This window comes from Micropterus salmoides, unplaced genomic scaffold (assembly GCF_014851395.1).
Source record: "Micropterus salmoides isolate LMB-PRFRI ecotype aquatic unplaced genomic scaffold, ASM1485139v1 Ms_hic_scaffold_8, whole genome shotgun sequence".
Lineage (NCBI taxonomy): Eukaryota > Metazoa > Chordata > Actinopteri > Centrarchiformes > Centrarchidae > Micropterus > Micropterus salmoides.
Window position 1 is genome coordinate 2,765,178 of NW_024044570.1, and position 264,908 is coordinate 3,030,085.

The 264,908-nt window shown below is 42.6% G+C and overlaps 6 protein-coding genes and 1 long non-coding RNA gene across 12 annotated transcripts; 5 read left to right on the plus strand and 2 right to left on the minus strand.

The window, feature by feature from the left end:
- Window positions 1-1,422: 1,422 nt before the first annotated feature.
- Window positions 1,423-37,547, plus strand: rpgrip1l (RPGRIP1 like). Its single transcript, XM_038706538.1, has 26 exons — window positions 1,423-1,507; window positions 2,541-2,636; window positions 3,021-3,165; window positions 4,078-4,391; window positions 6,078-6,177; window positions 8,676-8,819; window positions 10,254-10,359; window positions 10,864-11,010; window positions 12,291-12,364; window positions 13,254-13,393; window positions 13,477-13,583; window positions 15,131-15,181; window positions 16,404-16,583; window positions 16,841-16,958; window positions 20,350-20,802; window positions 22,118-22,260; window positions 23,082-23,418; window positions 24,934-25,181; window positions 25,935-26,024; window positions 26,892-26,948; window positions 27,348-27,483; window positions 28,668-28,765; window positions 33,797-33,983; window positions 34,753-34,837; window positions 35,441-35,577; window positions 36,520-37,547. The coding sequence occupies exons 2-26, from the start codon at window positions 2,549-2,551 to the stop codon at window positions 36,666-36,668; spliced, it is 3,834 nt and encodes a 1,277-aa protein (XP_038562466.1). The 5' UTR covers window positions 1,423-1,507; window positions 2,541-2,548; the 3' UTR covers window positions 36,669-37,547.
- A 9,180-nt stretch (window positions 37,548-46,727) lies between these two features.
- Window positions 46,728-78,782, plus strand: nox5 (NADPH oxidase, EF-hand calcium binding domain 5). The gene is made up of 16 exons (XM_038705091.1): window positions 46,728-46,847; window positions 47,316-47,466; window positions 49,569-49,779; window positions 52,140-52,377; window positions 53,974-54,127; window positions 55,908-56,080; window positions 61,302-61,484; window positions 64,335-64,467; window positions 65,934-66,076; window positions 66,152-66,352; window positions 66,436-66,480; window positions 68,973-69,097; window positions 70,289-70,373; window positions 71,494-71,593; window positions 71,673-71,839; window positions 78,374-78,782. Exons 1-16 carry the CDS (start codon window positions 46,728-46,730, stop codon window positions 78,503-78,505), a joined length of 2,361 nt encoding a protein of 786 aa, XP_038561019.1. The 3' UTR covers window positions 78,506-78,782.
- An 11,452-nt stretch (window positions 78,783-90,234) lies between these two features.
- Window positions 90,235-124,617, plus strand: ambra1b (autophagy/beclin-1 regulator 1b). 2 transcript variants are annotated; one of them, XM_038705192.1, is made up of 19 exons: window positions 90,235-90,540; window positions 93,201-93,406; window positions 96,778-96,836; window positions 97,509-97,692; window positions 98,274-98,446; window positions 100,122-100,188; window positions 100,264-101,768; window positions 102,105-102,191; window positions 104,954-105,139; window positions 108,028-108,108; window positions 109,225-109,325; window positions 109,508-109,618; window positions 110,623-110,811; window positions 111,041-111,195; window positions 113,444-113,583; window positions 117,118-117,222; window positions 118,155-118,342; window positions 118,457-118,582; window positions 119,911-124,617. In XM_038705192.1, exons 2-19 carry the CDS (start codon window positions 93,275-93,277, stop codon window positions 120,441-120,443), a joined length of 4,122 nt encoding a protein of 1,373 aa, XP_038561120.1. In that variant the 5' UTR covers window positions 90,235-90,540; window positions 93,201-93,274; the 3' UTR covers window positions 120,444-124,617. The 2 variants fall into 2 exon arrangements, with proteins under 2 accessions (XP_038561120.1, XP_038561121.1); XM_038705193.1 differs by lacking the exon at window positions 104,954-105,139.
- A 2,346-nt stretch (window positions 124,618-126,963) lies between these two features.
- chrm4b (cholinergic receptor, muscarinic 4b) lies at window positions 126,964-132,921 on the plus strand. Its single transcript, XM_038706027.1, has 3 exons — window positions 126,964-126,982; window positions 127,130-127,456; window positions 130,449-132,921. Exons 1-3 carry the CDS (start codon window positions 126,964-126,966, stop codon window positions 131,753-131,755), a joined length of 1,653 nt encoding a protein of 550 aa, XP_038561955.1. The 3' UTR covers window positions 131,756-132,921.
- A 526-nt stretch (window positions 132,922-133,447) lies between these two features.
- Window positions 133,448-146,626, minus strand: mdkb (midkine b). Of its 4 annotated transcripts, none has more exons than XM_038705195.1 (7): window positions 146,456-146,603; window positions 144,984-145,099; window positions 144,811-144,866; window positions 139,781-139,869; window positions 136,636-136,800; window positions 134,801-134,959; window positions 133,448-134,019 (listed from the first exon to the last, which is right to left on the minus strand). In XM_038705195.1, the coding sequence occupies exons 1-7, from the start codon at window positions 146,586-146,588 to the stop codon at window positions 134,000-134,002; spliced, it is 738 nt and encodes a 245-aa protein (XP_038561123.1). In that variant the 5' UTR covers window positions 146,589-146,603; the 3' UTR covers window positions 133,448-133,999. The 4 variants fall into 4 exon arrangements, with proteins under 4 accessions (XP_038561123.1, XP_038561122.1, XP_038561124.1 ...); XM_038705194.1 differs by having other exon boundaries at window positions 144,811-144,869; XM_038705196.1 differs by lacking the exon at window positions 144,984-145,099 and having other exon boundaries at window positions 144,811-144,869; window positions 146,456-146,626.
- A 5,156-nt stretch (window positions 146,627-151,782) lies between these two features.
- dgkzb (diacylglycerol kinase, zeta b) lies at window positions 151,783-231,169 on the minus strand. 2 transcript variants are annotated; one of them, XM_038705926.1, is made up of 33 exons: window positions 230,342-231,169; window positions 194,890-194,998; window positions 193,130-193,225; window positions 192,517-192,594; window positions 192,379-192,435; window positions 192,169-192,237; window positions 192,007-192,078; window positions 189,805-189,921; window positions 187,632-187,706; window positions 186,956-187,057; window positions 185,619-185,701; window positions 184,525-184,585; window positions 183,003-183,116; window positions 178,782-178,922; window positions 178,604-178,682; window positions 175,412-175,467; window positions 175,263-175,325; window positions 172,526-172,599; window positions 172,257-172,368; window positions 170,561-170,760; window positions 170,207-170,307; window positions 168,994-169,085; window positions 167,127-167,199; window positions 167,001-167,041; window positions 166,378-166,571; window positions 163,078-163,167; window positions 161,235-161,303; window positions 161,107-161,141; window positions 160,208-160,251; window positions 158,659-158,779; window positions 157,234-157,270; window positions 157,040-157,139; window positions 151,783-152,897 (listed from the first exon to the last, which is right to left on the minus strand). In XM_038705926.1, exons 1-33 carry the CDS (start codon window positions 230,536-230,538, stop codon window positions 152,781-152,783), a joined length of 3,069 nt encoding a protein of 1,022 aa, XP_038561854.1. In that variant the 5' UTR covers window positions 230,539-231,169; the 3' UTR covers window positions 151,783-152,780. The 2 variants fall into 2 exon arrangements, with proteins under 2 accessions (XP_038561854.1, XP_038561853.1); XM_038705925.1 differs by lacking the exon at window positions 230,342-231,169 and adding an exon at window positions 199,349-200,400.
- LOC119893638 lies at window positions 230,687-231,922 on the plus strand. Its single transcript, XR_005442826.1, has 2 exons — window positions 230,687-230,823; window positions 231,587-231,922. It is a non-coding gene; the product is annotated as an uncharacterized LOC119893638 (long non-coding RNA).
- The last annotated feature ends 32,986 nt before the right edge of the window (window positions 231,923-264,908 follow it).

The following is a 264,908-nucleotide window of genomic DNA, read 5'->3' on the forward strand; positions in this document are numbered from 1 at the left end:
AGACATCTGACAGCGTGCCTGTCAGATTCCCCAGGATGTATGTGTACCAGTGAGCCGTCGCACCGCCACGCTGCTCATAAATAGGCCTACATGCAAAGTCAGGGCAGACACAAGTCCTCAAATTGGCCCAAGTCCCTTCAGACAGGTTGTCCTGGGGGAAAGATGATGTAAAGCAGCTGAAATGGAGCTGATGGATGTACACAGGAGACGTATGAGGGAGAAACGTGATGGAAATTTACATGAAAATACAGGAACAAGTAAAAAAATAAAAAATAGAGGTTAGAGTCACACGTTCACTCACATCTAAAGCTTACGTTGTGTTTTCCAGTTACGTCTGAGTGTGATAAAGAATCTGTGGAGTGAAAGCAGGTGGCGGAGGGACATCGGGGCTCAGATTGGGGCTGTGAGGATACACTTAGCTCACGAGACGAGACGATGCACGAGAGCAAGACGAGAAGATATTTTAACTCCATTTTGAAGAAATATTCAGTGCTGAAATATATATGACATTTTGAGCCATAAACACTTAAATTCCTGCATTCTGGGGAACTTTTCTGCACCAATTTATGGTGGAAATGTTTTTAATTATATAAAGGGAAACAAAATTCAGCTGGCTGGTGACAATTCAAAATAAGAAAGTATAACTGAATATAATGCAGTAATCAGCAGGTGGTTTTTTAAGCTTAAGTTACTTTTTTTGGGATAATGCACAACCCCCGAGCAGGGACTTTTTGGGGGGTAAAATAAAACCCTTGAACTAAATATAGACCCTGGTCCCTTCGGTGGAAACGCATTGAGTTCCTCTAAAGGTTCCCAGTTCTGGGGTATAGTTCCTTTAGTGGAAACACAGCTTCTTCTATAGCCTATTTAAATTGCATTGTTTTCTTATTGTGCAAATAAACCTTTATGGAAGAGGATTCGGGCATATGTGAAAAAGTGAATTTGAGATCTGAGTTTAATCTCAGAATTCAGAAAAGTCTGAATTAAAAGTCTGAGTTCTGAGATAAAAGCCAGAATTCTAACTTTAATTTTACGTAAGAATTTTATTTGAGTTGTGAGTTTAAACTTCGTCTTTATTTCTCAGAATTCTGACTTTAAATTCAGAACTCAAATAATGTTTTCACGTGTGACCATAATCCTCTTTAGTAGTTAATTAATTTCTCGTTGCAAGCTATTTTCAGAGCGTTTTAGCAAATGATGCTTTCAGAAAATGATGGGAACATGTCCCCAGCGTCTCCGGTGTAAATTGCACCTATGAGTGAAAGCCAGTAGTTTCTGGAAAATGTAGTGTATAACATATGTGCATTTGACCATTACAGTTTAAAAATACATATTGAGCAAGTAAAAAGCACCAACAGTAGCAACGACCTTTAATTTCAGAGAAGACTTCATTTCCCAGAAATCTCCTCATATGCTGCACATGCGCAGTACCGTCATAACGACATGACGAACGGTTATGTTTTCACTAGCAACCGTCACTCTGGACTGAATAAAGTCGTTGTAAAAGGTAAGAAATGTGCAAAAAGTGAGCATGAAAATCGTGTAAACATGTTTTTGTTAATACAGACAGATACATGCGTCAATTCTGTTGAATATTATCATAGAAGAAACAGTTAGCCTTGTGTAGCTAGCTGAGCTAACGTTAGCTACAGTAAGTTAAACTCGAATGAATTGATTTGATTAAAAACAACGACAAACACAAAACCTCTCGAGTTTATTTTACCACACACACATTTCTAACCGTCGGGGATACGTTTACTTATGCTACGCCCAGATGTTTGAATTATTTTATTTATCTAAGATGATTTTTAAATCAGTGAAGAGGATGTGACGCCAAACTGCGTTTAAATTCTGGCAGCTTTCTAGTTAACTGGTAAAGACGATGTTAGTAAGTCCTTCAGACACCGGGCCCCAAACTGAAGAAGAACCGTAAAAAGCCTCTTTTCAGTTCGGCAAATATCCAACACAGCAAGCAGCACGCATTCCAGTGAAATTTCACATCTTTAGGAATATTTTAGATGGAGTATTAAATCTGACTGCGATGTTAGCGGAACGAATCTTTCGTAATAAATTTTTAGGTAATATTAAAATGAAAGGCTCTTGGTTTGTCATTTGTATGCCGAATCCATTAGAAGACGAAGCTGTCAGTTATAATCCTAAATGTTGTTCTGTCCTGTTTGTTTTTTTATTTCCACACAGACATTTGTGTAAATCTAACAGATTTTTGATGGAGTTTGGCATAACTTTTCTTCTCCATGCGTAACGTTTTGTATTAATTTAATTAGGGCTAGATACAGACCCAGTGTTTGGCATAAAGTGGCTGAAAAGGTGATGAGACAGTAGTAATACTAATGAAATCATAGAAAATACTGTAATATTCTACATGGGACCACTTTGCATAACGAGTTCTTTTTACTGTTTGCTGATAGTACATGTGTACTTTCCACCAGAGATAGTTTATAAATAATGTTATAATATAGTAGGTCTAGACCCAGTGTTTGGCTGATGGTGACGGTGAATATAAATGTTGAATGTTTCAGGTTGAAATATGTCCACTCTGCTTGATGAGACAGCAGCAGATGTGCCGGTCAGAGACCTCACAGTGACCCTGTCCCGGATTGCAGCCGGTCCACAAGGTCTGTCAGGCTGCGCGTCCTAACAGAAGATATAAACACAGTAACTACATGTGCTGTGTAGTTAAACTAATTGCTGAATTGTGCTGCAATGAAATAAATGACTTACATCTGATGTGACTGTAAGTCTCGTATGAAGACAAAGGGAGACAATATGAATGGAGTTTAGTTCAGCCTCAGGATAATCACATTGCACAAGCAACCTTATGAACTTTTACCCTGCTGCATTTGTGTGCTTTTTTAAGTGTATTCTGTTCAGTAGATCTTTCTCTTCTCTGTTACTTGTAGCTTCTGTGCACACGTGAATTTTGTGTTTTAATCTTAGAATTTCAGTTTGTTTACTTACAGCTTCGTGCTTGAAAATTATGTTTTATTTTATGGCGACAGATCCATCAGTCTTTCAAAATGCTCGGACGCGACAGGACATCTCGCGGGTGTCCAGGGAGGAGCTGGAGGACCGGTTCCTGCGCCTCCATGAGGAGACGCTGCACCTCAAAGGACACATTCACAAACAGGACGACAAGATCAAGAAGTGAGACGCACACACGCATGAGTTGCAACATCTTCATCTTCGTCATTTGAAATACTGTTAATGGGTTGAGACACATCTCTCAAGTGCTCGGAGCAAAATAAGACTTTCTTATGATTTGGTCAGTTTTCAAGATTTTCGACCTTTAAAAACATTTAGGATTTAAAAGATTATATTTAAGAAAAGTTGTATAAACAGCTTGTTTTGTTTGACCAACAGTCTGAAACCCAAAGATATCCAGTTTACAAAGATCTGACACATCGCATTTCAAACTTTTTGCTTTAAAAACAATTAATTAATCAATCATCCAAATGATGGTATATTTATTTCTAGTTTGAACTGCCTTTTTCCGCTTATAAGGTTACTCCAGAGATACATTTTTAAATTCTTTTATTTTAACAATATTTTTATTGAATTTTAAATATATGTCAGACATTCAAATATACAATGATATTAACAGTTAAACAATAAAATATTCGCTCTTGGTTTCACAGAAGAAACATGACATTTCTCATACTTTATATAATTACAAAGAAAAACAAAAACAACAGAAAAAGAACATAAAAGTCAATACAGAAAACTCCGCAGGTTCAAGATGACTTTGCTCCACAGAGATTTATTATTGCACTTCCATGAAGTTGGGGATTCACAAAAGACACACTTAAAAACACGATGGATCATTCGAGATCCAACTCCAAAAACACAGGATCCTACATCTCCCACATTGCAGCTTAATTAGATGGCTTCAAATTGGCCACAACTCCGCTTTGCAACACCGGCTGTCGTTAAAATCACTATGACAAACTTCTTCCAGAGCCTCCGGAGACGTTTTCACAGGCTGTGTAAAAACCTTCATCACGAGAAAACTGTTTTCTCATGACTTTTAATCCTCACCTGTCCGCCTCCACCCTTCAGGCTGGCCACAAAGCTGATGAGGCTGGTGAAGGACCGAGGTCGTATGGAGCAGCTGGCGGTGGGGGGAGGCCAGCCGGTCTCCAGGGTACGTGACGTGGAGATGGAAGAGATGATAGAGGAGCTCCATGAGAAAGTCCGGGGTCTGCAGGCCGAGAACGAGGGACTGAAACAGCGCCTCCTCGTGGCCAAGCAGCAGCTCATCAACTCTCAGAGCAGGAGGCCGACGCCGTACGGCCACGTCCAGTCACGGGTCAGCTCTGGCTTGAAGAAGCTGCGAGATGACGCGTCCTCTCCCTCCCAAACACGACCAAAAAGTTCGTCCCAGATATTCATATGTAAAGGTTTTAGATGATCACTGTAATGATGTACGTAGGTTTGTTCTTGCACACAAGTTCACCACAAAATGAAAAAGAATCTAATCACCATGTCGGCAGAACTCCCGACAGTCTGTCGCCCCTGTGACTCCATCACAGCCTCCGGCCAGGTCTTGGTTGAGAAGTCCAAGACAAAACACTGAGATGTATGAAAGGATGCTGCTTTCTATACACTTTTACCTCAGCATGTGTGTAGGAGAACTTGTAGAACAGATAACATGTTTATCAGAATAAATCTTATTATGTAAAACATGTTTTAAAATAAATTTAATCCAGTTTTAACAGACGGGTACATTGATCACACTGACATATTCGCTGAGGCAAAACCACCAGCCTAAGTCACGTGACATTAATTTCACTTTACTTAATCTTCATTAAATTCTCACCTTTGAGCAGCTGCCGTCATCGGGCCAACCGGGGGTCGCCAAAGTAAGAGCGGGCTGTGGCGTCCGGTTGATCCCTTCTTGCTTGCTGGGCACGATATGCACCAAAATTCTACTTTTACAAATTCACATGTTGTGATTGATGTGATGGTAATGAAGTAATCATGGAAATCTGTATCATTTTCGTTCTTTTCATGTTCAAATGACCCTTCGCTAAGCCACGTCCCGAATACACAGCTGGCCAATCACAGCGCAGTATAGGACTCGCCCTAACTGAGGTCTGACACTTTCATGGCTGCGCTCCATTGACTCGTCGTTTTCTAGCTTTTTTCAGCTGTATTTTTCCAAGATCTGGTCAAACGCTGTTCCTGCGGCATCTAGTAAAAGTTACAGTCGCTACCCAGAGAGGCTGAAAGGAAAAGGACGATTTATTCTCTTTCCAAAACCTAAAATAAATCCAAAAATGTTGTGGATTGTCATGATTGTTCCTAATGTAATGTTAGTTAGCTTCCTACTGAATGTAACGTAATAAAACCATACTGTTCTCCTTTTAAAGGCCGTAATAATGAAATAATGAGCTGATCCTTAATATCTTTTGTCTTTTGTCTCAGTCGTTGGGGGATGTACTGTGTGATCGGTAGGCTTTAGCTTCTATCTTTCATTTTTTTCATGTTTCAAGTCCGTCTGGCTCAGTCCGAGTCCGTCTGATCCAAAAAACAAGCTTGTTTTACTTACTTTTGATTTCATGCTCAAGGCAAAAACAGGAAATGGAAAAAAAAAAGGCCACAGACTGAAATAGATTTTGAAATTTAAAATGTGTCTGATTTGTGTAACTACTAAGAAACTCTCTTCTTTGTGTCTCTCACGTCCTCCTATTTGTCCCGAAAAAAATCAGACAAGAGTTTTTCTTAGTTATTGTCTAGTAAAATAAAATAGAATATCTTTATTATCTTTTCAACAGTACAACGAAATTAAGTGCACATAAGAAAACACGTAAGAAAACATAAAAACACAACAGACCTAGTCAGACATCCATAAAGCAATATTACACAGGCCCTTTAAAACATTAAATACCGATCTTTGTGAAACAGTCAGTGCGCTGTGGGTACACAGATTCATTTGCTGATTCGCTGATTGTTTTTCCTTCACCTCTTACCGAGCTACGTTACAGCTAATATCTCTCATGGATAGAACCACCACTGCAGTAATGTCTTGTGTGGACAAACTCTTTTGTCTCCTGCAGGTACCAGGAGTTTGGAGGGAGGTGGGAGACCCCCGACCGGCCTCTTACCTCGATTCGGACACAGCCTGCTGGAGGAGGCGAGAGCCGAGATCCGCAACCTGTGAGTGCTGCGCGTCATCGCCCGGCGTCCGTCCATCAGACACGACCAATAGAGAGCCAGCACTTTTAAATCAGCTGGTTTAAACATCACATGTAGTAATAATAATAATAATAATAACTCTATTTGTAGAGCACTTATCAAACAGAGTAAAAAATGCTTTCACAGCAGATAAAAACATTTAAAATCATAACGGTTAGAAAGTCAACAACAAAATAAGCCATAGCATGCATAAAATTAAAATGAAATTACAACAATAAGAGGGCTAGCCTATCAGATACCGACTCCGATTTCCTGATGTCGTCAGGCAGATAATTCCAGAGCCTTGGGGCCCTTAACCGCAAAGGCTCTATCTCCTCTAGACTCTGGACTCTGGACTCAGGGATCCTACCGGAGGCTCTCGGGCTGCGCACAGGATCTTAAGGGGTTAAAAGGTCATGGATATATTCTGGAGCCAGGCCATTAAGAGCTTTAAAAGTAATCAATAAGAGCTTATAATCAATCCTAAAACAGAGAGGGAGCCAAAAGAGATCTAAATCGGAGTGATGTGGTTGTACTTCCTAGTTTGGGTTAATAAACTAGCAGCTGAGTTTTTTTTATTTAGACATGTCTGTTGCAGTAGTCTAGGCGAGACGAAATATAAGCATGTATAACAGTTTCTGCATCTCTGGCATTTTAGATTTAAGGTTTTATTCTTGCGATATTTCTAAGGTGATCAAAGCCAAAATAGAAAACAAAATAGGTCCGAGGATTGATCCTTGGGGCGCACCGTAATAAACAGGAGAAAAGGTGGATTTAAAGTTATTGATAGACACACAGGACTTCCTGTTTGACAAATACGAGGCAAACCAGTACAATGCTGTGCCAGAGACGCCCACCCAGCGTCTCAGCCTATCTAACAAGATCTAACCTGAAGCAAGAGTTCTTCTCTCCTGCACGTTGTGTTTAGACATGACACAGATTAACCACGGTGGTGAATAACAGGGCTCCAGCTAACAATAACTTTCAGTGCTGATTAATCTGTCATTATTTTCTCGATGAATGGATTAGTTGCTTGGTCTATAAAATGGTGAACGATGTCGTGTTTCCCAAAGCCCGAGGCGACGTCCTAACAACCCAAAGAGATTCAGTTTACTGTCACAGAAACCAGAAAATATTCACATTGAAGAAGCTGGAATCAGAGAAATTAGTTTTTTCTTCATAAAAGGACTCAAACCGCCGAATCCATCATTAAAATAGTTGGCTATTATTTGATTAATTGCTGAAGCTCCACTGAATAATCAAGAAAACTCTTTGTAGTTTTGATCCATATTTTACCGCGATCACCAAAGTCTGTAACCTCTGACCCTGAGAGTTGTGCTTAAATCTGTCTCGTTTATATTCTCTGAAAGTCGGAGGATGTTTATCTCAAATTAAAGGGTCATTCTCCTGCAACTCTTTACAGACTTCTTTACTCCGGATCATTTATCAAAATAAAACACTGTTAGTTTCCGTAACAGTAGTGCAAGGGATTACAATTTGAACTTCAGCTATAGGGAATATGTCTGGTGATGGGCGGCAATGGAGCAGTGGATAAGACACATGCCTTTGGTGTGACAGACCCGGGTTTGAGACACTTAACCCCTCGTTGCTCCAGAGGCGTGCGACCTCTGACATGTATAGCGATTGTAAGTCACTTTGGATAAAAGCGTCAGCTAAATGAATAAATGTTAATGTTACCACGCGGACGCATCTGCATGCAGCCTTGTCAGTGTAGAACGATGCTAGTGCATTAATTAATAAAGGTTACATCTAAAACAACACGTTACGTATTAAAATAACATGGAAGTTAGATTAATGGAATTATACTTAACTTTTTTCTTTGTTTTGATGTCAGCATTATACACCATGCTCTCTAAATATCGAGATCACAGTAACATCTTGGGGGTCGGCTTGATCAGTTTGATCTCAGAGGACAGACCGAACGTGTTCGCTTGGTGCAGGAGAAGAGTTCCTACCTGGTAACTCCAGCGTTTAATTCACTTGTTGTGTGTTCTCAGCTGGCTCGCTAACGTTAGCCACCGACAGGCCAACAGAAGTGAATCAGCTGGTTTTGTTCAGTGGTGGCTGAAGTGTGAACCCCACAGCTTCACTGTGAGGACTTGTGGAGAGCTGCCGTGTGCAGTCACAGAGGCTAACTTTAACTTAGTTGACTGTAAATCCCTGCAAACTGCTTGTCAAACCTCTCGTTTCCTGTTTCTACACGGGTTAAATGCAGAATATGAAATGTGGGGGGGGGCCGTGAAGTTGTAAAGTAAACTCATTATTTTTTCTGCTGGTTAATTAGTAAAATATTATGTAATGCGTAATTAATTAACAGCTTTCAGGGAACGTGCCCGACTCTTTGCACTGTGTTTGTGTTCATGTGAAATGCCGTGTGACTGGAGACAGTTGTAAGTTTGCTGTATCTGTAGTAAGCTGAGATAACCGAAGCTAACCAGCGAGCTTTCTTTGTGCGCCAGAGAGAACGTGATCGAGCTCCAGCGGAGCCACATGGAGGAGATGGAGGGAGTCTCGGAGCAGCTGAGGGACGAACTGAGGAAGAAGGAGGCAGAATATCAGGAGAGGCTTCTGCAGGTCCGACAGCAACAGACCTCCAAACTGAGGTAAAAGGAGTGAAGTGACTCCATGCTGGAATATGCTCCACACACACTAATATTATATTTATATTAATGAAATGTCAGCGTTGTCAAATTCCTCAAAAGTTTGAACAGTTTAATAAAGCTGTTTGTAAAAACAATATTTACATGCATAAATGGCCCCAGATGTCATCTGTCAGTTGATCCCACAAAACAACATAATGTTTATTTATACAGCCCAATATCACAAATCACACATTTGCCTCAAGGGGCTTTACAGCCTGCTCAGCGTACGACCCCCTCTGTCCTCAGGCTCTCGATTCAGAAAACATAAAGCTCCCTAAAATAAATTATTCACTAACTATTTTGATACTCGTTACTCGTACATTGTCTTGTTCCAGCTTCTCAGATGATTTGCTGCTTTTATTTTGTTTGTTTGGACAAAACGAGCACTTTGAAGTAGGGTTGGGCCGATCGGCGATGTCATCGTTCGTTGGCCCAGCAAAATAAATCTCAAATTTTCACATAATAGAAGCTTGTGAAAGCAGATTTCAATGACCACGAACATTCTTATTGTTTTTAAGTATGCTTTGGACCTGCCTCTCCCCACACTCTGACACACACACCTACACCTCAGGTAAACACCCCGGCTGGCCCCGCCCTTCTCTCCCCCCGTCTGCTCCATTTTCTCAATCAGCAGCATGTTTTATAAAGTCGAAAATCAGTCGTGTCTTTTTTCCTTAGAAGGTCACAGACATGGAACGACTTAAAAACACAACACGGATGTGAACGCTGAATATACGCCTACATATATTTATTCACAGCTACATGTCAGTGTATGATACACACACACACACACACCAGGACTAGGGCTGGACGATACGGACAAAAATGTTCTCACGATAAAAAGTTTCATATCTTTCCATCAAAATCAAGAATCAAATTGTTATTTCTTTCAAGTTTTAAGGCTGATTTTTGCTCCTGAGTGAATGTTGAGGAAACCTGATGGTTAATTGTGGTTAAAACTTCTTTACGGTCAACACTTGAGGCCAAGCAGTGGATCACTTCACAAATCTGAGGTAGAACATTCAAAATAATTATGATAAAATCTTTGTCAGCAAATATGCACGAGGAAAATTAAGTAAAAGCTTTTTTCAACAACAAACAAAATAAATATCTTCATAGAGGAATTAAATCCTAATTCGTTTATGATTCAAGTGAATAAAATCAAACGTTTATTGAATATTTGTTATTGAAAAAAGTTATTGTTATTGTTTTATTGTCCAGCCCTAACGAGGACATGTTGTGTTCAGAGTTTCCTAATTAGCTTCAGCACTGCGTCCGTCTGTTGCTTCTCTCTGGGACAGTGAGTGGGACACGCTGTGGATCTGTGTGTTTGAGAACTGTGTAAACAAACACCTCATGGCCTCATGTGTTGTTGTTGTTGTTGTTGTCTCTCAGGTCACACGTCAACAACAACGTGACGATGATCAAGCTGCAGAAGCAGCTGGCCGACAGGTCCAACGGCGTCACAGAGCTGGAGGGACGATTTCTACAACTACAAGAGGTGAGGAGCTTCTATCGTCAACAAATCCCTTGAAAAGACTAAAACCAGCAACATGTCAGTGCGTCTCTCAGTCCTCTCTGACTTCCTGTCTGTGGCTGTCAGCCCATTGGTTCCTCCTGAAGACGTAAATCTTTAAACAGATGTACAGCTTCACCTTTAAAATTCTCAATCAATTATTGAAACAGCTGCTCGCTGCAGTTTCTGTCAGACAGACAGGAGGAAATAGTGCATCTGTTGGGGGATGAATCCACTTGTGGTGCTGTAGTGTTGTGCAGCAGGACGGTGTCTAAACTACAGTGTTCATGGTGATGAAGGAACATGAGGAAGAGGACACGTCAGGCTGTGAGACGTCCCAGGACTCGTTGGGAGACACGCTCACAGCTGGTTTGAGTCTGAGCATGAGATTTGAAGAAAGATAAAGAAAATATGTACTTTTACCAGACTCCTCCTTTAAAATATGTCATCCGGAAGGTTTTTTTCTGAATGTTAATTTGTGGATTTCAGAGTCAGAGGACGCTGAAGGTCAGTCTCGATGCAGCGATGACGAAAGTGGACGAGCTGTCCGGTCAGCTGAAAGACGAGAGGCTGAAGAGCCTGGACCTGGAGCAACGGCTGCAGAGTTCCACCATATCTAAGATCAGGGTGGAGCAGGTGACTGGCCCAAACATGGTTACTCACAAAAACCTGTTTGTTTGGAAGACGTCTCTCTGTTGCATCTTCATCCAGTTCAAAGCTGTAGGACAGTTAAGTGGTCTCTCATCTCGGTCAAGCCGTGGCTGAAAACTCACCTTTCCAGACTTCAGCTCAGAAGAATCAGAATGAGAAGGAGCTTTACTGCCAAGTAGTGTTTTACACATACGAGGAATTTGCTTTGGTGATAAGGTGCTACACGCAGACAAACATACGGCGGACATAGATAAATGTAGAAATATATAAATATGGAATAAACAATGCAAGTTATATAAGAATAATAAAAGAAGAGAGAAGAATATATACAACTATTTGCAGAGAACGAACAACGTTACAGATATTTACATGTGCATTATTCTGGGTTTCCTCGTCATAGAGCTGCAACAGTTAATTAATTGGTTAATCAATCAAACAAAATTTAATTGGCAACTTTTTGATAATTGATTAATCATTTCAACCATTTTTGCACTCACAGGGATGCTAAAGATTATCTGGTTCCAGCTTCTCAGGTAAAAAGCAGGATATGCTGCATTTTGTCGCTTCCGATTCTTCGTCTCGCTCTTGTTGTTCCTTCTCAGCTTGGATGCGCTTATTGACACTCGCTCTGGAGAAAAGAGTCCCAATGAATGAGATGTGTTTGAGATTTACAGATGGCGTCCTGATGCTGTGCGGCCAAATCTGGCCCCCTGAAGAAAGCTTACGTTTTCTCCCTTTCATAGCTTACTGACAGAAATGTTCTGAAAGCAGCAGGCCCGTGCTTATCATCATGTAGTGCAGCACAGAACGTAGTTTAACTCACTAACTGTTAGCAGCTCAGATCGTCCGCCCTCACACACAAAAACGTTTATAAATCACTTTGATTCCTAAGTAAGATAAATAAGCAGGCCCATCATGTCTGCAGCATTAACCTCGCTCTGCCAGCTGCTGCTGAAACGGTAATTTGTGCCCGTAATGATAATTGGCAGTAAAAATATACGGCTTAAAATACATCATGCATCACGAACTTAAATACAGAACATAACTTCATACATAAGCTCTTTGTCAGCTCATTAACTGATCACACTAACTGAATTTAAAATGTAAATTAAGCTTTTTATAGTCTCAGAAGTTTGTCTGAACCTGCTCACTGTCTGTCTTTACATTGATGGCCGACAGCGAGGTGTCAGTCCGCTGGATCGTACGGTCAGGCAGGACCTTGTGGTTGGAGAGGAACCACAGGACAGACTCTGTGTTTTCTCTAGTTGCAGGAGCAGATCAGTGAACTGGAGCAGGAGAGGGACCAGCTGAAGGAGAACAATGAGAAACTGGTCAACAGGTAAGCACTTCAGTTTCTTTCATGTTTACCTTTATTTAAGACTGATACACATGCGTATGATTGGCCTCCAGTCCACTTCCCACTAAGGCAAGTGTATTTGCACATTTTCACAACAAGGCAATTAAAGGTGCTTTACACAAAACATAAACGTATTGTTGGGGAATAAAAAAAAGTAATTGAAATACAATTTTTAAAAGAGAGAAATATAAAAACTGGATAAAACAGGACAGTAAAAGTTACAGTGCAGTGAAAGTTATCAATCTATAGCTTTTAATTTAATTAAAGGCAGACGTAAAAATAAAAGCCTTGATTTAAAAGAACTGACAGTTTCAGCAGACCTGCAGTTTTCTGGGAGTTTGTTCCTGATATACGGAGCATAAAAACTGAGCGCTGCTTCTCCAGGTTTAGTTTGGACTCTGGGGACAGAAAGCAGACCTGATCCCAGATCACCTGAGAGGTCTGGATGGCTTTTAGACCAAAAGTACCCGGGACTTTTAAGTCCCCAGATCTTTTTCCATGGAACTAAAAGGTTCCTTCTGCGACTTTTATAATATATAGATTAATTGTTCAGCCATCTTTCCCAATCATCAATTCATCAACTGAGCCATGGGGCAGTTTTCCTTTTTAAACCCCTGGTTATCATCTACATGTCAAAGTCCCACTGCGTCCAACACAAATACTCTGATCCAACCAATCACAAGGTGACCTCGACCTCAGGCTGCACCGCTCCCTAACATGTCAGACCATTTTCCAACAAGCACTTTATTTAAGAGGATTTCATTTGAACCCACAAAGCTTTTGTTTAGTAGCGCATGTTAGCATGCTGGATGGTGATCAGACCATCAAATGTTTTCGCTCTCCACGCTCTCATCTCGCCAAACGTTTCCAGCGCCTTCGACGTGTCTCGGGAACAGAAGTGGCAGATTCAGGAGCAGCAGCTGAAGTTACAGATCGCCCAGCTGGAGACGGCGCTGCAGGCCGACCTCGTCGACAAAAACGAAATCCTCGACAAAATCAAGGCTGAGCGAGGTACTTTTACTTCCTTCACTTGAATATTATAGCTGCGCTGCATGCTGCTCATCAAAGTGATTGTTGTTGTTTTTTTTTCTCAGATACAAGTGAGAAGCTGACGGAGGAAAATAAGAAACTTCATATCCAGTTTCTGGAACAGAAGCAGCAGCTGGAGGAGCTCCGTGACCGTCTGAAATTCTACAGCAGGGTGAGATTTTAAAGTGGTGGTGGAGTAAAACACACATGTCCCATGGTTGGAGACCCTCTATACCTCTGAGTTAACCTATTAGGTCACACCTGTCCTGGTTTTTCATGTTAGAGACCAACCCTGGTCAGAACAGAGGCAGCGGACTCAAAGAACGTGGACATATTTTACACAATGTTTAAATTTCATCAAACATCAAAAGCAGTAGTTTCACACTCTGCTAGCTGGAGCTACTGGGTGTGTTGGTGACTGTCTTATCTTTCAACTGCTTTTAATGGCAGTGTTTCTACAACAAAGAGACAATTCTGGTGAAAACTGATGCAGTGAAAGATTTATGTTCAATGTCAGGGGTTATTTAGGAGTCCTGCAGTGTGGGATTTGATTTATAGTTCAGTGTCAGACTTTACCTGTTGATATCACCGCGGGACATAGGTGTGTCCTGATGCATCGTGCTTTAACTTTTTACATGCTGTCATGTGCTTTGTGATACAGAGCGATGGTAGGAAAGTTGGCCTTGTTTCATCACCGAATAATAATAATAATAATAATGAATTAGATTTATATGGCGCTGCTCTCTTCTTACAGGAAGAATAATGAAAGTAATTGGTTAAAAGAGGAAATAAAGGGGAGACAGTGGAAGGAATTTATTAGTTCTTGAAAAGGTGGGGTTTTGAGGGCCTGTTTGAAAGATGGCGTGGAGTTAGCCTGTGGGATGCGGTGAGGGAGGGAGTTCCAGAGGGAGGGTGCTGCAAAGAAAAAGGCCCTGCCACCCCAAGTCTGGCGCTTTGTTGGTTGTTGGTTTTTAGTGTTGTTGCGTCCATGGACCTGAGCCAACGAGTGGAGGTGTGGCGGGGGAGGAGGTCAGAGAGGCAGGGAGAGGCCAGAGTGGTTAGGTGAGGGGGTTAGGGCCGAAGGATTTCAGATTTATTGCATTTGAATTTGAGGAAGTTCTGTTGCATTTAAGACTTTATGTCTGTGAGACAAGTGCTGAGGGTGGTGTGGGTGATGATTTTGGAAGAGATGAAAAGTAGAGTGTCATCGGCGTAGCAGTGGAAACGGAGGCCATGGCGGCGGAGGATCTATCCAAGTGGAAGGGTGCAGATGATGAAGAGGAGGGAACCAAGCACTGAGAGTATGACCATCTCACTCACATACGATTACACATAGGATCATGTCTTCGCTCTAAACAGTCTTCTCCACCAGAACCAGAAACTGAAGCTGACCAATCAAGAGTTCCTGGTGTCTGCATGTGGCGTCCATGTGGTCGCTACAGCGTTACATGTTTGAGAAGGAACAACTGTGGCTCAGCTGCAGAGCCCCTGATCACAGAAGTATTAATCCAGCTTCATGAGGTCCTCTCTGAGTTATGAGAGGGAACTGTGCATTGCTGTCAGCCAGTCTGTTGGGCGGCACCAAGTCAGACTTTTTTAAATTCTCCACATAAAGAAACAGCTGGCTTTCACAGCAGCTCGGGCCTCTCTGCAGAACGCATGTACAAACTCGTAGTTCTTCAGGGTCACTTCATCTGACTGATATTGTGTTCTTTAAAGGAGAGTGAGTACGACGTGGCCGAACTCACCGAGGCGCTGCTGCTCATTAAGGTAAGTAGGGAAATAAACCTTCCTTTTTTTTTTAGATTAAATGTTATTGATTTGTTTGTTAATAAACAACAAACCTATATATTTGTGATACGGATATATACAACTTATTAGGGCTGTGTGATTTATCAAATTTTATTTTCAGTGACGATTCTGGCTTCCAACAATTATGAATATAAGAGTTAATCTATCCATCCATCCATCCATCGTCAACCGCTTATCCTGCACACAGGAGGGCTGGAGCCAATCCCAGCTGACATTGGGCGAAAGGCGGGGTCCACCCTGAACAGGTCGCTAGTCCAACGAAGGGCGATATCTGGCATTTTAAGATAGTTGGCTTCAGCTGATACCTGCACTTTCTGTCCGATTAATCATCCTACAGGACAGCAGCTCTGATCTAAATATATATATATTTATACTGTAGAGGGTAATGCCGTTGTACCCCGCTCTCCTTTAAACACCAAAGTCGCTCTGAAATCTACAGCAGAACCCAAATTATGTTTCTGTTTCATTCATTAATAAAGCTTCATCTGAAATGACACCTTACTGGCGAGAGAACATGCAGATTAGACTGGATTATATGGGACTTTTCTTTGTTTTAAAATCAGCATTATACATCCTGCTCTCTAAATATCTGCATCAGCCACTAAAAATCCCGTATCGATCATCCACCAAAAACGATTATTGTGATACCGTTTGTTTCACAATGAGGCTCTGGTTTAGTCTTGTGTTATAAATCCAGCGCACCTTTTTCCTTTCCAGCCCAAACCCCCTCTCAGCCGCTGTGCCCAGTTACGTTCAGATGACGGAGTTATAACTTTCTCTTTCACTTCACACATTACATATTATTTATACTTATTTTTATTTTTGCAGTACTCATCGATGGTTTAAGTAAATGCATCTCCCGACAGAACACCAAGCCTGAATTTCAGCCTTATGTAACGTTACAAGTCAATTCAGGAGTTCTCATGCTAAGTCCTGTCATCCTCTCTAAGATGCTGTTTAAAGGTCAAAATGTTGGATCGATATTTCTTATTTTACATTTCAAAGGCTATTTGAGATTTTGGGGGTAATGCATGTATAAAGAAATGAAGCGTTTCATTTAAAGTTCACTAAATGCATGATATGAACGCAGTATTGACTAGCAGAGCTACAACTTACTTTTTTAATGTTTTATTTGTGTTTTCGTGATGGTTTTTTAAATTTTAAATGTCCCCACCCTTAGACGCGTAACTCCCAGAAGAGTGGAGATCTGGGCTTCCTGAAAGAGGTGGAGGAGGGAGCGAGCGGCAACACTGCGAGCACCGTCCGAGAGCTACGAGCCGCTCACGCTGAAACCATCCAGGAGCTGGAGAAGACCAGAAACCTCCTCAGCGTGGAGAGCAAGATCTGCAAAGACTACAAGGTGGAGGGGCTCACATGTAGACCAGCAAACTTTCTACCTTTCTTTTATTTATCCTTCATTATCTTTTCTTTTTGTGTCTGTGCGTATAGTCCAGACCTAAATGCTTGTTTCAGTGTCTTTCTACCTTCAGTCTGGTGAAAGAGAGTAAATCATGTGTGTGACTGAAGCCATTCATGAAATCTGATGCGGCAGAAAGTCTCCTTAGTGGCTGAAGTGTAAGTGCTTAGTGGGCTTTGTTCTGAATCTCTGGTAATGAGGCGGAGCTGGAGGCCGTGTTGAGGAAGATGGACGCCGACAGAGTCGAGTACGAGCAGAAGCTGGGACGACAGGCCCAACTGCTGGACACCAGGGCGGCGAAGATCAAGAAACTGGAAGGTATTTATTTATCCAGGCTTTAAACAAACCATCTGAGGACACCAAACAGTTGATCCACACCTGTGACGTAACTGTCAAGTGTTGGAAATGTGATTATTTATCTTTAGTCTTAGTAATCTAAAGAAATATTAGGTAAATCATCTTCGTCTCTGAGAGTCAGGTGTTCAGAATGTGAAGCTACAGCCAGCAGCTGGTTAGCTTAGCTTAGCATAAAGACTGGAAACTGGGGGAACAGCTAGCCTGGCTTTGTACACTGCAAATGCAACACAATCCACCTACCAGCTCCTCTAAAGCTCCCTGATAAAACAACTTATTTCCCAATCAATTGTTCCCAAACACCATCCAAACACAAATCAGGTGAACGAGTAACCACTCCCGTGATGATGATGTTCTCTCCCTTTACGTCTCTGACGGACGTCAAACTCTCCTGCTGAATCAAAACAACAGATGATCAACTGTGTCAGAAAATATCTGCTTCTTTGATTAAAAGTAAAAAGTCTGAGAAGCCTGTGGACATTAAAACGAAGGAGAGATGCCAACTACGACTCCCATGGTGCATTTCAGCAAAAACATCGAACCACACAGAGCTGGACTTCTGGTGTGTGCTTCACTGACCGCTGGTAAAAGATGAAGGCTGAAGAGGTGTCTTTGCTCGGTCACGTTGAGCAGCTTTGAGAGTGAACCACAACAGGAAAGCTGCAGCCGGACAGACAGAAACAATGAGCTGATATCACACTGTGTAAAAGAAGAGGACGTAGCCGCCTTGACGTCACCCGTTGGTTTGTGGACCGCCGTTTTGAAGCCTCAAGTTTGGCATTTTGGCCGTCGCCATCTTGGTCTTTTGCAACCAGGAACCAGACGTGACCACGTTTGGACGAGAGGGTGGAGCTAGCTACTTAGTTGGCAAGGTGCATCCGTTATTCACGTCAGGGGAGGAGCCAGGCATTGCAAACATTCGGGGCTTAGCCCAAAGCCAGGGGTGTCCAGGGGGCATGCACCCCCGGGGAGATTTGTTCCCCATTAAGCCGGCTAAATGCACTATTTTCATGCTGTTTGAGATGATAGACTGCCTAAAAATCTAAACCTTATCTGGGAAAATAATGCTCCTGTAGAGCTACAGTCTATTTTTTATTTGATTGTAGTTTAACTGTAGTTTACCGAAAACACAACAAATGTTGAGGATCACTCATTTTCACTCCTGGCTACTAAAGAGAGGCAAAACTTATCTGATGGTGCTATTTTTAGCTAACATAACCAAGGTACAGTAGGAATATAGTCTGACAGTTTCTGATCATCATTGGAGGTGGGAATCTCTTAAGCACCTCACAATCTGGGCTGTGATGCGATTTATAAAACGATTATCGATTCATCTTCATGCATCTTTTTTTCTATGTGATTTCTGGATAATTACTAAGCATTTCATTTACACGTTAAAATGCAAAACAAAACGTCTCCTCGTCAGCTTAAAAGGACTAGTTTGCATCCCTAATTTACTTTACGAATTTCAGCTCCTTCATGGTCACCGGCGTTGTTCTCTCACCCCTACTCCTCATAAACTTAAGATGCAAAGAATATTAAATGCTCTTATATTTACTTCTGGCATCTGTGCTCCCTTTACTCATCTTCCATTCACTCCTTTCTTCTAAACACATTTTCATCTCTTGTCCCTCTTCCATTTCACCTGCTTTCACATTTAATTTTTACTGGAGTCCCTGGATCACCATAATGCAGTTAATCCACCTGCTTTGTCCTTCCTCTTCCCTAGTGACTCATCTGTGTGACAAAATAGTCCCTCAAACAGTCAAATCAACCAACTCACAGGTTGGTGTTTTTCAATAGCAAGTAGTGATGACTGGATGAAGCATTATGAAGCTTTGGGGCTTTAAGCTAAGCAAACACCGTTGCATCTGGTGGCGTGTAAAACGTATAGCAACACCGTTAGACTGAGGCGGAAATGCCACCATAATCAGAAATACTGATCCCAGAGGGGAAATTCTGTGTCACAGTTGCACACATTGCACACATTGTATGAATAAAGATAGTGGTATATAACTTTAGTCTCATGTGTGCAATAAAGGTCAAAAAGGGTTGGGGTTAACCTGACGGTTGATATTTATGAGATTCAGACATGTGATGTGATTGGACAGTGATTTTCATTAAACTAGCCTATTATTAGTTTTGATTCTATGAGCCCTAATCATCAAGATTGAAATGGGAAAAAAAGGCTTGAAATGTTAATAAGATTGTATTATTGAATTAAATTATGAAAGAAAATGAACTTTTCCACGATATTAAGCTATTTTACAGCAGATGCACCTATAGGCTGCTTGTTATATTTGTCATCAGGAGGAAATGTCCTCATCTTTCTCTACTCTCATGTCTTTCTAATTTTTATCGCCATATTTCTCAATTATTCTCTCTTCTTATTCCACTAATGTGCTGAGATCAGCTGCAAAACGCCCTGAGATGATCATTTGGTGCAAGCTCAGACCCGATGTATTGAAACTGTGCGCTTCACAGGAGGGAAACGAACCTCGGAATCAGCCGAACGTCTCTAATTGCGAGACCTAATAACATCAAACTAGTCACTTAACTCAAGTGTTACAGCTGCAGACTCACAAACCTGACACTTGTTCGCGGTTCACTGTCTGACGCTGCTTCTCTCTGTGAACGGCCGGTGAGGTTTACCTCCATCCATCCATCCATCGTCAACCGCTTGTCCTGCGTACAGGGGTCGCGGGGGTCAGGTTTACCTCTCCGCATAAAAATGATCCCCTAAATGGGACCATAATTTACTAAATGAACATCATGCTGTGTTGAAGAAGACTTGAAACTAGTGACTGAGACCAGAAACTCATCAGGAAAGTGTTTACTGAGGGAATAAATCAGCTGACAAGTAGAAACATTTTCTCACAGACTTCTATACAATCACACTTCTTTCTGCAGCCGCTGGAGTCGCCCCCTGCTGGCTGCTGGAGAGGATGCAGGTTTAAGGTGCTTCAGCATCGGCTTCAGTCGTGAGAGCAGGAGGTTGCCGCTTCATTTCAAATTCAGTTCCGGCAGTGAATCAGCTGATGATGAAACCAGCGGCTCCTCAAACACACGCGTCTTTACTTTAGATAGACCTCATGACAGAGACAAAAGTTGAAGAACTGAAGAAGTCCTTTGGATGAGGGACGAAACGTCTTCCAGTATCTTCAACCAAGTCCAGTTGCCCTTGATTTTAACCTTCGTTGGCCAACTATGACCTGGATGACTGAGAATCTTCATAGAGATCTCATGACAGACATGTTTTTGATGCGTACCTGTGTAGTGAGAGGTGATCATCCTTGTTTGGTTTTGTGTCAGCTGTGATTATCTCTAACTCAGACTTTCTGTTTCTGCTCCTCAGCTCAGCTCAGAGACATCGCCTACGGCAACAAAACCTACGTCCTCAAACCAGACATCACAGACGAAGACGAGACAGATGAGTTGGATGAAACTCTTCAGCTGGAGCGAGGAGAGAACCTTCTTGAACTTCAGATAGTCGGCGCCACGCTCTCTCCGTCCGCCCTGGACGCTCTGGGCGACTCTGAACCCTCCACCTTCTGTACCTACTCCTTCTATTTCTTTGAGCTGCACTCCACTCCGGTGGTGACGGGCCAGAAACCAAAATATGGGTTCACATCTAAGTACGTGGTGAGCATGGACGACCGGTTCCTGGACTATCTCCGCAGGTGCTCTGTGACTGTGGAGCTGCATCAGGCCCTGGGTTTGGACTGGAGGACAGTGGCGACCGCGCAGCTTCGGCTGCAGCAGCTGCTCGAGCACGACGGAAGAGTTCATGGCAGCATGCCGCTGGTCGGTGAGCGAGATTAGATCGAACTAACAATCCCTGTTGGCAGGTAGCAGTAGAATCTGGCAAAGAAAAACAGACACAGAGCGAGCCGACCCGGTCAACACAGTGTTTTGTATCTGTCAAAGCCCCAGGCACGCTGTGAGAAGTAGAAAACACTCTTGTTGACCTTGAGAAAGGAACTTAACCCTCACTTGTTCCCTCCTGAAGTTTGCTTCCCTGTATACAGAAGATAGGATTTTTTTATTAAAGAGAACACTAGAAGAGACCTTTAAATCTGTGAGTGTGGTTAAAATATAAAAACAACTTTCTAGTTAAAAGGTAGTTTTAAAGTAGGGCTGGGCAACAAAACAATGGCGATAGTTGGCACAATATCATTTTCCTAAATAACAAATGTTCAATAAATGAACGAAACAGCACTTTATTTTTTTATTAAGATATTTATTTTGTTTAGAAAAAGAGACTGAAGAAAGATTTTATTTAATTTTACCCGTGCACATTTGTTAAAAACAGATTTTAGCAGAATAGTTCTGAATGTTCAGATTTGTGAAGCGATCCACTGTTTGGCATCAAGTGTTTGTTCTGACAAGCAAACTCTGTATCTACAGCCAACCGCCAATCACAGTATTGATCTTAATCAGTTTATCAAACAACCAGCGCAGGCCCCGCCCCCGTTAGCTGTCGACAACAACTTGGAAAAAGGTGAGGGACAGGAGGAAACCACGGCAGCAGTAGATCTGGTTGCAAAAGAAAAGCAACTTTTGTAAACTGCTCAGGCAGCCGGTGTTCAATCATTTGTTCAAAATATGTTTACTGCATTAAAGCTCAAGAAAGGACAGATAGCAAAAAGTCTTCAGACTAAAAATACATTTATCAGCTATTTTATTTTTATTTCACTACAAAATCACCCCAATAATTCTAGGATGCTTAATTCTTTTCAAACAGAGCAACTGAAGTCATCGTGTGAAAATTCCTGTATTTTTCAAATTGCAATATAAATCGGCCAATATCCTGCAGCCCTACTCGGGAGCAACAGTCAGCCTTTAAACCTGAACGAAATAATGAATTGACGTTTATTCTGATAATTATCGATATTGAATGATATGAAATTTAACATTTTTGGCCGTATCGCCCGGCGCTGTTTGAAAGGATGAATTTTAAGTTGTGTTTTAAAAGTTGTAAGAAAATTCTCAGATCTACATCGACGCTTCTCCAGAGTCTGGAATAGACTTTAGTCTAGCAGGTCATATATATATATGAGCGAGTGAGCAGAACGCGGACGTGCACTGACCTTTGCAGTTGAAAGCTGTTTGCTCTTTCTCAGGTACATCTGATTCAGCGTGGTCCTTTGGCTCCGTGGATTACTGGCTGAGGCTGAAGATCCCCGTGACAGAGACCCTCCGTCTGTATAAAGAGAAGGTGAAGGCCGTCAGCTACATCAACACCACACCGAGAGAAGACACACAGGTACGTTATGTTTTAGTAATTTAAAGGAAAACTTGGGTTTTATGTCTGTGGCTACAGCCATCGTTTCTATCAGATATAATAAAAATGTAGTTCGTACACAATAATATAATAAGAGAAGCTAAGATGTTTCTTTGTTGATCCCCCCATAGAGGAAATTGGCAATACAGTGCAAAGTAAAATAAGTGTATTAATTATAATCAGTGATTATCAGGATCAAATATATAAAATATATAAACATTATGTCCAATCAAAATAGCGTCTATTTGCGGAGGTGGGAGATGTTGGGTGCTGTAGCGTTGATGGCACAAATGAGCATCCTAAGCGCTTTTAATAACCCCAAAGCTGAAATCTCAGAAAGCGGCAACATCGCTAACCAAGGATGTGTCGGGAACGAACACGTGCAGCCAGTCAGTCAGCTTAGCTTCCACTGCATCAGGAGGTAAAACTGAAACTCCTCATTACACAGAAACACCGTGAGGAAGCACATTTGGCAGGGATGGATGTTTGGAACAGGCAGTTTCAGAAATGTTTTCTCTCCCAGATAACTTTGACTGAGCCCAGAGTTTGTTTACGACCTGTCTGATCTTAGCAATTTATTAATCCACCGTCAGAGCTACAAACATGAAACCCAGGTAGTTTTACTGTGATGGTCTCTTAACTCTTACCTAGAACAACCAGTGGTTGAAGTGGTACTCACCCGAATGCAGTACCGCCACTTCTAGATTTTACTCTTCGGCGTACTTCTCAGAAGCCGCCGGGACTCCTGCCGTCTCCACGTTTCTGCAGAGCGATGTAACCTCCAGATAAATCTTTCCTTTCAGCCGCAGCCACCCAGCGGCAGTCTGAACGAACTCTACGTCACCGTCCAACGCTGCCGAGACCTGCAGCCAGGAACCTCCCGGCTACCGAGCCCCTACGTGGTCTACAAAGTCTTTGACTTCCCCGACCACCCGACCGCCACCGTCCACGACTCCTGCGACCCCGACTTCGACGACCTCAAGTCCTACTCCGTCCTGATGGATGTAGATCTGGACCGGTACCTGAGGTCTGAGGTCCTTCGGTTCTACGTGTTCGACTACAAAGAGGAGCAGATGGACACGTACCTGGGGAAGGCCCGGGTACCTCTGCTGTCACTGGCCCAGGACAAGGGGATCACAGGTGAGGTGTTACTGTGCCAGGCCTCAGCGTCAGGGCTCCTGCTCCAGGGGCCGTGTCACAGCAAGTCCCTATCTTAAGTCTTAAGTTAAGACAGGAAGAGTCTTAAGATTTTACAGAAGCAAATCCTAACTAACTTTTAGGAACCTAACCTGTCTTATCTCAGGTTAGGAAATCCTAAATACTCAATCCAGCGAAAAATAAGTCCTCTGACAAATAATGCGAAGAGAAAGGCAGCTGTTGTGTCCAGAGCTGGTGGCTCCTCCTGTGCTCCCTCACTGACCCCGGCAGAAACCCGTACTCTGCTCGGGAAAGTTAATAATGGAGGTAAAATAACACTAATAATAACAAAAGCTGACGTCATCGTGTTTTTCATGTATCTCTTGTCTCCTCCTATCAGAGACTTGCGTCAGGATGCTTTTGTTCCATCATGTTACCTAACGAGACATTATCCAGCGTCACATCGCCTACAGCCTTCCTACTAACGAGGGTTTTGTCATCAAACACATCGGTAGATCAGTTAATAAGCTCCGCCTGTTGACATTTTAGTGATCCTGTAAAAGCGATTAAAGAGCAGCCACGTGGATTAAAGGAGTTAGCAAACTACCTGGTGGAAAAGTAAAAGTTAGCACAGCTCAACAGTTCTCCTGAAGTCAGGAGAGTTTATTTACATTTACATTTATTCATTTAGATTAATCAGCAGCTATTTGATAATGTGCTGCTTTTCTTGTTATAGTAAGTTAAATATGTTTGCTGGAGACAGCACGACATTTGAAGAAGTCATCTTGGAGTCTGAGATTGATCAGTTTTTTTGATGTCTTATGGACCAAACCTTGATGAGATTAACGGAGACAATAATTGGCAGATTAATGAACAAATAGTTACACTCGCTCTGCTCGCACCCAAGGCCACGTCCACTAACTTCATAAAGATCAGTACAGTACAAACAAGGCCATCGTGTCCAACATCTCCCTCTGTGTTTCTTAGCAAAATGCTAAAATGTCTGGCCGTTAATACGCCCACGTCTGTTTGTGTGAGACGGTGACGTTAATGCTGTGTTACACTGAGATGCTGACGAACTGTGATAAGACAAAACGTCTGCTGTGAAAGAAACGACAGATGTTCGAGCCACAGAAAGTCAAACCAAATCTTATTTCTGTCTCTGACTTTATATAGACGTGATGGATTGACCTAACTGCCGTAATTCACCTTCTCTGCTGTTCATAATAGTCGGGAATACATGACGAAAGAGCTGAATGTGGCTCCATTTCACTGGTTTTTAATGCTGCACTCACAAACTGAAGAATCTCTGGATCCGTCTTCTCATAACGAGGACAGAGACTCATCTCTGAGAATCTGACCCAGAGGTTAAGGACTTTCTCACTCATAAGAAAACTGAACTGAACTCTGCAGACTCATCGTCGGCTCGGTGTGAATATTTTATTATTGAGGCCCTGTCTAGTCTTTGTCTCCTCCTTCTTTCAGTGTTTTGTTCCATTTCTCTTGTTTGTCCTTCAGGTGCGTTTGAGCTGACCGATCCCTCTGGACTCCCCGCCGGCCATATTACAGTGGCGCTGCAGTGGACGTCCCCTTACCTCCCTCCACCAGGCTGCGTCATGTCTGCGGAGGAGCCAGAGTTCATCCCAACAGAGAAGTTAACGGCTGAGCCAAAGCAGGAACAGCACAGCGTGGAGGAAGAGGAGGAAGCCAAAGACCTTTTCCATCTCTCCTCCTCTCTGCCTGAGGTCGCAGCCGTCAGCTCTAAGGTCAGAATACCCACAGAGTTACGTCCGTGCAATTCCTTATTCAAAGTGCACAGTAGTGTTGTAGTCAAGACCGAGTTTATCGAGACCGAGACGAGACCGAGACTTTCAGGAAACGAGATCATAGGTACTTTTCACATTGATCTAAAAAATCCACATTCCCGTTAAAACACCCACATACAGACACCTAGAGCTGAAACCAACATCTTTATCCAGCACTCCTTTTCCAAGCTTAGCCAACCATCGTGGGGACAGTCGTTAACGGAGGTGGTGATGTCACGGTGGATAAGACACATGCCTGTGGTGTGAGAGACTCGGGTTCAATCCACCACTGTGTCCCTGGGCGAGACACTTAACCCCTCGTTGCTCCAGAGGCGTGTGACCTCTGACATGTATAGCAGCTGTAAGTCGCTTTGGATAAAAGCGTCGGCTAAATGAATGAATGTAACGGGAACAAAACATTTTTAATTAGGGTTATTGGTTGGATTTGAAGCAGTACGTTTTACATCCAATCAAAGTTTGGACGTTAACAAATAAATCAGACGATGCAAAAGCAATTTATTGATATTCCCAAAGTTATGGTCTTGAAATAAAATCCTCAGTGTCCGAGACAAGGCAGAGTACAAATGTGACTCGACCAAGACCATCAAAAAGTTACACTAATGCACAGTTTTAATATGTTGGCATCTGAAATTACCTGTAAAGGTGTATTCCTGCAAACTATATTCCTTAATCTGAATGTGTTCTCACCATCAGGCCCCGCTGCCAAAGCTCAGACAGAAGACAAAAGAGGGAATGATGGCCAAAAAGGTCACGTTTGTAGATCCCACAGCTGCGAATGACCAGGTGAGATTGTGGCTCATGCATGTCTTACTTTCTGTGTTTCTAAAAGAGCAGAACCAGACTGAAGGCCAGTTTATACTTCTGTGTCGAATCTACGCCGTAGCCTTCCCAAAAAAATGTAACTACACATCATGCCGACGCAGATCACAAGAACTGTGATTGGTTGGTTTGGTGGCGTCGCATTTCCTCCAAACCCACAGGAAGTGCTGAAATCAGTTTTACTAGCGTCCAAACAAGACATTTACCCGTTAACTTACATTGTGAAAGAAGCAGCGGTGAAAACAATCTTTTGAGCATCACAACCCACGCGCCTCGTTTAACTTTCAGAATTTGATCCATTCTGTCCAATAACATTCGGAAGATTTAGAAAGCCGCACGCTTATCGTTTTACCCCCATTCAAGTTAGCGGAGGGTTAACAGGAAGTTGGCCGGCTCAGTAGGGGGAAGTCATCACAGTGGAACACAGAAACCTCATCGCTAACTAGCATTTTGACAGTGTAACTGCAGAGCGACGCAGACACCAAGGCGGAAGTCTAAATGCTCACATATGAAGAATGAAGAGTCCCTCTCTAAACAGCTGGACTTCACCCCCTGCTGTGAGGAGAAACGACCACATTGCTACAAGCAGAACTGTGTATAAGTTTTGACAGCGTTACCAGATATTACTGCAGAATCCTCAAAAAGAATACAGACCTACATCCGGGAACACAAAATGACCACGTGCTGAAGGAAAACGGCGTGCGTGTTTTTATTCATTTTAAAGAACCTTCGTACAGAGGCTTTAACCTGAGACTGAGGAACCTGCAGTAGGTATGAGTGGAAATCATTTTCAACCAGAAAAATCGGTTTTAATGTTTTTGTTCTTGTCAGGTCGAGGACAAGACCTCTCCAGGTCCCAGAGAGACGGCGTCCTCACCTGTCGTACAGGTAAACTTACAGTCAAACCAGATATCTGTAACTGCAAATAAGATTCTTCACCTCACCTGTAAATAATAACATAAACAGCTTTCTGTGGACACTCTCTTTCAGGTGGGATTAGAGGATTGATAATGAAAGACGTGGAGCCATTTAAAATAAATGTGAATTAGAGAAATAAGAGTTTCGGCAGCGTGTTGATCAAATGTAGGCTGTAACTCTACATCAGGGGAAACTGCACAAAAGGAAACAAGACAGAAACCAGAAGCCCAGAATATTTTTTACTCATCAAATCCAAAGTCACTCAGCTGTCTGGCTGCACTGATTAAAGTCTGTGCCAAATAAACAGTTGTTTTTCTTTTAATCACAGCTGATCCATCAGTGATCACACTGAGTATTTTGTATTTGCAGGTTGCGTCAGAAGCGACTCCTCAGTGCGCCGCAGAGGAAGAGGAAGAAGAGTCTCACTTCTCTGAAGGACAGCTGCTGCCAACAAGCTCTCAGTCCTGCTCCGACGACTCTGAGATCTCTGAGGAAATCACAGAAGGTGAGGAAGTATTGATCGTGATCTGAACAAACGTGGGACTGTCCTGCGCTCAAATCCTTCTGGATGTGGGCTGTCAGCGTTGTTGGGTTAATACACGTTTCCTCCTGAGTGGGTGGTGATGGAGCAGTGGATAAGACACATGCCTTTGATGTGAGAAACCCGGGTTTAATTCCCCACTGTGACCCATTCACCATTGTGTTCCTGAGCAAGACGCTTAACCCTCGTTGCTCCAGAGGCGTGCGACCTCTGACATGTAGAGCAATTGTAAATCGCTTTGGAGAAAAGTGTCAGATAATGTAAATGAATGTTATGCTGTTGTTGTCTTCTGGGAGGCGCTACAGAGCCCCGAGAACACACAGTGCTTCTTTCCAAGAGCCGTCACTGAGTTGAACTATCTAAAACACCTTCCTTTCCTTCTACCACCCCCACTGCCATATGTGTGTCAGTTGTAGATCTCGTGCTGTATTTGATGCTTGAGATAAGGAAATTTGTTTTGGACTCCGTTCTGCAGCTTTACAAGAAAACACAAAATACAGACATAAAGCATCTCTCAGCACACATTCTCATGCTTTGTTGATGCTTGTATGTTAACATTACATGAGTAAATGTAATGAACTGGACCACCACCTGTTTATCAATCATAGAGGTCACACTTGAGACATTATGTGCAGTACGTCAGATATAAATATATATTGTATTACCATATTTATTTATTTATGTACATTTGTATGCAATTTTTTTACTTTAAAGAAAATAAAGGTTAGTAAACAAAAAGAAGAAGAGTGACTGAAATGTTTTTCAGCTGTTTGTTGGTCCTCTGGTTCACACTTGTTATATTTTGCTTCACACTGTGGACACAAAACAGTGTTTTTAACTCTCGCAGCCTGCCGGTGTTCTGAGCCCTGCGCCCTGTCTTTAAGGTGCTAATGTTTTATTTTGTGTTTGTTTGCTTTCTAACAATGCTTCCTGAGCAGAACAGACATTAATATTGAATTTGGCTGCCAATAATCTTTAGAGCGGGCTTCATAAATGTTAATGACAGCCCTCGGAGACACGGCCTACTCAACATGTCAACATTGTGATGCTGCAACTTTATATTTCCTTCTTAAAGAACACACCATTGTTTAACTCACTCCTGTTGTTGTTTTTTCCTCCCCTCCTGCTCGCCGTCCGGACCCGTGCAGATGTTGAGGAGGCTCCAGCGGCCAAAGAGGATCAGAGTGAATCGACTCAGTCCGACAGCGATGACTGCATTGTTCATGGACCGGCCACGGGGAGGAAGGTCAGTGAGTCCGTTTACCTTGCGCAGATCTGAGGGTATAGTCGCTGTGCAGGTAGTACACGGGGAAGACTGTTGCATCCTGGGAGCGCACAGCGGAGCTGATCTCCAGCTCTGGAAAACTCAGCTGCACTCGTGTTTTGATTGTGGAGAGATTTGTGAAGGTGTTTTGTTTTTGTTGTGGTTCAGTTCGATTTTATTCTGTGTATGTTGTTTCTGTCTGTTTGTTAACACGTCCAGCTGAAGCCCGGCGTTATACAGGAGACGGACAAACAAGCAATTATTTTCATTATTGATGAACCTGCCAATTATTATTAGAACGTTAGAAATAGATAAAAAATGTTTTATTTATCGGACCAAAAGTAAGTAATTTAAATTTAATTTACCACACTGGCAGGAAGCCGGCATGTTTTCACATTAGAGAAGCTTAAAGGAGAGCGTCTTTGTTTTAAAATTTAGATTAGTGAACTAATTGGAGATTTATTAAATGAATTCAGTGAGAAGACATAAGACGAGCATTTGTTTAAGAAGTGCCAACCATGACCACATTCATACTCTGGGGTGGTGCTGGGGTTATTATCTGTACAGTACATGTCCTTCGGTTTTATAGGGGGGGGCCGCCATTTACGTTTACATTTATTTAGAATCGTTCATGAGCGAGAGACCTGACTACCGGGCGACATGACCTCCAGGCTACAACGTGACGTAACAGACATTTTCATCATGTCATCGTGATAACTAGTAGGGGTGTGCATCAGACTCACTCAGTTAATATTTTCCACACGCTTTCACGCCACACACCAATTTCCTCACACAGTGAAAAACTAATAACTAAATCATCTCCGCCCAGCTGATGCGACACCAGCTTACGCCGGGACAGTAATCGAGCGAACCCACTCTCGCGCTTTGAGTCCTGACAGTTGTGACGACAAGGGGTAACGCAGCTGGTAGAGTTTTGAAATATAAACATTTAAAAGCTGAAGAGGAGCCTTGCTCTGTTCCGGACTGTGAGCTGCACTTTATCAGAGCCGCTGAAGTGAACGTTAGTGGTGAGATTTCTGACTGATCACAAGTGTTTCAGTTAGGTTCCAAACGGTCTAAAAGTGAAACTACCAGCGGAGCAATAACGTAATGCACAGCAGAGTCTAGGGTCGACTTTTAAAATATCATGAATTCTCATAAAATGATGCTGTCAGTCTTGTTCTATATGTTTCTGACGTTAGCAAGATTATAATTTTCTCTGGACGTGTCAGAGAACACAGAGATATGTGGGAGAGATTCTGAACGTGCAGAAATTTTGAACATAAGCAGAAAAGCGTCTGAAACACAGGAGCTATTAAAGTCCAGGAGTTTATTACTGAAGTAAAATTAATTCATTTATCATCGAGGTGAAAAGGAGCCACATTTAAAAAGGTTACTTCCCCAAACAGAGACACAAAGAGGAGGGAAGACTGAATCATGACTCAGCAGGGATGCTTTCTTAATTTCAATGATTCTATTATGCATACAAAAATAGTAATATGTAAAAATATATGATAAGTCAATATGGTGATTACATGGGATTATAGATAACAAAGATACAAGAAATGAAGGTGGAGTTGAGTTAATTAGTTAAGGAGAGATACTGTATATCCTCTTTGTCAGGATCTGGAAACCTGGTGATATCCCAGGAATCCCAGAGCTACTTGAATTGGTTTATTTTACAAGTATTTTACAATTAGCCTATTCCAAAACCTTATAGAGATGTAACTGACCAGGTTTGCCAAAGACATTTTCGCTCCGCCTTCAGGAATAATGTCTAAAGGGCGACTCCTTTTCCGTTCCCAACATAACCCCCACCAAACTAAAGCCACGCAAACCACATGGCCAACTGGTGACTGCTTCACTGCTGAAACCTACAGTCCCCTCCAAAAGTATTGGAACAGTGAGGCCACTTCCTTTGTTTTTGTTGTTCACTGAAGACATTTGGGTTTAAGATCAAAAGATGAGACAAGAGTTCAGAATTTCTAGATGTGTTAAACAACTCAAGACATACCTTTGTATTAGACCACAGCATTCGTAGGTGAGCAAAAGCAAAGGAACAAATCATCTTAAAGTAAATAACATTTAATATTTGGTGGCGTAACGCTTGCTTGCAATAACTGCCTCAAGCCTGCGACCCATCGACATCACCAAACTGTTGGTTGGTTGGCTCGTTGTCCTGCTGCATGATAAACTTCCTCCCCATTAGTTTCAGTGCATTTCTCTGTAAACACTTCTGACTTCATTCTGCTGCGACCATCATCAGTTCCATCATCAATAAATATTAATGAGCCTGTTCCAGAAGCAGCCATGCAGCCCAGGCCGTGACATCACCTCCACCGTGCTTCACAGATGAGCTCGTACGCTCTGGATCATCAGCAGTTCCTTTCTTTCTCCACACTTTGGCCTTTCCATCACTTTGCTACAGATTAATCTTGGTCTCATCCGTCCAGCAGATTGTGTTCCAGGACTTTTGCGGCTCATCTCTGTACCGCTTTGCAAATTTCACTCTGGCCTTGCGATTCTTGCTGCTGATGAGTGGTTTGCATCTTGTGGTGCGGCCTCTATATTTCTGCTCTCTGAGTCTTCTTCCAACAGTGGATTGTGATACCTTCACCCTGCACTGTGGAGGTCGTTGCTGATGTCACTTCCTGATGTTTTGGGGGTTTTCTTCACAGCTCTCACCATATTTCTGTCATCAACTACTGTAGATTTCCTTGGCCGACCTGTTGGACGTCTGTTGCTCAGTGCACCAGTAGTTTCTTTTTCAGGACGTTCCTAATTGTTGTGCTTGCTGTGCCCAATGTTTGTCCAATGGCTCTGGTCGATTTTCTCAGCTTGACGATGGCTTGCTTTTCTCCCACAGACAGCTCTCTGGTCTTCGTGTTGCTTTATCCTCTTTAACAGGAAATGCAGTCTTTATAGGTTTGAACCAAGGATGAAAACTTAGACTAGTCATGTAGAGCTATTAATGTTTGGACAATCAGCCTAAAAGGCAACCAGAAACATCAACAAATCAGTCAGTCACATGTTCCAATAGTTGTGCTCACTTGAAAAATGGGTGGGTTCAAATAAAGGGATGGTATGTAATACCAGGAAATGAGAGCTGAAATTCTGAACTCTTGTCTCATCTTTTGATCTGAAACCCAAATGTCTTCAGTGAACAACAAAAACAAAGGTAGTGGCCTTTCAGTTTTTCTCTGTGTCTATGTAAGATCATAAAAACGTTCCCTGCTTTCTTCTTCATGTAGCCTGTTTCTTGCCAAACAGGTGTACCTTAGATAGTATGCTTTTTGGCAGTAAACGTGTAGACAGCTGAAAGTCTTTCCACTGTATTTGTTTCCAGATGTCAAATGGTACTCTGCGACTTGATTTAATTTACTAGTCAAACAAGGTGTGCCCCAAGGCCCTGTGCTTGGACCCCTCCTTTTCACCATTACCATGCTTCCCTTGGCCAGATAATCCACTGCCACGGTCTCAGCTTCCACTGTTATGCTGATGACACACAACTGTATATCAGCACCAAACCATCCACTCCGCTTCCCCCTCTGTCACTTGTTAACTGTCTGAATGAAATAAAAACCTGGATGTCATCTCACCTACTCAAACTAAACAGCAGCAAAACGGAGGTAATGGTGGTGGCTCCCAAGCCGCTGCTCCTGAGGGTAGCTGATCTACTCCTCAAAGTGGATGGCTGCTCCATCTCCCCATCCCAAGAAGTCCGCAACCTTGGTGTCATTTTGGACTCCACCCTCTCATTCCAGTCACATGTCAAACTCATTACCAAATCTGCCTTCTACCACCTCAAAAACATCTCCAGACTTCGACCTTGACTCTCAGACTCACTCTTCCATGCCGTCATCACTTCCCGCTTGGACTACTGCAATGGTGTCCTGTACCAGCAAGGTCCTGGACAGGCTGCGATATGTCCAGAACTCAGCTGTGAGGCCTGCTCTCTGTCCCCCACACCAGACTCCGGACTTTTGGGGACAGAGCCTTCAGCATCGCAGCACCCACCCTCTGGAACTCATCCCCACAGAGCTGGACACTTTCAAAAACCTCCTATAAAACCCACCTCTTCACAAAGGCATTCAATCCGGAATGACTTTTTGTTGTTCTGTCTCTGTAATTATGTGTAAAGCACCCTTGGTTCCCGTGAAAGAGGCTATAAAAATATAAAGGATGATTATTTTATTGTTTATTGTTACTTTTACATAGGTTTCCTCCTCAATATTACATGAGAAACGTTGATCTACAGGAGAAACAGATCTGAAGGCAAGTCAGGTTTATTTGTATAGCACATTTCAACAACAAGATAATTCAAAGTGCTTTACATAAAAAAAAAAAGTAACAGGGAAATACAGAGTTAAAGAGAAAATAAAAATCACCCTTTTCCACCTCTTCTAGCTTCTGTAACAGGACCGTTAAAGTTACAGTGCAGTGTAAGTTATCAATCTAAAAGAAATGGAGAAATGAAATTGGAGCTAAAAACAGGGTAAAACAGTAAAACTCACAGTGAAGTGTACGATATTGATCTACAGCTTTAAATTTGATTTAATTAAAGGCAGAGGTAAAAAGTCTTCATTGTTGATTTATAAGAACTGACAGTTTTAGCAGGTTTCTGGGAAAAACTGACCTGCTCCCAGATGACCTGAGAGGTCCGGATGGTTCATAACGAAGCAGAAGATCAGAAATGTATTGTGGTCCTAAACCATTCAGTGCTTTATAAACCAACAGCAGGATTTCAAAACCAGTTCTCTGGCAGACAGGAAGTCAGTGTAAAGACTTCGTGAGGACTCGAGCAGCAGCGTTCTGAATCGGCTGCAGCTGTCTGATTTTATAGGGAGGCCTGTAAAGACACCGTTCCAGTAGTCGACTCAACAGAATGACTGAGGGCTGCTCTGCATTTTATTCAATGGTCATTCGAAGGTCACAGAAGTAGCTGAACAGCGGTTTCTCCACAGCATGGCGTGCTATAACTGAACTAACCCGTGTCCCTGTGCTGGTCCTCAGACCTCCGAGCGAGTGCGGGTGGAAATTCTGTCCCTGAGCTTGAGGCCGGAGTCTCGGGTGGCGAGGGACGGCAGCGTGGTGCGTCTGTTTGTGGAGTACTCCCTCCTGGATCTGCCCACGGAGGAAACCCCGCTGTCTCTACCCAAACCCCCCCGGGGCAAGAGCATCAACTTCAACTACAGCAAAGGTAAGGACCTGCACACGGCGAGGCTGTAAAGTTTTGTGAAAATCCCAACAATTTTGTTTTTTAAATCACACTGACAACCGGGGAACCTGAACTGGAGTTTCTGAGCTGTATCATTTGGAACAGGACAGATTTTTAATGCTGTTTTCTTTGGCTTTAATATCACGTAAGAAGAAAATGAACTGACTGTGTGGTTGAGAACGATCTCCATCCACAGCAGCGTTTTAGCTGCGTATCAGAATTGATCTCTGTCTGTATTGAAATGTCTGAAAAGGCACATCACGTGACCGTTCACGTACACTGAGCATGTGCGTGCCGGTGTAAACAGGAAGCCGGTGTCTATTCCGCAGCTGCTGAAGAAACTGAGAGGAACACGGGAGGACAAAGAGGCTGTGGCGGACATTAAAGACATGACAGAAAATAAGGGAAAGCTTTATAGGTGCGATTTATGTCCAAGCTGGCCTAACATGGCTCCAATCCCGGCTCTCTTTTCTCTCCTCTGGCTGGTCGGCTGCTCATGAATCCAAAAACCCCGTCTTCCTTTTCCAATGACTGTATTTCTGTCAGAGGAAACATGAGTTTCAGGAATAAAGCCGGAAACAACAGATGAAAAACAAAAAGCGTAGTGAAGCCAGACACCTGATCCTTACTGGGCTGCTGGCACACGTCTGAACACAAACAGTTTCATGGTGAAATATTTATTAACATTATGATCCTGAGAAGCAGAACTCGTTGTTTTCTGTGTTCTAAGTGTTTGTGGTTCTGCCCTCAGTCGTTCCCGTGGACGCAGAGAACAACGGCGCGAGGCGGCGGCTGCTGAGGGGAGTCCTGCAGGGCAGAAACCCCGACATGGAGAGGTGGGTGGAGAACACAGCGTTGTTGTTTTTCCTCGTGGAGACAGCCGGAGACAGACGTTGTGGTGGGATTCAGAGGTGATCTCAGAACCACAGCTGGAAATCACCTCTAATGAATTCTACCAGTTTGTAAATGTTTACTGAGCTGAGAAATTTTATTATATGTTGTTGTTGATGTTATTATATGAACTGTCACTATCTCGTCATGCAGTTTTATTTGGCTCTGAGATTTCTGCCTCCACGTGACACCTTAAACATAAATGCAATTTATATTTATTAAAAAAATATTACTTTTGAAAACTTCAGAGTAACTCAACATTTCTCAAGTCAAAATAAGTCTTCAAAGGGGGCATGCTAGCTCATCGCTAGTGCTCGCCTCCCAGCGTCCCGTGTACGAAAGACTAGGACCTTGCCGCAGCGACCCGGGTTCGAGTCCGACCCGCTGTCCTTTCCTGCAAGTTGTCTCCTCTCTCTCTCCCACATTTCCTGTCTCTGTTGAGCCGTCCTGTCATGAATAACGGCTGAAAAGGCCTAAAAAACTCATTAGTAAGTGATTATTGACAGTATTAATAAAGATTACTGATGATAAATGTGGTTGTTGGGCAGAATCCGGTTCACGGTGGTGAGCGAACCTCCGGAGGAAGAGGAGCAGGAGAGGGAGTGCGAGGACGTGGGAGTGGCCTACCTCAGGATCCCCGAAATCCTGGAGACGCAACAAGACCTGACCGAGACCAGCCTGAAGGGTCAGCGCGCGCACGCGCACACACACACACACACACACACACACACACACACACACACACACACACACACACACACACACACACACGTTTCTTCCCCTGTTTCCCCTATATGACTTGTCAATCATAGATAATCCCGCCCTGAAACATACTCTGCTTTGTGGTCTATTTTAAAATAAACGGGACCATAATTTACTAAATGAACATCACGCTGTGTTGAAGAAGACTTGAAACTAGCGACTGAGACCAGAAACTCATCAGGAAAGTGTTTCCTGAGGGAATAAATCAGCTGACAAGTAGAAACATTTTGCCGTTATTTCTAACGGAGCTGGAAGAGTCGCCCCCTGCTGGCCGTTTGATAGAATGCAGGTTTCAGGGACTTCCGCGTTCACCCCATTTAAAAGGCTGAGTCCTCGCCTCTCATCTCCCCTCCCTGTCCAATAAAATTATATTTAAAAACAACAACAATTATTTCGATATAATTTTCCTCAATATCAAAATAATAAATGTTTTAATAAATGTTAAATTTTATTTATTTTAATCAAGATAAAAACAAATCATTACTTTAATTTTTCTACTAAGATATTAATTTTGTTGAGGAAAAGCGACAGATTTTACTTGTGCATATTTGTTGAAATGATCTGCCTCAGATTTGTGAAGTGATCCACTGTTTGGCATCAAGAGTTTATTCTGACCCGATAGAAAATTTTAAAACCACATTAACTTTCAGTCAGGAGCAGAAATCAGCCTGAAACCTGAAAGAAATAATGATTTGACATTTATCCTGATAATTATAGATACCAAAAGATTTTATCAAGAGACCTATTTTCAGCCTTAGCCTGAACACTAACACCACGTCTTAACCCCTCGTGGGGTCAGATACTGAGGTCACGAGTCCGATATAAAAGCCTTAAACACACCCGGTGTCTGTGTGTGTGTCTACAGTGTTGGATGTGGAGGACAGCAGCGAGGTGGTCGGCAGTCTGACTGTGACTGTGGAGGGTCTGGAGGCTCTGCGGGCCATCATGGAGGACCAGGACCAGGACCAGGACCAGGAGCGAACCCCCGTCTCCTCTCTGCTTCAGTCAGCATGAGGCAGCGTCTCCGACAGGGCGGGACGACTCGCTGCTCAGAGAACGGGGTTTATGTTGAGGTGTTTGGTGGTTATCAAATATGCGGTCACTGAACAGCGGTTTCTCTGCTCAGGAAGAACAGATCGTGTTATTTTGCAGGTCAAAACAAATGTCGGTTAAACACCGAGCAAAGCTTGGTGGAAACGCGTCTCGTCTCTCTGTCCTCCACTTTAGTTTCTGACCATATATCTGCAGAACTTAAAGACATCTGACGGTGAACACTAAATATCAGCATGTTAGCATTCAGCTGAAAGCTCAGCTGTGTGGAAGTCGCCTCAAAGAGGATCTGTTTCACTTTGACATTCAGATTGAACCCAGTTTTCACCACATGCATGCTCAGGATGAGGCGGAGCTTCTGTCCCTGTCATGTCGGCAGATAAACAGGCAGCGCGTGGACGTCTCAATAACACCTGAAGATGAAGTGTAGCTGCCTGTTAGAGAGGACTGTACTGTACTACAGATCTTATTTAATGTTACCGTGTCCTCACATCTATTATGAAGTCAGCTGTTACAATGCCCTGTTTTTGAACGTGAAAATAATATTTGCCTTTTGTACTGTGTTGAAGCACTGCAGTTATTTAATGGACTTGGGGTTTTATTTTCGGCAGGAGGGATTTGTTAGTGAGTCTTCAGCTGCTGATGTTTCCTGCAGTTTCAGGTCTCTGGCAGGTCAGCAGCCGTTTGATTTAATTTTGGGTGTAAGAGAGTCTCAGCGCACCTGCAGAATAATTTTTGCAGTGTTGTCTATAGGAGGGAAAGAAGTCTCACAAGCGTGCCTTATATTTGAGATTTCCTGTATGATGTTTTGTATTGTGCTCTAATAAAGAGTGTTTTTCTGTATATGTGGGGGGGGGGCACCTTTTATTTAGCTTCATAAACAGGATGAAAGAAGAACCGAGTCTTGTGTTGGAACTGTGTTATTTATTAAAATGTGCTTCAGCTGAACGGACAGGTAGTCTGAACTGTGTGTCCAGAGCGTCTGGCAACGGACGACACACGTGTTTATAGGAACGTTAGGCTGCTGGACACCACGGGATGAGGAAACGTGAACAGGTTCAGGCGGTTCGATGTGTCTGAGCTTTAGATATCGGCACAATACAAGAACCTCATAGTCTGATATCTGGCTGTTAACAGGAACTTGTGGCTAGACACATCTGGCACCTGGACACCAACAGCTGCACCTCCAGCTGCCAGACAGACTCCTGAAGTTTGCAGATGACGCCGCCCTCATTGGGCTCATCTGCGGTGGGGATGAGTCTGCCTACAGTTGAGAGATCAACCATCTGGTGATCTGGTGAAGTCAGATCTACCTGGAGCTCTGAAGACAGTGGAGATGGTCAAGGCCACGCCCTTACCCCATCACACTTCCTCTTCCTGGGCGCCATCATCACCCAGGACCCCAAGTGGGACCTAAACATGAGCTTCTTCTTCTGCGCCGCCATCATTGAGTCCATCCTCCCCTCTCCCATCACCATCTGGTACGCAGGCTGCAGCGCATGAATCGCTCTGCAGTGATCGGCTGCGATCTACCATCTACCATCTTCTTTTCACTGATCGCGATGTAACGTTAGATATTTACTCTAAATAGTTACTTTGCTATAAATCCACAGTTCACCTGCGTGGCGTACGGGGCGAAGGAAGGGGGGGGGGGGGTTTCATGACAAAAAAAAAAATACATTTTAAAACATCCCCTCTCTGTTTTTTTACAAATCACGCCCTGTTACAGCCTCATGAACAGATAATATGGACTAAAGAGGATCCATATGAGGATTGTAAGTACAGTGAGAGGAGAGAGGTCACTATTAATAATAACGTTTTTAATTTAAAATTACATTTACAAAGGAAAGTTTTCAATTCAGGTTTTTATTTCATGAAAAATTCCACTACTACACCACCATTACATATTTCCTGTCGCGCATCCCCTGGAGGCAGCTCGCTCACCCCCAGGGGCGCACCACACTTGCTCGCTGGACTCGCTGGATTAGTCGATCAACAAAAGATTATCAGCAGATTTTTGTTTGCACTATTTTATTTAGTGAAGACTAATGATTATGAGAAGAAATGTTTAAATCAATGTTTATTTATTCTTATTATTTAAGTTTTTGTGTTTGTTTTTATTATTATTAGTGTGTCGTTTGTTTGCTTCTGGGCGGGGTTTTCTTTGTGATTATTTTGGTCAATTATTACAAAAAAGAGATACTTTTGGGGGGTTTTTTCAGTGATTTTACAAGCAAAAATGCAGAATAATCTAAAATAGCATAATAAAATGACGGTGAACAAAGTGAGGTCTTCAGCAGACCTTACCGTGGGCTTTGAGAACAGTTTTCTAAGGTTTATAAACTAAACGACTTCAATTAAAGGCAGAGTCTCGATTAGAAGCCTGGTCTGGTTGTTATAGAAGTTGTGTGGATGTATAAAACCTCTTCAAGAGGTGGGATTCTGCTTTTTGGCTTTTTCCCTCTCCTTTATTGAGTTATATACCTTTTAGTGCATGTAACAGGTTACATCAGGAGGAGGATAAATGATTCTGAGGTCATATTAACAGGGTTTTAGGGGGTGATGCCCAAAACATGCTGTGCCCTCACTGTAAAATCACTGTGGAGCATCAGAACCAACCAAAGTACTTTCTCCAGATCTAATGGTTGTAGTTCCTCCAGCAGGCTGATCTTTGGCTGTTGGCTGTTTGTTATCTGCTCGTGTTTTTCCAAGTCTCTGTTCAGAGTTATGATGTGAAATTACATATTTGTCATTGGAAAACGTAAAAGTTTCTTAGGGGAGGACCCCAAACCCTCCGACCACCCCGAGCAGCACCGAAACATTAATCTAAAGCTCACATTAAACTGGGAAAACACTGAAGTTTTAAGCTATTCTAATGTGCATCGCATGCTCATGGACTCAAGAGTAATGTTGCTGAGACATGTTGTGTTGGGGTTTTATATTCAGACAAAAATTTTGCTTCGCCTCCGCTGCTACAACTCAATCTTAGTTGGAAACACTGCTACGTCACAGTGGTACACACGTCATACCAAATGAAAGAATGAAGTCTGGGGCACATATTTTGTATTCATTACATCTTCATGTCTTATCTCATCACGGAGTTGTAGACTGTTGAAGAGAGAGCGTGCACTTTGACCCCATCGGCAGGTAAATTGTCACACTGGATTATCAAACAAGTGAAAAAGCCCAAAGTGAGTTCCCATCTCCCACAGAAAACTCTGAACTGAAAACAGCTCGTTTGTAGTCCAGCCGCTTCCCTTTCATCCCTGTGACGTCACAGGGATGAAAGCTAAACGCGCCTCATTTAACGCTCGCCAAGCGGCTCCTCAGAAACAGCGAGCTGCAGCACACAGCTCTCCTCTCCCTTCCAAACACTAGCTACCCTCCAGGCAGTCAGTGGACAGAAAGTTGTTCCTGTGATGTAGAGACAGAGCTCAGTTAAAACTTTATGGATACAGATTAATAACTCACCGCTCTGAAACTCTCGCTCCAGTCCGTGTTGTTGAGCCGGTCGGCAACACGGACGGCTGAACCCGAGCCGTTTACCGGCTTCTCGCCGACCCGCCCTACTCTGCTTCTGATTGGCTAGTAGTCCTTAACTAGGAACTGAGCATGTGCAACTCCCAACAAAGATCATTTAGAGACAAGATGTATCACTCCATAGCTAAAACGAAGGAGCTGCAGCAATGTGCAGTACGACAAAAATATAACCATGTAAACCTGTTCTGGTACAAACTCTAAATAAGATGAGGAACCTGAAATAATAACTATAATAACTATAATAGCAGAATACCACCTCTTTAAAGTCCACCGGGTCGCCTGCTTTGTCAGAATGAACATGCTGCACATCGTTATATCAGTTAGATTCTCCACAATTCAATCATTCAGTTTATTTTACAGAAACAATTCAGATTTACCGTTATGGAAAAGAAGAGAGAAGAAAAGACTATTTTTATATCAGTAAGTATATCAGTTTTATAGAACTACTGTACATTCTGTATATACTGTAAATCACTCCTTTGCACTACTGTTCACACTGTATTGTTATTCATACCATAGTTAGAAACTGTTCATAGCCTGTACTTACCTGTAGCAATAGACATTCATGTAGACATATATATATATAATCTTGCAGTTTGTATAATAATGTATCATATTTTATTTAATTACTGCTTAAACAGTAAATATTGCCAAAATATGGACATTTGCCTGATATATTTTAAAAATATTGTATGATAACTGTTTGTATTTTAGTTTATTTTCATCAAATTTACAGTTGAAGTTGCATTCTAGGTGTATGAGTTGTTTTTCCTGGAATAAGGTGCAGGTTTCCAACAGGTTAAGCACTTCTGGTTAGATGCTACCTGTATTTCGTTGCTTGTGCCTGGTGACATGCGCGATGACAATAAAGTTGAATCTAATGTAATCTAATACTCACACTGGTTGAAATAAATAGACAGGCCAAGTGGGTTCTGTGACTGAAGCAAATAAAAGCCTGGATATACTTTTGAATTTTACTGTAATCAAGAAAAAGAATCTGCAGATTAGTTGATAGTAAAACAATCTTTAGTGGTAGATTTTGTCTGTAGTCGTGTTTAGTTTTCCTGCCTCTGCACCCTCTTTATCTGCTGTGTTCATTATCCTCCTCCTGCTGTGTTGCTGAGTCCTCGTCCTGCAGCGTCCCCCGTCTGCCCACTGAGGAGGTTCAGCTCCATCCTGTCAGCTGCAGCTGACTCAGACCGGGACGTCTGCAGACCAGGAGGACGGGAAGAAGACTGAACACAGAGACATCACCCCGCCGAGGACGCAGCAGGTAAAACTCCCATCCTCTGCTTTTACTGTTATCAATTAATTGTTTAAACTGATGTTCCAGGTTCTCAAATGTGAGAATTAGCTGATTTTCTTTGTCTTTAACCCCAGAAAAGTGAATGTTTCTGGTTTTGGGGGCTGTTTGTTGAACCAAACAGGACATTTAGGATGTTATAACGGTCCTTCTTTACTGTTTGCTGATATTTTATAGACCAAATTAATCGAGAAAATAATCAGCAGATTAATCAGTAATGAAAACAGTTGTTGTTGCAGCCCTAATGCTGGGAGCTGTTACAGTCTGATCTTTATTTTGCCTTTAATTTTGTAGTAAATGTGGTTTATTTTACTTCACAACTGGGAAAAATGATTTGAAGCTTTACGTTTAGATCAACTCAGAAACTCTGACTCTTCATTCCTTAACTGGACCTTGAAATGTTGCTGAATGTGCTTTATTACCTGTACATTATTACTGCCACCACACTTCTGTCACATACTGTAGAATATTTCCTCACTCCTATTTAGATTTTATATTTTCTGGTCTTTATTTTCTACTTTCCAACATTTTTATTATTATTCCGATTTTCTTTAACGCCTTGTTCAGCAACAACGAGGGGATCAGTAAAGTATTTCTGATTCTGATTCAGAAAAACGTAGAAAAGGGGACGTTAAGAGCCGCAAATACAGAATTCTTAATATTTGTGGAATATGTTCTAACACTGAAAAAGGAGCTGTTGTGGACGTACGATCTGTGTGTTTCAGCTTTGTTGCTCCAGCTGATTTTCAGCCATGAGAAGAATATTCTTAGGGGTAACTCACACCCAGCCAATTAACGTTAGCTGCAAAGACAAACTGACGGACAGGCAGACACGCCAACACAGACATATGACTAAACTATACAATTATTTTCAGAATACAAGGGAACTTGACTGGCTGTCTTACAGTATGTGTTATGTTTGTCAGACTGACGCTGACCGTGCACCTGGAGGAGGTGGATATAGTCAGACGTCATCACCTCGTTTTAAAAACTTCCACAACTTTGAGCACAAAATTAAGTTATTCAGAAAAATATGAAATATCATAAAAATGTCAAAATACACTGGAGGGAGACTTTACGAGATGTAAGAGGTAAACGCAGGTGGAGTCAGCAGCTGACCTTCCAGATCTGCTTCTGATGAGCCAAGAGGGAAACCTGCAGGAAGCAGGGCGCTCAGGAAACCACGCTGTGCTCAGTCTTCATCAGTATCTGAAACTTCTTCATCACACCTGAACATGCGTGTTGTTGTTCCCTCTCTGTGGCTGACATCTCTATGGAAACATCCCTAAATGTCTCTGCAGTCCGTCAATAATCGTCTCTGTGGGGATCCAGCGGGACGTCCGCAGGACTTCAGCTGTTCATGAAGGTTGGCCTTTGGCGCTGAGCGGAGCCTCGTGGGTGAGAGAACGCGCTGAATAAGATGTTCCGGCCGCAGAGAGACAGACTGCAGACAAAGAGCGAAGCAAAAGAAAAGGACGATCACCTGCGAGGTTCCTCAGGGGTCTGTTCTCTGCTCACATGGATGTCGCTCCAGAAAGAGTTTTAGTTTATGGCGGGACGTTTTTACATTTAATCCTTAAAACTTTGCTATTTAAAAGCTGCTAGAACTTATTTATTAGTTACTAACTATTCCTGTTTTACCTCCTGTCCCCAGAACACACGTTAAGACAGGAGGTGAATTCTGTGTCTTGGATTCTGTGAAAACTTTTAGAAAACACCTAAAAACGCATCTTTTAAACCAAGCTTTTAATAAGGTTTTGTATTTTATCCTGTTGCGCACAGACACCCTTTTCCAGGAAAAATGCCTAAAATGACAAAACCAAAATGAATCCGTAGTAACTCCTCAACCATCAGGCCTAGATGCAAAATTCTGACCAGTTGGTGATTGTTCCCTCTGGCTGGATGAATTTTACACATGATCCATGCACTGCTGCCGCTGGGGGCTCTGGGGAAAAGAAGTCAGGTCGAAACCAAATTTGCTTTATTGGCATGAATGTTAAAAACGACAGTGTTGCCAAAGCTAAGGGGAATATACAAAATAAAATAATTGTATTTCAATATATTGGATATATAATAATATTATCTAATATTCTTATTTTCTCTACGTTTTATTTCATTACGGCTGTAATGATCCCGTTATCACAAGAAAACAACAGTCAACAGTAAATGGAGAAAAATAAAGATGTGAATCGATGGCCGCTTAGGGCTTCCGTATAAAACGGCGAAGATAAAAAAAAATTCGACCACAGTTGGGAGTTCAATCCCCACTGCAACGCATCCTCCAATGTGTCCCTGATACATCCCAAGACACTTAACCCTAGTTGCTCCAAGTCGTTTTGGATCAAAGCCTCAGCTAAATGAGTAAATGGAGTCTCTAGTTACTACTCGGACAAACTTCACCGATGCAAACTAGCTGTTAGATATTAATGAATATTAGTCTTCATCAAGAAGAGGAAAGAGATCTGTAGCCCAGCCTTCATGTCTGAGGCCCAAAATGGCGAGTGTTACTGGAAAAATTTGGTGAAAATGCAATGAATGGTTTGACAGTCCGTCGTCTCCTGGCGAACAGTAGCCTGTTGATGTTTGTGGAATAACTTGTGAGTTGTTCAGGACGTCAATGTTATGTTAATTAAATGCAATTAGTTAATCCCTCCATCCATTTTCTGCTGCAGTTCATATTTCATTAGCAATTATTGTTGTACGCTGCTGGAAGTACTGACAAAACATTCAACAGAAAGAAATAAAACATTTAACATCATCTTCAACAAGAGAATCTTAAAACCAAAATATAACATCAGTGCAAAATAAACCAAAAGGTAGAGACGTTGATAAAGTTTAACTCATGAGCTCTGAGCTTTACTCTCTAACCTCATTTCCAAAGGACAACAGATGATATTATAATGATGTTCAACATCTGTTCAGTTTTAATATCTACCAACACGTTCTCACTCCCAACTCGTCACTTATGGCTGTTGGTCCAGACCCCATGTCGTTTTAACGCCCTGCTGGGTAATGATAAATAGGCAACATCCACTTACATTTTCAAAATAAAAGTACTTGTTAACATTGTGAAACGTCTGCACTTTCAAACGGCACACACTGCAATTTGGTTAAGTTTAGGGTGAAGAAAAGATCATGGTTTGGGTTAAAATTACTACATTAACGTACGTCAGTTAACTCACATAGGATAAGTTACTATAATTAAAACATTAAATCTTTTTGTTTCACATGGAAAACGAACGCCGGTCTCCTGGTTGAAAGTCCAGTTTCTGGCCCTCCGTCCACCCCAAACACCTCCTTACTCTGAATTTACTGTTAAATATCCTCTGAAGTGACCCTACAGGGTTTCCCCCACTGCGCTGAACTATGACGCTAAGGGGTTCACCAACTGACACAATGTAGTCTCGACAAAAACATTCCATATCATAACAACACTGAAGAAAAGACACTTTGCTCCAGTGTAAAGTAGTGAGCTTGTATAACAGTGTAAATTTACTGTCCCCTCAAAATAACACATCACACAGCCGTTAATGAAAATGCCCAAATTGGGTCCAATATAAACTTATTTGGTTGAGATGGTAAATGTAAATGCTCCGTATTTGTATAGCACCTTTCTAGTCTTTTCTACCACACGACATCTGCATTCACCATTCACACACAATCATTCACAAACAGAAACTTACAGACACACATTCCGCCAGGGGCAATTCGGCAATATGTTGCCCACTTCGACATGCAGCCTGGGGGAGCTGAGGGGTGATGGTTAAGGCAGCACTGGAAAATAATGGTGGCCCCACAAAATATTGGCACTTTGGGCCCAATTTGGACATTTTCACTTAGCGGTGTGCTCACTTTTGTTATTGTTATTTTGAGGGGACAGCAAATTTACACTGTTCTACAAGCTGTACACTCACTACTTTACATTGTAGTAAAGCGTCATTTCTTTAGATCAGATGTGAGGGGTGCACTCACTTTGTGAGCTACTGTATGTGACGACTTGACCAGTGAGAGCGGCTTGTTTCTACGCGTCTTTTTATGTTTCTTAATGCACAGTTGCCGAACTGCAGTTATTATATAAAAAAAATGTAGGTCAATTTCTTTTTTGAGCAGTCATCCTCAGTCTGTGATGACAGACTGGATCTAACTCAGGACGCCTCCGCCTGCTTCTTCTCCTGATTCCATCCAACACAACCTCTCTGTGGCGTCTGTGTGAGATTCACTGAACTTTGAAGGACTTTGTATGAATAAAACAAAAGCAGACAGAAGGTGGCAGTTAAATGTCATCATGTCTTTCATCTAGGTAGGACTTGTTTACAGTTTGCAATGTGTTTCGGTTTCACTACAAACTCACTTTTTTAACCTCTACAAAGCTAAACTATTAGTTGAATAATCAGTTATTCAATTGACACAAAATAAATCAACTATCTTGATAACTGATTCATCATTTTAGCCATTTTATCAAACAGAAAATGTTCTCTGATTTTAGTTTCTGCTTTTCTTTGTTTCTTTGGGTTTTGGGCTGATGGTCTGACAAAAACAAAATATTACTGTCTGGTTTTGATACGGGAAATTATAAATGTTGCATCGGTTTTCAATTCAGTTCTATCTTTATTGTCCCACCAGGGGAAATTTGATTTGCAATAGGGTTAAAAAACAGAAACACAAGCATGCATACATGAGACATGGACAAAAACAAGATCAGCCGTTACTGTGTACAACATCTAATTTGTTTGTCTTAAAGTACTGAATAGCCTCATCACTGTAGGATGCTTCTGAGCAGCAGCTCGAGCTCAGTGCCAATTTAGGACATTAATTGCTGTTGGTGCAAAGGATATATTATAATTGCTATCAGCATTTAAAATGCCCAAATTAAAACAAAGCAAACAGAAACAAAGTGAAATACATTGACATTGTGATATGTATTTCCTTTTTATGTAGACATTTACGTTGTCATACTTCAACACAAAACGTGTTAAAAGGACAATTATTGAACTCAGGACTGACCCCCGAGGAACTCCCCTTTCGCCGTCCCCCCTCATTCTGGGTTAGGGCCAATCTACCCTCAACATGTTCTTTATTTAAAGGCTCTGGGATGTGCTAATGGTGCTAATACATGAAAGAAGCAGTGTGAGATTTAGTCCCAGCACTGAGACGGTTGGCTTGTGTCCTCCAGCAGCAGCATGAGTCTGGACGAGGACGCCCGCTGGCTGGACTGGATGACCAGACAGTTTGAGAGCATCGCCGGAGACGACAAAGAGATCGACATCGATGAGTTTAAAGCGGCTCTCAAGGTCAAAGATGTGAGAAAGAAGTACTCATATTCTTTACTGAAGTAAAAGTACAAATACAACAGTGTGGAAATACTCAAATTGTTATTTATGGAGCCCCTGATGTCCCATGAGGTGATATTTTTACATGTGCAAACAAGATAAAACTAAAATATCACCTTTCGGGATTTCAGAGACTACAAGTAAAAGTCCTGCATTAAACACACCAAGTATTATCACCTCATGTACTTAAAGTATCAGCAAACAAAAGTTCAGCATTTTACTGTTGTAGCTGCTTCAGGTGGAACTAGTGTGACTTTAAACTACTTTATATACAGTTAAATTGCATTAAGTGCAGTAAAAAGGGCAGTATTTGCCTCTTAGATGTGGTGGAGTAGAAGCATAAAGTAGAATAAAATAGAAATACAGAAGAGTTGATGTTTGACAGGCTGAGCTTTGCTGTGATACCTGTCTGTGTTATCACGTGTTTGTTCTGTGCAGTCGTTCTTTGCCGAGCGCTTCTTCGCGCTGTTTGACTCGGACGGCAGCAGCTCCATCAGTCTGGACGAGCTGCTGAAAGCTCTGGACCTGCTGATCCACGGCAGCGAGACGGACAAGCTCAGGTTCCTCTTCCAGGTCTACGATGTGGACGGTCAGTGGTCCAGTTTAACAAACAAACACACACACATATAGACACACAGGAGTTTGAACTCAACGCCATCGTAACAACTATTAAATGATATAAAGCTATGGTTTATACAGATATAGACTTTATATAAGGCTGATGTGACTGCTGTTCAGACCATAGTCTGTAGAAAGAAGTGGGCGAAGCCTGCAGTTTGGCAGTTTGGCAGTTTGGCATTTTGGCCGTCGCCATCTTGTTTTTTTGGAACCAGACGTTCAGGCTGAAAATAACTTACAGAAAAATGACCTGCCGACTCCTGAAAGGTTTTTCAGCGGCGCTGGTTAAATGTACACAGAGCAGCGGATACGAGTCCTAAAGCCTCCCCTGCTTCCTGGTCTCTGTTCCTCTAAATGGGACCATAATTTACTAAATGAACATCATGCTGTGTTGAAGAAGACTTGAAACTAGCGACTGAGACCATAAACTCATCAGGAAAGTGTTTACTGAGGGAATAAATCAGCTGACAAGTAGAAACATTTTCTCAGAGACTTCTATACAATCACACTTCTTTCTGCAGCCGGTGGAGTCGCCCCCTGCTGGCTGCTGGAGAGAACGCAGGTTTAAGTTACTTCCGCGTTAGCTTCACTTTCAGACCCGGAGGTTTCTGCTTTGTTCAGACTTGGCGTCTGCAGGGTGAACTCAACCTTAACCCTTAACTCCAGGAAAGCCAAAAAAACAACTGTAGCAGTCGGGTTCAAACTTAGTGTCATGTTAACGTAAAAAAAAGTTTCCCGCGTGGAGCTTATCATCACTAAATTAAACCAGGTTGCCGCTCACTAATTGGTCTTAAGTAGAGAGTAGTTGTTACTAAATATTTACAAACTGTTGTTAGCTAACTGAACCAACTGACAAAGCTAACGTTAGCAAGCTAACTTTTGAGCTGTTTAGAGTAAAAGAGGTAATATGGAGCACGGGGCGCCGTCTCTGACCTGAAACTTAATAAATGCTGTTTTAATAAAGACGTCAGTCTGGATTTTAAATTACAATTAAAAAATTAAACATGCCTCAAATTACAAAACATTATGCTGATGACATTTGACTAAGTCAGTAAATAACCTCTGTTAGCTTAGCATAAACTGTTTGAACACTACTTACTCTAAAACAAAGCTTCCTCTGTGTGTGCAGATAGAAATAAAATAATTTTGAACCTCTGAAACTGTAATGTTTGCAAGCTATGCTAGCTTGTTATGCTACAGTGTCTGGGTTGTGGACAAAACAAGACAACACTGACCGACATTTTTCACATTTTTCTGGACCTAACTAATTAATCGAGAAAATAATCAACAGATGAATCGATAATGAAAATAATTGTTAGCTGCAGTTTTTCATCGTTTTTTTTCAACAGAAATATTTCAACCGTTTTGGGTTTCTTTTCAGAAACACATTAAGATAAACAAAGATTATCCCAAAACTTTGTTATGTGTAGTTATGAGGCCTCACCAAGATTACATGACCTAATGCAGTTTAAATATAAACTCTCTATATTGATAGTACTTTGAACAAAAGTACAGCTGGTTATGTCAGCTGATCGCTGCTGTCTGAAAGTTTTATTGAACTTCCAGACAGCCAAAAAGTCTATTTCCACTTCAGAGTTCAGTTCTATTCTGTTACTTGTTAGAGCTGCAACGATCAGTCGATTTATCAAGTAATTGCCAACTATTTTGATAATACTCTACTCTTTACGACCACTCAAAGCGCTTTTACACACAGATGAGCATAGATGAGGTTAAGCTGCTCACCAGAAGCAGAAATGAACTCATTCACACACAGTGTCTTGCCCAGGCAGACATGCAGAGCCGGGGATCGAACCACCGACCTTCTGAGAAGTGGGCGACCGCTCTATTTAAAGAAAAATCCAGCTTCTTAAATGTGAATATTTCCTGGTGTCTTTCCTCCTCTGTGACAGTGAACCGAATGTCTTTGTGGATAAAACAAGACATTTAAGGACGTCATCTTAATGAAAAGAATCTTTCGTTGCAGCCCTGTTGCTTGTTTTTCCTCCTCACGTTTGCAGAAAGTCATGTGACTTTGCTCTTTTAGTGTAACAGAAGGTGTTTTTTTGCCCGCAGGCAGCGGCTCCATCGATCCAGACGAGCTGCGAACGGTTCTGAAGTCGTGTTTGCGTGAGAGCGCCATCTCTCTGCCGGAGGAGAAGCTGGACGACCTGACGCTGGCGCTGTTCGAGTCGGCCGATAAAGACAGCAGCGGCGCCATCACCTTCGAGGAGCTCAAGGCCGAGCTGGAGAACTTCCCGGAGGTGATGGAGAACCTCACCATCAGGTCACACAACATTTACTGTCTGCATGCTGCTCCTGGTGTTTAATGTTCCTGTGATTCATCCCCACAACACACAGTTCACTGATTCTACTTTAACCAAACATGCTTATGTTAATAAACTTTACCAAGCGACAAAGTAAAAACGGTGGACAAACTATGATAAAAACAGTAAGAGAGTATAATAAGTAAAATAAAACAATATCAGATAATTAAAATGATCAATTGTCAATTCAGTAAGAGTTCAAAGGAGAAGAAGAAGATGTTTCGTAGATCCTCAGAGTGATTACTGAAGAGTTAGATTTGAGGATGGAACTTTAATAGAACCCCTTTTTAACACGTCTTTGCTGAACATATTTCTGAACGGGAGGAAAAAAGTAAGTTATGAGAGATAAATAATAGATCCCGATGGCTTTGTGTTAATATTTGTGTATTATTTTAATTCCTGCAAGGCTGGGTTTATTTTATTTCATTCCCATCGTTGGAGATCTGCTGGGACAGGCTGTTTCATGAGGTCAGTACCCTGCGCTGTTTGTTGATGATGACCGTGTCTGAATGATCCCAGGAAGTCTGGATCATATAAATGACCAGACAATAAAATCAAACTGTGGAGACGAACGCAGCAGCAGCAGCAGCAGCACAGGGACAAAAGTACTGGGACACATGCACATTGTTTTTATGAAATCCTGTTCTAAATTCATGGGCTTTAATATGGAGCTGCTCTCCCTTTGCAGCTGTAACAGCTTCCTCTCTTCTGGGACGGCTTTCTAGCAGATGTTGGAGTTTGTCTGTGGGAATTTTTCCCTGTTTATCCGGAAGAACATCTATGAGTTCAGACCCTGATGTTGAACGATATCCTGGCTCGCAGTCTCTGTTTTAGTTCATCCCAAAGGTGTTTATAGGGTTGAGGGGAGGGATCTGAGCAGGCCGCTCAAGTTCTTCCAAACCAAACATTGAAAAGCATTTTTTAATGGAGCTGCTTTGTGCACGGGAGTGCCGTCGTATTGGAACAGGAAAAGGACAAACACAAACTGTTTACTGTCTAAAACTGTCTGCTGTAACATTAAGGTTCCCCACACCGTGAAAAAACAGCCCCTCCTAAAGGTATTAAGACAGGGGTGTCCCAGTACTTTTGGCTACACAGTGTATTTATACCACACTATAAAATGCTCCTTTACAAGGATACGTTCTGCATTCAGAATCTGACCTAAGCAAAAGTACAGAAGTATTATCAACACAGTGTACTTAAACCATCAAAAGTAAAGGTGTCATTCTGTAGAATCATCTTCCTTCGTGTTATTAATTATTGGATCATTAATTACCTGCAGCTGTCAAATAAATGTAGTAAAAAAACTTTTTCCCTCTGAGATGTAGCAAAGTAGAAGTGTACTGTAGCATAACATGGGAATACTCAAGTAAAGTACTTAAGTACTTGAGCAAATGTACTTAGTTAGTTTCCACCACTGTAATAATTATAATTACAAAACAAGACAAAGGAAACGAGAGATTTCTGCTTGAAAAATGTCTAATAATCAGTCATCAAAATGTTAGACGGTTCTTTATTAAATTCAAGTGTATTTCTAGAGCACATTTAAAATCAACCCTAGTTGACAAAAGTGCTTTCCAGTTTCAGAATACACAACAAATATAACAACAGTCTAAAATGTCACTACTCAACTGTGTTTGAAGTCTGTCTGGCATTTCTTATTTCAACAGGTAAAGTGTTCCACAGGTTAGGAGCAGCCACTGAAAAGGCTCGGTCACCGTTAGTTTTTAACCTGGATCAGGGGACAACGAGGAGCATCTGATTAGATGAGCTCAGTGCTCTGACCGGAGTGCGGACGTGTAAAAGGTCTGATAAATAAGAAGGTGTCAACCCATTTAAAATTTTAAAGACGAGCAACAAAATCTTAAAATCTATCCTAAAGCGGACAGGAAGCCGGTGGAGCGAGGCTGGAACGGGGTCATGTGCTCACGCTCTGTAGTTCCAGTTAGAAGCGGAGCTGCTGCGTTCTGGACTGACTGTAACCGACGGAGAGACGACTGATCCACTCCAACATAGTCTAGTGGAGACCTTATAAAGTTATCAAACAAAAACTCCACTCGCTCTGTGGTTTCAGTTTCTGCAGTCTCAGGTCTTGTGTTTTATATCTCTGTGAGCTGAATCTCTTTGGAAAGACATGTGGAGACGTAACCCCCCGTACGGGTTTACTAACAGTGATTGATCATGAAAACGCTGGTCAGCTGCACCAAACACTGAAGGCCTGTAGAGAAGAGTATTTTAGGGTTAACATTAATTCCTCTGCTCTCTCTCTCCCTCTCTCTTGTTCTTCCTCTGCCTCTCTCGCCCCTCCTCTCCTCCTCAGTGCTGCTAACTGGTTGAAGCCTCCTGACGTGGAGCAGAAGAAGCGTCGCGCTCCACGTTACCTGACCCGGGTCTACTGGCACAACAACAGCCGGAAGCTGCTGTTCCTGTGCCTGTACGCCGGCCTCACCGTGCTGCTGTTCACCGAGGCCATGCTGCAGCACAGTTACGGCGGCGGCTGGTTCATGGTGGCCAAGGGCTGCGGACAGTGTCTCAACTTCAACTGCACCCTCGTCATGGTACGAGGAGGCGGCACAGGTGGTGCAGCTGGTGCCTGTTACACATGAAAACATCTGCACGTGATCGACAGAACAGTTTTATTTCAAGGAGGGCGCACAGAGGGAGCTCAGTCACACACGTCACAGAACAACAGCATAAAAGACACTATAAAAGCTATAAAATGAAGTACATCAGAATCAGAATCTTTAGCTTTATGGACACATACATACATTGCTCACGATGTGCTGACTTATACAATAATACAATAATAAATCAGACACAGGCTACAGTATAGAGAACACATATATACACGCTATAAACAATAGTTTATTGAGACAAAGGATGCAGAAGGAAATTATCATTATTATTGTTATCATTATGTACATGCATACATATCCGTAAGATTCACTGATCTGCAGTGTGTGTGCACTGGTTACAGTTCGGGATGAACTCGAGCTCTTTGCATCAGTAAAATCCAGTTGATTTATATATCATTAGTAGAGGCCCTGTGGCCTTTTATTATTTAAAAGTGTTTAAGTGTTTCCTCGCTCATGTATGTTGGCATTGAGGAAATCTTTAAAACTCTGTTTAAGGATCTTTTCTTCTTGAACCTGATATCACGTACCTTTGATATCTCGCAAGCGAAGTGTCTCTTCACACTAATCACTAATCTGAGCTCCTTTGTCGCCACCGCTTTTCAACACAAAGCGACGCCCTTGCATCCAGTGTTTGCCAACACTTTTCAAGAGAGACTGAAGACTCCACGCTCACAGTCTAGCTCGCCTAGCAAGGCTGGGGAGCAAAGTGCTGCAGCTTCCTGAAAGTCTTAAACTGTTGAATGTGTGAGGGCTTCTAAAAGTGTAACTGGAGAACAGGAAACACGTCCAGGCCCTGTTTTATTTTATCTTTTGTCAGGCTGGTTTTTTAGAGGTCTTAAAGAAGCTGCATAAATGAGATTCTTCATCAGTGGAAGTTTTTAAGTTAATGAATGATTTACTGTTTGCTTTAGAAGAGCCAAAGAAATTAAATTAAACTCTCTGTGCCATATTGAATTGCATAGCATCGGATGATTTTGCGTCGTCCAGTTGCGTCCTATCACATCATGGTGAATCAAATCGTGTCAAACCGCACTGCATCGTAACGAGTGAATCGTACCGTGCCGCAGATCACTTCAGATGTATCTGTAATGTGTTGTTGGCGTTGCATCGGCCTCCGGTGATGGAGATGCACAGCTTCAGTCTTTGTAACATCCGGCTCTGGAGCTGATGCACCAGGTGTGTTTGGATGGAACGTTTACAGCAAACCTCTGCTCCATGTCTTCATGTGTTGATGTTTTCACTCTCTTGATTGGATTATGGATTTTACTGCTTATTAAATGATGCAAAGAAACTCCCGCACTCTGTCTAATTTGCAAAAATAAGTTTCTAAGCTGTCAGCGTTGTCTAAGATTTTGCCTGATGAAGGTCTAGCACCGAAACGTTGCAGCGGATAAACTAATTTTTGCAAGTTAGACAGCGTGCAGGAGTTTCTACTTGTTTCCCTCCGAACCCCCTGTTATAGATGTGCGAGGTAATGTACTACTTTTAAATATAACTTGTGTGTCTGTGTGTGTGCAGGTGCTGATGCTGCGTCGCTGTTTAACCTGGCTGAGGGCGACCTGGGTGGTGAGGGTCTTACCTCTGGACCAGAACATCCTGCTGCATCAGATCGTGGGCTACGCCATCCTCTGCTTCACGCTGGTGCACACCGTCGCTCACGTCTTCAACTTTGGTACAAACTGAGTGTCAAATGTTTTCATGAAGGGAGGACATGAAGGTTATGAAGGTTTTCTGGTGAAACAAAAAGAATCTGACTCTTTAAACAAAGGTCTCTCTCTCTCTGTAGGGATCCTTTCCTCAAAGCTGTCAGACACATGTAATAACAATCTGAGCCTGTCAGCAGCAAAAACAATCACGTGGACGTACAAAATGTCAATTTGTCACATAGACACAAAAAATTTTGGAAGGTAAGATCCAGGGCGGGACAATAAAACACTAACAATAATTATCACGATATAATTTCTTTCAATAACAATATAACAATGTCCAATAAACGTTTGATTTTATTCACTTGAATCATTTATTTTTTTTAAGATGTTTATTTTGTTGAGGAAAAAGCTTTAACTTAATTTTCCTCCTGGATATTTGTTGACAAAGATTTTATCAGAATAGTTGAATGTTCTGCCTCAGATTTGTGAAGTGATCCACTGTTTGGCATCAAGTGTTCTGACCATAAACCACAAGTAACCATCAGGTTTCCTCAACTTCCTCTCAGGAGCAAAAATCTGCCTTTAAACTCGAAAGAAATAACAATTTGATACTTATCGTGATAATTAGGGATATCGAAAGATATAAAACTTTTTATCATGATAACATTTTTGGCTGCATCGTCCCGCCCTAATGCAGGTTGATAAATAATGACGTTACCCTTTAAATCATTAATTATGTGGACAGACTGCTGCGAAATCCCTGAAAGAATTACATTTTCAGAACTGTGTGTTTTTGATTCTGCAGAGCTGCAAGTTAAACTACATGGTGTTTTATTAGTACCTTTGATAAAGGACACTGTTTAATAATAATATTATTAGTATGGGAGCCACCCTGCCACTCACACTCACACATAAGGGCAATTTAAAGTCACCAGTTAACTTCAGTTCAATACAATATTATTTATTGGCACGAATGTTTAAGTGAACAATGTTGCCAAAGCTGAAAGTCACATATAAACATTACAATTAAACAAACAAATGTATCTTAAATTCAAATAATTTCTTGCTTCTTATTTTCCTGCCAAGGAACAATTGTTCAAATATCAAACAATAATCATAATATTAATTATAATATCACAGTAATTTGATGCAAATAACAACAATGACTTGTGACACTGATGCTTGGGAAATGGGTACCAATGATCTTCTGAGCAGTTTGAATCCCCCGCTGCAGAGCCGGTTCTGGGCCGTGCACATCGCATGTTAGTGATGTTTCCAGTCAGGATGCTTTCTACTGCTCCTCTGTAAAAGCTGCCAGGAACTTGGCGTGGGAATGTCAGGTTCTCTGTGATGCTGATTCCCAGGAAGCTGAAACTGTCTCCACCTCAGCTCCACTGATGTAGACCGGAGTGTGTGTCTTTATCTCAATCAATCAAACTCAAATCGAGTGTGAATATCCTTATTTTATTCTTTATTTTGATGCTGCTAAATTGTGATACGTGTTGGGATTATGTTTATTTCTCTAGTTTTTATTCAGTCAGACGGAACAGACAGAGTCGCAGGTGCAGCAGGTGCTTTTAGTGGAGGGGATGAAGAGAATAAACTAAAACAGTGTGACCAGGAAGAGGTCACATTTATTTATTTATGATGGATTTTTGTAAGAAAATGTAGTTTTTGATGACTGTGTGGTGGAAGGCTGAAAAGGACTTTGGTCCAAACGCACGAACCTGCAGACACAGGTGAGCAGCGAGTGTGTGGGGAAGCAGGTGTGACGTGTTGCCGCTGCGTCCGTGTGTGTTTCAGCGCAGCTGGCGGAGAGCGGCGAGTACCGGCTGTGGGAGTTCCTGCTGACCACGAGGCCCGGCATCGGCTGGGTGAAGGGGACGGCCTCGGTGACCGGAGTCGTGCTGCAGGCGCTGATCTGCCTCATGGTGCTCTGCTCCTGCACCTTCGTACGACGCAGCGGACACTTTGAGGTAAGACTCTGCAGGCTGATTCTGCCGCTTACTATTCAGATCCTTTACTTACTGCAAGTAAAAGTACTAATACCTCACTGTTTAAATACTCTGTTACAGGTAATAGTCCTGCATTAAAATGTAACTTAAGAGGAGAACAAAAATCAGGAAAATGTACTGAAAGTATTAAAAGTTAGAACAATGTACTATTACAGATTATATGTTATTATTATTATTATTCCTCATGTGTTCATGTAAAAGCAGGATTTCACTGCTGTAGTTGTTTTTTGGTATCAGACTGCAATTAATGATTATTTTCATTCTGGATTAATCTGCTGATTATTTTCTCCATTAATCTGAAAATAGAGAAAAATGCAGTCACAGTTACCCAGAGTCCAAAGTGACTCCTTCACAGTGTTTGTTCAAACCTCAAAATGATTAAAACACAATAAAATAATCAAAAGGAGAAGCAGCAAATCTTCACATTAAATGTCTTGACATGAAAAATGACTTCAATGATTATCAGAATAGTTGCCAATTAAATTTCTGTCAATCAACAAATATACTAGCTGTACTTATAAACGTTAAATATCTGATTCTATCTTTTCATGACAACGCTGAAGAAATTACCCTTTGCTCCAGTGTAAAGTAGTGAGCGTGCAGCTCGTATAACAGTGTAAAGTCGTGAGCGTGCAGCTCGTATAACAGTGTAAAGTAGTGAGCGTGCAGCTCGTATAACAGTGTAAAGTAGTGAGCGTGTAAAGTAGTGAGCGTGCAGCTTGTATAACAGTGTAAAGTGGTGAGCGTGCAGCTTGTATAACTGTGTAAAGTAGTGAGCGTACACCTTGTATAACAGTGTAAAGTAGTGAGCGTACAGCTTGTATAACAGCGTAAAGTAGTGAGCGTGCAGCTTGTATAACAGTGTAAAGTAGTGAGCGTGCAGCTCGTATAACAGTGTAAAGTAGTGAGCGTGCAGCTCGTATAACAGTGTAAAGTAGTGAGCGTGCAGCTCGTATAACAGTGTAAAGTAGCGAGCGTGCAGCTCGTATAACAGTGTAAAGTAGCGAGCGTACAGCTTGTATAACAGTGTAAAGTAGTGAGCGTGCAGCTTGTATAACAGCGTAAAGTGGTGAGCGTGCAGCTCGTATAACAGTGTAAAGTAGTGAACGTACAGCTTGTATAACAGTGTAAAGTAGTGAGCGTGCAGCTCGTATAACAGTGTAAAGTAGTGAACGTACAGCTTGTATAACAGTGTAAAGTAGTGAGCGTGCAGCTCGTATAACAGTGTAAAGTAGTGAGCGTGCAGCTCGTATAACAGTGTAAAGTAGTGAGCGTGCAGCTCGTATAACAGTGTAAAGTAGTGAGCGTACAGCTCGTATAACAGTGTAAAGTAGTGAGCGTACAGCTCGTATAACAGTGTAAAGTAGTGAGCGTGCAGCTCGTATAACAGTGTAAAGTAGTGAGCGTGCAGCTTGTATAACAGTGTAAAGTAGTGAGCGTACAGCTCGTATAACAGTGTAAAGTAGTGAGCGTGCAGCTCGTATAACAGTGTAAAGTAGTGAGCGTGCAGCTTGTATAACAGTGTAAAGTAGTGAGCGTGCAGCTTGTATAACAGTGTAAAGTAGTGAGCGTGCAGCTCGTATAACAGTGTAAAGTAGTGAGCGTGCAGCTTGTATAACAGTGTAAAGTAGTGAGCGTGCAGCTCGTATAACAGTGTAAAGTAGTGAGCGTGCAGCTCGTATAACAGTGTAAAGTAGTGAGCGTGCAGCTCGTATAACAGTGTAAAGTAGTGAGCGTGCAGCTTGTATAACAGTGTAAAGTAGTGAGCGTGCAGCTTGTATAACAGTGTAAAGTAGTGAACGTACAGCTTGTATAACAGTGTAAAGTAGTGAGCGTGCAGCTTGTATAACAGTGTAAAGTAGTGAGCGTGCTGCTGTCCCCTCAAAATAACACATCACACAGCTGTTAATATCTAAACCGCTGGCAACAACAGTGAAAATACCCAAATTGGGCACAATCAGCCATTTTCCCTCCCCGGTGTCATGTGATTCGTTAGTGTTACAAGGTCTCAGGTGTGAACAGGGAGCAGGTGTGTTAGATTAGGTGTTATCGCTCTCACACTGGTCACTGGAAGAGCAACATGGACAAGAACTCTGAGGATCTGATAAAAAGAAGGGTTGCTCTACATGAAGATGGCCGAGGCTCAGGCGTGCGGGCAGACATTTTGGATTAGGGGTGCTGCACAGCAGAAATGCGTGCAGGGCACGACTGTGACACACTTTCCTTCAGAACAGCGTGGTTACAAACATGTTCGGATGAGGTCGCCGAGGTCCAGACCTCCGTAACTATATGTATGTATAAAATGAAATAAGGTGAAGCATCAGACGCTGTGCGCATTTCCACAGCAGCATAACTTCATATTTAAGTCTCCCGACACACCGACAGGATCAGTCAGAAACTAACGTTAATTAATGTTCTGTGTTCTTCTCCGCGTCCAAAAGGTCTCGCACACAGTCCACGTTCATCCAGTGAAACTGTTTGGAGTACAGCAGCCGTCCTCCTGATCAGTCCTGAGCTCCATCACAGTTCAGTTTTGCTGCATACATGTCCCAGTAATGTTGCTGTGACATTACTGCGCCCATGGAAACGTTTAAAATGACAGCAGCCTCTCGAATCATGAAACCAAACTCTTAAAGCAAACACTCCTACATCAGCACAATAAAGAAATCACCTGAAAAGTTAAAAGGATCGGTAGAGGTGGGATAAAATAAAATAATTAAAATAATTAATTGGGCCGAGTGCGGGTACATGATTATTTGTCAAAAAACAAACTACCGCACACTGATCTGGCTTTACTACCTTTATTGTGAGCAAAGTGTTTCGCCCATTGCTTCTTCATGCTCACAGTAAAATACATAAACACTTACAGGTGTGCTAAGTAGACCCTGTGCAGGTCATGTGACCAGTACAATCCATTTCGCTCCTGCCTTCCCGCCCCCTGCCAAGGATAAAAGATTGCATAGACCCTGAAACTGAGCTGCAGCACGGTGGCCGAGACCATACAGGGGAGTTTAATTTATAACAAAACATCATATTTTATAAACTCTTGATGTGTTTTATGTGTAAAAATCTGTCAGATAAATGTAGTGAAAAGAACAAGATCTCCCTCTGAGGTGGAGCAGAAGGAGAAAGTGGCATGAAACACCTCTAATTTGTACTTCAGTGCAGTACTTGAGTCCACGTCTGCCTCTGACACAGTTAGTATAAATCCCTATCATATGCAGTCTGTAACTACAGTCCCCTCTTGGTGTCACTGTGCCTCACATTAACATCTTTAAACAGAATGTGTTTTCTTTTAAAACAGATCATTACATTCTTTCAGAATGTAGGTAAATATTCAGTCCTCACTGTTGAGCCTCTCTCTGCTGATAAAACATCACTTCCTCCACGTTCTCCCACTGTGACCTTGTTTTTACTGCCCGTCTGTTTCCAGTCCACCTGCAGTGTGTGCGGTGTTTGGCTCCCTCTTGTGGCTACGCTCAGTTACTGCAATAACGACAGAAATAAAACTTCAGCTCTTCTCAGTCAGTCTGTTATTATCTACACCCACTTAGATAAGGGGGGGGGGGGGGGGGGGGCGCGGCCCATGTTGCAGACACGTACACGGCAGCATGACATGGAAACGAAACATAAAGAGTAACTTAGAGATAAAGTCCAGGCATCATGAGAGAGACCAAACCAAACAAGGAAATCCACAAAAACAAAAGGAAGTAATGAGAAAGTCCAGAGGACAAGTAGAGACAGAGGACAGGTAGAGAGACTGAGAGGACAGGTAGAGACTGAGGACAAGTAGAGAGACTGAGGACAGGTAGAGACTGAGAGGACAGGTAGAGACTGAGGACAGGTAGAGACTGAGGACAGGTAGAAAGACTGAGAGGACAGGTAGAGACTGAGGACAAGTAGAGAGACTGAGGACAGGTAGAGACTGAGAGGACAGGTAGAGACTGAGGACAGGTAGAGACTGAGGAGAGGTAGAGACTGAGGACAGGTAGAGACTGAGGACAGGTAGAAAGACTGAGAGGACAGGTAGAGACTGAGGACAGGTAGAGACTGAGAGGACAGGTAGAGACTGAGGACAGGTAGAGAGACTGAGAGGACAGGTAGAGACTGAGGACAGGTAGAGACTGAGAGGACAGGTAGAGACTGAGGACAGGTAGAAAGACTGAGAGGACAGGTAGAGACTGAGGACAGGTAGAGAGACTGAGAGGACAGGTAGAGACTGAGGACAGGTAGAAAGACTGAGAGGACAGGTAGAGACTGAGGACAGGTAGAGAGACTGAGAGGACAGGTAGAGACTGAGGACAGGTAGAGAGACTGAGGACAGGTAGAGAGACTGAGAGGACAGGTAGAGACTGAGGACAGGTAGAGAGACTGAGAGGACAGGTAGAGACTGAGGACAGGTAGAGACAGAGGACAGGAATACCAAATCATTGTAGCAAAATTTGTCTCCTCATGCCACGAACTGAGGACAACCAGTGGAAACTCCGACTAGAAATTTTTTAAATTATTATTATTTTCATTGTTATTTTAGTAATTGTTGTTTTATTCATATTTCACATTTGATACTGATTTTTTTGTTTGTTTTTTGTCTGTTAACACACACCCATTTACTGTTTTATTTATTTTTATATTTAATATTTTGGTTTTATTTTTTAACACACACAAACACTTACTGTTTTATTTATTTATATTTTTAACATTTGTTTTTATTTATTTATTTATTTTTTACACACAGAAACACTTTTACTGTTTTAATTACTTTATTTTTAATATTTTGTTTTTTAAATTATTATTTTTTAACACACAGCAACACTTTTACTGTTTTATTTATTTTATTTAATGAATTGTATAAAATGAATTCTTCTTTTGTAAGTTATTAGTAGCTTTGTTAATATTGTTGTTTTACATTCATGCCGATAAAGCTAGATTGAATTGACACAGAGTCTAGCAGACGCACACAATGAGGTGATAAAACAATTAAGCAGAAGGTGACGGGGCCAAACGAGCAGGGAGGGAACCAACAGGTGAGACACAGAATCGAGACTAAACAGGAAGCAAGCTAGACACAAACATCAGACGCAGACGACTTTCAAAATAAAGTAACATCAACACCGCTGGTTTCATGTGACGACAGACCTGCGAACAGCCGGCTGTGTGACGCTGTGCACCGTCTGTCCTCCAGGTGTTCTACTGGTCTCACCTGTCCTACGTGTGGGTCTGGATTCTGCTGGTGATCCACTGTGCAAACTTCTGGAAGTGGTTTGTGGTTCCCGGTTTGGTCTTCGTGCTGGAGAAGATCGTAGGAATCGCAGTTTCTCGGATGGGAGGTCTTTACATCGTGGAGGTCAACCTGCTGCCGTCCAAGGTGCCCAACACAAACACAGACTGACGCCCGCGGGCGGTTTGTTACAGAGTTACAGACGACACGACGTCATTGGTCGGTCCATTTAGAGAGGTGAGCATCTCGTCAGTGATTGGTCCGAGGGAGATTTCCTCTTTGAGAAGTCATTTGGTCACAGAAGATGGACGGGTGGGGGTTTATTCACCCCTCTGATGTGCAGATGAGGTACTTTTATAATATAAATATAGTGAAACTTGTGTCATCCCCAAATTGCAGCTTCTGTCCTCAGAGAGGAGGGTTTTTGCAGACGTGCCAGTGTGAGACCTCAGAACAACTCAATTTTCATTCTGAACAAAGACTCTCGACCCGGCGTAAATCAAGGCAGCCAGCTGACGTCACAGCTGCCAGAATTAAATTAGAAATTATCTTGAAATCTATAAAACACTAAGAAACACATTAAAAATACTTCTTCTAAGTCTGCAGACAGATTTTGCAGCTCTTGTCGTGGCAAAAATTATAGACACACCTGTGACAGGTAACCTGCAAACAGGAAGTCTGTCCCTGAAACAGGGTTCTTGTGCGTCTTTCTGCGGGTTGCAGCTGAATCAGGATCTTGTTGGTTCGAGGACAGAAAACTTCAGAGGGACAAAAAGAGACTGATAATAATAATAATGCATAACATTTATATAACGCTTTATCATGAGTGCTTCAGAGTGAAGTGGACTCATCTCAACCGCCACCAAAGCTACACTTTTTATTTTATTTATTCTGAAAATGAGCAACAAATAAAATAATTATTATGTTTTTCAAATGCAGCCTTTAGAATACTTACATTTCCATCCATCCATCGCTTATCCTGCGTACAGGGGAATACTTAAATTTAGAATTTATTATTAGAGAAGTGATTATTTGTTATCCCTTAAGTTTGATGTGAAAACTGACTTATTTGATCTGACAGTCAGTTGTTGACTAAAGATATATGTTGATACAACTAGGCTGTACGTTATGCTACTGAATGATAACGCAAGTTGATGTTCTGGACCTTTTCTTCTCTAACTGGACCTCTTTGAATTTTAATTGGATACCCCTGTCCTAAAAACAAAGTTAGCAGCGCACATGTAGTTTAGCTGCTATCTCACTGACAGGAGAGACGCATCTTAATTCTAGTTTGCTCTAGCATAAGCATTTACACTAGGCTACTACTGAAAAAGCAGAGCAACAGCACAGGTGATTCTACAATCTCCATTATCAAAAATAAATAAAACAGATGTTTCTCCACAGCGGGAGGGACGTTTCAGGACAATGGACAGCGCACAACTGAAACAAATGAACTAAATACTAAATTGATGGTCTCATCACAACAATAGTGCACTTTGACAGTAGGCTACATAATACCAGTTAGATAAACACACTAACAACCGGCCTACATGAAACTTTAAATTGAACTCAGAGTTAGAAGAGCTGAAGACGCCGCTTGTGAGCTGACTGGAACTTCTTGAGAACGTTGAACTAGTCTGGCGTGAAGCGCTTCCGTGTTCTGAGAACACATTTTTGAGAGAGGAGAACAAAATTTTGCAGGTCGCGCCAAATACCAAGGCCAGTGAGTGGGCCTTAAGCGTTTTGTGATGTTTGGACAACGATGTTAGCCAGACTCGTTTATCGACGTGTGGATGTTGTAGAACTTACAGTCATTTGAGATTCAGAGTTGGGTTTATAGGCGAGGATGAAGCAGCTCGGGTTTGGAACCATTTTCTAATGTCCATTTTGGAGCGTTCTGAGCTGCCTGCTTTGTTTTGATGTGTGCACTCCAGCCAGGAATCTCCCGCTAACTCAAAGTTATTTCATGCACGTACTAACGTGAAAGTGCGCTGGGAGGGGGGAAGCAGGGGGTTTCCTCACAGAGCCACATTGTGAATTTTATGTTAGCTTTAATATGTTTTCAAATAATGTTTGTAAATGTATATTTTTATTGTTTCTCACTGAAATGTGAGTTAAATTAAACTTAGCCTATATCATTTTGTAAATTATTTCATATTTGTATTCTATACCGCGGACTCCGTCCCCATCACTGCACTGGGATCTCATTAGGTGCGTTTGACTTCATGTGGCGCTGCGCAGCGCTGACTTAACGTGATGCATGCTGGACTTAAAATAAGGCATGCTGATTGGAAATTGTGCACTGCAAAACGTCACTATGTCACATGACATTAAAACCTCTTAGGAGCAAGACGGTGATCTCAGCTCACAGTAAGCTGCTGCAGGTAGAATGTGTCCGACTTGACGGCGCCGTTTTTATATCCCGCCCCTGCAGTCACCTGCAGCTCATGTTAGACCATCAAGTTGGCGAAAGTTAGCCGCCGTCATCTCGAACGCAGCTATTATTAGGACCAGAGGGAAGACTGCCCCCTACTGGCCCACCAACACCTTCTCCAGCAGCAACTTAGTTTTCCCAGGAGGTCTCCCATCCAGGTACTGGCCAAGCGCAAACCTGCTTAGCTTCAGTCACTCAGCAGGCTGCTGGCATTGATCACACTGATTGATCTGCAGCCTTTAATTGTACAAACAGACCAACGTCGAGAAAACTTGGGCAAAGACATCTCGAGGTCACCTCGAAAAGATGGACAGCTGTCATTGGTTAATTTCAAATCTTTTGCATAATCGAACCAAGATTCAAGATCTAAAGGTGGGAGTTATGGGAAAGGCTCCAGATCAGTCAGTGAGCTCTCCAGTCCCCCCTTTTCTCCTAAGAAGGTGTTCACAGGTTCACAGCTGGATATTATCGTTCTGTCAGCGTGGAAAGCTTCAGGAACAGCATGATGTCTCCATGAAGGTCTGACACGTCTGCGTGGTGTGTTGCTGTGTTTTTCCGTGCAGGTGACCCACCTGGTGATCAAACGTCCTCAGTTCTTCCATTTCAAACCTGGAGATTACGTCTACATCAACATCCCCGTGATCGCCAAGTACGAGTGGCATCCGTTCACCATCAGCAGCGCTCCGGAGCAGTCAGGTACACCTCACCTTAAATCAGGCGCTGTGCCTCACTACCACTTTGATGTACTTGTACTTTACCTGAGTATTTCCACTGTCTGCTACCTTATACTTCTACTCTCAGAGGGAAATATTGTCCAATTTACTGCACTATCTTTATCTTTATCTTTTTATTAACCCAAATATAATATTTTAAATGATTATGTATTATTATAGATGAAGCTGATTAAAATGAGCTTCACCAGCTGCAGCATTAAAGTGATGAACACAAATAAATAGAATCCTATATATATATATATATATATATATATATATATATATATGCACTATATAAAAGACACATATGCTTTTTTCCTCACTGTCAGACATGAAATCAGACAATCCCTTTTCAAGGATATATTTAGACTTTAGATTTTTTTTTATTACCTTCATCAGAGTCAGACGTTTACATACATTTCATTAGTATTTGGTACCTTTGCCTTTAAACTGTATGACTTGGGTCAAACGTTTTGGATATCCTTCCACAAGCTTCTCACAATAGTTGGCAGGACTTTTGGCTCATTCCTCCTGAAAGAACTGGTGTAACTGAGCCAAGTTTGTAGCCGCCTTGCTGCCCATATTGAGATCAGGGCTTTGTGATGGCCACTCCAAGACACTGACTTTGTTATCCTTAATCCACTTTGTAACCACTTTGGCAGTCTGCTTCGGGTCATTGTCCAACTGTAAAAAGTTAATCTAATAAAAGCAGTTAACTCCGAGCTCCTCCCGCGGGTAAACAGCGTAGCTGTCAGAGCAGAATACAGACAGACTGCGGGGGTTTATTTGTCCGAAAGCTGCAGCGCTGCTCCCGCCTCTTTCTTCCTGTGATTTGGCAGCTCTCCGTCGGTGACGTCCGGAATTCGTCAAGCGAATTTCTTGCTCAAGCTTAAAGATTTGAACTCGAGCGAACCAGCGAATGTCGCAACAAACGCATCTTCCGCACCGCCCGAAGCGAATTCACAACTTTGCATTGACTTTGTGTGTAATCAAGCTGCCCGAAACGCTGGATTTGCTTTCAGTGTGAACACAGCTTTGCACCAGGTGTCTGACAACATGTTGCAGCAGGAATGGAAACGATGTAGAGAAGCTACTAGCAAGACTTTATTTCCACCTGGTATGACGGTCTAAGCCTGTCGGAGGCAACAAGAAGCTCTTTTTGGACTTTTGAGGGTCAAGACTTGGATTCAGGGTTCAGGTTAGAATCGGGTTACAGTTAGGTTAAATAAAGACTGTCTATATGTCTGTCAGCCTGTCGCTCTGTCAGTTTTAGCCTTTGCTTCTTCAGTTTGGTTAAGTTTACTGATGTAGTGAATGCTGGTCGGCAAAGCTCGGTTCTTGTTGCACGCCGTGAGGATCCTCAGCTGAGGCATTAATCTGAAGATAACATTGTGCTCAGCCGCCAGTAGCCCAGTTTCAAAGTTCACTGCTGTGACCTTTGACCTGCAGATGTTCTGTGGCTTCACATCCGCTCGATGGGTCAGTGGACCAACCGCCTGTACGAGTACTTCAGACAGGCAGAGAGCCCGGAGGTCAGTCCCAAGAGGTTGGCCACGAGCCTGAGGAACCGGAGACACCTGATGAAGACCCAGGTCCATCACACACCTTTCTGTCTCTGTCAGGTAATATTTCACGTCCCGTCTGTCTAACCTGTGATCTCCTTACAGGAGGAGTTGTTCAGCTCCACAAACAGTAGCGGAGGAGTAGCTTCTAATGAGGACGGCGCCATCGAGCTGATGATGTACCGTCAGAATGGCTCGCGGTCCGAAGAGGCCGCGGCCCCGAAGTCTGAATCTCAGGGGCCAGCCGAGCCTCTTCCAGACGAGCAGGGGCCGGCGGAGAGAGGAGAGGCTCCTCCGCTCAAAGAGGTCAACAAATGAGTCCTCAGTTTATTAACACACATCAGACCGACTTTCTCTGCCGTGAACCGGTTCTCCTTTCTGACCTGCAGGTTTCTGTCAAGTTCGGTGAGAATCACAGGTTCTGTAACATCAAGGTGAGCAAACAACGCGTTAGCTTAGCATCAGTGCATTTACAAAAACAATATTTCATTATGCTGGATGTTTAAAGCACATTTACTTATAATCAGGGTACCCGCGGACCTTAGAAGTATTAAAAAAGTCTTAAATTTCATTTACAAAGTATAAAATTTTTTCTTGTCCTTTCGTAGGATTTAATCAATCCCGTAACGTCATAGATGAATACTTTGTGTGTTTTATATTACATCACATTACCTTAATTTGTTTGTATTTTTGATTTCACCACTTAAGAGTTCTTAGTGCACAAATATTTGATTAATTTCATAGGTGTCATTTACACTGTGGATACTGGGGACATCACTTTTTTTAAAGAGGTAGTATTCTGCTTTTCTGCTTTTCTCCCCTCTCCGTTTATATCTTTTTTTGTGCATGTAACAGGTTTGCAAAGTGAAAAAGCCCAAAGGGAGTTCCCATCTCCCACAGAAAACTCTGCTCTGAACTGAAAACAGCTCGTTTGTAGTCCAGACTTTACTTCCCTTTCTTGTGATGTGACAAGTAAATACGTGTCATGACACTCGCCAAGCGGCTCCTCCGACACGCCCTCAGAAACAGCGAGCTGCAGCACACAGCTCTCCTCTCCCTTCCAAACACTAGCTACCCTCCAGGCAGTCAGTGGACAGAAAGTTGTTCCTGTGATGTAGAGACAGAGCTCAGTTAAAACTTTATGGATACAGATTAATAACTCACCGCTCTGAAACTCTCGCTCCAGTCCGTGTTGCCGAGCCGGTCGGCAACATGTACGGCTGAACCCGAGCTGTTTACCGGCTTCTCGCTGACCCGCCCTTCTCTGCTTCTGATTGGCTAGTAGTCCTTAACTAGAAACTGAGCATGTGCAGCTCCCAACAAAGATCATGTAGAGACAAGATGTATCACTCCATAGCTAAAACGAAGCCTTCAACACAGGCTGAAAAGAGGAGCTGCAGCAATGTGCAGTATGACAAACAATATAACCATGTAAACCTGCTCTGGTACAACCTCTAAATAAGATTATGAACCTGAAAATGAGCAGAATACCACCTCTTTAAAGCATTTGTTAAATATGTTCTGAAAATGGCTTGCAACAAGAAATGTTATAAAAACAAATGAAAATACTTTGAGAAAGGTTTATTTGCACAATAAGAAAACATGCAAGGCAATTTAAATATAGAAGAAACAAATGAGCATTGTCCAAAAAAAGTTTGATAAGCTAAAAAGACAAGCTGCTGAGTACTGCATTATATTCTTTAAATTGTCACCTGAATCACTTTATATAAATAAAGACAATTCTCCCATAAATTGGTGCAGAAATTTGTCTCCAGAATGCAGGAAATTAAGTGTTTAGCGCTCAAAACTTTCTAGGGGACCTCCAGACCCCCATTGTTATATTTTAGCGTTGAATATTTCATCAAATAGTGCTGAAATATCTTCTTGTTTTGTTCTCGTGAACCCAATATGTGTATCGTCACACCCCTAATCTGAACCGTTATGTCTCAACACAAAGTGACGTCCTTGATTCATTTTATCTTATCAAAGTATAAACACACCCCAATAATCTATAGTGTGTTAAATATTAATGTATTATAATAAAATATTTTATTAAATTCACGTAATTTTGTAAATAATTATCTAATATAATTCATACAGATTTTCCGTTATACAGCAGTGAAGTTAATGGTATTAAATTTCATCCTAGGTGGTATTAAAAAGGTTTTATAAAGTCTTAAAATTAACTTGACACTGTAAAGACCAAAAGACACTTCTTCTACAAATTAACATTTTAAAGATTATACAATATAAAACTCTCATAATGACTGTTAATAATGTAAATCTAAAACATGGGTTTTCTGTAATATTTTTATTGAATTTTGCAGTTGGGTCACATGTACGTCACCAAACCAGACATTTTCAGATCTAAAATGAACAATTTCACTGTAGGATCAACCGATGACCAGCTGCTCTGTCGGCCTTCATATTAACATATTATTATATAATATATAATATAGTCCAATGTGTTTACTGCAGAAATATGTTTCTTTTCCTTCCATGCTGCAGAATGCACTTTTCACGTATGTTTTCTTAACAAAACCTGGTTTGTAGACCAAAAAGAATCGTCGGGTGACAGAGTCGTTGTCAGCTCGTGTAGTGTGTGACCTCCTGGTTACGATCAGTCACGTAGTGCGAGCACCACAACAACAGCAGCACAGTGACCTGCAGACGCTGAGAGTCGTGTAGTCTGCACTAGGCACCAGAAACTTCCCACACTTTCTCAAATACTCCTGCCTTTCCTCTGGTTCTGTAATACAGTACCAGATGCCATCTCCTCCACCCATTCACAGACAAAGCTAACATCCTCCTGCAGGAGCACAAAGTCTTTGGATAAATACCATGTATACACACCTCTGCTTGGTGAGGTATCCTCCCTCTAGCGATGTCAACATGTTGTTTAATAGTATTCTGTGTTATGTGTCAGTGTTACGTAGACGGACCGTACGGGACACCTACGAGACAGATCTTTGCCTCTGAACATGCCGTCCTGATCGGGGCAGGGATCGGGATCACGCCGTTCGCCTCCATCCTGCAAAGCATCATGTACCGGTAAGATACCAGACATCTGTCCATTGTGCAGGGTCGGCAGGTCAAGCACCGCCGCCTACACCTCCCTTTCTCAAGAATCCTGGTTCATCGAGGGAAGTGGGCGGAACTACATCTCCCAGCATGCTTCAGATGAGTAGCTGGAAAGACCATCGCTGCGTCCGAAATGTCAAAAAAAATCTCATTTCCTTACCACCTTTCCTTGAACTCAATGGAAAACGTCATGAGGTCAAGGAAAGAAGTGAAGGAGAATCCGACTGCTCTTTTCTAGGTGACGTAATGACGCAATCCTGGATTTTACTGACGTGACCTGCCGTGATGAAACTACAATGTCCTGAAGATGGACTACAAAAAGCGCATCTCTGACTCTGCCCCCCGTGTTGCTTTAATGCAGGCCATCATAAGGTGGACAGCACGGTGAAATATATTACTTCATAACCAACATAGCAAAAAGGCCTGTAGGGCACCAGTCACCAAATAATGGACAGGGTTGTTACAGTGAGAATGCTCACACTCTCCCTCCTGCCAACATTCGTCAACATGAATCCCAATTATTGTTTGTAAACATTAAACACAGGGTTTCCCACAGAATGACAGCGAAACTGTGGCGAGAGAGAGAGGGAGAGAGAGCGAGAGGAGGTGCTGAGTGAATATATGCGCTGCGCCCAGCTCTGTGATCAAATACAATTTTACCCATAGCCCAGTAAAACAAACAAAAATCGATCGCTGACCGCAGCTTGATCATTGCCTTTATTAAGCCGAGTGTGTTGGCATCTGTGACTGAGGTAAAACGAATTAATGATATTGCTGAAGGCATTTTACAAGACTAGTAACACAGCTCGCACGCCACAGTCTCTCTTGAGTCCCGTGTTACATTCAGTAACAGTACCAGCTCGTTATTGGTCCATGCAAAATAGAATCTGGTTCTTCGTCTGCAGTACTTTATTCTTTCACCAAATCTTCTGTAACTACAGAACAAACCATCTGCTTCATGTTTACAACGGCATGCGCATGGCCAGTGTACCTGAACGGCCACTAGCTGTGCGTTTTAATTTTAAATTTAATGTAGCTAAAACGCTTCTGTGGACGGAGATCGTAGTCGTTTTAAAACTCAAACATTTTTAAACTGAAACGGAGTAGCGTGGATGGGGCCTGAGTGAAGTCCTGTAAGCTGATGTGGTTTGTTTCCTTCAGATACCGCATGAGGAAGCAGAACTGTCCCAACTGCAGCTACTCGTGGTGTGAGAACATCAAAGACAGCGACATGAAGTTACGCAAAGTAAGAAAACACCAGTTATCGGGGATGTGCAGTTACACACATGGAGCTTAATAAAATGTATTCGATGTGAACAGAAGTTAATCAGTTCCTTTAGGATTGCGTGATGTTGCGATAACACCTATTAACACAAATTCAACTCCCTGTGAATTCAGCATGACTTGCACCACAAATCTGACCTATCATGGCCATTTATTGAAAAATGTCTATAAAGGTTCTCAGTCATCCAGGTCATAGTTATCCAAGGGTGGTTAAAATCAGGGGCAACTTGGTTCATCTTACTAGAAGAAGTTTCATCCTTCATCCTAGAGACTTCTTCGGCTCTGACTGACTGGTAGGGAAACTCAGCTTTTCAGCCTCTGTGGGGTGAAGATGATCGATACCGCTGGTTCGTTATTGCTCCAGGCTGTCTGAAGGACCATCGTTGGCCAAGAGTGAACGATTGTTTAGTTTCCAGGGAAGTGATGAACCCAGCAGTTCATTAACATCTGAAGGGCAGAGGACTCTTATTTGAGGACCACCAGGTGCACATTTTAGAGAGGATGGATGGTTTGAAAGAGGTGTCAAGGAAGCATCTACACCAGGGCTGAGAAGCCGTCCCTGAACAGAGGAGGTTGTCTACGCCGCCACTTATCCCCCACTTACAATGCTGTCCTTTCATCACCTCTTGGCCTTAGGTGAAGATACCAACGATGGTCGTTCAGACTTGGCCTCGGGTGGTTCTAACGACTGTCGTAACAACAGCCAGGAGAACTAACGAACCAGCGGTACAGATGATCTTGACAACAACCCCACAGAGGTTAAATAGCTGAGTTTCCCTGTAGTAGGTTATTGACCATCGTCATCAACAATGACTTCATCAGCCAGGAGAGGGCACCACATTCACTCTTCACTTCACTCCCACCCCAAAAACCAAATACAACAGGTTAGGCCCGCCATGTCCCGGAGGGCGGTTGTCACTTATTTCCACAATTTCATTGTAAAAAAAAAGCGCAACTTTCATGGCATTTTTTTTTTAGCAAAGCTGCTGCAAACTCGGGTATTTTAGGCCGCCACAATCAAATACTTTGTACGTCTAAAAACTACTTGGAAATAAAGCCGTTTCTGATTTTGGACCCTGCAGGTCGACTTCATCTGGATCAACAGAGACCAGAAGTCATTCGAATGGTTTGTCAGCTTACTGACCAAACTGGAGATGGACCAGGCTGACGAAGAGCCAGAAGGTGGGACAGAGTGATGCGTGAAGGAAGCCATGTTAGACGGCTGATCAGGATAATAACAGCTCTGTCTGTCGCCTGTCAGGCCGCTTCCTGGAGATGCACATGTACATGACGTCAGCTCTCGGTAAGAACGACATGAAGGCCATCGGCCTGCAGATGGCGCTGGACCTTCTGGCCAAGAAGGAGAAGGTGGACTCCATCACTGGACTGAGGACCAGAACCCAACCTGGACGACCCGAGTGGGGGAAGGTGAGGACACACCGTCATGTGCTGTCGTTCACTTTACTCCCACAATAGGAGACTTCATGCAAATTTCTAATGTAATGATATATAATACATATACTCTATAAATCCATGTTCGTTCTTTCATTATTTCGTTTCAAAACCAAATCGGGAAAAAAAGAAAAGGACTTGTTTTTTTATTTTTTTCTGTTTTAAATCCAAAATGGAAAAACCAAAAACCAGACATCTGTTTTGTTTTTCTGTTTTAAACCCATGACGGAAACAAAGGAGCTGCATTTTGTTCTATCTTCTATCCCCGACTCGATGCATGATCAGGGCCTATCAGAGTTTGTAACGCACTTTAATTTTATATAAGGCTATTTCTTTTCAGGTCGCATCACATATCAACTGTGGGGAATATGATTGTAGAAGTGAGCACTGTATTACAGAAACTCGAACACTCAAAATTCTACGTCAGCATCAAGGAAGCATTTTGTTTTGGGCTGATCTGAAGCAGCTGGTTACCTGAGCGATCTAAGAAAATACCTGAATATGTTTATCATGGGTTTCTTTCTCGAGGCTCCGGCCAGGCTGCGACCTCCTCTCCCTCGCCCTGTACGCTCCAGCCCCCCGCTCTCCCTCCGTTAGCCCGACTATGGGTCGTGTTGCCAGGGGAACCGGCGCTCTGGACGCTCAGTGGTCGTTCCCTCTGGCTGGATGAAGTCTGAGCTCCTGATTTTACATAATCCATGTGTTCCTGCAGCTGGAGGCTCTCCGCAGCGCCGCAACTTTCTATATTCTTCCATCTCACAAAGAAAATAAAGGTCAGGTGAAAACAGTGCAGAGAAGCTGAACGGATATTACTCAACATTTTATTCTGTGTATGATTCATTAATATACAGCTCGCCGATTTACCTAATAACAGTTCGTGTTTGCTGTGTACCATTGGATGTACTGACAACTATCACTGAGTTAATTTGATACTGAAGAAATCTTAAAAACTGCAGGATCCTCAGGAAAGCGTCCTGTTCCAGCTGCTAGTGAGTTCCAAACTGAACATTTAGCCAGTATTATATACTGCAGCTGTAGGCTATTATAATGTCCTGATTTTCTAACTAAAAACCCGCTTATGTTGATGTTCAAGCTCGTCTTTATTACATTTAATCAGGCACCGCCATCGCCCAAAGTGGAACACACGAAGCTACACAAATCATCAAACAAAACAGATGTCTGTTTTTTGGTTTTCCGTTTTGGTTTTAAAACAGAAAAAACAACTTGGTTTTTTGAAACGAAATAATGAAAGAATGAACCATACACGGATTTGTATACTGTAGGGCTGTTCCTAACGATTAGTTTCATTATTGATGAATCTGTGTACTAGTTTTATTAATTGATTAACACTGTGACACATGTCAATCACTAAGTGACGTCTCTAAAGGTCTTGTTCCGTTCGCTGAGATATAAAACAGAGGATGTTGAGCATGTTTGCTCGATTAATGACCGAAACAATCTACAGATAATCAAACTATTGTTGTTGATCAATCCTCTATTGATTGACCAATGCATTCATTGACTGTGTTAAATGTAATTGAATTTGCATAATAGAGAGTATAAATATTTTATTCCTAACCACACACACACCAGACGGTTCCGTCCAGACGCAGGACCACACACTCTGCGTTTATACTAAACGCTTTCAGAGTGGCGGTTCCGGGGATTTGAGATCTCACAAAATCTCGCGTGTCCGAAGAAGGTTAAAGTCAAAGGAACACTAACGAACCAGCGGTATAGATAATCCTAGCTAAGAACTCCACAGAGGTTAAATAGCGGAGTTTCCCTACCAGTGAGTCGGAACTTAAGGAGTCTTGGATGAGAGACGAAACATCTTCTAGTATCTTCAACCAAGTGCAGTTGCCCTTGACTTTAACCTTCTGTGGATAACTGAGAACCTTCACACACATCTCGCGTGATCAAACGTGACTTCAGACAGAAACAAACATGGAGGTAGACTGTTGTCGTCAGCTGGTTGACCTCGTGTGCTGAGTTTTACACAGAAAAACAAAAGAGAATCAAACTGTGGTTGAACTCGAGCCTGAGAAGAGGGAATCAGTAGGTTTCTACATTTTATAGAGCAGATACACAACACGCTGGGGACACTTCCTGCTCAGCTCACTCTCATTGGTTGATACAAAAATATATACACTATGTGAAACTATATACAGTATGTGATAGCTAAATATCAGACATGCGCATAGACTGTATATAAAATGGACGTAGCGTCCGTGACGTCACCCGTTGGTTTCTGAAGAGCCATTTTGAAGCTCAAAATTGGCGGGTCACTCCCGGATAACCAAAAATGGGCCAAGAGGCGGGTCGTAGGTGGAGCTGAGGTGACGTGTTGCTGAAACCACTCACGCCTAGCTCGACGTGACCGAGTTAGCTCCCTCTAAGGAGCTGATGCTATATGCTACTCTGCAAAGGTAGCTTCTAAACCGCCGGTGCTGTACGGTGGAGGTTGGAACCTGTGGCCGTGTTACCAGTTTATGGTCGTTACCAGCTCACAGTCAAGGTAAGACACCGGAAAATATTAAAATAACACATATCTGTTGTTGACATTATACTTCACAAGGTTTTAAATGCTTTTTAATATATAAATGTGGTAACGTTATTTTTTAGTTACGTTATTATTTAACGTTAGATTTTGTTGAGACCAACGTTAACAGATAACTATGAATCAGTTATTAATTGCCTTAAGTTTACTTAACATTACAGCTCAAACGAACAATTTGAAGCAAATCGGTTAACCCTTTTACATACTGTTGGTTAGGAGCGGTTACGAGACGTCACCTCAGTATGTTACTTGTAAGAAATGTAATAAGCTAACGTTAGCGGTAGAGTCCTTAGTTACATGATGGAAGCTGTATAACTTGTAACTTGTAGCCATCGCTGTTATCACGTTAATTAATTCCCCATATTTTGAGTAACGTTGCTGCTGTCGGCAGGGCTGTGTGGGATTATTGTCTGGAATAGGACATTTGAGAGAGAAAGATACTTTTTATATTTGTAATAAGATTCTTGTTGAGGTTCTGATGCCTCCACATCTGCTACTGAAAGCTTAAACTTTGAGTCTGAAATAATGTTACTAGTCTTGGCTACTTAAAGGACAACACAAAAACATTTAAAGGCACCAGAACCAGACTGAGAGATTACAGGCTTCAGAAACCTTTGCAGGTGTTTTGAGTGAAGTAGCTGATTAGAGAGCTCTTCTCTAGTATACATTTCTGTATCATTTATAATACTGAAATGTCTTTATTCTAAAATTTTACTACATTTTAAGATAGTGGAGTTTTTATTTCCATGAGCTGTAAACCGTATTCATCAAGATGAAAGGAAAAAAAGTGTTTGAAAGACTCATCTGTATTTACTTTATATTTTTTATCACCTGAAGAATTTATTACACATTTTCCTCCCAGAGTCACACTGTGGATCACATGTCCCACCTGCTGCCAGAGAGCTGCAGAGACCTGGAGTCCTCATTGTGTTGATGGGGTGGACAGACGTGGAAAGGCGTTCTCTCCTTCTGTTTACTTTGACTTTTAAGTATTGTCCAATATTGTCTACACCCAGTACCCATATACTGTATAACAGAGCCTGAAGTTTCTGAAGAGTGCCTTGTTTGCTGCTCTGATATAAGTCTAGTTTAAACACAGCGTAATGTGGGAAACAAAGAATGATCTGCACAGAGTAATTTTAAATCCCACTAGCTGGTTTTTATTGTGACCTTGCAAACTCTGAGGTCTCAGAGCTGACCGAATGCACATGTAGTAAATAGGTGAGTCTATACTATGTAAACCACACAAGAGCTTCTCAGAGGTCGCAATAAATGACACCTCCTACAGGGCTTCAAAACTATTCAGTGTGCAGATAATTCTTTGTTTTTCCACAACAGAGTAACTTGATAGTCAATGTCACATTTGTCTCTTAAAGAAATGTCAAAATAAAACCGTATATAACATCAACCTTTCATTTTTTTACTTTCTACCAACATATGTAAAATGTTAGCCTATAAGTAACATCTTAATATTTTCATTTACAGCTGTTAACTATAATATATTGTTAAGTTTAGATCACACTATTTAAAATTAAAATATGAAACTGATGATGAATGAAGAATGATTTTATTATGTATAATTAGTCTGATACATTTTATAGCAAAGTATTCCTAAATGTTTATTCCTAATGAAAACTCTTGTCTTGCATTCATGAAAACATCAACATTAAAAGGTTACAAATGTAAAGGTAGTTTTGTATGACTTGAAATGTGTTGTAAGACAGATAGAATCTGTTGATAAGAACCCAGCACCATAATTTCACATCAGTAGTGTTTAGGTGTTGTGAATAAAAAGAAAAGCCTGCACAAAGCAGGAGTTGTAGAGCTGGAAGCTGGAGCTGTTCTCTCCTGAAGAGCTGGACACAGCAAATCACATCTGGAAGGTTCTGCAATCAGCTCCTCTGGCACCTGTAAAGACGACAATGGGTAGACAGTTGAGCAGCTTCTTCCAAAGAGCCATAAAGCTGCTGAACTCTGAGATCGCATCAGCATGATAACCTTTCTGGCATGTGACAGTAATTAGGGGTGGCAATGTGAAATACACCGTTTACTAATATGTGCAATATACAGTTTTCTGCTGGACACCTGTTGACTACTCAAGTCAGATCTTATTGAATGTTTATTATAAGGATCTTATTTTATATTTCTTCTTGTACTGTACTACTTTTTTGGTAAATTCTAACCCACCAAACAAACTCAGAGGCGGCTCTCACACAGCTACTTTCTCGCCTTAACTAAACCATCGCCCTAGTTACTGCCCAGCTACCTGTCTGCAGGCATAACGCGCATTATATTCTGACAAAAAGGTGGATGCAAATCTCTGCAGGTAGAACAACATCTGTTCCACCTCTTAAGCTCCTTATCAGAAACGTCGCTGATCAAACGCAGTTATCACCTCAGAGTGTTTGCTGAATGTCAGGGAATGCAACATCTACTAAGTGTAATAACTTACTGATGACTCTAAACTGCGTTTAATATGTACTTTGAATCAATCATCCCCACTGATGAACCCCACAAAGAATAGTGTTACGTTATTGTTTTTAAACAGTAACACTTGGAGGTGCACGGCTCTCCTCGGTGTGACAGTTTCAGGCAGAACTCCGCAGCCGCTCCCCTCTCGGCTCTCTGCCTTTAAACCTTTCTTGTCCATCGGGATCAGGTGCAACCACTTAAAATAGTATCTGAGTAGTATCTAACTGAACAGTGACTCCGTTACAGGATGTAGCTAAATCTCACATCGCCCGTTTATTTATTTTAAAGTTTTAATTCACCGTGAACATAACGTCAGCTAACTGAGAGCTGAGCCTTTACTTACAACTTCACACAGATGCCTTTTCTTCGAAGCATTATCACCCTAATGTCTAACACTAAGGTTAATCTAATACATTTTGGCTTCTCTCTTTGACTCCTTAAAAGCTGCGGTTAGAACACACTATCTCCCGTTAACTTTGCATCGTTAGCAGCTTGGGGCTGCTCGTATCTGGCTAATTAGCGTAACGAGCTAAGCTAACAAGCTATATGTAGACAGCTCAGTTCTCCTCTACTATGTGGTTGGCATTAGACAGCTTTAAACCTGTGTTGTCAAAGTCACATGACTACTTAAACCCCATATTTAAAAATGTATTGTTTATTTGCTAAGTGACGGAGAAACATTAATCAACATTCAATACAAATGTTTTGCCACAGGCTAAAACTAATACAATCTATATATACAATCAAACAATCTGTAGGCTATTGCTGTGTCCTCAGAAGCTGCAGTTTACTATCTTTAAATGTATCCACTATATATGAATATATGAATTTTCCAGGGGGCAGATCAGGGTCGGATCATCCCTCGCCGACACCGGATTACTTTCCTTGACAACCTCCGAATTTGCACAACATAAACCAACCAAACACAGTGTCACTCAAGGAGGTTTTGATTTTAATGAGGCATCAAAACGATCTTGGTAATTGCAGACTAGCTCAAGGAGTTTTACTGTAAACATCCCGCCATAAATCTCCTTTTATAAGTCTGCTGCTGACCTTCTGCATTTAATGGCGGTTGGCCAACCCAGTGCAGACATTCACCACCTGGGCTTGTGTCTGTAACAGTGGAGTCCTGCTGACCTGCCGGTCAGATCGATGTACTGTCCCAACGTTCATGTGCTGAATTGCATCTCGCGGACGCATAGCGTTAATTTCTGGAGATGTGCACAACCTACACTCCAAAGGATGGTTAACAGCAAGTACATCTGGGGCTTTAAACTTCAATTTTTAGGTCAGGCCTAATATTTCGTCTTTTCCTCATTTAATGTTGCTTCAAAGAGAGGGTTCACTTTCTGATCAATAGGACTGCTGTACAGCTGTGAAGCACACTGGTATTTATTCCACTAATGGTTGTTCAAAGTAAATGTAATTCTTGTTGTTGTTTGTTGCATTTCAAACATGTTGTTGTTGTTGTGCATCAGGTCTTTCAGAAAGTGTCTGAGGAGAAGAAAGGCAAAGTCCACGTGTTTTACTGCGGCGCTCCTGCGCTGGCCAAAGTCATCAAAGCTCAGTGCGAACACTTCGGCTTCAAATTCTACAAGGAAAACTTCTGAGGAGGTCACCTGCTGTTCAGCACACCTCCTGCTGTGTTTCTGCCTTTATACCATGTTGGTGTTTTTCCTTCATAACAGTCTGTTTCGTTTTTCTGCCTCGTTCCCTGGCTGTTTGTTGGACAGTAGAAGATTCCCCATCGTGGTAGCTGTTAAATCCTATATGCACCGGTTTAACTGCTGACACGTCATTTACATTATGTATCTGTAGATCCTGTGATGACTCATGTATGAATCAGGTGATACCTGTTTTCTTTCATTAAAGGATGATTCTCTCTGATCTCAGTTCTAACTTAACTTTCATTGAACCTCTCTCCTCCACATATACTTCGTAATTCCCTACATTTTAGGGATCCTAAGTCCCTCCCCTTCGTCTCCCGCCCCATGGGACCTTATTATGTACGGTAGTCAACGTCGAGAGACAACTAATGTTTAGATCCATTTTGAATTGTGTGAAACCGCTCAATTAACTATGTTACAACGTTAGCTTCAGTGACGTTGGTGTCAGTGATGTCAGTGACATTAGCTTCAGTAACGTTAGCTTCAGTGACGTTGGTGTCAGTGATGTCAGTGACATTAGCTTCAGTAACGTTAGCTTCAGTGATGTTAGCTTCAGTGATGTCAGTGACATTAGCTTCAGTAACTTTAGCTTCAGTGATGTCAGTGACATTAGCTTCAGTAACGTTAGCTTCAGTGATGTCAGTGACATTAGCTTCAGTAACGTTAGCTTCAGTGATGTTAGCTTCAGTAACATTAGCCTCAGTGACATTAGCTTCAGTGACATTAGTGCCAGTGATGTCAGTGACATTAGCTTCAGTAACGTTAGCTTCAGTGATGTCAGTGACATTAGCTTCAGCAACGTTAGCTTCAGTGACGTTAGTGTCAGTGACATTACCTTCAGCAACGTTAGCCTCAGTGACGTGTCAGTGACATTAGCTTCAGTAACGTTAGCTTCAGTGATGTCAGTGTCAGTGATGTTAGCTTCAGTAACATTAGCCTCAGTAACGTTAGCTTCAGTGATGTCAGTTTCAGTGTCAGTGATGTTAGCTTCAGTATCATTAGCCTCAGTGACGTTAGTTTCAGTGTCAGTGACATTAGCTTCAGTAACGTTAGCCTCAGTGATATCAGTGTCAGTGACATTACCTTCAGCAACGTTAGCCTCAGTGACGTTAGTGTCAGTGACATTACCTTCAGCAACGTTAGCCTCAGTGACGTTAGTGTCAGTGACATTAGCTTCAGTAACGTTAGCTTCAGTGATGTCAGTGTCAGTGAGTTTAGCTTCAGTAACATTAGCCTCAGTGACGTTAGTTTCAGTGTCAGTGACATTAGCTTCAGTAACGTTAGCTTCAGTGATGTCAGTGACATTACCTTCAGCAACGTTAGCCTCAGTGACGTTAGCGTCAGTGACATTAGCTTCAGTAACGTTAGCTTCAGTGATGTTAGCTTCAGTAACATTAGCTTCAGTAACGTTAGCTTCAGTGATGTCAGTGACATTAGCTTCAGTAACGTTAGCTTCAGTGATGTTAGCTTCAGTGATGTCAGTGACATTAGCTTCAGTAACGTTAGCTTCAGTGATGTCAGTGACATTAGCTTCAGTAACGTTAGCTTCAGTGATGTCAGTGACATTAGCTTCAGCAACGTTAGCTTCAGTGATGTTAGCTTCAGTAACATTAGCCTCAGTGACGTTAGTTTCAGTGTCAGTGACATTAGCTTCAGTAACATTAGCCTCAGTGACGTTAGTTTCAGTGTCAGTGACATTAGCTTCAGTAACGTTAGCTTCAGTGACATTAGTGCCAGTGATGTCAGTGACATTGGCTTCAGTAACGTTAGCTTCAGTGATGTCAGTGACATTAGCTTCAGCAGCGTTAGTGTCATTGACATTACCTTCAGCAACGTTAGCCTCAGTGACGTTAGTGTCAGTGACGTTAGTGTCAGTGAGTTTAGCTTCAGTAACATTAGCCTCAGTGACGTTAGTTTCAGTGTCAGTGACATTAGCTTCAGTAACATTAGCCTCAGTGACGTTAGTTTCAGTGTCAGTGACATTAGCTTCAGTAACGTTAGCCTCAGTGACGATAGCGTCAGTGACATTAGCTTCAGTAACGTTAGCTTCAGTGATGTTAGCTTCAGTAACGTTAGCTTCAGTGATGTCAGTGACATTAGCTTCAGTAACGTTAGCTTCAGTGATGTTAGCTTCAGTGATGTTAGCTTCAGTAACATTAGCCTCAGTGACATTAGCTTCAGTGACATTAGTGCCAGTGATGTCAGTGACATTAGCTTCAGTAACGTTAGCTTCAGTGATGTCAGTGACATTAGCTTCAGCAACGTTAGCTTCAGTGACGTTAGTGTCAGTGACATTACCTTCAGCAACGTTAGCCTCAGTGACGTGTCAGTGACATTAGCTTCAGTAACGTTAGCTTCAGTGATGTCAGTGTCAGTGATGTTAGCTTCAGTAACATTAGCCTCAGTAACGTTAGCTTCAGTGATGTCAGTTTCAGTGTCAGTGATGTTAGCTTCAGTATCATTAGCCTCAGTGACGTTAGTTTCAGTGTCAGTGACATTAGCTTCAGTAACGTTAGCCTCAGTGATATCAGTGTCAGTGACATTACCTTCAGCAACGTTAGCCTCAGTGACGTTAGTGTCAGTGACATTACCTTCAGCAACGTTAGCCTCAGTGACGTTAGTGTCAGTGACGTTAGTGTCAGTGAGTTTAGCTTCAGTAACATTAGCCTCAGTGACGTTAGTTTCAGTGTCAGTGACATTAGCTTCAGTAACATTAGCCTCAGTGACGTTAGTTTCAGTGTCAGTGACATTAGCTTCAGTAACGTTAGCCTCAGTGACGATAGCGTCAGTGACATTAGCTTCAGTAACGTTAGCTTCAGTGATGTTAGCTTCAGTAACGTTAGCTTCAGTGATGTCAGTGACATTAGCTTCAGTAACGTTAGCTTCAGTGACATTAGCTTCAGTGATGTTAGCTTCAGTAACATTAGCCTCAGTGACATTAGCTTCAGTGACATTAGTGCCAGTGATGTCAGTGACATTAGCTTCAGTAACGTTAGCTTCAGTGATGTCAGTGACATTAGCTTCAGCAACGTTAGCTTCAGTGACGTTAGTGTCAGTGACATTACCTTCAGCAACGTTAGCCTCAGTGACGTGTCAGTGACATTAGCTTCAGTAACGTTAGCTTCAGTGATGTCAGTGTCAGTGATGTTAGCTTCAGTAACATTAGCCTCAGTAACGTTAGCTTCAGTGATGTCAGTTTCAGTGTCAGTGATGTTAGCTTCAGTATCATTAGCCTCAGTGACGTTAGTTTCAGTGTCAGTGACATTAGCTTCAGTAACGTTAGCCTCAGTGATATCAGTGTCAGTGACATTACCTTCAGCAACGTTAGCCTCAGTGACGTTAGTGTCAGTGACATTACCTTCAGCAACGTTAGCCTCAGTGACGTTAGTGTCAGTGACATTACCTTCAGCAACGTTAGCCTCAGTGACGTTAGTGTCAGTGACATTAGCTTCAGTAACGTTAGCTTCAGTGATGTCAGTGTCAGTGAGTTTAGCTTCAGTAACATTAGCTTCCGTAACGTTAGCTTCAGTGATGTAAGTGACATTACCTTCAGCAACGTTAGCCTCAGTGACGTTAGCGTCAGTGACATTAGCTTCAGTAACGTTAGCTTCAGTGATGTTAGCTTCAGTAACATTAGCTTCAGTAACGTTAGCTTCAGTGATGTCAGTGACATTAGCTTCAGTAACGTTAGCTTCAGTGATGTCAGTGACATTAGCTTCAGTAACGTTAGCTTCAGTGATGTTAGCTTCAGTAACATTAGCTTCAGTAACGTTAGCTTCAGTGATGTCAGTGACATTAGCTTCAGTGATGTTAGCCTCAGTGATGTTAGCTTCAGTAACATTAGCTTCAGTAACGTTAGCTTCAGTGACATTAGTGCCAGTGATGTCAGTGACATTAGCTTCAGTAACGTTAGCTTCAGTGATGTTAGCTTCAGTAACATTAGCTTCAGTAACGTTAGCTTCAGTAACGTTAGCTTCAGTGACATTAGCTTCAGTAATGTTAGCTTCAGTGATGTCAGTGACATTAGCTTCAGCAACGTTAGCCTCAGTGATGTCAGTGACATTAGCTTCAGCAACGTTAGCCTCCGTGACGTTAGTGTCAGTGTCAGTGACATTAGCTTCAGTAATGTTAGCTTCAGTGATGTTAGTGTCAGTGATGTTAGCGTCAGTAACGTTAGCTTCAGTGATGTCAGTGACATTAGCTTCAGCAACATTAGCCTCCGTGACGTTAGTGTCAGTGATGTTAGTGTCAGTGATGTTAGTGTCAGTGACATTAGCTTCAGTAACGTTAGCTTCAGTGATGTCAGTGACATTAGCTTCAGCAACATTAGCTTCAGTGATGTCAGTGACATTAGCTTCAGCAACATTAGCTTCAGTGATGTCAGTGACATTAGCCTCAGTGACGTTAGTTTCAGTGTCAGTGACATTAGCTTCAGTAACGTTAGCTTCAGTGACATTAGTGCCAGTGATGTCAGTGACATTAGCTTCAGTAACGTTAGCTTCAGTGATGTCAGTGTCAGTAACATTAGCTTCAGCAACGTTAGCTTCAGTGACATTAGTGCCAGTGATGTCAGTGACATTAGCTTCAGTGATGTCAGTGACATTAGTGCCAGTGATGTCAGTGACATTAGCTTCAGCAACGTTAGCCTCAGTGACGTTAGCGTAGGTGACATTAGCTTCAGTAACGTTAGCTTCAGTGATGTCAGTTTCAGTGTCAGTGATGTTAGCTTCAGTATCATTAGCCTCAGTGACGTTAGTTTCAGTGTCAGTGACATTAGCTTCAGTAACGTTAGCCTCAGTGATGTCAGTGTCAGTGACATTACCTTCAGCAACGTTAGCCTCAGTGACGTTAGTGTCAGTGACATTACCTTCAGCAATGTTAGCCTCAGTGACGTTAGTGTCAGTGACGTTAGTGTCAGTGACATTAGCTTCAGTAACGTTAGCTTCAGTGATGTTAGCTTCAGTAACATTAGCCTCAGTGACGTTAGTTTCAGTGTCAGTGACATTAGCTTCAGTAACATTAGCCTCAGTGACGTTAGTTTCAGTGTCAGTGACATTAGCTTCAGTAACATTAGCCTCAGTGACGTTAGTTTCAGTGTCAGTGACATTAGCTTCAGTAACGTTAGCTTCAGTGACATTAGTGCCAGTGATGTCAGTGACATTAGCTTCAGTAACGTTAGCTTCAGTGATGTTAGCTTCAGTAACATTAGCTTCAGTAACGTTAGCTTCAGTAACGTTAGCTTCAGTGACATTAGCTTCAGTAATGTTAGCTTCAGTGATGTCAGTGACATTAGCTTCAGCAACGTTAGCCTCAGTGATGTCAGTGACATTAGCTTCAGCAACGTTAGCCTCCGTGACGTTAGTGTCAGTGTCAGTGACATTAGCTTCAGTAATATTAGCTTCAGTGATGTTAGTGTCAGTGATGTTAGCGTCAGTAACGTTAGCTTCAGTGATGTCAGTGACATTAGCTTCAGCAACATTAGCCTCCGTGACGTTAGTGTCAGTGATGTTAGTGTCAGTGATGTTAGTGTCAGTGACATTAGCTTCAGTAACGTTAGCTTCAGTGATGTCAGTGACATTAGCTTCAGCAACATTAGCTTCAGTGATGTCAGTGACATTAGCTTCAGCAACATTAGCTTCAGTGATGTCAGTGACATTAGCCTCAGTGACGTTAGTTTCAGTGTCAGTGACATTAGCTTCAGTAACGTTAGCTTCAGTGACATTAGTGCCAGTGATGTCAGTGACATTAGCTTCAGTAACGTTAGCTTCAGTGATGTCAGTGTCAGTAACATTAGCTTCAGCAACGTTAGCTTCAGTGACATTAGTGCCAGTGATGTCAGTGACATTAGCTTCAGTGATGTCAGTGACATTAGTGCCAGTGATGTCAGTGACATTAGCTTCAGCAACGTTAGCCTCAGTGACGTTAGCGTAGGTGACATTAGCTTCAGTAACGTTAGCTTCAGTGATGTCAGTTTCAGTGTCAGTGATGTTAGCTTCAGTATCATTAGCCTCAGTGACGTTAGTTTCAGTGTCAGTGACATTAGCTTCAGTAACGTTAGCCTCAGTGATGTCAGTGTCAGTGACATTACCTTCAGCAACGTTAGCCTCAGTGACGTTAGTGTCAGTGACATTACCTTCAGCAATGTTAGCCTCAGTGACGTTAGTGTCAGTGACGTTAGTGTCAGTGACATTAGCTTCAGTAACGTTAGCTTCAGTGATGTTAGCTTCAGTAACATTAGCCTCAGTGACGTTAGTTTCAGTGTCAGTGACATTAGCTTCAGTAACATTAGCCTCAGTGACGTTAGTTTCAGTGTCAGTGACATTAGCTTCAGTAACATTAGCCTCAGTGACGTTAGTTTCAGTGTCAGTGACATTAGCTTCAGTAACATTAGCCTCAGTGACGTTAGTTTCAGTGTCAGTGACATTAGCTTCAGTAACGTTAGCTTCAGTGACATTAGTGCCAGTGATGTCAGTGACATTAGCTTCAGTAACGTTAGCTTCAGTGATGTCAGTGACATTAGCTTCAGTAACGTTAGCTTCAGTGATGTTAGCTTCAGTAACATTAGCTTCAGTAACGTTAGCTTCAGTGATGTCAGTGACATTAGCTTCAGTGATGTCAGTGACATTAGCTTCAGTAACGTTAGCTTCAGTGATGTTAGCTTCAGTAACATTAGCTTCAGTAACGTTAGCTTCAGTGATGTCAGTGACATTAGCTTCAGTGATGTTAGCCTCAGTGATGTTAGCTTCAGTAACAATTTTTCAAAATAAAAACTCAGTTCAACTCCAAATAAAGCATTACAATAAACAAACTCCTCGTGCTTTTATTTTGCAGGTTTTATTTTCCACTAAAGAGGAAGTGATGATGTGAGTAACTGTAGCTGTCATGACTGAAATCTATTTCAGCAGCTATCAAAGCACCATAATCTGGCAGCGGGCCAGATATTATTGTTGGCGGGCAGTTTTGGCGAGGGTCCATAATCACAGAGAGAATGAACGTGTTTCTCTTGTCAGTGTTTGTCTAACCTTTATCTAATGTGTGGTTTATAAAGGACTGCGGTGCAGAAACAGTGACAGTGTTTCACATTGTCAGTGTTTGACATTTTCCATGTTGTCTGTCAGTGGCCAAGTCACATTAACATAAGGTTTTATTGAATAATTAAGTAAATATAATTTCTTAATAAATACACCTGAAGAAACCTCATTTCTTGACTGGCCACTCTCTGCTGTCTCAGAAGAGACACCTTTTGTGCTGTTGTCAGCCACCGTAGCTGTCCTGCGCTCTTTAAAAGGTTAGGGGGGCAGTGGTAGACTGGACAGATGGTTGCAATTCACAACCCTCACCACTAGATGCCACTAAATCTTACACACTAAACCTTTAAAATAGTGATCCAACTATTTTAAAACAAACAAATCCCTTAAACCTACATTCTCTCTAACGGCCAGCAGGGGGCGACACTTCTGTTTGCAAAAGAAGTCTGGTTCCATAAGACATAATGGATTTATTCCCTCAGTAAACAGTTTATGGTCTCAGTCGCTAGTTTCAAGTCTTCTTCAACAGAGTATGCTTCAGGGTGGGATTATCTATGATTGACAAGTCATTACCATGGCAACCTGTCAATCAGGCTAGAGTGACTCGCACCCTCGGCACTGTGTAAGTTTAACCAGCGACGTTGAAAAAACTTTTTAGGAGTCGGCTGTTCACTTTCTCTGGAGAGTACATTTAGTTTTAAGCCTGTTTGCTAGACAAACTTATCAGCCCTGTTAAAGAGACCGTTAACGTGAATTACATTTTCCTGATTCTCTTATTCACAGGAAGTCAGTGAAGTGATCTCAGAACTGGAGATCTCAGAACTTTAGGAGTCCTGGTTAAAACTCTAGCAGTTCTGATAAAGAAACAAAAGCATAAATGATCATCTCCGATTCAGCCTGTAGCACCAGTGGTCTTAGACTGGAAAAAATATTCCTCAGCTGGAGGAAGCAGTTTCTAACTAATTGTTTAGAGAGGTACTCCAAAGACGTCGCTCAATCAAAAACAAAATCTAAGGTCCTGAGGCTCGACTGGACAGACGAGCTTAAGGCACCAACATGCTGCTTCATCTGAAGGATGCTGCTTTCAGGGGTGATAATTAGTGTTTCTGTCTTATCTGTGTTCAACAGCAGGTAGTCGTCACTTAACCAACTGTCTGATGCTGCTCAAGCAGTTAAGCATACATCGATTTTCGATGTCTGATGTAGTATTTTGTCACCCTAAACATGTCACATACCTCCGTGAAGCTAGGAGGCTCAGCCAGAACCTCAAACCAACCATTTTTATCCACATCAAACACCAAGCATCTAAATGAACTTATATCACAACATAAATCACTCTGTGTGCGCTGTACATGCGCCTGTAAAGCACGGGAGTGCTTTCGCTCACAGGAATATTGATCAATATTCACTGTTTTTATCAATATTTCAGTGCTTTGGAAACTTTATGGTTTTTGGTTGCATGGACATAAATAGAGTTTTAAAGAAACTCCCAATAAAAGTTAACATTTAGACAGTAAATATGGCCAAAACATGGACATTCACCTGGTATATTTAAAATAAATTGTGTGATAACTGTTGTATTTTAGTTTATTTTCATCACATTTACAGTTACAGTTGTATTCCAGTTGTATTAGAAGATATTCAGTTGCATTATAATCTATTTGATGATGATTTATGGCATTAAAAATGTAGCTTTTTTACCAGAAGAGGATGAAAATATATGTATCTCCATTTAGTCTGTAAATGTAAAATAAATATGTTAATGTGTTTATATTCCTTTGCTTCTGACCTTTCAAAGGAGACCAGAATTATGCATCTAGGCCCAATGGTTGAGGAGATATTCCTGATTCATTTTGGGTTTGTTATTTTAGGTGTTTTTCCTGGAAAAAGGTGGAGGTTTCCAACAGAGTGATGGTCCGTGTGTAGAACCTGTTCTTGTGTGTAGTGCAGTACAAAGTACAGTAGTAACTTCTGAAATGTAGTTGAGTGGAAGTATAAGTCTCTCACTTCACGGTACTGGTGCTCAAATAACCATCTTCAGCTGAATGTGGCAAAAACAAAAGGACAGCACACCAACCGCACAGCCCGCAACTACACCCACACCCCCGCAGCATCAATAACCAAGGACTCACGCTGGACAGTAAACTGTCCCCCTTCTGCTGCTGAATAAAGAATACTCCAACATTCTCACTGTGCCCAATAGGAACATTTACATTTACTCGTTTGGCTTTTATCCAAACCAGCTTACATTTGAGGAACAACAGACAAGCATCAATACAGTAAGAGATCTACAAGAGACAGTAGATACTAGTAAGAAGAGCTGTTAGCGCCTCAATGGGGAAGAAGTAAGAGTTAATAAATAGTGCAATCAATACAAGAGAATTGAAAGGAGACAGAAGAAGAAGAGCACAGGAAGTACATGTTAGAGGTTAGAGGAAGTGTTCTCTGCAGAGATGAGTTGAAAACCAGATGCTGCCTCTCAACCATCTGTTGGGGTTTCACTGCACAAGCTGGAAGACCCGCCGGGAGGGCATCGCAGTAGTCGAGGCGAGAGATAACCACGGCCTGTAGAAGCTGGCTGGCCTGATTTTTTATGAACAACAAACTGACACGCAGTACAAACAAAGCCTCCAAAGTAATTGGGCTCTCCACCCCCAGACTCTCTGACCTCAACAGTAAAGCCATTTTACAAAAAGCTCACATACGACATCAGTGATCCTCTCAACCTGCAAATAGCACATTTGTTTCTTTCTTATTTACTTTCCATTGCATGTTTTGTTATTGTGTGAATAAACCTTTCTTTAAAGCATTTTCATTTGTTATTTAACATTTCTTGTTGCAAGCTGTTTTTGCAGAACATTTTTAACAAATTATGCTTTCAAAATTAGCCATTTCAAATAGTGGTGGGGCTGTTCCACAGCGTCCCCAGTGTAAACGACACCTATGAGGTTCGTATAATACTCTAAAGTAAAGTACCTTAATATTTTATGTGAATACAGAACCTGAGTAAATGTATGTTGTTACAGTGTGACTGTGCAGACAGCAGCACTGGTTAACAATTCAGTTTCACTTTAATTCAGCTTTATTGGCATGAATGTCAAACAACAATATTGCCAAAGCTTAAAAATATAATAAAAAGAACAATTGATTTCCTACAGTTCATTAAAAAGAAAATTGAACAAAAAATAAATAAATAAAATAAAAATATTTAAAATAAAGTAAATAAAACAGTAAAAGTGTGTGTTTGTGTGTTTTAAAAAATAATAAATAAAATAAATCAATTAACATAAAAATATTAAATATAAATATAGTCCGGTGGATATCGCTGTGGCCTCACAGGAAGAAGGTCTTTCTGTGTGGAGTCTACATGTTCTGCCCGTGTGAGTGTGAGTGGTTGTCGGTCTGTGTGGCCCTGCAATGGACTGGCGACCTGTCCAGGGTGTACCCCGCCTTTCACCCGATGGCAGCTGGGATTGGCTCCAGCCCCCCGCGACCCTGTACGCAGGATAGGCGGTTGACGATGAATGAATGGATATTAAAAATTAAAATAAATAAAACAGTAAAAGTGTGTGTTTGTGTGTGTGTGCCATAGCTCAATAGTATGTAGAAGTAACTTTATGTTTAGGATCAACAAAGAAGCAACTATATATTAATAAACAAAACAACTAAAAATTCAGTATCAAAGGGAAAAATGCGAAATATAAAAAACAAACTGACAAAAACCCCATGAAGTATTTTGGGTTCATGGGTTAAAACTCTTCTGAGCATTTCTACACACATAGTGTGTGTGTGTGTGTGTGTGTGTGTGTGTGTGTGTGTGCGCGTGCGTGTTTGTGTGTGTGTGAGGACGAACGTCTGTCAGCTTCACTGCAGGAAAACTGCAGAGCTCAGCAGGAAAGACGAACTGCGGTCTTCAGACCTCCGTGGGCAGCAAAACAAAGTATTTCACTTATAATGTTACAGACAAGTACTTCTACTAGAAAGTAGAATGGCAGCCAGAGCCTTTATCTATCAGGCTCCTCTCCTGTGGAGTAAATAGGGTTGCATGATGTTGACTAAATGTTATTTTACGATGTTGATCATGAATATTACAATATTAATAACTTGGTGGATATTTTTACTTAACATAGGTTTTATTTTCTATTTTTGCAACATTTGCTGATGAAGAATTTGACACAATAAAACACAAGTTTACATAATACTTCTAATACTAGACACTAACATGTTAATTTTCTTTTTTTAAATGTGTTAAAGTTCATTTTTATTTATTTGTTTGTTTTTAGCTTGTAATGACTGAATATTATTATCAGTGATTGTCCTGTAAATGGTTGGAATAGATTTGCTGGCTTCAGTCTTATTTCTTCAGTAAAATAAAAAATTGACCCTGAGAGAAAAAAAGCAACTATTTCCAGGATTTGTAGTTGATGTAAGAGTCGCCTCTTGCTACTAATTATGGGATTCCACGGTGGATTTAATTGATCTTCAAACACACTAAAACAATTATAGAAGTACTGAGAATACTTTTTAATTTGGTTGCTGGACTACACCATAAAAACATTTAATTTTAGTGAACGGAAAGTCGAGCTAAGGTGCGTTCGATTAGTTGTAATCGGTGCTCTGTTGATAAGCCTGTGTGTGGCTAACTAGCAGTTAGCTAGTTACGCAGTAGCAGTTTAGGCGTCGGGCAGCTAGTAAAACATTGGACCGATGCCTTGGAAAACATTTTGTCCTCACATCCCTCAGATAACATGAAAGTTGTCCACTGATTCCAGTTGACGCTGCGCATTAGAATAACCGTAAATCACATGTTAACGTTAGGCAGATTATTTTTATTTGCAGCGGCCACATTTTCCGTTTTTGGCCGAGCTAACTACCTAGCATAGCTAACTCCATATAGCCTGTTAGCAACGCCTATGATGGCACAGCCGGACAGCGACTCGATAAAGGAAGGTAGGCCGTACAGCTCGGTTTTATTGATTTTTTTCACCATCAGTATTGTTTAAATCATACGTCAATAATATATTTATGCCTGTAAATTCACCTCAATCTTATTAAAATCCCAAAATCCCTGGCGCTTTGTTTTCCAGATCGTTGGCTTGGTAACTATGTCCGGAATGAGCTAATTTAGCTCCTCGGTTAGCTGCCTCAGAACGGCTTTAAAAGGCTAGCTAACATCACATAAATTAAGATTTTAGGGGGTCGATAATGGTTTTCAAAACATCATCGTGTATCTGGGTTGGCACATTAGCCAGAGTATTAACTGCTCTGCTAAACAAAAGTAAGGTTACACATCTAGCTAGCAGGCTAACATATAAACTGCTGCCAGGAACAAATTGGCATCTGTTTGTTCGTCATATATTCAAAGCTAACTGTTTATTTTGGTGTGGCGTGCATCTAAACTGGCTTTATGTCTTATATTAATCACACTTTTAGACACCTATATCACGTTTGATAGTATTAAGCTGCCCACTGATGAGGTAAGGGTTAGAGAGAACTATTATTAGCATTGATGTTGCTATTGGAAGGGATCATTTAAACCTCCCTTTGTTTTATGTCAGATTATATGTTTGTGGTGGTTACTGTGGATAGTTCATCTTATTGCACCAATTTGGTTTTGCTGTCAGTATTCAGGAAACATGTATTATTTGGATGGAGGTTTTGGTTGTACTGCAGTTTTGCATTATATAGTGTGAATGAATAAAGGTGGTGTAAACATTTTAATTTAAGATGTGTGGAGAGCAAAAAAACTCTCTGGCTGTGATGTTGGTGTTTTAAGAGTATGGATTTTTTTCTTTAATAATCTAACGATTATATTCTGTCTTCAGTTTGCTTGTTTTGTTCAAACATCAGTCCAAGAACCTCAATCTCAAAAGAACGTGTTAAATAAAAAGCGATTTCCCTTCACTTTTGCCTTATCTGTCTGAATCGGAAGCTAACTTCAGCGTTGTCACAAAAGAGGCAGAAAAGCAGAATATTCTCACACCTAATGAGCTGGGACTGCAGAGTGTTTGTGGTATTTGTGCTGGAAAAATGCCTCATGATTAATTGATTATTGACTAATCATTTCAGTTAGAATTTTAAACATCTTTTTAGTTTTGGACTTTTGACCGGGGGGAAAAAAAATTCTGCTGTTTTTACAGCCCAAACAGTTATGATATTAATCAAACATATTGATCGATCATGGAAATGATGGTCAGTTGCAGCCGTACTTCTTGTGAAGGTGCTTGGGTTACTCTTTTCTTCTCCTTTTATTTTTCCCAGTGGAAACTAATTGAACTCTCTCTCTCGGCCTCGCTGTCCTCCACATTCATACTGATCCAAAAATTCCAAACATGCACAGTGGGAACCGAGCAGTGTGACCGCGAGCTCGGCTGAAGCAGGTGGGATCAGCGATTGAAGCTGTTGAGAGATTGTACCTCATTAGCTTGAGCTTGGCCTGGATTTTTTAACCAGCCTGGAGATCCAAACGTTAACAGTCCTGCTTCCATCAGACGTCACAGATGTGTTAAAATGAAATGACATGGCAACATGTGAAAGCTGCTTGTGGCGTGCTGCGTCCCAGAGCTGCTCTCTCTGGGTTCTGGGACGTCCGTGTGATCCCCTGAGCAACTTCACTGGAACTAAACTCAGGCCTACTACATTCATTTTAAATACTAACTACAGGCTGTAAGAACTGCCTCACGTTCATTTTAACTAGCTCACATTCCTGCAGCGTGTTTGCAGATGCTGATTATTTTACTTACTTACTAATTATTTTGATTAATCATGTGGTCCATACAAAAAAAAGCCTAAATTCCCCCTCAGACCCTCGTTTAGTTCAGCTCGAGCCAAGATGACTGGGTTATAACTGCTACAACCTGCTGGTCACCATTATTAGCTTAAGTCTGCTGCACTTTACACTGCGTGCCTAACGGACTTTTCCTCACAGCTTAACAAATCACATATTATACTTAGTTATATTATTTTTTTACTCGCTATATGTTTAAGTCACTGCATCTCCCGACTGCAACACACGGCTGAATTTCAGCGAAATGTAAAGTAACAAGTCGTGAGCTGTGAGCTCAGTACTTCACCTGCTGAGCTCAGTGTCCTATCAGCCCCCCCCCCCCCCCCCCGCCCGGTGCCATTAACTATGATCTAAACTTCAGTTAGCCTAATTATTACAGAAATAGCTGCAGATTAATTTGCCGTCAGTCAACTAACAGATTGAGTTTGTAGACAGGTTGGGCAATTGTTTACAAAACTGGCATCCGAGATTAATATCTTTGTGTGGTGACACGTTTTTTAAGAAACCTTCAGCACTAACTCAGAAAGCTTTACAGGTATCACCCAAATCACTGTTGCAGAGCTACTTCAACGTTTTAATGCTTTTTATTTAAAGGTCCTGTGATTATCCGGATTGCTACAGAACCACTTTATATATAAATAAATGAGTTTTGTTTTGACCGACCAAGTGCCACCCTCACAAATGAACTACATATCCCAGTACTGTGTTTTCTAGTGTTTTCTTTGTGTGGTGTTTATTAAGCAACGTGACCCGTGCTCACGACACTGCGGCCAACTTCCTCTAATATGTATTCACACTGAACCACTGCCCTGCTCTCCCTCAGCCTAGACTCTGCATGGCAACGGACTGGCAGCAGCGGGAGTGAGCAGCCAATTAGCCAAGGCCTCCGGTAACAACATGGCGTCCCGTCAGAGGAACTCGGTCCGGATCCTGTCCAGCCGGGAGCGAGGCTCCCAGACCTTTGGCTCCCAGAGGCTCCTGCAGCTGCTGGTGGAGGAGAAAGTCCGCTGGATGAAATGGCAGAGTCAGGTGTGTGTCTGCTGAAACAACATGAGTTGGGTTGAGACTCACTTCTGGAGGAATTCCTCATTCTGGTATTCAAGAGTTATGTATTCAGAAAATGGTCAAAACTTTATTATTGTAAAACAAAACTTAAACAGTGCTGATGTTTAAAATGAGAAAGTGAAAATTCAAAACACTCAAGATGACTCAAAAGCGTGTGCTGCTCTCAGATAGAAAAGCTCCCAGGAAGTGCTCCGTGCTTTGAAGCCTGTGTTACTGGCGGCCAAACAAACTTAAAAACTTCTTTTCAGCATCACAACTCCTGCGACGTCTCACTGTCAGTTTGATAACTAACAGGAAGTTAGCGGGCTCAGTGGAACATAGAAACCTCATTACTCTCACCTTCTTTCACAAGTGGGTTTTGTGGAAAACAGACACACAGAGATTGATTCAATTTTATTTATAAAGCGCCAAATCACAACAACAGTTATCTCACAGCGCTTTTCATAAAGAGCAGGTCTAGACCGTACTCTGTGATGATATTTACAGAAGCCCAACAGTTCCCACCAAGAGCAGCACTAGGAGACAGAGGCAAGGAAAACTTCCTTTAAGAGGCAGAAACCTCGAGCAGAACCATGGCTCAGGGTGGGCGGCCATCTGCCTCGATGAGAGAGAGAGAGACTACACAATATACACACAGAGGTACAGACAGTAAAGGTGATGTTGCTATAGACTAAATGAAAAATGGTACAGATATTTATAGTAGTGGTAATTATTATAATAACAATAGGACCAGCAACAATAGTCGTTGCAGCAGAGGGTGTCGAGCAGGAACACGGGGGCAGCAGGTGACCCGCAACCACAGATCCAGACTCCACAGCTCCAGAGCCAGAAACACCTGCAGGAAGTGACAGGAGGAGAGAGGAGAGAGACGAGAAAGCACAAGACTACCGGAAAGGGGAGAAGTTGTGTTAGTAACATGCAATAATGGGATGAGGTTGCATACAGAGGGAGAGAAAGTAGAGGAGAGAGGAGCTCAGTGCATCATGGGAAATCCCCCGGCAGTCTAGGCCTATAGCAGCATAACTAAGGGATGGTTCAGGACTCACCTGAGCCAGCCCTAACTATAAGCTTTATCAAAGAGGAAAGTCTTAAGCCTACTCTTAAATGTGGAGATGGTGTCTGCCTCCTGAACCCAAACTGGAACCTGGTTCCACAGGAGAGGAGCTTGATAGCTGAACGCTCTGACTCCCAGATAGATGCTGCCCACAGAAATATTTCCTGTGAAAGATTCAGTGCACCAGATCGACCAAGAAAAAAATGTAGTCGCACATGAAGTATTGTTGCAGTACTTGTACTGTGAATTGTCCCCTATCTATAGGTTATTACTAGCTTAATGATAATTAAGTGCTGTGAAAAAGACGCTTATAATGCTTGGAAAAAACTGATAAACAGCTGATTCCATTTTTATTATCAGGTTTGGGGGACAGTGGACAAGACACATGCCTCTGATGTAAGAGGCCTCGGTTCGACTCCCGCTGTGACACATCTACCAATATGACACTTCAGAGGCGTGTGACCTCTGACTAGGGCTGGACAATTAATTGAAAAGTAATTGAAACCAAAATTCAGAGCCCTTTTTAATCCTGTTCATATTGTGCGTGTTGATGCCACTTTGCCCTTGAAACACAGCGTGTGTAGTCATGTGATCCGTCCGGTCCTGCTCATACTTCATACCTGAGTCTGAAGCTCAGGGAGATGCTAGCCAGCGCTAATGGCCTTACGTTAGAAAAGCAGTTGTGGAAACAACTGACTTAATAACGGACACACTGTGACATTTACTGCCAGACTGCCAGCTTATTTACTCGCTCGCTTTCAGCGTCACTTTCTGCCGCTCGCTCTCTCTCATTCGCCGAATATAGGGGGACCATGTCTGTAATGTGCACGTCACCCTTACATTTTTGATAAACATTTAGATAATGGATTTGTGAAATCTGAGTAAATAAACCCAAGCTTATAGTTGAGCAGTTTTACAGTACAAACCTTGTCAGGGGAAAAAAAACAAAATAATAGTTCAATAATCGTAATTGAGGTGAAATGTTCAATTAATCGTTATAATTTTAGGTGAAATCGTCCAGCCCTTCAGATAAAAGCGTCAGCTAAATGAGTAAACCGCAGAGTAGGGCTGGACGACGTGGCCAAAAATGTTGTCACGATAAAAAAATGTCATCATTTTAATATCAATAATTATCACGATAAATGTCAAATAATTTTTTCTTTTGAGTTTAAAGGCTGATTTTTGCTCCTGAGTGAAAGTTTAGGAGACCTGATGGTTAATTGTGGTTTAAACTCTTCTTTTATGGTCAGAACAGAACAGTGGATCCCTTCACAAATCTGAGGTAGAACATTCAAAACAATTCTGATAACACCAGTGGCCTGTACTACCAAGCGAGGTAACCGTCTTATCCAGGTAACGTCAGGTGGAACTTCCTGATTAACCCGCACTACGAAAGGTGGATAGTTGTCACCCGAGGTCTGTTGCCATGGCAATTTACGCCGCATCTCTAAACTGCTCCGAGCAGGTTTAGTTGGTGGTTAACTCGAGGTCGCCCTGCACGTGGACTACACATCACATCTGTACTCAGTGTTACTGAGGAGAAGTATTAATACACACCGCTTCATAAAATATTTTAGATTTCATCCCGACTTGTTCCACTGCGGTTGAAGCTGAAATTAACTTAGGAAACACAACAGCATCACGTTAATAACCCAGAAAAAAAATCTAGACATTTGGTCACAAAAAATCACTCTGGTGTTTTCTTCTGAATACGCCCAATCCACGGCAAAGTCTCTAAGGTGCATGATAATCATTAAGATCAAGATTTGTGATATTGTTATTGAGAGAAATTATATTGCGATAGTTCTTATTGTTGTTTTATTGTCCAGCCCTGCCGCGCAGTGGAAATCTTAGGGACCTGAGTCACTTTACTGTGGATTTTACAGTTCTTTAAGTCTGCTGTCAAATACAGTGAGTGGTGACTGCTGTTTGCTGGACTGTTCTGTACTGATTGTACCAATATTCCCTCCTCAGAAAGATAAAGATAATCATGTTAGTTCTCTTAGTTATTTGGCTCTGCACCATCTATATAAACTCAACAGTCCAAGGCTACGTTCCTTCTGGGCCACTACGCTCCTCCAACAAACGCCGCCTGGCTCTGCCATCCCTTCACACGAAGCAACCTCAGTCCCTGTTCTCATCTGTGACACCACGATGGTGGAACGAGCTACCAACGAGTTTACCGATAAACAGTCTACAGCCGCCCTGATGCTGTTCTCTTCCCTTTTTATAAGAACTACTGCATAGTTTTGATTCCCTGATGCTTTTGTGTCCCTGACAGAAAGTGGAGCTGCCGGACAGCCCTCGGTCAACGTTCCTGCTGGCGTTCAGCCCCGACAGGTGAGTTCGTCCTCCCACACTTAATAAAAGTAGACGATATTTCAGAATTCTCTCTGGAAATATTTTGATTTGACCTGGAAGTCGGTCAGACTGAATTTGTAGTAAATACAGTACAGTGAGGCTCCTTCCACACTACTCCGTTTTTCTTTTAAAGCGATCTCTGTCCGCTCCATCATTTAAGCTGCTTATCAGATCTCATCGCCGTCTGTATTAAACACGAGAGGACAAAGAGGCTGTGGCGGCGGGAAACAGGCTGGGAGTCGCCGCAAAGTAAATACGGCGATATGCAGAGGACAAGTGTAGAAGTGTTATTTACACAGGACAGAGCATTTTAATAAAACTGTCAGCAGCATCGTGTTTCTGCTTTGCATGACTGATAAGAGCCAATCAGGAAGCCAAACGTGAGCGTCATCGTTTGCACCTGTCAGCTCTAACACGCTACACCGGAGATTAAAACCAAAACGGGGTCCGCAGCGTTTTCACACTTACACATTTCAGGTGTCCAGATTGGCCGTTTTAGTCTGGACGGGAGGCGGAGACGCAGCAGAAGGTCTGAGTTTTAAAACGAAGACGTAGGAGCGTGGGTGGAGCCTCAGTATTTCAGCAGCTTTTAGCACCTGGGTTAGCAAAAATAAAGAAATGAAAGCACCGTGAACTCTTTGCTTCTCATAGGACCCTCATGGCTTCCACGCATGTCAACCACAACATTTACATAACGGAGGTGAAGACTGGAAAGTGCCTACATTCCTTAGTGGGCCACCGCAGAACCCCCTGGTGCGTGACCTTTCACCCCACAATCCCCGGCCTGGTGGCTTCCGGGTGCCTTGACGGCGAAGTCCGTATCTGGGACCTGCATGTGAGTAACTGACGTAGTGAAGGTGGTACACCAAATAATGTTGCCCTGTGAAGTACAACGTGATGCAGTATCGATCTTTACCTCCGTCCATTTTGTCTTTTAGGTTTCATTTTCAGGCTCCAATAATAAGTCAGTTAATCGAGTAAAAATGTAAATGCTGTTGCACGGTTCCAAGTTCTCACATGTAAGATTGTGCTTCTGTTCTTGGTCTTTTAGTAATCTGAGTATCTTTGGGTTTTGGACTGTTGATCGGACAAAACAAGACATTAGATGACGTCACCTTGAACTGCAGGATACTGTGATGTGCATTTTTATAGACCAAATGATCAATCAAGAAATGTATGTAATAAAAATAAATGATTAGATTTGCTGCTTTTGGCCTGATATTGCCCATCACAGCTGTTTAAGATGCACGGTTTGGTCTTCTGAAGCCTTTCACGTAATGAGGTGACGAGTGAAATATAAAACCTCTTGCTTGCTTGAAATAAAGTAATCGAAAAAAGCAATTTTTAATGTTTAAATAGACGTGTTTTTGATTATCCGCGGTGATGCTGAAATGAGAGTATGTGCTGTTCCTGCAGGGCGGCAGTGAGAGCTGGTTTACAGAGAGCAACGTTGCCATTGCGTCCTTGGCTTTCCACCCGACGGCTCAGCTGCTCCTCATCGCCACCAACAACGAGCTCCACTTCTGGGACTGGAGCCGACCGGAGCCCTTCGCCGTGGTCAAGACGGGCAGTGACACGGAGAGAGTCCGGTGGGTTTGACAGAGCACCTGTGCTGACACCACGAGTCCACCGCGGTGACTTTAGAGAAGAGTTAGCCGGTGAAGAGTCGGCACGTTTCACTCCACCGCACTGTACCAACAACATTCCTCCACTGTGGTGGACGCTGCTCACGCTTGCATGAACATAAACTGCAAATCTGGTTTAGAATTCTTGAATTCTCTAAAAACTAAAGTAGCCTCACTTCTAAATACATTTTTATTTACCTCAGTGACAGAGAGAACAAGGCGTTTATGTGGGGCTAGGGCTGGGTATCGTTTCAGTTGTATTGATTCTACTTAAGGAATCCGCTTCGGACTCCAACCCCGTCACCACCTTCCTCCTCTTCCCCTTCGTGTCTCTAAAGTGAAAGGAGTCTCTGTCCTAGAGCGGCGTCTCTGGGACTCGTCTCATCTGTAGCCATCATTGGTTTCCCTTCAGTATAAAAGGTGAACGTCAGCTCACCTGTGTTTTGTACTGGAGTCGTTGCTACTGTTAGCGTTAGCTGGATCTGGGGCGTCGTTGAGGCTGGGAGAGCGCGACACGTTGAACACGGCGGGTTCCTTCAGATTCACGCCGTGTTGAAGGAAACGCTTCAGCATGTCGGAGATGCTTCCTCCCTCGCACCAAACCTCCTGACTGCAGCTGTTGCAGGTTTTTGGTAAAGCTAAGTCAAACTTTGGAGCATTGCTGCGGTCCGCCATGGTCCAGGACTGGAAACGGAAGGACTCTCTTCTTCCTTCTTTGTTGACTTAACAAATGAGGTGACGTTAAGTCGGCGTAGCAAATCCTGGCAGATAAGGGGGCTTTCACACCTGCCTCATTCAGTTCGGTTGAATCGCGCTAGAGTTTGTTTCCCCCCTTGGTGCGGTTTGTGAGCTCTTTGTGAGACAGACCAGAAGCGTTAAAGTGCTGCATAAACGTCTGTCAGTCACCGGAGTTTGATTTCCCCGCGTGGGTCCTGATGTTGCAGGATGACAGTCGCCAAAACTTCGTTTGTAAAACTGCAGTGTGAACATTAACCGGACCAGAACTAAAATGCAACAGCGTATAATATTTTTTCACTTGGTCCAGACCAAATGAACCGAGCTACAGGTGTGAAAGCGCCCTAATAGACACTTGGTTGGGCTGTAAAATGCTCACTGCAGTTCAGTCAGGAGCTGAGATATGCAGGAAATTAGGAACCGAGGAGCAGGATCCAAATGCACGGGTATTAACGAGTCCGCGGTTCTTTGAAACTTGGTAACTGTCTCAACTTTGAACTGATCCTTGATACCCAACCCAATGTTGGAGAGGCTTGTGTAAGAACCAGGCCTTTATTTCTCCAGTTAATACAAACTCAACACTTCCTCCATGTTTCCATAATCTTGATAAATTCACTATAATGTCCATGTCCACAGAGGACACAGGCAGGTCAGCTTTTGACGGGTATCGGCATTGAAAGTGATGCCGCCTTTCCCTTTTTATGTAAGCTTTTAATATGAAAAAACTTCAGGATGTGTTTGTGAAGAATTGGAATTTTTTTTTTTTTTCAAAAAATAGAAAGTGTTCTGTTCATTAATTTTTTAGTAGCGTCTGGCCTTTATATGTTTGAATACCAATTAAAAAGCACATCAACAGATCCTTGTGTTTTACGTTGTCATTTATTTGTTCACTTGTTCCTTTCAGGTTGGTGAGGTTTGATCCTCTTGGTCACAACCTACTGACGGCGATAGTGAATCCGTCCAACCAGCAGGTGAGCACCGTTGATGTGTTTCTGTCGTTAATCAGAGAGGTGAGTGGAGTTCTCAGAGCGGTTTCTGTCTTTCAGAGCGAGGAGGACTCGGAGGTTCCTATGGACAGTGTTGAGATGCCTCACTTCCGCCAGCGCTCTTTCCTGCCTTCCCAGCCGGTTCGCCGCACACCCATCCTCCACAATTTCCTCCACATCTTGTCGTCACGCTCTCCTGGGGCTCAGGCGGCGGGGGAGCAGCCACGCCCTCTGGGTGAAAATGGAAGCAATGTCGGAGAGTCTCCCAGCATGCCTCTGGCCCAGTACCCCACCTCTGAACGCGGACCTCCCTTCCCGGGCTGCACCCAGCACCTCGGCATGGTTTGTCTATGTAGTCGCTGCTCCGTCAATCGCAACAGTTCCCTGGCTGCTAATGCGACGCCCTCTGATCCCAGGGTGTCCTCTGAAACTCCTCAGCCTACCCCGGCTTCCACTTTCTCTTCGGCCCGTACGGAGCCCAGACAGCCCTCAGAACGACCCTCTGCCTTTACCTCGGTCTACTACAGCGCTGGCACTTCTCTTAATCCCACCGCACCGAGCGGCGTCGAGCCGCACTCCACCTCCAGACCAGGACCCGACTGGACACGCAACCTGCTAAGTATGAGGGAGGGTGGAGTTGGTTTAGGTATGCTCCCTCCCAGAACCTCCTCTTCCTCAATCAGCCTCCTGTCAGTGCTCCGTCAGCAGGACGGCTCCTCTCAGTCCCCTGTCTACACCTCTGCCTCCGAAGGACGGGGTTTCCCCCAGCAAGGAGAGCCCGGGGCCCGAGATGGTTCCGGTACAAGCAGCGGGCATCATCCATTCTGGGATGGCTCTCGCAGCAACACGGCCTCCTTCCGCAACGTGCTGCAGTGCAACCTGAGCCGCTACTTCATGGAGTTTGACCGCATGCAGGACCTGGAGCCCCCGTTAGGGGGCAGCATGGCGGATGGAAGTCAGGAGCAGAGCCAGGAGTTGCTCAATAATAACATGGACCCAGAGAGACCTGGACCTTCCTCAACTTCCTCCACCTCCTCCCCTACTATAATCCACTACCAGCCTCCTCTCCCTCCTCCTCCTACCTCCAACAGCCTGGAGAACAATATCCCTCCCCCGGCCTCCCGAGGCCATCTGAACCGCTGCCGGGCATGCCACAACCTGCTGACCTTTAACCATGACTCTCAGCGCTGGGAGCGCACCAACCAGGCCTCCTCCACCTCGGCCTCCACTCTGGAGCCCTCCTCCTCTTCCCCCTCCTTTCCTCCTTCTTCCCCTTGGCAGCCTGAGGATGGAAGGAGGACAGTAGAAGCCCAACCCCCAGAGAGGAGGGCGCCACCAGTGCCCAGCGAGCAGCCGCCTCCCCACGGTGGAGGAACGGTGTCCTTCCCGATAGCCCCGACCCCCAGCCAGGCTGGAGAGCAGACAGTGGGGCTGGTGTACAACCAGGACACAGCGCAGTGGGAGAGAGTGTACCGGCAGGCTGCTGTCGGCAGGTCGGCAGAGCCACCGGAGGCCTTAAGCCAAGAAATGCCTGTAGACCCCCCAGATGAGGACTCGCTGAGGAGGTATGATCCCTTTGTGTCATCACTTTCATTGTCAGTGGCTAAGATTCTTTGAATACAGAAAAATCACTGAGAAAGTGAAGTTTGAAATTCAAGTTTTACCACCTTTGTGGTAACAGACATTTATATATAGTAGACATTTATATCTTTGGGTTAATCTTAGTTTGGGGCGAGGGAGAGGTCTCTGTTTCACAGCCTGTCAACCATTGGTTGGCTGACATGCTGTTGAGCATCTGCTTTTAGTCACAGGGTAAGTTTAAATATTAACATTTATCCAGATGATTATATTCAGTAATTATCTCTGCCTGTAACATCTGTCCGTCTGTTTCTTTCATACAGACGACTGTTGGAATCATCTCTGTTATCGTTGTCTCGCTATGACATGTCAGGATCGAGAGACCACCCCATTTACCCCGATCCAGCCAGGTACACTAATACACTACAGTTACCCCCATCCAGCCAGGTACGCTAATACACTACAGTTACCCCGATCCAGCCAGGTACACTAATACACTACAGTTACCCCCATCCAGCCAGGTACACTAATACACTACAGTTACCCCCATCCAGCCAGGTACAGTAATACACTACAGTTACCCCCATCCAGCCAGGTACAGTAATACACTACAGTTACCCCCATCCAGCCAGGTACGCTAATACACTACAGTTACCCCCATCCAGCCAGGTACACTAATACGCTACAGTTACCCCCATCCAGCCAGGTACACTAATACACTACAGTTACCCCCATCCAGCCAGGTACAGTAATACACTACAGTTACCCCCATCCAGCCAGGTACAGTAATACACTACAGTTACCCCCATCCAGCCAGGTACACTAATACACTACAGTTACCCCCATCTAGCCAGGTACAGTAATACGCTACAGTTACCCCGATCCAGCCAGGTACAGTAATACGCTACAGTTACCCCGATCCAGCCAGGTACACTAATACGCTACAGTTACCCCCATCTAGCCAGGTACACTAATACGCTACAGTTACCCCCATCCAGCCAGGTACAGTAATACGCTACAGTTACCCCCATCCAGCCAGGTACACTAATACGCTACAGTTACCCCCATCCAGCCAGGTACACTAATACGCTACAGTTACCCCCATCTAGCCAGGTACACTAATACGCTACAGTTACCCCCATCTAGCCAGGTACACTAATACACTACAGTTACCCCCATCCAGCCAGGTACAGTAATACACTACAGTTACCCCCAGCCAGCCAGGTACACTAATACGCTACAGTTACCCCCATCTAGCCAGGTACACTAATACGCTACAGTTACCCCCATCCAGCCAGGTACAGTAATACACTACAGTTACCCCCATCTAGCCAGGTACACTAATACGCTACAGTTACCCCCATCTAGCCAGGTACACTAATACGCTACAGTTACCCCCATCCAGCCAGGTACAGTAATACGCTACAGTTACCCCCATCCAGCCAGGTACAGTAATACGCTACAGTTACCCCCATCCAGCCAGGTACAGTAATACGCTACAGTTACCCCCATCCAGCCAGGTACACTAATACGCTACAGTTACCCCCATCCAGCCAGGTACACTAATACGCTACAGTTACCCCCATCCAGCCAGGTACAGTAATACGCTACAGTTACCCCCATCCAGCCAGGTACACTAATACGCTACAGTTACCCCCATCTAGCCAGGTACACTAATACGCTACAGTTACCCCCATCTAGCCAGGTACACTAATACGCTACAGTTACCCCCATCCAGCCAGGTACACTAATACGCTACAGTTACCCCCAGCCAGCCAGGTACACTAATACGCTACAGTTACCCCCAGCCAGCCAGGTACACTAATACGCTACAGTTACCCCCAGCCAGCCAGGTACACTAATACGCTACAGTTACCCCCAGCCAGCCAGGTACACTAATACGCTACAGTTACCCCCAGCCAGCCAGGTACACTAATACGCTACAGTTACCCCCATCCAGCCAGGTACAGTAATACGCTACAGTTACCCCCATCCAGCCAGGTACACTAATACGCTACAGTTACCCCCATCCAGCCAGGTACAGTAATACGCTACAGTTACCCCCATCCAGCCAGGTACACTAATACGCTACAGTTACCCCCATCCAGCCAGGTACAGTAATACGCTACAGTTACCCCCATCCAGCCAGGTACACTAATACGCTACAGTTACCCCCATCTAGCCAGGTACACTAATACGCTACAGTTACCCCCATCTAGCCAGGTACACTAATACGCTACAGTTACCCCCATCTAGCCAGGTACACTAATACACTACAGTTACCCCCATCCAGCCAGGTACAGTAATACACTACAGTTACCCCCATCTAGCCAGGTACACTAATACGCTACAGTTACCCCCATCTAGCCAGGTACAGTAATACGCTACAGTTACCCCCATCTAGCCAGGTACAGTAATACGCTACAGTTACCCCCAGCCAGCCAGGTACACTAATACGCTACAGTTACCCCCAGCCAGCCAGGTACACTAATACGCTACAGTTACCCCCATCTAGCCAGGTACACTAATACGCTACAGTTACCCCCATCCAGCCAGGTACACTAATACGCTACAGTTACCTCCAGCCAGCCAGGTACAGTATTTCCTGCTGGCTGTGGCCTGAATAGTCTTTCAAACATTATTAAAGATGTTTCTGGGATTTCTAGTGGTGGCCATTTTCTGTTTGGACTGAATCCTTTGCGGGATGAAGAGCTTGTGCCCTGTCATTTTATGAACTGCATAGTCAGCAGTAACAGTAGTTGGAAAGGCCGACTCAGAGCTGCCTCTGTTTTACAAGTTCATACAACCTTGTAATTACTTGAACAATTTTCAGACGCGGATGTAGGACTTCTCTTTGACTTCCCAGCCAAGTGTCAGCTTTAAATTATTGCCCTCGGCACAGGCTCTGCAGTTCAACACACTTCTCATAACAGAGGATAAAAGAAGGGCTTCCTGTGCCAGGGCAGAAAGCCAGGGGTCTCTGAGTTTATAGACGGGGCTCTCTCCCCCATGAAAACACTCTTTCTGAGATTAGATGGGACACTGGGGGTTAAAGCAAAAAACAAGTTTGGGTTTGGCCTCCGTTTTGGTATAATGAGACGAGCAACGGGGATCAGGAGATTTGAAACAGAGCGATTTCAGTCATGTGTTAAACTCGTGCTCTGCTGTCCAGGCTTTCTCCAGCTGCTTACTACGCCCAGAGAATGATCCAGTATCTGTCGAGGCGAGACAGCATTCGTCAGCGTTCACTTCGCTATCAGCAGAACCGCCTACGGGCCATGTCGACTTCATCCGACAGCCCTGCCAGCAACCCGTCCAACTCCATGGATAATAGCGATGTGGACTTTGAGGAGCTGGAGTGAGTTTCATCTCTTGTGTTTATCGCATGCCTGCCGAGAATTGCATGCACTTCCAAATACTGCTTTTAAACGCTATAATAATCTTTGTGGGGTTCATCAATGGTGTTAAATGATTCAAACTAGGGCTGTCCCCGACTAAGGATTTACAGAGTCCAATCAGAATCGTCAAGTCCTGCCTACAGTCGACTGATAGTTGAATCATGTGTGTTTTTGTGCGCTGGGGGGGGTGGTGTTATACACGGTAGCTCCACTTTGATCTTGAGAATCTGCAGAGCTGCAGTCTCTATTCATTCAACTTACTCTGTAAATTTCCAGCTAAACTGAGGCTTTTTGAAGAACCTTTCCTCTCTCTCCAACGAAGGTTAAAATGAAGGGCAACTGGACTTGGAAGACGTTTCGTCCCTTATCCAAAGGACTTCTTCAGTTCTGAGAACTGAAGAAGTTCTGAGAACTGAAGAAGTCCTTTGGATGAGGGACGAAACGTCTTCCAGTAGCTTCAACCAAGTCCAGTTGCCCTTCATTTTAACCTTCGTTGGATAACTATGACCTGGATGACTGAGAATCTTCATAGACATCTTTCCTCTCTCTCTCGCCGCGGTTCCTCGCGGGTCTATTTCAAGTTGACAGCTATTTAAAAATGATAAAATATTCCTTGTGTGGTTCATCAACGGTGATAAATTATCAGGAAAGTCCCGCGAGATGCGACAACTCGGCACGACACCAGTGAAGTCGGGGCTCCGTCTCTACAGCGAGTGTTCCTCTTCCGCCAAGTTTTATTCTTTTTACATGTTTGTTTACAGCATTAAACCTTGAAATGTATATTGTAATAGGCTGTATATTAACTTATTGGAAGAAAACTGGTAGTTCTGTGTAAAATCAGACGTTGAGCACCCCCATATCGCCAAGATGCCGTGACCCTTGTTTCGCTGCGAAGCTCCGTCTGTGAGATTGACAGTCGAATCAGGCTCCGCCCATCGAAGCATCGAATCTTCGACTATTGGGGGTCAGCCCTTATTGGAAGTATATATTTAATGAGTTTTTAGAGTTGTTAATATTTTATTACACTTAGTAGAAGTAGCATTCCTTGAGATTTAGCAAAAATATGCGCTCTGAAAAGGTTCTAAACGGATGGATGCATAATTCAACTGAACACATGTTGTAGACGACCTGCCGAGATCTGCATCTGCATCTTTTCCCAGCATAAAAGAGCGTTGGCACACGCAAGGTGCATGCAATTCTCGGCAGGCATGCACGCTGTTGCTTTTCTCTGGCTGCACGAAGTTGGAACCAGCTTTTGCCTGGTCATTGTTCTAAGCTCACAGGAAGCTCACGCAGTCTACCGGAGGTAGATTGTGTCTGACTTGTCGGCGCTGTTTCTATACTCCACACCTGCAGTCGTCCGCAGATCACGTTACATTATCAAGTCGGTGAAAGTCAGCAGCTGTCATCTCGAACGCACCCATTGACTACCAGCTATGTACAGCGTGCCAACTTCGACAGCTGTAATCTTTAACTCTCCGTGTTGGCTCGGCTCCTTACATGGTTGCTATTCATTTCTTTGAAGGTGGGTCTCCGACATTGACGGCGTTGTGTTGGACAGATTTGTGCAGCTGTTTTTATGATACTAACCATTCAATGCACAGACGGGTCCGTTGTCAATGTGTGAACGAGCGAGTGAGAGAGGTACAGAGCAAATATCCTCTTTGCAGTGCTGCAATCAAAAACGATTGTAAAATGCGTCGCCAAATTTACTCAGGCGGCTCTTAAAATACCTGGGCAGCCCGCCCAAATAAAGCCTTTGTGTGGGAAAACACTGAAAAGAGATAACATTCTCTTCCTCAGTGGTTCCCAACCTTTTTTCCTTGGCGTATTGTTGAAAAAGGGGTTTATAAGGTGTAATATTTACAAAATAGCCTAAAGGCCTACAGCTTGCACTAACTTATGTGTTTTCAACATATACTTTACTTGGTCTGGCCGGACAGGTAAAGTGGCACCTGCCAAAGTATATTTGGCAGGTGCCACTTTAGCATTTTGCAGAGAAACAGTGAGGGAGAGGTCATCTGATATTATGTCACCGGACACGCAGGAAATGTTATATTACGGTGCGACAGTGAACGCACCACTGCAGTTTCAGTTTCGATCCACATGCGGCGCACTTGAAAACTGAATCGCAGGTGAATTTATTAAACAGGGCGACCTTATGAAACGTACTGCTGATGGAGAAAGTCAGCAGAGACACATACAGGGAGAGAGAGACAGAAAGAGGCGGAGCCAGCCCGCATGTTGCCGTGAGAGACCAGAGGTGTGTGAGAAGGGCAGATTCTAGTAAATTAACACTAATCTAAGGCGGAAAATTACCTACAACAACCTACTGTTAATACAAATAGCCTCTGAGAGAGAGCTCTGTCGGATCCGCGACTCCAGATCGTGGACGTTTGTGTCGCGATTTTGATCTCTATTTTGTTTTCTTCACCACACCAAGGTGATTACACTGATCCTTAGATCGTCTCTGGACATCAGTTATTAGGTCTAACTGTTGTTAAAGTGTCTGAGGGATGTCGTCAGCTTCTTCAACACTTTACTTTAACTGCTGAAGCATCGTGTTAGCGTCGCTTCAACTTCACCTTAACATGAAGACATTGGATTCAGCAGAATTTAAACAGAAACTGTCCTTCAACACATCTCACTCACCTTTTAAATGTGTATTCCTACATTTTCAGCACAACCAGTACAGTTTGTTAGGAAATAATTGTTCTTTTCTATAGTTTTGTTTATTTCTTTTGTTTATCTGCACTAAAGGGACGTCGTTCACAGCGTGTAACCTGCACTGTGTACTAAACCCAATGCATCATGTTCTGTGTGACCTCACCATTTTCTTCTTTTCCAGTGATAATGGAGACCGAGCGAGGCACAGGACGCCACGTAACGCCAGGATGTCTGCGCCCTCGCTGGGTCGCTTTGTCCCGCGGTGAGTCAGCTCTAAGGTCTAATCCTAACTTTAACTCTTTCTGCTTCCTCTGTGCAGAAAAGCCTTCAGACCCTTTCCAAACTGTCAGTCCCCGGAGTTCAGAAGATGAAGGAATACCTGAACGTGTACTTTATAGCCCTGGATGAGCATGTTTAGTTTTTATTGTTACGTGTGCGGAATTTAAATCCATAAGTAGGGCTAAAAGATTTTGGAAAATCTTAGTGCGATTTTTATTTTTTTTATTTATTTTTTATTTTTTTAACTAATATTGCGATTTAATATGCGATTCATTTTTAAGCTCTTTACCTTCTGTATCATTCAAAATGGACAAGCAGTAAATCAGTTTATAGTCTGACCAACACAATATTAGATAGATTAAACATACACTGTTGTTTCTTGTCAGTCAGGCCTGTGTTATGATTAATGGTGATGCAGAAATATCAGATTTTAATATATAGGGTATAATATCATCAGGTCGGCCTACAGACCACAAGAAACACTTAAGTTCACCACAGTGTGTTATACAGTAAGCGCTCAATACAAACCCACAGTTCAACCAGCAATTAATGAGTCTCCCAGGAGTCTCTCTGTATCCCAGGAAGCAAACAAAAAAATACTCCGGTTTTATTTTCATTGGCCAACTTTTGAATTGAACCTTAAACTAAGTGAAGCCTCTCGTGTTTAATAGACAAGCTTAGTAATTATCCGATAACACCAGAGTTCCCCCGCAGCCTCCGATGCTGGTCAGCAGCGCGCTGGCTGTAACTCGGAACAGACCGGGCCTCTGTAGGACTTAAAACTAAAAAAAGATGTTTCCTGAGCTGACTGGTGGCCGTGTGCGTGACGCTGGCGCCGATCGCCACAATACGCTTACCTTACTGCACGCGTCTTTCTGTTGGGTATTTTTCCTGTCCGTCAAAGTCACCACCAAGTTACCCGCGGGTGGCGGGCACTACTTTCATTCCCTGTGTGACACTATAAAATTTAAGTAATCGCAGCCTTTGCGATTAGAAAATCTTGTTTTATCACATCGCGATAATATCGCAACTGCAATTAATTGTTCTGCCCTAATCCATAAGTCATTTATGGTTTTGTTTTTGTCCTGTTCTCCTCCAGGCGTTTCCTCCTGCCGGAGTACCTGCCCTACGCTGGGATCTTCCATGAAAGAGGTCAGCCTGGCCTGGCCACACACTCCTCTGTCAACAGAGTACTCGCCGGTAAATACACACACTTTGCTGAAAATAGCCACCAGCTACAAGCCAAATGTTGACAGGGTTTGGTGCAGGTTGTTACGTTTCCTCACCATGTATTGATTGAAAATTCAGTGCTAAAGTCTTGCTGACTGATGTATAAATATCCCGCCTGTTTAACGCTGAGTGTTTACTGTTGTTTTCCTCAGGTGCATCGATCGGAGATGGTCAGTCTGCGGTCGCCAGCAACATCGCTAACACTACCTACCGTCTGCAGTGGTGGGACTTCACCAAATTTGATCTGCCTGAGATCAGCAATGGTACAACAACTCCTTACTTTTCACTTTGGTTTGGGTTGAAACGATTCCTCAAGTAACTCGATTTACGCTGTGTGCGCTCAGACGGTTCAGATCGCCTTTGGTCTGATCTGACAGCTTGTAAAGAATGTAGGCTACGTTAATTAAATGAAATGGTCAGTTAAGAATGTAAATCTGTGTGGTGGCTGGTTAGTTAAGGTTTTCTTCCAGATTTTAACCACAGAAAATAAGCTGAACTTTATTCATGTATCTCAGCAGAAAGCAGAACATTACAGTCCGTTTATTATTCTGATAGTCCCACTTCCTGTCCACTCATTTTTGCCTCCTACAAAGGCCACAAAGGCCACAAAGACTGTAGTTAGGTTGAAACTTCTGGTCCTGAAACTTAAGTATAAACCTATTTGAAACCAAAAGGTTTGTTTTTGCATTTCAGAAAGTTAGTTTTTTAAAACCCAAAAAGTAATATGGCACTAAAATGGGTTCAGTTTTGACGGTGCAGTTTAAGAAATCCAAAGTTAGTTGTTAATTTCAAGAGACCTGTCTCATTTTCTCTTTAGCGTATTTACTATTGCTCCTTAATAAAGCACAAGTATTTCTTACCCAATTACGGACGTCATCGATAGCTGCAGCTCTACTGAGATGTAACTGTTGGTGCAGCATTATTGGGTGTTGGTCAGACACTGAAATAAGGGCTTTTTTAAAATTTTTTTATACGTATTCCCATTAGTGTATTTTTGTTCTTGAGAGAGGCGGTGCTGTCCTGTGTAGTTTACCTCACCTTGACTGGGTGCAGCGGCGTCACCCTCCCTCAAACAGCTGCTAATCCTTAAAGGAAAAGTTCTACATTAGGGAAAATCTGACTAACACGTCATCCCTGTTGTTTAATCTGCGTAAAAACAACAAATCACAGTCTCACAGGCGTAATGTGCTGGAGTACTTCTCGGCCAGTGCACTTTGATTTTAACATAAGATGGTAAAGACTGACTGACCTTTTGTCTCCTGTCCAGCCTCAGTCAACGTTCTGGTGCCAAACTGTAAGATCTACAACGACGCGAGTTGCGACATTTCTGCAGACGGTCAGCTGCTGGCTGTCTTCATCCCCAGCAGTCAGCGGGGTTTCCCAGACGAGGGCATCCTGGCCATCTACTCTCTGGCTCCCCACAACCTGGGAGAGATGCTCTACACCAAGAGATTCGGTACAGTATGCCTCTAAAGTTCACCCTCTATCAACAAACGCTGTAAATACTGTGTGTTCACAGTGAAAGCCAAGCGTAGGCAGATATTAGAATTAGTTTGAAGTTGCAGTTTTATGGACTTTATTGTGCAGAAATGTCTGAATCCAAAAGGATAATAGTTCATAACTTTGTTGTGTAAATGCTACCAGTCAGATTTCTGTAAGGAAAGTGTTGTTTTTTTCTTGAACAGGTCCAAATGCCATCTCTGTTAGCTTGTCTCCGATGGGCTGCTATGTGATGGTTGGCCTGGCCTCTCGCAGGATCCTGCTGCATCCCACCACCGACCACATGGTGGCGCAAGTCTTCCGCCTGCAGCAGCCTCACGGTGGAGAGACTTCCATCAGGGTGAGGCAGCACTGACGGCACGACCACTTCACTGTTATTGACCGGCAGCAGCATTCGACAGCAGCACTGTTAATTAAACTGCTAATACTGAAGTGATTCTAACAGCATGACTCACTGTGCAGACAGAGTGAGGAAGGAGCACCTAAGCTCTGCTTTATTTCAGGTGGTTTATTCTATCTTGTGTTGATATCTGTAAACCGATATCTGCATAAGAATGCAGAATCTGAAGGTCAGGGCAGCGTTCTGGTTTCCGTTTTTAATCCGAGTAGTACTGAAGAATCACATTTGCATGCAGGTCTGTCCATAACCCATCGGCTGTCGTCGTTTTATCAATCTCAGATTATTCGAGGTGGGTTAAAATCAAGGCTAGCTGGACTTGTTTGAAGACACCTGAAGATGTTTCGTGTTTTATTAAAGAGGTTTCTTCAGTTCTGACTAAATTGCAGGGGGTCCCAGCTATTTTAACCTCTGTGGGGTCGTTATCAAGGTGATGGATGTGACTGGTAGTGTTGTCATCAAGACCGCCCAAACCGAGACTAAGTCAAGACCAAGGCTTCTAGGGACTTGGACCAAGTCCAGACTAGGGATGCAATGATGACAGATTTTGTAGGTATGATTATTGTCAGAGAAATAATCACGGTTTCAAGATTATTACAATTATTATGCATTAATTAATTTCACAACACTAGTAATAAGTAGATTTTTAATATTTAAATACATTAACAATTACATTTTTATAATTTTATTATATGTAAGTATAATTAATGTAGGCTAAGAGGAATATTAACTTCATTTATCTCTCTGGGGAAATTGTTATAAGGGAAGGGAATAAACTGTTCTGTTACTGTCATCAACTCTCATCTGTACATGTTTTAGTGAAAATGATCCTGAAAGTCTAGAAGCTCCTGATGTTTGTTAGTGTTTTACACCTGGCATCATTTTCTCAACACAGACAGGAGGAGGCAACAGGATGTAACGGTTAATAGTGAAATCTGGTAATCGCTGCATCCCTGGTCGAGACCAAGAACGAGGGAGGGCGAGACAGAGTCGACGCCAAGTCCAGAGTTTACCGAGACAAGATCAAGACTTTTAGGGGCTGAGACCAAGACCAGTGGAACGAGATCAGAGGAACTTCTCAGATTGATCTGAAAGATCCACATTCCCATTAAAAACACTAAGAGCTGAAATCAACGTCAGCATCTTTATTCAACGCTCCTTTTCCATGCTGACCATCGCGGGGACAGTCGTTAACGGGAACAACACATTTTTAATTAGGGTTATTTGTTGCATTTGAAACAATGAGTTTTACATCCAATCAAAGTTTGGATGTTAACAAATAAATCAGACAATGCAAAATTTGTTGATATTCCCAAAGTTATGGTTTTGACTGGTCGTGAAATAAAATCCCAAGTCCTCAATGTCTGAGACTGAGACAAGACCATCAAAAAAGTACTACAACACTAATGACTGGTTCGTTAGTAGAGGTGTAACGATCCTCTGTTCAGTTACTGGTGTTCAGGCAGCAGTGGTTAAAATATAATTATCAGAAAAGCATAAGCACAGAACTCAAAGGACTTTTAAAAAAAATACAATCACAATATTAAAACATAGCGTAATAACAAGGCGCGATCACTTTGTCATCATTTCTACACATGTAACAGATGATTTGATAAGTTATAGCCGTAGACTGCACGTCTGTAAAGTCAGACGTCCGCAGAGAGGAACATGTTAGAGCATGACTGAAAAAGATCTGAAAAGAGTGGGAACCCTGATCACTGGATGTTAATTGCTTAATTGCACCCTGCAGTGTGTCCGTGTGGAAGCGTCTGCGTTCGTTATGTTTCTCCACTCATTTTCCTTTAATTTGTCCCCCGTATTGTTTCTTTTAAAAAAAATATTAAATACCTTTTGGTGTCTTTTATTCTCGTGTATTTTACTATTTGTTAGTTGCTTTCTGGAGCAGGCCACAAACTAATATCACTAGACGATATACTGTGTATTACTGTACAGCGATTTTTAATCATAATTTTTAGCCCTAAAATGCATAAACTCACTGGTAATTGCAAACTCTTATGTTTTATATTTCTCTGTCTCAGAAAATTGCTTACAAACTACTTTGAGTTTTCAGCCTTGAGATTCTCTTTAAAGTGCACCTCCTCCCAGAGTCAGCTGGTGTTCGCTGCGGTGTGTTGGATATCTGTGTCTTGTCACTGTGTGTTGATTGAACGTGCTGGTGCTGTGTTTTCAGATGGTGTTCAACGTGGTTTACCCGATGGCTCCAGACCAGAGGCGCCACGTCAGTATCAACTCTGCTCGCTGGCTGCCGGATCCAGGAATGGGTCTGGCTTATGGAACCAACAAGGGAGACCTGGTCATCTGCCGGCCTGTGTGAGTCTCCCAGCTGTGTGACACTAGAGCTCTTTAAATGCTTGTATTGCAAATCATGTTTTTATTGCTATCCAGAGACACGTGGAGGATTTGACTATATGCTTTCTGTGAGTTCTGGGCCCGTGTTTATCCAGCGTCGCAGAGTTTATCTGGGGCTAAAACCACTCCTACCTCAGAAAAGTTGTTTCAGAAATTTCCCCCCAAACAGACGGCGTCTGGGGGACGGCGTGACAAAGTAGAAATTATGATGCTGTTTTCTGACAAATTTTCAGAGCATTACATGAGGATTGAAGTCGTAATGCAGAAAATGGCATCAAGTTTTATCTCTATGGTCAAATAACTACAGAATAAATTATACGTGCTGAAAAATCTGTCACGTTAAGAGGTGGTTTTCCTCTCTCCTTTATTGAGTTATATTCCTTTTTTGTGCATGTAACAGGTTTGCAAAGTGAAAAAGCCCAAAGTCCAGCCCAAAGTGAGTTCCCATCTCCCACAGAAAACTCTGCTCTGAACTGAAAACAGCTCGTTTGTAGTCCAGACGCTTCCCGAAAGCTAAACGCACCTCATATAACCCTCACGGAGCAGCTACTCAGAAACAGCGAGCTGCAGCACACAGCTCTCCTCTCCCTTCCAAACACTAGCTACCCTCCAGGCAGTCAGTGGACAGAAAGTTGTTCCTGTGATGTAGAGACAGAGCTCAGTTAAAACTTTATGGATACAGATTAATAACTCACCGCTCTGAAACTCTCGCTCCAGTCCGTGTTGTACGGCTGAACCCGAGCCGTTTACCGGCTTCTCGCTGACCCGCCCTTCTCTGCTTCTGATTGGCTAGTAGTCCTTAACTAGGAACTGAGCATGTGCAGCTCCCAACAAAGATCATTTAGAGACTAGATGTATCACTCCATAGCTAAAACGAAGCCTTCAACACAGGCTGAAAAGAGGAGCTGCAGCAATGTGCAGTATGACAAACAATATAACCATGTAAACCTGCTCTGGTACAAACTCTAAATAAGATTCTGAACCTGAAAATGAGCAGAATATGACCTCTTTTAAATGTCTGTTGATAAGCAGGCTGTCATTTCACGAGCTAAAGCTTTTTATTTAATAGATAGAAGCAGAACAGCAGAAGAAAGATGCCAAAAAAGTTCTGGCAGTGACATGAGTGAGGGAGAGAGAAGGCACAGAGAGAGAGCGAGAGAATGTCTTTATTCTTGCAGCGTAGTCTAAAAAAGCCAAACCAAAGTTTAGTTTTACAACGTTGTTTCAGCTGAGCTTGTAGAAACCAAGCACAAGACAAAAAGAGGGAGGAGACTTTAATTAGATAAAGAGGATTATTTAAGAGCCATAGAAGAGTGAGGCAGAGTGAAGAAGTGGAAGAGGCTGCAGAACCGGGTTGGTGGCAGGAGGGAACCGGAGCTGTGAGTCTGAGCCGAGCAGGTCCAGAGCAGAATCTGGGAATAGTTTAGCAGCAGAGCAGGCGGGATGAGCGCCTTTTTCCAGAAGAGGATTTTGTACATTTTAAAGTTAAATGCATTAATTTGGTGCTAAATTTAAGAAAAAATCTATGAAGAACTCTTGTAAATAATGTTGTTCTCTAGTAAACTATTTGATCATAAACCCATTGTAGAGCTCGAAGGCGATGAAACGGCAACAAATGTATTTAATGTTCTAAAAAATCTGAACATAGAATGAGTAAATTTCCTAATATTTTGTTGTTGTTGTTTTTACTTTTAATGGACACATATAATATGTTTTATACTTTCTGTGAATATAATCCAATTAATCTTATTTCCATCCTGTACAGACGCCTTATTTTGAAAACCGGACATTGTCACATGTGTTTCCTCCTCCTTTGATAAATAATGTTGTATGTGGTTCTCGTCCGGCGTAACATGAAGACTTCACAGCCTCTCTTCATACTAAAGAGACAAACTGACAGGATAAAGTCTCTAACCTGCCTGTCAGCTCGCTCTGGGCCGCTTCTCTTACCGTAAAGGCTTGAATACGTGCGCACTCCAAATGTAGGTGCGGCTAGTTTAATCTCCTTCTCACAGACGAGACACAGACGGTTAACGTTACCGTAGTTACCTCAAAAGAAAAGTGGTTGTCGAGTCGGATGTTAAAGTGTGTGAGCGAGCGAGCTCACAGCAGCTCCCACAAAACACGTTAGAGGTCTGAAATGTTATTAGAAGATGTGTAAATAAAATAAAATGGCGGAGCAAATTAGACTGTGGCGGGCCGACATGGTCTCGTTAATTAATGGTAAACACTGAAGGATGTTCTTCTACAATTGGCCTAATATGATTATTTAAATGATTTCATTATGTTGTTGTAGCTGCCACACTGCCGTCGTCCTCGCTCAGTTTAAAGAGCTCCCACACAGCTGAGGGCTTCATTTAGTTTCATTTACCCTCACTGCTGCGAGCGGTCTCAGTATTCGAGTACTAGAATTAAAAATCAAATGCGTACCCAACGATTGAATATTCCAATCCAGCCCTATTGATCTTCTCTCTTCTCGTTTGTGTGTTTTCTCACTCGTTACTGATTGCAGCTCATATTTTGTGTAAAACTGTGTGTTGGAACAATAATGATAATTATCACAATATAATTTTCCTCAATATATAATAAATGTTCAATATATCGTCAATAAATATTTGTTTTAATTCATTTTCAAATTTGCACTTAATTCTTCTATTAAAATAATTTTGTTGAAGAAAGGGGACTGAAAAAATATCGATATTTGTTAAAATTTTGAATGTTCTCCCACAGATTTGTTGAGTGATTCACTTTTTGGCATCAAGTGTTTGTCCCATTCTGACCATAGAGAAAAGTTTAACCAATTAATTTTCCATCTGGTTTCTTCAGTTTTCAGTCAGGAGCAAAAATCTGCCTTTAAAATAGAAATAAATAACAATTTATCGTGATAATTGTCGGTATCGAATGATATGAAATGTTTTTTGTCTTGATCACATTTTTGGCCACACTGCCCAGCTCGAGTTATAACCTGAAATAAAGAAAGAAATGAAATTATGTGCACTCATGTGGTTTGACCAGGTTTGTAAATATAAAATGAAAAGCTTGCCAGTTAGGAGGGATTTTCTTCTCTGTGATGTTTGACCAACACGGGTCCTGGTGATCGAAGACTGATTTAATTTTCTTTATCACCTGGGAGTCTTTGTGCATCTTTCTCTGACTTGGCTTCAACACTAACTCGAAGATAAAGTGCTGCTCTTGAACCATAATGAATGAGTAAATACGTTACCTTGACTCCAGCCGTCCGTCTGGTTGGTTGGATTTGGTTCTGCGCTGCAGGGAGCTTCTCTTCCTCAGCCTCCCTAACGAGACGGTAGCTGATGTGATTATCCTAAGGCTCAATCTGAACAGGAAGACCATTGATTGGAGATGGTCAATTAGCTCTTTTAATGAGGTCGTGGACTGTGTGATTCCACGAAGAAATCCCTCCTCTGCTTTTAAGACTTCCTGAATGGAAGTGAATTAATGTGTGTGTGTGTGTGTGTGTGTGTGTGTGTTTAGGTTCTATCGAAGCGACGGCGAGAGCCCCGCAGAGTCGAACAGCGAGCCTTTATTCTCTGTCAACAACAGTGGAACCAGCCGGACCCGAGGATCTGACAGACCAGGGTGAGAACCCTCTCTTCCTCTACTCTAAACTCCGTCCTGCTGTCACACATGAGGCCAAACCAGAAAACTTGTACTTGCCTTTATTTCAAAATAAGAGAACACTGTTATTCAAAGTAACTTCATCAATAATTAACAAATCAAACCTCTGCCTGAGGTCAGAGAACCAAGGTAGTTGCAAGAGAATAATTTGGATTATTTTAGCTGATCACACCGGGTTAGTCTGGATTAGTTGTGTTTACAACATTTGGATGCTGAAGGTGAGACACTGCAGGAGAATAGGAAAGAAACAGATATCACCGTGAAACTTTCCGAGGTGGTTACTCACATTGAAACAATACTTTCTGGTATTACAGGTTTGATGAAATTGTATCTTTAAATATGCAAATGAGGCAGTATCTAATAAAATAGGGGCTAACTTGCATCTTTACAGAATTGAAATCTGAACTCTGGATTAAGTCAGGTTTAAAATGATTGTAAAAACATTTGAGTCTGATGTGTAAACAAAAATAAAACAGACGGGATTTTGGAGATCTCTTTTTATTACATCATAAATCAGAAAATACTAGGCTAATAGGAATAGAAAAAAATAATTCAACATGTTTTTGGGAATAAAATGTTGTTATAATTCAGACTAAAGATGGTGTGTAAACTAACTCCACTGTAAAAACCTTTAGAATATAGTCAGGAAAACAACTGTAGTTAGTGTCTGGTGTGACGCATCTAAACCAAATTTTGTGTAGCTTGAGTTTGAACACTTGGATCATCTGAGCCTGTCGAGATCATTTAGTTTCAGTATTACCTTTTGCAACGTTTGCCTCGTAAAGTGATTTAAGCCTGATGGTCTTAAATCACTTTACTTTAATCAGAAGGGACGAGCGGCGTGTTTTGTGCTGTACTAACGTACGAGTTCTTGTTCTGTGACGTTGTTTTAGGCCAAACCGCTCTGGCTGGAGGCTGGACAGAGACATGGGTTTGATGAACGCGATTGGTCTTCAGCCCCGACACCCCACCCCTTCAGTGACATCACAAGGAACCCAGACGCCAATCATCCAGCTGCAGAACGCTGAGACACAAACAGAGAGGGACCTATCAGAGCCCAGCGTCTCCCAGCCAAAACCCAGTACTGAAACTCTACTTACACCAGCTTATACCAGTACATACCTGTACAATACTTTGCTCTACCGGCTCCTAACTGTGTAATACTTTGCTCTACCTGTGTTTCTTCTCTCCTCAGATGTCCCTTCTGAGACTCCGTCCACGAGCGGAGCTGCACAGCTGGAGGCGTCTCAGGCCAGCAGGGCTCAGGACGGCAGCCAGGCTGAAGCTTCAGCAGATGCTAACACGTCCGCCGCTAGCACCGGTACTGCTCCGCTGTCTGCTCCACAGCCACACTGAGGGTTTAACGCAGCTTTATTCTCCGTTTGTTCCTTGATACACGTGCGCATTTGCTAAATTTGCATACTAGTTCCCTAATTGTAAAATCCTCTCCATTTCATACTCCTTCCTGCTGCGTGCGTGGAGTTGAAGCTGTAATTGAATCAGCTGTTATTGGCTGATTATTGACAGCTGTGCTACAGAAGCGAGAGGTTTGAGAGCAGAGCTGTCTGAACACTTTCCTGTCTTCAACCTAATCACGGCTCAGCTGCAGAGCTTCATTCCCTTATCAGGATTATATAAAGGTTGTTTTTATTCGTTGAGCTCTGCTACAGACTCCCAACTTCTCTAAAACACCTTAAAGACAAAACCATCCTGTGTAATCATGCATATTATCATGCATCACTGTAAGTTACTTGAATGTGATGAATCTCTTTTGAATCTATTTTTAAAGGATTTTGGGAACAGCCACCTCTCCGATGCAACGATTACAGACGTACTGAATTATAATAGTTTCACTAGCTTACCTTTCAAACTGATCACCAACACAAAGTCGTCTCTAACGTGTGAAGCTGTCGGTCAAACCCATTTTTCATCTCCCCTCAACATGTTCCACTAGAGCTGCTCAGGATTTCCTAAAGATCTTTGAGAATCAGCCGGTCAGTTCCAGCCACCAAACTGAATGTAAAAGAGAGGGAAGTCTGTGCATCTGAAGCGACTCCGTGGAAAATTATACTTCCTGTTTACATCCCCCAAAGCACTATGGGAACCAGTGGTGATCTGTACGCGCCCCCCCCCCCCCCCAACACATACGGTTCGACACGCAGGTGAACAGCAGATTCACTGCAGACTTCAACCGTCGTCGTGTTTTTGAAGTAATAATCGATTGAAAAGACAGACGGGCATTGACGGGGTCAGCGACTGATTTAAAAGCCGTCTCCTCCGTTGAGTGAAACCCCGTCGGACTCGCAGCTCAGCCTCTTTGAAGCACAGCAGCCTTCAGTGCCGATAGGCTGTTACTCGTGATGTGTAACCACCAGCTGTGGGCGGGACATTGATTAGAGACAGAGAGAGGCAGCTACATCAGAGCCGAAGCAGCTCTTTTTTTTTTTTTTTTTTTGCTGATCCGAAAATCATCTGACCCGTGAGTTTCGGATCGGCTGCCGCCTTAACGGACAAAACTTTGACCAAAGAAAAGTTCCGTGTCCAAGTCTGAGAACTGGAGTGTCGGATCTCTGAGAGCCTGAAGGGTAAACTGTGTCTGACTGAGTGTTTGTGTTGACGTGTCCTCTGTTGTCGCTCTCGTTTCTCCAGGAGAGTCTCCCGAGTTCGGTTCGGGTGAAGACGCCCTGGCGCGAATCCGCAGGCTGATCGCTGAGGGCGGGATGACCGCCGTGGTCCAGCGGGAGCAGAGCACCACCATGGCCTCCATGGGCGGGTTCGGAAACAACATCATCGTCAGTCACCGAATCCACCGCGGCTCCCAGACGGGCATGGGGGCCTCCAGGCCTGCGGCTGACCCCACCGTGACGGCCCCCTCCACCTCCTCGGGTCCTCTCCTCATCACCCAGACCCAAACCTACGCCCCTCCCCAGGCTTCCGACCCGTCTGAACAGCTGGCCCCCATGTGGGGTCCCCAGGGGCTGTCGGGCCCCCAGCCCTCCGGCCTCTCTCTGGACATGGACGACGTGTTTGTTGGGGGTCGAACAGACGACGAATCTCTGCCGGGTCCCTCCTCCTCCCTGCTGTTGTCTTCCTCCTCCTCCTCCTCTCACAGTCCCCTCCCCAGCGGGGGCGGAGGGGGCGGCGGCCCCCACAGTTACCCCGGTGACCCGTACAGCAGGTAGTTCTCTATTGGCCGAGAGAAGCAGAGAGTTGACCGACGGGTTTAGCAAAAGGATGCTCCTCAAAGCCTTATCTCCATCTCTGTATCTAATGGGTGCTCCTTCGACTCTGCACAGGGTCTCCCGTCTGGAAAAGAAGGGGCACAAGACGCCCGTCTCACCCCTCCACACCCCCGAACCGTCAGTGGCGTTGTCGTGCACTTCCTCTGCACTTACAGAACTGGACTGAAGCTGAACTGCGATCATTCCTCGTCAGAAAGGGTTTCTACTTGAACGGGGGCCGGTTAGCGCTGAGCTCCTCGCCGCCCGGGGGTGGGGTCAGGTGGGAGGGGGCGGAGTTGCTCTTTCTCTCACACATTTACTCCAACGTGCTGCATTCGGTGCCATGTGATGTTGACATTTAATGTGAAATAGTGAGTGATTGAAGTGTAAAAAAGTGAATTCAGCACTTCTTTATTTTGAAGCCTGTTTTTTTTTTTTTGTTGTTTTTTTTTGTACCGTGTAATTATGATGTTTGAAAACAAGAAATCGTGTCGGCGGCTGAACTCTGTGTCGCCGCCCTGCAGTTAAATGGAGGACGTTACGCGTCTCCAGCACCCAGAAAATCAATCATCGACGACTCAACGGACACCTGAGACTGAACGAGCTGAATTTACATCTGCATGTCTGATCAGTATTTTCATTTCAGTTTTGTTTTGAAACTTTTTTAAAGGCTGAGGAGGAGAAGAAAAATTTCCTGTTTGGGGGAGGGATTCATCATGGCCCGCTCCGAACCCCCACCCCTCTTTAGAAAACTCATCCCAACCCGGTTACTAGCACTAAAGTGTGGATGGACGTGTGCTTGTGTCTGTCTGGAAGTAAACTCTTGCTGAAGCTGAAAATACACAACAGCGTCTCCGACCACTAGAGCCACAGTCAGAGGCGGCGGCGAGAGAGTCAGGGGGCCGTTATCTGGTCAGATTGCGTGAGAAATGCACGTCACGATATGTAGTTTGACTTCACAGACGCTAAAAGGAAAACAAGAAAATATATTTACAAGAGTAAAGTAAAGACTTCTCTCCGCTGAGCGTCATAGCACTCCTTTAACGCCTAGATTACCCACAATGCAACACTACCCCACTAACTAAAGGTCTTTCCTCTACACGTGAACACAAACTGACACAACGGCTTACAGGATCGTATCAGCTGAGGTTCGGTTTCTTCTTGACCCTTCGAAACCACAGAATCTGTCTCACCTGAAGGTCCGTTTAGTAGCTGTTCTGGAGCTTTCAGTCATGTGACATGGCCTTTAAAAGATCTTTTATGTACATGAAGAAGATCATGTGATATGATTAAAAGCTCCAGAACTGCAGATTTCCATGTGTTTCCCCACACTTGCGTGCATAAAAGATCTTTGAAAGGTCATGTGACATGATTGAAAGCTCCAGAACAGCTACTAAACGGACGCTCGGATGAGACTGTCAATCATAAAGTGTCGGTGTCAAACATTTTGATGGTCTAAGGTTCTCAGATGTGACGATTTGTTCCTTTTTATTCATCTTTAAATTAAAGATTTTTGTGTTTTGATGGTTTCACAATATTCTGATGTTTTTAAAGCTTAAAGAGTTGATCCAGAGAATAATCAGCAGATTGTTTGATAATGACGATGATGCTTAGTTGTTGACCTAAACTACAGTTCTAATCCTTATTTAGCAGAACAGTTTGGATCGTCTGCTGCACCGTGCTTTCGCAGTTTGGATGCGTTTTTCCTGCAGGAAACGCCGTCTGGTGTGAAAATGAATCTGTTGGATCCGTTAAAGCGAACTGTAATGTTTTTCTTTTTAATGTGCGTCGCCGTCATCATTACCGCGAGGGATGATTTAGGTTTGACTGGCTGGGATGGATTACACGACTCGTTACTGTAAAGAAATCAAAGAACACCACCGGCGGCCTGCAGGATCAACAGATCCGAGGAGAAGGATGTCGTTACTCTACATGTTCAGACCCGAACCAGCAAACATGTCTGACTTCCCGTCGGTGGCTCTCAGCTGCGAACCCACTGAGCATCTGTTGGGCACTACTTTCAGCGGCGGATGAATCCACGTGTGGCGCTGTAGTGAGCGTGTGGGGCAGCAGGACGGTACAGAGTTCATGGAGATGAAGGAACATGAGGGAAAAGCAGACGGCAGGCTGTTAGGAGATGCCTTCACGGCTGGTTTGAGTCTGAACGTGAGGTTTAGTCACCAGACTGAGATCGTAGATGTAAAATATACGTGATTTTGAGCTGAAAGTGGTCGAGTGGCGCCGCTGCGGTCTTTTAATGAGCTTCAACGTTAAGTTCTTTCACAAATGAAGAAGTGAAACCTGCTCGGTAGCAAACGAGCCACCTCTGGGAAAATGTGAACATATTGTGGATAAACGTGGCTCGAGCTGTGCGGACTGAGCGCGCTCCTGAGCGAGTGTGTGTGTGTGTTGTGGTGTGTAGTAGTGGGGAGGGAGGGAGACTCATGTAGCACCTCCTTTCTGCCGCCGGTCAGGGGGGCAACCTGGTCTTTTTTCCACTGCAGGAACCTGAACCTGTAAAGTCCGGGTTCTTGGTTCTGCCTTGTTTTCCGCCGCCCAACGCTTCCGATTAATGTCGCTGAAAAGGCGAAGGCAGGACGGATGTCGTCATGTTCACGTCCTGTTCTGTTGTGGGACAAACGAGGAATGTTGACATCTGAAGACTCCAGACCAGATCTCCAGACCCGGCCGAGTCCTTTGGGACAGGTGACTCCTGGTCCTGGTCTCTCTCTGCTCCGCACCGCCAGAAAACACGCTGCTGGGTCACATGACCTACAAATATTTGTTTCCTGTACAGTTCCGTTGAAAGCGCGTTTTTTATTTTCTGCCAGGCTTTCGACAGCTCTGCCTCCGATTGGCCGGTGCTCGTTCCCTCCGTTGGTTATGATTAGCCAATCAGATGCAGAGTAGGGAGCAGGACTCGACGCAAAGCTCGCTTGCGTCAAATTAGATTTGTCGAAGCTCCGGAAGGAAACAAAACAACGTTGAAGCGAGCGGAGCTTTAGGAGAAATGTTATTCGCTCCTGGAAATGTCTTTTTGTAAATATTAACGATTTGCGCTTTAATGCGCAACAACATTCAGTTTGCAGGACGCGCGTTTATGTAAACGCGTCCTGCGGCGCCGACAGACCAGCTGGTACCTGAGCGTCAGGATTTTGTATCTCGCCAAACAAAAGTAGAACCAGAGCTGGTGGGTAAACCTGAAGCTCGTTAGGTTCCTGTGGTGGGAAAGGCCTCCACACTAAACCCCGCCCACCTGACCCGCGACCCCACCCGCCTTCCCTCTTTCCCTGAAACACCTGCAGAAGAAAACTTGAATTTCTTGGATCAAGTGCTCCTTTTCCTGTCCAACCGCCAACGCTCTGCTGGTTTTAATTAGTTTTTTATTGTTATTCCACATGTGCTTCGCCACACACACACACACACACACACACACAGGGCGTGTACTGAATGTTTGTGTGTGCGTGCGTTTCGGGGTTATAGTTGCGGGGGCCCCTGGTTGGAGCCGTGCAGAGACACCGTGTGGATCCAGACGGAGCTGTTTACTTTTTTATTTTATTTTTTTTATTATTTAACCCTCTTCGTTTCCTGCAGGTTAGTCCAGGTGAGATCAGGGATCTCGTTTCCGCGGCGACCTGGACGAGGACAGCGGCGGCTGCATGTAAGAGACAAACACAGGCTGATCTGAATGCTCCTCCTGGCTTTACTTGATCAATGAACATTTTAGAGACTGACTGTTTGTGTGTGTTTGTTTGGGTTCTCTGGGGGGTGGGGGGGTGTGGGGAGAGGCTTGTGCCCCTCCCCCCCCTGTGAATTATGAACTGATCACCGCCGTGTCCAACCACGCAGCTGGTGAATAACGTGGGTGCACCTGTGGAGTCTGTACAGCTCCGATTCCTTGCTTTGACTTTTAGACGTGATGTAATTAAAGAGCTTTGAGAGTTTTTCTGTGACCCGATCAAGTTGTTGAAGATCATTTTCAGCTGATCAGCTGTCTGTGTTTGTGTTTAAAATGTGGAGAAGCTTCTTCAACAAACTTGTTTGTCTCGGCGTTTATCAGCAGACTGATGTGAGAACACACTCAGGTAGTCTCGTAGATCAATAGCTAATAAATAAATTATCGGGCAAAACTTGAGTTTTAGTTCTTCGTTCATCTTTTCAGTTCAGTAACTCTCTAAGTTCAGCTTCTGTTAAAGATCTAATCAGAGTTATATTTTTAGGAGGGGTTTAAAAAGCCAAATCGGCCCTTCAACAAACTGTAACGACTTAAATAACAATAAATATTCATAATCAGTGATTTGCAGACTAACGGAGGTGGCGTGCTGCTGAAACATCTCAGAGGGAGTGATAATATTTTAATGTGCCCATAATTGGAGCGGGTCGCCGTTTATTGTTGGCGAGGCATCAAATTATATTGTGACAAACACCTCTGTGCGTCACCTGTGAGTTTATTCTTGACAACATTTGGGCTGTACCTCCACACACAAATTATTCTCCAGTGTTCTGCTGGACCAGTGGTTCTCAACGTGGGACCCCCAGGGGTCATTGAGTATGAGGGACTAAAAATGACATGTCTATAAATGAATAAATACAGAAATAGAATTTTTTTTATAACAAAAATAAATTTAATTTTAATTTATTTCTGCATTAATTATTTATTTATTCATTTATAGATATGTCATTTTTAGTCCCTCATAATTGAGGGGGTTCCAGGGGCCCCAGCAAAAAGGGAAACCGGTGTTCAAATGCTGTCATTTGTTGCAAAATTAAGAGCCAATCTATGAAGAACTTTGAACTTTTGTAAATAGGGCGATGTGGCCAAAAAGGCATCTTTCGATATCGATAATTATCACGATATACGTCAAATCGTTATTTTTTTCAAGTTTAAAGGATGATTTTTGCTCCTGAGGGAAAATTGAAGAAACCAGATGGTTAAGTAATGTGGTTAAACTTTTCTTTATGGTCAGAACGTCACAAACACTTGAAGCCAAACAGAGGATCACTTCACAAATCTGAGGGAGAACATTCAAAACTATTATGATAAAATCTTTTTCCTCAACAAAATTAATATTTTAATAGAAACATTAAGTGCTAATTTGTTCGTGATTCAAATTAATTGAATCGACTATTATATGACGGGTTATTGAACATTTATTATATTGTTGTTGATGAAAATTATATTACGATAATTATCATTGATTTATTGCCCAGCCCTACTTGTAAACAGTGTTGTGCTCTAATAAACTATTTGATCATAAACCCATTGTATAGCTATAAATCGGGATGAAACGGCAGCAAAAGTCAACAAATAATGTTTTTCCAACAAATCAAAGAATAGAAAACAGAATATGTAAAAATGTATTGTGTGTTTTTACTTTTAATGGACACATGTTATGTGTTTTATACTTTCTGTGAATACGATCCAGTTAATCTTAGTTCCATCCTGTACAGACGCCTTATTACCTCACAAACGAGTGACAGAAACAGACCGTAGTTACCGTAGTTACCTCAAAAGAAACGTGGTTGTCTCGAGTCGGACGCCAGAGCGTGCGAGCTCACAGCAGCGCCCCCACAACGTCAGAGCTCTGTAATGTCATGAGAATTGTAAAAATATTTTCGGCTCATTTCGAAACTATGGCGGAGCGAATTTAGACTCGTTCATTAAGTTAAGACGCCTGTCCCGTTTACTGGCCCCGTGTGGCTTCATGTTTCGACAAATAAACACAGGAGTCACTTCATGAGACCTGAACCCTATGCGAGCTGGCCAATCACAGCGCAGTATGGGACTGGCTCTGACTGAGGTCCGACACTTTTATGGTGGCGCTCCATGAAAACTACATTTTCTTCATTTTCTATCTTTATCGTTTATTGCTGTATTTTTCCAACATAAACGCTGTAGCACTCGTAATAGTTACAGCAGCTCCACAGAGAGGTTGAAAGAAGGACGATTTATTCTCTTTCCAAAACCTAAAACAAATCCAGGAAAACGTAGCTGTGGATTGTTCCTAATGTGATGTTATAAAGCCCCACTGTTTATGCAAACAGCAGCGTATTTCCCGCCTTTGCCGAGCAAGACTTTTGTGTGAAAGGAATTAAAAGCCCGTCTCAAATAAAGGCCGGGTGAGTCCGGTGGTTTTCACTGTAATCCCGTCCGGTTTCAAAGATGTTCTGTAATAAAACATCTTAAAAGCAAAACTGGAGAGTAATGTGACGGCCAAATGTGACGCATTGCATTGTGGGATTGTTAGCAGTTTTCATTACGTTAGTGGATTTTCTTTCAGGGGATCTGATCAGACAAACAGGAAGTGATTTCAGACGCAGTCTCACCAAAACAGGAAAGAGATCCTGAATCACTGGGTACAAGGTCTTTAGCCTTCACAGGACCCCCTTTATGGATCCAGATCTCTTAACGGCTCAGCAGGGAGGGAAGTTAAACTGACGGTGAACAGAAGGAGTCAGGGCTCGCTCTGCTCTCAGAGTGATGTGGCGTTACGGCCCACGTGAGTCTGATCTGAGGAGGGGTCACCAGGAGGGTGACGTCAGGCAGGGAGACACGGGGGAGGGGTGACGTCAGGCAGGGAGACACGGGGGAGGGGTTCCTCTGGTACATATTAACTGCTGCTGCTGGAGGAGACGCAGCTGAGGAGGTGATGAGAGAGCATCAAGTCCAGCACCTGCAGAATCCACATCAGCAAGTCCAACATCAGCGGCAGGTCCGGCACCAGTAGGTCCAGCACCAGCAGAACCTAAATCAGCAGGTCCAGCACCAGCAGAACCTAAATCAGCAGGTCCAGCACCAGCAGAACCAACATCAGTAGGTCCAGTACCAGCAGAACCTACATCAGCAGGTCCAGCACCAGCAGAACCAACATCAGTAGGTCCAGCACCAGCAGAACCTACATCAGCAGGTCCAGCACCAGCAGAACCAACATCAGCGGCAGGTCCGGCACCAGTAGGTCCAGTACCAGCAGCAGGTGAGACAGCAGGTTGATCTTTAACACTGGAGTCTTTGAGCTCCTAGTTAAGGTTTGGGGCCCTCTGGTGGTCGTTAAAATAATTTAGTTTTTAATTATCGACAAGTGGAGAACGTATTCAGACTCTTTACTGCAGTAAAAGTACTTTTACCACAGTAAAAATACCCCATGACAAGTAAAAGTGTGGTGAAAATGTTCGTCCAGTGAAAGTATGTGAGTGTAATCAAGACTTAAAGTGTTGAAACGGTAAAATGTTGAACTATTTTCAGATAATTTATTCCTCGTCGTTATTGTCAAATTTAAAAAGTATTTAGTATCAGACTGAAGCTGATGATTCTTTTTGTTCTGGATCAATCTGCTGATTATTTACTCCATGAATCGATTGATTGGTTTGTAAAGATTCTGCCGTCACAGTTACCCAGAGCCCAAAGTGACCGACCAACAAGTCCCAAAGCTCATTGTTAATAACAAACATCACAGCTGTTCGGTTTAGAAAATGTCCATCAGTGTTTCCCCAAACGCAGAGGTGACGTCCTCAAACACCTCAAAATGTATTCAGTTTAATGTCACAGAGGAGGAAAAAAACATGCGATTAATCGATTATCAGTATTGTTATTAATGTAATAGTTGACAACTAATCAATCAATCGTTGCAGCTCTATTTGATAATGACAGCGGTTACCTGTTATTTTTCTGTCATCAGTTAATCGACTGATCGTTGCAGCTGTTCTGACTTTGATTGTTAATCCTGCGACAGATTAACAGAATGGCTGTTGGTAATTAACAGGAAGCAGTCAGATTTACTGTTGAAATAGATTTTACAGATCTGAGATCAATTCTTAAAATAAAAGACTGAACTTTACATATCGGCCCTTTTTTCAGATTATATGTGTGCTAGAGGTTCTGTGGTTGTTTGTGACCTGAAACAAAATCAATTAGTCGGTCGACAGAAAAAGAGTCAGCAACTAATTTGATTAATTGTTAATTAATTAATTGAGATGTTTTCTCTGAATCTCTCTGGGTTTCGGAAAGTTGTTCAGACAAAACGAGACTCTGAGAAACGGATTACATCTTTAAATTTTTTTATTGTGTGTTTATTGAATTTCCTCCTTTAACAAGAAATTAGAACAGCAACAAGTCAAATAGACTCAATAACCACACCAGAAGTTAAACTTGGACAACAGAAGAGGTTAAAAAAAAGCATAAAACAACCGTATATCTTGTATATTAAATCTATAAAACAAATTATATCTATAAGAAAATATATTTAAAAAACACTGATACATCTCGGTTACTAATTTTAACCAACAAAGATTCACTCGATCTGCAGTTTGGAATAAAATAGACAAATATTTATAAATATTGAAGATTTTATGAACGTATGGTAACGACAGATTTATTTACACCTCGGTTCTGTCTCTGCACACTACAGTACCCATGAGCCTCTGTTGCCACGGAGAGGAAGACTTTGTTTTATTTTTAATTCATATATATATATATATATTTGAGAGAGAATTTTTTTAGCTCTCACTTTTATTTTCTTAATGTAAGTAAAGTGGTGATGGAACAGTGGATAAGACACATGCCTGTGGTGTGAGAGGTGTGCGACCTCTGACATGTACAGCAAGTGTAAGTCGCTTTGGATAAAAGAGTCAGATATGTAATTAACATTACATTAATTAATAGAATGTAATTAACTGTATAAAACGACATGTGCTTTCTTAATTTATTTGTAGATTTGGCAATATTGTTGTTTTAGAATTGGAAGACCGTCAGAGGCGTAAATTCAAATAGTTTTCGACACCGACTGCAACCAAAACTGATCCAGAGTTTTAAAAGTGAACAAATTTAATGTCCTGAACTCGCAGCAGTGCGACCTTTCGTGTTGAAGCTCTGTGATTGGATGTTTCCTGCTGAAATGCACCCTGGGAGTCGTAGTTGAATTCTCTCCTCCCATCTTCATGTCCTCCGGCTTCTTGTTGCTTCCGACTTTTGAATCAAAGAAGCAGATGTTTTCTAACACTTTATTTTAAGGATCTTGTAATAAGCAGTAATTAAGAGTTAATAAGCATCTTATAATAACTTGAGATGCTTATAAACATAAGTCCATTATTAACATTAATGACACTTAATGAATGTTAGTTATATTATTATTGGCTTAACAGTGTTAAGGTGTTTAATGACTATGAGGTTTATAATAATTCCTTAATTCATTAATTTTCTTATTAACTATTAACAATGCTCATTTGCAGGGTTTATTAAATATAAATATCTTAAAAGCCAATAATGAATGTTTTATCTTTTATTAAAACTAATTAAGTTTCTAATAAGAGCTAATAAGAGAATAATTGTGGTTTAATTAACACTAATAGGCGTGTAATTACCTTAAAATAAAATGTTACCCAGTTGTTACCCAGTGGGAGTTTCACGTCCGTCAACACCGACAGTTTGGGTTACGGCAGCATAATGAAACAGTGTAAAGAGGAAACGTGACGGATTCGGACATGATGAACACAACAAAAATAAAAACGCTCCTCCAGAGATTTTATCATCACGCTTCTCTGTGAGACTCACGATGGACAGGTTTTAAAAATGCAGCAGAACCAGAGGTATCATCTTTATTCATTCCACAAATCCTGCCCGCCTACATTACCCACAATGCAACCCCCTTCTCTGTGTGAGAGCCTGAGCCCCTCCCCTTTCTTAAAAAAAAGAAAGGGTACGTTAGTCAACAGCGAGAGACGACAAACTGTTTGAATTGTGTCCTGAACACATGATGTTTGTCAGGTTAAAAGATGATTTAACACAGCTCCCTCTGAGACCCTGAAGGCATCAGACTACACCCGGAGACGCCCGGAGGCTCCCGGAGACGCCCGGAGGCTCCCGGAGACGCCCGGTGGCTCCCGGAGGCTCCCGGAGACGCCCGGTGGCTCCCGGAGAGGCCCCGGTGTGGAATATAACTCTAAGTAATCTGTGTGTTTGTGCGTTTTCAGGAAACATGGCACCTGAACCCGACCTCAACACCTCCACCTGGCTCCGCCCCTGCATTAACGCCTCCTGTCTGCCTCCGGTCACGGCGGTGTGTCCGTACAGCGCGGCTCAGCTGACCCTCATCGCCGTTTTAACCGCCTCCCTCAGCGTGGTCACCGTCCTCGGCAACACGCTGGTGATCCTGTCCATCAAAGTGAACCGCCGCCTGCGGACCGTCAACAACTACTTCCTGTTGAGCCTGGCGGTAGCCGACCTGATCATCGGCCTGCTCTCCATGAACCTGTACACGCTGTACCTGCTGCTGGGCCGCTGGCCCCTGGGGGCCGCCGTCTGCGACCTGTGGCTCGTGGTGGACCACGTGGTGAGCAGCGCCTCCGTCATGAACCTGCTGATCATCAGTTTGGATCGGTACCTCTGCATGACACGGCCGCTCAGCTACCCGGCTCGGCGGACGGGCAGGATGGCCGGTCTGATGATCAGCGCCGCCTGGCTGCTGTCCTTCGTCTTATGGGCCCCCGCCATCCTCTGCTGGCAGACCACCGGGGGCCAACGTGTGGTCCCTGATGGACAGTGTTACACCCAGCTCCTCGCCAGCCCGGCGGTCACTCTGGGGACGACGCTTCCTTCTTTTTACCTGCCGGCGCTCGTCATGATCGGCCTGTACAGCCGGCTGTCTGACGCCAGCCGCCGCCGACTTAGCGCGCTCGGATCAGAGCGAGGCGCGCTCAGGACATGCAGCCCGTCCATAAAAGACTTCCTTTTGAACAGGCGGAGACATGTGACCAGTTACCCAGCCTCTGATCTGTCTCTGAACCAATCAGAGTCCAGCACTCCAAAGTCCAGAAGGAGCCAGAAAGTGTGCAGAAGTCCTGGTGACACCTCAGCCGGGGTCAGTCAGTCTCCTCAGCGGGGTCCCCCTCAGACCGCTGCCCGCCACGCCACGGACAAAGACTACAACAAGATCGAAAACGACTCCTCGTCCAACACCGACCTCCACAAGACGGCCTCAGCGGTGTTCTCTGCCTGTCCCAGCTTCAAGTCTCAGGAGAGGCGGAAGCGTCGAGTGATGGCGAGGGAGGGGAGGGTTACCAAGACCATCCTGGCCATCCTGCTGACCTTCATCCTCACGTGGACGCCGTTCAACATCATGGCCGTCATCGCCGCCTTCTGTCACGTCTGCATCCCCGAAGTCCTGTGGACCATCGGATACTGGCTCTGTTACATCAACAGCGCCATCAACCCCGGCTGCTACGCTCTGTGTAACGCCACCTTCAGAAAGACCTTCTGCGGCCTGCTGCGCTGCCGCTGACACGGTGCGTGGCAGCTCAGTCTGCCAGGTAAAGGTCACCTGTGGTCCGTTGGTCACGTGACACGAGATGGGACTGAGAACGTGGAGTTGTGAAGTGGTTGAAGCTGCTGCTGTAAACTTTAATTAATGACTCTCTTAGAGTCTCCCGCTCTAAATACTACAATACCCATGAGCCTCAGCTGACGTTGCCACGAAGAAGTCGTCATTGTGAATCAGAGGTGCACAAAACGTCGCACCAGAGCTACTGAACTGACCTCAGAGTCGCTGCAGTCAGTTTCAATCTCTGTGATTGGATGCGTGCTGCTGAAAAGCACCCTGGGAGTTGTAGTTGACTTCTCTCCTTCAGTTTTCATGTTCACAGGCTTCTGGTACCTTTCTCTTGTCTCCTCGTCTCGTCTTGTTGCAGGAAGTCTGAACCTTGGACTAATGTTTATGTTAAATAATCCTCTGACTTTCTATTCGGAAGCCTCTAAAACTAAGTGACCACATTCCTGTTAGCCTCGGCTGTAATTTGAAGATTACTTCTATTATGGCATGCTAACATGCTAACGTAGCCTGACAATCGGACTCAGGTCGTGTCTTTCACTTCTACAGAATTCACACACAGTGATTATTCTCCTGGGACACTTTTCGCTCCGCCTGTAGAGCTAACCTACAGCCTGCGTTAGCATCTCTCCCTGCAGCATGTGTCGTGTTAGCTTAGCCGGAGCTAACGGATGTCTTTTTAAGGTGGCATGTGGTCAGGGAGGGATGCTGGACACATGCTAATGCTAAATGGATGCCATGTGTGAACAACTGCTGTCACACTTAAAGGGCCAGCGTGTAATATTTCTGAGGATATACAGACAGAAATGCAATATAAGATCCATAACTGTTTTCAGTGGTGTGTAAAGACGTTACATAATGAACCGTTATGTTTTTATTACCTTAGAATGAGACATTTCTGTCTAAATACACCGCGGCTCCTCTTACATGGACGTCACCATGTTGGCCGCCATGTTTCTACAGTAGCCCAAACGGGCAAATGGCGTGTTACATCACTACGATGAAGAAGAAGTCGTCACGTTTATTAGAAGTAAGAAAAGAAGTGAAATTTAGACATGTATTATTTAGCACCGTAGCTTCTCCTGCTCGCTTGCAAAGGGAGGTGTGACTGAGCCACTGGTTGCAATTCACAACTCTCACCACTAGATGCCACTGAAACCTTTAAAGGTTCAGTGTGTAGGTTTTCTAAGCGCGCAGGAGAAGCCAGACATGCTAAATAACACGTGTGCTCCTCCATTTGTCTAAATTTCACTTCTTTTCTTACTTCTAATAAACCAGATGACGACGACTGCTACTTCTTCTTCTTCGTACGTATTCATCGTAGTGAAGTAACGCGCTCTGTAGAGCAGTTTGTCCGTTTGGGCTACTGTAGAAACATGGCGGTGCAACATGCCGATGCCCATGTAAGAGGAGCCGCGGTGTCTGTAGATAGAAATGTCTCAATCTAAGGTAATAAAAACATAACTTCATTATGTAAGGTCTTTACACACCACTGAAAACATAGTTATGGATATTAAATTACATGCTAGAAGCTTCCTAACATCCCAACAAAGTCAATGTGGAATTCTGTTTATGTGGTAGTTACCATGTGGCATTATAATGTGTTTGAGTTACGCGTTACACAAATGAACAGACTCAACAACAAACTCTTCACCAAAACAATGTACAGTATTTAATTTGTTCATTTATACAAGTCTCATCTTGCAACAATCTATAGTTCAAAAAATAGATTTTATATTGGATTTTGCCGTTACAGATCCATCCAAGCCTTTCTAATTATTGTTTTTTACATATCTTAAACGTGACTCTAAACAGAACTCTTTACGGTCCAGTTCCTGACGTCCCGGACCATTGAGGAGAATTTCCCGACCGGAACATTAACTTCGGCTACTGTCAAAGCTTTTTAGGACTACCTGAAACTCACTGTTAAAACAAACTATCAGCTACCAGGGCAGTTATTATTCATTCTTATCTAGAGGGAGGGTTCTGGAAAAGCTTTCCGCATTTTAATAAACACAAGAACATCGAATCAGAATCGGTAAAACAAGAAGAAAAGTCAAAGGAGGATAAAAATCTGAAGGTGGTTGGCGTGTTTTGGAGGAGTCTCTCTGTTTCTTTTGTGTTTGATGAAGGATGGAAGACGATTGTTCAACTGGAGGCAGAGAAGGGAATCTGCCATCTTCTGTGTCCGTTCATCCGTTAGTTTGACTTCTTGTCCCCTGGAGACAGAAAAGGAAATGAAAGGTGTGATTAATGATTCTGTCAGACTGTTTCAGTAGATCATTCGTCTAAAATGACGGTTGTTTTGAGTTTTTCCAGATGTTTCTGCTCAAATTTGCAACATTTTTGTTGTTTTGTAAGAAAATGTTTAAACTTTTAAATTATTTAATACTTTTACAGTAAAAGGATCTGGAAGTTTGAAGAATGTTTTTTGACCTGGATTAGAAATGGTTCATCAATGGTTTTGGTAACTTTAGAGACGCTTGGTCAAGACCACGTGGCTCCGGGGTCAAGCTAGCAAGAATAAACATGCAACGTCCAGTTACACTGAAATGTACAAAAAAATGAGTTAACTTTGCGAAACACTGCAATTTAGTCATGTTTAGCCGCCAAAAGTACTCGGTCAGGTTTAAAAAAAAGTTTCTGGTTTGGCTTAAAATAACTGTTACTTGTTGACTTTTTGTTTCACACGTGACACAAACACCGGTCTCCTGGTTGAAAGTCCAGTTTCTGACTTTTCCTTATTCGGACTTTCCTGTTATTTATACTGGGCCTACTTTTAGTGAAGCTACAGGCCGCCATGTGCGTTGGTACCAGACGCCAAAGGACGTGACAAAGAGTCTCTATTTGATGTCCTGGGAATGTGAACAGGCTGGAAATCCATCACTGCCTTCAAAGTGTCTGACTAAGATCACTTTTGAGTTAGTTAAGAAATTAAACGACAGTATTTTCTGACACAGATGTTGTGTGGATGTGATGTTGGGAACCTTCAGGTCTCACCTCTGGTTTTCTTGACTTTGGGGGAGCAGGGTTTGGTAACCTTGACGGTGGCTAGACAGTCGGCGTTGAACAGCGCACGCTTCAGCGTTCCTGATCTGCTCTTGGTGTTGGTGTTGGCGTCGCAGGATCCCCACTGGCCGAACTTGTACTTGCAGTCACCTGAAGGAAGGACACGCAGGTTAAACCTGTAACACACTGAAGCGTCTCACTGTTTGTTCTGTCAGGTGCAGATGTTTCAATTCATGTCAGCAGACGAGCGCTTCACATTTACAATCAGTGTTTCATGTCAGAGTAATTCACTTAATAAATTAACTTTAAAATGAACACCGACTCTTTTCTGCAGCTCAACACATTAAATGTCCATCACATTCCTGATGATGATGCAGTTCCTGTTATGACCACAAGAAGCTGGATCCAAAAGGTGAATCAAACTCCAGCTGTCTCTGTCCACAAGATGTTTAGCTCTTAAAATGTCATTTTACCTCTAATATTTGTAGTGGTGGTTCTATAAATGATATATTTATATCCGGTATGAGTATATGCACATTGTCTCAGCCCCCGTCCAACTTTACAACAGAAAAACGATTCGATTTGCAATTTCTTTTATTGAAGTTATGCTAAACTTCAATATTCACTGCCAGTCTATTTTTGACCACGTCAAGCAGCACAGAGCAGATGAACCAGGCAGGAAGTCAGACACAGAAAGGCATAGAGACTCTGGTAGATTTTCAAAATAAAACACCCTTTGCAGACTCCCAATTGTACGTCAACAGTTAACACAGTTAAAAAAGACAAAAGAAACAATTTATCTACATAGCTACTTAACCACGGTAGAAGCACAAAATCAAGGACAACTGAACAAATCAGAAAAATCAGGCAGGCAAAACGCTCTTATTCTGAAATGCTCCATGTGTGATCTGCAGCCTGTGGCGAGCGCAACGAAACAGGCTCCGTAGTTGAAGCACATAAAATGACACGTGTAGGCTAAACACGCCGCTGCTGAAACACTTCAGTACGAGTTGACGCCGGACAAAACGGCGGCCTGTGTCTGTTCGTCTGGCACCATTAACACGTTTTCCTCTAGTTTGGTTTGTTGTTGTAAAATGTACACGCCCTGTGCTCTGATTGGTGAGTAGGACCATAACAGGAGGCGCATGGCGCTTGTGATTGGTTAGTCTGTCACACAAGGACGACAACAGAATGTAACTGCATGACTGTTTAAAACGGGTCAGATGTACAATTAACCTACATTTTAATCGCCATCTTCACGATTAGCTAATGAAATTGCAATTTTCATTTGAAAATGATTAATTGTTCAGCCATAGTATATATATGTATATATATACACACACATGCACACACTAGGGCTGTATATACTATATATACTATTTTGTCCTTCTTGACAACTGTGAGGGGGGTGAATTTTTTTTATAACTCACCTGTTTAAATTATATTAAGCCTTAAAGTTCTGCATAACCAGGGGCGTGGCTGCTTTGAGTGACAGTTCATGCTACTAGCTATCTTGTATCCCAGAATCCATTTTGTACCAACAAACGGCCCCGTAAGTTACAATCCTGCTGCTCTTGTGTCACATATTGCAGTTTTAAGAGTTTTTTAGGCGGGAACATAGTTGTCTTAACTTAGAAGCTTCTCCACGACCCGCCTCTTTCCATTTTTGGTTATCTGGGAATGACGCGCTGCCAAGACGGCGATGGCAGGTGACGTCACTACGCCCATGTTTTTTTACAGTCTATGGTCCGGCTACGCTGTACCTACTGTGTGGATTCGACGCAGAAGTATGAATTAGCCTTAGCCAGGTGTGTGTGGAGTCTTACTGATGTCCTTCTTCCAGTTGCACGGGATCTTGCAGTGAATCTTGTCGTTCAGATCTTTGCAGGAGACGTCTCTCAGTCCGTCTCCACAGTCCCCTTTTTGTGGGACACATTTCCCATACTGGACCTCTTCAGGGGAGCACTCTGGCGGGCTCTTAGGATTTTTACCTGGTGGAACAGAGTCACAGCTTCTGTCAGAACGAACCTGAACGACACCTGGTCTGCAAACCTTTAACAGGAAGTTTCACAATAAGGCTTTTATTTTTAAAGATTTCTCCCTCCAGACACAAAAACACTGGTTTGAATTCTCATTTGTTTTTTCCACATAAAAATGAACCGTGCTGAAGTTAACGTGTGGATTTATGGTGAGATTTCTGCCTGATCACGCACACTCATCCAGTTCTGGAGTATAGGGCAGGTAGTAAAAATATTATAAATTAAATGGTGATGTCAGTCTCGTAATATTAGCAGAGAACACAGAAATGTGGGACGGATTCTGAACGTGAGCAGAAAAGCTGCTGAAACACAGGAGCCATTAAAGTCTGGTCAATAACTGAATTAAAAGGAATACATTTATCACTGAGGTGAAAATGCGCCCTGAACATTATATTCTATTATATTTATATATTTTGAAATGTCACCTGAATTTTGTGTTTCCTTTCACATAAATAAAAACATCAACAACAGCTCAGAAAAGGCAGAAATTGTGACCAAAATGCAGGAAATTAATTCTTTAATTCTCAAAATCTTCAACTGCAAGAAAACAGTTTCTGGGAGGAACATTTACTTATTAGTTAAATGTAATTACTTCTCACATGGCTTTTTTGTTCCCTGGGAAAGGAATAAATATGTTGTTTGTCATTCAATAATATACTTTTAACAATAGTAACATCAACAGTAATCAAAATTTTTTAGGGCAAACAGCCAACATCTTTTTTGATGGGGGGCGGGATAAAGGACGGGGGGGCGCTGGCACAGACTGCAGACGCCTCCTGCTTCACTGAAAAGTTTCCATGTCACGCTCCCATAAATAAAAAATCTAATTGCAATTTGTGTTATCATTTTTACATAATTATTCTCATTTTCATTGAAAATCATATTTAACCTTTAAGCTGATGGACTTTTTTTTTTTTGGCTTTTTCTGTTTTTGATCATTTTGGCTGTGTTGATGCAAATGACGTGTATTTTAAAGTAAAGTTGTGACTGTTAGAACAAATAAAATAAAAAAAACCAACCCAATGTTGTTGCTAATCATCGACATATTCAAGACTGTGATAAACCAAAGTATTTAGATTATGAAAAAATAACATTTGTGGTTTTTAATTTTTATAAATTTGATTGTATCATCACAAAAACTTTAAAATTAAAGGGTTTAAATCCTGAAAATTAATTAATTAATTTGTGTTTTTTCTATTTATAAAAATGATAAATAATTTAAAAAAAAAAATGTTTTAAAAAAAAATGTTTTGGTGCCCCCCCCCCCAATTTTGTAAACAATGGCATTTAAATGCGTAAAATTCTAATTTGATTTTACACTGAAACAGCACAAAATATAAAAATGGATAAAAATCATTGTTGTCGCAAATCATGGACATAAACCCCCAACATTTAGTGCACAAAAAAAAATGTTTTTTCTATTAATAATTATGTTTCTTTTTCATAATTTTTTGTTTTTAATAAAAACAGTGGGATTATGTAAACAAATGGAATTTAAAACAGTTAAAATTCTAAAAATTAATGAATATTTGGAATATCAGGACTGATATTGGTTAAAAGATTTAACTCAGTGAAAGTGGCACTTTAAGGCACTTAGTAAATATTCTGAAAATGAATGAATATTTGGAAGCTTTGATCAGGACTCATGTCAAAGTCGTTTCTTAAGTCTGAATGTGATGTGCATGCCAGGACGTCTCTGCAGCATGACATTATTTAATTTAAAATTGTATTTTCACACACGTTATCTTTAACAAATATTGTGCCGCCGTGATGTTATAAAGGTGTGTCCAGGTGTTAAACTGAGATTTAACCTTCAGTAGGTGAATGTGGAATAAAACAGACGAGAAGCAAAACGTGCAGGGCACTTTTCATTACAAACATCTTTTTCGTACGTCTGAAAAATTTGCCTCAAGCCACAACTTGAGCTTTGTGTTTTAGCCGCAGGTGCAGGTGGTGGAAAGGTTCACTGTGAACCAGACTACCAGATCTACTTCTACATTTTTGAGATGCAAAAAAAGTCTTTGTCTCTACTAGCAGCAGCTGAATCAGCTGGTAGCAGTTAGCTGCGGCCACTGCATCACTGTGAAACTGAATAAAACATGAAGATTCTCATGCAGGTCCTGCAGCTGCAGGCAGCGGGGTTTTCCTGTTTTCCTGTGTCAGCAGATTTATAGACAATAATTATAATAATTGGAGATAATGAAACCCTTGGAAAGTGAGTCACGCACATGTGTTTCATATCTCTGTTTAGAGTCTTGACTCAGGAGGAGAGGGATTTTTGAGGGTTTTAACACGACATGCAAACACAAAAAGAAACGCGTCTGTGCATTACAATATCTGCACTTAGATCTTTAAATTACATGCTTTATCTTCAAAAAAACAAAACTCCAGAGGAGATTTAAATATTAGCTTAAGCCTGAGGAGCTCCTGTCAACGTCCCAGTAAAACCAGACGGCTCCTGTTTTCCAGTCGAGGCTCAGAGTTTGGTTTTGAAGAGCTCATTTTATCACGACAGGAAAAAACTTGTTGTCTCCGCTCTTTAACCTTTATGCTGAAAGCTGTGCATTCCTCCCGTCTAAAAAGGCATGCTGGGAAATGTGGAGCTCAAACATCTGTAGCTCGTCCTCGCAGAATAACTCCTGGAAGATGTCAATCACCATTTTCCTGAAGGGAGTCTGTGTTTAAACTATCATCAGCTCGTTAGCACCGTGATGTTAGCGTTAACTGTGCCAGAGTTCTGCCTCTCTGAGCTGCTGCAGAGTCACAACACGCCTGTTTCCTTCCTACTAATCTCACCGAACATCAGATTGCGATGATGAACATCGTGATGTTCGGGTTAGGCTGAACAAAAGAGTAGTAAGTGATGCCTTCAGGAACCACTGTCACGTCCAGGAATTTAGAGAGATGCTTTCAGCCTTTAATAGAATCTCACCTTTGTGAGCTTTGGCTCTTTTGTTGGCCTCGGCGGCGAGCGTCAGGGCCAGGAGCAGCAGCAGCGTCACTGAGAACAAACTTCGCATTCTGCAGACACGGAAACAGAAACATGGACGTCTTTAACAGGAAAACAAGAAATAATCAAAACATTCACTTCAGAACCAGAAGCTCCATGTTTAACATCATCACAGTGGTTCTCATTATAAAAATATATATTACTATCAGCTGAATTTACGGTTCCATCCAGAGCGCCGGTGACGTGACGCCTTGAGCTCCTCCCACCTCGAACAGTTAAAGTCAGGATATATCGTGTACATTTATAGAAGGTGTTTTGTGGCGCATCTGCTCCTCACCGCCGCCAACCAAACGTCAGCTGTGCGCTGATGTCAGTGGAGCCACACGATTGGCTGAACACGTTTCCCGGCACAGCAGTTAAAAAGCAGACGATGGCTTTCTAGCGGGAGGGGCGGGACATGTGCGTACAACCGCCATCTTTGATCTTTGCCCATAAGACTCTATTCAAAGTTAGTTAAGTGTTTTCTTTTTCCCTTAAATTGTCTCAGGTATCAGAGTTCAGAGTAATGTTTTTTAAAACCTTTTTAAGACCCAACAAACATAATTTAAGCCCAAAAATTTCTTCGATAGAAAGAGACAATTCCTATAATGTACGGAGGCCCTGAGGTCCCATAACATGACATTGTTTAATCTTGTGGTCACCTCAGCCCTTCGTGTCTCCGGCGGTGACTCAACACTGCCCAAAGCCGACTGCTGAGAAGCTGCGAGGGAGTCGACAATGCAGGCGTTAGCGTTGACCCACAAGAAGCCGCTGCGTACCGGTGGAGCATTTTAAACCTCATGGTGTTCAATGACCTTCACCCCCGCGGTGCCTAACGTGAACGTAACCTCCTCCGAAACCTCCAACCACTTTTCATTAAACCTGCATCTCACAATCTGGCAACCACGACTGAAATTACAAAATATGACTTAAACACATCATTTGCAAATTTTATACCTCCAGCTAATTTAGGATAAGTTTAAGACAATTTAGGGCCTTAATTTTCCTGATTTTATTTTAAGACTTTTTAAGGAGCGGCGGGAACCCTGGGTACAAACCATCCAGTCAGTGAATCAGCTGCGGGCTGCAGCTTCTTTTACCTTTTATTAGTTCACATTTTTTCACCTTTGTTTGGTTTTCCACTGTAGAAAAGTTGCACCTGCTACCAGGTACTTTTTTTCATATCACCTCCGTCGAGGTTTCAAGCAAACTGAGGGAAACTAAAATGTGACGTGAAAACACGACAGACTGCTGATTGGTCAGAGAGAATCGTCGCTATTCACTGCATCATCATTGCGCAGCAGCAGAAAGTTTGATATTTTACAGTTTTCACTTTACGTCACACAGACCGCTGCAGCAACAACCGCAGAGGAAAACACAGCTGGAAGGTTTTCATACCGCTTGTCTGTCTTTACATTCTGAGGAAGGTTCAAACGCTTTAACTTAAATCTGGGGCGAGTTAAATTTTTGCACCGGTTTGCAACGTTTTCTGATTGAACGACATGTTTCCTTGCAACGTTGCGCAACGTTCTGCAACGGGTTTCGAGGTATGTTTTTTCCCCGTTTGGTGGGCGTGTCTCAGGTGTTACCCAATCAGCTGCCACAAGTTTGTAAACACAACGGCGTTAAGAAGGCTGGGAAATGCAGCGCGCTTGCGTTCACAGCAGGGTGTTCAGGGGAACAACGTTTCCGTTGGAAAAAAACGTTTTGCTACGTTTTGTCGGCGCTGAACTCGCCCCAGCTGTGTGTGTGTCGCATTGAAAATTATGTCGCGGCAGTTGTATGAGCTGTTGCTATGACGACCAGGCACATTGAGAGGCGCTATCTGCAATGGAAAACGGAGCACGACCAAACCGAGGCGAGTTGGTACCGGTAAAGGAAAAACGGCATAAGTAGCCGAATCAGTCAATTCAATCAAATTTTACTCGGATCTTGTTTTTCGAGGTATTTTCCCAGTTCCATGACCAGATGGAGCGCCCCCCCCCCCGATGTCGGAGTTTCAACTTGTCGAGTTCAGAAAACAAGATGGCTGCGAGGATCCACTGTCAGTAAAAGCTGTGGTTTCTTTTAGCAATTTTCTGCGTCCAGTTCAGTGAGTCGTGTCCACAATACTATCCTACCGGTGCCCAAAGGCGTCCTGCTAAGTTTTTTGTTATCTGTGAAATACCGTTGGCTAAAATTGGCTAGCTCGATGTTGCTAACGACAACACCTCTAACCTGTCGTGTGGTGTGGCAAATCAAACGTGTCCAACTCTGGTTTCCTTGTTTCGGGTACGAGGTCGATCGGAATCCCGAGCTCGGACGTCCGAGGTAAATGGAACGCAGCTCCTGTTAGCAGTTAGCGTGGATGTACAGACAGCTATCAATGGATTACTGTGGCACTGAAGAAAACTTTACAGGTTACATCCACACAGTTTTAAAAAGAAAAAATCTCCGTCTATATTAAAACCTGAAAACGCACATCACGTGACCGTTCACGTACACTGAGCGTGTGCGTGCCGGTGTAAACAGGAAGCAGATTGTCCACATCAGCAGCTGCAGAAGAAAGTTCTACTAGAGACGAATGAAGAACCAGTGAGGTAGAACTGTTACTGAGAGGAACACGGGAGGACAAAGAGGCTGTGGCGGTGGGAAACAGGCTGGGAGACGCCATAAAGTAAATACGGAAACATGCAGAGGACAAGTGTGGAAGTGTTATTTACACAGTACAGAGTATTTTAATAAAACTGTCAGCAGCATCGTGTTTCTGCTTTGACTGATAAGAGCCAATCAGGAAGCGTTTGAGTCCATTTTAGTCTGGACCGGAGGCGGAAACGCAGCAGAAGGACGAGGATGGAGCGTTAAAAACATGAATCTCAGGTTCTGCAGGAGCGTGTTTTGGCACTAAGCTGGTTTCTGGACGTTTATTCTGGACGGACGTCAGAGGTCGTGATATCCTTGTGGAAGCGGGAGCCACACTGAATCTAAAAATGTGTGTTCGAGATTTGATTTGAGTTTTTTCAAGCAGAATCAGGCGCAAAGAGTTTTCAACACAACAGGCAGTCACAAAGAGACGCCAAGCAGCTACACAGAGATGCAAAAAGATTAAAAGAGATGGGGGGGGGGGCTCTGTGCTGCACCCCAGCTTTCAACACTTGGACCAGAGGAAACAGTGTTTTCACTCTGTAGAAATGAGCCTGAACTCACAAACAAAGCCTGTTATTATCCAACCCTGCGTCGCTATTGGTTGACATGATCTCGATGTTTAACTGGAGCATGATCCGGTCGGCTTGGGCCAGATGGTCCAAATTTAGTCCAAATCAAATCTGCCCCCCCCCCTCCCCTCAGATCTCACAGCGCTTAAGCCAAATAATCTGACTATTGTAGCGGCAGGATTATGAAAGTAGGCTAATGTATTCAGACGCTGCGGCTCTCGCTGCACACGTTCTGCAGGTTTGATTTCGCCGTGATGAAAGAAAGCGTTCCTTCAGCGTTTGATACCCGTCAGAGCAGGAATGTAGCTCTCTGGAGAGAGAGAGTCAATTACCCATAAAGCCCCTCTCTCCCTCGCTGTTGTTATTGTGCTGAGAAATGACAGACTCCTCTTTCAGGCCCTCCATTAAAGCAATGGTCCTCTTTCACATGTCAGCTGGCAGAGCAAATCCTGCTCCTCTCGCTCCTCCTGCGGCCTTTTATGAGGAAAGAACCGGCTCTCAGCAGGCCTCCAGTCTGTCCTCCATCAATGAAGAAGAGGAGGAGGAGGGGAGGAAGGGGAGGAGGCCAAGCAGCGTCTGAAAGGGCCCTTTAGATTTCCCCTCAAAAGAATACTGATTCATTGGCCCAAAACAAAGCCTCTTCTAGCCTGGTTTCATTTCTCTAAAGCCTAACACAGATTCCATGCCACATCTCAGGAGCTGTGCAACCAATCCAACCCCCCCCCCCCCCCCCCGCCGGCCCGGACCGCCCTGAATAGAAACTTATCTGCATAAGAAAACAATGAAATCTCAGCGTGAAGAAAAGGAGCGCGATGCTCCCTTTGGTTCAGAACTAGGAACAACATTTAGAGGAAGTTCCTGCAGGATCTCAGGGTTCACTCTCACATCCGGAGGGTCGACATGAAACACGGCTTTATTTAAAAGATGTGGGTTCTTCTTCACGTTCGCTGCTTTTCCAGAGCCGCAAACACAGCAGGCTCGTAAACAAAAGGCACGCAGGCCGCAGGAAAGGTGCGGCCCCGTCGCTCCCAGAGGCACCAACATGAGATGATGCTGCGGTACTAGAAACAAAACAATAAAATAAAAAAGGACATTTTCTAAAGCTAGAAAAACACTTTTTCACTGCTGCATGAAAGAAGTGAAGTGAGCCAGAACATCTGCAGCTCACCTCCTGCCCTCAGGTGTTCCCCTCTCTGCACCACGAGGGGAACCACAGACTGGAAGGAAACTTTCCAACTTCAGGTTTTTGTTTTTTTAATCAAAGTTCAGCAGAAGACAAACGGCAACAATCACAAAATAAACACAAGAAACAAACTGCACGGTGAAGTTTAGAAATAATCTTAATCCTGATGCTCATATGCAGAATATGAAATTATCTGTCTCTCTCAGCAACAAGAAAACTTCTCCCGTCTTAATGTCCCTCCAAAATAAAATCTGAGCAACATTTTGAGCCGACTGATATTCAAAATAAAGCGGTTCCCTTTTTCTGCTGACTGTCTTTGTGAAATCTAAATCAAAGCCACTCGGGCTGCAACTTCCGACTGATCAACAGATTAATCAATACATTTATGTGTCTATAAAGCTGCAGAAAACAGGAAAAAAAAAAACGTTTGTCTGACCAACAGTTTAACATCCAACACAGTTTTTTGGTGTTTAAAAAAAAATAATAATAAAATTTAAAAAAAGTGGTTCATCAAAAATCGTTTCAGCTCTGATTTATATTAATTAATATAATTAAATCGTTTTTGGTGAAAATGTGATAAAAAGAGAGAAACTTACGTGCCGAGCTCAAAGGAGCAGCCAGTCGAGCCGAGAGGAGTCGCTTTCTGAGGAGGCTGCTGGAAAACACACACACACACACATCCCCTCACCCTCGTGCTGACGTCACAAGCTTTAAGCCACACCCCGAGGAACAAAACAATCTCATAAAGAGTGTGTTTCAGTTTTATCACATTCACGGGGTCCCAAAAAAATGGTATTCCACTATACTTGCGGGGTCCGACAGCTTTGCAGGGACCAAAATGCAGGAGGGCTGTTTGAGGGCCAGGACCTTGTTCAGGGTGAGGGGCTGGAGAAAACGTTATGTCAATGAGATGAGACAGTGAGACCAACGTGTGAGAGTCTTTACTACAGATCATTTTCCAGGACTTGGTCTAACATGTTCCTCTCAGCTGAAGTCTGATTTGAAAGACGTGCAGTCTGCGGCTATAATCATCTATGAAATCATCTGTAACGTGTAGAAATTATGATAATAATAATAATAATAATAATAACAGATTGATCTTGTTTTATTGCTGTTTTAATATTTGTTATAGCATTGCCATTTAATTTTTGTTGTTTCTTTTGGAAAGTCCTTTGTGTTCTGTGCTTTTCCTATGAATTATATTTTAACCACTGCAGTAACTGAATATCTGCAACATGTTTCCCAACATGACCTGCAGTTTGCTCACGACGCTGCCGCAACTTATAGAAAAAAAAATCATTTTCCAGGATATTTAAATTTTTCCATGACAGGAAAATTGGTCAACTGTTTTCCAGGTTTTCCAGGACATGTGGGAACCCTGTTTCAGTGTGCGCGTGAGAACAGACTGTCAGCTGGTGTTGACTCAAACGCCTGAGGGGGGGGGGACACAAATAATACAGCCAAAATTGTAATTGTAGGCCTATAGGATGTGATTTTATTTATTTAACGGCAGCAGGCCAGCTGATCTGCCAATAACATAATAACGGTGGATCTACGGTATCAGCCTAATATCGGTTCACACACAGGATTATCTCTGTAGTCAGATCTGCACAAATCACAGTTTTCCTGGCTGATTCCAGTGATTTTTTAAAAGCGCTGACCTGCCGACTCCAATTTTGGCTGATTCCGATGTTATTTCTTTCTTAGATCTGTAACTGACAGCATACACCAGCGTTTTTGTAACTATTTATTGGAAAAATCTGTTTTTATTAGGATCCCCATCAGCACCAGTATAAATGTTGGCTGTTCTCACTGGTCTCAACTGTATCATAATGAAACACTGATTATAAAATAACATTTTCACCGGAAGGAGCTGAAAATAAATTGCACACCATTTTAATACTACTTAGTTCTCCAATTTTATTTTTGTGTTTAACCACAAACTACAGTAATCTTTTCCCGTCAGACACACAAGCAGACACCTACACCTGTCTGTCTGTCTGTCTGTCTCTCTCTGTCTGTCTCTGTCTGTCTCTGTCTGTCTGTCTGTCTGTCTGTGTCTCTCTCTGTCAGCTCTGACTTTATTTGTCAGCAGTTTTATTTTTTTGGTTTTCCTCCCGTGATTCCGTTTTCCCAGCAGCAGATGAGCCTCGTGTGGAGGAGGCTTGTTGTTAATCACTGACAGAGACCACCTGGTGTGAATGACATCGTCACCAGCAGCTGTGTTCACTGTGTCTTTACCTGCTTTAAATGTCCACAGCGTCTCTTTCTGTGTGTTTCTCTGCAGATGTAGGGAGCGCTGCGTCTTCTCGTGAATAACTTCCACACACCTGAGACGTGTTTCAGCCTGTGTGTGTGTGTGCAGCTGTGACATGAGCTTACTGTCTGTGCACACATGTGAAAAACGGCGCAGCCTGATTGTAACGTTCAATGTGACCGGCAGAAAATGGGATATATGACACTGCTCGGCCCCCGGACACCGGTCAGAGCAGAGTAAGCGGAAATAAAACGGCCTATTTCTGTCCCCAGCTGATCAATCTGCGCATCTCCAGCTGTAGAAGATGAGTTCCGGTCCAATAAGCTGTTAAACAAGCTACCAAATAAGCTCGGTCATGTTATAATAACAGAGCGGGCTCATAGAAAAATAATCAGTTATTGTCATGATTAATTTATTAATGACTCAGCATCATCTGTATTAAAGACAAAAGAATCAGTTCATTCATTGTTTAAAGTGCAGCCTGTTTAACATTACTGGAGCTCCAACAACTAGTGAAGGATCTGAACTGGACTCCTGTGAGGTGAAGCAGGCTGTGGACCAAACCACTGTGAGACAGAGAGGGGGGACTCAAAATGTTTCTAAACTTAAAAAGCACTTTAAATGCCCTGTTTGCGTTTGGATTGTTTTACTATTTACACAGTACACAGTATATATCATTGTATTATTTGGTGGGGGGGGCACCCCTCAGATAGGGGGGACATGTCCCCCCCGTGATTTCCGCCTATGACGCCGAGCGCCGCTGAAGGTAATGAATCGCAGTGAGCAGGTGAGTGATGTTGAAACAGGTGTGTGGTGTTGAAACAGGTGTGTGGTGTTGAAACAGGTGTGTGGTGGGAACACCTGGTTTAACTGGGACACGGTGAACTGGGTAAGAGGTCACACAGTCAGTCTAACCCAGAGGCAGTATTATCAGCAAAATGGACTTCAAGTATCAAAAGTAGAAGTAGGGGAGACCGGGTGTGGTTGTAACACTTTTTGCTTCAGTAACTATAACTCACTGATTTTTTTTAGCTAGAGTTGTCAGATTTTTATACAAAGTTCCCACATGTGTTCACTGCAAATGGCACCAGTTCAGTCCTCCACAAGAATAGTTTTATGTATCGTGGATGGTTGTAACACTTTTTAAAGAAGTGTCACAACCCACCACTGTCAGCCAATGTGTAGCTAGCTGTATTACCGTAGTGGTTTGAAATTAGAAAGGAAAAAATGCATCACATGTTGCCTAAGAAACTACATTTCAGTCTAATATAAGTCAAATAATTCTACCTGCAATAGTATAGATACTAAACAAAAAACAGTCTTGGTCAAAAAATTTACTTTCTGACCTCAAAAATCAGTTTTTTCTCTATATATTCTGAATGCAACTCTTTCCAGACTTGATAACCACCAGGCCTGATCAGGGAGGAAGCAGGTAAATACTGATATTATCACCAAACTCCTATCTTATCTCTATTTGCTGGAATTGTTGTTGTTACTCTCTCCCCATGTTACAACCACACCCGGTCTCTCCTACTTGCTATGGAAAAAGGCACCATTATATTTACTTAACGCAACTTAATATACTGTCAGGTAGTTTAAAAATAATACTACAGTAAAGTATCTCATTATACATCATGTTCTCTGTGAGGTTCACCCTGTTTACTTTGTTTTCTTCTTGGAGTCCAGTTTGGCATTTTGGCCGTCGCCATCTTGTTTTTTTGGAACCAGACGTGACCATATTTGGACGAGAGGGCGGAGCTAGCTAGCTTGGTTAGCTAGGTGCATCTGTAATTCATGTTACCTGTGATATTAGCTGGGATGCTAATTTTGGCTAGCGACAAACAGGCTTAGAAAAAAATGAGCAGCCGACTCCTGATGAGCTTTTTTCAGCTGCGCTGGTTAAATGTACACAGAGCAGCGGATACGAGTCGCCTCAGGTCGCCATGGTAGCGACCTGTCAATCAGCTTGTAGCCCCGCCTTAAAGCCTCCCCTGCTTCCTGGTCTCTGTTCCTCTAAATGGGACCATAATTTACTAAATGAACATCACGCTGTGTTGAAGAAGACTTGAAACTAGCGACTGAGACCAGAAACTCATCAGGAAAGTGTTTACTGAGGGAATAAATCAGCTGACAAGTAGAAACAGTTTCTCATAGACTTCTATACAATCACACTTCTTTCTGCAGCCGGTGGAGTCGCCCCCTGCTGGCTGCAGGAGAGGACGCAGGTTTAAGTCGCCCCCTGCTGGCTGCTGGAGAGGACGCAGGTTTAAGTCGCCCCCTGCTGGCTGCTAGAGAGGATGCAGGTTTAAGTCGCCCCCTGCTGGCTGCTGGAGAGGACGCAGGTTTAAGTCGCCCCCTGCTGGCTGCTGGAGAGGACGCAGGTTTAAGTCGCCCCCTGCTGGCTGCTGGAGAGGACGCAGGTTTAAGTCGCCCCCTGCTGGCTGCTGGAGAGGACGCAGGTTTAAGTCGCCCCCTGCTGGCTGCTGGAGAGGACGCAGGTTTAAGTCGCCCCCTGCTGGCTGCTAGAGAGGACGCAGGTTTAAGTCGCCCCCTGCTGGCTGCTGGAGAGGACGCAGGTTTAAGTCGCCCCCTGCTGGCTGCTAGAGAGGACGCAGGTTTAAGGCCCCGTCCACTCTGCTGAGACCTTTTGCTACGTTTCCTCCTCCCGTCCGGAATAAAACGGCGAAAACAAAGACCTGAAACAGAGAAGTTTGGAAACGCTGCGACCCCGTTTTGCGTTTTAAAACTCTGGAGAGCGTTTTAGTGAAGACGGGCAAAAACAGAGGACTTTAGAAACGATTATGCAGACGCTCACGCTCGGCTCTCTGATTGGCTCTCATCAGTCATGCAAAGCAGAAACAGGATGCTGCTGACAGAGTTTTAATTTTTGCGTTTCTGGTGATTCTACGTCTGCATTTCTATATTGTTTCGCCAAATCTTCTGTAACTACAGAACAGACCATCGGCCACTAGATGCGCGTTTTTCAGTCGTCTAGACGGGGATCAACTCTGATACGCAGCTAAAACACAGTTGTGGACTCTGTTTTTAAACTGAAACGGAGGAGTGTGGACGGGGCCTAAGGCAGAAAGTAGCTCCAGCTTCAGTCTATAGTTCTTAGTTCTTACGTTCCCTAAACCTAGAACTGGGGAATCGCAGTCTTTGTCATGTGCCCTTTCTGCGCCTTATAAATCTGGGGCACACAGAACCGGCAGAGCGAGGTCCAAGCAAAGACGTGTCTCCGAGATTAAATCTGAAATTAAATTCTGTTCCTGTAAAACCTAAACTCTCTGCATCGCTGATTCCACTCGAGGTAAAGGACAACATTAGTTTTTGTGGTTTAGGTAAATCAACCTGCGTTATCATATCTGGAGGAGGGGGAGGCCTGACTCGGTATAAAACTTTAGTTCTGCTGAGTGCTGAGTAAGCCGAGCAGAGAGACGTGTTCTCCGCTCTGTTGGTGGAATGAAGTCTGATGGCTTAGTCATGCGTGGAGGCCATTGTTAAAGCCTGCAGCCTGGGCGGGGGGTGCGGGGGGGGGGCGTCCTCTTTCAGGTCCTCCTCCCCGTCCTGCATTATTCTCATAACACGTTCTGAGTCTAAAGTAAAGTAGACCTCAGTCTTCAGGGGTTCATTTTACCCAGAATGCATTGTTACGGCTCGCCATGTTCTCAAGTTCCACTGACCAAACAACATTCAGACACATTCACGTCGCAGGAAATGACGACTAAACAAACCTACAGAGTCAGAACATAGTGACTGATCTAAACTCCGTGATTACGGTCCGTGAAGGAACTGAAAGGTTCTACTGCTTCTGAAACCGTGAAGTTTAGGGGAGTTAGTCAGATGGCGGACTGAAAGACGACGACGGGGGATTGCGTTGTTGTGTGTACTTCCTGTGATGTTTGTCTCCACAGCGATGGTCTGAGAGTCGTTTTAATTTCTGCTTTAGAACGTTGGAACGTAAAGTGAGAGTTTCTAAATGTCTCTTTTTTTTTTTTTTTTTCCTGTGTTGTAACTGTGAACTAAACAGCGAGAAAGCTCCGGCGCTCGCCCTGACATCGACGCTGGAGGACTTCCTTGAGTTTTTTTTACTTGTAATTATTCAAAATCGTTTTGGGATTCGGTTAAAAAGTGGATATTGGAAAAGGACTCTCAAGCACCAACGTCAGAATACTGTGACATTAGATTTGGAGTTATAACAAAGAGGAACTTGATGTGTATCAGCTCGATTATTATGGCTAAACAATTCATCAACAAGTGATTTATGGATGTAAATCTTTATTGATCCCAGAGAGGAAAATCCCCCGTCACAAAGTGAAGCACCTTAAATCTGCCTCCTCTCTGACAGCCGTTGCGTCGGCTGCTCATTTTTCAGTAAGTCCGTTTGTCGCAAGCTGAAATTAGCATCGCCGGTAACGTAAATTAAGTATCTCACTAACCAAGCTACAAACCAAGTTGGGTGACGTCACAGCGGCTACGGCCACTTGTTTTATACAGTCTACGATTATTAGAGACGTTTTATAGAGGAGACACTCAATCACATTCACAGTACAACTACACGGGGAAAGCCCGTAACGGTAAAGATGGCGGTTATCCCGCGCCTCTCCCGCTAGAAAGCCAATCGTCTGCTTTTAACAGCCAAAGCGGGAAACATATTTCAGCCAATCGTGTGGTTCCACTGACGTAAGAGTCTGTTCTACTTCGACTGCGTGGAAGAAGTACAACCGGTCGGGAAAAACGCTTTTTAAACCTCATTTTGGGGCAAACTTAAACATTTTCAGCGATTTTTATCAGATTTTCCTTCTGATTCTATTCATGTAGTTTTTATGTCCCAGTAAAAGTGCAGTTCTGGCTCTTTGCCCATTCAGTCAGACAGGAGCTCGGTCTTGTTAGTCCGAAATAGCCGAGCAGAGGCGTCGCCAAGATGGCTGCCGAGTGTCGGGACTCGCCTATAAGGATTTGTTATTACTTATTTTTAGGGGTGACAGACAAGACACGAACAATATGTAAGCAACATTTCAAAATACACCTGCATCATTTTGCTTTTTGTGACTTTCAGTAGCTTCAGTCATATTTCCTCATTAACGTTAAATATCGTCTCGTCAACTAAACTAATCGCCACACCCTTAATTATTTTGGTGTAATAAGATTGGTGTAAAAAAATAAAAAAGTCACCCAATTTGTGAAAAATGTCCATTTCTATTTCCTAAATCTGTTGATGTCTTCCCATAACTCGTTTTGTCCAATCAACTCAATGATTTCAGAACGTCAGAAAGTCTTCTTTGGAATAATTTCATTGTCCTCACATAAAAACTGTAACAGACATGCTTTATTGCAGGTCACTCAAATGATAAAACCAAACAGTTATTCCTCCAATATCATACAGTATAATGTCGTTAATTATAATTAATGCGGACTTGACTGCTTTGGCAGAATCTGGCTTCAGCTGCTGCCGTTCAAAACCTCCATTTACACAGCAGATACATCAGAACCAAAGCTTCCTGCTGGCAAACACTTGCTTTACACTTATGTAACAGACAAACAGTTACAAAAACAAAAATATGTTGACTGAAAAGTTTAAAACTCGAGTCGCTTCACCGCGTTTGATATCAAGCAAAATGTGTTTTATCTCTACAAGTAAATCATAAATAGCTAAATTAATCAGTATCTTAGTTAAAACACTTATTTCTGTTGAGTAAACAAATACATCCAAAAGGTCACTATAAGCTCGAGAGAAGACACGTTTTTTTTTTTTTTTTGCAGCCGTTCTATGTGAAATGGCGAAAGCTTCTAGTTTCATCGCGTTCAGCTGCAGACACATGAATACAGTCACTGTTCAGTCAGAGCAGCTGTCGTTTCTCTCCAACAGTGCTTTATCTACACGCATCCGTCATTTAACACAGAGTTTAGTCGATGAAGCCACGTTCAGAAACGCAGTTTGTGGGAGATCTGAAAGTCTTTGTGGTCCGAAGAGACAAGTTTGGATTCACTTTAGTGTCCAGAGGCTTCTCTGTTCTTTAGTTTGGACAGGGACGTTTTCAGGCTTCTACAAACCCGACTTTATCTGTAACAAAGCATCATCTCTCGTCAGTTAAAGCAGTTTGAGGAAGAAAATGATGATAATCAGATTTTTCTGTCCACAGGCCTCCTGCTGCGTTACAGCTGAGAAGCGCAGGCTGCTGTGTCGCCGTCTCTACAGGAACACTAACTGTTCTCCTTTGACCCCGGCTATCGGTGTTCGTGGGGACAAAGGAGTAAATAAATGAAAGAGCTAAGGACAGACAGATGTTTTGGACAGACAGGAGGCCTTCAGACCGCCGTCTCGTGGTCTTCTCTCTGGATCATCTGGTAATGTTGGCGATTCTCCAGATATTCTGCCAGTTCCTGGTCGTTGGCCTTCTCAGAGCGCTGTTTGGGCGTCTCACCCTGAAACAGAGACGGAATCATTTAGTCCAAGAGGGGTTCAGCTCGGGACGCGCCGATCTGACGTGAGATGGTTTCGTTACAGAAGACGTCTCACTCAGTTGGACTACAGGACTCTGGTTGTACAGCGTGTTACAGAGTGGAGCGTCTTCTCTCTCAGAGGATCTTTGGACAAGTTCAGACACAAGCTGACGCGTTAACTTTGGTTCTGTCGTCACAAGGATCAGTAACAGCTGATCTGAGCTGCCGCCACAGACGTTTGTCTTCTAACCAGTGAAAGAGACGTCAGCAGTGGCTGAACATGACGTGCAGACAGACAGGTAGACGTAGAGACAGACAGGTAGACGTAGAGACAGACAGATAGACGTGCAGACAGACAGGTAGACGTAGAGACAGACAGGTAGACGTAGAGACAGACAGGTAGACGTGCAGACAGACAGGTAGACGTGCAGACAGACAGGTAGACGTAGAGACAGACAGGTAGACGTAGAGACAGACAGGTAGACGTGCAGACAGACAGGTAGACGTGCAGACAGACAGATGTACAGGTAGACCTACATGCAGACAGACAGGTAGACGTGCAGACAGACAGGTAGACAGACAGGTAGATGTACAGGTAAGACGTACATGCAGACAGACAGGTAGACAGACAGGTAGACGTGCAGACAGACAGGTAGATGTACAGGTAAGACGTACATGCAGACAGACAGGTAGACGTGCAGACAGACAGGTAGACAGACAGGTAGATGTACAGGTAGACGTGCAGACAGACAGGCAGACAGACAGGTAGACAGACAGGTAGATGTACAGGTAGACGTACATGCAGACAGACAGGCAAACAGACAGGTAGACGTACATGCAGACAGACAGGTCGACGCGCAGACAGACAGGTCGACGCAGAGACAGACAGGTCGACGCAGAGACAGACAGATGTACAGGTAGACGTACATGCAGACAGACAGGTAGACGTGCAGACAGACAGGTAGACAGACAGGTAGATGTACAGGTAGACGTGCAGACAGACAGGCAGACAGACAGGTAGACAGACAGGTAGATGTACAGGTAGACGTACATGCAGACAGACAGGCAAACAGACAGGTAGACGTACATGCAGACAGACAGGTCGACGCGCAGACAGACAGGTCGACGCAGAGACAGACAGGTCGACGCAGAGACAGACAGATGTACAGGTAGACGTACATGCAGACAGACAGGTAGACGTGCAGACAGACAGGCAGACAGACAGGTAGATGTACAGGTAGACGTACATGCAGACAGACAGGTAGACGTGCAGACAGACAGGTAGACGTGAAGACAGACAGGTAGACGCGCAGACAGACAGGCAGACAGACAGGTAGATGTACAGGTAGACGTACATGCAGACAGGCCGACGCGCAGACAGACAGTTAGACGGGCAGACAGACAGGTCGACGTAGAGGCAGACAGGTCGACGCGCAGACAGACAGGTCGACGTAGAGGCAGACAGGTCGACGCGCAGACAGACAGGTCGACGTAGAGACAGACAGACAGGTCGACGTAGAGACAGACAGACAGGTCGACGTAGAGACAGACAGACAGGTCGACGTAGAGACAGACAGGTAGACGTGCAGACAGACAGACAGACAGACAGGTCGACGTAGAGACAGACAGGTCGACGCGCAGACAGACAGGTAGACGTGCAGACAGACAGGTCGACGTGCAGACAGACAGGTCGACGTAGAGACAGACAGGTAGACGTAGAGACAGACAGGTAGACGCGCAGACAGACAGGTAGACGTAGAGACAGACAGGTAGACGCGCAGACAGACAGGTAGACGCGCAGACAGACAGGTAGACGTAGAGACAGACAGGTAGACGCGCAGACAGACAGGTCAACAGACAGGTAGATGTACAGGTAAGACGTACATGCAGACAGACAGGTAGACAGACAGGTAGACGTGCAGACAGACAGGCAGACAGACAGGTAGATGTACAGGTAGACGTACATGCAGACAGACAGGTAGATGTACAGGTAGACGTACATGCAGACAGACAGGCAAACAGACAGGTAGACGCGCAGACAGACAGGTCGACGCACAGACAGACAGGTCGACGCGCAGACAGACAGGTCTCAGCAGAATAATGAAGTGCAGCCTCTCGGCTCCTCTCTAACGCTGCAGTGAAGCTCGGCTTCACACCAACCCTGGACACACTGACTAACACATGAACTCTTTTAATTCGCTGGAGGAGAAAAAAAACCCTCAGATTATGGGCTGCTTCCTGTTACCACTGGCTTCACCATGGCGACAGTGAACCGCGGTCTTTGTGTGCGTCACAGCGAGGCCGGGGCTCCTGCGGCGCTTCGTTTCTCAATGACACACAACATTAATCACTTTATAGAAGTGGGTCAAATGCTGCTGGAGATCCATTTAAAGTGCGGTGGGACAGCTCAGGCTGGTGGCCGTCACTGCGCCTGGGAACGCCTCACAAAGACGCCTCGTACAGCAGGAAGCCGCCGCCGCTGAGCGCCACTCAGAGGAATGTCTCAACATCAACAACAATCATCACTGCATCCTGTCAGAGAGGAGGGCTTCTTCTATTTCACCGGTGTTAGTACAACACCCAGAAAACTCTAAATAAGTCTTTATGATCAAGTCATCGTTTCGTCAGCAGCAGCAGCAGCAGATCTCTGCACGTTAACGTCACCTTGGTGCACAGTTAATTGGTTAATTTGTCAACAAAAATAGTTTGTGGAAGATTTTTTATTTCATGACTTAAAGGTCCAGTGTGTAATATTTAGGAGGATCTATTGACAGTAGATGTTGCACCGCCATGTTTGTACAGTAGCCCAAAGTTTCATCACTACGATGAGTACGTATGAAGTAGTACTAGTAGTACTCGTAATAATTGCCTGGTTTATTATAAGTAAGAAGAGAAGTGAAATTTGGACAAATGGAGGAGACACGTGTTATTTTCCTCAGAGACATTCTCACTCCCGACTCGTCACATATTGGCCCTTTGGCGTCGTTTTTGGATGTTTAAGGCTCCGCGTCTAAGTTAGCAACGCTTAGCAACAACAAATATGAGACGTCCGGTTAGACTTTCAAAATAAAACACTAGCGTTTCCAAACATCACCATTTTGAAACCGCACGTTATTAAAGTTGGTAAACGTTGCAGTTCGGTTCAGGCAACAAAACGACGTTGTTAAAGTTCAGAAAAGATCATGTTTTGGGTTCAAATAACTACATATGTCAGTTAACAAGTTAACTTGCGTCACTTGCGAAACTTACGCAATTTAAGTAACTTATATTTAAAAATATTTAATGTTGACTTTTTGTTTCAACGCGGGACACGAACCCCGGTCTCCTGCTTACTCAGTCTTTTCTGTTAAATATCATATACCTGCCTTTACTGCTACAGGGCTTCCCTCACTGCGCTGAACTATGGCGCCATCAGGATCCCCAGTGCGTTACAAACTGACGCCGACGGGTCTTGACCATGCGTCCACACGTGATGAGTCGGGGAGAGACAACGGGTCTTCAGAGCCGACAGAGCGTGTCGGCCACCGTAGCTTCTCCAGCTCGCTTACAAAGGGAGGGAGGAGCGGCGAGTGAGCCGTTGGTTGCAATACACAACCTTCACCACTAGATGCCACCGAAACCTACACACTGAAGACCGAACTCACCAATCAGCCCACTGGATCATTTAACAACTGGATTCAGGGAGTTTCCGTTTCTTAGGGACAGGCTTCCAAACCATGCCACCAAAGAAGAAGATAAAATTGGTTCAATAAAAGAAAATCGGACAGTTTCCCAAAAGAAAACTAACACCCGGCTTCAGAGTTGGGTTTGGAGTCGGAAAGCTTTGCGAGATATTTGTGGATGGATTTAACTTTTCTTCAAGTTTTGTTTGAGACATTTGGTCCTATTTCAAACTATCAGACCTGGATCTGATTTGGACCACACATGAAAGTGGCTCAAATCCAAACAGGAAATGTTCACACTGTCAGACGCGAGTCACATGTGAGCAAAGGAATCAGATTTGGGTCACTTTGGCTGCAGTTTGAACGCAGCCTTAGTCTCTCAGTTTGCAGAAGGGAAGAATCTGATTGGCTGTCAACTGATGAAGTTTCCTGTCAGTGTGTTACAGGTGAGTGCCGGTTTACCTGCAGGTCCGTCTTCATGAGCGACGCCCCGGCCTCCACCAGGTAGTGACAGATGCTCCTCTGACAGGACGAGGCGGCTTTGTGGAGCGCTGTCTCACCTCTGAACACGCACACCAGAAACATCAGCACTCCACTACAAGCGGCAGTTATTTTAGATAAAGAAAGATTACAAGCAGGACAGAAAGTTGACTTACGTCTCCCTCTCGGTGATGTCCAGGTGAGATGTGGGCACTATATGAAACCAGACAGAAACAACACGATTCATCAAGAAACTAAGCACGTCGTGTACAGAAACATTACAAGAAAAAGTTCAGAGCGAGCAGCAAAACCACAGGTTCAGGTAACCTGTGCAGGTGTTTGGAGTTAATCAGCTGATCAGAGATCTGCTCAGGTCCACGTTTCTGCACCATAAATCCTTTATTCTGAAATTCTATTTTGAGATACTGGAGTTTTGAATAGATTCACTTTATGTGTAATGAACCTAAAATATGACTTTTCCAGGATATTCAGATTTCTTTAGATGCACCTGCACATGGATTAAAAAAAAAGAGGAGGGAGCAAGACACGAGCTCAGACAGAAGAGTACTAAACGCTAGAAATAATAAAGGATATAACAACGTTATCAGATGTTTCATTACTACTCAGATTAATAAAATGTGAGCGAATGGTTGGATTATTTGACGTTTAATATTCTGTTAGTGTGTGTGTGCACGGCTTAAGGACAGTTTCAGCAGACCACAGACTCAGTGCTGCGTTTCCCTGTTTTAGTGCATAAACTACAAACTGATGTTAAAGCGTCCTCAGTCCTCATGTTGATTAATGTGCACTGTCCCTTTAAGATAAACATACTTCAGTGTTTAATTAGATTTCATCTCACTCTGCTGTGAAAATCAGCTTATAATTATCCTCTAACTGTTTTTATTGCATCCCCTAGTTTTCATGCTTTACTTTATTTTGAAATGTACATTCGCAGCAACATTTAGACACTAATGGCTCCGAAATCACTGAAGTTGACGGGGCCTCTGCTGTCGGGCCCCTTAGCTGGAGAACTCAGCAAACCTTTATTAAAATCTTTTCTTAAAAGAAAAAGTTCCATTTTTTCCATTTTCCATTTTTATAAAAGTTCCATTTTTATCTTCTGGACTTTTCTTAACCGATGTTATTCGTCATTTCAATGATTTAATCTTGTTTTAATATTTAGGTGTTGGGTTTTTTAGTAACTTTTATTCTTTGTTTTTACTGTAAAGTTTTTGAAATGTAGTCGTTTAATTTTTCAAGCCTTCAGGACTTTGTGTTTCTCTTAGAAGCCGCTATGTTCTGTATTTTGAAAAACTAAAACAGAAGCAAAAACATGATTTTTAAAAAAAGTCTCAAAACTAATTCATTTCTTTTTAAACAGGTGAAAATAACATCACCAGAATTTCTTACTTGTTTTAAAAAATTTAGGTGATAAAAAAGTCAAATTGCAGAGAGTGACCTTTCAGGGACTCGGCTCTGTTTTAAACTCTGACATCTTTATTTAATGAACATGATTAATAAATGATGCGTCTCAACGGGTCACAGTCGGAACACCATCAGTGAAGAAGAGGTGTGTGTGTGAACTCGTCCAGGACTCTCACCGTTGTCGATGAGGTACTTGAGGATCTCCTTGCTGCCGGCCTCCACCGCGTGATGCAGCAGCGTGCAGCCGGCGGCGTCCTGCAGCAGGATGTCCGCCCCCTGCTGGTGGAGCTCCGTCAGCTACACAACAACAACAACAACAGCAGCAGCAGCACAAGACAAAGTGCTTAAAAACTTCTGTCCTGCAGGAAGAAACTGAATATCCAGTGAAGTGAAAGGTGGCTGAGGAGGAATGAGCATGAAGTTTAGATTCTCAACGAAACAAAGTGCTCCTTAAAGGGTAATGTTGGTATTTTATTACTAGCATGCTGTGTTGTTATTAACACCAAGGCAAGTTCCTAACAGCCTTTATTGTTATTGCTATGGAGCGAGCTCCTTGTCCGACCCTCTAAACGCCCAAAGCTGCAGATACATGGCCAGTGAAAAGCCCCTCATTAATATTAATACCGCATAAAGACGAGGACGACAAATTGTAATAGAAAAGCTGGTAAAAAGAAATTGAACCTAGTTTGACACTGACGGTTCAGCTGCCGGCTGAATCTACTGCACAGATTCAAACCTGTCTGGATTTTTTAACATTGAGGCCCCGGTCAGTCAGCGTTACAGCGTGTCCTGTCCCCACTATCGTATCTCCTACATACAAGTGACTGCAGGAGTCACCACAATAACAGGTTTCTTCTGAAGTTCGCGGACGCCACAGGTCTAGTCAGTCTGCTCCAGGACGGAGAGGTCGACCACGGGCCTGTTTTGAGCGACTTTGTTGATCGGTGCGACCGCCACTTCCCGAAGTTAAATGTCCTTAAAAGTAAAAACATGGTCATAGACTTCAGAAAAACTCCCCACTCAAACTCTCCAACAATAATCAAGGGCTCACCTGTTGAGTGTTACCAGTACGTTGGAACAGCTATTGACAAAAACTTGAACTCTGACCTCAACACTAGCGCAGACTGAATACCTTTAATGTGGACAAAACTTTGATGACTCTATTTTATAAATCTTTTATTGAATCAGTTTTAACTTTTTGTTGCATAGCTTGGTACAGGAATCTTACGGTGCAAAGCAAAAATAAACTGTCTAACATTGTTAAGGTAGCCAGAAAAATAATTGGAACTAAACAACTTTCCTCTATTTCCTTCCATCTATAAAAGTAATAAGTTACACGTAACGCTCGGCCTATCACAGCAGCTCTGACCACGCTCTCTTGGAGGAATTTGTTCTTCTCCCCTCTGGGTGAAGATACAGGTTGCCCAAAATTAAAACTAAGATACATATTTTCCTTTGCACACACGGCAATTATTGCCCTAAATTTGCACTGAGCTTGAGCTGCTGCTCAGAACGATGAAGCTACTATTTCAACTTATTGAGTACTTATATAACGGCTGTTCTTAGCTTTGTTTATGCCTCATGTATGTTTGTTTTAACTGCAAATCAAATCTCCCCTGGTGGGACAATAAAGATTGAACTTGAACCTTCAGAAACACGTGTGGAAACAAGGTTCAGGTTTAAAAATCCCCAAATGATCCTTTAAAAATCTGTTTACAGACTCACTCTGTTCAGGTCTTCAGTTTTGATGCAGCTGATCAACTCTGCGTCTAAAAAAACAAAAGAATTCATCACTGAGCGCCACATGCAAACACGTCAACAGCACATTTAAAAGGATCTCTTCCAAAGGAGAATATAAAACACTTCAAGATCACTTCAGTCATCATCAGTTGTAGGCGTTTCTGGTTTTAGCCACTTTCTAGTAACAGAAGGCGTCTGACAGATCCAGCAAACAATTAATCGGATAATCGAACTATTTTGAGAATCAATTAATCAGTTTTAGTCGTTAAATTCTCTGATTCCAGCTTCTTAAATGTGAACATTTCTTGGTTTTGTTCCTCCTCTCTGACACTAAACTCAGTATATTTAGGTCGTGGACATAACGAGACATTAGGACTGAAACCGTGCAACCCTGTAGATATATTTTTATTTTTGTCTTCCTGTACTTTTTACTCTACACCCTGCTGCTGCTGTAACACTGAATTTCCCCTTTGTGGGATTAATAAAGGATTTTTGAACTTTGGGAAACACTGAACGACATTTTTGACAATTTTTAGACCAAAAAGCTGATTGATTAATTGAGAAAATAATCGACAATGAAAATGATTTACTTTTAATAAACCTTTTGAACTTAATTAAAGAGCAGACTATATATTAACAATTTGTCTCAGAAGACTCATCCTCATGTCTGTGTTGCAAACAGGGAGTGAGATTCTGTTTGTTGTTGACGCCTGTAAAAGTTTGAGATGGTTTTAAAGTTCAAAATCTCCCAGAATATATTTGAACTACTTTGGTTTCATTAGCAATACGCTGTGGGACTTCAATAAATAAAAATAGTTATTCTTTAAAGTAAAAGAGCTGCAGCTCTGCTTTAGTTTGGGAGGAACAACATCAGGAGCCTTTACCTTTCTCGGGGTCGTGTGAGGTAGCTCTGGGAGGACTGTCGGAGAGAAACGGGACAGAGAGAAGCAAAACAAAACGTTAGATGTGAATCATTAAAACCTGAACGAGCAGAGCGGAGATGGAGTCGTACCTAATGATGGGTCTGAAATCAGCGAGCGTCGTATTGGAGCGATGGACATTGACAATCTTTGCCCCCCTCCTTTGGATCACACATGAGAGACAGCGAGGACAAGATGGACAGGTGACAGGTTCAGCTTCAGCACGTGGTACCAGCAGTATGACAGTATGGAGGTACCGTGTGTGTGTGTGGTACCGTGAAGTATTTCAAAGCTGACACTTTGTGATCTGGGATTCAGTTTGTGCAGCACAAACAGTTACACAAACAGCAAAAAGGATGTGAAACCTAAAGCTCAGACTCCGACCTCCTGAAAGCATCGCTGCTTCCAGCTTTCAAACAGAAATAAGTAAGTAAAGTTACAGCCGCCACATTCTCCATCTGTGAAGAAGAAGACCCACTGCCCCAGCATTTACACTGCAAGTCCAAGGTTTAAGAACAGCCTCCATGTTTGTAGTTCTTCTGTAAATCAAAGTAGCAGTGAAAAACCTTTACGTTTACGTCACCAAAACAAACATTTTCACATCTAAAATTAACAATTAAATGAAGGAGTTTTGTTCATTATTTCACTTTAGGATCAACTGATGACCAGCTGCTCTGTCTGCCTTCTTTAATATTAAATATAATATATATAATATAGTTCAAATAAAACTTCTGAGTGTGGATTAACAGGCTGTTCAAAGGTGTTGACTGTAGAAATGTGTTTCATTTCCTTCCACTGCTGCAGAATAACCTGAAGTTGTTAACTTATTATTGAAAAAATTTTACATTATTTCTCAGTTTTTCTGACCTAAACTTTGTTTTTACTTTCTTTAGATATTCTGCATCAGTGGAAGGAAGTGAAAACCCGTTGGAACAGCCTGTTAATTCACCCTCAGAAGCTTTATTTGGGCTATATTATATATATTATAAATGATATCAGTGAAGGCAGACAGAGCAGCTGGTCATCAGTTGATCCTAAAGTGAAATAATGAACAAACGTTGTTTTTAACTTTTGTATCATTTAAGGTTTTTCACTGCACTTAAACTACTTAGATTTACATACAAGCTGCAAACATTGGTGTGCTGTAAAACAAAGAAATGAAGCAAACATGTGAAACAGAACACGACCTTTACTATGATCTACTCAGCTGAGGTTCACCTGCTTCACCTGGTCCGTGCGGAAAATATCCAGCGCCACTTGTAACGCAAGTTAATAGTCTACCAATTTTTTTAACCGAGTGAAGTCTGTGAGAAAACACATGCACATAAGATGACTGCTGCCCACCCGCGCACCCGATCACATCGTCCATCCCGATGTTTGGTGGTTACATTTTTGTGGAGGTGAGCGTCAGGCTACGGAAAATATTCAACGCAGAAGTATAACTTTTCTACGGCTGGGCAATAAAACAATAATGATAATTATTGCAGTATTATTTAATACTACTCAATAAAATTAATGTTCAATAAACGTTTCATTTAATTAATTTGAATCATGAACAAATCAGCACTTTATTTTTCTGTTTATTTTGTTGAGAAACAGATTTTTATCATAATATTGATCCACTGTTTGGCATCAAGTGTTTGTTCTGACCAGAAAGAAAATTGCGGTTTTAAACTTAACTTTCACTCGGGAGCAAAAATCAGCCTTTAAACCTGAAAGAAATAATGATTTTATATTTATCCAGATAATTATCCATATCCAATGATAAGTCATTTTTTCATCATGATAACATTTTTGGCCGTATCGCCCAGCCTTAACCCTGCTAATCTTTCACATCTGTCTGCAAACACACCAGATGTTGTACAGTAGTCAATGAATGAAGAGGCTGCAGGACATAAATAAAATGTGTGCATGTGTGTGTGCACGTGATGCTACCTGCAGAGGGCACTCTTAGAGGAGCTCTGGGACAAAGCATCAGCCACCGAACTGTCGCTGGAAATCCTCTTCCTCTGAAAGTCTCTGGCCCTGAAACACAAACAGAGCTGCCTCACTCACATTCACTCGGCCTCTGAGCCGGTCGCCCTGTCGCTCCAGCAGCTGCTGCAGGACCCGCTTCATCCAGCAGGAGGCGCTCCCAGCACACACTGATGACTGGGTTCACTGGGCCCGTCACCAGTGTGTGCTGTTTAAAGTCCTGCCTATTCAGAATGATCCAACTAAATCTTTCAAATCTTAATTGTGGTCTTTAAACCTGAAAGAAACAATGATTTGATATCTATCCTGATAATAATCCATCCAATGATAAGATGAAACGGTTCACTGTGATGTGATAGGAATATACTTAAGATATGAAAAACCTTATTCAACAGTACACTTTTAATTTCTAGCAATGACAATCTAACAATGCAGCATCACAAAGGAGGCTAACCCCAGCGGCTAGCCTCAGGCCTTCAGCTGTCAACGCCTTTTATACAACTACTAGCGCTTCAAGTCAAGACGTCTCATACGGATGCTGAAGGGGACCTTTTGCATCAAATAACGCTTTGTCGCTTTGTCTGTCGTCAGTATTTGACACCCTGAGATGAGAACCATAGACTGTATATAAGGAATGGACGTTGTCATCGTGACGTCAGCCGTTGGTTTGTGGACCGCCGTTTTGAACCCTCGAGTTTGGCCGATAGGGCGCCGCCATGTCGAGTTTTTGCAACCAGAAGAGTCGCCCCCTGCTGGATTTTCAATAGAATGCAGGTTTCAGGGACTTCCGCGTCGGCTTCATATTGAAGACCGGAAGCTTCCCGCTTGATGAGAACACACAACAACACACGAGTAATCATGAACAGGCACTTTTGCGGTAACCTTCTTTGACTGACAGGACCACTTTAGAGCATGTGCAGATAGGGATGACGTTTATCTCGGCCGCTCGCCCCACGCGTAGCCGTTAAAATAAAAAAGAGCCGCTAATAAAGAGGTGTCAACGTAGTAATTAGTGTACATTATGCGTTAATATTTATATTATATTAATATTGTAATTCCTGCAAATATTTATTTATAATAGCCTAGCATTAATAATAAAGCAATGTTTCAATTCATACTGTTGTATATTTTATTTGTTCCAAAGTGACTTTAAGTTTCATGAACCAAGAATATTCTGTAATGTTGCATCACGAGCCAGATAGGTTAAAACTTTACAACATTACTGAGAATTTAATGACAGAATAACAGCGGTACGAACATTAACACTGTCGTTCAGCTGTTGCTGGACTCGGAGCAAGCTGACTAAATATTCCTGACAGCCACCCGAAGTATATTCCTCTTACCCCAACCAGGGTGTGAACCTAAAGTTATTGACTGTATGCATGTCCACCGGTTAACCCTACAGCGGCGCAGACAGTGTTAACCTCCATTGTGTTGCTGTGCAGCCTCCGGTAACGTTTCTGCCTGTTTTTATTTTCTATTTAACTTGTTAAACTTTTTTATATTTCCCTGTTGCTTTTATGTTTTATATAAACTCTGCACTTTAAATTACCTTGTTGTTGAAATGTGCAACACAAATAAACTTGCCTTGCCGCAGCTATATAATATTGACATTAACACATTTTCGATTCGCCCTCAATTTTCTGATATTTTTAATGTACACAGTTGATTTCTCGCCTAAAGACTTCTCAGAAGTGTATTTAAAGTTCTGTTGTTGGCCTCTAAAGCCTCTACTGTACGTGAGATTAACGTCCTCTAGGACAAACCATATTTGGAAGTTCAACTTCCGTCAGGTTTGCGGGCTGCAGCTGGACATACTTGACGGATATACTTGCTTTTAAAGAGGTGGTATTCTGCTCATTTTCAGGTTCAAAATCTTAATTAGGGGTTGTACCACAACAGGTTTACATGGTTTGATTTTCAAAAAACACCATATTTTTTCTCATACTGCACATTGCTGCAGCTCCTCTTTTCACCCTGTGTGTTGGACGCTCTGCTCTTGAGCTACAGAGTGATGCATCTTACTTGTACAAAATCTTTGTTGGGAGTTGTACATGCGCAGTTCCCAGGTAAGGACTACTAGCCAGAAGCAGAAGCAGAGAAGGGCGGGTCGTAAGAAAGAAGGTAGTGTGATGTGGGCAGAATATTTCCACTTCTGCTCTTCCTGTGGCTCGGTGTTCGTGTTTGGTGTATGTTTTCACAGCAGGCCTATTGTCGGTGTCAGATCGTCAGTGTCATAGCGTGTAGGGGGTCAATATTGCCGAAGCCTCGAGAAAAACACCTTGATAAACGTGTTGTGGTATTTTTAAGATCGCTCAAGGTAACCAGTCGTTTTAGATCAGTGACTGGAAGTAAGTCATCTGTGATTGGTCGATCAGCTCGCAGGTAACACGGAGAGCTGGGAGTAGATGTTACTTCTTGTTCAGGTAACAGCAAGTATATCGGGGCCTTAAGTGAGTGACATTTGGAGAATAAAGTATCATTAAAATGGTGAAATAAGAAACAAGCTACTTCAAATAGTAAAAACACACCACGCTCAGTTTTAGTTTGTATTTCATTTCATGTCTTTAGTCTCTTGGTCTATACAATTTCTAGCCTTATTAGTCTCATCTTCGCTTTGCACTACTTTAACTGTTTGCACTTTCCATCCGTGTTATATTGAACAAATGTCAAGAAATAAACAGGTTGAAGAAAAGAAAACACAACATGACTGAAAAAGTGAAAGAGTGCGAACAATAAGACGTTTATAAAGTGACCGACACTTGTTCACACACTCAGCAGCTGCAGCGATGAAAATGTAAATGCTCCGTATTTGTATAGCGCCTTTCCTTTTTACACTACATCTCGACAATTCGGGGTTCAGCATCTTGCCCAAGGACACTTCGACATGCAGCCTGGAGGAGCCAAATCCTCACGTTTTACTCACTTCATGTTATTCTGCAAGAAAACACTCAACAGAAAAAATATTTATAATAAATAAGGATTAATATCCAGTCTGGATGTACGAAGTGATTCCCCTCAAGCTTTTTAAACTCTGACCTCACTGTTTTAATCATCTCATTATCATGTGATTCAATAGGTTGTAACTTCCTTAAGTTGGATGCAAATTAAGTGTATTATCATCATGCAATCCTTGAGGTCAGTGTACTTTTATACATCTATATATATATATATATATATATATATATATATTGTGACGTGGGACATTTTCTGGACCTGCAATGGAGAAACTGTAATTATTGTAAATACTCTGCCGCTCACCTCGCTGTGGTTGAGGATTTGGGCGAGGACGGGGAGCAGGAGAAGGTGAACTGTCTCTGCTGGTCCTGGTGCTCCTCTGAGTCCACCAGGTCAGGCATGCCGGGGGAGGTGCCCACCGTCTCCTTTACGACCAGCTCCGGGTCCAGGATGTACAGCTCCTCCTGAGAGATCTCCGTCACGTAGTTCAGGTGCTCCTGCAGAGAAAGGCTCTGTGTTGATCTTCAGGTCGTACCAGTCTCTACATTTTTAATTATTCTGGATCCAAATAAAAACATTTTATTGACTGAAATTTTATTTACTAGTCCTAAATTCATTGATATCCTGAGTGTGAAAGGTGTTTTTACATGCAGACCTGTGAACACCTGCAGGTTTAAACGCATTTTATGCATCCAAAGTGTCTCTGGACACTTTTCAGCTTCACAGAAGGATAAACTAAAAACACTGACAGGTTGTCAGAAGCTGCCGTCTACAGTCGAGGTTACAGCTGCGTTTGTGTCTTTCTCCAGTCAAGTGTTAGTTCAAATGTCAGTTCGTTACTGGTTATGTTAGAAAGCTAACTAACGGCTGGGTTCCATTTAGCTGTTGCGTTTCGTTTCTCTACGTAAGAAGTGCTGCCGTCCCACCTGAGCTCGGTCGATCCTGTAGAAGCGATCTGCGGTTGTACCTGAAAACAAACACACAGCTGCTGTCAGGTTTCTCTGCGGGAGCGAAACTCTGAGCTGAGAAGCTGAGAGCTGCTCTGGACTCACAGTCGAGGAAACACCACTTCATGGACAGCTTCTGAGAGGACAGGCACTCCCCCTTCATCGCATCGCAGCAGTCCTGAAGGAGCAAAAGAAAGAAGAAGCATGAAAACGGCTTGTTAAACCTGACGGACTGCTTCCACTGTCGAGCTATTCCTTTTCTTAGTAGATCTGAACGAGCTCTTTGCTCACTTTCGTGTGAAAGTCACGACTGCAATCTGAAACAATCCTTTCAACAAATCTGAACAGAGCGCAGTCAGATTAACGTGAAGACTTCAGCAGCACAAAGTTAAACATGAGGGAATAAACGTGCATCTTTCTGCCGTTGGCTAGTTTTTCTTTTTGTGGCTTCAAAAGTGAGACATGAAAGAAAAAGTCAGAGAACAGAAATATTAAATGTGCAGAGATCCCTGTGGACTCTGTTAACTTGTGAAGTCTAACAATAATCAGCTGATTCATAAAAAAAAGTTTGGATCTGATCTGAAAATTAAGGCTTTCAAACTGTTGTACCTTAACAAAGCAGCATCGCTGTGAACTCCTCCCCTTTCAAATTAGCTTTATTGGCATGAATGTATAACAACAATATTGCCAAAGCTATATATAAAGTATATAAGGACAATTAATTTCATACATTTCATTAGATAAGGAAATAAAACAGCAAAAGTTGTCTTTGTGTGTTAATACAAAATAAAATAATAATAATAAAGAAAATATACAAAATATAAAAATTCCTTAAAAACAAATAAAAAAAAGTAAATAAATAAAACAGTAAGCGTGTGTGTTTTTTAAATTTACAAAATTTAAAATAAACTAAGTAAGTATGTAATTTAAATAAAATGAATAGATAAAACAGTGTGTGTGTATATTAATAGGGGGGAAAAAATTTAATTAATTAATTAGTTCATAAAAAAAAAAGACAAAAAAAAAAATCAGTATCAAATGTGAGATTTAAAAACACAACAGTTACTAAAATATCAAACAATCAAAATAATAATAATTTGAAAATTTGTACAATTATTTGTCAGTCTGAGGTTCCACTGGTTGTCCTCACTTCATGGCATGAGGAGACATATTTTGCAGCAATTATTTCACATTTGGGCATTTCTCCCAGTAAATAGGGGAGTTTCTGTGAGTCTGATATAAATTTGAATTCAGGGTATATTTGCAAAGTGTTTTTGTCTTAGTGTTTTATATTTGGGGCATGAGGTTAGAAAGTGCAGCTCTGTCTCTACCTGTCCCCTGTCTCTCAACCTGTCCCCTGTCTCTACCTGTCCCCTGTCACACTGGGAGCGGAGTCTCTCCTCTTGTGGTAGCCAGCTCTGTCTGTGTCGACCCTTTTCTATGGCCAGGCTGTGTTCACTCAGTCTGTATGTTGTCAACATTTTTCTTAGTTTGGGACATTTTATTGTACTCAGGTAATTTGCCAGGGTGAATTCTCTTTTTAGGGTCAGATAACATTGTAATTTACTTTGTGTTTTCGTCGTTTCTTTCCAGTATTCAATATATTTTTCTTTCTGCTTGCTGATAATGTGGTTTGGTCTGCTTGAGTTGGTGTTGCTGTCCTGAGGCTGTTGGGGACTTGTTACTGCAGAGAGCCTCAGGACCAGCTGGCTGAGGGACTCTTCTCTGGTTTCAGCTCCTGGTATGTTAGGGCTTTGTGATGATGTTAACTGATTTTAAGTGATAGTAAAATTTAAGTTTTCTGTATTTTTAGTAGGAGGGGGTATTGGCCGAGCTCTGCTCTGCACAGGTTATTTGGTGTCTTTCTCTGCACCTGCAGGATGCTCTTACAGAACTCTGTATGGAAAGATTATATGATTTCTTTAACTTTCTTTAGGACGCAACAGATAATAATAACATGTCTCCGGTGTACCTGGTCCAGGTTTTCGTGCAGACGCTCGATCAGCAGGCGGCAGGTCTCCAGGTCGCTGTCTCCGGGGACGGTGATCACTCCCAGCGGCGTCGCTGGACAAAAGGAGACGTTGAGATCAAAGTGACGACACTGATGCTTTAACGTTGTACGACCACGTGAGAAGCTACAGACTCAACCTACAAATTTACAAACAGCTGATATTCAAGTTGAAAACAGACATTAATATTTTATGTTGGATGTTTAGTAGGACTGAACGATTTATTGCATTTGCGATATTATCGCGATGTAATAAAACAAGATTTTCTAATCACAAAGGCTGCGATTACGCTCTGGTCACATGACACGCGAGAGTAAAGCAGTCTGCAGAAGACGCGTGCAGTAAGGTAAGCGTATTGTGGCGATCGGCGCCTGCGTCACACACACGGCCACCAGTCAGCTCAGGAAACATCTTTTAAGTTTTAAGTCCTACAGAGGCCCGGTCTGTCCTGAGTTACAGCCAGCGCGCTGCTGACCAGCATCGGAGGCTGCGGGGGAACTCCGGTGTTATCGGATAATTACTAAGCTTGTCTATTAAACACGAGAGGCGTCACTTGGTTTTATTTTCGTTGGCCAACCTTTTAACTGAACCTCAAACTGAGTATTTTTTGTTTGCTTCCATAATACAGAGAGACTCCTGGGAGATTAGAAGTGAGACAGACGCAATAATTGGTGGTTGAACTGTGGGTTTGTATTGAGCTCTTACTGTATAACACACTGTGGTAAACTTTGTTTTTCTTGTGGTCTGTAGGCCGGCCTGATGATGTTATATCATATTACTGAACGCCATGACTAAACTCAAATTATCTTTCTCATATTATTATAATTTGATTTCTTCTCCACCATTGCGCATAATAATAATTCTACCTAATTCATCATAACACAAGACAGAACAGTGTAGTTCTATCTATCTGATATTGTTTTGGTCAGACTACACACTGATTTACTGCTTGTCCGTTTTGAATAATACAGAAAGTAAATAGGTTAAAAATTAATCGAATATTAAATCGCAATTTTGGTTAAAAAAATATATATATATATCGCAATTAGATTATTTTCCAAAATCGTTCGGCCCTAATGTTTAGTTTATAGTAAAGAGCTTCAGCTTCCCTCTGGGACAGGCTGATTAATCCCACTGAGCTATAGTATTGATCAGTTAACCCTTTCAGTGACTCACAGGCCTCCCTCAGCTGCTCCTTGTCGTAATGCAGAGCCTCGTACGCCGCCATGCTGATCCTGTTCACTCTGATCTGCAGCTTCTCAGGAAGGGGCTGCTGACTGCACACAAACGCAGAAACGTCACAGAGACACAACACAGGGTTAACACACAACACATTAGATAATAAAAGATATGCCTTTATTAACTAAAGGCCTTTTCCCAGTATACATCCTAGGCCGTACTGTCAGGGCTGTAAGGCGTGGGGCCCGACTTAATACACCTGAAAGGTAATTCTGCTGCGGCTGAGGAAGGTCAGGGCACAGATCAGTGTTGTCAGTGCGTATGCAGTGTGATCGTCAGGGTAGACTTTACTCGTTGAGGTGGGGCATGGAGATCCTCCTCTTGGCCTTCTGCACCATGTTGGCCTGGTTCCTCAGGTTGATGTGGATGATGGACGGTGCCAGCTTGCAGGGTTCTCCGTCCACCTGCATGGGGATGGACTTGAAGGTGGTGAGGGTCACCTCTTTGCACTGATGGAGTCGTTCACCGTGACCGCCCACCTGCAGCGTGGCCTGGACACAAAACAGGTACAGGTGAGCAACAGGTAGAGCTGCTGCACGATATGCTCAATATCGATCAAACCATCATATATTTTAAGTTTAAAGGCGGATTTTTGCTCCTGAGTGAAAGTTAATTGTGGTTTTAAACTTCTTCTTTCTGGTCAGAACAAACACTTCACAAATACAGTGGATCACTTCACAAATCTGAGGCAGAACATTCAGAACTATTATGATAAAAATCTGTTTTCAACAGGGATGCACTGAATTGAAAAAAAACTTTCCCGAACACTGAACAAGGTTTTTCAAAAAAAAACAATTCGCCTTTTTTTCACCACTGCATAAAATGTGCTTTTTACTCAGTGTTTCCCACAGTGGGGGGGTCCGGGGCCCGAGAGGGTCCGGTAGAGTAAATTACATGAGTCCATTTACTTTTAATGGACACACGTAATATGTTTTATACTTTCTGTGAATATAATCCAGTTAATCTTATTTCCATCCTGTACAGACGCCTTATTTTGAAAACCGGACGTTGTCACATGTGTTTCCTCGTCGCGCTAAATCCATCCAGTCCGACCCGGTTTGATAAATAATGTTGTAACATGAAGACTTCACAGCCTCTCTTCATACTAAAGAGACAAACTGACAGGATAAAGTCTCTAACCTGCCTGTCAGCTCGCTCTGGACCGCTTCACTTACCGTAAAGGCTGGAATACCTGTGCACTCCACATTTAGGTGCGGCTAGTTTAATCTCCGTCTCACAGACGAGAGACAGAAACACTGAAAGAGGTTCTTTTCTAAGAAGTCAGCCACAGATGGAGCAGATGTTCTGGGAGACATTTCAGCAGAACAGCGTCTGCAAACGGCTCAGACACTTTAAAATGCTTCCACGCTGCCGACATGTCAACGGAACTGTTCGGTAAAATTTATTCAGTCTTTTGACTCATTAGGCCGAACACAGAAAGTGCTTTTTTTGCTATTTTCAAACAATTCATTTCGGTGGCCGAACATTCGGTGCATCCCTAATTTTCAACAAATATGCATGAGAAAAATTAAGTAAAATCCTTTCAAAATCCTAAACATCTTCTATAGAAACATTAAGTGCTGATTCGTTCCTTATTCAAATGAAATAAATCAAACATTTCTGAAGACCGTTTTTTTTGTTTTTCTGAGGAAAATTAAATCATGATATTTATTATTCTTGTCTTATTGCCCAGCACGAGGTATGATAAAAGAAGTTCATTGTCATTTAAAGCTAAATTAAACATTGTTTGTCTGATGATCTGTGAATATGCACCAAAACATCAAACATGTAAAGTTTGAGTTCATCAACAGGGACAAATTACGTATTTTCATACAAATTGAAGAAAACGTCTTCGTGTCGGTTTCTATGTAGACGACAATAAAAGCTATCTAGACGTTCTGTGAGCTCAGGTTTGTTGTGTGGCCTTGTGTAGTATGTGGTCTGATGTGGTCTGAAGTGGTCTGGTCGAGTACAGCTGAGAGCTCACCAGAGACGTCATTGTGAAGCCGATGACCTCGATGCAGCCGTCGTCGTGACGCTGCGGTTCAAAGTCCTGGTGCTCGCTGGGGTGACCCCACGGCATGGTGCCGGCACAGTACCTGCAGCACACTCTGACATGTTACTGATCTACAATATCTATAACACAATGTTGTGACTACTTTTTCATTTGGGCACAATGCTCGCGTGCTTCAACACACTGAAGCAAACTGACGGTTACATTTACAAAGATTTCTTTTCCTCCCCGGCTCAGCGTACCTGGGGATGTTGAGGAAGAGCAGACACTGTAACTTCATCTCCTGGACTTTGGTTGTCAGGTCTGTACCGTCACACTGAAGAGGGAGGAAAACACAGGCTCAGGGTTTCACACAGTACACACACAGTACTCACACAGTACACACACAGTACTCACACAGTACACACAGTACTCACACAGTACTCACACAGTACTCACACAGTACACACACAGTACACACAGTACTCACACAGTACTCACACAGTACACACAGAGTACACACACAGTACTCACACAGTACACACACAGTACACACACAGTACACACACAGTACACACAGTACTCACACAGTACACACAGTACACACACAGTACTCACACAGTACACACACAGTACTCACACAGTACACACACAGTACACACACAGTACACACACAGTACACACACAGTACACACACAGTACACACACAGTACTCACACAGTACACACAGTACACACACAGTACTCACACAGTACACACACAGTACACACACAGTACACACACAGTACACACACAGTACTCCCACAGTACACACACAGTACTCCCACAGTACACACACAGTACTCACACAGTACACACACAGTACTCACAGTACTCACACAGTACACACACAGTACTCCCACAGTACACACACAGTACACACACAGTACACACACAGTACTCACAGTACACACACAGTACACACACAGTACACACACAGTACTCACACAGTGTATCCTGTAGATGGAGTCTGCTGAGGTTTCAGCAGGAGCACTGACAGTAAAGGAGATTCTGACTGACTGGTAGGGCTGCAGCTAACGATGATTTTAGTACTCAAAGCTTCTATAGATTATTTCAGCGATTCATTGATACGTCGTTTAAGAAGTACCTTTGCTTGGCGGCGGCGGCGGCGCACGCAGGAAGCAGGGATTATCGATGCATCATTTTTTCTATACAAGATCCCTGGATAATTACTCAGCATTTAATTTGTGCATTAAAATCCAAAAGAAACATCTCCTAATTATCTTAAAAGGACTAGTTTGCATCCCTACTTTACTTTATTAACCTCAGCTCCCTCATTTCATTATCAACCAGTTGTCAGGCTCTGAAAACTGAAACATAATTATCAGGATATAGCCTACAGTCTGTGTACAGGACAGAGCTGCACACCAGTTCAGTCTCAGCTTGTGCCTGATGTTTTCAACCCTTGACCAGTAGGTTAGTTAGTAACATACAGCTGATAATTAATATTACTTCGTTACTAATTTAGCTAATGTCACACATAAATAAATAAATATTTTAGCGCCTTTCACGAGGCCCAAGGACGCTTTACACATAGTTACAGAACAACAAAAAGTCATTCAGGATTGAAAGTCTTGGGTAAAGAGTCCTGGTGCTGCACTTCCGCGAGTTTTTCCTTTTGCGTTCATCAACATTACGTTATCGATTAGCTTTCAATAATCAATTTTTTGGACATTTGTTAATCGATTCATAATCGTCCAAGTCTGCATCGCGATGCATCTAATCGATTATTTCTCCCACCCCTAATCAGATGCACTACATGTCCGACAAAATGCTGCGTGGAAGGGTGCCAGATGTGATATGCAGTATTAGCAATGTGTTAGAAAACACCGGGGTGTCTTGCTGACTGTATCCACAACGTAAGTCGGCTTTAAAAGCCTCGATCGTACTCTGGAGCGGACTGCTTCTGTTTCTAGACGCTTTCATCGGACGCATTTCCAAGGGGACTCGCCCGGTGTTCTGTCGATATATGCTACCTATCCAGATGTGCTACTTAGCGGTTCTGCGCATGCGTATGACCCACAAGCGTGGTTTGTTTCCACGCCCATAAATCTGTGCAACCTTGCTGTTGGGAATGCCGTCGAGAAAGTGGCTGATCATCAGCAACATGAAAAAAAACAAAAAATCATTGATATCTTAAATAAAGATGGCATAATATAGTATTTCAACGTGCTCCCCATCTCCTCACAGAACACATGGAGTGAGTAGAGATGCAAAATAAAATGATTCTGTGGGGGGAGCTTTATTTGATTGGGGATATTAGTCTATCAGAATACGCTACCCCTGAAATTACGTTATAATATAATCAAAAAACAGAATTTGTCATAATACTGTGAGAGTTATAGCTTTATGGGATTGGAAAAGGGAACACATAAGGTAGCATTTTTCGATAGGGCAGCATAGATCGTCAGAACACCGGTCCGAAGTTAACTTCCGTTCTGTTTGTTTATCACTGGGTTTGTGTTTACTGGCTAATACGATGAGTGATATCCAGTACAGTGTTTCCCATACATTCATTTGTTTGTGGCGGCCCTCCACATTATCACTCACTCGCTCTCTCTCTCTCTCTCTCTCCCGCAAACTCATTGACAGCGGACCAGTTTGCGTATTGAATGGTTAGCGTCACGTCACCGGCGCTCTGGATAGACCCAGCAATGAAGACCGCGTTGTGGATCTTTGTTCATGTGTAGAAGTATAGCCTGTTGGGAAAACGCTTTTTCAACCTTATTTTGGGGTAAAGTCATAAAAGCTTGTCAGATTTTACTGCTGATTCTATACATTCAGGTTTTGACCAGGGAAAGTGCCGCTATGGATCTCTGCACATTCATTTAGAGAGAGACCTGAGACAGACAGTCAGTCCTAAATAACCGCGAGGAGGCGTTCTCAAGATGGCTGCTGAGTGGCGGGACTTGCCTAAATAAGGACTTTGATTTTACTCACCACTACTCTGATGTGCTTGGCGAGGTCTTTCGAACTCCCGCTCAGGAAATCTGAGAAGGCCGTCTGAAACACACACAAACACGTGAACACTACATTAACATTTTAATGTGTAAACACAGCGAACAGAACGGGCCGGTGAGGACACTTACCCCTGCATAGAACATCTTATTCCTAAAGCGGCTGTTAAACTTCTCTGGGTTCGCCTCTGAAAAGACAAACAGCAGAAACATCAGGTCACAAAGGTTCTGATTCTGTATTAAAGCCATTACAGAAAAATAAACAACGGACGGACAAGGTGTGGTTGGGAGCAAACTTCACTTGCTTACATTTCCATCCATCATTCGGTTTCATTATTGGAGGCTTTAATTTAATTAGATGGATTTTTATTGATCCCTGTTGGGTAATCAGGTCACTGAGCAGCTGAGGGAAACATGTAGATAAGAACAGAACAAACGCAGCAGGAGCACTAAAGATAACATGAAGTTATTACTACAGAACATAGTCAGGATAATTCACGACGGATCGACCGCTGTGATATTTCACAGGTTCTATTCTTACAAACACAGATTTCAGCATGTATGTGAGACTTGGTTTGCCTTAAAATAACAAATATTGTGCATTTTATTAGGCTATATATTAGTCTATGTGCACGGTCGTAATCAGGGTTTTTCCTGGCTCTGAATGGGTCTTCGGGAGGTGACTTTACGCGACAGTAAGCATGATCGGTGCCCGTAAAGGCAACAAGTTGCCTTACGACCGAAATCTATACATTTCCTTGTTATATCTGACCATTTGATAAACAATATATCCACAACCTGGAGGTATAAATTAGTGTATTAAAATATTATAACATTAAATAGTATAATGTTAGTATAATAATATATTTACAGGTTACACTTGATTTGGATGATCTGCCTACAGATAGTTTATTAGTTGAGATTCAGCTGTTTCACTAATAAAACCTTTCTCTGATATCAGCCGACACTGCTGTGGTTAAGGTTTGATTAGTGTTGATGTTTGTTTATTTATTATAATTTCAGATAATAGTACAGGCTACTATAACTTACCATTAGTAGCCTAATATTAATTCTAGTTGGACAAAACAGCAGTTTCATTTTTATGGGTTGTTTTCAGTACTTCAATTATTGAGCAAGAAAAACGCTCCACGTGGTGGTCAGACTCTGATTTGTTTATGCAGAATTCTAACTTGTAAGTAATAAAATCCGTGCATACAGAACAACGAGTTCAACATTTCTAAAGTTTGCTGTAGTGCCTCAAACTTTTTTAATGTCCCGCCTCCTCCTGGCTTTGATCGGTCGGTTCACAAAAAGTGACTTTGACGAGCAACTAACGCACGCGGCTGCATGAAAGGCAGGAGAGAACGGGAACAGGTGAGCGTCACGTGGTGCCCAGAGAACCTGATGTGGAGAGGGCAGAGGAGAGGACCGGGGCCGGTGTCACACCAAAATGTGTGACCTATCAGATTCTGTGACCCCAATGGGAAGTTGGAGGCTTTGTTGACGATGTGAAGCGGCTGCAGTTTGGTTGCGTTTAAAGTACTCGGTTATGGTTAGGAAAACATCGTCGTTTGATTGTAGTCACAGAATCTGATAGGTCACAAATTTTGGTGTTACACCGGCACACTGCAAGCTGGTTTATTAATCCTGCTGCAGGTGTAAAATCCAGCGCTGTGGATGACGAGAGGTGACTGCTGGAAGTCAAGACGTTGTATTTAAGTTTATGTTCTGCTTGCTCAACAGTTGTTTGAATATTTGAAACTCCCCCCCCCCCCCCCAATCATTTTGGCGCTGGTGACTTTCCTTTGCTGCTCGCTAAAATCCCTTTAGGGGGCGCTGAAAATTTTTTCTATGCAGGAAAAACCCTGGTAATTCGTGTTTTACCAAGTGATCATAGAAAAACACACAGATAAAGTTAGTTTTTACCCGTCTGGAGCTAGCTGGCGGCTAACAGTTAGCTAGCATGGAAGGTCTTGTGGTATTGAAGTACGGTAGCTCTCTATGTTTTGCCGCTTCACGTCGCCGCAGTCTTCCCACAGGTGAGACATACAGTCATTTAGGTGAACTACTTTTAATTTTCCGCCATTGTTTACGGCAGTTATTATCGCAGTTAGCTCCTCATCGTAGCTGCGCTAGCTAATTGGATTCGCTACGTAACGTCAAGCTCAGGGTCAAAGTTATAAATTACACATAACGTTATATAATAAATTTATGTGTTTAAAATGTTACATGTTAAACTAGTAATTTTCTATATCCATACAAGTGGACACAAAACAATGGCGGCTCCCATGGAAGCGCACATTGTAAATGGTAAACCATGAACTAAAAGGCAAAAAAAAGTATATTTGCATGTATGTAAATTAAAATAATACATATACGATCATATAGTAAAACCTGTTCTGCATGTACATTGATGTAGAAATATGTAACCTACAACACTGACTGACCAACTGATGTAGCTAGAGGGGTCTTTATGTTCAATATTAAGGCTAAGCTATTTGTTTATTTATTAAGTTAAGCTATCCTTAAATTGACCTTTAAAAATGATGGTATTTTATTTTGAAGGGGAGCGGCCTCTGTTTCCGGGTTTTACACTTTCTTGTTCAATTTTCATTGTACAAAAGTTGGATAATGGAACAAGCTGACGCTTTGGTGCGCTAAATTACATTGCACGTCTTCATTCAATGCGACAGTAACACAGCATAGTTGTAACAAAGTTTAGGCAGCGTTGGCTCTGGAAAAATTAACTGACATGGGTAAACATACATTTGCATTAGCGCAAGTAGGACAATGAAATTAGGTAATACCCCCTAAAGCATTTTTCATCAAACAATGTGAACAACTGCAGACGAATTATACTTCATACCTCACAGAGCTAGTTGGCTAACTACTGTAGCTGGTGGAGCTAACCGCTAACATGCTAGCGCGAGTTAGTCAACGGCGAGAAGTTTTGATCCCGTTTGAATTGTGTCCTGAATTACACACCTGGTGTTTGTCAGTTTAAACTTAAAACATGTTTCCACCTTTGACTTCTTTCACACGGGACTCAAACCTCTGTCTCCTGAGTGCAAGTCCTGAGTTTACTTGACTCATCCGTCCACCTCACCACCTCCGTACACGGACTCTTTATACTACGTCACCTGACTTCTTCTGCCTCTAGAGGTCGCAGCCTGCCTAAAAACCTAAACATGGGTCGTAATGAGCTGCTGCATCATCGTCCTGTACGGCTGTTTCTCTCTGGATACACGTGGAGGTTCACGTCCATCATGTCGCAGTGATAATCCTAGTTCTAGATAGAACGTGTTAGCGTGGGAGTGGACTGACCTCTAGATTCATGAAAGCCCAGGGTGACGTGAGCATCGAAGCCCAGACTGAAGTAGTTGTTGAAGACGTCGATAGGAAGCTGAGACACAGACAACATGTAGAGAAAGTGTTTAAAGAGGCACTGCAGGTTCCATTTCTTACTGACTGGACTCTTCTGTGTCAGTGATAAATGACCGACCTTGTCTGTCTGATGTTCGTCCCTGTCCTCCGGCCGGGCCTCGGGGTTCGCCTCCACGTTCAGGTTCCATCGGTCCAGCTGGACGACGTTTCCGTCCTCGACGTGTGAAAGGATCTTCGTGATGGGTTCGTCAGTGTAACCCTGAGAGAGGAGGGAACATGGTTTATACCTGTCAGCTCATATGGACAGGAGGGTCAGGACCAGTGGTGTAGTCTAGTTTTTTGTAGTGAGTATACTGTTGCTTTTTCCATCCCAGCCTCATACTCACCCATCACTTTGTGTTGAACAGTGGTGGGGACATTAAAGGGCTCAGATTAGAGTTGTGACAAAACACTTAGCAGGCGAGACGTGACAATGCAGAATATTGGAGTCACGAAAACAGGACTAGAATATTATAGGGCTGTCCCTGACTAAGGATTTACATAGTCGAATCAAAGTCCTGCCTATAAGTTATGTGCGTTTTTGTGTGTGGCAATTGCAAGAAGCGTCAGTGTAACGTACACCGTACATTTCCAGTTAACTGAGACTTTTTGTAGACCCTTTTCTCTCTCTCTCTCGCCTGTCATTCACCGGTCTTGTGGGAGTTTTGCGTGCACGCCGTGCTGCCGACAGCTGCGTGCACGTCGCTGTTCCTCGCGGGTCTATTTCAAGTAGCCGGCTGTTTAAAAACAATAAAATATTCTTTCTGTGGTTCATCAACGGTGATAAATTATCTGAAAGTCCCGCGAGGTGCGAACAACTCGGCACAACACCAGTGAAGCTGGAGCTCCGTCTCTTCAGCAAGTGTTCCTCTTCTGCCACCGCACACATACAAGCTGCCTTTGTGACATGCCAATCACATTCCCTGCAATATTAACAATTTTGGAAAGCTTTTGTCTTTCACATTCAGGTTGCCATACCAAGCTGTTATATTAAACTGTAAAATGCTTTCTACCGGGCCCCTATATGCCATCTCAAGAATGTGCTGACTGACCCTAAAGCTCCTCAGCTTTCTAATTAAAAACAATCGCTGGTTAGCTCTCTTAAAAATACTCTCTGAGTTTACATTAAAATTTAAAGTGCGATCAATGATTGTACCCAAGTACTTAAAATTTTCCACTACTTCCACAGGCCGGCTGTTAAGTACAACAGGGGTGATGTTACTGGCCCCTCTTGGTTTCGTTTGTATTATAAGTTCTTTTGTTTTAGTCACGTTAATTTCCAGTTTAATAGTCTGACACCAGTACTGCAGTAAAGTGACCTGGCTAAAGTAAGCTTCCTCATGTGCTGCATTATTTTCTGTGAGAAGTCCTACCAAGGCCATGTCATCTTTAAATAAACTAACATTGGTGCTGTGCACAGTCATTTATACAAATTAAAAACAGCAGAGGTGACAACACACAGCCTTGTGGTGCTCCAGTATTTATAACAACCTCGTCTGAGTAGACCCCGTTCATTAGGACTCCTGGGGGCGGTCAGTTAAAAAACTTCTAATCCAGTGAATGAGCCCACCATTCACATCCATCCTACAAAGTTGTTCTAAAAGAATATCAATTTGCATAGTATTAAAAGCAGAAGTAAAATCAATAAAAAGAACCCGAGCAAGTGATTTTGGTTGTTGCAGGTGTTTAGCTAATTGAGTTGCGTCCTCTGTGCTCCTGTGTGACCTGTAGGCAAACTGAAAGGGGTCCAGGTGATTCCCAACAGAGAACATAAGAGGACATACTCTCTCCATACACCTGGCTAAGAGTGGAGTGAATGCCACTGGTCTGAAGTCTCCAAGGGCTGTAGCCTTAGAGACTTTAGGCACAGGTATTATTGTGGACCACAATTCAGCAAAATCTGAAACAGCTGAATAAGAACCCCTTTAAGCTGTTGAGAGCACACCTTTAGCACCCTTCCTTGGAGGCCATCAGGCCCGGGGGCTTTGTTTGGTCTGATTTTAGAGAGACACATGGCTACTAAAGCTGTATAGCTACCAATCTGATCACAGATAATACTGCAGCCTATTTTTGGGTCTCTCACATCGTATCTTCCATAGAAAATGTTTAAATCATTAAAAAATTTGCCACAATCTGCCATGTTTACACTTTGTTTCTTTCTTTCCCTACCCATTATTGTATTTAATCCATCCCATGCTTGTTTTGCATTGCCTGCACAAAATCTTTGCTCGACCTTATTCTTAAAATCTATTTTTGCTGTATAAACTTTACGCCTGAAATCCTTCTCTTTCTCCTTTACTAAGTCAGCTTCTCCTCTCAAAAATGCAGCCCTTTTCTCATTCAGACACATTTTAAGATCCTTTGAGAGCCATGGCTTGTTATTACTAAACACCTTAACTATCTTAGAAGTGATAACAGTTTCTTCTAGCATGTGATTGTGTCTGTCAATTCGTGATGATCAGAGCATGCGTCAAAAAACCTGCGCCAACCCGTAGAGTCAAAACAATCTCTGAGCTCCTCCTCCTCGGTCCATTGACATACAGATTTCAGGAGTGGTTTTTCACGCCCGACTTTCTGTCTGTATGTTGGAAGGAGATGAATGACATTATGATCGGACCTCGATCTGCTCTTATTACTGTAAATCCCTCCATGTCAATGCATGTGGTGTCCTCGTGAAGCTATGTCTCTGTGAAGCAGAGCAGATTACTCCTTCGAAAATCCTCATCAAACCGGAGGCGTGTTGTGATCTCATCCAGTTTATTATTTAATGATCTGATGTTTGAGTTATGATGTGAAGCGGCTTCCTCGCCTTCTCAACCTGTTACAAACGCCCCCCCCTCGAGCCTCTTTACTTCCTTTTCCTGCCTTTTATATGTTTTATGTGTTTTGCTTCAACGCAGAGGCCGAATGTGACTGAGCAGCTTGACTCGAGACGCGAGATGTGATTCTGAGTTACCACACTGGGACCTTTCAGTACTTGTCAGTCCACTATCTGACAGTAAAGGCCAATTTATACTTCTGTGTCGGGCTGCTTGCCATTGTGAGCATTTACAGTATACTTCCAAAACGTGTGGTGACAGAAAGTGAGCAGATCATGTTGGAGTTGATGCTGATCGATATTGAACAGCAGTTACTTTTAGTGAAATTATTAAAACGGAGAAACGACAGAAGACTTCGGAGTACGACCTTTGAACCGGTTGAGGCAGAAGAAAAAGGACGAGCAAGAGATACGCAGGAGGACCAATTACAATTCTTGCGGTCTGCGCATAGGTGTCATTTACACGTCCCCGCCACTTTAAAGCATAATTTGTTAAATAACGTTCTGAAATACAGCTTGCAGTTAAACAACAAATGAAAATGCCTTTAGAAAGGTTTATTTATTTAAAATATAGGAGAAACAAATGTGCACAGTCCAAAAAAAAGTAACTAGCTACTGGTTATAAAATGACCCAAAGACATGCACTTCAACAACCTCTAGACGAAGTTTCTTTTTGGCCGAGTGAACCTGAACAAAGAGGAGTGAAGACTAAACCAGGCCTCAGCAGGGACGATGTTACAGGAGAGAAGATCTGAGAGCAGCACAGAATGACTGAGAGCTGCTCTCACTTACATTCTGTAACATTTTTAAAAATTTATATATTTTGAAATGCCACCTGAATTCTGTGTTTCCTTTTACATAAATAAAACCATTTCCAATAATCCATAAATTGGTGCAGAAACTTTCACAGGAATGCGGGAAATTATGTCTTTAATGTTCAAAATGTCCTGGTGGAGGCCCCCCCAGACCCCCCTGCGCCTGTATCTCTGCATTGAGGATATCTTTAAAACACTGTTTAAGGATCTTTCAGTCTCGTTCTCATGAACCTTATATCGTGTATCGAGATTTCTCGCGAGCTAAATGTCTCTTCACACCCCTAATCTGAGCCCTTATGTCCCCACCTCTTTTCAACACAGTGACGCCGCCCGTGGGTCTGCGTCTTAACTTTTAAAGTAACTGAAGCTGTCAGATAAATGTCGTGAAGTAAAAAGTACAGATGTAGTGGAGTAGAAGTAGAAAGTAGCATAAATAGAAAATACAGGTACCCCAAATCAGTACTTAAGCACAGTACTTGAGTAAATGTACTCACATTCTAAAAGGGGCTTTTGCTTTTGTAATAATGGACATTTTGCTGATAATATTTATACTTTACTTTAGTAAAGCTCTGAATGCAGGACATATAATGGATTATTTTTACACTGGGGTTTAAAACTACCTCCTCAGAAAAGTGAGTGTTACCACTGCTGAACCTGAGAAACTCACCCCGCCCCAGTTGAGAGTCCTCGCCAGGTCGTTGCCGGTCCCCAGAGGAAGGATGGCCACCGGAGGCTGAGGACGGAGATTCAGAAGGTCCAGTACTGACAAGATCCAGCCCACCTGAACACGCATCAGGAACAGTTATAGTTATTCAACTGCTTTTCGTACTGTTCAAAATAGATTTCACTAAACATTTTGGGGCGGCTGGAATTAATGAAAAAAGTAGTTTGGCTCATTTAACGAATGAGTTATTACTCAGTTTAACCTGTATAAAGTCACGTGTAATACAGGAAGTCAGTAAGTGAAAACAAACAGGGACTACGTTCCAGCTGGAGCGAACTTGCAGAGCGCCGTTTGCTTCTGTTTCCTGTAAAAACACAAATCGAGGGAAAGAACGGCTCGCAGATATGGATTGGCGTTTACAGAGGCCAATAGCGCTGAATGCAGTGCAACAGAAGAGGTGTAACGCTGGACCCTGGACGCTCTGAGCTCCCAGTCCGGGTAGAGTCAGCTGATTTGAACACTAGCTGCACAGATAACGGTGCAGGTGCAAAGAGCTGCTCCTGTAAGTTTCCAATTCGATCCATCTGAGAGTTTGTTTGTTAAAGCATATTAAATATTCTCCAGAATAGGAAAGAAAGAGTGCTCGGTGATGATGAATAAAGGTGAGAGCAGGAGTGGGGGGAAAAAATCGATTCAGCATAGTATCACGATATTTGTCGTGGCAATATTGTATCAATAGACAGATGCCAAGTATCGATCTTTTATTATATAAATTGTACATGACAAATCAATTGCTTTTTCAGTCGATGAGAAAAAGAGTTTTCCTTTGGGGACACAATTTGAAGTTGGGAAAATTGCAATATATCGCAATATGTTTAAAATCACAATAATATCGCGTCATGACATAAGTATCGTGATAATATCGTGCCATGACATAAGTATCGTGATAATATTGCGTCATGACATAAGTATCTTGATAATATTGCGTCATGACATAAGTATCTTGATAATATCGTGCCATGACATAAGTATCGTGATAATATCGTGCCATGACATAAGTATCGTGATAATATCGTGCCATGACATAAGTATCGTGATAATATCGTGCCATGACATAAGTATCGTGATAATATCATGCCATGACATAAGTATCGTGATAATATCGTGCCATGACATAAATATCGTGCCATGACATAAGTATCGTGATAATATCGTGCCATGACATAAATATCGTGCCATGACATAAGTATCGTGATAATATCGTGCCATGACATAAATATCGTGCCATGACATAAGTATCGTGATAATATCGTGCCATGACATAAGTATCGTGATAATATCGTGCCATGACATAAGTATCGTGATAATATCGTATCACGGGGCCTCTGGGTGATTCCCAACTCTGTTCATCTGTGTGCAGGTTTACTTCAGAATAGTCTGGGTAATATCTCGCACTGTTCGCACTGTATTGAAGCCCCCCACCCCCCATGTATGTGCAGTCTGTAGTGGATCATGTTGGACTCACTGTCCCGTCGCCCCCGCAGGCCAGGATCCTCAGGTTGGGCACTTTGGCATACAGCTCCAACCTGGAGGAAACACAAAGCAAAGCTTGAGCAGTGGGATTTAAACTGGGACAGACACTTTCCTCAGACCTGCAGGACTGAACAGACTTTTGTGCATATGTTTAGATTTATGATCGAATTTAGTGTTTATTATATTTAGAACTTTTTTTGATTAATTGCATTAGTTCCACTCGTGTGTGTTAACCTGCTCAGCTAGAAGCTAAATCTGGTCCATCTCTTTGCTTTGAGTTAGAATAAAGTTTACTTAAACTTAATAAACTAAACTAAGATGCGTTTTATGAGGAGAAATCTCCTTTCTGCTGAACATGAGTTTGTGACAGCAGTTTGTGCTGTATGCACTGTCCATTAATAAGGGTGCACAGAGGGGTTTTCATTCAGTATGTTTCCCTGTGAAACACCTGCACATTTATCGAAAACCTGCATAAACCCATTTTTTAACTATAATAATGATTTGCATATGTTGAAATTCAGTTTGTAAATTATTTTAATAATCCAGGTTGTGACTAAAATCCCTTGTAGAAATGATCTAATAATAATGATGATGATGATGATGATAAATATAATAATCTTATTTTATTATTATTTCAGGAAAAATGGAAATTATGTAAATATATTTCAAATCACACTGTTGTTTCCAATGCAGAGGGATTTTCACTTTATATGTTGGGCAACTGAAACAGCTGATATTGACTGATGATTGGAGTTTAGTCCTTAGACAGTAGTCAGATCTTGTGTTTCACATTTGGGGCGATGATGATTAATATTTGCCATTTAGTGCACGCTTCCTCTTTCCCAGTGTGTGCTGGGACAGTTGCCTGTTTGTCAGTCACACCTTCAATTCACAGATTCACTTTTTTTTTTGTTTTTTTTTAACTTAAAGGTGAATCAGAAAAAGCAGACTGTGGTGATGTGGCTGCAGCAACTAACTGATCTGTTCAGTCTGAACATTGGTCTTCTCACTCAGCTCCTCCTCAGTGATTCCTCCTCGCTGCCCTGAATAGAAATAAGGGAACTGGGTCAACGTGGCTGATCTTACCCCTCTCTGGGGCCTCCCTTTGTCAGGTCAAACACCTGCCGAGGGTTCAGGTACCACATGAAAGACTGGATGATCTTGGCTCCCTGAAAGTAAAAAAAAACAAAAACAGAAGTAATGTAAAGAGAAAAATACAAGTGCAAATTAAATCATACAACTAATACAGCAACAAATTTTGTTTGCTGTTTTTTATGCAGATTGATGTCCATCACTTTGCTCTGATCCCTGGTGCTCACTAGAGGATTTTTCCCACAGACAGAATGACCCGACGCAGCAGGTTTATATATTTTATAGATCCGACACGCAACACGCTGGGGACGCCTCCACCTCCGCTCGCTCTCATTGGCTGCTGCAGGTTTAGGTAGGTAGGTTTATTGTCCCAATATAACAATTTATAGAGTGAAATTGAGTTTTGTAACTCCCTTCTGCTACATAGCAGACAATATACATTAATACAGAATCAATTATGAAAAATGGTAAACAGAAATAAACTATCATCACTGCCGCTGCTGAATCACGACCGCCGCTACTAAAGTTTCGCCCGATAATTAAACTATGAGCTACAAATGTTTTCACTCGCACACTGTTCGAGCACGGCAACACTAAATGCTCATTAGTACTAACTTACATACTTGTCCAGGGTTGAGAACATCAGGTACAAGATTAGACTAAACTGGTGTACAGCTCTGTCCTGTACACATACTGAACATCCTGATAATTATATTTCAGTTTTCAGAGGAGTCTGACAACTGGTTGTTAAAGAACTGAGGGACCATGGAGATGAGGTCAGTAAAGCTAATTAGTGATGCAAACTCGTCCTTTTAAGCTGATGAGGAGACGTTTCTGTTTGGATTTTAATGTGCAAAAATAAAATGCACCTCAGAAGGGAAGAGGTTTCTCATGTTGCACACAAAAGGCAAACATGAACAACCGTATCTATAACGATTCTGAGGTCATATTAAAAGGGTTTTAGGGGTTGATGTCCAAAACATGCTGTGGAATAAATGTTAAATCACTGTGGAGAGCATCATAACCAACCACATAACTTTCCCCAAATCTAAAGTTTGTAGTTCCTCCCCAGCAGACTGATCTTTGGCTGTTGGTTATTTATTATCTGCTCGAGCTTTTCCAACTCTTTGTTCAGACAAATAGTGAAAATAATGGCCCAATGTGATGTGAAATTACATATTTGTCTTTGGAAAGTGTAAAAGTTTCTTAAGGGAACGAGTGCATCAACATGTGGATCAGCTCCTCTCGCATCTGGACAGGACAGAAAACTTTAAATATTCCCTCATTCCCAGTGGAAATTATGCCCTGGGCAAGCGGGAAGAGAACACTACCTGGTTTCCTCCACTCTTGGGGTTAACAAACACCAGCAGAGGCTTCATGAGCTGAGACGGGAGAGGCTTCACCAGGAAGGGCTTCCAGCGGCCATCTTGGACCTGAGAGACAAAGAAGAGTAAAAACGCATTCACAGGAGAGGTGATGCTGCAGTCCGCCTCATGATGCCTATCACATTACAGTCTCCAAACTCATTACCCATAATGCAACAGATGTTCTAATTATATTACAGCTACAGTTTTAGTAGTTGCTATGGCCGCTAGTTCCCTCAAACTTCACTTCGCTTTTTGTTTTTCACCCGTTTTTTCCAGCTTTATTGCTGAAACACATGTTACCTCTGACAGAAATATTAAGACTTAAGGCTGCTCCTAAAGGTCCGGTCTGGACAAAGTTGGACTCATGTTGGCCAAACAACGTAAATCAGAAACTGTTGTGCCCGCATCTTTACAGAGACCTGGTCCATCAACATCCACAAGAACTCTGCGGACGGTCCGTGTGACGAGCTGTCAGCGCAAGACTCTGGCAAGATGAGAGGAAGTGGAGTTTTGCATCCATGGACTCTGTTTCCCAAATGTTAGACTTTTTAAAGTGAAGATGAAACCGGATTATCATCTTGTTGCTGCTGTTTACATTAATCCCTGACACAAATTCAAAAATGAGTTGCCACTTCCTCACCTCGGCTCCCTTCTTGCTCGACTTGTTGCATTTCAGCGACGTCCTTTTCTTCTTTTTACTGGACTTTAGAGACGACTGCAGGAAGGAGGACAAACACAACGGCATCAGTGTGTGTGTCACGTTTATATTACAGTCTGAGCACCCAAACCAACAATGCTGACCAAAGTGCTTTGTAGAGAAGTTAAAAAAACATAGTATAAATAATTAAGATGAAAATACAGTGACAGTGAACTAATTATGAAAGTGTAACACAACAAAATACAAGCAGCCATGTAGTCACAACAATTGTGAAGACTCAACAGCATTCTCCAAATTGAATAACAATTTAACGCTTAAAAACAAAGTGGTATAATGATAATTTATTTATTTTATTTATTTATTTAGTAATGATTTGAACCCTAAATACTTTTTATCTGTCCACTGTCTCTTCTCTGTGTTGTTTCTAAAATTTCAGGATTTCTTGTCTGCTGCAAAATAAAATCTACCTATGGGTACAAATAAAGTAATCTTAAATCTTAAAACTACCAGAAGGAGCCATGTTGCCGTCCATGTATCTCCAAGTTTGGTGATTTTGAATGTTTCAGATAAACTGGAGGGATTAAAGAGTCACTGAACACCAAGTTTCAAGCCTGTTCTGACCACAGCCAGCATCCCGGATGTGTCAGTGTCCTGGACTACACCTGTACATCACTACAGCAAGGAGAGCAGTCAAACCAAAGGGAGGTCAGCAAAAACAAGATTTTAAGTGTGGACATTTCTGCTTTGTGAGTTCTGTACTAGGGGTGGGAGAAAAAAATTGATTCTTAGATGCATCGCGATGCGGACGATTCTGAATTGATTAACAAATGTCAAAAATCAAGCGGCAGAACATGACGGAGAAAAAAATTAGCAGTAAGTTTCAGCCTTGCAGTAAACGTGCAGTGTTACAGTGTGTCCGTTAATAAAAGTCTGTAGTTTCCCCAGCTGCAGGAAAAGTGAAGGCTGTTAACGCTAGCTAACATCTCCCCTTTCAGCACGTTTTATAGCTGTTATGTAACGTTAACTAAATTAGTAACGAAGTACATTATGTGGTGTATAACATATGTGCATTTGACATCATCGCAGCATTATTGTTCAGACACCACAATTACATTAACTCATTTGGGAGACACTTTTATCATTTAAATTTAAAATAATTCCAAGTAATGTTAATTAGCTCAGCTGTATGTCATTAGTACTAACTTGCCTACTTGTTGAGAACATCAGGTACAAGCTTAGACTAAACTGGTGTACAGCTCTGTCCTGTACACATACTGAACATCCTGATAATTAGACTCCTCTGAAAACTGAAATATAACAACTGGTTGTTAAAGAACTGAGGGACCATGGAGATGAGGTTAATGGAGTAAATTAGGGAGGTAAATTAGTCATTTTAAGCTAATTAGGAGCTGTTTCTTTTGGATTCTAATGCGCAAATTAATTGTTTAGTAATTATCCCGAGATCCTGTATAGAAAAAAAGTGATGTACTGATGAGGTGCACAGAGATTCCCACCGCTAGTCTGTACTACTTCAAAAGTACTGTTGTCCTTAAGACTTGAGTTTAAGGTTCATTTTAGAATTAGGTTTCGTTTCAGGTTAAGGCTAATTTATACTTCTGTGTCATACACTGTACCCTGTGCCTTCCCATACACAATCCCATTCGCTGCACTTTCCTCCGTATATACCCCATCCCACACGCCGTCCAAAGCAGACCGAACTGTGATTGGTCGGTTTGGTAGGGTCGCATTTCCGGATTATCCTTTTTGTTCTGCTTCAACCGGTTCGAGGGTCATACAGACCGTCTCTTCCGACGCCTTCTCTCGTTTCTGCGTTTCAGTAATTTCAGGAAGTCAGGACGTTTTTCCACAGAGCTGAAGTCGGTGTCCTCCTCTCCAAAACAAGCGGAACAGCTGATTACAGCAGGTAATATAAAGCTTGTTAAACATCCCGTTCCTCTGACGCTCAGGCGACACAGACGTGATGCTGCGGCTGATCTGCCTGATCTTTCGTGGTGGAAACGCACACAACAGTGGGCTGAAGGGACCTTTTAGTTCCTTGAAAAGAGATCTGGGGACTAAAAGTCCGGGGTACTTTTGGTCGAAAAGCGGCTCATGAGGGTCCTCACAAGTGCTGACAGTGTGTGTGTGAGTGTACCTGTGTTCTGCGGACCCTGATGATCCAGGTAGGAGGGATGATGACAGCAGCATGAGCTCCCAGAGAGCAGCACTCCTCTATCTGCTGCAGCATGAAGCACGTCACCTTGTTATGATACTGAAACACAAACAGGAAGTCACCTTGCTGTGATACCGAAACACAAACAGGAAGTCACCTTGTTGTGATACTGAAACACAAACAGGAAGTCACCTTGTTGTGATACTGAAACACAAACAGGAAGTCACCTTGCTGTGATACTGAGACACAGCTTTAGCTTGAACAAGCACAATATGACATTGCGTTATACTTGGGGAGTGTTGAGTATAAGCATTTTCAGAAAATATGTGTCTGTTATTTGATTCCAGCTATCGGCGTACTTTACTGTGAAACAAGTTAGCGTAGCACAGCCCTGATTGATCCAAACACCATTTAGAAAACAAGCATTTTAAAAGTTGTTTGCTTGTCATCTTGCACTGCGGCCTGATAGAGCATGAATTCATATGTTTAACAAATCAGCATCACAAGTTAGTTATTTTGGCATCAATTTAATCTGTTTATTGCAATTAATTTACAGTAAAATGTTTATTTTAGCTTCATACCACTGTAGTAAACCAGATGAAGGGCAGATATTTGCAGGCTGGGTAAGTAAACGCCATAAGCTACTGGATGTACCAGCTTAAGTAAGGCTGCAGCTGTGTGCTGAACTGAGCAAAGTAGTCTACTGTACTCTATTGTTTAGTATTTAACTTATTTGTAACAGAAAGACGGCGTGTTTTCTTGTTTACATCCAAATCTAGTGCAAATTTTAAATCACGCACAATAAACCCTGACGTGCTGCTTGTGTCCACCCACTGGAGATAAAACAGCTGGTGGAGCTGATTGGCTGCCATTAAGCCACCACAGAAGAAGAAGAGGACACAGTCAGGTGGCTCAAACGACGGAAAATCATATGGAGAACTTGATGAAATCAGACATTTCTGTTGGTTTGTTAATGTGAGGTTACAGCGTCTTCATCACTGCACACACAGCTGACGCTTCCAGCTCTTCACTTTAACTCAGTGCTTCCTGTACGGCACTGTTTTTTGATCAAGGCCGAGTCTGTTTATACACCTACTACCTCACACAGGGGGGGGCGGCTGTGGCTCAGGAGGTAGAGCGGGTCGGCCGTTAATCGGAAGGTCGGCGGTTCAATCCTGGCTCTTCCAGGCTGCATGTCGAAGTGTCCTTGGGCAAGATACTGAACCCTGAATTGCTCCTGGCGGCTGTTCGGCCAGTGTGTGAATGTTAGTTTCTTTAAGCACTTAGGCTCAGTGTATGAATGTGTGTGGATGTAGTGTAAAAGCACTTTGAGTGGTCGAAAAGACTAGAAAGGCGCTATACAAATACGGAGCATTTACACAGCAGGAAACACTGGAGATATTTCAATTTTTTTTTCAGGATGGAGCAGCTGTAAAGTCAAACTTCGCTCACTGTAGCTCATCTATCAGTTAATCACCAGCCAGGCTTTTATTTGCCTCTCATCACTGAACTCACCCGGCCTGTATTTGAGACGGGCCTCTAATTCCTTTCGCACAAAACGCTCAGCAAAGACAGCAGAGAGGAGGCTATCAAACTTTTTATTTCAGAGAGGGAGAGAGAAAGAGATTATTCTAAGCTTATCTTAGAAAGGATGAAAGTCAAAGGTTACCGCGGTTATTTCAACTTTTATGAAAAGTTGTTTAGATTATTTTTTGTGTAGACCCTTACGGACTAAAGGAATATAATAAATGGAGTGATGGACATTTTCAGACTTTAGGATCGCTTTAAGAGATCGAGAGTCACCACTTTTTTCCCCATCTCCCTTGTTTACCATGCCTGGAAATCTGAATGAATATATTTATATATATAATTTCTGTAAAAGGAACTGAAGGACTGAATTGTAGAGAATCTAACTAATCTAACGATGTGCAGCATGTCCATCCTGACAGAAGTTTAATCATTTAAAGTGGTACTCACGATCTAAGCAGTTTAGAAGCAGTTCAAGCTGGTGACCCGTTGGGTTTTAAGAGGTTTTATACATCCAGAGAACTTCTATAAAAACCAGACCAGGCTTCTAATCGAGACCACATCACATTTGGTTTCACCGAGCTTAAAATATTTTATTTTCTGACGTCTCTGGAAATGCAGGTTACTGTTCTAATCTATTGGACCTGCAGGACTCACCGCCTGTTTGCACCACGAGCAGCTGATGGCGACAATCTCTTTGCTGTGAAATGAAAACTTCTGTTGAAATCCCTGTTGGTGATAAAATAAAGAGACTCTGTTAGCTCTCACGCTGTAGCATCCTTCAAGCGAAAAGGTTCAGAGTGATTGATGGAGGCTCACCTTCCCACACTGTCGACACTTCCCCGTCTGACGCCTCCTGTGGACCCAGTGGTGTCGCACAACGTTGGACTGAAATGAAACAGCGTATTAACAATCTGAAATGATTTCTGAGCACAGGAGCATTCAAATCCTGTTTGATCTGAACATTATTAATTTTTCACATTTTGCATCATCACCACTCAGCAAATAACCGTAACGACTGAGACTGACCTCCCGAACAGCACGAGATCCTGGTTCCCTAAACGACGGCTTGCACCTGAAATTAATCTGAACAGCAAGACAAGCGACTGTGAGGAGAGAAAAGGAAATATCTCAGAGTGAAGCTGTTGATCCTGGTGCAGAGTTTACCTTCTCCAGCTGCTGCATGCACATGGTGTGGACCGATATCTTACATCCAGCGCATTTCTTCCTCGCCACTGACTTTTGCTGCAGAAAACAACAACAGATGCATTGTGATACACAGTAATTGCTTGGTAACAGTTGTTTTATTGAAATTATGAGAGGGGAGGTAATAATAATAAATATTAATATATTTTATTTATAACGCACTTTACATTTGAGGCAAATCTCAAAGTTCAAATTGGAGTATCTTAAATTCTCCCCTAGTGTTGTATTTCTTTGAGATATTGCAGGCAGCGTCTTAGTTTCTTAGTCAAGGGAAGGGTTCAAATAAATTATTAAACACTGGGGAGCGGCTTCCTTTTAACAAGAACATGATGTTCAGTCCCCTTCCCCTCCCTGGTCATTTTCATACAGTCCTTAAAACACTTGGACCACAATGGCTATTTCTATCAAATTGTCAAGCAAATTTTAAGCAAACATTTTAAATTTTGCAAAAAAAGCGACAGCAGAAACAGCTGAAAAGGAAAAACACCTCATGTTTGCCTTTTCAGCAATCAGATTACTGATTTCATAAACAGGCAGTACAGCGTTTCGGACCACAGGGAGCGCTGTGACTCACCAGTGATTTAGCGATGCAGTACTGCTCTCCAACGTAACAGAAGTCTCCAGAGCCGCTGGTCTCAAACCAGATGTGGTCCCCAAACAGGGCGTTGTCCTGCGAGACGGATAACCACAGTCAAGCATCAAAACATTTCTAAGATAACAATCCTGCTTTCAAGACGATTTAACATTTAAACATGTCTTAACAACCAATGTTGGCTTTAAAGGGAACACCAGCCATTTTAAGTGTTAAAAGGTAGTTTCTGTAGTTTTAAACCTGGGTGCTCCGTCACATATTTTGGTGTCATAATCTGGTGAGAGGCGAGTTGTTGCAGGAAGACGCCGGTGGAAGCGGCGGAGAGGAGTTTGTTGTGTTTGTTGTTGTAACCAATAAATAGTCCGGAAGGCAGCAAGTATTTTAGCCTCTCCGAGACATGCGCTGGCAGGTGAATTCTCTCTGTTGCCTTCTGGGCGTCGCCATGCACTACCTGTGTGCAAGACGAACCGCTACGCCAAATCTTTTATCCTTTCGGCGACCAGACTTTTAAATTCCCTGTAGGGTCCTTTATGGGGTGTCAAATGTGCACACACTGGCTGCTTGTATGTGAATGTTGTGTGTACTGTTGCAAACATGCTGCTCTAAACTAATTGCCCCTAGTGGGATAAAAAAAGTTGACTGAATTGGGTTACCAGGTTTAAAAACACAGGAATGATCATTTAGCTTTATAGCAATTACAATGTTAGGAACTTTCTGTGGTGACAACAACAACAACAACACAGCATGCTAATAATAAAACCTAAAAATAAAAGACATCTTGAAAATGTGCAAAAAAGCATGAATACTGTAAATACAGAGAAGATTTACAATCAGGAGTCAAATAGTCTGGGAATATATTTAAAACAAAGTTGTCTCAACCTCCTCACAGACAGCATTTCTTCAAAGAGTAGAATCATCTCTTGATACATTTAGTCTTATGGCGCTATTTCTATTCCACTGACCAACAGATGGCAGTAACACACCAAGCAGTACAGCGCTGCAGTGCCAACAAAGACAGGGAGGAAGAAAACTGCAAGCTAGTAAATATGGATTTAAACAATACTGGATTTAAAGTACTTTTAAAAACTCAGCTTTGAAATGTTTAACGAGAAAGGAAATTCTATTCAAATCAGCTTCATTGGCATGAATGTTGCCAAAGCTACAAATAAATTACATAAGAACAATTAATTTCATACATTTTATTAAATAAGTAAATAAAAACAGTAAAGGTTATGTTTGTGTGTGTTAATAAAAAATAAAATAACAATAATAAAAAATATATAAAATATAAAAATTACGCAAAAATAAATATTAAAATAAAAGCAAATACATAAAACAGTAAGCGTGTGTGTTTTGAAGGTGCCACTTCAACACTGGACTACTGCAGCAGCTTCTCTTGAAACTCAGACATTAGTGAGAGATTATTAGCAGAGAATAGGAAAACAATCTAACCGTTACTGCGTGTGCGCCATGATTCAGTCTCTGATTGACCTTTGACACAACATGTCACTATTTTCATTGGTGGTTAAATTATTATATTTCGTGTTATCACCATTATTACAGTTCCTTTTTTAAGGCATAGCAGCCAGTGTGATGAGCTGCATGTTCCCTGCTTTGTACCGCATCGTTTAAAATCCTGACTGAATCTGAAACCAAGTTTCCTCTTTGATTGAATCATTTTATGTTAAATGTTATGTTCAACGCCTGGCAAGTTTGTTAACAAATGATTGTAAGTGACTCACGCTCCAGTCGACGGTGCTGTTGGGCTCCTGCAGGGGGTCAGTCTGTCCGGACGTCGCAACGTCAGGCTGAGTCGGAACATGCTGCAGGCCTGACTTCGCAATGGCTTTCCTGAAACCACAAAAGACCTTTTAAGAAAACAGACCTCAGATCAGTTTTTATTAGTTGTCTGGATCACAAAACAAGTTCAAGTCATTTTTGTCATGTTAAAGGTGGAGATAAAAATCCTAAACCACAACAAATACCATGATATAGCTGGCTACATTTCATTGCCCAATAAATCTAGAAAGATTACTCTTAATTTACCTAAAATAAGAAAACAAGTTTTATGGAGCAGACTAAATGTTTCACAACCAGCTCCTCTGAGTTCCCTCATGAGCATAAATAATGCATCACATGGCTGCAAGTTATTATTTTTTTTATATCAAATAAGCAACAAATACCAAAAAACTTCATTCATGTTTCAGCTTCTGTCATTATATTTTCCTCTCATCTGGTTTAACCTCAGTTACTTCAGCATAACATTAACGTCACTTTTGTTCTTTGTATGATTACCTGCAGCCTAATATCAATTAAGCGCTGATTTACAGTGGCGATAACGTCATTCTTTTGGTGAACAACACACAGTGAACAGATACCTGCCTGCATTTAGAAGCAGATATTCTCTATGATATTAATATCACACAACCTCTTTCCTCCTGCTCTCATCTCAAGTTATTTGCATGTTGTTCACAACATTTCAAGAGACAAGGCTGTTGCAGACGGACTCAGTGAGATCTTTGTGAGATCCCAGTCACCTGCTCAGGCAACCAGATGCCACGAAACACACAGACACACATCCATCCATTAACCTTAGCAACAGAGCGGCTCTGCTGTGATCAGTATCAGTGAGTCACGTCTTTGTTAGTGAAAGTTAATGAGCTTCAGCTCCATGGAGGGTTTGTGTCTGCAGTAGAATCTCCGCCTGAGGTCTGGAGAAATATTAATCATTTTAAATGTTGAGCACTTTCATTCTTCCTACGTGCTACAGGATGTGTAGTCTGTATCTGAATATCACACACTTTCTCTTGTCTCCTGCCAAACAAGTAAACAGGTACAAATAAAGAATTCTTAAACTTTTCCTTCACCTTTTAGACTTTCATTTGTCATTAACTGGTATGTAAAATGAATTCCCCTTCCCAGGGAAGAACATACAAACTCCACACAGAAAGACCAGGACAACAAGGGTTTCAAACCCAGGACCTTCTTACTGTGAGGCCACCGTGCTGCACCAGCTGCTTATCCGTTAGTTTTAGGTAACCATTTCATCTGTTTATCTGTTAGTTTTAACTATTTCATCTGTTTATCCTTTACTTTTAGCTAACTATTCCATCTGTTTATCCATTAGTTTTAGCTAACTATTCCATCTGTTTATCCTTTACTTTTAGCTAACCATTTCATCTGTTTATCCATTAGTTTTAGCTAACTATTCCATCTGTTTATCCTTTACTTTTAGCTAACTATTTCATCTGTTTATCCGTTACTTTTAGCTAACTATTCCATCTGTTTATCCTTTACTTTTAGCTAACTATTTCATCTGTTTATCCGTTACTTTTAGCTAACTATTCCATCTGTTTATCCTTTACTTTTAGCTAACTATTTCATCTGTTTATCCGTTACTTTTAGCTAACTATTTCATCTGTTTATCCTTTACTTTTAGCTAACTATTTCATCTGTTTATCCGTTACTTTTAGCTAACTATTTCATCTGTTTATCCTTTACTTTTAGCTAACTATTTCATCTGTTTATCCGTTAGTTTTAACTATTTCATCTGTTTATCCTTTACTTTTAGCTAACTATTTCATCTGTTTATCCGTTACTTTTAGCTAACTATTCCATCTGTTTATCCGTTACTTTTAGCTAACTATTCCATCTGTTTATCCTTTACTTTTAGCTAACTATTTCATCTGTTTATCCTTTACTTTTAGCTAACTATTTCATCTGTTTATCCTTTACTTTTAGCTAACTATTTCATCTGTTTATCCGTTACTTTTAGCTAACTATTTCATCTGTTTATCCTTTACTTTTAGCTAACTATTTCATCTGTTTATCCGTTACTTTTAGCTAACTATTTCATCTGTTTGTCCTTTACTTTTAGCTAACTATTTCATCTGTTTATCCTTTACTTTTAGCTAACTATTTCATCTGTTTATCCGTTACTTTTAGCTAACTATTTCATCTGTTTATCCTTTACTTTTAGCTAACTATTTCATCTGTTTATCCGTTACTTTTAGCTAACTATTTCATCTGTTTATCCGTTACTTTTAGCTAACTATTTCATCTGTTTATCCTTTACTTTTAGCTAACTATTTCATCTGTTTATCCGTTACTTTTAGCTAACTATTTCATCTGTTTATCCTTTACTTTTAGCTAACTATTCCATCTGTTTATCCGTTACTTTTAGCTAACTATTTCATCTGTTTATCCGTTACTTTTAGCTAACTATTTCATCTGTTTATCCGTTACTTTTAGCTAACTATTCCATCTGTTTATCCTTTACTTTTAGCTAACTATTTCATCTGTTTATCCTTTACTTTTAGCTAACTATTTCATCTGTTTATCCGTTACTTTTAGCTAACTATTCCATCTGTTTATCCTTTACTTTTAGCTAACTATTTCATCTGTTTATCCTTTACTTTTAGCTAACTATTTCATCTGTTTATCCGTTACTTTTAGCTAACTATTTCATCTGTTTATCCTTTACTTTTAGCTAACTATTTCATCTGTTTATCCTTTACTTTTAACTATTCCATCTGTTTATCCTTTACTTTTAGCTAACTATTTCATCTGTTTATCCGTTACTTTTAGCTAACTATTTCATCTGTTTATCCTTTACTTTTAGCTAACTATTTCATCTGTTTATCCGTTACTTTTAGCTAACTATTCCATCTGTTTATCCTTTACTTTTAGCTAACTATTCCATCTGTTTATCCTTTACTTTTAACTATTTCATCTGTTTATCCTTTACTTTTAGCTAACTATTCCATCTGTTTATCCGTTACTTTTAGCTAACTATTTCATCTGTTTATCCTTTACTTTTAGCTAACTATTCCATCTGTTTATCCGTTACTTTTAACTATTTCATCTGTTTATCCTTTACTTTTAGCTAACTATTTCATCTGTTTATCCTTTACTTTTAGCTAACTATTTCATCTGTTTGTCCTTTACTTTTAGCTAACTATTTCATCTGTTTATCCTTTACTTTTAACTATTCCATCTGTTTATCCGTTACTTTTAGCTAACTATTCCATCTGTTTATCCGTTACTTTTAACTATTTCATCTGTTTATCCTTTACTTTTAGCTAACTATTCCATCTGTTTATCCGTTACTTTTAGCTAACTATTCCATCTGTTTATCCGTTACTTTTAGCTAACTATTTCATCTGTTTATCCGTTACTTTTAGCTAACTATTTCATCTGTTTATCCGTTACTTTTAGCTAACTATTTCATCTGTTTATCCGTTACTTTTAGCTAACTATTTCATCTGTTTGTCCTATACTTTTAGCTAACTATTTCATCTGTTTATCCGTTACTTTTAGCTAACTATTTCATCTGTTTATCCTTTACTTTTAGCTAACTATTACATCTGTTTATCCTTTACTTTTAGCTAACTATTACATCTGTTTATCCGTTAGTTTTAACTATTTCATCTGTTTATCCTTTACTTTTAGCTAACTATTACATCTGTTTATCCTTTACTTTTAGCTAACTATTACATCTGTTTATCCGTTAGTTTTAGCCATCTATTTCATCTGTTTCTCCATTAGTTTTAGCTGGACTATTTCAGCTGCTTGTCTGTTACTTATACAATACTCGATGAATGACTGTTATATTTTGTGTGTCACAGGTTTCCAGAGTGTATTCTGTCCAAAACCTTATATTTTAGGAGTCTGTAGGGCGTCCAACAATCACTGAAGAAGTGGTAATAATTGGACGATCATTCCCAGGAACTGGAAATCGTTTGCAAGTGAGGATTTGGTGACAGAGTTAGGAAAAGTTGCTGAATGTAAAATAATGACACACAGGATGTGTCACAAGACATAAAAATATTTCCTCATGTGCATGAATATTTCTTTTGTTAAGTGAAAGGACAAAGCGGACATGATGACACTGATTTCCATGTGGGTGCTATTATGTGATATAATGTATGTGTGGACAGTTTTTTTATATTCCATTGTTTTTTTTTTTGTTTTTTTTTCACTTTTCTGTATTTATCTGTATTTATCTCCGTCCTTGTGCAGCTGCAACACCTGAAAGGCTTATCTTATCAATCTACCTAATGGACATAAGTGAAATAAAATTACAGCCACGCTGAATGGAAGAAAACATTTGTCTACTTCTCAACCAGTCAGAAAACATATTTTCTCTCAGAAACATCAAGCTAACATCAGCGCTCATGTTGGAGATCAGGGAACACATACAGCAGGAAGTCACTCCAGCTCTCCAGGTGGGACTCGTAGCTGTGGGCCCCCAGCAGGTTGAGGGCTCCGGGGCCCCTGTAGAAGGCTGGGTGGTTGAGGTAGTAGACTGAAGTCTTGCGGCTGGGCAGCGGGGGGCCTCTTCCTGGCCAGGGGCTCCCAGCCTTGGAGATGGTGGAGATCTTTCTCCTCTTCCTCTGGCTGGAGGCACGATAGCGGCTGTAGGGAGCAGAGTCTCCCGGAAAAACATGAGAGGAGTTTCTCCGCAAGCAGCGAGGGGCCCTGATCAGGGGCCGAGATGTTGACGGAGGCTGGGGAGTTTCTCTCATCACCTCCATAGCGGAGGAGGGGGTTGAGGAGGAGGAGAAATTTTGATCAGGAGACCAGGAGGTGTCGTCCTCCTCTTCGGCCAGCTGCTCCGCCTCAGACAGCTGACTGGCTTCTGATTGGCTGTCGTTGGCAGAGGAGTAATCGCTGCTGTCATCGTCTCCGTCTGAGTGGAGGCTGCTGGAGCGTGAAAACATCCTCCTGTTGTTGGGCCCACCCCTCACCTCAACCTGCTGTTCTTCAGCAGGTAACCCCGCCCCCATGCCCTCCTCCTCGTCCTCCTCGGCCATCTGGATCAGACTGGCGAGCAGCATGGACGGCCCCAGCAGGTGGGTGTCGATGGTCCGCAGCTTCCCCACCTTCTTCCTGCGGACGGCAAACCTCGGGTTGAGGTTGGGGGTGGTGGTGCTGGAGCGCCTGCGGACATGTCCCGCCCACCTGTTGTGCCTGGCGGTTTTTGCCAGACGCCCGCCTCCTGCACACGGTAGCCCCACCTGCAGCTGGACGCTGGAGCGCCGCCTCTGGGTCAACGTGGAGGAAGGCAGACCGACGCTGGACCTCCGGCGAGCCTTGCTGGTCGGGATGGCCACGCTGGGCCTCCGCTGTTGGCAGGATTTGGCTTCTGCATCCACTTGCAGAGCAGATTCCTTCCTCTTAAAGTGACGTCGGAAAAAAGTGTCCATGTTGGGCGGAGAGACGGCGCAGACTTCAGAAATGCTCCTCTCTGGCTGTTGGGCGCAAAAAGTAGTTAGCCGGGAGTACAGAGCTACAGTTCTGTTCATCCATCAAAACAAAAATCAAGTTTCAGATTTATAGAGAGACAAGATGAAAGTGTGACCTCCCGGTTCTGTTCCAGAAGTAAGAAATTCTGACATTTGTAATCTCTGAAAAACCAGCCAACAAAATCTTTCTCAACAGAGGCTCGACAGGAAGTGACGTCATGACTTTGGCTCTCTATAAAACTGCTGGACCACCACGCTCTCTAAATGTGATTTACCGATTTTGTGATGCGTTTACTTAAAGTCATACAGACCCAAGCAGGAACATTCGGGTATGAAAAGTGAAATCAGTGCTGAAGAGCCTTAAACCTGCGTTCTCTCTAGCAGCCAGCAGGGGGCGACGGTGTGATTGTATAGAAGTCTCTGAGTAAATGTTTCTACTTGTCAGCTGATTTATTCCCTCAGTAAACACTTTCCTGATGAGTTTATGGTCTCAGTCGCTAGTTTCAAGTCTTCTTCAACACAGCGTGATGTTCATTTAGTAAATTATGGTCCCATTTAGAGGAACAGAGACCAGGAAGCAGAGGAGGCTTTAGGGCGGGGCTACAAGCTGATTGACAAGTCGCTACAATGGCGACCTGTCAATCAGGATAGAAACCACTCATATCCGCTGCTCTGTGTACATTTAACCAGCGCTGCTGAAATAGCTTATTAGGAGTCGGCTGCTAATTTTTCAGTAAGTCCGTTTTGTTTTAAGCCTGTTTGTCGCTAGCTAAAATTAGCATCCCTGCTAATATCACAGTTAATTACAGATGCATCTTACCAACCAAGCTAGCTAGCTCCACCCTCTGATCTAAATATGTAAATAAACCGCTATAAATCTGTAACGAGATAAAATAGCTCAGGGTATTTCAACGTATCTGCTGAGACTACAGGGCGACCATGTTGGAATAATGTGCAAACTTCATACTTCATTCAGAGGACAAGACTGATTGTAAATAATTTGTTAATTACTTTAAAATGATTGCTTTTGTCATTTGTTTTTGTCTTACATTCACTGTCGGTCATGAGAGAAACACAATTTCAATCCCCTGTGTGCTTTGTACATAATTTCGACTTTGGGTCAAAGGGGAGTAAATATTTACATTATTTTTACACATATTTGCTTTTTATATAAAATCCGAGTCATTTTTATTTGAGATCATCTATTAAAAGGCTGTCCTTATGTTAGCATTGTGCTAACTCTTCAGAGCTAGAAATGCTGCTGAAAGGTGAAACACGAGCAGCTCTAACTGCAGAGCTCACCACATGTTGCTCAAACAACAGTACGCAGCGTGGTTTTAAGTTGCTAATTTCCAGAATTTACCTTAACACGTCAAACGTAAAAGACTGACGAGTGTCATTCTGCTTTATAAGTGCTCCTTGTTGTAAAAGCCAGAAAGGTCTTTCGTGTCACGTTAAGTTGTGTCTTTGTTCTCATGTTGCTGAGGTATCAGATCAGTGCAACACAGAAACATGAATTATAAAACACTCAGAGGAAGAGCAGGGGTCTCTCCACGGGCAGAGCAGCACGACAACAGGAAGGAGCGGTAATTAAGGCCACGGCTACCTGCCGGCTTCTCACCCTCCAAACACTCCAAAACATTACACTGTGACGACAGCTTCACAGATCCAACAGCACAAACTCAAACCACATCGCCTCAAACAACAGTCTGTTAATCCAGCACAAGGTGACATCTTCAAACTATTCAGTTACTGTCAGATTGTTTTATGCAATAAAAAGTGTCCTTTAAATCTTCCTCCAGCAGCTGCAGGAGTCCGCTCACTCTATAAACAGATGTGTTTTGCACGCTGCCCTTTTCTTACAGAGGTTACTCTTTTTATTATCATCTGCATGCTTCTCAGTGATCTCAGTAACTTTGTGACTTTAGTCGTACATTCAGTTTCTAGTGACTCTCTCCACAACCACAGATGAAAGCCAGCCTCTTTGTTAACTCTGGTTCATTTAGAAGTTTTATTTATGAGCTGCTAAATAATAAATAAAACCAAAGTTTCCCCTGAGCACATGTGGTTAGCGGGATCCCTGCTGTATATCAGGGATCATTGGGTCTTATCTGCAGGACGTGACGTGAGCAGCAGTTCTATTTATAGGACATCCTCCTCACTTTCACTCTGCAACCTCACCTGTAACCTGTCCAGCAGCAGCCAGTCACAGTTATCAGGTTACTTGCTGACGTCCCACATTCATCACCTGGTAACCCAACGCTTAGCAGGCCGACTGTGCTGCAACAAGTCCTCAAGTACTCCCTACTCGGGTACAAGGTACAGTACCACAGTGCAAAAGTACACACACAGTACAACAATATACCACACTTTTGTAAATTACAAGAATATACAGGTTTTTCTGAGGTATAAGACACATTCAGAGCCTCAACTGACTTTTTTTGTACTTTGCATTTTATATCTCCTATTTTCTTTGCATGTTTTTTCTAAATTCTGCACTTACAAAAGAAGGTAATGAAAATGAAACTTAACTAAAGAACTTCCTCATGAATAATACATGAATAAAAATAGTCCGTGTATAATCCTGATCCGCAGCAGCCTTATCTGCCTCCGTCTCAGTTCACTTCACTATGAAACCAAACAACACTATCACACAGTAAATAGGAAGCCGGGGATGCTCGCTAATTCTGATGCTGCTGTGGGTTTGACAAACAGCAGCAGACGTGAGTGAGCTGTAATAAAAAGCAGGTGATAAACTGCTGCAACGTGTGGACAAACAGAGATAACCGACCAGCAGCAGCGGTGACGAAGTTTATCTGCAAGAGATCTGAGGACCAGCTGGCCGACGCAAAACTTTAGACGAGAATAAGAGCATGAGCCAAACTACAGAGAGAGAGAGGAGAGTTCTCTTGGATTTCTTCTTCTTCTTCTTCTTCTTCTTCTTCTTCTTCTTCAAAACATCAGCAGTAGAGGAAGACCAGACTAAGGCTGCGTTCAGGCTGCAGCCAAAGTGACACAAATCTGATTTTTTTTTGCTCATGTGTGACTCCTGTGTTTTACTAACAGTGTGAACAGGTCACGCAGACTTTCATCTTTTCCAGTTAGGATTTGGGCCATTTTCATACGTGGGCCAAATAAATCAGATCAGGTCTGATTGTTTTAAATGTCATCTCATTGTGGACGTCAGATCAGAGTTCATGCAACTCTAACTCTAGAGTGGCCGTCTGCGCTTTGATGGAGCCACAGTGAATGAAAAAAGCTCCACAAAAGCCAGATTTAAACATGTGGCTCTTTCTCCTCGTCCTCGCCATCATCTGCTTACAGATTCTTTTTCTTCCACCTGAAACCAACCGGGTCGCCAGCTCTCTTCTGAGTCACCTGTTACTGTCTGAGTGGAAACAGCAGAGCGGGAGCTGTAGGGCTTATACGCTGTTGCACAGCGCCAGACACAGTAATGAAGGCGTAGGCGTAGTGTCATTTACACTGGGGACGCTGGGGACATGTCCCCGTCACTTTTTAAAAGCATGATTTATTACAGAAGTGTTAAGTGACAAATTAATTTAGCTGACGCTTTTATCCAAAGCGACCTCCAATTACTACTTATGTCAGAGGTCGCACGCCTCTGGAGCAACGAGGGGTTAACTGTCTTGCTCAGGGACACAGGGATTGGTGGTTGTCACAGTGGGGTACTGAACCTGGGTCTCTCACACTTAAGGCATGGGTCTTATCCACTGCTCCATCACTACCAAAATGCTTTGAGAAAAGTTTTTTTGCACAACCAGAAAACATTAACACTTTAAATATAGAAGAAACAAATGTGCATAGTCTAAAAAAAAGTAACTAGGCTGCTGATTTCATGCATTATATTTTTTAATTGTCACCTGCCACCTGAATTCTGTGTTTTCACCATCTCCACTAAGGCTGTGCGACTATGTCTAAAACGTTATAATCCCGATAGTGACATATTCCAATACAGGCATTTATTTGTAAATTCAATGGAATATTATGAACTCGTGATTTTTGTCTGCATCATAAAAAAGGTGGGACACCAAGACAACGTCACCATGACATAGAGTGAGCAACGACACAGCAAGTAATGTAACGTTAGCTAGGCTGTGGGTTAGCAAACTGACCCTGCTTGCAGCTGCAGAGCCAACATGAGAGGACGAGACGTCCCAGAGCAGCACAGCAGCTCCAGACTGAGATACTCAACTCTCCTGCAGCTACAGCTCTCATCACAACAGCAGCATGTCCTGGTGAACTAGAAAGTAAGCTGTTTTTGTGTGGGCGAGTCATTTAACGTTACCGGACACACACGTCATGGCTGAAAAGGCTGGAGAAATGTTGTGTGGCTCGTCCAGACAACAAACCTCTCTCTTTGAAATGAGCTCCTCGTTTTTGCTTACATGGTCTAAGTCCTCCTGTTCAGTATGAGTAAACTTCACTCTCCTCCACATTTGTTTATTAATAATGCAAATGTAGATGTAAATGTAGTGCCAGCAGCGCTACACTCTCCTCTTTGGTTAATTTACTTTAATAGCTGCTTCGTCTTCAGAGTCAAAAACTAAATACAGAAAAATGCCCATCATACTTTTTTAAAGCCAAAGTATCTTGATCCGGTAGATCATTGAGAAAAAGCTCCAAATACCCAAATCCCCATATCTGAGAAGCTGGAATCATGTTTTTTTTTTTCAAATTTTGTTAGAAAAATGATTTAAAATGATTAATCCATTATTAAAATAGATGCCTTATTTAATTGATTTTCTAACAAATGTCATAAAATGAGTTACAGACAATATTTAAAAACACAAAACACTGCCAGGCATGCTAGCAGCACTGCTATGAGCTAAATGCTAACATGCTGATATTTAGCATGCTCACCATCTTAGCTTAACGTGTTAGCATGGTAACATTAGCTAATTAGCTGTAAACACAGCGTACATCTGAGGCTGACCTGACCCGATGATGGCGCTAAAGGAAAAGTCAGAGGACCACCAAAGCTACAACAAGTCCGACAACATGGGTCGTATTAACCATCCCAAAATGTTTGTCCATGCCTCCCAAAACGGCAATTTCTAACTCTGTTTCTGTACCGGACAAACATAACGTAAGTCCCGTTAACTAAATCACATGAAAAAAGTCCCAAGACAAACGTGGAGTCCGCCATGACACAAAGGAGGTTTCACAAATCGACAACCTTACGTAGAAAACATATCTAATGCCAATACGTAACTTATGTATGTTACGTAACCTGCTGTAACTTAGCCAAACTTGTTTGACATGGGAACCGAACGCCGGCCTCCTGGGTGAAAGGCCGCTAGAGGTCTCTGCCACAGTAAATGTAAATACAGGTCGTAATTTTGCGCTGCACGAACGATAAGTTCGTTTTTCTGGAGAGAACGGTCTGCAAAGTTATTACAGTTCATCTGCAAACACTAGTCAGCACTTCCACCACTGCCACAAACGAGCACTCGTTATTATTGCTCAAAAGATCAAATGGTCTAAATGATCTTTATGATGCTAGATGCAACGAAACTGATCCTGAATGATTGGAACTTGTGAAAGGAAGTGGACTTCTAAAGGCGGTTTCAGTCGGCAAGAGAGACACAATAACACAACACCTGGATAGATTTGAACGGGTCATGGCTGCAAATTTGTGAATTCAACCTACCTTCTTTTTGTGAAATGTAATTTAAAATCATTCAGAGGTCGTTACTAAAACAGCATTTGTCAAGTTTTAGGTCAGAGATGTCGACCGTGCTCCATTTTAACACTAAAATGCTTCAGTTTAAATGTTGCAGCTCGGTGGGATCTCATGGGGAAGACGCAAGGAAAACTCAGCCCGCCTTCCCTCTGACACCAAACACACCTTTAAAGGTTCAGTGTGTAAGATCTAGTGGCATCTAGTGGTGAGGGTTGTGAATTGCAACCATCTGTCCAGTCTACCACTGCCCCCCTAACCTTTCAAAGAGCACAAAAGGTGTCTCTTCAGAGACAGCAGAGAGTGGCCAGTCAGGAAATGAGGTTTCTTCAGGTATATTTATTAAGAAATTATATTTACTTAATTATTCAGTAAAACCTTATGTTAATGTGACTTGGCCACTGACAGACAACATGGAAAATGTCAAACACTGACAATGTGAAACACTGTCACTGTTTCTGCACCACAGTCCTTTATAAACCACACATTAGATAAAGGTTAGACAAACACTGACAAGGGAAACACGTTCATTCTCTCTGTGATTATGGACCCTCGCCAAAACTGCCCGCCAACAATAATATCTGGCCCGCTGCCAGATTATGGTGCTTTGATCTCAGTCATGACAGCTACTCATTACATTTATTCATTTATCTGACGCTTTTATCCAAAGCAACTTACAATTCCTATACATGTCAGAAGTCGCACGCCTCTGGAGCAACGAGGGGTTAAGTGTCTTTCTCAGGGACACAATGGTGGATGGGTCACAGTGGGGAGTTGAACTCAGGTCTCTCACACAAAAGACATGTGTCTTATCCACTGCACCATCACCACCTCTACGCACATAATCACTTCCTCTGTAGTGGTTTTGCCTACAAAATAAAAGCACGAGGAGCTTGTTTATCGTAATGCTTTATTTGGAGTTGAACTGAGCTTTTGCTTTGAAAAATTCTGAACGACAATGAAAGAGTCTGTAGCTGCTTGACACACCTCTGAAAGAGCCGTCAGAGAACGTGATTCCCCTAAATGTCCTCTACCTGGAGATACTGGGGAAATGCAAAAGTGTCCGTAGGTTGATGGATGAGGATCAAACACCGAAACGCAAACAGTGCTGCACATGCCGTGATCTGAGAAACATTCGCTGCAGAATACATTTGTTGAAGAGAGAAGAAAAACCTGTCTCAGGGTGAGATTAAACCCTCAGACAGGTGCGAGTCCTACAGTTTATTCTCATCCACCATGTAATGGTTGAAAATGTTGCTCTGATGCAAAACATATTTGCCGACCCCTGCAGTATATTATTACTTCTTCTTCTTCTAATGTACGTATTCAACACAGTGATGAGTGTCTGCACTGCCTGAATTCTACCAGAAGTAGAACAAGAAGAACGTAGTGACGAAACGCGCTCTGTAGCCTGTTTATCCATTTCAGGCGACGTCCATGGAAGGGGGTTATATAGATATAAATGTCTCATTCTAAGGTAATAAAACATAATGGTTTATTATATAAGATCTTTACACACCACTGAAAACATGGTTATGGATCTTATATTGCATTTCTGTCGATAGAGCCTCAGAAATATTACAGACTGGACCTTTAACTGTCTACAACAACATTACAATGAAGGCTGTATATTACAATACGGTTTTATCACTCTGTAAAGAACATGAAACTTCCTCACAGTGAGTTTTAGTCAATCTAATATCTGGTTTTAAATCCAACGGTTTGGTTTCATTCACTCACTTTTCCCCACGTTCATTAAATCAGACAGACAAAAGCACACAGATTCAACCTGAACACAGAAAAGATAAAACATCAGCAGCACCTACACAAAGGTCTGCATTAAACTGAAGCCTGACAGGAAACTATAAAATACGTCTGCTTGTTCTGTCGCTCGTGTTTAAATAACATTCAATAATTATACTGGTGCTGAAAACGTCCAACAGACAACAGCTGAGTAGATTACTGCCCGGCTCTAATTACAATAAGCTCTACTGTTTCAAAGAATTAAAAAGAGGAACATCAACACCTGCAGCAGGAAATCTGAACTAACCTGCAGCAGGTGGCTGTTAAATAAGTGGAATCTCTGTCATTCAATACACTATTATTATTAATAATATCATTATTATAATTATTCAGTCAGTGTTTTAACGGCGAGGTCACAGAGAGAGAGCATCTGAGGTGGTCCAGAAAATAAACACTCCTGAAACATTACACTAAGAACTAAAAATCACAGCATTTACAGAAAGCAGTCAGAGAGGAAAAGAAGAAGAAGAAGAAGAAGAAGAAGAAGAAGAAGAGATTTGTGCAGTTTAGTTTCATACAACCTGAGAGGAAGAGCTCAGTCAGCGCTGGAAGGATGAAGAGGAAGAGCACACTGAGAGGCAGAGCGAGAGAGCGAGGAAGGAACACAGAGAGAGAGAGAGAGAGAGAGAGAGAGAGACTAAGCTGCTGTGTTAAAATAACTCTTTAACTCAGGAGCTTCCCGGCAGCTGAAGCTGATCTCAGTGCAGCTGCATGTCAGAGTCTCTTGCTTCATGTCGCACCAAGCGGCTGATCCAGGACCAGCTCCTGCACACAGAGCGGATTCAGGAGCAGCTCGTCCCCCTTTTGTAAATCGCTCACATCAATGCAGCTTGTCCAGAGATGAATGGAGCCGCCAACCCACTCCAACATCCCAGAATACTCCTCATTAACACTTCAAGGCTGCGGCGCTGCTGCATTATGGATCCAATTAAACAACAGTAAAATAACAGGAAGGGGGCTGCATGTTAATGTGTCCACACGGTGTATGCATCACATGTTCTGAGCTTCACGAGCTCCGCCCTGGTTCCACTGTGACACTTTAACAAACAGCTGTGTTGATAACAGGACTAATTAGCGAGCTCTGCTAGGAGAATCTGATTCTGCTGGTTGCTTTGGCATCAGGCCCACGTTTCCTTAAAGAGAACAGATATAAATCCTTTTTTTAAAAAGATTTCTGTCAAACATTTTTATGGCCTGGATAAAGAAAACATGTTCACCGTGTTAGTTTAGCGTGTTAGCATGTTTACATTAGCTAATTAGCATTGATCACATCATGATGGACCAACAGACTCTACCAGTCATGGCTGCATCCTAGAAAGAAACCTCACAGAAATAAAGTAGATCAATAAATTAAGTTCACGCGTCACAGCAGCAGAATTACAATAAGCTCTTTAACACAGAGCTGAAAACAGGAAATGTACTTTAATAATCAAAGAATCAGTAAAGTTGTTTAATTGGGAAAAAAACTATTATCCAGTTTCAGCCTATCAGATGTCAAGATTCTGCTGTTTTTTTCCACTCAACAAAAAAAAAAAAATCACAGTTTAAACATTCAGCAGTTTAGTTTTAAAGTAGAACAGGACGGTTTAATGCAGGTTCCACAAACACTTTGCGCCGTGGTTACAGACAAAGTCATTGCAAAGACGCAAATTCATTCAGTAGATCCTGTAAATGCCCATAAATATTATCACTGCACAAACTGGACATTTTACTCTTATTTAAAAATTTTGTCGATTTATATATTTATATAAATACGAATCCTGTCCGACTGTAACATTTCTGCACAAACACGGCGTAATGAACATGCAAATATCTGCCACATTGTTCTGTCTCTACACATTATTCTTTTATAACAACAACAACAACAACAACTTTTATGCATCTGTTTATTCCATATTTATATATATTTATTTAACTGTACGTTGGTCTACGTGTAGCATCTCATCACCAAAGCAAATCCCTCGAAAATAAACCCTTTTTCTGATTCTGATGGATGCAAATGACCTAAAGACGGGACTCGAGCCTGAAATTTGCGTGACGCCGGGCAGAGCCTGCAGTCAGATTCTGCTCTGATAACAGAGCTGTTTACTGACAGGAGGAGCTCAGAATTAACTGCTTTTATTAAATTAACTTTTTACTAATAGTTTTTAAGATTAAAACGTTGATTTCTCTGCAGCGAGCTGTTGTTACTGTAGCCGCAGAGCTCTGAGGGACGACTTCATATTCATACAGAGCGACACAAGAGGAGGCTGCTGGGAGAAAAGAGAGGAAGCTGAACTAGCTGTGAGTTCAGAAAATATGTCTGTTGCTTGATCACAGCTATCGTTGTACTTTACTACGAAAGAAGTCGATCCAAACTCCATTCAGAAAACAAGTGTTTTAAAAGTTGTGTGCTTGTCATCTTGCAGACAGACCCGACAAAGCATGACTTAATGTTTATGTTAATGTTTTGCGCCATTTTGACCCGTTTTTTTAAACTAAATCACAGTAAAATGTTGATTTTGGGTTGTAGTAAACCGGTTGTGTTTACTCGCATAAACTTGCTTTTACTTGCGTTGAAAGGGAACACTCATTCGAGTTGTCCAGCCATACATGTCAAGCAACTTGGAAAATTAAAGATGCTTTGTATGGGAACGCGCCATTAATCTGTGCAGCAGAGGTGAAGATATCCTGACTACGTTTCCCACAATGCAGCTGGATTGCGCTCCTCATTAGAGCCTCCCTGCCTGGTAAACAGCCGCATCATTCACACTCATCAGTCTGTGATGCAAACTGTTTGAGAGACATATAACGTCTCCAAGCCCAGTCTGACCCTGATGACATCACTATGACATCACCAGGGTCATTATTTTCTCCTCCAGAGCCACAGAAGACATCGCAAACAGCTGTTTAACCTGCTGAGGAGGGACAAACGACAGGAAACTCTGCAGAGAGACCGGGGACATGTCGAACACGAGGAGTTCCCCTCTTGCGGAGGCGGCGGCGACTTCCTCATTGGTACTTTTAAACAAGGAGGCAGATTACCTGGAAGAGGCTTAAAAGATCAGCCGCAGCTCCTGGTTGGATTACAGCCGAGCTGCCATCACTGACCTGCTCGGGCTATTTAAGACCAGCTTCACCGCCGCCTGTGTCACTAGATTACTGCCACAGACGGAGCTGGAAAGTTACATTTACTCAAGTACTGTTAAAGTACATTATGGATGTACTTTTACTTTACCAAAGTATGTCAGTATTATAGTTTAGTTCTACTTTACTTGGATGTAGTAACTAGTTACTTTACAGATTCACATGTGAAATACAAACATGAGATAACTAAAGAGGAACCTTTTAGGATTTTGACCTCGCACCAAAATATAAATAAATTAAAAGATACACACACACACACACACACGTTATTGTAGCTTCCCTCTTACATGAAGTGAAGCACAAATATAAAATAGCAGAAAATGCAAATATTAAAGTACAAGTACCTCAACATTGTGCCAAATTTATTTACTTATTTAATTACTTTCTACCACTGATCTTGTCTGTGATTGGCCCTCGGAGTGCTTGCATAATTCATGAGGGACGACGTGTTGTTGGAGACATCAGAGCTCAGTGACGGGTGAAACAGGATAAACTGGATTATTAACAGGATTATTTCCATTTATCGTTGGATTAAGATCTTTAGTTTAATTAAAAAATTATGTTCAGTGGTGGAAAGTAACTAAGTACATTTACTCAGGTACTTTTACTTTGAGTATTTCCTTCTTCTGCTCCACCACATCTCAGAGGAAGTACTGTACTTTTTACTGCACTACATTTACCTGATAATTGAAGTTACTTTTCAGGTTCAGATTATCACAAATTATAGATGAATCTACTCAGCAGAATATAAAGTGATTAAAATGAGCTGCAGAGTTACAGTGAACGCATCATAATTATACTCCTAATTTAATATGCATTATTCTGCATAATGAGTCACTTTTGGTACTTTAAGTACATTTTGATGTTAATTCTTTTACTTAAGTAGAGTTTTGACTGCAGGACTTTTGAGTATTTCTGTGGTATTACTACTTTTACTGAGTACTTACTGTGTATAATCCAGAGTACAAACAGATGAGTGAAACCTGCTGCGTTCTGTCAACAGTCTGCTGCCCGATCGTTAAATACTTAATTCCTCCGGATTGGATTCCCTTTAAATAATACCAGCATCAGATTACCACAGGGCAAAAGTGGGCGACGGCCCCGGGGCCCCAAAGTTCCCCATGCAGCAGGTAGTTTGTGGTAATTTGATTAACTGCCGGTGTGTTTGTAATCCAGTATTAACTGTTAGAGACAACAGAAACATTGATGACGGGGCCGTAAAGGGGACACACTGAGGCCTGTTGAGGCCCGCAGGGTCCCTTTATTTCAGGTTTATGTTTATTTAATGGTGAAGTTTACAGGCTGGACCGGCACAGAGCCCAGAACCTGTCCAGGAGCTTTAAGCACATACAAAACTCATCGATATCTTTAGCACCTGGACCAGCATCAGCACCTGGACCACAGGAGCACCTGGACCACAGTGTCTGCAGAGAGAGACGTCGAGCTGTGATGCTGCTCTGTTGTCATGGCGAGGTAAACTGATCCTGGACCAGGCGAGAGTGAGAGATCAGCTTTCTGAGAGGGCGAAGGTTCAATCAGTCTGCTTCCTGCTCATAATACTACTAATACCACTACGTATACTGCAGATAGTACTACAGACAGACAGTACTACGCTTCAGGAGCTCAGTGATGTTCTGTCACCAGGTCTGATCTGGCTGCTGCTGCTGCCCCCTGGTGGTTGGATGCTGTACTGCTCTCATGATGACTGAGAACACGAGCGCTGGATTTTTGACTCAAAGATTAAAATGAAATCTTTTCAGGTTGATTTCTCACAACAGATTTGACCTTTGACCTCTGTCCTTCCCTCCCTGATCTCCCACTCCTTCTCCATGCCGCCTCCTCCGACAGCTGCTTCTGCTTTACTCCTCCTCATCCTCCTGCTGCTCAAGTTTGCCTCCTCAAAAGGAGGAGAATGTCTTTATCATCCTTCCTCCTCTGGTCTGTCCTCTTTCTGTTTGTCAACCCTCCTCCTCCTCCTCCTCCCCCCCCCCCCCCCCCCCCTCAGGAGCCAGAGTCCCTCTTGGACCAGACTATTTATAGAAACAGGGCAAGCGAGCGACAAAGATAGCTCAGGAAATGGGTCTGTGCGATCCCTGGGTCCACTCACACTCGCTCACACTTTCACGAGTTTCTCCTCGAGTCCGTCAGCTCAGCGGCTCACAGAGGTTTAATCGTTAAGATCTGGTCTCTGTGTTGACTTCCTCCAGTCCCCCACACTGAGGTAACGCACTAACCCAGATCTTGATACAGCTGCGAGGACCACAAAACACATCACGCACACATTTGTTCCTCCAACCCGTAATGCATTTCCTAACCCGAACCCTAAAACCAGGTCTGAACCATCAAACAGCGTCTCTACCCATCAGGACGTGACACGGGTCCTCATCAGTTAGTGTGCATGCAGGTTAAAGTCCCTAAGAGCTACTAAGAGCTGTTAGTATTTACCCCACAGCTGCTGCTGAGATACGAGGTGGCGATGGCTGTGACCCATCCACCAATGTGAGCTCGACGTGCAAATGTATAGCAATTGTAAGTCGCTTTGGATAAAAGCTTCAGCTAAATGAATAAATGTAAAAGAAGTGAGAGTTAATGAATAGTGCAATCACTAAAGGAGAACTGTAAGGAGACACAGGAAGTGCATGTTAGAGGTTAGAGGTGTCAGAGTCACTCTGCAGAGTGTTCAGGGACGCCCCTGCTCTGATGGCGTATGGTAGCTCGTTCCACCATCATGGTGTCACAGTTTAACCTGCTGTTGGGCCTCTGAAGCCACGAAGAAACCAAATCATTAAGATCAATGTTAGAAAATAATAGTTTGAACTCGAGCTCCACTTACTTACAGTCTCACGCAGTGTTGCTGCTGAGCTTGCATCTGTTTGTTAAACTAAAATAATTTAAAAAGGTCTTAAAACTTTATTTTGATTAATGTGTGATGATGCTGGAAACTTTGCATTTTGTACAGTAATGTAAAATAAAGTCATGTCATGTTCATCTCGCTTGCTTTATTTGTTCAAACCTCTTTATCCTCAGGCGCTGACACAGTCCGCCACCTGAACCGGGTCAACAGATCACAAAGAATAACCGTCTGATGCTTCGTAAGCAGGAACTGTCGTCGCGGAGCTCAGATTTACATCACGAGGAGCCAAATTACCTCAAACTTACAACACAACTTCTCTATTTGCTGAACACACCACCTCACTGCCTTCCTGTAACATCCCGCCGACACCACCAGGTCACTATATTTAACAGCTTCCTCTGCAACCCGACAAGCATGAGCTTTAGTTTATAAAGACAACAGGGACGTATAAATATGTCTCACATCACAACCAGGAGAACAAATCAGCTGGTTCGAGTGATAGCTAATGATAAATGCTCCACTGTGTTCACCAGCTGCTATGCACGGCGGCTTTTTACAGCTTCGTCTCTGTAAACAACTTTAGTATAAATCTGCATTTTAAGAGTAACAATTATTACGGGAAATAATGTCAGTGCAAACTAGTGACAGACTTATTGATAGGGCCACTATCTGGCATCTTGAGACAACGTGCATCAGCAGATCAGGAGGCCGATATCTCATCCTAAAGAACAGCAGCTCTAATCTAACAGTGTTAAATATTTATCGTTATGCTGTAGAGAATAAAGCAGCTGAATGATGACGAACTGAACCCCGCTCTCCTTTAAACAGCAGCCGCACACTGAAACCTTCAGCAGAACCCAAAGTTTCTGTTTCATTTATTAATAAAGCTTCATCAACACGTTACTGCTGAGAGAACACGAAGATTAGATTAGATTATACAGGACTTTTCTTTGTTCTGATGTAGACCCGCAACCATTAATCGCCAACTATTAAATTAATCAATTAATCGGTTTGAGTCGTTTTTATTAAAATATTCTCTGATTCCAGCTTCTTAAAGGTGAATATTTGCTGGTTTCTTTCCTCCTCTGTGACTGTACACTAAATATTTTTGGGTTGTGGACAAAACAAGACATTTGAAAACGTCACCTTGAGCTTTGGGAAACACAATTTTCTGACACTTTCCATTAACCGAGAAAATAATCAACAGATTAATCGACAATAAAAATTATTGCTATTTGCAGCCCTGTTCTGATATCGGCCATCAGCTGCCCTGCTCTCTAAATATCGGCGTCGGACATTGAAAACCCGTATCGGTCGACCGCTGGTGCCGACACACAGATGGAAACTGAACTAGAACCCAAGATAAGTATTTAGAAATGACTCTTTTTTTCAGTCAGGTTTCAAATCACTTTCAGCACAACTGCAGCATCTTTCACACTCAAGTTCATCCAGACGACGAGCCATAATCTAAAAGTTAAACACGGCGTGACAGTGAAAAATGAGTGTGTAAAATATCTAAAACAAAAGGGAGAATAACTTAATATAAAGATAACTGACTGTTACTGCCTGAACCCAACAACAACATTAAATTATGTGAGATAACCGATCAGTGAATCCGGTCGCTACGTGCTGCCCAGTTTGCACGTTTTTATTCTACTCTTGGGCGTGAGGCAGGGACGGATTTTAAATTTTTAATATCAAAATTAAAAATTACAATCTGATTCAAACTTATTTCTTTGCAACAAAACCTGACATGTTTCACAGATTCAAGGACGTCGTGTTGAAAAGACACACAGACCAAATACGTCTTTAAATTAAATATTTATCAACACATAATATGCCCTTTGAAATAAGAAGTACTGTAAATGTAACTCTTATTTGCAATAAAATAGGAAGAGGAGGTGAATTATATGGATTTATTTAGATAATATTGAATTATATCACTGAACACAGACAATTTTCTATTCGCCTGGTTTCCTGTCTGCAGAGATCCTGACGCATGAAGTAGTTCTGCCCAGTGATGAACAGTAACAAAGTACATCTACTCAAGTACTGTACATGAGTGCAAATTAGCTGTACTTGTACTTTACTTGAGTGTTTTCTTTTCATGCCACTTTTGTACTTATTTACAGATACAGTCCCCTCCAAAAGGTACGGTGAGGCAAATTCCTTTGTTTTTGTTTTTCACTGAAGACATTTGGGTTTAAGATCAAAAGATGAGACAAGAGTTCAGAATTTCAGCTCTCATTTCCTGGTATTCACATCTAGATGAGTTAAACAACTCAGGACAAACCACCCTTTGTTTGAACCCACCCATTTTTCAAGTGAGCACAACTATTGGAACATGTGACTGACAGATGTTTCTTGTTGCCCAGCTGTTGCCTTTTAGGCTGATTGATCCAAACATTAAATAGCTCTGCATGACTAGTCTAATTTTTCATCCTTGGTTCAAACCTATAAAGACTGCATTTCCTGTTAAAGAGGATAAACCAACATGAAGACCAGAGAGCTGTCTGTGGGAGAAAAGCAAGCAAAAAGAAAGAAACTACTGGTGCGCTGAGCAACAGACGTCCAACAGGTCGGCCAAGGAAATCTACAGTAGTTGATGACAGAAATATGGTGAGACCTGTGAAGAAAACGCCCAAACCATCAGGAAGTGACATCAGCAACGACCTCCACAGTGCAGGGTGAAGGTATCACAATCCACTGTTGGAAGAAGACTCAGAGAGCAGAAATATAGAGGCCACAACACAAGATGCAAACCCCTCATCAGCAGCAAGAATCACAAGGCCAGAGTGAAATTTGCAGAGAAGAACAGAGATGAGCCTCAAAAGTCCTGGAACACAATCTGATGGACGGATGAGACCAAGATTAATCTGTAGCAAAGAGATGGAAAGGCCAAAGTGTGGAGAAAGAAAGGAACTGCTGATGATCCAGAGCGTACGAGCTCATCTGTGAAGCCTGGTGGAGGTGATGTCACGGCCTGGGCTGCATGGCTGCTTCTGGAACAGGCTCATTAATATTTATTGATGATGGAACTGATGATGGTCGCAGCAGAATGAAGTCAGAAGTGTTTACAGAGAAATGCACTGAAACTAATGGGGAGGAAGTTTATCATGCAGCAGGACAACGAGCCAAAGCACACAAAACAAAACAAAGGACTTCATCAGGGGAAAAAGTGGAAGGTTTTAGACTGACCAAGTCAATCAGCTGACCTGAACCCAACAGAGCTGCATTTCACCTCCTTAAGAGGAGACTGAAGGGAGAAACACCCCGAAACAAACAAGAACTGAAAGAAGCTGCGGTAAAAACCTGGAATAGCTTCACAAATGAAGAATGCAACAGTTTGGTGATGTCGATGGGTCGCAGGATTGAGGCAGTTACTGCAAGCAAAGGTTCTGCCACCAAATATTAAATGTTATTTACTTTAAGATGATTTGTTCCTTTACTTTTGCTCACCTAAGAACGCTGTGGTCTAAAACAAACGGTGGTTTGTCCTGAGTTGTTTAACACATCTAGATGTGAAAACCAGGAAATGAGAGCTGAAATTCTGAACTCTTGTCTCATCTTTTGATCTTAAACCCAAATGTCTTCAGTGAACAACAAAAACAAAAGGAAGTGGCCTCACTGTTCCAACACTTTTGGAGGGGACTGTAACTGACAGTTTCAATAACTGTACAAATCAGATTTTTACACAAAACACATGAAGAGTTTATAAAATATGATTTTTGTTATAAATTTACTAAAACAGTTTCTGCAGCTGATGGGATTATTAGACTGGCAGGGAAATTAAGCAGCAACAGTTTGATGGCTCAAGAAATTTTTCCTGTAAAAATATTTGAAGGCTCCCACACGTGAAGATTTGCTGCTTTAATTTATTTGTTATAACGTTGAGTTTTGGACTGTTGGTTAGACAAAACTAAGTTCTGTGAAGGCGTCACTTTGGGTAACCTGCTGAGTATTTCTTCAGTACAGAATGAAAATAATTAGTCGTAGTTAAATTCTACAGCGCGACAACTACAGTAGTAAAATCCTGATTTTACATTAATGCATGAGGAATAATAATCTAATACATAACAGTACAGGACATTAAGTACTGTTTCCCTGATTATACTTAAATACTTTAGTAACATTTTCAATGCAGTAGGATATGAATACTTTGTCCACCACAGACACACACACCTGAGTAACTTCAGTCATTTTTGAAAGAATAAAGTTGAAGACTTCAGCTTGGAGTGGAGTAATATTCGTCAAGGGTATCTGTACATTTACTCAAGAACAGGATTTGTGTATTTCGTCCATCACTGGTTCTGTCAGAGCACAAACTCCTAACTGATTCTTTGCACAAACGTTTGGACGCGTCACGTTTTGACAGCATGTAGGTGAAAAGTTCCTGAATGCAGCTTCTGTTCCTGGGACTCGCAGTTCCTGGTTTTTGAGTGTGCAGGTCTGTGGATGCTGCAGGCCGATCATTCTTCCAAAGGTCGACCATGAAACGCCCTCCTTATTATATTATTACGTGATCTAAGATTTCTGAATCATCCATCTCACCACATTAGTAAGGCCAGTCACGTGTAACCTGTAATCACAGAGCGTCTCAGCGATAGCAGCAGACAGTTAAAGGTCATTATAAAAGGTCATGACCTCGGAGACAACAAAGCTGGCCATGACCAAAACAGATAAACAAGAGACACCAATGCACTGTGAGCTTTAAATGCCGGCTGATGTCGGCGAGTCGACACACTGAGGCGTCTGAAACCTTCCTGACAGTCGAAACTGTTCATTTACCAGCTGCAGCCACTCTGGAGCTGATCAGGTGTGAAGGTGTGAACTTGCTCTCTGGCTGCGTTTGCATACTTAGAGGATTTGGATTGCGTGTACGAGAAATGCCCAGATGTAAACTAAATGAGCTTACTGCTCGCACTCATCTGCCCCGAAACCAACTGCATCTGTTCAGGCTGTCCACCGGCGAAACGTCCTCTGCTCGGCCCACCAGCAATAATATCTGGGCCGCAGCCAGACTGCTTAGATAGTAGAAAAATAAAAATATCAATAAATTGATAGCTGCTGATGCTGAAATAGATCTCAGTCATGACAGCTATAGTTACTCACACAATCACTTCCTCTTAAGTGATTGTGCCTCTAAAATAAAAGCATGAGAAAGTTTTTTGCAGCAATGCTTTATGTCCAGTTTATTAAGAGCTTTTACTTTGAAGAGTTCTGAAGGACAATGCAAAAGAGTCTCTGGCCTGCTTGACACACCTCTGAAAAAGCAGTCAGTAAACGTGTGATTGGATTCAAATGAAAATAAGTGTCCATAGGTTTACGAATGCGGATCAAACGCCGGAACGCACGCGCACACACACACACACACACACACACACACACACAGCAGCACATGCTTTATGTGAGCACGTACAAAAGTGTCCTTTTATTCAATTTGTTTAACAAGGGAGAAAAAAACATCCGCAGTAAAAATCGATCTTGCAACCTTCCCAACTGGAGTCCCGCACAGCACCGACTGAGCTACACGTGCACATGATTTGAAATAATTTCACTTTGTTCTGGCCCGTCGTATAACTGCTTGTGTACAGTACACAGCCGCAGTGCTGATCTATCAACAGAAGGAGATCTGGAGCCGCGTGCAGCCTGAGAGACTCGACTCTCAGGTGATACCATCCAATCACCTGTCAAAGGTGAAAGACCTGCTGTGACATCACTGAAGGGGCGTGGCCTGTGTCAGACAGAAGGAGCCTCAGTGAAACAGAAGAAGACCAGGAGTCTATTACACACCGCAACACCTGATCCAGACCCTGTGTGTGTGTGTGTGTGTGTGTGTGTGTGTGTGTGTGTGTGTGTGTGTGTGTGTGTGTGTGTGTGTGTGTGTGTCAAAGACAAAACACCATAATTACTTCAAATAAACTGCAGAGTCTAATCCGCGTTTTTTTCCACACCAGATGTTGTCAGCTGGTAAATAATAATAAAATTGCAGTACGTTATGTAAAGTATAATATAAATATATATGTGCACATTTGAACATTCTGTGTATGATCAAATATTATCTGCAGTGTAACTCAGCTCTCACAACAATGTGGATTACGAAAAAAAAAAAAGCTGCGGTACTTCAAAGTTTTACTAAAGTAGAAACGTACTTTCTACCTCCATCCCTTTCAAGTCACTGAAATTAAATATGCAACTAATTCTCCTTTATTATACAGTTTTAAATAATCACTGTCTTTGTAGTTTACTTGTTACTTGTAGTTCCTATAAAATAGATTTTATAGTAGTTTAGTTAAATAGGTTGATGTTCATTAAATGAAGCCGACTGACTTCGTCTCCCCCCGATGATGAATTTAACCCAAATATGATATAAAGTTTGACATGAACAGGTCCGACCCGCTCGCTGTGTGTTGGTCTGAGATTTATTAACTGTTACCGGTGCAAACATTGCCTCAAACAACACACACATTTACAGCTGAAGCTCTAATTGTTAGATAGTCGGTGGAAATATGAGCATTTTGTAGCACCTCAGTTTTTTATAATCTCTACTATCATTGCTGTTGAGAAAATATGTATGTTTTATAATTTAATCTAATGGAAGCAAAAATGACAACAAAAAGGTACAAAAATCCTAAAAGATACTTTTTCCAAATTAGGTTTTATTAATTAGATCCTGCATCTGAAAGTTACAGCAAATCTAATCTATAATCCCAAATAATCTGCTCCTGTGAGTGATCATGACACATACAGCATGTGACTTCTTTGTAAGTCCCTGTAGAACTGGTCCGCCTGTACGTGGACTATCCTGTCAGAGACATGACCGAGCACGTAGGACACCAGACTGGTTCTCTGCAGCTGACTCCAGCATGTTCGCTCTGATTTCAGGCGTCAGCGGCGAGCTGACACGTCTGCATTATTTTGACAATCAGGAGCAACAGTGGGCGCAAAATCTGCTTCATCTTTATGAGAAGACTCCAGACTACAGCGGCCAGACGTCCCGGTTTATAGCTGGGAGTTTGAGTCCAGACAAGTAACACTAAAATGTCCCAGTTTCCACCGTGATGAAAATAATATTTATAATATTATGCTTGTTTTCAGCTTATATAGATGTTTATTATGTTCTGGCCCGCTCATTAATACCAACCCGAAAACATAAACAAGGCAGCAGACGTCCGAATTCCACACTGACGTGACCGACAGGAGCGTAAGGGTCTATATGGTCCCTCTGCTCCAGGGTCATTAGATGAAGTGACGGCAGCCATGCTGGCAGCTCTGTGAGGCTGGACCATGGATGCACTTGTAGGTACCAAACTCGCGCTGCCTGCCGGATCCATATCTGCACGTGCGCCAAAGTGGTCCTGTCAGTCAAAGAAGGTTACCACAATTGTGCATGTGCAGACGGATTGGGCACTAACAGCATTAAAGACCTGAACTCTGGACCCAAAGATGGCACCTGTTCCACGTCCAGTGAAGACTCGGAGAGCTTCTCAAGTCTCTAAATTGCATCTGCAGTGAAACACTTGAGTTTAATGTATTCTGCCCAGTAAGGGGGCGTGTTGGTCAGTAAAAGACTTCCCTGAAGGATGCACGGATGTATCCTCTTTGGGACGGTCTGCAAGATGGCGGAGCGGAACAAATTCCGGTTCAAGCGAAGAGCGAAGAAACGACAAAGACTTGAGATGCATCCTTGCTCGCCTGGCGCATAATCCAAAGAAAGTTTGCATCTCCCCAGCAGGGTGGCGATGGTGCAGTGGATAAGACACATGCCAATGTGTCCCTGAGCACGACACTTAACCCCTAGTTAACCCCTAGACACGTATCAGAGATGTGGACTCGAGTCCGACACACAGTGACTTCAGACTTGACTTGAGACTCGTCCTCAAAAGAGTTGACTTGGATTCTCGCTCAGAGACTTCAACAAACCTCAAAGTGTTCCAGATGGTTCATGACGCCGAAAGTGAACGAAAAACATGGCTGACATGGCGAACTGATGTTTCTTTGTCAGGTGTGCACACAGCAGAACCCTCAGCGGCGCCCTCCTAAAAAGAGACGTTTTAATGAAAACAACATAAACAAAAAAAACCAAGTTACTCGTTAACTGTGTTCCCGTCGAGCTACATCCGTTGGTAAATCCTCAGAAGTCAATCAATCAATGTTCTTTTTGTTTAAACATATTTTACGTTTTCCTGACTAGCTTTTGCGCAGAGAAGAAAAAGAGCGGGGTTTACAGGTTGTCTTTATGTGTACCATTTACAACGTGTGCTTCCAGGTGAGCTGACATCATTCAGCTGCTTGGCGAGAAGTCGGGGGATCTGCGGTCTGTACTTTGAGCTAACTGCTAACATCAGCATGCTAACATGCTCACGGTGTAGGTACATAGAGGGATTTAGCTGACTTACGTGACTTAGCATTGCTATGCATGCCAGAGGTCACACGCCTCTGGAGCATCTAGGGGTTAAGTGTCTTTCTCAGGGACACGTGTCTCACAGTGGGGAGTTGAACCCGCGTCTCCCACACCACATGCATGCATCTCATCCACTGCTCCACCCCAATAATTAGTAATCTGCCCAATTAATCAATCATCTAACAGCAGCCCTGACGCTGTACGGCCTCTGTGGATTTGACTGTTTTTATATTTCAATGAAAGCAGAAAAATGAAATGTGTTGTCCTTTAAATCCCTTGACTGTTTCAAAAGGAGGAGGAAGAGGAGGAGGAGGAGGAGGTGCCGAGTCCTTCGACATCTGCAGATTGAATCCTTTTACTCTGGAGTGAAATATTCCCACCAGACTCTAAAAACAACCGCTTTTAATTAATTGCTCCGCCAATCCATTAACAGCTGCTATAATTAGAGGACCACGGAGATCACTGGGAGATTAAACTGAGCACCTGACTGAACTTGAATCTGCACTTGTTACCTCTTTATTCACGGCGGAGCGTATTTAGGATCTGACACAGACCTCCACAGTCCAAGTCTTTTATACTGCAGTACAGGAAAAGAGCCGAGCCTCTTCTGAAGGAACAACGATGGAGAAAATCAGTACAGAAGCATTGTTGCTCCATCAGTGTTATAATATTATATGACATTATATTATTGTTATTGTATGCATGCAAGCAGCATTTAATGTTTGTTGGTTGCCTAATCCACTGCTGGGTGGATTCATCTGTAATGTATTATAAAGTAGCATTAAAGACTTGATGACCTTGTAACTTACTATTTATTCCCATCATAAAGTGTTATATGTTTTACGTTATATGTTTTAATGTCTGCAACCTTGTTAATTGTGCTGCTGCCTGTCTTGGCCAGGACCCTCTTGTAAAAAAGATTTTTAATCTTTCTGCTTAAATAAAAGGTAAATAAAGTGAAATGATCCATTATGTACCTACAGTTGTACTCTGAGTAGCACATTGTGCCCGACGTTGCATGTGGAGCTCATTAACAGACGGCGAGTGACTAACACACACACACACACACACACACACACACACACACTGATGTGTTACTCAGAGAGCAAACAGGAAGTCAGACCTCCTGCTGGAAACGGTCACGTGACACAGTGATGATTTCAGTCCTAGACGCTCACACACACACAGAGAGTTCAAACTAACTGGTCCATCTGCAGCTTTACTGCGTCAGGAGCCACGTGGACCCTGAAACAGGTTCTCCTTGCTGGAACCCTGTTTCTGTGAAAAGATATAAAGTTTGACACGCCACCTGCAGATCTTCCCAAAAAGACGGAACAGGAGGAACGTTTTCAGTAAGGAGAACCTGCAGCTGCTGACTAGAGCTGCAGAGATTAGTCGATAAATCAATTAGTTGTCAACTATTACATTAATAGCCAGCTATTTTGATTATTCATTAAATCACTTTAGGTCCTTTTTTAAAGGAAAAGATTTGAATATTTTCTGCTTTCTTTGCTCCTCTGTGACAATAAACTTAATATATTTGAGTTGTGGACAAAACAAGACATCTGAGGACGACATCTTAGGCTTTGGGAAAAACTAATCTATAGTTAAAATAATCGTTTGTTGCGGCCTTCTGCTGACTGTTGTTTTAGAAAACTACTTAAACAAGTCATAGATTATCACAAAGAGCTGCAGAGTTTCACATATTTACTTTTATGTCTGTCTTAAAAATGCATAATCTGCAGTCGCTCCTCCTGTTCTGTCTTTTAGGAAGATTTCCACTTGACGTGTCAAACACAAGCAGACCTGGACTCCACTAGACCTCTGAAGGTGTGCTGTGGTATCTGGCACCAAGACGTTAGCAGCAGATCCTTTACGTCCTGTAAGGTGGGGCCTCCATGGATCGCACTTTGTCCAGCATATCACTCAGATGCTTTATGCGTACAAGTCCACACCTTGTTGTGTTCCTCAAACCGTTCCTGAACCAGTTTTGTTGTGGCTCATGATCCTGCTGAGAGGGGCCATCGGGGAATACTGTGTCCATGACAGGGTGTACGTGATCTGCAGCAACCATTAGGTAGGCGCTACGTCTCAGAGTGACACCCACAAGCTCGCTGGTGGCGCAGTTACGACTCGCGGGATTAAATAAAATATCTTCTTCTTCTTCACATAAAAGCAGAACATGGCTCAAAGCATCACACTGCCTCCGCCGACTCACCTTCCTCCCATAATGCATCCTGGTGCCATGTGCTCCCCAGGTAAGCGACGCACCCTGCCACGATGCTCATTTCAGCACTGGCGAACCCACTGGCACTAAGGTCAGTCAGCTTCCTCTGCAGAGTGCGGACCATCGGTGTCCGTTTGTCTTTTGTTTCTTTTGTATTTGTCTGCTTTTTGTTCCCTGTGTGTGTCCTTAATAAAGCTTTGATTGATTGATTGATGCTCCCGTGCCCAATGTAGGCGCTTCCAGCAATGGACAGGGGTCAGCATGGGCCCCCGGACTGGACTTTTGTTTTTCCAGGTCAAAAAAGAAAACAGTACAGCGCAGAAGCAGGCTTCAGTAAACTAAAATCTTACAATGCTTACAAAATCCTTGCTTATTTAACTGATGTGTGCAGTCTGAAGGTGCAAAACGGGCAAAACTGCCAGCAAGTCAGACCAACAACAGCCGACCATCATGACCGCTCAAACCCACACAGTGTTGAACCACAACCAAAGACACTATCATAAAATACAGTCTGCATAATCATCTCTTGTTCCTAATTCTTATCATTTCAAGTTTTAAGTGCAAATATCTCCTCTCGCTCATGTTGACTGAATGAAGTGTAATCTGCGTTTAATACAGCAGTAGTCAGACACTGTTGGGAAAACAAATATCAAATCTATATTGACGTCAAAAAGTGTATCTAAAATACATCTTTCTTTCACTGCTCAAGCCTAAACACCAGTGTTAGTTGACAATTACATAAAATTTGAAATTAAAAATGAAATGACAGGATGGGCTCTCAGCTAGCTAACATCAGATAGCTCATTTTAAGTAAAAGAAATGCTAATCACAAAACTCTGAAGGTAGGAGAGTTACAGTAAGTGTATTAAAGCAGCCGGACAGCTCTGCTGACATTAACCTGCAGCTGCCAGTGATGTGGGGAGACGGACGTTCAGCTGACGTCAACGAAATGGTACGGTCCATTTTTAGTGGTGTCTGATTCTTAAATATAAGGCGTGAGTATGGGAAATATTTTGTAATATTTACAATGACAGGTAGGAAAGCCCCCCTGAACTGTTGTTTTTGCCTCTTTTGGGGCGGTCAAAGCCTTAACTAGGGAGGTCAGTCCCCCCCCCCCCCCCCCATAATTCAACCCATGACTGTGACCACGATGCACTTTGTGTTGTTCTTTTGGCTGATGGGGTTAAATCTCGTTCGCTGAATGGGTCCTTGTTCCAGCTTCTTAAAAGGTTGTGACCATTTACTGTTATTTCTTCTATGACATCAAACAAAATATGTCAACTTGATTAATCTGCTGATTATTTCGCGATCAATTGTTGAAGGCGAAGTCAAAGTGAAGAATGTCCACAGTGGCGTCTTCAGATTGCTCATTTTGGCCGACAGAAAAGTCCAGAACTCAAACATGTTGATGAATCAATAACAAAAAAATAGTTTATTTCCGCGTTTAATGTCATTAACAAGAGGGTGAATGGGGGTAACAACTATTTACGCAGGAAACTTTCAAACTGCAGCAGATAAAAAAAACGTTTTAGTGTAAACTGGGATTTAAGCTTTTATTTATTTTTATTGAGATGCCTCTGTTTGTATATTTTTGCTGTATGTTTTTATTTTATTTATAGAGAATTGAGACCAGGGCCCCGTTTCAGAAAGCAGGATTAGTGAAAATTCTGAGTATGTTAAACCTGAGATGAGGGAAACTCATCATAATAATCCATAGATCAGTAACTCCGGCAACTGATGCTGTGCACATCTAAAACTGTCGGTTTCTCTGAGGCAGCTGTCTGACTCACCGTTTCATTTCCTCATTCATTCTGTCGACATCAAAGCGCAAATCTGAACGCATTTACATATTTAAAAACTTTAAAATCCCGGCTGTTAGTTTTTACCCAAACATGATCTTGAACATGACCGATTTATGATCAATCTGTTGTTAATGTATGGACGGATCTCCGCACATCGTGGATTTCTCCTCAGCCCAGAATAAAATCTATGTCCGTCTTTAGGTAGGCTAAACTTTAACGCTGTGACTCTGTGGACAGCTGCACTGAAAACACTTACTGTGGGCTACATTACTGCAGTAATCACTGTTTAATACGGAACCTCAGTGATCTTTCTTATCGTAGTCGCACTGATTGGAACATTCCTGGTTATCATAGACCTACTGGAGATAATGTGACTGTGGTGCAGCTGAAACAAAAAGTGAGTTTTTCATTATTATCTGCTGATAGTCTGAATGCGTTCTGACAGCATTAATAAAATATGAAATGAGCAAGATTGTATTAATGTAAAATAGACGTCTAAAACTTTACAGTCAGTTTGAACCTTATAGACACATTTTCTGCAAAAAATAATTAATAGGCTAACCTGCTGTGTGTGACTGTGACTTTACAATCACAGGTTCACGAGTAAACTGTGTCTTATATTTGATCTATACCTATTTTCATTATCAGGTAGCCGATTGCCACCAGCATTTAGTCCCGTCGGGTTACAGCTTAATAAACATAGCCTTCCTATTTAAAATCGAATGTAATGGGCTGCAGCACTTTATCATGCATTAAGGAAAGTCTTCATATTTCTGGCTCCACTCGATTAAAATGGAGGCTCTGCCTTTATTTACCCGTTGCCATGGTGAATCGTAGTATTGGAGCTCCATCAATGAGGCTTTTTTTCCATCCCCACGCACGCACTTCCATCAGGCTCAACATACTCAAGAGTTGATTGAACTTATTCTGATCAGCAGAGTTTTCCACCTCAGGCTCAGTCAGAGCTCAGAGTTTGTTTAGCCTGCTTTCTGAAATTGAGCCCTGAATTACACAAATGATGTTTGTCAATTTAATATAGATAGATAGATAATTTTGTCTTTCAAGAAAGTCGCAGTTTGTCGTAAAACAATAAAGTTACATGTCATTTTGTTTGACACCCGTTCAATGAACTAGTCTCGCACAATATACGTCACCAACATGTTAGCGCGGAAATGCGAGCTTACGTTCTCCAGGCGGCTGTGGCTCAGGAGGAAGAGCGGGTTGGCCGTTAATCAGAAGGTCGGTGGTTCAATCTCCGGTTCCTCCAGGCTGCATGTCGAAGTGTCCTTGGGCAAGACACTGAACCCCGATGTGGCTGTTCCGCCAGTGTGTGAATGTTGTTTGCTGTTTAAGCACTTAGGCTCTTTGACAGGTGAATGCAGATGTAGTGTAAAAGCGCTTTGAGTGGTCGAAAAGACTAGAACGCCACAATACTAATACGGAGCATTTATGTTTATTGCTTTCTTGCTACTAGCTAGATAACTTAACTATGTTCCACGCAGAAATGTATCTCACCTGATAAGTTTAATCCAACGACTCCTGGTCCTTTCATCACATCATCCTCTTTTGACGTTAGCTTCAGTCACGTTAGCTTCAGTCACGTTAGCTTCAGTCATTGACAGAAAAAGTTAACGACGTCACATACGCGACTTTTGGGTTTGTGGTCTTTGTAATTATGTATTTTCACAGTCATACTTCATGAGTTTTTCATCAAACTGCGACTTTCTTGACTTTAAAATAGATCTTTTAAATTGACAAACATGATGTGTGTAATTCAGGGCACAATTCAAAACAGGATCATAATATTTGTTGTTTTCTCGCCGTTGACTACTGTACATATTTTTCATTTCTTTGTCCTTCATGTGTGGACTCTTGGAAACCATTTGAAATAAAGAAAAAACAAACCAAAGAACAGACTCAAAAAAATCAACTCTCATTTCATTTAGAAGACTTTCTGATAGTGAACAGCTGCAGCGAGCGGCAGCCGAGGCTTTAATCAGATCAGTTACGTGCAGTGCTGCAGCAGGACGCCCTGTGGCTGATAATAAAACCAGATGTTACAGAGAAGGGACTCAACAGACCGCAGCAACAACTGTACACATGTCAGAAGTTGGATTCAGTAAAAAGTCACTTTATCGACGATCAAAATGACCAAACGATTAATCGACTAATTGCTCCGTCTCTTCCTGTGAACATTCAGAGTCGAGCTCCAGGTTCTCTAATGTGAGCTTCTTGGTCTGACAGTAAACATTTAACAACACGTCTTGTCACAGTCCAACGCACCCAACATGTTAGAAGAGTGTTTTGTGTCGTACGTCCAGAAGTCCCAAATTATTCTATTTAATTAAACCTCAGACCAAGAAGCACAGCAGAAGAGCCGCCATTTTAGTTTTCTTTGGGAATTAATATCAGTGTTTTCTCTGTAAAACACCACACGATGAGCACTGACAGAAAGAAACTATGAAACTGAGGCTTTTTTTCCCCTCATTTGGTCTGGCAGGTTTCAGTATCGTTTCTGAGCGTCAGTCGACACCAAGCCTTTTTTTAGTGTTTGCTGAACACCAGATCGATGACTGACTCACCAGACGTGTTATTAAAAAAATTTAAAAAATCACTTGTGTGTCAAACTGCTGCTGACAGCATCTGTAACAGCAGCACTGCTTTGGATGGAGCTTTGAAAAGCAGGGCTGGATAAATCTTTTGAGTTGGTTTACGCCAACAAGGACTCCTTTTAAAACCCGGATTAAACTTTAAATTATGTCGCACCAAACTTTAAAACTATCTTAAAATAAAGGAAGATTCAATTCAAACCTCTTTTTAAACCTCAGTTTAGTTTTTCCTGGAAAAATAATATTAAATTTAATCCTGTCGCACCAAAATCTTTCAACTTTAGATTAAAATGTGCAATCAGCTTCAAACTTACACTTTGAGGAGCTTTAAAGCTTTAATTTAATTTAAAATGGCTTTTTCAGATGAATTAATGTTTGTTGAAGTCTGATTGAAACTTGCTGCGTTAGTTTTAGCCTTTGTTTTCCTGTTTTTCCAACAAGCTCTTGTTGAGCCACGTCTCTTCTTTCTGTTTATTTTTACTTCTTCTATTATTTGCCCATATTGCTTCATTAATTCAGCCAGTTTAAGTTCTCTGCCGATCAATCATGAGTCGTCTAACTTTTTAGCTAGTTATCAAACAATGTGGTGTTTTGTTCAGGAATACAGAGCAGCTGAAGTGAACAGTTCCCCCTCCTCTTTTATACTCTCTAGATCCAACACTCAAAAATCTGACAATTCAATTCACTTTAATAACAACAAATTCTGATATTTAGAAAACTTTCCAAGAAGGTCACTTCAAAAATATGAATGGAGTTTGGTTTGCTTTACAAAATGCCCACAAATGTCTTGATTTTCGTAGCTTCAGCTCTAATTTTATTCTTCTTTTCTTCAGCTGGAGTAAAGAAGAATGAATTCATTTCTCTTTTTTTTATTTTCTGTGGGCCATACCAGTAAAAGAGTCGATCCCACGTGGAATTACAAGACACACACACAGTGAGTACATAAATACCAACTTTTGGCAAGTGACATTCTACAAACCACAAACTGGACGTATTTCCTGAACAGAAGGAACGTTTTACACAGAAAAGCAAAATAAAAGCTCCACAACACTTTGTGTTCCAAGAGAAAGAGGCTTTTTATGAGTTTTAGTGAAGAACCTCTCTGTGAAGTTATGAAACCAAACAAAAGGACAGTTCCTTTCTCGTTCCATTTCACTCTGACAGAGCCGAGCCTGTTCTGCAACGTCTTGTTTCCAAGCGTGATGTTTAAAGATAAACACAAGAGATTTTTTTATGCTCAGCTTGAGAACGTGCCGCAGAGCGCATCACTTCCTGTGCACCAGGAGAGGTGCCCACTGAGGAGGCGCTGACAGATATCAGAGCTTTTACCTGGATGACCTGCTGAGTTAAAGCTCAGTGTTGGAAAGTTACTGTGTGCGTGAGAAAGTGTGGCTGCTGCCGTGTCGGTGAAGAAGACTCACCTCCTGCTGAAGATCCTCAGGCCGGTGAAGGTCTTGCTGGTGTGTTGGCAGCGGGGGGCGGGGGCCACAGAGGGCAGCTCGGAGGCTGGGGAGGACGAGGTGGAGGAGGCGGCAGAGGTGGAGGTGAAGTGCCCCTCTCCTCCATCCTGCAGCGAGGTGTGCTGGGCAGGCTGCTCCTCCTCCGGCTGCTGATCCATGTCCTGGCGGAGCTCCCTCTCTGCCTCTCTGCTACTTCTTCTCTCACAAACTCAGCTGGTCCGAGGTCAGCGCAGAGCTCACGCAGCCCGAGCAGCAGTCAGCCATTCTGACAGCTTCCCTCCTCTGCAGCAGCTGCTCAAACTTTTAGTTTCTCAAAGCGGCCGACACAGGAAGTACAGCTTCAGGTCTACCGTGTGCCTCAGCTAAGCTTCAGTTTACAGCAGGAAGCAGCAGCAGCAGCGGCGTTCAAAACAAAAGCAACTCTTCTGTGTTACAGCCTCAAGGTAGGAAGGAGGAGGAGGAGGAGGAGGTGGAGAAGAGGGGGGTTGCTTTTCTATAAACTGGCTTCCTAACTTCCTTCCTTCTCCAAACCCTCCCAGCCTGAGGAAGCCTCTCTCCTACTCATGCTCTCAGAACAGAGCTCCTCTTTCTCTCCACAGCACACGCTCACCAGCAAATCCAGGAAGTTTGAAACCCTGATAGAAAACACACAAACAAGAGTCTGTAGAAGGAGCTTCTTCTTCTTCTCTTCCTCTCTGTCCGACCTGTTGCTTCTCCACCTCACAGTTTTACTTTCTCTGCTCGGAGTCTCTGCTCACTCTGTCCTCTTTACTTTTATCTCAGCTCTGAGGCTCTCCCTCTCTTTTTTTCCTACGCCCCGCCCACCCCTCTTGCTCTCCCTGCTCTGATTGGCTGAGAGGGAGAGGTGAGTGCTTTGCCACCTGCTGGTGCTTCAGAGACTGTGCAGCTGCTAAAAAAAGAGGAGGAAATGAACTAATTTTCTCCTCTCCAGAGACTCAGCAGCAGCTGAGGACTAACCACACTCACAAGAAGCTGGCAAGGCCTCTGTCTGGTCTTTCTCTTCTTCTTCTTTTGTAATTAAAACAATTATTTAAGAAGAATGAGGCAGGTTTGAGGTGTTAAATAGAACAAAATTAACATATTGTGAACATAAGAGTGATTTCTCACCGTGGAAACTGGCGCCTGCCTCTCACTTGGATCACATTTCTGAAGCCCTGCTCTGCAATGTGCTCCCCTCCCACATAGGTTTTACATAAAGATGGTGAACCAGCCCACACCAGGAGAGAGAGAGAGAGAGAGAGAGAGAGAGAGAGAGAGAGAGAGAGAGAGAGAGTACCGCAGTAAAGCAGAGGTCACACGGCCGCTGCGAGACCCACGCAGAGCACTTCACCACGTGCACGTGGCGGCTTCATCCCCTGGGTTCCTGCTCCGAGGTGGAACTGAAGGATGAGCCCGGGTTATTTTTGACAGCCAATTAAAATGGAGGTGCAGCGGCCAAAAGGACGGGTGCTGAGATCGAGTCCTCTCCCTTAAAAAGATCCGTCAGACATGTTTTAAATAAAACACCCTGCTCTGAGTAGTGATTTGTTTCTAATGTGGTTTACCCTAAAATGAATCTTCCCCAGAACAGTGGTTCTCAAACTTTCGCATCAAGGAGCCCTAAACTGACAAAAATTAGACCCCATTTGACCCCAGTTTTTCAGACCCCAGATCCCCCGTCTGATAGAAATGTTGTTTTAGAATCAGATTTATTGCCAAGCAGGTTTACACATAAAAGGACTTTTCTTTGGTGCAATAAACAAAATATTTAAATATAAAGTAGAAAATATGTAGAATTTGTTAGTGATATGTAAACTATTTACTTCAAATTTACATGTGCAAACATTTAAAGCATGAACTGCAAGGGGGGTTTATAGGTCCTGGAAGGACATTAGATTGATTGGTATGTTTGATTGGTTTAGACTGGTATGTGTTTTATTACAGAAAGTGTAAAAAACCCACGAACAAAATAGTCATTGTGTTACTTATGGATGGAATTATGGTGAAAATAAACGATTCGGCTTTTTGCTGGGGACCCCCCTGGAACCACTTAGATGCCCAACCCTTTAAGAACCACTGCTCTAGAACAAGGTCTACAAGTGGTTTCTGATTCGATGCATCCAACAGCAGGACAATAGAGTCTGTCTGCAACAGTTTTATGATGTTACGCCGGGGTTAACGTTTGCACTTGGGTTAGAATGAGTACTTTTAGAAGATTATTGGAGCCTCGTCATTGACTTGTCCGGGGTGTACAATGCCTTTCGCCAACATCACTGCATACTGTTGTGTGTAGTGCTATCACTACTGAGTCATGTTGACACATTTCATCAGCCCTAATGACAATACAAATCTGACCGTCACACTCTGCCTCAGCACACAGTGCATTAGTCTGTCATATGAGGTCATTATCAGTGTAATTAAAGATCTGCACATCATAAACCGTCATCCCCATAATTACCATCGCCATCATCATCACCACCATCATCACAATAATTACCACCACCATCACCATCATCATCACCACTATGACCATGGTCACAACCACCATCATCATCAACATCATCATCACCATCATCGTCAGAACCACCACTGTCACCACCATCATCACCACCATCATCACCATAATTACCACTACCGTCACCATCATCATCATCACCACCATCGTCACCACCATCATCATCACCACCATTGTCACAACCACCATCATCATCACCACCATCGTCACCACCATCATCATCACCACCACCATCATCAACGTCATCACCATAATCACTACCACCGTCACCACCATCATCACCATAATTACCATCGCCATCATCATCACCACCATCATCACAATAATTACCACCACCATCACAATCATCATCACCACCATGACCATGGTCACAACCACCATCATCATCAACATCATCATCACCATCATCGTCAGAACCACCACTGTCACCACCATCATCACCACCATCATCACCATAATTACCACTACCGTCACCATCATCATCATCACCACCATCGTCACCACCATCATCACCATAATCACCATCGCCATCATCATCACCACCATCATCACAATAATTACCACCACCATCACCATCATCATCACCACCATGACCATGGTCACAACCACCATCGTCACCACCATCATCATCACCACCATCGTCACCACCATTGTCACAACCACCATCATCATCACCACCATCGTCACCACCATTATCATCACCACCACCATCATCAACGTCATCACCATAATCACTACCACCGTCACCACCATCATCACCATAATCACCATCGCCATCATCATCACCACCATCATCACAATAATTACCACCACCATCACCATCATCATCACCACCATGACCATGGTCACAACCACCATCGTCACCACCATCATCATCACCACCATCGTCACCACCATTGTCACAACCACCATGGTCACAACCACCATCATCACCACCATCATCATCACCACCATCGTCACCACCATCATCATCACCACCATTGTCACAACCACCATCATCATCACCACCATCGTCACCACCATCATCATCACCACCACCATCATCAACGTCATCACCATAATCACTACCACCGTCACCACCATCATCACCATAATTACCACCACCGTCACCATCATTATCACCACCGTCACAACCACCATCATCATCCGCACCATTGTCACCATAATTACCACTACCGTCACCACCATCATCACCATAATTGCCACCACTTTCACAATCATCATCACCATCATCATCACCATTATTACCATGATCATCCCCACCATCGTCACCACCACCATCATCAACGTCATCACCATAATCACCACCACCATCATCACAATAATTACCACTACCATCATCATCACCACCGTCACAACCACCATCATCATCCACACCATCGTCACCACCGTCACCATCATCACCATAATGACCACCACCATCACCATCATCATCATAATCACCACCATCGTCGCCATAACTACCACTACCGTCACCATAATTACCATGATCATCCCCACCATCGTCATCACCATAATTACCACCATCACCATCACCATCATCATCACCATAATTACCACCACCGTCACCATCATCATCACCACCATCATAATCATCACCATCATCATCACCACCATCTTCACCAACACCGTCACCATAATTGTCACCATCATCACCACCATCACCACCACCACCATCATCATCGTCACAACCACCATCATCATCAGCACCACCGTCATCACCATAATCACCACCATAATCACCACCATAATCACCACCACCGTCACCATCATCATCACCACCATCATCACCATAATTACCACCACCGTCACCATCATCATCACATCATAATCATCACCATGATCATCCCCACCATCTTCACCACCACAATCTTCACCGTCATCACCATAATTACCACCACCGTCACCATAATTGTCACCATCATCACCGCCATCATCATCACCACCACCATCATCATCACAATCATCATCACCATAATTACCATCATCATCACCGCCATCATCACCATAATTACCACCACCGTCACATCATCATCACCATAATTACCACCACCGTCACCATCATCATCACCATAATTACCACCACCGTCACCATCATCATCACCATAATTACCACCGTCACATCATCATCACCATAATTACCACCACCGCCACATCATCATCACCATAATTACCACCACCGTCACCATCATCATCACCACCATTGTCACAACCACCATCATCATCACCACCATCGTCACCACCATCATCATCACCACCACCATCATCAACGTCATCACCATAATCACTACCACCGTCACCACCATCATCACCATAATTGCCACCACTTTCACAATCATCATCACCATCATCATCACCATTATTACCATGATCATCCCCACCATCGTCACCACCACCATCATCAACGTCATCACCATAATCACCACCACCATCATCACAATAATTACCACTACCATCATCATCACCACCGTCACAACCACCATCATCATCCGCACCATCGTCACCACCGTCACCATCATCACCATAATGACCACCACCGTCACCATCATCACCATAATGACCACCACCATCACCATCATCATCATAATCACCACCATCGTCGCCATAACTACCACTACCGTCACCATAATTACCATGATCATCCCCACCATCGTCATCACCATAATTACCACCATCACCATCACCATCATCATCACCATAATTACCACCACCGTCACCATCATCATCACCACCATCATAATCATCACCATCATCATCACCACCATCTTCACCAACACCGTCACCATAATTGTCACCATCATCACCACCATCACCACCACCACCATCATCATCGTCACAACCACCATCAGCAGCAGCACCACCATCATCAACGTCATCACCATAATCACCACCATAATCACCACCACCGTCACCATCATCATCACCACCATCATCACCATAATTACCACCACCGTCACCATCATCATCACATCATAATCATCACCATGATCATCCCCACCATCTTCACCACCACAATCTTCACCGTCATCACCATAATTACCACCACCGTCACCATAATTGTCACCATCATCACCGCCATCATCATCACCACCACCATCATCATCACAATCACCATAATTACCATCATCATCACCGCCATCATCACCATAATTACCACCACCGTCACATCATCATCACCATAATTACCACCACCGTCACCATCATCATCACCATAATTACCACCACTGTCACATCATCATCACCATAATTACCACCACCGTCACCATCATCATCACCATAATTACCACCACCGTCACCATCATCATCACCATAATTACCACCACCGTCACCATAATTGTCACCATCATCACCGCCATCATCATCACCACCACCATCATCATCACAATCACCATAATTACCATCATCATCACCGCCATCATCACCATAATTACCACCACCGTCACATCATCATCACCATAATTACCACCACCGTCACCATCATCATCACCATAATTACCACCACTGTCACATCATCATCACCATAATTACCACCACCGTCACCATCATCATCACCATAATTACCACCACCGTCACCATCATCATCACCATAATTACCACCATCGTCACATCATCATCACCATAATTACCACCACCGTCACCATCATCATCACCATAATTACCACCATCGTCACATCATCATCAGCATAATTACCACCACCGTCACCATCATCATCACCATAATTACCACCACCGTCACCATCATCATCACCATAATTACCACCATCGTCACATCATCATCAGCATAATTACCACCACCGTCACCATCATCATCACCATAATTACCACCACCGTCACCATCATCATCACCATAATTACCACCATCGTCACATCATCATCACCATAATTACCACCATCGTCACATCATCATCAGCATAATTACCACAACCGTCACCATCATCATCACCATAATTTCCACCACCGTCACATCATCATCACCATAATTACCACCACAATCTTCACCGTCATCACCATAATTACCACCACCGTCACCATAATTGTCACCATCATCACCGCCATCATCATCACCACCACCATCATCATCACAATCACCATAATTACCATCATCATCACCGCCATCATCACCATAATTACCACCACCGTCACATCATCATCACCATAATTACCACCACCGTCACCATCATCATCACCATAATTACCACCACTGTCACATCATCATCACCATAATTACCACCACCGTCACCATCATCATCACCATAATTACCACCACCGTCACCATCATCATCACCATAATTACCACCACCGTCACCATAATTGTCACCATCATCACCGCCATCATCATCACCACCACCATCATCATCACAATCACCATAATTACCATCATCATCACCGCCATCATCACCATAATTACCACCACCGTCACATCATCATCACCATAATTACCACCACTGTCACATCATCATCACCATAATTACCACCACCGTCACCATCATCATCACCATAATTACCACCACCGTCACCATCATCATCACCATAATTACCACCATCGTCACATCATCATCACCATAATTACCACCACCGTCACCATCATCATCACCATAATTACCACCACCGTCACCATCATCATCACCATAATTACCACCACCGTCACCATCATCATCACCATAATTACCACCATCGTCACATCATCATCAGCATAATTACCACCATCGTCACATCATCATCAGCATAATTACCACCACCGTCACCATCATCATCACCATAATTACCACCACCGTCACCATCATCATCACCATAATTACCACCATCGTCACATCATCATCACCATAATTACCACCATCGTCACATCATCATCAGCATAATTACCACAACCGTCACCATCATCATCACCATAATTTCCACCACCGTCACATCATCATCACCATAATTACCACCACCGTCACCATCATCATCACCATAATTTCCACCACCGTCACATCATCATCACCATCACCAGGCTCCTGTCAGCGGCTGCTGGTTGACCTCAGGTAACCTCACCTGGACAAACGACTCAGACACAAACTGCTGCTGGAGGCTCAACATCAAGCCTCTTTAAACAACAACACAATATTTTCTATCAATTCGCTCCTCACAGCCATGTAGACAGTTTTGAAATGATTTCTATACTGAAGAAATATTTCCTGAAAACAGAGCATGTTGTGTGGATTACACATAATAACAAAGAAGTAAAAGATGTTGTGTTTTAATTTCTTTAATAAACATTTTCAAAGCTGTGAGCCTGTTAGCATTTAACAGACTGAAGCCTCACAGAGCTGCTAGCATGACTGGGGACTTCCATTCACTTTATTGCAGAGGAGGCAAAAACTGAACAAACAAAATCAGAAGAACATGCATGAGTAAGTAATTAGTAATAAAATATGTTTTCTATCTGTCCTCCAGATCAACCCTTTCTTTTCTCGAGCAGCAAACAGACAGTTAGATTTCAGCGGGACCTGAGATCCTCTAACTCACCTGCAGCTGGTACTGAGATCAGCGCTCGTGTTATCTAACACTGCGGAGGCCAAACTCTCAGCTCAGGGCTGAAGTGATGGTTACTGATGCGTCGGCTCAGCCTGAAATGCTTTTAACCTTTATTTCTCCAGAGAAAACGTGTTCAGCGCAGAGCTCCTCTCCAGCAACCATCCAGCATACAGCTCACCATGAAAGGCACTGTTTTCTATGAAGGATACCAATGATATCAATATAGTTTATTAGAGATAGATTTAAGTATAATACTTAAGGTTTTATCTCTAACCCAGCAGTTCCCATTCATTTTTCAGCTTGTGAACCCTCAGAATGAAGCAGTGTGACCTGTTCTATGGGAGTTTAACCAAAGAGTGACTTTTCTTTCCTGTATCATATCAGAGTAAAACATTGTTACAAGAAAAACGCAGACATTATGAAGCTCTTTTTCTTTTAATTGACTCCTTCCTTCATTTATAGGTGTTTTTTTATATTGTCAGAATAACATGTAGGAGCCATTTATGTTGTATGTACTTGTTGGCATGTCATATTATTTTGTTTAGATACATTTTGCATTAGTATTTTGGACCCTGGGCGTCATTAGATCAGGGTCAGGACTGTATATAAGGGGCACAGGTGATAGGAAATGGTCACAGCTATGGCGTGAGTCCAGTGGCAACCTCCACCTCTCATTAGTGAAGCCAGTGCTGACGAGCCTTAAACCTGCGTCCTCTCTAACAGCCAGCAGGGGGCGACTCCAGCGGCTGCAGAAAGAAGTGTGATTGTATAGAAGTCTATAAGAAAATATTTCTACTTGTCAGCTGATTTATTCCCTCAGTAAACACTTTCCTGATGAGTTTATGGTCTCAGTCGCTAGTTTCAAGTCTTCTTCAACACAGCGTGATGTTCATTTAGTAAATTATGGTCCCATTTAGAGGAACAGAGACCAGGAAGCAGGGGAGGCTTTAGGGCGGGGCTACAAGCTGATTGACAAGTCTCTACCATGGCGACCTGTCAATCAGGATAGAGGCTGTGTACGTTTAACCAGCGCCGCTGAAAAAGCTTATCAGGAATCTTTTTGTTTTCATTTTTCAGGTAAATATGTTGTGACCAAAATGCCAAAATCAAGGTTTCGAAACAGCAGTCCAGGAACCAACAGGTGACGTCACGCCGGCGACGCCCACTTCTTTAATACAGACTGTGGAGACCGCACACAATGTTGATTTAAGGTTGAGCTCATTTGAACTGTTTTGTATCCTTTTGTGTAGTCTAAACTGCAGCAATGCGTCATGGTCTATAAGATCATCATATGAGGAGATATGTATTTTTCACAGGACAGGAAGGGTAAAAGTAACTAAAGCTGTAAAGAAAAATGTAGTGCAGTAAAAAATACAATACCTCTGAGATGTGGTGGAGTAATATATAGTATAAAGGTGGATAAAGTGGAACTACTTGAGTTAAAAAAGTAACCTCGATTTGTTGGCTACTGGTACAGTTCTTGAGTAAACATACTTTATTCCACTACAGCTTTTACTTTCTTTTTACTGGTAAAGAAGAAGAAAAGCCTCACAGCTTCACCATCGCAGTTTCTCTGTCCGCCCACACACACTATCCACTGGAGCAAAACGTTCAAAGCTCTCTGAAAACTGATGAAAAGCATACTGGGAAATGTAGTGTAACCTGCAGCAGGTGGAAGGAAAGTGTCCGTGAAGGTTCTCAGTTATCCAAGATAGGTTAAAATCAAGGGCAGCTGGACCTGGTTAAAGGTACTTGAAGGCGTTTGGCCTCTGATCCGAGTCTTCAGTTCTGACTGACTGGCAGGGCGTCACGGGTCCGGATGGAAAGTGGGCTCATTATAGTCCTTTATGACGAAATAACTCATTACACACAGTCTGTTTTTACAGGAATGATCAGACTGAAATACTGCTGAGGGCTTTGAGCTCCATCTAGTGAAAACTTTACTGAAACATCCTCTACCACAACATGTTGCTGTAATCATTATATATTTAGACACAAACTAAAGGCATCAACATTTTCTAGTTTTATTAAAGAGTGCAGTTGTTTTTATGTATTTACACATGGACCTTTTCAGCATGAGTGGTTTCTAGCACTACCAGGGCTGTCCCCGACTAAGGATTTACAGAGTCGAATCAGAATCGTTATGTCCTGCCTACAGTCGACTGATAGTCGAATCATGTGTGTTTTTGTGCGCGGTGATTGCAGTGATTGCAGTCTGTTTTGAAGACCCTTTTCTCTCTCTCCCTCTCTCTCTCTCGCCTGTCATTCACCGGTCTTGTGCAGAGTTTTGCGTGCATGCCGTGCTGCCAACAGCTGCCTGCACGTCGCGGTTCCTTGCGGGTCTATTTCAAGTAGCTGGCTGTTTAAAAACGATAAAATATTCTGTTGGTGTGTGGTTCATCAAGGGTGATAAATTATGTGGGAATTGTTGGGCTTCTGTAAATAACATCACAGAGTACGGTCCAGACCTGCTCTTTTATGAAGCGCTGTGAGATAACTGTTGCGATTTGGTGCTATATAAATAAAACTGAATTGATTTGAATTGAAAATTGAATTGAATAAATTATCTGAAAGTCCCGCGAGGTGCGGACAACTCGGCACAACACCAGTGAAGCTGGAGCGCCGTCTCTTCAGCAAGTGTTCCACTGCTGCCACCGCACACATACACGCTCCGCCTACACATGCGCAGTGACGACCCAGGGTTAGGGTTACAATTTTAATAATAATAATAATACATTTTATTTCTATAGCATTTTTCAGGACACTCAAAGACACTTTACAGGTAAAAGCAGAAGTTATGTACATTTAAAACCGATTAAAAACATAAATAGAATAATATAAAACATATAATATAAAATATAAAAACATGTGGTGCAAAAACATAAGAGGGGACCATATAAATAACAAACAGCAGCAGGTGTAATATCACATTATTTGATGTTAAAAGCTAGTCTAAAAAGGTGGGTTTTGATGAGTGATTTGAAAGAGTCCATGTCGCCCCAGGTACGGTTTTGGATTTATTGAAAGTTTTATTTTTTTGTTTACTTACAGCATTAAACACTGAAATGTATATTGTAACAGGCTGTATATTAACTTATTGGGAGAAAACTGGTAGTTCTATGCAAAATCAGACGTTGAGCACCCCCATATCGCCCAAATGGCGTGATCCTTGTTTCACTGCGAAGCTTCGACGGTGAGATTGACAATGGAATCAGGCTCCGCCCATCGAAGCATCAAAACCCATTAACTTAATTAAAAGTATTAATACTACTGTTACATTAGTTCTTCCCAGCTCCAGAGGCAAGACTCCCAAACGCATGAGTTAGCAAATGACTGTTTAAAACCTTTTATTTTTGACGGTTTTGTCTCTCAGACAGGGAAAGCAGAAGGCCAGCGATGGGTGAGAATACTGCGGGACACAGTCTGTTTGCAGTCGCTAATCCCGTCTGGCATTCTTCCCATGTGTGACAGCTCCGACGTAAGTGCAGTAGTAAGAGGTATCGAAATGGGATTCGTACCAGCTCCACAGCACCAGATTTATGTCCATTCTGACCTAGTGAGTGGTTCCTTCACGATGGGTGTCCGTGCAGAGTTCCCAATCGGGGGCATTGAGGTAGTCATGGGGAATGATATTGCTGGTGGGAAGGTGTTTCCTGTCCCTAAGGTGGTCAGCGATCCGATCCCTGAGTCTGAGCAGGATGATTTAGTGCACACAGCCATCCTCATACGGCCGTAAGCGTGACAACAAGCGCGCAGTCTCGTAAACGGACACAAGAGATTGGTCTGTCTGATTCACCTGCTGATTCTGTTTTTCCTAAAGAGAGCGTGTCCCATGGTGATGGTCCGTGTGTGAGACCTACGTCAGTTGCAGAGAAAACAGAGGTGGAAGGACAACCAAAAACTCGACACTTTAAAGAAAAAGCCCTTGAGTTTTAGCCCAGCTGCAGTTGTCTTGGACCATAGAGTGCGTGGTCCACCGGAGGTGTTAAGTGTGGAGATAAGTGATGTGTCTCCCAAAGCTAACGTGTTGTTTTTAGTGTCTCTGTTCAGGGAGCGATTACAACACGCTGTCAAGTCGGCGAAGGACGTGTTTTCCCCCTCACAGGTCTGTGTGGCCGCAAAGAAAGTGAAGCCATTCGAAACAGGTGACAAAGTGTTCGGCTTACTGGGTCCCCCTGGCCCACGGTTACAACCTTTACATCCAACATCCTGGCTTATGTCCTGTCCCGTGCTTTAGGTCAGAGGAATATTGATCAACATTCAATTGTTTTTATCAGTATCTCAATGTTTTGGAAGCTTTATGTTTTTTGGAACGTGGTTGTATGGACAGAAATAGTGGTTTGAATAAAACTCCCAATGAAAGTGTAAACAGTTAATATGGCCAAAACATGGACATTTGCCTGGTGTCTTTTTGAAAAATTGTGTAATAACTGTTGTATATTAGTTTCTTTTCATAAAATTTACAGTTACAGTTGTATTCCAGGTGTATTTGAAGATATTCAGTTGCATGATAATGAGTTGGATGATGGTTTTAATGGCTATTAAAATATAGATTTTATACCAGGCGAGGATGAAAATATATTGTCCTTTTTTGCATCTCCATTTACTCTTTAATAGCAACACAGGTTAACAGGTTCATTTACAGTTGATTTATATTCCCTAGCTTCTGACCTTTCAAAGGAGACCAGAATTATGCAGGAGAACTGATTTATTTTGGGTTTGTTATTTTAGGCAGTTTTCCTGGAAATAGGGGAAAATAGCAGGTAGTTACAAAGTCATTTATAATAAACCGTAATATTTTATAAACTCTTCATGTGTTTTATGTGTAAAAATCTGACTTTGTAAAGGAACTGAAACTGTGGCATAAATGTAGTGAAGTAAAATGTATAATACCTCCCTCTGAGATGGAGTAGAAGGAGAAAATACCTCAGAAATTCTACTACAGCACTTGTGTAAATGTACACTGAACAAAATTATAAAGGCAACACTTTTGTTTTTGCCTTCATTCATCATGAGCTGAACTCAAAGATCTAAGACTTTCTCTATGTACACAAAAGGCCTTTTTCTCTCAAATATTGTTCACAAATCTGTCAATCCATCCACCTCACAGGTGTGGCATTTCAAAATGCTGATCAGACAACATGGGGATTGCACAGGTGTGCCTTAGGCTGGCCACAATAAAAGGCCACTCTGCTGACTGCAGGAATGTCCACGAGAGCTGTTGCCCATGAACTGAATGTTCATTTCTCTACCATAAGCCATCTCCAAAGGTGTTTCAGAGCTCTCACAACCGCAGACCACGTGTAACCACACCAGCCCAGGACCTCCACATTCAGCATCTTCACCTCCAAGATGGTCTGAGACCAGCCACCCGGACAGCTGCTGCAACAATCGGTTTGCATGACCAAAGAATTTCTGCACAAACTGTCAGGGAAGCTCATCTGCATGCTCGTCGTCCTCATCAAGATCTCGATCTGACTGCAACTTCGCACAGCCATTGAAGAGAAGTGGACCAAGACTTCACAGGCCACAATCAACAACCTGATCAACTCTATGAGGAGGAGATGTGTTGCACTGCATGAGGCAAATGGTGGTCGCACCAGATACTGACTGGTTTCCGGACACCCCCCCAATACAGTGAAACTGCAGATTTTGGAGTGGCCTTTTATTGTGGCCAGCCTAAGGCCTTTTATTGTGGCCAGTCTAAGGCCTTTTATTGTGGCCAGCCTAAGGCCTTTTATTGTGGCCAGCCTAAGGCACACCTGTGCAATCCCCATGCTGCCTGATCAGCGTCTTGATGTGCCGAACCTGTGAGGTGGATGGATTATCTCGGCAAAGGTGAAGTGCCCACTAACACAGATTTTGACAGATTTGTGAATCAGCTCATGACGAATGGGGGCAAAAACAAAAGTGTTGCATTTATAATTTTGTTCCGTGTACTTAGTTGCTGCATCCAAAGAATATAAGCTTTAAAAAGGTCAACGTGCTGCAGAGTAATTACCCCGTTCACACCTCCAGCAGCTACATAATGATGAACCAGCCCGTCCTCAGCAGAGAATTGCCGCACAGGTTGATGATGCAGCAACTTATTACGACTAATATTTAGGTTTTTTGTTAGGCCGTGACCTCTAGTGGCAGAAGAAGTCAGGTGACGTGATGTAAGCAGGTGTTGGAGTGGATGGATGAGTCAAGTAAACTCAGGACTATAAGTCCCGTGTGGAAGAAAGTCAAAGGTGACATGTTTTAAGTTAAATAACATTTCATAGGTGACTTATGTAACGTAGGTATTTTAACCCAAACCACCATCATTTATTTAATCCTCACCAAGTTGTTTTGTTGCCTAAACCTGAACAAGCAACCACTGTTTCACCACGAATTAAACGTCATGTTATTTATATAACATGCTGAAGGTCCAGTACATGTTTTTGGGGAACGGTCTTAAATGTTTTTGCTTTCACTTGACAATTGACCTATTTAATTGTTTAGGTTTGAGGACGTGTTGCATGAATGTGAGTCCAGTACAGGTGCAGCTAAAAAAAAAAGTTCACTGTAGAACTAGACTGAGAGATTGAAGGTTCAGGAAACCTGCAGGTGTTTGGAGTTAATCAGCTGATCAGAGCTCTTCTCAGGTCGACATTTTGTATTATAAATTCTTTATTCTAACATTCTAATAGTTTTGAGATACTGGAGTTTTCATTTTCATGAGCTGTAAGCGGTAATCATCAAGATTAAAACAGAGAAAAGGCTTGAAATATTTCATTTTATGTGTAATGAATCTAGAATATATGAAAGTTTCACTTTTTGACTTAAATGATGGAACAAAATGAACTTTTCTTGACACAGCTGCATGCTGACAGCTTCCTGAAATAAAACACTGAGAGAAACTCTCTGCTCCTGGACGTTTTTGAGTGACAGACATTTTAGAAATTCACCACCACCGAATATAAAGTGAAACAATACTTTTCCCCCTCTGCCACCACGTTACAACCAGAAAAGTCCTCCTTAGGTTCTGGTCCGTTGTCGACACTGTTGGTGTGTGGTTGTGTTGCGTTAACACCAATTATGGCCACCGTTTTGATTAGTGATGCCGTGAACTGTTTGTTTTTATTGTCTGCTGTTGTGACGTTTCTTTTAACCTTCTATCCCTCTGATGCCCTTCAGTAGGTTTTGAAAGGTGACATATGAATAAACATGCACCTACTTACTAAACGTCTTTGGTCCACAGGTTATTCCAAAGTGAGGGGTTAACTGTAAATGAATAAATCATGACTATGACATGAAACATGTCCTCCAGAACACAGCCGGCCTCGTGTTATAATCACATCAGCCTGGTTTCAGGCCGGCGGCCTCTCCGCTCGCTCGCTGCTGCTGCTGCTGTAATAACCGGCCTGCAGCAACTATCTCAGCAGTTGAGGTTACTGTAATCTCATTACTTCCCCAGTGAAACAGGCACATAATGCACTGCTGTTAGATCTTCAATGAGTTTATTAGAGCTGCTGACCTGATGGAAAAACACAGAGCAGCAACAGAAGTACGACTGAATGAAACACTGATGGTACAGAGGTCAGCTGATCAAGGATGAGAAAGACTTGGAGGACGTTTATTTCACTCTGTGCAGGCAGAGAGACAGTGTGACACATGTATTCTCTCCAAGTCAGGCGCCGCACATCTGGATCCTCATCAAGGCAAAGCAGGTAACGACAGTAATGACGTCACAGGAAACTCATGCCAGCAGCTCTGTGAAGCTGACACAGTTTCAGGTTCCTGGGAATCAGCATCACAGAGAACCTGACACGGTCGTCTCACATCTCCACGCTGCCAAAGAAAACTCAGAAGCAGCTGGATTTCTCAAGGGAACTTAAGAAGGCTAAATTCCAGCGCCAAGTTCTTGTCAGCTTTTACATAGGAGCAACAGAAAGCTTCCTAACTGATAACATCACTAACATGGGACGTGCACGGCCCAGGACCGTAAGGCTCTGCAGATCATTATCTCCCGAGCATCAGTGACGTGGGTGAGGTGAGGTGCCTGCAGGACAGTACCCACCCAGCCACAGCCCGTTCACCCTGCTGCCTCCTGGGAGGAGATATAGAAGGCTGAGAGCCTCTTAAATTCATCCTCAGCACTGCACCACTGAAAATAGTTTGTTTCTCTTTACCATTTTTGTGTACATCGTTGGGTTTGTAGCAGAAGGGAGCTACAAACTGCATCTCATTGTACAACAATGTTGACGATTAAATTTACCTTGTACAGAAACTTCCTTCCATCACTGCCCCCCCCCCCCCCCTTACATAAAGAGCCTTATGAAACACCAACCTGCTTTGATGCATGCGTTTATGAGTCACCTCCACCCAGGCTTGAAAAAGTAACAGCAGCGGTGATTGCGTCATCAGAGGCCAATACTACCTCTGCAGCAGTAAGAGTACTCAGAGTACTGTAGGCGGGTCTCTAGTACACTTCAATGTTGTTACTTTAACACTTTGTAGGAACATTTGTATTTTATACTACTTTAGAATTAGTAATAATAAGTCTTTTACCCAATTTTCACTAATTCATTGTCAGGATACTTTGACCTCATGAGTCAAAACACGGCACAAGACCAACTTCCATTCGGGATCATTTTGCTGACGTTTTTATCAAAGCGACTTTAAATTTCTATATATGTCAGAGGTCACACGCCTCCGGTGCAAGTAGGAGTTAAGTGTCTCGCTCAGGGACACATTGGTGAATTGTGTTGTAGTGGGAAATTGAACCCCGGTCTCTCACACCAAAGGCAAGCGTCTTTAACACTGTTCCATCGCCACATCCTCACACTGCACAGGGGTAAGCCCTGCACACTTTCGAACGCTAAAGGTAGGTGTAGAATATTTACAGCGGTGGAAAGAGTACAAAAATATTCCACTTAAGTAAAAGTACGATTATTTTGATGAACTTTTACTTAAGTACAAGTAAAGTTACCAGTATAAAAATTTAAAATTTAAAGTAAAAGTTACTTTTTTAACCTCCTAAAATAACTTATTTATATTGATTTAATATCTTATTTAGACGTATTATACTTATTTAATTAAATTGCAGTCTTTTGCGATTTGATAAGGGAACAAAGCCAAATTGTGTTTTTAGCCAAATTTTAGTTAGTTTGACAGATACTTTACCAAATCAAAGGCAAAAAACAATGACATTTTATGTTATAATGAGAAGTTAGAGAATGTTTTTGCTTCATTAGGAAACTGTGGCGGAACAGATTAGACTCTGGCGGGCCGCACTGGACTGGGAAAACACTGACCTGTATATGAAGTCATGTCCCTATTTACATTCAAACAAGTGGAAATTTTAACAGGATATTAGAAGCGTTAGTACAATAAATAAGTAGTTACCAGCAAGATGTTAATGCCAACCAACATTGTCATGCACCGAAGTCTTTTTGGCTATTTGGAACAAAGCATCTTACCAAACTATGAAAAGTTTTTTTAACCACCAATGAAAGCAGGCTATTATTTAACTGACCTCCACATCAGGGGTCCTCCTCTGTTCAAAGCAGACACTGTGGGGGCCGGACTTTCAAAAATAATTGCTATATTACTTTTGCAAAATGAACGTTTTTATTAGCTTATATCAGTGTGAACAGACTCCTTAAAAACATGGTAGGCCTAAATCCATATTGATAAATCTAAACAGGAAAATGCTGTCAGTCTGTGCGCAGCCAAGGAGTTCACTGAGGAGTGATGGTTTAAATCTGTCATTGTAAATGTAACTCTGATTGGCATGACATATTAATCAACTGGTTGATGCTATTAAGCAGCTGCGCGTTATTGTGCATGAAACACCTGTAGTTACTATGGTAACAGTAGATGCCTTTTAATACCACAGGGCACAGAGGTCTGGGGCAGCTAAAAACTAATGTCGGGCAGTTATTGGTATTTTCCATACTTCTGTGAGCAGTCATGATCTGACTTTATGCTGCCACAACATGAGACTGCAAAAGTGAAAGGAGTTGGTTACCTGGCTGAGAAGGTGGAGGTGTACAGGTCTTTATCTAACAGCTTTTTCTTACTCAGTAACAGAGGAGTGTTTGAAAATGTAGCGAAGTATAATACAAAACATACTTAAGTAAAAGTAAAATTACAGAAAGTACAAGTACACAAAATAGCTACTCAATTACAGTAAAGTGAGTAGGCTAATTGTAATTCGTTACTTTCCACCTCTGGAATAGAGAAGTCAGAGTAAGGAGCTGCCAGACTGACCGCTAGCTGCATTTCACCAGACTGACCGCTAGCTGCCGCTCAGCATTTCACCGGATTGACCGCTAGCTGCTGCTCAGCATTTCACCGGACTGACCGCTAGCTGCCGCTCAGCATTTCACCGGATTGACCGCTAGCTGCTGCTCAGCATTTCACCGGACTGACCGCTAGCTGCTGCTCAGCATTTCACCAGACTGACCGCTAGTTGCATTTCACCAGACTGACCGCTAGCTGCTGCTCAGCATTTCACCGGACTGACCGCTAGCTGCATTTCACCGGACTGACCGCTAGCTGCATTTCACCAGACTGACCGCTACTGCCGCTCAGAATTTCACCAGACTGACCGCTAGCTGCTGCTCAGCATTTCACCGGACTGACCGCTAGCTGCATTTCACCAGACTGACCGCTAACTGCCGCTCAGCATTTCACCAGACTGACCGCTAGCTGCATTTCACCAGACTGACCTCTAACTGCCGCTCAGCATTTCACAAGACTGTCCGCTAGCTGCTGCTCAGCATTTCACAAGACTGTCCGCTAGCTGCTGCTCAGCATTTCACCGGACTGACCGCTAGCTGCATTTCACCAGACTGACCTCTAACTGCCGCTCAGCATTTCACCAGACTGACCGCTAGCTGCATTTCACCAGACTGACCGCTAGCTGCATTTCACCGGACTGACCGCTAACTGCTGCTCAGCATTTCACCAGACTGACCGCTAGCTGCATTTCACCAGACTGACCTCTAACTGCCGCTCAGCATTTCACCAGACTGACCGCTAGCTGCATTTCACCAGACTGACCGCTAGCTGCATTTCACCGGACTGACTGCTAACTGCCGCTCAGCATTTCACCAGACTGACCGCTAACTGCCATTCAGCATTTCACCGGACTGACCGCTAGCTGCATAGCACCGGACTGACTGCTAACTGTAGTTATATCTGTACACCCGGGGGCCGGACCGGGACTGCACAAAGCCTCCGAGACCCATGGAGGACCTAACAGAAAGGTTTCAGTGTCCTACAGCTGATCGTGTGGTGAGTTCTTTGCTTGTGTCTATTTTCTTTTCACTCTGAAGTCGGCAGCAGTTTCATCTCCAGCAGGACGAGTCAGCTGACAGCCAGACGCTCCGCTCGCAGCAGCAAAGCCTCTCTGATTGGTTTAATGTGTTTAAATTCAGACCTGATCTTACATCTGAGAAGAAGCTCCTGAGAGCAAATGCCAGATCTCCTTTTCAAAGGAGAGCAGACGCAACTGGAAAACTAATCAACGCTCAGATCTGAGGAGAGCGCGGGGACGCTAACGTCGTTACGGGTCTCTAATGAGGCCAGGAAGTTATTACCCTACAGATGATGAACTCACTGCTCTCTGATTGGGTTAAAGCCCCGGGATCACATGGCTCATCACCACACACAGCTGTCTGTCACAGGACAGAGAGCACTGATTGGTCCAGAGTCAGCTTCCCTTCAATCCCTTCAGTCCCTGTGAAGTGAAATATGTGACTCAGGACAAACCACCATTTGTTTTAGACCACAGCGTTCTTAGGTGAGCAAAAGCAAAGGAACAAATCATCTTCAAGTTAATAACATTTAATATTTGGTGGCAGAACCTTTGCTTGCAGTAACTGCCTCAATCCTGCGACCCATCGACATCACCAAACTGTTGCATTCTTCATTTGTGATGCTATTCCAGGTTTTTACCGCAGCTTCTTTCACTTCTTGTTTGTTTCGGGGTGTTTCTCCCTTCAGTCTCCTCTTAAGGAGGTGAAATGCAGCTCTGTTGGGTTCAGGTCAGCTGATTGACTTGGTCAGTCTAAAACCTTCCACTTTTTCCCCTGATGAAGTCCTTTGTTTTGTTTTGTGTGCTTTGGCTCGTTGTCCTGCTGCATGATAAACTTCCTCCCCGTTAGTTTCAGTGCATTTCTCTGTAAACACTTCTGACTTCATTCAGCTGCGACCATCATCAGTTCCATCATCAATAAATATTAATGAGCCTGTTCCAGAAGCAGCCATGCAGCCCAGGCCGTGACATCACCTCCACCAGGCTTCACAGATGAGCTCGTACGCTCTGGATCATCAGCAGTTCCTTTCTTTCTCCACACTTTGGCCTTTCCATCACTTTGCTACAGATTAATCTTGGTCTCATCCGTCCAGCAGATTGTGTTCCAGGACTTTTGAGGCTCATCTCTGTGCTTCTCTGCAAATTTCACTCTGGCCTTGTGATTCTTCCTGCTGATGAGTGGTTTGCATCTTGTGTTGTGGCCTCTATATTTCTGCTCTCTGAGTCTTCTTCCAACAGTGGATTGTGGTACCTTCACCCTGCACTGTGGAGGTCGTTGCTGATGTCACTTCCTGATGGTTTGGGTGTTTTCTTCACAGGTCTCACCATATTTCTGTCATCAACTACTGTAGATTTCCCTGGCCGACCTGTTGGACGTCTGTTGCTCAGTACACCAGTAGTTTCTTTCTTTTTGCTTGCTTTTCTCCCACAGACAGCTCTCTGGTCTTCATGTTGCTTTATCCTCTTTAACAGGAAATGCAGTCTTTATAGGTTTGAACCAAGGAGGAAAACTTAGACTAGTCATGCAGAGCTATTTAATGTTTGGATCAATCAGCCTAAAAGGCAACAGCTGGGCAACAAGAAACATCTGACAGTCACATGTTCCAATAGTTGTGCTCACTTGAAAAATGGGTGGGTTCAAACAAACGGTGATATGACCTGAGTTGTTTAACACATCTAGATGCTGTTATTTACATTAAAAAGATAAACAGACTTAAATTAACATGTGTTCCTAATTAACTACGCTGCACATGACTGACAGGATGGATCCACCATCAGCTCCTACGGTGCGCAGTTCAGTTTTGACTGAACAGGTTGACATGAACTAACTTGTATTCAGTGCTTGAAGTGGGCCGATACGCAGTACCAGCACCTCGATATTTTACTCTTTGGCGTACCGGGACTTCTCCCTCTGCCCTCTCCAGATCAGGGCGCTACGTGACATTCACCTGTTCTCGCCTGCCTGCTTACCTCTGTCAGCGGAGACTGGGCAGAGAGAACAGAAGCTCGGGTGTCTTTCAAGCAGCCGTATGCAGAAAGAGCTTGTCATTGTCACTTTTCGTGAACCAACCAATCACAGCCTGGATGGGGCGGGACATTTAAAAATATTGACAGAAAACAGCTTGCTACAAGAAATGTTAAATAACAAATGAAACAATGTACAATAAGAAAACATGAAGTTCATTTGAAATATAGAAGAAACAAATGTGCATTTTCTAAAAAAGTAACCTGAGCTAAAACAAACAAGCTGCTGATTACTGCATTATATACTATTTTTATATTTTGAATAGTCACCTGCCACCTTAATTTTGTTTCCCTACATATAAATAAAGACATTTCCACCGTAAATTGGTGCAGAAAATGTCTCCAGAATGCAGGAAATTAAGTGTTTAATGCTCAAAAAGTCTTCTGGGGGAGGAGCCCAGACCCCACCAATGATAGCCTTTATTTCAGCATCGAATGTTTCTCGTCTTGTTGACCTAACTGTGACGTCACACCCCTAATCTGAGCCCTATTTATTTGTTTATTTATTTATCTCAGCCAGTAACGTTAGATAGTAGGCTGTATTAGAGGAACGAAGCTCAGATTATAACTCGAACCCTGCTAGCAGGCAGTAGGCTGTAAGGTAAACAGTGAAATATAAAATAATTGATTCCACAGATTCAACTGAATGAATTTATGCTTATTTTCTTTGGTATTCGTGTCACATAGCCCTCACATGCAGTCTTGATTGCTGGGTGTAAATGAATGCCCAATCTTAAATTGATCATGTGACAAGACAACAAGACTCCAGAAATCGGGTGAAACGCAAAATCTGAGAGTAGACTAGCAGATCCCACGTGTAAGCTAGCAGTCATGCTATCCAAACAGAAAAGTCGTTTCAAGAAGAGACAGGAGAGAAGTCTGGATCTGAGGAGTCTGGATCTGAGGAGTCTGGATCTGAGGAGTCTGGATCTGTGGGGTCTGGATCTGTGGGGTCTGGATCTGAGCAGTCTGGATCTGTGGAGTCTGGATCTGAGGAGTCTGGATCTGTGGGGTCTGGATCTGAGCAGTCTGGATCTGTGGAGTCTGGATCTGTGGGGTCTGGATCTGTGGGGTCTGGATCTGAGGAGTCTGGATCTGAGGAGTCTGGATCTGTGGGGTCTGGATCTGTGGGGTCTGGATCTGTGGAGTCTGGATCTGAGGAGTCTGGATCTGTGGGGTCTGGATCTGTGGTTGCAATTTATGATTATAAATGTGGGTGTGTGTTGACTTACAGCAGTTAATAAGCCGTCATTAGTTGCAGTGCTCGTCACATGGTTGTGCTCTGTAAGTGAAAAACAGGTTAAAGTTACAGAATCCCTTCTAGCTCTGCAGTTTTATAAGCAGCAGCTGATACAACATTCGTCATAACCACAAGAGACTTGACTTGGACTCACCAACATGAAACAAAATGGTTGCATCTAACAAACGAAGCTGGCAAACACACAACGCCAGGTTCACTAAAATAAGGTGAAACAAACGATCAGTAACATGAGGCGGTGCCAGGCGAGAGGACAAAGACTACCAGGAAGGACCGGGTTTCACGCAACCTGGAGACAACCTTCCTCCAGATTACATCAGATTTGGCGTCACATGTCAGGTCACGATCAGTGATATTTATTCTGTTCTACAAATTCAAAGCCAGGTCCTTTAATGAAGGTCTGAGACGGTGGTTTGGATGTTATCTGATGATAACTGTGTCGTCGGCTAATTTCAGGTTGTGTCTTTCCTCGTGCTTCTGCACTTTATGATGAGGAATAATAATATCACAGTGCAACAGGCACAGGGACTGTTTTAATACTTTAAGAACTTTGTCCTGGTTATACTCGCATACTTGTACTGAAGAAAACTTTTCACTGTATTTTTTTAAAGTGTAGCCCAGTATTAGTATCGCTACTTTTCCCAAGTAAGTAAAGGACCTGAGTACTTCCTCCACCACTTTCAGGGTAAACAAACACTTGTATGACTATAAATATCTATATATAATCTTACTGTGTTGTCAGTTTTAGCACAGCCTGCTGTTTCCTGCGAGGCCTCCTCTTTAAGGCAGGCGGCCTTGTGGGTAGTGACGTAGACCAGCAGGTGTGTTGTAGGAAACGAGTCTCTCCAGGTGTGAGAGGAGAAGCAGAAAGGCGTTGGGGGGTTACGCACAAGAGCAGACAATACCAGGGGAGCGTAGGGCTGGCAGAAAAAAATAAAAAAATAAATGTAGGATCACAAATCAGCACTGATAAATAGATGCAAGGTCTTGATAGCTTTCCTGTTTTTCGAGTCTAGGATTGTCTTAATCTACTGTTTGACAAAAATGGCAAAGGAAGGTTTAAGGACGGACAGCTTAGATTTATGAAAATGTGATTTTGCCAGCAAGAACATCAAATTGATGATATAGCATTGACTTGAAGGGTTTGTGAAGAAAACAAACAATACATTGTCATAGGAAAGTGGGAATTCAGAGTCATTATATTGGGAGATAAATGTACAGATATCAAAAGTGCAAGAGTGGGAACAAGTCCGAAATAAATGATGCAGGTCTTCCTGAGCCATTTCACAAAATGAGCAGTTCACATCAATGTCCTTCTTCTGTCTTAGTAGAAATACCTTGGAGGGATAAAAGCGACATTTTAGAAGATATTTTTTTATCTCGGATGGCGTGGTGGTGCAACGCTTAGTGCTGTTGCCTCACAGCAATAAGGTTGCGGGTTCAAACCCTGGTTGCCCTGGCCTTTCTGTGTGGAGTCTGCATGTTGTTGTCTGTGGGTCCAAAGGCATGTGGCTGAAGAATTGTCCTTAGTGAGTCACCTGCATGCTGGAGAAGTGGTTGATGATGGATGGGCTTCTTTAACCTCATTTAATTAAAATGAGATATTTGGAAGGTAGGCACCAAATTTTCCTCCAGTCCAGATCAGTTTATTCCAATAAGGAGCAACATTTGGAATAGAGACTATTTCTTTACGAAACAGAGCACGTATTGCTCGATTATTGTTCATGAAGTTAGAGGAGAAACAGGTCTGGCCAACAGTAGTCGCACAAGATCCAGTGGCAAAAAAGTTGGTACAGATACTATATCATTTCTAAGAAGCATTAGAGCACCAGAAGGAATTGCGTCAAAAACTAAAGCATTTTCCTTGGTGGTGCATGAAGACCATACTTGTCTAGGAGTTCGGAGTATGACATTAATTCACAACTACAACTGAGGAGCTGCATAACCAGATAAATTCCATGGACAAACAATGTTTATATAAAACGTCTCTGTTGTTCCAGATGTAATATTTGTGAGGGGAAAAGTTATGTTTATAAACTAAGGACCAGGAGCAATTGTTTGTGAAAATTTGATAGTTTTAAGGGGATTTTTTCAACATTGTAGCTGCACAGTAAGAGGAACTTAAGACCTCCAAGCTTTGAAAACAGGTGGACCAGATTGAGTTTGGATTTCTTAAAAACTGTTTTATCCAATTTATCTTAAAGGTAAGTTTGGACCACCATTTACATAGGAGTTCATCAATAGGTAGTTACGATACATGACCAGCAGAAACACAGTACCAGTGATGGTGGGCAGCGAGGGCCAATCACAGAGTAGATACAGTCACTGATGGTCACACATTACATGCTGCCACCGGTGAGTCAGTTTCAGCATCCAGAGCTCTAATGGCAACTCTGTGCAGCAATAATAAGCAGCACAGAGCAGCCTGCACGTGTTCAGCTGTACTGTGTTGCCCTCTAGTGGCTCCTTCCAGTCATTGTGTCCAACATGAGGTCACGCTGCAAACTGCTGATCGACATGCACAATCACGGGTTTAGAGATGAGCTGCCAATCAAACACTCTGTACACCCGGTCCTGAGAAAAGGTCTGAGCAGGTGACTCAGGTGAAAACATCTGTGTATGTACGCTGAACAAAATTATAAAGGCAACACTTTTGTTTTTGCCCCCATTCATCATGAGCTGAACTCAAAGATCTGAGACTTTCTCTATGTACACAAAAGGCCTGTTTCTCTCAAATATTGTTCACAAATCTGTCAAAATCCCGGGTTCAATTCCCCACCGTGACACATCCACCAATGTGTCCCTTGGCACGACACTCAACCCCTCGTTGCTCCAGAGGCGTGCGACCTCTGACAAACATTGGAAGCTTCTTTTTGGATAAAAGCTAAATGACTAAATGTAAATGTGAGTTCAGCTCATGAGGAATGGGGGCAAAAACCAAAGTGTTGCGTTTATAATTGTGTTCAGTGTATTGCTGTATTACTACACTGTAGTATTACTACTTTTACTGAAGTAAAACGTCATTCGCGTGTCAGGGTTCAGATATTCAGGGATAAATGCAGACAAATATGGGCAGAAGAAGAAGACAACACTGAGAAGTTAATTTTTACTCATTTGTCTAAAAGTAAGAGCTGACTTGTTTTTTACTGACACTGGAAGAAACAGAGAGCCGGATTAAGAATTAAAGACGGAGCTTTAAAACCTTTGAAGCTGAATTTAATAACATGTTTGTGTGTTCTGAATATATATTATATTGTTTTTAATCAGGCAGTCTGATAGAGATTAAGATCTCTTCAAGAGAGACCCGAGAACAAGAAACATTCACAAGAACACAATCAGCAAACAGAATGAGCACAACTACACAACAAACAGGGAATTAAAACATCAGATAATGAAGCTTTAAAACCTCCCAGGGGATGTAAGACTGATATTTGGAGGGCAGTTCATTCCATTAAAACATCGGTTAGGGATATCAAAGGTTGGGTAGTTGCCAAAGCAAGTGTGAAAGTAAAATATATATTTATATATAAAAAGAATAATTGTGATTTTAGACATAGCCTGTATAAAATCACAATTATTATGTGTGTGTATATTCTGTGCAATTATTCTAGTATATATATATATATATATAAATGTTTTTATGTACTAGATTGAAATGAGAGAAGAGATTTACAGATGAACAACATGAGGCTATTTCTTCTTGATTGTAAGGAAGTCCATCCAACCTTGTGATGCAGAGAACAGTGATGAGTGCGACGTTTGTCATTTGTGATGCGGCGTGATGCACAGGAAGTGTTGAAGAGGCAGCATGACAGTACAGAATATCTCAGAGTGAAGGACAGACACTAATCGTTTTATGGTTGGAATAAGACAGACCTCCTTTAACGCTATACAAGAAACCTAGTTTGATTTTTGAGTCAGGTCTGTTGCCATGTAAAGCTGTGACATTTATTCATTTAGTTGACGCTTTTATCCAAAGCGACTTACAATTGCTCTACATGTCAGAGGTCGCACGCCTCTGGAGCAACAAGGGGTTAAGTGTCTTGCTCAGGGACACAATGGTGGATGTGTCACAGTGGGGAGTTGAGCCCGGGTCTCTCACACCAAAGGCGTGCGTCTTATCCACTGCGCCATCACCACCCCAAGCTTGTGCTGAAAACAGGTGGGGACCTTTCAGGGGTGTGAAGAGACACTTAGCTCGCGAGGCATCAGGATTCGCGACATCAGGTTCACGAGACGAAAAGGTCCTTAAACAGAGTGTTAAAGATTTCCTCCATGCTGAGAGATATGAGCGGGGGTCTGGGGGGGGGGGGCTCCCTTAGGAAACACTTCATTTCCTGCATACTGATGAAAGTTTCTGCACCAATTTATGGTGGAAGTGTTTATAATTATGTAAAAGGAAACACAGAATTCAGGTGACATTTCAAAATATATAAATCTAACAGAATGTTAAGTGTCCGGTCCACGCAAGAGGTATCCTGCCATCAGGCACAGAAACCAGGAACTCCTCAAGCCTTTAAAACAGGCACCACCCACATCTGTCTACTTGTCTGTTGGGTCGTGGAACTGCCAGTCGGCAGTCAACAAAGCTGACTTCATCACTGCTTATGCTAACACATTATCTCTCGGGCTACTGGCGCTCACTGAGACCTGGATCAAATCAATATGCCTCCTTCAAATACCACGCTGTCTTTGTGTCCGCTCCGGTAAAGGTCTCTGTGATTGTCAAATACCGTCCACCAGGACAAATGGGTAACTTTGTGGAGGAGCTAGACACACTGCTGTCTTCAATACCAGAGCATGACTGTCCCCTACTTATCCTCACCCACAAAGCTGGCAGGTGCTTGACCTCGTTCTTGTCCGAAACTGTGCCACAGAGTGCCTAACAGTCACACCTCTACATGTGTCTGACCACTATTTCATTCAGTTCACAGTATGCCTACAGGAAAAGCCCATTCTTCCAACGCCATTGGTCTCACACCGCTGCAACCTCCGCAACCTGTCTCACTTTGCCTCAGTGGTAGCTTCCGCTCTACCCTCCCTCAACACATTTTCCTCACTTGAGGTCAATGATGCGACACAATCTCTGTGCTCTACGCTAAGCTAGTGCCTGGATAGCCTGTGTCCTCTTTCCACCAAGCCTGCTCGCCCAAACCAGCCCCACCCGTGGCTAACTGACACCATCCGTGGGCTCCGTACTGATCTCAGAGGGGCTGAAAGAAAATGGCGAAAAACCAAAGACCCCGACGACCTTAAGGGCTACCAATTGCTCCTCTCCTCCTTTTCAACAAGAATCAGTGCTGCCAAAACTGCGTTCTATAATGACAGAAGTAGCAGTGCCACTGACTCAAGAAAATCATTTTCCACTTTTGAAGCGCTACTAAATCTTCCTCCACCTCCACCACCAACAAACTTGTCTGCTGATACCTTTGCTGCCTTCTTCACAGGCAAAGTGGAGGCTATAACTAGCCAATTCTCTGAAACATTCAAACTCAACCATTGCAGCAGTCCTACTACATCTTTTCCTCTGCCCTCCCAGGTCAGTGGTTCTTCACTCTCCTTGTTTACTCACAGAGAGCGAAGTATCAGAACTCTTGACCCGCAGCCGTCCCACTACATGCCCACTGGACCCGATTCCTACGAATCTCCTCCAAGTCATATCTCCTACTGTGGTCCCGACAATCACTCATGTGATAAATACTTCTCTGGCTTCAGGAACCTTCCCGACCACTTTGAAAAGGGCCCGGGTTACACCCTTGCTCAAAAAGCCCTCACTTGACCCTACTCAAGTTGAGAACTATGGACCAGAGTCTCTTCTACCTTTTTTATCCAAAACTATTGAACGGGCAGTTTTCAAACAGGTCTCAGAATTCCTCTCAGGGAATGACCTCCTAGGTCCATATCAGTCTGGTTTTAAGAGTGCCCACTCTACTGAAACGGCTCTTCTGTCTGTAACAGAAGCCCTAAGGTCAGCTAAAGCTGCAGCCCAATCCTCGGTCCTTATCCTGCTTGACCTATCAGCTGCCTTTGACACAGTCAACCACAGGATCCTGCTATCCGCTCTCTCAGCAATGGGCATCTCGAGTAAAGCACTCCTGTGGTTCGAATCCTACCTCTCGGGGCGTTCCTACAATAAGAACAATTATCCTCCTCCCACTGCCTCTCCACAAGGGGGCCCCAAGGCTCAGTGCTTGGGCCCCTTCTCTTCTCAATCTACACCACCTCACTGGGGCCGATCACGGACCGTCTATCGGACATATCTGCATGGATGAAGGCTCGCCACCTTCAACTAAACCTCTCTAAGACTGAACTCTTGGTCATTCCAGCCAAGCAATCTATCCACCATAACATCAAACTACAAACTGCCTCCTCAACCATCACTCCAACCAAGGTGGTGAGAAACTGGGTGTCATGATTGATGACCAGCTGTCCTTTTCAGACCATGTTGCTACTGTCTCTCGGTCGTGCCGCTTTGCTCTGTACAACATAAGGAAAATCAGGCCCTACCTCACTCAGTACGCCACCCAGCTTCTGGTACTGGCCATGGTTATCTCTCGCATCTACTATTGCAATGCCCTCCTAGCAGGTCTTCCAGCTTGTGCGGTGAAACCCTTACAAATGGTTCAGAACGCAGCAGCGCGTCTGGTTTTTGATCAGCCCAAAAGGACTCATGTCACTCCATTACTCAGTGACCTCCACTGGCTCCCCGTGGCCTCCAGAATCAAATTCAAGTCACTAATGCTGCATACAGAGTGACTACTGGGTCTGCACCATCTACCTAAACTCCATAATACAAACTTACGTTCCTTCTCGGCCGCTACGCTCCTCTAACGAACGCCGCCTGGCTCTGCCATCCCTTCACACAAAGCGATCTCAGTCCCTGTTCTCATCTGTGACACCACGATGGTGGAACGAGCTACCACACACCATCAGAGCAGGGCGTCTCTCTCTGACTTCAAGAAGCTCTTGAAAACTCATCTCTTCCGAGAACACTTCCTCTTATAACACCTCTAACTCCTAACCTCTAACATGCACTTCCTGTGCTCTTCTTCTTCTATCCCCTACAATGATCTTGTATTGATTGCACTTTTTGTTTTGATTGCACTTTTTGTTAACTCTTACTTCATTCCCTCGGTATCTACCCCACTGATGTGATATGTACTGTGAGCTCTTACTAGTATTTATTGCTGCTCTTACTAGTATTTATTTCTGCTCTTACTAGTATGTATTGTCAGTTGTAGTTGATGCTCTGTTGATGCTTGTATGTTGATCCTCAAATGTAAGTCGCTTTGGATAAAAGCGTCTGCCAGATTAGTAAATGTAAATGTAAGTGAGAGCAGCTCTCAGATCTGTTTCTCCTGCAGATCAACTTCTCGTCCCTGCTGAGGCCTGGTTTAGTCTTCACTCCTCTTTGTTCAGGTTCACAGGGAGAAACTCGGCCAAAACAAACTGTGTCAACAAGTTGTTGAAGTTACTGACTGGTGCTGCACGTGTTTGGGTCATTTAAGAGCCAGCAGCTTGTTTTCTTTGGAGCTGAAGTTACATTTTTTTGCACAAAGCGCATTTGTTTCTTCCTGCGATGGACTGGCGACCTGTCCGGGGTGTACCCCGCCTTCGCCCGATGTCAGCTGGGATTGGCCCCAGCCCCCTGCGACCCTGCAGGATAAGTGACGATTGATGGATGGACATTGTTTCTTCTATATTTTAATTACATTGCATGTTTTGTTAATGTACAAATAAACATTTCTAAAGGCTTTTTCATTCGTTTTTTAACTGCAAGCTGCGTTTCAGAACGTTTTTTAACAAATGATGCTTTAAAAAAGTGGCGTGGACGTGTCCCCAGGGCCCACAGAGTAAATGACACCTCTGCTTGGAGGGCCTCAACAGCAGACTGAAGACGAGTCAGGGCCTGGGCCGGGCCGGAGTGGCGCCTGGGGCCCATCATGTGTGGAGCAGGATTTTATGATCGATAGTATCACATGCTTTAGAGAGGTCAGCACAAAGCCTTACACTTCCTCATTCCTAATCGACAGAACGTTTGGCAATCAGACAGCACCTGCGACGGGCGTACTGGACCTTCATCATCATGGTAACAATAATAAACACGTGGTTATCAGTTTGGCTAGTTTGGACACCAGAGCTACTTGGTCAGGTTTAAGTGTTAAAACTAACCAACCATCCCCGTCTTGGATTTTTGGAACTACGTATCTCCAGGTGTCGGTGATAACCTGCAGGATGAAGAGTTTCTTTATGTTCTGAGAAAATCCTCCTTCAGCTGAATAAACTCTTTAAATTCCTCATGTGTGAAAATGTACCTGTCAATAAACCTGATTCTTATGTCACTGGGATCGAATGCAATGATTGGCCGAGACAGTCCTGACAGCCACAGATCCTGGATATTTTCATGTCTGTGTCAGAGCGTTTGATATATTGATCGCTGTCGGGATGTAAAGAGAATTTCAATAGAACTTGCTTCTGAAATAAATAAACTGCCTCCCCAGCTTGTCTGTAGTTTCTCTGAAAACCCTTTGTTTTTTGTCAGATTTCATGTTTCAGAGGCCTCACTCTGTGTGCAGAGAGAACAGTTCCTCCTGCAGGCAGTGCGTAGGGATAAATATACTAGAGGTTAAAATAACTGTAGCAGGAAACCATTGACCTCAGTAATACAGAGTTCTGCGCCTTCCCAAACATAATACATGAGCTGATTTATGAATAGAAATGTTAACATTGTGGCACAGGAGAGGAGCGACCACCAGGGGGCGCTACATGCTGCTTTGTAGTCTTATTACTCTTAGCCTTGTTCAAGGTTACAAAAGCTAAACAGGGATGATTTAAGTTTGGACTGATGCTAACACAGCTAGCTGTGTAGCCTTATTGTTCAAAGCTGCAGGAATACAGAGAAGCATCAGCTGACTCTGCAAGTCTGCATTTATTTATTTATTTACATGAAGAAATCTTCTTAATGGAAAAACAATTTTTTTTTATTATTATGTTTTTTTAATATATTATAAAAACTAAAAAAACAACAACAATGTGAATTTGTTCCCCTGTTTCTGTTTTTACATGTTGCTTTAGAAGCTCGGTGCATCACTGAACAGTTTGGTGAGGATGGACATGATGTGAATAAAATACTGTGGCCCTCATCCTGTGTTTTCATATAGAAATGATCTGAAAGGTAAAAACGGTGGTAATTCCAAAAGTCAGACAAATACAGAGCAGTAGAAAGTTCAATATTGTCCTCTGAAGTGTAGGTGGAGTGTACAGTGGAAATACTCAGGGAAAGTATAAGTGGCACTTAAATACTTTTTCTCTTGTTTGTTCTTCTCCTGATTTACATTTTCGCTTGGGTGCATTTTTCAAATCAATCCTCCATTTCTTTTGGATTACAAAAGCCTGGAACCCGCTAAGAATCCTCAGTCTGTCTCTCAAAAGCAAATCTTCATGTCAGTGAACATGTCAGGGCATCAGAATGACAAGTCAAACGAGATCGTCAACAGGTTCAGCCACGTCGTCATATAACACTCTGTAAATACTTTCTAATGTAAACTACAGCTCAGGTTTGGATGGCAGCGACTGTACATTGCGAGAGATCGGACAGGATTCACAGTTTCACTTTTACTCTTTGTGTTTTAATGTGATACAGAAAAGAACGAGACTGTTTTACAGTCACGAGAAAAAGTTAGAAATGTAAACCTGAAACGCCGTTAGGCTAGGATTCTCACTGTGATCAACATGCAGCAGGGGACGACGCACTTAGATCCTTTACTTCAGTACCAACACCTCATTGTAAATATACTCTGTTACTAATAGAAGTCCTACATTAAAAATGTTATTTAAGTAAACATGAGTTTAATCAGGAAAGGGTACTTAAAGTATTGAAAGTAAAAGTACTCTGTGCAGAATAAAAATGTCCTGTGACTTTTATACAGGAATTTTTGGCCCCATGACAAAAAACCACACACAGTTTTCACCACATCTCTAGGACCTAACTGTCCCATGAAAAGCTTTACATAACTCTAATTAAAGCCTTGCAACTTTAATTAGAGTTTAATGAGAGTTGCGCTAAGGCAGGACCAGACCATTTCACGCAGATACACGGAGGTGGTCGGTCAATGTGGACGTTTACTTTTTTGGTCAATGGGGATATTTTACTTTTACTGCCAAAAACAAAGAGATCATACATTTTGTTATTATTTGAAATATATACAGGCCTATCCTATAGTTTATATAATGTATAAAATAATATCATTTTATATTAGTTTTTACCTATCTTTTGGGGCTCCTGTCAGTCAGGGGCCCTTGGAATTGTCCTAACTTTCCCCCCCTATGCAGAGCCCCTGCTTTCACATACAGGTGCTGGTCATATAATGAGAATATCATCAAAAAGTCGATATGTTTCAGTAATTCCAATCAAAAAGTGAAACTTGGATATTATATTCATTCATTCCACACAGACTGATATATTTCAAATGTTTATTTCATTTAATTGTGATGATTAAAACTGACAACTAATGAAAATCCCAAATTCAGTATCTCCGAAAATTAGAATATTACTTAAGACCAATACAAAAAAAAAGGATTTTTAGAAATGTTGGCCAACTGAAAAGTATGAACTTGAAAAGTATGAGCATGTACAGCACTCAATACTTAATCGGGGCTCCTTTTGCCTGAATTACTGCAGCAATGCGGCGTGGCATGGAGTCGATCAGTCTGTGGCACTGCTCAGGTGTTATGAGAGAACAGGTTGCTCTGATAGTGGCCATCAGCTCTTCTGTCTTCATTGTTGGGTCTGGCGTATCGCATCTTCCTCTTCACAATACCCCATAGATTTTCTATAGGGTTAAGGTCAGGCCAGTTTGCTGGCCAGTTAAGAACAGGGGACACCATGGTCCTTAAACCAGGTACTGGTAGCTTTGGCACTGTGTGCAGGTGCCAAGTCCTGTTGGAAAATGAAATCTGCATCTCCATAAAGTTGGTCAGCAGCAGGAAGCATGAAGTGCTCTAAAACTTCCTGGTAGTCGGCTGCGTTGACCTTGGACCTCAGAAAACACAGTGGACCAACAGCAGCAGATGACATGGCACCCAAACCATCACTGACTGTGGAAACTTTACACTGGACTTCAAGCAACGTGGATTCTGTGCCTCTCCTCTCTTCCTCCAGACTCTGGGACCTTGATTTCCAAAGGAAATGCAAAATTTACTTTCACCAGAGAACATAACTTTGGACCACTCAGCAGCAGTCCAGTCCTTTTTGTCTTTAGCCCAGGCGAGACGCTTCTGACGCTGTGTCTTGTTCAAGAGTGGCTTGACACAAGGAATGCGACAGCTGAAACCCATGTCTTGCATACGTCTGTGCGTGGTGGTTCTTGAAGCACTGACTCCAGCTGCAGTCCACTCTTTGTGAATCTCCCCCACATTTTTGAATGGGTTTTGATTCACAATTTGAATGTAATTACTGTAATAAATCAACTTGTTGATGATATTCTAATTATATGACCAGCACCTGTATTATGTGATAAAGTAGGAGGTTCAAAAGGGACCTTTACTCATTATCATTGGGGGAATCCGTCAGAATGCATAGAAGTAAGCCAGGAAACTTGGAATATCCTCTGAACAACGTTTTATTTCTTCCAATTTAAAGGATGCATTTATCAACATAATCAGGGGAAAAAAAGACAGACGTAAGTTGTTCAATCTGAAAGAAAGCAAATATAATATTAAAAACTAAACTCACATGTCCATCTCAAGGGAATAAGGAAAGATAAACAACTAAGTTTTCCATAAACATGAACATAATATAAACCTAAAGAGTAAATAGAAGTTCTCTTACCAGAACTGCCGCCCCCTTAAATAAAGTTGTGAACAGGTGAACTCAATCAGGTCGATGAGGAGGAATGAAAGGTGAAAGCAGGAGCCAATCAGT

Excerpts from the sequence above, each read along its gene's own strand:
- rpgrip1l (XM_038706538.1), top strand. The coding sequence starts at position 2,549 with ATGTCCACTCTGCTTGATGAGACAGCAGCAGATGTGCCGGTCAGAGAC. Across the intron at positions 4,392-6,077 it reads CTCCCAAACACGACCAAAAA|GTACCAGGAGTTTGGAGGGA; the intron begins GTTCGTCCCAGA and ends TGTCTCCTGCAG. Across the intron at positions 6,178-8,675 it reads AGAGCCGAGATCCGCAACCT|AGAGAACGTGATCGAGCTCC; the intron begins GTGAGTGCTGCG and ends TTTGTGCGCCAG.
- nox5 (XM_038705091.1), top strand. The coding sequence starts at position 46,728 with ATGAGTCTGGACGAGGACGCCCGCTGGCTGGACTGGATGACCAGACAG. Across the intron at positions 46,848-47,315 it reads CGGCTCTCAAGGTCAAAGAT|TCGTTCTTTGCCGAGCGCTT; the intron begins GTGAGAAAGAAG and ends TGTTCTGTGCAG. Across the intron at positions 66,353-66,435 it reads AGGCTCCTCCGCTCAAAGAG|GTTTCTGTCAAGTTCGGTGA; the intron begins GTCAACAAATGA and ends TCTGACCTGCAG.
- ambra1b (XM_038705192.1), top strand. The coding sequence starts at position 93,275 with ATGGCGTCCCGTCAGAGGAACTCGGTCCGGATCCTGTCCAGCCGGGAG. Across the intron at positions 97,693-98,273 it reads TCCGTATCTGGGACCTGCAT|GGCGGCAGTGAGAGCTGGTT; the intron begins GTGAGTAACTGA and ends CTGTTCCTGCAG. Across the intron at positions 98,447-100,121 it reads AGTGACACGGAGAGAGTCCG|GTTGGTGAGGTTTGATCCTC; the intron begins GTGGGTTTGACA and ends TGTTCCTTTCAG.
- chrm4b (XM_038706027.1), top strand. Across the intron at positions 127,457-130,448 it reads AGGTCCAGTACCAGCAGCAG|GAAACATGGCACCTGAACCC; the intron begins GTGAGACAGCAG and ends GTGCGTTTTCAG.
- mdkb (XM_038705194.1), bottom strand. The coding sequence starts at position 146,588 with ATGTCACAGCTGCACACACACACACAGGCTGAAACACGTCTCAGGTGT. Across the intron at positions 144,870-144,983 it reads TTTTTTGGGACCCCGTGAAT|CAGCCTCCTCAGAAAGCGAC; the intron begins GTGATAAAACTG and ends TGTGTTTTCCAG. Across the intron at positions 136,801-139,780 it reads AAGAGCCAAAGCTCACAAAG|GTAAAAATCCTAAGAGCCCG; the intron begins GTGAGATTCTAT and ends CTGTTCCACCAG.
- dgkzb (XM_038705925.1), bottom strand. The coding sequence starts at position 200,355 with ATGGACACTTTTTTCCGACGTCACTTTAAGAGGAAGGAATCTGCTCTG. Across the intron at positions 172,600-175,262 it reads CCAAGCACATCAGAGTAGTG|TGTGACGGTACAGACCTGAC; the intron begins GTGAGTAAAATC and ends CTCCCTCTTCAG. Across the intron at positions 157,271-158,658 it reads CAAGTACCTCATCGACAACG|TGCCCACATCTCACCTGGAC; the intron begins GTGAGAGTCCTG and ends GGTTTCATATAG.